Source organism: Haliotis asinina, chromosome 16 (genome assembly GCF_037392515.1).
Source record: "Haliotis asinina isolate JCU_RB_2024 chromosome 16, JCU_Hal_asi_v2, whole genome shotgun sequence".
Classification (NCBI taxonomy): Eukaryota; Metazoa; Mollusca; class Gastropoda; order Lepetellida; family Haliotidae; genus Haliotis; species Haliotis asinina.
In genome coordinates this window covers 20,419,701-20,623,164 of record NC_090295.1, presented here as the reverse complement: position 1 = coordinate 20,623,164, position 203,464 = coordinate 20,419,701, and the positions used below count along the sequence as shown (strand labels likewise).

General features: G+C 41.1%; 10 protein-coding genes and 1 pseudogene across 15 annotated transcripts; 9 read left to right on the top strand and 2 right to left on the bottom strand.

The window, feature by feature from the left end:
• The first annotated feature begins 4,920 nt into the window (after positions 1-4,920).
• Positions 4,921-11,356, top strand: LOC137268428 (uncharacterized). The gene is made up of 4 exons (XM_067802997.1): positions 4,921-5,302; positions 8,705-8,884; positions 9,378-9,603; positions 10,186-11,356. The coding sequence occupies exons 1-4, from the start codon at positions 5,126-5,128 to the stop codon at positions 10,911-10,913; spliced, it is 1,311 nt and encodes a 436-aa protein (XP_067659098.1). The 5' UTR covers positions 4,921-5,125; the 3' UTR covers positions 10,914-11,356.
• Positions 11,357-13,816: 2,460 nt separating this feature from the next.
• LOC137268956 (bile salt-activated lipase-like) lies at positions 13,817-15,358 on the top strand. Its single transcript, XM_067803581.1, has one exon. The coding sequence runs from the start codon at positions 13,817-13,819 to the stop codon at positions 15,356-15,358; it is 1,542 nt and encodes a 513-aa protein (XP_067659682.1).
• A 1,466-nt stretch (positions 15,359-16,824) lies between these two features.
• On the top strand, positions 16,825-18,399 carry LOC137268587 (bile salt-activated lipase-like). The gene has a single exon (XM_067803161.1). It carries the CDS (start codon positions 16,855-16,857, stop codon positions 18,397-18,399), a length of 1,545 nt encoding a protein of 514 aa, XP_067659262.1. The 5' UTR covers positions 16,825-16,854.
• A 926-nt stretch (positions 18,400-19,325) lies between these two features.
• On the top strand, positions 19,326-20,943 carry LOC137267671 (bile salt-activated lipase-like). The gene has a single exon (XM_067802141.1). It carries the CDS (start codon positions 19,345-19,347, stop codon positions 20,941-20,943), a length of 1,599 nt encoding a protein of 532 aa, XP_067658242.1. The 5' UTR covers positions 19,326-19,344.
• A 2,181-nt stretch (positions 20,944-23,124) lies between these two features.
• Positions 23,125-24,721, top strand: LOC137267670 (bile salt-activated lipase-like). The gene has a single exon (XM_067802140.1). It carries the CDS (start codon positions 23,177-23,179, stop codon positions 24,719-24,721), a length of 1,545 nt encoding a protein of 514 aa, XP_067658241.1. The 5' UTR covers positions 23,125-23,176.
• A 780-nt stretch (positions 24,722-25,501) lies between these two features.
• On the top strand, positions 25,502-27,090 carry LOC137267989 (bile salt-activated lipase-like). The gene has a single exon (XM_067802454.1). It carries the CDS (start codon positions 25,546-25,548, stop codon positions 27,088-27,090), a length of 1,545 nt encoding a protein of 514 aa, XP_067658555.1. The 5' UTR covers positions 25,502-25,545.
• An 881-nt stretch (positions 27,091-27,971) lies between these two features.
• On the top strand, positions 27,972-29,525 carry LOC137267668 (bile salt-activated lipase-like; annotated as a pseudogene).
• Positions 29,526-31,757: 2,232 nt separating this feature from the next.
• On the top strand, positions 31,758-33,348 carry LOC137268345 (bile salt-activated lipase-like). The gene has a single exon (XM_067802899.1). The coding sequence runs from the start codon at positions 31,804-31,806 to the stop codon at positions 33,346-33,348; it is 1,545 nt and encodes a 514-aa protein (XP_067659000.1). The 5' UTR covers positions 31,758-31,803.
• An 840-nt stretch (positions 33,349-34,188) lies between these two features.
• Positions 34,189-37,744, top strand: LOC137268344 (bile salt-activated lipase-like). Its single transcript, XM_067802898.1, has 2 exons — positions 34,189-35,768; positions 37,469-37,744. Exons 1-2 carry the CDS (start codon positions 34,228-34,230, stop codon positions 37,662-37,664), a joined length of 1,737 nt encoding a protein of 578 aa, XP_067658999.1. The 5' UTR covers positions 34,189-34,227; the 3' UTR covers positions 37,665-37,744.
• An 8,646-nt stretch (positions 37,745-46,390) lies between these two features.
• LOC137268852 (uncharacterized) lies at positions 46,391-114,002 on the bottom strand. Of its 6 annotated transcripts, none has more exons than XM_067803422.1 (7): positions 113,824-114,002; positions 81,103-81,203; positions 58,152-58,881; positions 53,720-53,885; positions 50,780-50,917; positions 49,714-49,834; positions 46,391-48,930 (listed from the first exon to the last, which is right to left on the bottom strand). In XM_067803422.1, the coding sequence occupies exons 3-7, from the start codon at positions 58,753-58,755 to the stop codon at positions 46,951-46,953; spliced, it is 3,009 nt and encodes a 1,002-aa protein (XP_067659523.1). In that variant the 5' UTR covers positions 58,756-58,881; positions 81,103-81,203; positions 113,824-114,002; the 3' UTR covers positions 46,391-46,950. The 6 variants fall into 6 exon arrangements, with proteins under 6 accessions (XP_067659523.1, XP_067659520.1, XP_067659522.1 ...); XM_067803419.1 differs by having other exon boundaries at positions 53,720-53,909; positions 113,824-113,988; XM_067803421.1 differs by lacking the exons at positions 81,103-81,203; positions 113,824-114,002 and adding an exon at positions 75,554-75,954 and having other exon boundaries at positions 53,720-53,909.
• Positions 114,003-124,729: 10,727 nt separating this feature from the next.
• On the bottom strand, positions 124,730-128,698 carry LOC137267936 (bile salt-activated lipase-like). The gene is made up of 2 exons (XM_067802388.1): positions 127,092-128,698; positions 124,730-125,022 (listed from the first exon to the last, which is right to left on the bottom strand). The coding sequence occupies exons 1-2, from the start codon at positions 128,630-128,632 to the stop codon at positions 124,803-124,805; spliced, it is 1,761 nt and encodes a 586-aa protein (XP_067658489.1). The 5' UTR covers positions 128,633-128,698; the 3' UTR covers positions 124,730-124,802.
• Between the last annotated feature and the right edge of the window lie 74,766 nt (positions 128,699-203,464).

Below are 203,464 nucleotides of genomic sequence, written 5' to 3'. Positions count from 1 at the left end.
TGGCGATCTGTAGATAAACGAGAGTGGGCTTGACAATCCAGTCATCTACATCATCGATCTGCGAAATTGGGGTACGATGATTTATGTCAACCAGGCCAGCGAGCCTGACCACGTTAGTCCAAGTTTACAAGCATGGTTTGGTTAAGACAATTATAACCCGGGTGTTCACCGGTACCAAATGCACACCACGGTCATTTTATTATTAATAACACGTCAGGATTATGTTATGTTACAGAGTCTATTTTCCAAATTCACTGGCTTCCATTGAGGACCAGGCTATCCCATGAGGACAGTTGCGAAAGTCATAATCAACAGTTTTATAATTGCATTACGTAAAGGTTTCGTAAAGGACACACAACACACCCATTGACTCCTATCACAGAACGGGATTGGCAAATGATATCACGAAAACATAGATATGCATCGTCATGACCTGTCCTAACAAACGATATTCGTGCTATGTTTCACGTTGGTGTTCCTGTGAAGGTCGAATCTATGCCGATCAGAAAGGCAGTCAGGAAAGGACAGGAATGACAATCATAGAGATAAGCAAAACCATATAGAATATCTCGCATTTAGTGTTTAAATGTCTCGCAACATACCTGGTATAAAGTCTGCCCCTGCGATATCACACACAGCTGTAGCGATAAATGTGACCTACATCTCGAACAAATAACTTGACGAACGTAAACTGCCGGGCAAAGTATTTACACTCATGGTTGGCGCTGACTGAAACTGAACCAACAGGAGGAAGTATATTAGATGGTACTGTATGAAACACACTTCGTGGTTGCGTTTTTTGTACACAAGCTTTCGTTGTTTTGGCGATAATACCCAGTCGTGTGACGTTCTGATGACGTTGGTATTTTCTTTTGCTCGGTAGGGTGTAATAAACTTATGTTTGTTTAGCATGTACCCAGGTAGCTCGTTCTACATGAATAAATATACTGTGAGGAAGCATAAATAATTTTTTCTTTGTGATGAGGGTCAGACGGTCAAACAATGGTCAGTGTGAACATGAGTCTAACCGGGTTGTAGCTGTTATCAATGATTCGTGGAAAATATATTTATAAGCATGAAGTAAATATTATCAATGACAACTTCTTTATAGTCTTGGCTATTCCTTGACCCTTCGTCAGGTGAATTGTAAGAAACAAGATACATCAACGAGTATACATACTAAACGTACACGAAGCCAATGTTGTATGTATATGCAATACATTGAAAAAGAAACAGGACATGAGATGAACAGATAAGACATAGGAGTACGTCCTGTCCATGCTCAACCGGAAGTTGGTCGCCACGATAGACAATCGATCCCGGTGGACAGTGAGTCCTAAACTTTCAAAGATTTTGATATTTCCAAGTAGTAAATGTTTATGAAATCGATTCTTCCTATAAGCTGAATAGTCATGGATTATGACCCATATATTTTGGTCATGAAGTGTTGTATTTTCTTTACATTTGAATCACTTCTTGACCCGTCTTTCTCCTCAACTCGGAAATGGCCACTTTCGACGTCTTTACAACATTATAAATTGATTATATTTCACGTATTGTGCATTTTTAGGCCAAATGAGGTTATGCAGTCACCGTATCAAGATCCCGTCCCGCGAGTCGCCGCCTACAAACATGCATGAGTTGCTGAAGACCAATTTTAACACAGATGTTCCCTATTCGACTGTGGATGTACATGAAGATGACAATAATTTGTTGCAGGTACTATACTTACAACTATTATACTGAAAAAAAGTTCATAGTGAAAGAAACATTTTCTAGACTTCTAGGGTCTGTACGTGAGGCTAAGCAGGTACCATCACCTTAATCAGTTTCAACCATTGTTAAATGCTTGGGCAAAATGAAAAGCCATACCGCTTTACGAAATGCATAAATGCTTTAATATATATTTCTTGTTGAAAGAAATATTATTCGAGAGTCATGCTATCCCTTTTAAGTAAGAGATTACAATTTCACACATATAAAATTCAGAATTCTAAATTCCCAAAGGCGAGATGACATTGCCTTTGTCACATTGTTCTTGCTGTAAAAGGATCACATGTCAATTCGATTGGCCTGTACGTGATCAACAAGGGAATTTAATTTAAGACATTGTTGTCATTTTTTAAAAGCGAGAACAGTTAAACACGAAGAAATAAAACACCATTTATCACTTATTTTATTGCTACCTTTATATCGTAATAAAGCAGGTGAATATTTCAACGACAATCACAACAACCTATGCGCCTCTAAGATACGGGTAACCTTGTTAATATGGTGCCCATGGGCTGGGATAGTTTGATCCCATCAGATAATGGGTTTGTTGAGATGCAAAGCAGTCAGGGAAAATCCTATTTAAAACCTTCTATTGCCGGGGGCCTGTATTATTTGGGATAAAATAACGTAAAATGAGCGATTTTTGTGAGTTACACATGGTTTAAGAGATAAGGTCTGTATCCTGGCTTTTTCACCTTGGTAATTAAATTCAAATGATCTGGCTGAACTACACTGAATTGCGACTGTTCGTGCTGTTTGCGAAAAATACTTTTGACATGTTGGCGAATTTTCGAACATAAGTGCGAGAGTGTTCAGTAAAAGGCTTAGTTTATAATGTCATTGCATGAATTAATGATTTTCTGAAAACGAGGTAATAATCTTGAGAAAATGAGTTACAATCTTTTGAAACTGAGCTCATAATTTTGTGAAAATGAGCTGATGTCATTGGAAAATGAGGTTATAAGCTCATAAAAATGTGGTGATGAAATATGCTTATAATCAGTTACAAACTTATGGAAATGATGAAAGTTAAGTGCCCACACTTAGGGTAGTCAGTTTTGGGCTCGTTGAAGCCGCAGGCCAGGTCACCTGAAGCTGACCACCTAAACACTGGTTAGCCCAGTGGTTAAAGTGTTTGCTTGTCACGGCAAACGACCTGGTTCGATTAACCCAAATGGGCACACTGACTGTAGCCAAATTCAGGTTCCCCTGTCATTGATATTTCTTTAATACTGCCAAAAACGGCATTAAATAGAACCCTGTAACAGCCGACTTCGGAAGTCTTCAAATGTCTCCATATGGAACATACAGATAACACGGACCTCTTCTTCCTAAGACTCCCCTGTTGTGTTGCATGCAAGCCATTACGTATACTGGGTCCCGATCCAAAAAGTGTTCTTAACTTTACGACCTGTCGTAACTATAGTTTATCATAAGCTTACGAATGTCGTAGCGCTACGAACGTTTTGTGGATCGGGAACCAGAGGAATAAAGTATTAACTCTTTGAAATGGATTGAGATTTAAAGCTATGTATAAAGATCATCCTTGCAGCTATGTGGATGGAATATTGCCTAAGGTAATTCAAACCATCCTCACTCACTCTGTTGAAGTTTGGAAACTGCTATACATGGGATCACTCGATCCATCTTGAAATACTCCTATTTCAAACAAGGCGTAGTTTTCATCTTATGGTAAGCCCTCCTCATCCAGACGGCAATATCTATGGTCCGGGATTCAGCCGTGTAACACCCGGAGATAATACCCTGGGAATATACTCCAGGGTACTGGTGGGGATAGTTGGCCACTGGACGGGGGTCATAAGGGTCACCACGCATACCACATTTACCTCCGTTCTTACCATGCTGGACCTGTGAGGAGGACATAATAGACACTGAACAGTTTAAAAAATCAATTATGTTAAACCGAGACCATCGATTCATTCTTCAGATACCCTTGTTTGTGGGACATTGTGGTAGCCTAGTGGTTTGAATTGTTCGCTCGTCACGCCAAAGATCCGGTTTCGAATCCCCACATGGGTACAATGTGTGAAGCCCATTTCTGGCGCCCCTCCAGTCGTGATGTTGCTGGAATATTGCTACAAGGGGCGTAAAACCAAAGTCAGTCACTGTATATTGTGCCATTACTTCATGGATCATTGCCACTAGCTATACATATCTTTTACGACGCAATATGTTTTCAAGTGCCCCTCTATCCAGTTAGAATCTCTAAAGTCCGCAGCATTTGTTTGTTGGACGCCTAAGTCGGGAACGAAGAAATATTCCATACATACGATGGAGACTTGTACAGATTGAGTCTGGACCAGCGAATTCCGTGAGAGATTTTCTTAACGGTCAAACACGACCCCGAGCTTGACCATCCCAACATGACTGGGGGTGGAGTGAAGCTGACAAAGATACCCGGTCAATACAGGGTGCACAATATAGACCAATGCTTGTCATTATAGCACGGATGAGCCGGGGGCAGTTCTCTTAACTTAATTTCGTCTGTCTTCTCTTGCCGGGATTATAAATAATACAAATTGCACCAACCCCCAACCCCACCCCTTACCACACACGCTCAAAGTATTTAAGGAAGGAAGGAGGGAAGGAAGAGACGAAATTTAACGCCCTTTTTTAATAATTAGCGTTAAAACGTTTCGAAAATTTAGAAATGTGAACGAAAGAAACAAAACCAAAGCTCACACGATGGCTTCTGTGATTGAAATTACTTTTTATGCCCAAGGGATTTTCTCCGAGACATCCAATTTCGCATGCAAAAATATCTTATACACATATCGCTTTTATATATCAGATTAAAACACCTACACGATCGAATCATTCTTCCGCATCTGGTGAGAAATCACATCACATGCCTGAGGGATTACAGTCGGATTGCTGTTTGATGTCTCTTATTCCCTTTCGGGGCTGACTACACTTGTATAACAGCCCCAAACGCATATATGCTTTATGAAAGTTGGTTAGGTAATGACTTAACAATCGTTCTCAGTCATGACACTCCTATCCCACGAGCGCCAAGGGGCAATATTGCCGTCGTGCCTTTGGGTAACGATGTAGTGGATGGCAGAGTCATCGTCGCTTCCTAATTCGTCGTCGACGACAGGGTATGTGTCCGTTGATCTGCCTCAGTCCGGGGTTGCACGGCCACAGAGTTGACTTGAGTGAGATCTCTGGAGGTGCTGCATCTGAAATCGGGCTGAAAACGGTTTCCTTGGAGATTTCCTTTTAGAAGTGGAAGCTCCGTTGCACCGTTAATACAGCCGCGAGTCCTTCGCCTGATCACCCGGAATACCCATTGCAGGAGTACAGAAGAATCGGTTTTGAGGATACGTCGATGATGTTGTTCTTGAAGACGTCTTTGCTGTTTGCAACGTGTGTTGGGGCTCTCGGTCACGTGATCCTGTATGATCCTCCTCAGCGTTCCTCCATCTGGAGGCACAGGGGGATGGACAAGACGGGATTAGCCAGGAAGAACCCTGACGACTTTGCCCTCAACTGCGGTGGAATGGGGGTAAGAATTTAAGAATTCCTGATCCTCAAACTTTTTTCATCCTCCGAAATCCATCTCCTTATGCAGAAGCATATAAAATCATATGCTCTTTTTGGGTGTGATAAATGTATATTTTGATGTGTTTTATCACCTGTTGACCATCTACGATCTTGATAAAGGTGTGGTTCGAGTGAGTTGAATTTTACTCCGGTTTTAGCAATATGACACAAACACACCAGATATGGTCTTCCGTCATTGTACTTATGTGGGGAATCGAAAACAGGACTTGGGGCGTGGGGACGAACGCTTACTATAGCTTACTATAAAGCTACCCAGCCATCTTCCACAGTTCAGTGTGTAGAGTTACGTCACATAAGGGTGCCAGTCATGGGTTCGGATCATAATTCCCTTGGTGGATTCCTTCAGTGAAATAATAAACGTGTTAGACCTGTGTCGCATTGGGCTTTTCTCTCACACACAGTTGAGACAATTCAGTTACAATCTCAGCATCAGCAAAAATGCTGTACATGTTTAACAAAACGGTACAAAACACAATTACAGTGGAAGCTGCCATAACCGACATCTGTCCAATCCGGCAAGTTGTCAACACCAGCATAAAGTCTCAGTTCCTGGCTTCTACATTTATCACCAGCTCTACAATCCAGAACGTTGTCTAAACCGGACTATTTCTTCAGTCCCGATGAGTGCCGGTTTAGACAGCTTACAAAGTTTCAGTGTATTCATGTTTAATGGTGTCTAAAGTGAAACAGAAAAAAATATAAAGAAACCAAAAGAAAAAAACAAAACAAAATGGTTACTTCGCTGGTCCAGTTTCGGCTAGTAACAGATAGTATTGTTCTGACATCATTTGGGAAAGATCAGTTTTCAAGTGGATACATTCTTTTGAACGGGAAGATATCAGCAGGTCCAGCCATATATACACATGCACAAACCTTAAGCGCCACTATTTTCATAGTGCCTTGATTTCACGACTGAAGATCAGAAATACAAACTATAAATGTTTATGACTGAATTGGCCTTTCATAGATTCTTGAAGCTAAGATTGTCCAGATATGACAAGGAAAACGTTCAGCGCGTGCAACTCCATTTCCCTACCATCTGAATCTTAAAAATCAAGTTTCACACACTTGGTTTCACCGGTCTGTTGTGAGATTCTCCTTTCACTTTAGCGTTAGAAATCAGTCATGGTGAGGAGAAAGTTAACTACCGCTTAGAGATGGCAAGTTATAGGCATGAAAAATGTCGGTATGTCAAGCAAGGCCATTGCCGGGCAAATGGGTTGTCATCAGAGCGTCATTGCCCGTTTAGTAGCCAAACATAGTCAAACCAATGATGTCAATGACAGTCATAGATCTCGTTATGATAGCTACCATTGAGTATCCAAAGTAGCAGAACACAAAAATAGTGGGTGGTTCTTAACTTTTGTGCTTGTGTATGTTATAACTAGGATTTTATTTCACAGACAAATTTCGAATGATTGTTTGTTATTTGTTGTATAACTCCACACAAAAGCCAATAACAAATGCTTTTTGTTATTTGTTGTCAACCACCCGATCCCGTTAGTCGTCTTTAACGACATGGTTTTGGAAAGGAATCCTGTCATATGTATACCTTGAACATTGCTGAGGGCGATGTAAAACTAACCTCAAACTCAATCGGATTAGGATTAACGAGGTCATATAATGTCAACACTGTATAATTATTCATCCACACACACACAACACACACACACACACACACACACACACTCAGAGAGAGAGAAAGAGAGAGAGAGAGGGGGGGAGGTAAATAGAAAATAGAAAACAATACATCCCATGCTAAGTTATTCCCTTGACGTTGGCAATCCTGAAAAATACAGATACGCATCTTGCGATCAGGGTGAAAGGATTGGAGTCGTGTAGTACGCGATTTAATCAACCAATTAGGTTATAAATTACCGCACCCCCCTTCGGGCATAACGGGAGCACCAGTCAGCGTCAGCAGGAAGTTGAACTCCCTCTGGCAGTGAAAAAAAACGTCTCGATCAGAATACCTGATTAGTGTTTTTATGCGTTCTTTAAGGCATTCGGTGCCTGATCGACGAGATAATATCAATAGAAAATGAATTAAAGTAATATGACACACTGCTACAAATTATATTTTTGCCGCTTTTAAAACAGTGTGAACACTATTTCTGGTGTCCTCCGCCGTGATATCGCTGGATTGTTGTTAAAAGTGACGTAAAAGACCCAACACACTCACTCTTTCTGTTCTATGCATTTTTGCGTTTTATTCGAAAAAAAAGAATACTCAAACAGCTTTTATTTTTTAAAATGTCTTATTTGCTGTATTTGAGCAAAGTCATTTTTCGTATTATTGTTGTCATAATTGCTATGAAAGTATTATTGTTAGTTTTCAAAACCCATTTTCTATCCTCGACTGAAAACATTCCCATAACGCCAAAACAATTTGAGGAACAAATGCTTAATCAAAAGTGACAGAACATGTGTTTTAAACTAAAAACGTCCGACCAATATACAAAAACAACATAGCCAGAAAATTTGACTATGGAAGCAATTTATTAATTTCACTAAACTATGTAACCATTGAAGAACATATGTTTCAAAGACCCGTACATTTGTGAACACATTACAGTCGATGTCAAAATCGGTAAAATGTTATCTTTGATATTCCGCCTAGATTCTTCCAAATAATTGTTCCCGCAATAAAACAGTTTCATTCTTTGAAAGAAATGTAAGGTGTCATGTACAGAAAACACCACTTGTACGTTTAATCATTAAGGAAAGTCTTCCATGATTACTTGTGATATAAAGCAACGCAAACAGATTGGCCAAGGCCAGTTGCTTCGTCAACTACGTCCCATCGTAAAACCAACAGACGTCAAGGATATTAGTCACCGGCTTGTCTCGTCCTCCTCCATACGCTTTGTTTCCTTCTTGGTTGCACTCAGCAACTTTCCCGCTGTAGGACGGCAATATGTATATATTTGAGCTGGTGATTGTTATAATGAGCATCAATCTACATAATAAGAATACAATGACAAGCATCAGTCAAGTCACCGGATACCGTTAGTCGTCTCTTACGATAAGCATGGCTTGCTGCCCGGATCATCACGGTTGCTGTGATTTGCTGGAATCTTATTGAGCAAAACAAAGAACACTGGTGAGCGAGTGAGTTGAGTCTTTCGCCGCTAGCAATTTTTGGGGACACCACAAATGGGCTTCACACATTGTAACCATGTTGGGAATCGAATCTGGATCTTTGGCGTGACGAGCGAACAGTTCAAACCACTAGGCTACCACAACGTCCCACAAACAAGAGGATCTGAAGAATGATTCAATGGTCTCCGTTTAACATAGTTCATTTTTAAACTGTTCTGTGTCTATTATGTCCTCCTCACAGGTCCAGCATGGTAAGAACGGAGGTAAATGTGGCGTGTGTGGTGACCCTTATGACCCCCGTCCAGTGGCCAACTACCCCCACCAGTACCCCGGAGTATATTCCCAGGGTATTGTCTCCGGGTGTTACACGGCTGAATCCCGGACCATGGACATTGCCGTCTGGATCAGGGCTTACCATAAGGTGAGAGATACGTCTTGTAGGAAACAGGGGATTTTCAAAGAGTGAACGAATGAAAGGCTGATATTTTCACACCGCTCTCAGATCCAATCTAAGAATGTGTACCTTTTATTACCGATCGCGGCACGTCACTTTGGAGCGGATCCTAATTTCAAACTGTGTTCAAACTGTGTTATAACACTCTGACAAGCGCTTCGTTTGTTCTTGACATTTGTCTATTCAGGCGATTTTCGTAGGGACGGTATCAGCCTACAATTGACAGTACAACGTAGATAGTTTGAACTTGTTGCTTAAGATACAGCAATTCCCAGACATAAGTTTCGACCCTTGGGTGTGACCGGATCCGATGATCGTAGGATCAAATCTCAAGGTCATGCAGACGGTGACATTCATTGTTCGTCAAAGTCGTAAACCTACATGAAACATTTTTTCTCATTTATGCTTCGGAGCTGAACCACCCTGTCTGTACGCAAGTACATCTTGACCTTTTTCCCAGGGTTACTTCGAGTTCCGTTTATGCGTAAACAACGACTACACTCGCCCCGTGACGCAGGAGTGCCTGGACCAGCACCTGCTGACCATCGAGACAGAGCAGGGGAAGACTATCGGCACACGATACCGACCCCCGGTCGCCATGTCCAGGGGGCGCTACAAGTTGAAGTTGGTGTTACCTCCCGGAATGACATGTACACAATGCGTGCTGCAGTTCATATACAACGCAGGTGAGAGTAGAAAACAATATCATGGGGCGAGCAAGTTCATGAGTTTGACAATGAAGTTAGTAATTCTCATTGTTCCACTGTCCCGTTCTGCAAAGCGATTTTAGCATGGATCGTCACTCCCATACATTATCAGTGGCTTAGAATCGCCGAACATAATTTAGAAGCACTCTATGAACGAAGACCTAGCTTTGGATATTGTGTGAGTCACTAAAAAACGAAATATATCACAAACGTTAATGCAACATATAATCGATGACAAAGTTTTCATATTGATAATCAGTAATATTTTTCGTATCGACGATGTGCCCGATTAACGATCAATTTTGCCAGCCCCAGCTAAGAGTAGTTCTCAGGAACGGTAGGACTGAATATTGGTCAAAGCGCCATGTCGAAGAACCCGCTTAGATTAATCACATGGGTACATGTGTCAAGCATTTTTTTAGATGTTCCCTGCCTTGATATTGATGGGATATAAAAGCGGCGTATTCCCTCTCTCAGCTTTGATCACTTGATGCCCATTCCAAAATGTATTTAACTAATAGAATTACATACATAATGATCGAAATGATTACATATTTGTAGGAAACAGCTGGGGTTGTTCTGTCAACGGTGTTTGTGGAGTGGGACTTGGAGACCAGGAACAGTTCTGGAACTGTGCTGACATCGCCATACTTCCCAGCTGTGAGGGAGTAGTCGGAAACATAGCGCCAGACGCCGCTCTGTTACATGCCTCAAGCATATCTTTGGCAAGAGCGAACGCAGCCATTGCAGCACCGACAAACGCAGAAGCGAAGACAACAGAAGAAGAAAGAGCACAAGAAGAAGAGAAAGCAAGAGTTGCCTCTGAAGCACAGGCACAGGTGCAGGCAAGAGTTAATGCTGAAACACAGGCAAAAGCTGACGCAGAAGCACAGGCAAAAGCTGACGCTGAAATCCAGGCAAGAGCTGACGCAGAAGCACAGGCGAAAGTTGAAGCACAGGCAAGAACTGACGCAGTTGCACAGACAATAGCTGATGCTGACGCTGATGCTGATGCTGATGCTGATGCTGATGCTGATGCTGATGCTGATGCTGAAGCCAAAGCCAAAGCTGATGCTGAAGCACAATCGAGGCCAGACGCGGGGGAAGGAACTGGTGCCCAAGACGGTACCGACGCGGGTACAAGTGAAACGGATGACCCAACGTCTGTGGCTGGGAGCGGTCAGTGTCGCGGCTCAGGGCCGTGGCATGGGAATTCTGATATGGATAACTGGTGTCGTGTCAACTGTGCACTTAACAATTGCCCCACGATCACGTGTGTTTGTGACTAAGCAGAAGTGGGCACCCCTGTGAACACTTTGATAAGGGAAGAGACATTTGTTGTGAATGACATGAGGCTGAAGCACATTAGAAACGAACGACCCATATATTTTGACTGGAATGACAATGCAGATTTATTTTCCAAGTTTGAAGTTTTTGTTTCTTTGCTCTCTCTTTTTCACGTTGTTCATGGAGCAAGGGTGTCCTGTGTCCATTTCAGCTACTGACTGTGCTAATACTGCCAGAAATTAGTGGTCTTGGGTTGGAATCAAAGACACTGATCTTGGCCCATCAACACAATATCTGTGTTCGCATTACTGTGAAATATATTTACAAAATATAAAGACTTAGTATATATACAAAATATATAAAGTATTATACAAATTACATAAAGTATATTTACATGTATATGTATCAAAACAAATATCAATAAAAAAAACGTACCTCTGTTCAACCTCTGTTCAACCACGCAGTTTTATCGTGAGCATTGACTTGCTTTTGCGTGTTTGTGATCGGTACCACAAAGAATGCACGCTCTTTTTGGCAAACACCTGGTATCATTTAGCCGGAATAGGATATTTATTACATATTTCTTATTAATAAAAACATGACATCTGTGACCATGGGGTCTAAAAGTACTCTGTGTGTAGTGCTGTTGATGACATACCATTCAGCCCTGGCGACACACCCGTTAAGGTCCGGGGTAGAACAGGTCTTTAGCAACCCATGCTTGCCATAAACGGCGATTCTGCCGTGGTAAGAGACGACTAACAGGATCGGGTGGCCAGTCTCGCTGACTTGGTTGGCACGTCATCGGCATCACGTGCGCAGATCAATGCTCATGCTCTTGATTGTCTGGTCCAGACTCGATTATTTACAGACCGCCGCCATATAGCTGGAACATTGTTGAGTACGGCGTAAAACTAAACTCACTTACTCACTCACGTTGTATTGCGGAAAAATTTCCAACGTATTGTTTGTGAAACAATGACCTATATAGCCAGAAGTAATTTGCGACATTGCTCACATAATGATAATTAATAAACACGTTTTGTTTTTCTCACCACTTTTTCGTTACAACAGTCATGGCGAAGGCCCAACTTATACACATGATTTGATATCCGAACCACTGCAGATAGAATTGAAATAGACTAACATCTAGCCACTGAAACACATTTTACAGAAGAAAAATAAAAGCATATGACGAAAAAGAGCCTATAGACTTTCATTTTCAGAAACTGTGGGGATGTAGACTTGCCACATATTCCTGACTTGTATTAGCAGTCTTGGATACATTTGTATCTGCATGCTAGACTTGAATTGTACAAGCAAGACTTCAAGATTTAGATAAATTTTACCATTACTTTTTGCTTGATAACCGATAAGGCGTGGCATGTTGCTACATCTTTAATATTCTTGAGCCAGGTCCAGCACCTTTACCATATGTATGAAATGGTCTTTCTCTGGATTTCTTAGATAATCAGCCTGGAACAAACGTTGTCTCTTAGTTCTCCCAACACGTAGCGAGTAAGCTTTTACGCCGCTTTTTGCAATATTCCAGCTATGTGATGGAGGGGGACATCAGAAATGGGCCAATGGGAAATCGAACGCTTAAACTACTGAGCTACCTCACTCGGTCGATGCGGGTAAACGGTTTCCAAATTCCCGGTACGATTGAGAGAGGTATTCAGATAAGCTTAATACATTTTCGTCTATCTCGAAGACGAACACAAAATCCAAATGCGCAAAGTGTCCCTCGAAGTATAGTGTTGTGGATTTCATCAATGCTACGAGTCCACCTCCAAATGAAATTTAGTCGCCATCAGTTCAGTAAAATATGTCTCACATTTTCAAACACACTTTATAACAGGCAATGCGACATTGTGGTAAGTTCTCCTTGAAGACCAGAAGTGAAAACGAAGAACATTTGAATTATTTTGTTGTTCTTTTTATTATTATTATATATTAATTTTGCATAATGTATCAGTTTGCAATAATATTACCTGATTTTCTATGGAATGATAATAATCGGGTTTTGTTCATGTGATCAAGGTCAGAATTGATAGGACGCTGTTGCTCCTGCTGTGCCTCTCCTGAGTTTTGTCCGAAATGCTTCATCAGCTAATCAGCGTCGATTCCTTTTCTGAACTAGTGGACAGAGCCTTAGAAGTTTGAGTCGAGAAAATATCATAAACATGCATCAAAGCGGATTGAATCGAAGCTGACTATCATTTCTGAACATTTCTAAAATACAAATGTTACCTTGACTTTCACATCTCAGAAGGATGCATTGACCTTCGCACAAAAAGTAACTTTGTGCATGATTTGTGCATACTCAAGCCATATCACAGTGGACGTGAATGCACTGACCTAAGTTCCATTTGAAGGTGAGTGAGTGAGTGGGTAAGACTTTGCGCCGCTTTTTGCAATATTCCAGCTATATGATGGAGGGGGACATCGGAAATGGGCCAATGGAAAATCGAACCTGGGTGTTCGGCGTGACGAGCGAACGCTTAAACTACTGAGCTACCTCACTTGGTCGACTCGGGTAAACGGCTTCCAAATTCCCGGTACGATTGAGAGAGGTATTCAGATAAGCTCAATACATTTTCGTCTATCTCGAAAACGAACACAAAATCCAAATGCGCAAAGTGTCCCTCGAAGTATAGTGTTGTGGATTTCATCAATGACACGAGTTCACTATCAGTTCAGTAAAATATATCTCTCATTTTCAAACACACTAGGCTTATCTCCTAATTGAACGTTTAATCCTCAACCACTACCATTTATGGCTCATTCTATATTCGACCGATAAGGGAAAGGTTACTAGGGCATCTTGTGAAGCAGCTATTTATAAGGCCACTGTCAGTAATAGTGTGACAAACAATCCGAGTATCCTGAGTGTGGCAACAGCATGATTGTCATCGGGATCTTCGCCTTCTTGTTAACCTTTCAACATCTCAGCGCCCTGCCTGTGATAGACACTCCTTGGGGTACAGTTGAAGGGACAACGAATGTCACCGAGGACTGGACACCTTACCATGCATTTTTAGGAATCCCCTTCGCAGTTCCGCCTATTGGGGACAAACGGTTCAAGCGACCACAGCCACATCCTGGGTTTAAGCACACTTTCAAAGCCGACAAGTATGGTCCAGCGTGCTTTCAGTCTTTCAGCGTCCTTGGGGTCAATAGTGTTACTGGGGACGAGGATTGTTTAACACTTAATGTATTCACTCCAACATCAGTTACGAAAAGCACGAACATTCCTGTCATTGTCTGGATACATGGAGGGGGATTCATCCAAGGGAACGCTTTCACCTATGACCCTTCATCGATCGTCGCCCATGGACAGGTCATAGTGGTGACCATCCAATATCGTTTAGGGCCGCTTGGGTTCCTCAGCACTGAGGACGATGCGTCAGCAGGAAACTATGGCCTCTGGGACCAACATCTTGCTCTGCAATGGGTGAAGAAAAACATTGCATCTTTTGGCGGGGACATCAACAGCATTACTCTTATGGGAGAATCAGCAGGATCTGCTAGTGTGGCATTCCAGGCCTTGTACCCAGGATCTAAAGGTTTGTTCCACAGAGTAATAACGCAGAGTGGGTCTGTCACGTCCTCATGGGCTCACACAAGGAACGCTTTGAAATATGCACGGCAACTGGCTCAGAAAGTAAACTGTTCTTCCCACAGTGATTCAGCATCCATGATCGCCTGTCTGAGGACCGTCTCTGCCAAGAAGTTGACTGCAGCATCATGGCCAATGGGAAATGCACCCGTCACAGCATTAGTCGAGTTCTATTTTGTACCTACTATTGATGGGGTGTTTGTCAGAGACGATCCACTGGTTCTAATAAACTCCCAAACGTACCTAAAGCAGGCAGGATTTCAAAATCTTGACTGCATGGTGTCCTTGGTAAGCAACGAAGGAGGAATTTTTAAAAGCATGTCAAATGCAGCTGATATTCATTTCCACACTTCATTACAGTCATCGGTTCATAACAAAGCATTCTTCAAGAACACCCTCATCCCAGAGGTGCTGCAGGTTTACTTCGGAGCATCTTCTTCTGATATGACACAGACAGTGGCTAAGGTGTATGTTCCCTCTCAAAGCCATACTGTTACTCTTCAGGCAGTAATGAACTCTGTTGGTGATGCTGGAATGGTTGTCCCGGTGACGCTCTTCGCCAGGGCACATGCAAAGCTGACGAAAAGCTTGAAAACAGGGAAGAAGACCTACATGTATGTGTTTGATCACGTACCATCCTTTATCATTGACCATGGCAAGGGGGTGGATCATGGTGAAGACCTCTTATACACGTTTGGTGTCAACAAAGCCATGATCGCTATGGCAAAAGGGCTCTCATACAACCTAACAGATCCCGATAAATCCGAGAAGGAGCTTGGACATACGGTAATGGGACTGTTGACAGAGTTTGCAAGACATGGGTAGGTATCTCAAATATTGTTTAGAAGAAAAGTCCCAAAAGTGGGGTAAACTATTGGAGCTTGAATGTGTTCATATGTTACACAACAGTGATTTAATATTTCGTTTGTAAGATTTTTAATGATGCACCATTTGGCTGTATTCCAGCATATTCATAATCAATAATGGGCCAGAAATCACTACGAAACATTGACCCTTTTTGAAGGGTGTTCTTCATCTGGACAAATGACAATCCAAGCAACTCTGAATAAAGTCATGCAAACCCTACTTCTTTTAATATGATATATTCGCGAACAGGTGTAAAACCTATTTCATGTGAAATGTCTCTATTTCCCTATATTTAATACGTATCGTATTGTAGCTTAGAATGGAAACGGGCAAGAAAATCATGGTTCCAAAAGCCAGAAAAGTGTTACGATGATCAAGTCGTCCATATTTTAATACAGATTTATAACAGGCAATGCGACATTGTGGTAAGTTCTCCTTGAAGACCAGAAGTGAAAACGAAGAACATTTGAATTATTTTGTTGTTCTTTTTATTATTATTATATATTAATTTTGCATAATGTATCAGTTTGCAATAATATTACCTGATTTTCTATGGAATGATAATAATCGGGTTTTGTTCATATGATCAAGGGTCAGAATTGATAGGACGCTGTTGCTCCTGCTGTGCCTCTCCTGAGTTTTGTCCGAAATGCTTCATCAGCTAATCAGCGTCGATTCCTTTTCTGAACTAGTGGACAGAGCCTTAGAAGTTTGAGTCGAGAAAATATCATAAACATGCATCAAAGCGGATTGAATCGAAGCTGACTATCATTTCTGAACATTTCTAAAATACAAATGTTACCTTGACTTTCACATCTCAGAAGGATGCATTGACCTTCGCACAAAAAGTAACTTTGTGCATGATTTGTGCATACTCAAGCCATATCACAGTGGACGTGAATGCACTGACCTAAGTTCCATTTGAAGGTGAGTGAGTGAGTGGGTAAGACTTTGCGCCGCTTTTTGCAATATTCCAGCTATATGATGGAGGGGGACATCGGAAATGGGCCAATGGAAAATCGAACCTGGGTGTTCGGCGTGACGAGCGAACGCTTAAACTACTGAGCTACCTCACTTGGTCGACTCGGGTAAACGGCTTCCAAATTCCCGGTACGATTGAGAGAGGTATTCAGATAAGCTCAATACATTTTCGTCTATCTCGAAAACGAACACAAAATCCAAATGCGCAAAGTGTCCCTCGAAGTATAGTGTTGTGGATTTCATCAATGACACGAGTTCACTATCAGTTCAGTAAAATATATCTCTCATTTTCAAACACACTAGGCTTATCTCCTAATTGAACGTTTAATCCTCAACCACTACCATTTATGGCTCATTCTATATTCGACCGATAAGGGAAAGGTTACTAGGGCATCTTGTGAAGCAGCTATTTATAAGGCCACTGTCAGTAATAGTGTGACAAACAATCCGAGTATCCTGAGTGTGGCAACAGCATGATTGTCATCGGGATCTTCGCCTTCTTGTTAACCTTTCAACATCTCAGCGCCCTGCCTGTGATAGACACTCCTTGGGGTACAGTTGAAGGGACAACGAATGTCACCGAGGACTGGACACCTTACCATGCATTTTTAGGAATCCCCTTCGCAGTTCCGCCTATTGGGGACAAACGGTTCAAGCGACCACAGCCACATCCTGGGTTCAAGCACACTTTCAAAGCCGACAAGTATGGTCCAGCGTGCTTTCAGTCTTTCAGCGTCCTTGGGGTCAATAGTGTTACTGGGGACGAGGATTGTTTAACACTTAATGTATTCACTCCAACATCAGTTACGAAAAGCACGAACATTCCTGTCATTGTCTGGATACATGGAGGGGGATTCATCCAAGGGAACGCTTTCACCTATGACCCTTCATCGATCGTCGCCCATGGACAGGTCATAATGGTGACCATCCAATATCGTTTAGGGCCGCTTGGGTTCCTCAGCACTGAGGACGATGCGTCAGCAGGAAACTATGGCCTCTGGGACCAACATCTTGCTCTGCAATGGGTGAAGAAAAACATTGCATCTTTTGGCGGGGACATCAACAGCATTACTCTTATGGGACAATCAGCAGGATCTGCTAGTGTAGCATTCCAGGCCTTATACCCAGGGTCCAAGGGTTTGTTCCACAGAGTAATAACGCAGAGTGGGTCTGTCACGTCCTCATGGGCTCACACAAGGAACGCTTTGAAATATGCACGGCAACTGGCTCAGAAAGTAAACTGTTCTTCCCACAGTGATTCAGCATCCATGATCGCCTGTCTGAGGACCGTCTCTGCCAAGAAGTTGACTGCAGCATCATGGCCAATGGGAAAAGAACCCGTCACAGCATTAGTCGAGTTCTATTTTGTACCTACTATTGATGGGGTGTTTGTCAGAGACGATCCACTGGTTCTAATAAACTCCCAAACGTACCTAAAGCAGGCAGGATTTCAAAATCTTGACTGCATGGTGTCCTTGGTAAGCAACGAAGGAGGAATTTTTAAAAGCATGTCAAATGCAGCTGATATTCATTTCCACACTTCATTACAGTCATCGGTTCATAACAAAGCATTCTTCAAGAACACCCTCATCCCAGAGGTGCTGCAGGTTTACTTCGGAGCATCTTCTTCTGATATGACACAGACAGTGGCTAAGGTGTATGTTCCCTCTCAAAGCCATACTGTTACTCTTCAGGCAGTAATGAACTCTGTTGGTGATGCTGGAATGGTTGTCCCGGTGACGCTCTTCGCCAGGGCACATGCAAAGCTGACGAACAGCTTGAAAACAGGGAAGAAGACCTACATGTATGTGTTTGATCACGTACCATCCTTTATCATTGACCATGGCAAGGGGGTGGATCATGGTGAAGACCTCTTATACACGTTTGGTGTCAACAAAGCCATGATCAAAGCTATCGCAAAAGGGTTCTCATACAACCTAACAGATCCCGATAAATCCGAGAAAGAGCTTGGACATACGGTGATGGGACTGTTGACAGAGTTTGCAAGACATGGGTAGGTATCTCAAATATTGTTTAGAAGAAAAGTCCCAAAAGTGGGGTAAACTATTGGAGCTTGAATGTGTTCGTATGTTACACAACAGTGATTTAATATTTCGTTTGTAAGATTTTAATGATGCACCATTTGGCTGTATTCCAGCATATTCATAATCAATAATGGGCCAGAAATCACTACGAAACATTGACCCTTTTTGAAGGGTGTTCTTCATCTGGACAAATGACAATCCAAGCAACTCTGAATAAAGTCATGCAAACCCTACTTCTTTTAATATGATATATTCGCGAACAGGTGTAAGACCTATTCCATATGAAATGTCTCTATTTCCCTATATTTAATACGTATCGTATTGTAGCTTAGAATGGAAACGGGCAAGAAAATCATGGTTCCAAAAGCCAGAAAAGTGATCAAGTCGTCCATATTTTAATACAGATTTATAACAGGCAATGCGACATTGTGGTAAGTTCTCCTTGAAGACCAGAAGTGAAAACGAAGAACATTTGGATTATTTTGTTGTTCTTTTTATTATTATTATATATTAATTTTGCATAATGTATCAGTTTGCAATAATGTTACCTGATTTTCTATGGAATGATAATAATCGGGTTTTGTTCATGTGATCAAGGGTCAGAATTGATAGGACGCTGCTGCTCCTGCTGTGCCTCTCCTGAGTTTTGTCCGAAATGCTTCATCAGCTAATCAGCGTCGATTCCTTTTCTGAATTAGTGGACAGAGCCTTAGAAGTTTGAGTCCAGAAAATACCATAAACAGGCATCAAAGCGGATTAAAACCAAGCTGACTATCATTTCTGAACATTTCCAAAATTGACATTGTCTGGCCAATTTTCCATTGCAGATATAGAGACGTTAACTAGGGTATCTTGAATCTTGAAAGCTATTTATACTATGATAACGATCTCACAACTCACGTGACAGTTGCATAAAACATGCTTTTAAGCTTCAAGGGTATGATCGTTCTTCGAAACAACATAATGGCTCTCATTCGAGTCTTCACCTTGCTGTTTACCTACCAACACCTCAGTGCTCAACCCATTGTCGACACCCCTTGGGGTATAGTTGAGGGGATCACGAATGTCACCGAGGACTGGACACCTTACCATGCATTTTTAGGAATCCCCTTCGCAGTTCCGCCTATTGGGGACAAACGGTTCAAGCGACCACAGCCACATCCTGGGTTTAAGCACACCTTCAAAGCCAACAAGTATGGTCCAGTGTGCCTCCAAACTCTCAAGTTGACAGCTGGAAATGGTGTCACTGGAAAGGAGGATTGTTTAACACTGAATGTATTCACTCCGGCCTCAATTACTCCAACCACGAATATTCCTGTCATTGTCTGGATACATGGAGGGGGATTCATTGTAGGGGATGCTTTCACCTATGACCCTTCGCTAATCGTTGCCCATGGACAGGTTATAATGGTGACCATCCAATATCGTTTAGGGCCGCTTGGGTTCCTCAGCACTGAGGACGATGCGTCAGCAGGAAACTATGGCCTCTGGGACCAACATCTTGCTCTGCAATGGGTGAAGAAAAATATTGCATCTTTTGGTGGGGACATCAACAGCATTACTCTTATGGGAGAATCAGCAGGATCCGCTAGTGTGGCATTCCAGGCCTTATACCCAGGGTCCAAGGGTTTGTTCCAGAGGATAATCATGCAGAGTGGGTCAGCCTCGTCTTCATGGGCTCACACAAGAAACACTCTTAAATATGCACGACAACTGGCTCACAAGGTAAATTGTAGCTCCCACAGCGACTCTGCATCCATGATCGCCTGTCTGAGGACCGTCTCTGCCAAGAAGTTGACTGCAGCATCATGGCCAATGGGAAAAGAACCCGTCACGGCACTAGCCGAGTTCTACTTTGTACCTACTATTGATGGGGTGTTTGTCAGAGACGACCCGCTGACACTAATGAACTCTCAAACTTACCTAAAGCAGGCAGGACTTCAAACTCTGGACTGCATGGTGTCCGTGGTAAGCAACGAAGGTGGACTCATTCAAATAGTTGCAGAAAGAGCTGATAAACAGTTCCACTCTTCATTATCCTCATCAGTCCAGAACAAAACATTCTACAGAAACACCTTCATCCCAGAGATTCTAAGGTTATATTTCGGAACATCTTTATCTGACATGACCCAGGCAGTGACTAAGGTGTATGCCCCCTCTCAAAGCCATACTGGTAATCTTCAGGCAGTAATGAACACTCTCGGTGATGCTGGAATGGTTGCCCCGGTGACACTCTTCGCCAGGGAACATGCAAAGCTGACGAACAGCTTGAAAACAGGGAAGAATACATACATGTATGTGTTTGACCACGTCCCATCCTTTGTCGTTGGTCATGGCAAGGGAATGAATCATGGTGATGACCTCATATATACGTTTGGTCTCAACACAGCCTACTTGGCTGCTATGGCGAAAACATTCCCCAACAGTACAACAGAACCAGACCAATCCGAAAAGGAACTTGCACATACATTAATGGGACTGCTGACAGATTTTGCAAGACATGGGTATGTTCACTAAATATTCGTTGTAAGAAAATTGGATATGTGGTGACTATTTCAGCTTGATTGTGTCAAAATGGTAGAATGAGGTGTGATAATGTGTGTTTGTTAGACTGTCCTATTCTGTAGTTATCCAGCCTGTTCACACAAGAGCAGAGTAGTGAAAGCTCGGTATGAGTGACAGTCCAAGTAATTTAAATTGAACATACAACGTCAATTCCAAAGAATACCAAGTCTTGATTACTTATGAATCAAATTGGTGTAAAGAGAGAATAGCTGTGAAAACTATTTCATTGTCTCGCTGAAGATCAGAGATGACAACAGGATTTCGAGAAAGAGGTAAGCATATCCTGTTTAAGCGGTAGCTCTGGCCATTCGCAAGATTTGCGGCAAATTGAAAGTATCTTTTGCATGTTAATGGTCACCAGTCCCTCCGCCATGTGACAGTGGCCTATGAACAGACAGAACAGTAATAAATGAACTAGGAAATCCAGTTAGATAATTTGGAATTTGGACTTACTACAGTGTAGACGTCCACAGATCCCGATGCTTATAGGTGAGAGGAAAAACCGTTTTAACAATAGATTGTTTTAGAACACGTGAAAAGACAGACTGAACGATCAGAACTCATCTCATATGACTACTGTCACAGGTAACGTTAGCCTTCTTCTCCAGGAAGATGCCGCAGATTCCCTCAGGGCGGTACTAAGAACACCAAACAATTGAAAGAAAATGAGGTCTTGGTCTTGGTTTTCAAGTGTTAGACCACCTCACCGCCCTTGTTTTGGACTTTGGAGCGTGTTATCACACAATACCGTGAAACAAAAAAATGGAACACCTTTCAGTATGAGTGTAGGTATAGCTCTTTTTGGCTCAACTTTAGGACACAAAATGGCTGTGAACCTAGCAAATTAATTGTCACAATTTTTGCACCGACGGGCGAACTTGAAATGAAAATCGAAAGTGTCAGATGTGTCTGAATAGATAGAAATGTGATGGTTACCAAATTCCTCACACAAAACTGTATGTTGTGAGGGAGTTTAGTTGTATGCTGCCCACCGCAATATTCCAGCTACATTTCGGAGGTCTGTAAATAATTTAGCCTGGACCAGACTATCCAGTAATCAACGACACGAGCATCGATCTACTCTACTGAGACACGATGACATGTGTCAGCCAAGGCAGTAAGCCTGACCACCCGATCCTGCTAGTCGCCTCTAATGACAAGCATGGGTTACTGAAGATCAGTTTTAACCCGGATCTTCAAGTGTTACATCTGTATGGGGTAAATATGGGCTGGCTAGACCTCTGAATCCATTACTACAAAGTATATGGCCTTTACAAGACTGCATGATTTCGAAAAAAAATCTTTCTATCTTATTCTAGATGTGTTCGTCTGCATGTCTCTTTGCTGTTGAAGGGCGGTTGAGTAACTTGCGTTTAATACGTTCGCTCGTTACACCGAAGACACGAGATCAATTCCCCACATGGATACAATGTGTAGCCCATTTCTAGTGTCCCCTGCTGTGGTATTTTTTCCCTATTGTTAAAAGCGCCGCAAAACTAAACTCACTCTTTTCTTTACAACGTGTGTTTTACACCTTCAACAGATTTCTGAAACGATCCCACATTGAGTTTTAAAAACCCATGCCCATCACAACCGCGATTGGTGGCCCTTTGCAGGAATGAACATGATTACGAATGAACCGGTGGGTGAGGGAGGATTGGATGGAAACAAAACACAACAAAGCATGAAATAGAAAAGGCCTGGTTACCAAGCCAGTGAACATTGGTGTGAGCATAAATACATCTCTTGCAGAATGGCGTCTTATGTCACTGGCTACAGCAACAGTAGGCAACAGTCAATCTGCTTCCCAAAGAATGTATTTCTGTGTGTGAAATATGTATTGCTTAGTCGTTGCTGATTTAAAGCAAGTGAGTTTCTTCAAGCCAGTACCTTTATCACCATGATAGCACTTTCGTAGGTAAGGAGGTCCGTCAGTTGATCTTTCTGATCAATCAGGTTTATTGCTTCTCGGTCCTTTCAAGGTCTCGTTTTGGAAAATTTACATCAAGTGGGATCAAAGGGACTTTAATCCCAACTCACTATCATTTGTGAACATGTGAATTGTCCATTGTGTCTGGTACATGTGACAATACAGATAAGGTTGAGGTTATCTTCAGCTATTTATACAAACACTTACTGACATATAAAATAACCCGCGAGTCTAGTCGTTCCTGAAACTGCCAGAATGTTTGTCATCGGGATCTTTACCTTGCTGTTAACCTTTCAACACCTTAACGCCCTGCCTGTCATCGATGCCCCTTGTGGTGTAGTTGAGGGGACAACGAACGTCACGGAAGACTGGACATCTTATCATGCATTTTTAGGAATCCCCTTCGCAGTTCCGCCTACTGGGAACAAACGGTTCAAACGACCACAGCCACATCCTGGGTTTAAGCACACCTTCAAAGCCAACAAATATGGTCCAGCATGCCTCCAAACTCTCAAGTTGACAGCTGGAAATGGTGTCACTGGAAAGGAGGATTGTTTAACACTGAATGTATTCACTCCGGCCTCAATTACTCCAACCACGAATATTCCTGTCATTGTCTGGATACATGGAGGGGGATTCATTGTAGGGGATGCTTTCTCCTATGATCCTTCGCTAATCGTTGCCCATGGACAGGTCATAGTGGTGACCATCCAATATCGTTTGGGGCCGCTTGGGTTCCTCAGCACAGAGGACGATGCGTCAGCAGGAAACTATGGCCTCTGGGACCAACATCTTGCTCTGCAATGGGTGAAGAAAAACATTGCATCTTTTGGCGGGGACATCAACAGTATTACTCTCATGGGAGAATCAGCAGGATCCGCTAGTGTGGCATTCCAGGCCTTGTACCCAGGGTCCAAGGGTTTGTTCCAGAGGATAATCATGCAGAGTGGGTCAGCCTCGTCTTCATGGGCTCACACAAAGAACGCTTTGAAATATGCACGACAACTGGCTCAGAAAGTAAACTGTTCTTCCCACAGTGATTCAGCATCCATGATCGCCTGTCTGAGGACCGTTTCTGCCAAGAAGTTGACTGCAGCATCATGGCCAATGGGAAATGTACCCGTCACAGCATTAGTCGAGTTCTATTTTGTACCTACTGTTGACGGGGTGTTTGTCAGAGACGATCCGTTGACACTAATGAACTCCCAAACGTACCTAAAGCAGGCAGGATTTCAAAATCTGGACTGCATGGTGTCCGTGGTAAGCAACGAAGGGGGAATCTTAAAGGGCCTCGCAAAACCAGCTGATGATCAGTTCCACACTTCATTAGAGTCATCAGTTCAGAACAGGGCATTCTACAGGAACACCTTCATCCCAGAGCTTCTGCAGGTATACTTCGGAGCATCTTCCTCTGACATGACACAGGCAGTGGCTAAGGTGTATGTTCCCTCTCAAAGCAATGCCGTTACTCTTCAGGCAGTAATGAACGCTCTTGGAGATGCTGGAATGGTTGTCCCCGCGACCCACATTGCCAGGGAACATGCAAAACTGACGAGCAGCTTGAAAACGGGGAAGAAGACCTACATGTATGTGTTTGACCACATCCCATCCTTTATTGTTGGTCATGGGAAGGAGGTGGATCATGGTGAGGACCTCATGTACACATTTGGTCTGAACAAAGCGTCCGTGGCGGCTATAGAAGACCTGTTCCAAAACAATGTAACAGTTCCAGACCAGTCTGAAAAGGAGCTTGCACATACGATGATGAGGCTGCTGACAGATTTCGCAAGACATGGGTAGGTATCTAAAATATTCTTTGAAATGCGTTGATATGTTAGAAAGAGACTAAGCACATATTTTGTCAGTAGGATTATTGTGCGATGCACCAATTTGCAGTTTTACAGTCTGTTCATAATCAACTATGGACCAGAAATTCCTAAGAAGCATTCTTCCTCTTTGAAGGGTTGATTGCTCTGGACAAATGACAATGGAAGCAGCACGGAATGAAGTTATGTACACCCCACTTCTTTTAATGTGATCGATGTGGAGTCAGATGCATGGCCCATTCCATGAGAAATGTCTCCATTTCCGTTCCTGTTATACTTGTTGTATTGAAACTTAAATGAAAATGGGCAAGAAAATCATACTTCGCACAACAAAAAACTGTTTAGGGGATACTGACGTCTATGTTGTCACACAGATTTACAGCAGACATTGTGTTAAGCCAGTGTTTTCTTTTGTGTAATATCACACTTTGCAAGAATAATACTTGATTGTCCGTGGAATGATAATAATCGACTCTGTTCAGGTGATCAAATGACCAGATTCTTAGCACGCTGTTGTTCCTACTGTGCCTCTCCTACGAGTGGACAGGACATTTGAAGTTCGAGTCAAGAAAATACCATAAACAGGCATCAAAGCGGATTGAATCCAAGCTGTCATTTGTGAACATTTCTAAAGGTAGAAGTATCTGGCCGATATTCATTGCAGATAAAAAGGAGTTAACTAGGGTATCTTGAATCTTGAAAGCTATTTATACTATGATAGCGATTGCACAACTCACGTGGTTGTTACATAATATAAGCTTACAGGCTTCTAGAGTATGGCATTTCCTCAAAACAGCAATGGTTCTCATCGAAGTCTCCACCTTTCTGTTTATCTTGCAACACCTCAATGCTCAACCCATTGTCGACACCCCTTGGGGTGTAGTTGAGGGGATCACGAATGTCACCGAGGACTGGACACCTTACCATGCATTTTTAGGAATCCCCTTCGCAGTTCCGCCTACTGGAAACAAACGGTTCAAACGACCACAGCCACATCCTGGGTTTAAACACACCTTCAACGCCAACAAGTATGGTCCAGCATGCCTCCAAACTCTCAAAGCGTTTGGTGGACATGGTGCTACTGGAGACGAGGATTGCTTAACACTGAATGTATTCACTCCGGCCTCAATTACTCAAACCACGAAGATTCCTGTCATTGTCTGGATACATGGAGGGGGATTCATTGCAGGGGATGCTTTCACCTATGACCCTTCATCGATCGTCGCCCATGGACAGGTCATAGTGGTGACCATCCAATATCGTTTGGGGCCGCTCGGGTTCCTCAGCACTGAGGACGATGCGTCAGCGGGAAACTATGGCCTCTGGGACCAACATCTTGCTCTGCAATGGGTGAAGAAAAACATTGCATCTTTTGGCGGGGACATCAACAGCATTACTCTCATGGGAGAATCAGCAGGATCCGCTAGTGTGGCATTCCAGGCCTTGTACCCAAGGTCCAAGGGTTTGTTCCAGAGAATAATCATGCAGAGTGGGTCTGCCTCATCCTCTTGGGCTCACACAAGAAACGCTTTGAAATATGCACGACAACTGGCTCAGAAAGTAAACTGTTCCTCTCAGAGTGATTCAGCATCCATGATCGCCTGTCTGAGGACCGTGCCTGCCAAGAAGTTGACTGCAGCATCATGGTCAATAGGAAAAGAACCCGTCACAGCATTAGTCGAGTTCTATTTTGTACCTACTATTGATGGGGTGTTTGTCAGAGACGATCCGTTGACACTAATGAACTCCCAAACGTACCTAAAGCAGGCAGGATTTCAAAATCTGGACTGCATGGTGTCCGTGGTAAGCAACGAAGGGGGAATCTTCAAGCGCCTCGCAAAACCAGCTGATGATCAGTTCCACACTTCATTAGAGTCATCAGTTCAGAACAGGGCATTCTACAGGAACACCTTCATCCCAGAGCTTCTGCAGGTATACTTCGGAGCATCTTCTTCTGATATGACACTGGCAGTGGCTAAGGTGTACGTCCCCTCTCCAAGCCATACCGTTACTCTTCAGGCAGTAATGAACACTCTTGGTGACGCTGGAATGGTTGTCCCCGCGACCCACTTTGCCAGGGAACATGCAAGAATGACGAACAGCTTGAAAACGGGGAAGAAGACCTACATGTATGTGTTTGACCACATCCCATCCTTTATTGTTGGTCATGGGAAGGAGGTGGATCATGGTGAGGACATCATGTACACATTTGGTCTGAACAAAGCCTTCGTGGCGGCTATAGAAAACGCGTTCCAAAACAATGTAACAGTTCCAGACCAGTTTGAAAAGGAGCTTGCACATACGATGATGAGGCTGCTGACAGATTTCGCAAGACATGGGTAGGTATCTCAGATATTCTGTGAAATGCGTTGGTATGTTAGAAAGAGACTAAGCAAATATTTTGTCTGTAAGATTATTGTGCGATGCACCAATTTGCAGTTTTACAGTCTGTTCATAATCAACTATGGACCAGAAATTCCTAAGAAGCATTCTTCCTCTTTGAAGGGTTGATTGCTCTGGACAAATGACAATGGAAGCAGCACGGAATGAAGTTATGCACACCCCACTTCTTTTAATGTGATCAATGTGCAGTCAGATGTATGGCCCATTCCATGAGAAATGTCTCCATTTCCCTTCTAGTTATACTTATTGTACTGACACTTAGATGAAAATGGGCAAGAAAAGCAGTCTTCGCAGAACGAAAAAGGTGTTTAGGGGATCCTGACGTCTATGTTGTCACACGGATTTACATCAGACATTGTGTTAAGCCAGTGTTTTCTTTTGTGTAGCATCACACTTTACTATAATAATACTTGATTGTCCGTGGAATGATAATAATCGACTCTGTTCAGGTGATCAAATGACCAGATTCTTAGCACGCTGTCGTTCCTACTGTGCCTCTCCTGAGTTTTGTCCGAAGTGTTTCATCAGCTAATCAGCGTCGAGTCTGATTCGTTTTCGAAACGAGTGGACAGGACATTTGAAGTTCGAGTCAAGAAAATACCATAAACAGGCATCAAAGAGGATTAAATCCAAGCTCATTTCTGAACATTTCTAAAGGTAAAAGTGTCTGGCAGATGTTCATTGCAGATAAAGAGGAGTTAACTAGGGTATCTTGAATCTTGAAAGCTATTTATCCTATGATAGCAATTGCACAACTCACGTGGTTGTTACATAATATAAGCTTACAGGCTTCTAGGGTATGGCATTTCCCCAAAACAGCAATGGTTCTCATCGGAGTCTCCACCTTTCTGTTTATCTTGCAACACGTCAATGCTCAACCCATTGTCGACACCTCTTGGGGTATAGTTGAGGGGATCACGAATGTCACCGAGGACTGGACACCTTACCATGCATTTTTAGGAATCCCCTTCGCAGTTCCGCCTACTGGGAAAAAACGGTTCAAGCGACCACAGCCACATCCTGGGTTTAAACACACCTTCAAAACCAACAAATATGGTCCAGCATGCCTCCAAACTCTCAAAGCGTTTGGTGGACATGGTGCTACTGGAGACGAGGATTGCTTAACGCTGAATGTATTCACTCCGGTCTCAGTTACTCAAACCACGAACATTCCTGTCATTGTCTGGATACATGGAGGGGCATTCGTTACAGGAGATGCTTTCTCTTTTGACCCTTCATCAATTGTCGCCCATGGACAGGTCATAGTGGTGACCATCCAATATCGTTTGGGGCCGCTCGGGTTCCTCAGCACTGAGGACGATGCGTCAGCGGGAAACTATGGCCTCTGGGACCAACATCTTGCTCTACAATGGGTGAAGAAAAACATTGCATCTTTTGGCGGGGACATCAACAGTATTACTCTCATGGGAGAATCAGCAGGATCCGCTAGTGTGGCATTCCAGGCCTTGTACCCAGGGTCCAAGGGTTTGTTCCAGAGAATAATCATGCAGAGTGGGTCTGCCTCATCCTCTTGGGCTCACACAAGGAACCCTTTGAAATATACACGACAACTGGCTCAGAAAGTAAACTGTTCCTCCCACAGTGATTCAGCATCCATGATCGCCTGCCTGAGGTCCGTGCCTGCCAAGAGGTTGACTGCAGCATCATGGCCAATGGGAAAAGAACCCGTCACAGCATTAGCCGAGTTCCGTTTTGTACCTACTGTTGATGGGATATTTGTCAAAGATGATCCGTTCGTCCTAATGAACTCTCCAGGGTACCTGAGGCAGGCAGGACTTTAAACTCTGGATTGCATGGTGTCCGTGGTAAGCAATGAAGGAGGAATCTATAAGGCAATTGCAAAGGCTGCTGATAATCACTACCACTCGTCGTTTTCCTCATCGGTCCAGAACAAGACTTTCTACAGGAACACCTTCATCCCAGAGGTTCTGCAGCTATATTTTGGAGCATCTTCCACTGACATGAGACAGGCTGTGGCTAAAGTGTATGCCCCCTCTCAAGGTCATACCGTAGTTTTTCAGGTAGTAATGAACACTTTCGGTGATGCTGGAATGGTTGCACCAGTGACACTCTTCGCCAGGGAACATGCTAAGCTGACGAACAGCTTGAAAACAGGGAAGAAGACCTACATGTACGTGTTTGACCACGTCCCATCCTTTGTCGTTGGTCATGGGAAGGGAATGAATCATGGTGATGATCTCATATATACGTTTGGTCTCAACAGAGCCTACTTGGCTGCTATGGCGAAAACATTCCCCAACAGTACAACAGAACCAGACCAATCCGAAAAGGAACTTGCACATACATTAATGGGACTGCTGACAGATTTTGCAAGACATGGGTATGTTCACTAAATATTCGTTGTAAGAAAATTGGATATGTGGTGACTATTTCAGCTTGATTGTGTCAAAATGGTAGAATGAGGTGTGATAAAGTGTGTTTGTTAGACTGCCCTATTCTGTAGTTATCCAGCCTGTTCACACAAGAGCAGAGTAGTGAAAGCTCGTTATGAGTGACAGTCCAAGTAATTTGAATTGAACATACAGCGTCAATTGCAAAGAATACCAAGTCTTGATTACTTATGAATCAAATTGGTGTAAAGACAGAATGGCTGTGAAAACTATTTCATTGTCTCGATGAAGATCAGATATGATTTCGAGAAAGACAGGTGTTTCAGAGAAAGAGGTAAGCATATCCTGTTTAACCGGTAGCTCTGGCCATTCGCAAGATTTGCGGCAAATTGAAAGTATCTTTGGCATGTTAATGCTCACCAGTCCCTCTGCCATAGTGGCCTATGAACAGACAGAACAGTAATCAATGAACTAGGAAATCCAGTTAGATAATTTGGAATTTGGACTTACTACAGTGTAGACGTCCACAGATCCCGATGCTTATAGGTGAGAGGAAAAACCGTTTTAACAATAGATTGTTTTAGAACACATGAAAAGACAGACTGAACGATCAGAACTCATCTCATATGACTACTGTCACAGGTAACGTTAGCCTTCTTATCCAGGAAGATGCCGCAGATTCCCTCAGGGCGGTACTAACAACACCTGACAATTGAAAGAAAATGAGGTCTTGGTCTTGATTTTCAAGTGTTAGACCACCTCACCGCCCCTATTTTGGATTTAGGAGCGTGTTTTCATACAATACCGTGAAACAAAAAAATGTGACATCCTAATGGAACACCTTTCAGTATGAGTGTAGGTATAGCTCTTTTTGGCTCAACTTTAGGACGCAAAGTGGCTGTGAACCTAGCAAATTAATTGTCATACTTTTTGCACCGAAGGGCGAACTTGATGAAATGAAAATCGAAAGTGTCAGATGTGTCTGAAAAGATTGACATGTGATGGTTCCCAAATTCCTCATACAAACCTGTATGTTGTGAGGGAGTTTAGTTGTATGCTGCCCACCGCAATATTCCAGCTACATTTCGGAGGTCTGTAAATAATTTAGCCTGGACCAGACTATCCAGTAATCAACGATACGAGCATCGATCTACTCTACTGAGACACGATGACATGTGTCAGCCAAGGCAGTAAGCCTGACCACCCGATCCTGCTAGTCGCCTCTAATGACAAGCATGGGTTACTGAAGATCAGTTTTAACCCGGATCTTCAAGTGTAACATCTATATGGAGTAAATATGGGATGGCACTCTTAGACTGCTGAATCCATTATTACAAAATATATGGCCTTTACAAGACTGCACGATTTCGAAAACAATCTTTCAATCTTATTCTAGATGTGTTCGTCTGCATGTCTCTTTGCTGTTGAAGGGCGGTTGAGTAACTTGCGTTTAATACGTTCGCTCGTTACACCGAAGACACGAGATCAATTCCCCACATGGACACAATGTGTAGCCCATTTTTGGTGTCCCCTGCTGTGGTATTTTTTCCCTATTGCTAAAAGCGCCGCAAAACTAAACTCACGTTCTCTTTTCTTTTCAACATGTGTTTTACACCTTCAACAGATTTCTGAAACGATCCCACATTGAGTTTTAAAAACCCATGCCCATCACAACCGCGATTGGTGGCCCTTTGCAGGAATGAACATGATTACGAATGAACCAGTGGGAGTGGGAGGATTGGATGGAAACAACACACAACAAAGCATGAAATAGAAAAGGCCTGGTTACCAAGCCAGTGAACAATAGTGTGAGCATAAATACATCTCTTGCAGAATGGCGTCTTATGTCACTGGCTACAGCAACAGTAGGCAACAGTCAATCTGCTTCCCAAAGAATGTATTTCTGAATGTGAAAAATGTTTTGCTTAGTCGTTGCTGATTTAAAGCAAGTGAGTTTCTTCAACTCAATACCTTTATCAGCATGATAGCACTTTCGTAGGTAAGGAGGTCCCGTCAGTTGATCTTTCTGATCAATCAGGTTTATTGCTTCTCGGTAGGAGTGATTACATCCTTTCAAGGTCTCGGTTTGGAAAATTTACATCAAGTGGGATCAGAGGGACTTTAATCCCAAGTCACTATCATTTGTGAACATGTGAATTGTCCATTGTGTCTGGTACATGTTACAATACAGATAAGGTTGAGGTTATCTTCAGCTATTTATACAACCAGTTACTGACATATAAAATAACCCGCGAGTCTAGTTGTTCCTAAAACTGCCAGAATGTTTGTCATCGGGATCTTTACCTTGCTGTTAACCTTCCAACACCTTAACGCCCTGCCTGTCATCGATGCCCCTTGTGGTGTAGTTGAGGGGATCACGAACGTCACGGAAGACTGGACATCTTATCATGCATTTTTAGGAATCCCCTTCGCAGTTCCGCCTACTGGGAACAAACGGTTTAAGCGACCACAGCCACATCCTGAGTTTAAGCACACCTTCAAAGCCAACAAATATGGTCCAGCGTGCCTTCAGAGAATCACGTCTTCTGGTAATAGTATTGCTACTGGGGACGAGGATTGTTTGACCCTCAATGTATTCACTCCAGCTTCAGTTACTCAAACCACGAAAATCCCTGTAATTGTCTGGATACATGGAGGGGGATTCATTCAAGGGAACGCTTTCACCTATGACCCTTCATCGATTGTCGCCCATGGACAGGTCATAGTGGTGACCATCCAATATCGTTTGGGGCCGCTCGGGTTCCTCAGCACTGAGGACGATGCGTCAGCGGGAAACTATGGCCTCTGGGACCAACATCTTGCTCTGCAATGGGTGAAGAAAAACATTGCATCTTTTGGCGGGGACATCAACAGCATTACTCTTATGGGAGAATCAGCAGGATCCGCTAGTGTGGCATTCCAGGCCTTGTACCCAGGGTCCAAGGGTTTGTTCCAGAGGATAATCATGCAGAGTGGGTCTGCCTCATCCTCTTGGGCTCACACAAGGAACCCTTTGAAATATACACGACAACTGGCTCAGAAAGTAAACTGTTCCTCCCACAGTGATTCAGCATCCATGATCGCCTGTCTGAGGTCCGTGCCTGCCAAGAGGTTGACTGCAGCATCATGGCCAATGGGAAATGTACCCGTCACAGCATTAGTCGAGTTCTATTTTGTACCTACTGTTGACGGGGTGTTTGTCAGAGACGATCCGTTGACACTAATGAACTCCGAAACTTACCTAAAGCAGGCAGGATTTCAAAATCTTGACTGCATGGTGTCCGTGGTAAGCAACGAAGGGGGAATCTTTAAGAGCCTCGCAAAACCAGCTGGTGATCAGTTCCACACTTCATTACAGTCATCAGTTCAGAACAGGGCATTCTACAGGAACACCTTCATCCCAGAGCTTCTGCAGGTATACTTCGGAGCATCTTCTTCTGACATGACACAGGCAGTGGCTAAGGTGTATGTCCCCTCTCCAAGCCATACCGTTACTCTTCAGGCAGTAATGAACACTCTTGGTGACGCTGGAATGGTTGTCCCCGCGACCCACTTTGCCAGGGAACATGCAAAACTGACGAGCAGCTTGAAAACAGGGAAGAAGACCTACATGTATGTGTTTGACCACATCCCATCCTTTATTGTTGGTCATGGGAAGGAGGTGGATCATGGTGAGGACCTCATGTACACATTTGGTCTGAACAAAGCCTTCGTGGCGACTATAGAAGACCTGTTCCAAAACAATGTAACAGTTCCAAACCAGTCTGAAAAGGAGCTTGCACATACGATGATGAGGCTGCTGACAGATTTCGCAAGACATGGGTAGGTATCTAAAATATTCTTTGAAATGCGTTGATATGTTAGAAAGAGGCTAAGCAAATATTTTGTCTGTAAGATTATAGTGCGATGCACCAATTTGCAGTTTTACAGTCTGTTCATAATCAACTATGGACCAGAAATTCCTAAGAAGCATTCTTCCTCTTTGAAGGGTTGATTGCTCTGGACAAACGACAATGGAAGCAGCACGGAATGAAGTCATGCACACCCCACTTCTTTTAATATGATCGATGTGCAGTCACATGTATGGCCCATTCCATGAGAAAAGTCTCCATTTCCCTCCTAGTTATTGCATTCAAACTTTGATGAAAATGGGCAAAACAAAATCATGGTTCGCAGAACGAAAAACGTGTTTAGGGGATCCTGACGTCTATGTTGTCACACGGATTTACAGCAGACATTGTGTTAAGCCAGTGTTTTCTTTTGTGTAATATCACACTTTGCAAGAATAATACTTGATTGTCCGTGGAATGATAATAATCGACTCTGTTCAGGTGATCAAATGACCAGGTTGTTAGTACGCAGTTGTTCCTACTGTGCCTCTCCTGAGTTTTGTCCAAAGTGCTTCATCAGCTAATCAGCGTCGAGTCTGATTCGTTTTCGAAACGAGTGGACAGGACATTTGAAGTTCGAGTCAAGAAAATACCATAAACAGGCATCAAAGCGGATTGAATCCAAGCTATCATTTGTGAAAATTTCTAAAGGTAAAAGCGTCTGGCCGATTTTCATTGCAGATAAAGAGGAGTTAACTAGGGTATCTTGAATCTTGAAAGCTATTTATACTATGATAGCGATTGCACAAGTCACGTGGTTGTTACATAATATAAGCTTACAGGCTTCTAGGGTATGGCATTTCCCCAAAACAGCAATGGTTCTCATCGGAGTCTCCACCTTTCTGTTTATCTTGCAACACCTCAATGCTCAACCCATTGTCGACACCCCTTGGGGTATAGTTGAGGGGATCACGAATGTCACTGAGGACTGGACACCTTACCATGCATTTTTAGGAATCCCCTTCGCAGTTCCGCCTACTGGGAAAAAACGGTTCAAGCGACCACAGCCACATCCTGGGTTTAAACACACCTTCAAAACCAACAAGTATGGTCCAGCATGCCTCCAAACTCTCAAAGCGTTTGGTGGACATGGTGCTACTGGAGACGAGGATTGCTTAACGCTGAATGTATTCACTCCGGTCTCAGTTACTCAAACCACGAACATTCCTGTCATTGTCTGGATACATGGAGGGGCATTCGTTACAGGAGATGCTTTCTCTTTTGACCCTTCATCAATTGTCGCCCATGGACAGGTCATAGTGGTGACCATCCAATATCGTTTGGGGCCGCTCGGGTTCCTCAGCACAGAGGACGATGTGTCAGCGGGAAACTATGGCCTCTGGGACCAACATCTTGCTCTGCAATGGGTGAAGAAAAACATTGCATCTTTTGGCGGGGACATCAACAGCATTACTCTCATGGGAGAATCAGCAGGATCCGCTAGTGTGGCATTCCAGGCCTTGTACCCAGGGTCCAAGGGTTTGTTCCAGAGGATAATCATGCAGAGTGGGTCTGCCTCATCCTCTTGGGCTTATACAAGGAACCCTTTGAAATATACACGACAACTGGCTCAGAAAGTAAACTGTTCCTCCCACAGTGATTCAGCATCCATGATCGCCTGTCTGAGGTCCGTGCCTGCCAAGAGGTTGACTGCAGCATCATGGCCAATGGGAAATGTACCCGTCACAGCATTAGTCGAGTTCTATTTTGTACCTACTATTGATGGGATATTTGTCAAAGATGATCCGCTCGTCCTAATGAACTCTTCAGGTTACCTAAAGCAGGCAGGACTTCAAACTCTGGATTGCATGGTGTCCGTGGTAAGCAACGAAGGAGGAATCTATAAGGCAATTGCAAAGGCTGCTGATGATCACTATCACTCGTCGTTTTCCTCATCGGTTCAGAACAAGACTTTCTACAGGAACACCTTCACCCCAGAAGTTCTGCAGCTATATTTTGGAGCATCTTCCATTGACATGAGACAGGCTGTGGCTAAGGTGTATGCCCCCTCTCAAGGTCATACCGTAGCTCTTCAGGCAGTAATGAACACATTCGGTGATGCTGGAATGGTTGCCCCGGTGACGCTCTTCGCCAGGGCACATGCAAAGCTGACGAGCAGCTTGAAAACGGGGAAGAAGACCTACATGTATGTGTTTGACCACATCCCATCGTTTATAAGCGTTCAGGCCAAGGGGGCGGATCATGGCCAAGACCTCATGTACACTTTTGGTCTCACCGAAGCTATCATGGCTCCTTTGGCAGCACTTTTTCCCAACGGTACATCCCATCCAGATCTATCGGAAAAGGAGTTGGCACACACAGTGATGGGACTGCTGACAGGTTTTGCGAGAAATGGGTATGTTCACCATATATCCTTCATGAAAGAATGTAGGCATTGCGATGACCTATTTTAACTTGATGGTGTCAAAATGGTAGGATATCAGAGTGCAAATACGTTGTTTGTTAACCTGCCCAACTCGGCAATATTCCAGCCGGTTCATATTCGAGTTTGCAACAGAATGGAGTAAAATTGAATGGATGTTTTTCAAAGGTAGGCAAGTCCCGTTAGTAAATTGGCGCTATTCACTTATTAACATTTGTCTATGATAACTCGCTGGACCCAGTCCAAAATAAGGTCCTTTGGGTAGCCTTGTGGTTATGACTTCACTCCGAATCCGGAGACCATGGTTCGATTCCCCACATGAGTACAGTGAGTGGCCCCTGCGATAATAATGTTCAAACCATACTGACTGACTCACTCTGTCTATAATATGTTGAAGGTAATATGTGAAACAATTCTGTCATTTTTCCAATGTTAATTTTTCGAAACATCTAAGTTATTAAGTCATTCCATCTGAGCAATCAGGATGCCTCTAACAGCCAGCAAAGTTTGTTGTGGACAACAAACCAGGAATGACCACGAGGTGATCCGTGGAGCGCAAAACGTTGCCCTTAGTGAGCACATCTAATTTGATCGCAGACACCATCGTGTCAGAGTGGTGATATTAACCAACCATGGATTTGTATCGCAATGTGTTTGCTGCATGTTTTGGGGTAGTGAATAGTTTTTGAGATATGTTTGATAATTACACAGTAGGCCTCTCTGCAAATCACGAAATGGGATGCCTGACATAATACGAGAATAGCAGCTCACCTGCATGGAGTGAAATATTTACAGGAACAGGTGTGGGTTTATTTATGAATCCACTTCCTTCAGGTGATCTCTCAGTCAGCTTCCCAAAGAACGTTTTTCTACGTTTGTGTTTGTTTTCAAGGTCATCGTTGGTGAAACTTTGAAACCATATCTGTTACCTCGATTCAGTGTCTTTCTTCATCATGATAGGACAAGTCTTTCCAAGGAGGTCCTGTCAGATGTTTCACATTGTAGTTTAGGTTGAGATTGAGTAAGTAGAGGTTATAAGTGTATCTTGTATATCTCCAACTATTCATACAACCACAGCGGGTGACTGGCACATGAAATAACCCTCGAGAAAGAATCTTTGTGACGTGATTGTTACATGCGTCTTCTTCACCATGCTGTTAACCTTCCAACACCTTGACGCCTGCCTGTCATAGACTTGCAGAATGTGCTAAACTTTCCGTAAACTCTCAAGTAAAAGAAATGCAAGTCTAGCATAAAGTATGTATGTACTTATTTTTAACAGCATAGAATACAAATACTGTTGTGTTGTTGAAGAAAGTCCAGGTTACCTCTTTCAGCATGTGGACGAGCGTCGGTGACGTGGGGGAATAATGGAACAACGTGGGATCTGATGGCTTGGTCAATGTAACGCTGAGCTGTGACCCCATGTCCTCATCCTTGACCCACATTCTGGAAGCACATTGGTCCAAGACTGGCATAAGTTCAATTCCGGCCCAAATCATGACTCTAGGAGAATGCTACAACGATCAAAATGACCTATCTTGTTTCACTTTTCAGATTTTTACTTCAGGCTCTCGTGTCATTTCAAGTGATATAACGCAAAAGTTATGTGGCTCACCTGCAAGTTGTGAAGTACTTTAAGTGAGCTGATAATCATTGTCTCTTCATTACAGTGATCCCAACAATGCTGTAAGGTTTGGACTGCACCAGACTTGGCCCCAGTTCACGGAGCCAGGGGAACAGTATCTGCTTCTTAGTGCCAACATGTCCGTCAAGTCCAAGCCTTACAAGGACAGAGTCGCCTTGTGGACGCAGACGCTGCCGCGTCTCGTACAAGCTGCAAAGCACCACCCCAGCATTGTCGGTTAGCTGCAACACGCGCAGTTTTCGAATAAAAATGGGATGTCAATTGTATTTGAATGTATGATTGAGTGAAAAATCCAGAAGCTTATAGTTGAGTTAGGTTTTACGTCGCATCGGCATTTTTCAACAACATAACGGCCAAGTCTCAGGAGCTTATTTATTGCAAATAGTTGACATCTCTAATCTCATAGGTGCTTTTAGGAGTTGAAATTTTAACAGGTGATGATACGAGTTAGAACTGGTCCGCAGCAAACCATGCTTGTAAGAATTAAATAACGGATAGGGAGGTCAGGTCCACCCACTTGGTTGACACGTCATCGTGTACAAGTTCGGTAGATCAATGTTCATGCTGTTGACCACTGGATTGTCCGGTTCGGTTCGGACTCGATTATTTACAGACTGCCACTTTACAGCTGGAAAATTACTGAGTGTGGCGTTACACAACACAACAAACAAAACCATCAGTTTTGTGTAAATAATTAGACACCTGTAAAATGTTTCCAAGACCTAAAACAGTATTTTACGTACGCTTCGCAATGTTGCTCGATCAAATTTGATAATCGTTTAAACATATTTAATCCATGAGTTCAAAGCGCTTATGTTCACAATAATTAGTTCAATGACGCCATTTAGTTAACACGTCCTTTCCAGAATTGTGCAAATCGGTGACTGGTACTGCTCAGCTGCCAGTTATCTGAGGCTGCTGATTGTGGCGGTCTGACATGTGTCAACCAAGTCAGCGAGTCTGACCACCCGATCCCGTTAGCCGCCTCTTACGACAAGCATAGTCACCTTTCATGGCAAGCATGGGTTGCTGAAGGCCTATTCTACCCGGACCTTCAAGGGTCCCCAAACCTGGAAGACCGAGGTAGTCCAGTGTCCGTTAGGATCGAGTAGGAATTCGTCTGGGAAGACGGATCCCATTACCCTTGCCGCAGAAATCTGTCGATAAAGCTGAGTAGGAGTCGGGCTCTCCACGAGTATCACCAGGAGGTCGCGAACTGCTGGTCAGAAGTCCCTGTCTAGCATACGGACACAGGCAGGAGTGTGTTTATGAACCGCTTTTATCAATATTCCACCAGTGACACTGCAGGGGAGGCCAGAAATAGGCTTCACACATGGTACCTGTGTGGTGAATAGAGTTGTGATTGTTTGCGATGGCTCGGTGATGTTGAGGGCTAATTTCGTATAACTGCACGTTGCAGTCTATCTGGGACACTGACTGGTAACGTTATCATCAGGAAGTTCTGGATACTGTCGTCGTGCCACAGTTTGAAAACTATCCCCTCAATATACAAAGATGACAAAACGACCTCGTCAGACTACTTGCAGGAAAACGCCATCAAATGAGCAATGTTTTTAACTGCATATACAACATGTAGTGCTTACAGCACGTGGTACTTGCAACTGATTAATGTTCACGTGTATGTAAATCTGTTTGTACTTATCAACACCTTTTTAGGGTTATGTTCCTTTATTTCGCATCTCTTGTCATTAGATTCCTGCTCGACTGTTTATTTTTCTGTCACTGCTTAAATACTATTTCTCTGTAAATCTATGATAATCTAGATCCTCTACAGTTTTATTTTGCCGACAGATTTTATAGTCCAAAAGTTATATGATGTTTTTTTTAACCCCTAGTTATTTTAGTAACTTCAATATGTCTGAAATACTGCATTTCATCAGGGTGACTCTAAATTCTAACTCGCTCATGCTTCTCTCCCACACTGGGACACAACCAAAAAACATCTGATCCAAATATCATGGGTTCTGTTGAAACTGATTCCAACATCATGTGATCTGCAAACTGGCTGGGATTGGGAACACATTGGACAGTCAACGCTCCTTCTAGATTCACCCCAACTTACCAATTACGTTCAGCTGGCCAAACCCTCAAATAAGAGTGTCAGTTAAAAGACAACAGTCTGACTTCATAAATATCATTGGAATGGTTATGTACAGAATTCCTCTTAAAGCATCCACTTCATAATATACATTCTAGGATACATGTGATAATACCATGTCTATATTGAAACATGTTATATTCGGGATTACACTTCCTTTATAAAGTACAGATTCTCGTACTTTAACTGGGTGGAGTCCCATCCGGGATTAAAACACACATCCTTTGTGGCGAGTTAGGCATCTTATCGCCAGCACACAAAGTCAGCCATCTAACTCACTCAGCCACCGCAGTTCTATTGATTGAGATAATATTTAACGCTGTATGTATTTTGGCCATTAAACAGTGATGATACTTGGTGCTCCTGAAAAAGGTTTTAACAATGGCTTCTTATTATGTGACATTTGCATCAGCAGATCCTGGCACAGCTAAGGAATACAACTTGATCTTTACATCCTGTGTTGCTTCTTTGGCACCAGGGGGGCGGTGGGGTAGCCTAATGGTTAAAGCGTTCGCTCGTCACGCCGAAGACCCGGGTTCGATTCCCCACATGGGTACAATGTGTGAAGCCCATTTTCTGGTGTCCCTCGCCGTGATATTGCTGTAATATTGCAAAAAGCAGTACCCAGATGAACACAAGGACAATGTCAAGGGAGAAAACTCCAAATAACCTCCAAATGGACGTCCCCATTAAATGACGAAACAAAAAACACAGAACAGACCACAACTGTTTTGTTTATTGGATTTACTGATTGTCTGCAAGGAGGTATACAGTCTATCAACTTTGCACACTGTACACTGATCAAACTCAACACTTGCCGATCGGCAAAAGCCACCAAAGCAATTAATAAAATATATTTCTCAGTTATAAAGCATTAATTCAAGCCCCGTGTCCTGGGACCCATCTTTGGTTTGCAATGAAACATGATGGATGAAACTAACAAAGGGGGCATGTCAAAAGTTCCAAAGCCATTTTTCACGAAATATTGGCATTTTAATGAAATTTGTATGAAAATGTCATACATCTACACCACATGAAGCTTAAGTTCAAAAAAAGCTGACAGAACTTTTGACAGTGTCCCTTAGCTTTAAGCCACCAAATAGCTTCCACGGGATTAAGCCCTTCTGGGGTATTGTTAATGGATTAAAGGAAAAGCTAGCACCAGATTGAACTGGTTCAAAGTCACAATTATCAATCAGAATTCAATTTTATTTTTCCTGAAAGTACTCAGTTAGACAGAAAAGTTGTCGATTTTGAAAAGGACAAGAGAATAACACCAAAGAAGACTTTTAACTTATGGAAAAACATCATTATCCATTTTGGCATTGAAGATGTGTGATATTTTGGACAATGTTTCTGAAAATGTACATGAAAAATATAATGTGCATGTGACGGAAATCATCATCATCATCATCATCATCATCATCCTTTTCTGCTGAATCAATTAAAATGTTGTTCAAAACTACAGTAGAACACTACAAAATGTGTATTCAGAAATATATTGAAAACCTTTCACATGACAATGAAATCATAGAGAAGTTGTCATTTCTATAAAAATGCTATTGATTTTTTCAGTACTTCTTTCCTGAAGTGAAAATATCAAAATTCAATTTTCAAGATTGAAATTTCTAATTTTTAAACCTGAATAAACAAGAAAGACATCCATCCACAGAACGGACTTCAATGCCAAAATGTTGGTATGACTAACATCCTCTTGAATCTGGTTCCATGACAGAGCCATTGTAAATTTTTCATGGTTAAGAGCAGAGATCTACACTATGCAACAAAAATAAATGACAGATAAAACTGGTGATAACATAATGATATATATTTGTGAGACAGGGAGTTGAGTGAACATTCAACCTAATGCTAAACAGATACACCTTTTCACATACACGTATCTACAGCTGCAAGTTACGGACACAAGGAGGATTCAGTATTTTCTTCACAACCATTCGACTTTGATACAAATACATGTATTAATCAAATCACAATATTTGTGATTTTTTCCAAACATTTTTGGATCAAAAACTCACTATATCAAACTATATATAAACACTACAGCCATAATGAGAGGGATGCTTAATTTGTGGAATTTTCAACATGCTAAAATTAACAACTTAATAAAACAACCGTGCTTACATTATGACAAGATTTGGGGCATGAACTGACAGATTGTCATAATGTTCTGGACATAAAATACTGTATGTCCTCACGCTGCTTAGAGCTCAGACAAGGTTAACTTCAGTACAACTAGGCTCAGCTTCACAAAGCAATCTTAGCACAAAGACATCAGTAGCCCCAACACTTTAACAGTTTTTAATCATAGCACTGAGATCAAGTAGTGCTGTAACTGGGACCATCTCCACAAAGTAATCACACCCATACGACTGTCGTAAAAACTTGTCTTATTATCATCTTAGCACTACGATCACTTTGTAATCAGGACCCAGAGATCAATTCCAGAAAGTAATCACAGCCCTATGACTGTCGTAAGTCTGTGTTAAAAGATTTGTATTACTATCATCTTAGTGCTACAAACACTTTGTAAGGAGCAAGGGACCAATTTCACAAAATAATTACAGCCCTACGACTTTCATAAATCTGTGTTAAACGATTGCTCTTATGATCATCTAAGCACTATGATCACTTTGTAACCAGGAGCCAGGGGCCAATTCCACAAAGTAATCACAGTCCTACGACTGTTGTAAATCTGTGTTAAAGGCTTGCTCTTATGATCATCTTAGCACTAAGATCACTTTGTAATCAGGACCCAGGGACCAATTCCACAAAGTTATTAAAGCCCTGCGACTGTCGTACGTCTAAGTTAAAAGACAGCTCTTCCAATCACCTTAGTGCTACAATCACTTAGTGATCAGGGCTAAGGGTCCTGTTCCACAAAGGAACTACCATATGCCTGTGTTATAGCATGGCAAAACTGGGGGACCTTGTCTTTACTCCTTTCAGATATGGGACATCAGAGCTTAGTCGCCTTAGAAACGGGGGAAGATAGTTGCAACTTGCCCATCTTATTTCCAGGTTGTACTCCAGTTTCCAAACCCTACAATTCCATCCAGCCATTAACAAAAAAAAGAGCCTATAACAGTAAATCAATGGTTGACATGTTGTAATTTGATTTCTCTATAAATATCAAATGTACAATATGTTAAAACAAAATAAGAAAATTCAAGAAAAATTCAGAAAGAAATTAGAAATAATATTTTCATAAGACCTTTTTAATGAATTTTGTTGGAAAACAACTTCACGCAGCTATCAAAAAAGAGAAAATAGGAACAATCATTCGGTCATAAAATTAATTCAAACAAAACCCTAGCACAATGATCCATTCAGAAACTGTTAGTACTTCAACTAAAAATAAACATAAACAATCCATAACTGAGATTAAAATAAACAAAAACAGTCAAATTAAACAAATTAAGCATGCCTCTTAATTGCACATTCATCTTCACTCTCATTAATTTAAATAATCATAAATAATCAAGACACTGATTTAAATCAAAGTGATCATGTTGAAGGCAGTATTACGACTGGGAATCCCTTCAGTCCAAAATAACCTTGAGCCAAAGCTACAAACATTAGTAAAAACTGCTCAAACTTTCAACCATGTACTTAAAAATACATCTGAAGATAACATAGAGGAGCATCATCACCAGTAGCCTGTCCTAGGGTATTTTGGCAGCTGTGGACACTAATCCCAGTCTTGCAGTCAACACTGTGAAAGGAACCAAAATATGGTTGACCATTTTCATAAACATATATATCAAGATAACCAACAATTTAAAGCCAAGGCATCATGCATATCATAAGCATTTTGAAATCCATGTGACAAAACAGTTTTCATGAGTAAATGCTTCAAGTCTTTCCAGGTCAGATTTGGGTACACAATTCAAAATTAAACATTTGAACAGGTTCATTTTTCTTGGTAATGGAACATATACAACTATTTGTGTTACCGTAATCAATGTAATTTGAGCACATGCTTACAACCAAATCAGATGACGGGGGTAATTAACATGATCTGATCACTCTAATACTTTTATCAGCTGACGACTTAAATAAAACCATAATAATATTATAAAAGATCTTGGCCATACAAAACCATTTCTGACAAACTGACAAAAATATCTTTAAATTATTACACCAATATGCAAAAGCTTGGATGGCAAGTGCCAGATTTATCTGAGGTGAAAAGTATTTACTCTCATGTCAATGTCAACATAATTCTGCTGTAGATTTACATTTGGAAACGAAGGCTACCTATTGCCTAAATCCAAAACATCACATTTTCTCCCAGTACCACAAAATTCCGTCCATGTTACATGTAATATGATCAGTTAATGACCTGAGCTGAAAAACAAATATGAGACTTTGATATAGGCCGAGATGCAGAAGTATGAGATATTTTTTCGACTCTGACCATTTTCTTCTACTCTTATTTAATACCAACTCAATTCTTAAAGAATGCTAGGAGAGCTTAGAAATAGGACAGGGGAGTTTGGGATGAGAGCTTGCAGGGAAGATCGTATTTCACGGTGTGGTTACTTGTTTCTGTGCTGTAACTTCAGTGACTACGGTACCACGCAAACATTGTTGTCTTGTATAGAAAAACAAAACATCTGTGGTTGCCATGGGGAACTTGCATTTGGAAGATCAATGACATGAGCAGAGATGAAAAAACGAACAAAATAAGATCTTATCTCAGCTATAGATCAATATCACAAGATTCCATCTTTCGTCTTAAAAAACATTGAAAAAAGTTCAATCTACAAAGTCTTTGGTATCGTCTATTAAATACATCCACACAGAGCCTTAACACAATTCTGTGCAACATTTAAGTCTCTATCACCACAAGTGCATTATACAGTATATGAAACCATGCAAGTTGAATAAATGATATGTAGTGACTATCAAATAAAAAAGAAGTTGTGGGTGTTGTTACTGTAGCAGCTCAATTAAAATTTCATCTGAGTAGTGACCATGCTTGGTTAATACAGGCAAATTCACTTCACCAAGAATTGACAAAAATCATTTACCTTTCTTGGCATCACAAATACAGGGTTATACTCATATTTTTTAAAAAATTCAATTTCAACATTCTTCATTGATATAAAATAAAGTTTAGATTGGACATTAGGAGCATGCAAATTGTTGAAAAATGATTTTTATCAACATTTTTTCAACATCTAGCACTATGGCACAAACATTAAATAATAAATACATTTTCAGCTTTCTAATGTAGTTATCTCCCCTTAACCAGGCTTAAGGCTACCTCAGTCTTTTGTGATATATTAATTCTTTGCAAGCACTGATTATTTATATTTACAAACTCTTCAGAATAAATATACCAGCATTTAAAATACCTTTACATTAATTTGTAGACATCAGTACAAATCTAAATCCACAGATTGTTCTGCACTTCCAGCAATTTATTTCACATAGTTTCAACGCAAATGATATCAAAAGTGTTTCGTGGGGAATAGTGATATGTTTCAATTTGCCATTAAGAAATAAGACAGGTCTTTGGTGAATTGACATCAAAATCTATGAAAAAATAACAATACTTACAACAACAAAAAGATTCAACAGGAGTGTATCGTATTAGTTGGGACTCATTGTTGTACGACATACAAATAGACAGTACCCTCTAAAACTGGGATCTTATTAAAAATTACAACATAACAGGAGGACCTACAAAGTAAGGATAGTAACATGGTACAAAATGGAAAGTTGTTATCTGCAAATAATTTCACAGGTATGTGATTTTTCATCTTCCCAAGTTGACAAACAATATAATTAAAATAGTAGCACACATTTGCTTCTTGGAAATGTTTTGTTGCGATTGTTTCACTTCGGCCAAAATAAATTTATTACCATACTTTCATACACAGGCCTCAGCATGCCACTCTGTTATTTTATAGTCTCAAGATGAAAAAATCACTTAGCATTTAACTGAATTCAAATATATTGTATACCAAGTCATATAAAACACGGATGAAGTTTTGAAACACGAGATGTAATTAATGTCTCTGAACATAATTTCTATTTTTCTCTTCTAAAATCTGATAATTATTTTAAAATTCAGACATTAATTTATTATGGCCTTGATGACACATCTGAAAATTACACCTTACAAATGTATCTGTACATAACACCACATTTAAATATGCTTCTCCGGAAATGTTTTCAATTTGAAGCTGTGGTTACCTTCATACAAATTGGTAGAAAAAGATCATCGTCTACGTGTGAAACTACAAATGTGAACTACATCTAAATACCATTAGCTGAATCCCAACTAATATCCAACATCATTTCTTAAACAACAGCTGACAGCACAGACAGCAATCAATGAGATTTGGCTTTCTTTCGATCATAATGGAATACTGTTTTGAGTTCGTGTCATAAATATAATTTATTTGTAATAATCATAAAATTTACGGCATAATTTGGGTTCTCCAACCCACAAACAACTCTAACAATATTTAATACATACGTTGAAACACTGGGACAAAGTTTTGAAAACATTTTGGTTGACAATGGAAAAATGACCCATGACAATATACAACAATGAGTGAACACGCTGTTTAAAAATACAGTCTCATTTCCTCCATCAGGCAGCTGGGAGGGATTTTTGTCAAGAATTATTTTGATTTTCAAACACAGCCATATATATCGTGTCAGGTTTTATGTGCATCCTGACATTTTGTGTATCTCCAAACAGCCAGGTGACTTATCTGCAAATATTCGCCAATACGGAGAGCATATCCGACAATCAAAGAATACCAAAATGTGCACTCAAGAAAATCCTCATTTTTTTTTTTTCAGCGTGCCTTTTTGGGCAATACTGATGGAATCTTATCACTGTGACAGACACAGAAGGGTTTACACTCATGGATTAAACTCAGCTTTTAGTAAGTGCTTCACCAACTGAGCCAACCAACATCCATGTGCAGAGAGCATGGTTCCCCTTTCCTACCAATAGTTTAAGATGCAGGTGTCTGCAAAAATATGCAAAGCCAGCAATTTGGAAAGGGCTATTTGTTTTTGCAATCTCAAAAGGTTGTTTCACAATGAGGATATTTTGAGTTCACTTACATGCACATTTGCAAAGTTTTACCAGTTAGACACCTTGTGTCCCTCTCCTATACTACATCAAGCTGCATTGATGACTGTTGCCTCAACTCTCCACATTGTTTCCACAGTGGGTTGTTTACCCTTTCCCCAAGTTTCTGTTGGATTTAGATATATGTTTGCAATGTAATTAATATTGTCAATTTCAACTGAAGCTTTGGACTGACCTGCCTCCCCTCAGCCCCCGTGATTGTCAAACAAAAAATAACACTCCTGAAAATGGCCACATTGCCACAATTTCAGACATTTTTCAACATTTTCTGCAAAACTGGGCACTTCTTATTCAATGTTTGTGGGTCGTCGCCCTCATTCATAGTGTCTGTTTCATTCCTGACTAGGTGACCACTCTCCTCTCCCCCTGAACCCGCCACCATCCCTTGAGGCCATGACACTCCCAGCATGCCATTGGCCATCTGACCAATGGGCACATGTGGCTGTAAAGTGTTTGACACAGAGCTCAATTCTGGCTGGCCGATTGCAGCACTAGATACTGTTACACTAACACCTTCTTCTGTAACCTCTGCCTGACGAGAGGCTTTGGGGCCTGAGGCTCCTTCCACTGATGAAGTGTCTGGAGGACGTTTTAGGCCAGAGTTCATGAGTGGCAAGTTTGGAGTGTCGGAAGCAACACTGCCTTTTGAACTAGAATGCTGCAAAGATGTAGATTCTTCAGGGAAATTGTCACGCTGCACATTTGAATCTTCTTCCTCATTCATGTTTTCGTTTTTCCTAGCAATTGCGTAAAGTTCAGCCTCATTTCGGACAATCCACTGATTCTTGGCAACAGATATGATTTCAACCTCCTGATCACCAAAAAGGAGGAAATTTTTCTCATACTTAGGTTTTGAGGTCTGGGTGGCCTCTTCAGGGACTTTTTCACAAGATTTCATTTTTTCTGAGGATTTCGGTTTTTGAACAACTTTCTCAGGCAAGTTTTCCACAACCTTTTCGATAACTTTGTCAGCTACTTTTTCTTTCATAATTTTCTCTACTTTCTTTTCTTTGGTTTTCAACACTTCAGGACACCTCAAGTCTTTATGAGCTGCCGATAAATCTAATGGAGCACCTGCAGAGCCGTCACCCGGGATACTTTCCATCGTTGTTGCAACTGCAGTTGGTGTCCCGGGCATTCGCCAGCCAGCAGCTGCAGCTGCTGCTGCAGCTGGGAAGGGAAAGTAACCCATCATCACATTAGGTGGTGAAACTGTTGGGAAGCGAGTAACTGGAGCTGCCATTGCACCTGTTCCAAGACCACGGTCAGGGAGGTTGTAGTCATAAAGCACTGAACTGAACTTGTCATACTGAACTGTAGAGTACGCACTCACCATTGTACCGTTGGATGGGACTCGGGGCAAAGTGGGTGTTCTGGTTGTGTTCGGACGACTGAGATGAGAGGGATCAGATTTCTTTTCATGAGATTTGGGACGTCCATTCGGACTTGCAGAAGTCTTTCTGGGCGATGTCTTTGGTGATAGCTTAGAAGCTGGAGGTACAATTCCTGCACTTGAGACAGCAGCAGCTAAAGGAGACATGTCAGATCCAGGCGATATGGCAGCCAGATCACTGGTGCGGGACAAGCTCATCAAAGTCTCGGCAATGTTAGCAGGACTTAGACTTGAGGAATTGGGAGTGGCTGATCCAGATGTTATCTCCTCTTTGATCTTCTCCACAGGTGCCTCCTCATCCTTGACCTCCTCTTTACTACCATGGGACACCAGTCCAGCCTGAACTTGAGCAAGTTTGGAGATAATGGCCTGAAGACTTGGCTGGCTCTCTAACTTGCCCTTCACACCTCGTGAAGCATCTACTTGCTTGACAGTTGTGTCTGGGGCTTCTGATACCTCGTCCACTGCACCTGGTGGAGTTTCTGAACATGCCTTGTTTTTCTCTGGAGACACTTCTTTCACCTTCTGAGACAAAACTGATGCTGAGGGGCCGTTACTGGATGCAGCAGAAGAGACAGTAGGTGAGACTTGTGATCTGGGAGTTGTCTCCCCTGGGTGAATGTCGTCTGTGGCTGTCATAGAGGTTGTAGGAGAACTGGTCTTCTCTGGAGACAGGAAAGTTGAAACTGACGGGCGTCCTGGACTCTCACTCTTCACATCCTTGGATGCGATGGCAGCTGGGGGGAAGCTGCTCGCAGAGGGTATTCCCGGCATCTGGACCATCAGTCTCTGCATGGTCTCTGTGTCCACCGAGATGTCTTCTGCAAGCGATGGCTGAAACCAAGACAGGTGTATGTAAATATCATTTATCATAGCAACACAAAATATTGCTAACCCTTTATTCAATTGTCTGCAATATCCTAGATATAGCATGAGGGTAACTGATTCTGGGCCAGCAAATTTTGAACCTTCAAAGAGAACAAACGGAAAAACTGATACAGGTACTTTGTTGCTTATTCAATCAACAGTTTAAATCAGCATTTATCAGAAAGGAGAGTGAGTGAGTGAGTTTGGTTTTACATTGCTTTTTGCAATATTCCAGCAATATCACATCAGCTTACTCCAGACATGGGCTTTTACACATTCTACACATGTGAGGAATCAAACTCAGGTCTTCAGGCCAACAAACAAACTCTGTAACCACTAGGCTACCCTACCGCCCTAACAGATGGGAGGATGCCCAGTCTGATGCGGTTAGTGAATTATTCATATTCCTCATCCAAGTAAAAGTATGCTTCTGACAAACCACTAGCATAATCAGTATGAATTTAAATCCACGATCATAAGTCTTGGGCACTCACTCTCAGATCTCTGAGAGGACTCCAAATTTACCAGCCCAGTAACTGAACAGGCTGGTACCCTGTTTCACAGGTAAAACAATCTGATCACGAATACACTCTAAGTGACTAAAGCCTTATTTAACCTCAAATACATTCTGGACACAAATATTGCATACATTAGTGACTTGCAGTATCATCCAACTACATGTCACATGAATAACTAGGACCCACGACAGAGTACACGATGTATCTCATCCCAGCTCCCATAACTACTCACATCTCCATCATCATAGTTGTCGTAGCCGCGGCGGTGGAGGATGGCCTTATCACGGATGATACGGTTGATAGAGCTAATGCTAGGAATGTTTTTCTCGGTACAGATGCCATCAGCAATCAGTCTGGAAACACAAAAGTCAAAAACAAGTTATAGAGTGAGTGAGTGAGTGAGTGAGTGAGTGAGTGGGTGGGTGGGTGGGTGGGTGAGTGAGTGAGTGAGTGAGTCTAGTTTTATGCAATATTCCAGTTATATGGGGACATGAGCATAGATCTGCACAACTAGCAACTGATGAAATGTGTCATCCAAGTCAGCAAGCCTGACCATCCGATCCTGCGCCTTTCGTTTGACAAGCAAACACCTCAAAAATTGGGTTTTCCAATGAGGGCATGTTTTACACCACAGTGAGCATCATTCATGCAAAGCTCTTGATTGGGTAAACAAGTGGCCACAACATGAGCAAAGATTCATTGGTTGTGTCACACTGTACCCAGCAATATTCAAGCTATATGGCAGTGGTCTGTAAATAACAGAGTTTTGACCAGACAATCAAATGATCAACAGCATGACCATCAACCGACACAAATGGAACCAATTCAGCAAGCCTGACCACCTGATCCCGTAACGACAAGCATGGGTTACTGAATATCAGTTCTAACCCAGATCTTCACAGGTGCTTGAACAAAGATCCAGACTGACTCGTGGCATGCAGTGAGTCTGGTAACAAGCACCGAAACAGGGTCATAAAATCAGATCTGTGATACATATTGACAATATTTCATATCATGGTACACAGAAATTGGAACAATGTTGTGTACAGGTAACAGACTCACTTTTGTGCGGAGCCAGTGGGTTAGGCAGCTGTCTTTGTGCGCTGGTGACACTGAGGGTGTGGGTTTGAATCTCTGTTGGAGTGAGTTTAGTTTTACGCTGCTTTTAGCAATATTCCACTAATGTCATGGCTAGGGTACACAAGAGAACCCTTTTTGAAACTCAACCCAACAAAAGTACTAGAATGTGTGCTCTACAAAGAAAATGTATTTTCAAACATGACATATGTTGGACTCACTTTTGTCGTATTTCCCATGCAAACATTTGTGGGTTTTCTGCCTTGTATTGGCGAACTCGGCTCACAACGTCAGGTGTAGTCACTTTCGGTTTGCTGCCCCCGATCTGTCCAGGGTTGATGCTTCCAGTCTTTCGGTATCTGAAACATCATGAGTAGCGAACTATTTAGTCATTAAAACAAATGTTTCTTGCTACACTTTTCAAATTAACTTTTTCATAAAATAGCTTTCCTGTACCAAGAGTGGACACAGCACCTTAGTGTTTACCTTAATCATCATACTGTGCAAAAAAATCCATGTTTGTCTACATCATATCAAGAGCCTTAGAAAAGATTAAAGTTAGTAGAAACATGTCTTACAAGCCTAACGATAAGGTATACATTAATTTATTCTTTGGAGAAAAATGTGTTGCTCCTGCAAGCTGACCTAGATTGCATATTTATTGGGTTAAGACATCAATGTTATTAAGCGTTGTTCGCTGTGAATACAGCCCTTTACTTGATAAGTATATTTTAAAAATATTGAAAATACACTTTCTTTTAAACTAATCTTAATTCAAACTTTGTCAAAAATAAAATAATACAGTACCATTTAGTAAGTTAACCACTGACTGGAAAACATTTTCACACATAAATTATTTTCTTCACAATGTGGTCTTTTATCTTTTACATTATGAAACACCTAATTCAATTAGACAGGAGTGGTTAATGTGACATGAAACCTGTAGTTAGTCTTTATGACAGATGACGTCTATACTCCATGCATTGAAATGCCACTTTTTGCCTTCAAGCAGACATCAAACATGTAAAATCTGGTGCGTCTGAAAATTGTATTTTGATCTGAAATGATATTTCCGTCACGCTTCACGCGTATCAAGCTGTCTCCTGTCTAGACATTTTATTCTTCCTCTTATCAATGATTAACACAATAGCTGGGGACGTAATGTGTTGCGTCACGGCATTCCAGCACTGGTGCCCTTCTATACATAGCTGAGGTTGTCAATCATGTATGTGGGAAGATGATTGGATGGGGGGGGGCTACACAGAGTTATCTCCCTTCAACCAGCCCCATCATCAGGGGATATAACATTGGTCATGCTTGTTTGTTCTTTAACACCATAATATTCAAACTATATGGTGGCAATCTACAAAGAATAGAGTCTGGACCAGACAACCCAGTGATCAATAGCATGAGTATCGTTCTGCGCAACTGGGATACAATGACATATGTTATATAAATACATACACTGCATTTATGTCTCATAATGACGATATATGTCAAAAACACTTATTTGAAAAACTTCCCACCACTGTCAAGGAAAATACTCACTCAATTCCTCAGTCAGGTGACCAGAATATCAGATATTTCAACAACACTAACTGACTGATATCAAGAAATGTAAATTATGGGGTGATTGTCTGGATTCAAACATATCCACTGAAAGAAAACCACTACCTGTCCCCTAATCCACCTAATTGGAACCTACCTAAAGGAACCTGTAACATTAAATCTCATACTTTTTAAAACCTGTCAGTTCAAATCATATTTCTCATAAAACTACTCACAATCCATACTAATTTCAAGTACAACGTATGGATCTAAAAATATACTGAATGCTTACAAATCCTGTTTGCAGTCTGCATGAGATATTTCCTAAAAAAATCCAATTTGATGCACAACGATAATTGAGAAATGAAACTGAAAACTAATTCAATTTTACTTTTTCACGTGTTAACATCAACATGTTGTGAGGACAACACATTTTCCCATAATGATATTCCACTTTTGTTTCATTATAGAACAACAGCACCGCACAGACAATACACGTTTCCAATCCCACTAATACCTAAATCCTGTTGCTAATTCCACGACTAATAAGCCAATTTGTCGCTGACTTGACATCACTAGAGCATGCTGGGAGGGAGCCTGGGGCGCCACAGCCTGGATAGCTTCATGCTAGTTGAACTCTGGTTTGACCTGACAATGACCTGGGTTACTGTAAGAGGTCGTGGTTGGGACCATGGCGAGATTAGATAAACAGTTTATCGCTATTGTAAACGTGACCCGCATCGCTGGAGTCTATGCAACACATGCTAATCGGTGCCAGATTTCTACCCCAGTATGGCTGCTTCTTGGTGTTTTCCAGTTGATGAAATATGTATTTGTGATTTGTGAAATATTATAAAATGACAGCAGATCTATATTGGTAAATCGCTTTGAATCAAAAACACACTATCGATATCCCTAAATATATTCTCATATTGATTTATTTAGCATCTTAGAATAAATTACAAATAAGAACCAATAGAGACACTGGCTTTAAAATACATTTGTTTTTGACAAGTGAATACATTACAATGTTTATATTAAAGTCACAATCTTCAGTAAACATGTTATTTAAATAAGCTGAATAAAATTCAATAAATATATTTAGTCGCAAAATTTGAATTATTTCAGTGTAACTGTAATGGTGTGATTTGAAATGAAAGTTAATATTATTTTAATTATCATGGATAAATCTTCGATGATTACAACCAAAAGTTATTTTCAAAGCTAGGATTGGTCTCCACATCTAGTGCCATGAGTAACACAGCATAAAACTTAATTATGGAATACTGTCAGTGTCGAGTGAAGTACTTGAAAGCTTTACCATCAAATAAATTGCATTATTTCAAACAAGTTCATGCATTTATATGAAACTATTTCACTCACTTGTTTTAATTAATGCTTCTCAAAAACTGGAGCTATCAAACAAAATGTAGGAACAAAAACAACACGCTCTCTGGCTTCATTACCAGGATTTTAAAAAATAGATAATTGATAAATATTTTCTCAAACTGATATAATTTTCTGACTTGTGAAACAAACTTATTTTCATCCAGGTTATCTCATGGATATATGAAAATATTTTCCAGCTGTTCACCTGTGACTGTCAGACTCACCGATTTAGAATTTTGCTGACACAACCATGGGATACTTGCAACTGGCGACTAATCTCACAGGGACGAATCCCTTGCAGTGCCAGTTGAAGGATTTGAACGCGAAGATGGTCGGGAAGGGGGCGGCCATTTGTAAATTCGCGGCCATATTGGTTGACGTTGCGACCACCTGCATCAAACATGGATTTCCCTTCTAAATCACATGAAAAAGGAAATAAGAATTATCTTCCTGTTTTGAAAAAAAACATGTTCAGCAGTTTTGTTAGCACATGGGGTGAAAAGTGATTACATGTATATATACATTGCACAAAGCTTCAAATACTGTGTTGACCAAAGAAAGAAAAAGCACCATCTCACTACATGCAACAGAGTGCCATCTTACGAAAAGCAGTTGAGCACCATTTTAAGACGAGCATAAGAGTGTCGTTTTATGACAAGCAGTAAGTGCTGTCTAATGACAAGCAGTAGAGCGCCATCTTATGACAACCAGTAGAATGCCATCTTTGAAAAGCAGTATAGCACCATCTTACGACTAGCGGTAAAGTGCTGTTTTAGGGCTAGCAGTATGGTGCCATCTTACAACAAGCAATAGAGCACAATGGTACAAGCATAAGCGTGACATCTTATGACAAGCAATAAATAAACCGCCATCGTATGACAAGCAGCAGGGTGCTGTTTTATGACAAAGAGTGGAGTGCCACTTTTACAAAAAGCAGTTAAATACATAATTTCACTGAAGGATGCAGTAAAAAGTCAGGATTACGTCATCATTTTGCACTAGCATATAGTAAAAATCACAAGCATATCATATTGAGGACACAACAAATTAACTGAGCTAGGATATTGGTTTAGTCGTTTTCAGCAATATCTCAGCCATAAGATAAGAGACATGAGAAAAGGACTTCACACACGGTACCCATGTAAGACATCGAACCCAGACCTGCAGTGTGACAAGCAAACCCTTCAACAATGAGGCAACTAATGCTGCTACAAAATTGTAAAACCCCATCAGATAACATGTTAAGATTTCCTGAATGCTGTCATAATGTGTGTACCATTATGTATCATTCAAAGTTTAACCTTGTCAAAATGATGTTCAACAACTTAGAAGTATTTAACCCACTAAATTTAGGATAAGTTTTGCAGCTTAAGTAAGCTCATAGTGCAATCTGATACTCCACAAGCAGAGAAACATTATAGAATAAAAAAATCCCTTTTACTGTCCATTGAAAAAGTGATAAAAACCAAACTTCCACTTTCTTTGCATGCATTTTTCATACTAAAGATTCAGACAGTTTAGGATATGAAAGAGGGAATATTATGATATTAATAAATTAATATTATGTACAATAGTCATTAAGATTAGTTATTAGACTGTCATCTCCAACTAACTAAGGGAGATTATTATTACAAATACTTTCAACAAGACTGTCAGTTTTTGTCTCCTAAAATTACATTTAAAAAATGGTTGAATTGAATTTGATTTTTCTGCAATTCATCATACATCAATCAAGGGGAGTATTATCATTCTGTAGCTCACCTACAGTTCTTTCTGTCATATTTACAGAAAAAGGTTGTTAAGGCATGCATTTCTAGAATTTGAAACAGAATAATTACAGCTTTATGATCCCAGAAATCAAACTAATCATGTCTTGAAAGCATTGAATGTAGATCAATGTTAAATGAAGATATAAAGAAAGATAAGATAAATTACTCCCATAAAATTCTGCAAAATGTATGCTAAATGCATATTGGGTTTCATTATTTTATACTTGCAAACATGGCTGGGAAAACTGAAACAGGATCATGTGTAATTATCACCATTATATGTTTTGGGTACAACATATATCCATTCGATATTGACCAGTTAAATATCAACTAAATCCCCTCACAATCCTTTAATATATATTCAACCTATGGCTAAGAATGCATTTGAAAACCTGATATTAATACATCCTGGCCAAAACAGCATAAGTGTATTTTCAGATGTGCAATTTCAGAAATGACATCAAACAAGCTGTTAACCTTTTCAACATTCTCATGTACAGTGCCGAAAATTGAAGCAGATAATTTCAAGGAGATTTTCTTCGAAAGTTAAAAAATCATTGTTGAGGTTGAACCAACACATATTCTACCGATGGACTTGGGCATTTGTTAGAGAAGTTTTCATCAATCAGAAAGTCGAAACATTCAATTAGTTCTATAGAAGTAGTATCTGAACAATTTGAAGCACCAAGTGTTATTTTTCAGAGTACTAAGCATGGCAGACTGATATAAATGGATCAAGTGATCAACAAAATTATATTAAGCATTTTTCAAAAAAAGATTATATTTTTCAACTAAATCCCATCTCTTGACCCCTAACCTGGTATTAGAATTTAGAGAAAAATTCAGAACTGCATCTGCTGGTGTGTTGCCCTTGGTAACACGTGACCCTGGTGCACTTACTGAAAGTTGTGATAAACTGAACCTCCACATTCCTCACATGAACACAGTGTCGTCTGTCTAATGATATATGTTGTATCCATGTGCTACACCATGCAGAATAAAAATGCACGTTGCTAATGTGTCGTTGTTTTGCAATACCGTATTCATAGTACTTCTGCACCCTCTTCCAGAAGCCACCCTCATAAAAATATTTTTGTTTTGCAATACTGTAATCACAGTATTTTACCACCCTCTCCCAGTATGCTATCCCTGTGGAAAATATGATTGCATTGCAATACCGTATTTATACTGTTAAACACACTCTCCCTGTAAGCTAACCCTGTCCAAAGAAGTTCTCTTTAGGAATACCGTATTCACAGTATTTTACCACCCTCTCCCAGTATCTATCCCTGCTGAAATTATGTTTGCACTGCAATACCATATTTATACTGTTAAACACACTCTCCCTGTAAGCTAACCCTGTCCGAAGAAGTTCTCTTTAGGAATACCGTATTCACAGTATTTTACCACCCTCTCCCAGTATCTATCCCTGCTGAAATTATGTTTGCACTGCAATACCATATTTATACTGTTAAACACACTCTCCCTGTAAGCTAACCCTGTCCGAAGAAGTTCTCTTTAGGAATACCGTATTCACAGTATTTTACCACCCTCTCCCAGTATCTATCCCTGCTGAAATTATGTTTGCACTGCAATACCATATTTATACTGTTAAACACACTCTCCCCATAGGCTAACTCAGTTCAGATACAAAGTTGCCTGTCTGGTTTTCAAAAATATAAAACTGCAACTGCCATTTCCAACTAGAGCAAATTTCATTTACTGTTTTTAGACATTGCAACGAACTACGTATCATTAACACGTAATGCACCGAGTTTAGGTAAACTGAAAGTACATGTGATGTGATTGGTTACAGCATGAACTGTCCTAGGCATGGTTTGTTTGTTCTTATTCATTTCCGTCTTCAAAAACATTTTACATTCACTACTTGATAGAAAATTAGTAACAATGTGTTTTGTTTATTCGAATGTTTGCTTCGTTTGTTGTTTAACATGACTCTCAGACATTTTCCTCTTATAAAAGGGCAGTTTGAAAATACATGTAATCAAATCTGGATCAGAAAATCCAGAGATTGACATCATTTACACAGTTTTGAAATGATATGTGCTCACCAAGTCTGACCATCAGATCCAATTAGTCGTCTCTTCTGACAAGTTTCACAACGGCCAATTCCAACCCAGATATTTACAGATATGAATTTGTATGTATAAGCAACAGCAATAAGAAAATCTGAATGAATTTTGAATTTAAATAATGGCTTTCTTGACAGCTGCTTACACCTTGGCCAAAATGAATTTGGGCTGCACGTCAAAACAATCTGTCAGTCAGGCTGCCTAAAACACATGTACTTTTTGTTCTTCTGCAAAATTTGTTTTGATTGTTGAATTATTATTTAGGATGATCATTGAGTAATAACCTGTTTGGACCAAAGAATAAGGAAATAAAAACTAAATTGATCCTGATCTTTTCATTGTCAATCTTATTCAGTGTCAAATCCTTAACTCTAACCAGAAATCCTTACTTAATATGTGAGAAAGTGATTTAGGCCTTAAAGCAGGTAATATGTAAGAAAGTGATTTAGGCTTTAAAGCAGAAATGGCAGTCTTTTTTTGTTTAAGAGTCAAAGAACGCCAAAACTTGAGTTCGATTCCAAACATGGTCACAGTGTGTGAAACCCATTTCTTCTGTCTGTCAGTCAGCAAGTTGGACACACATATTTAACAGCAATATATCCCCTTTTCAGAGGTGGCTATAGTTTGGGCCAGGCAAGCCAGTGTTTGACAGCAAGAGCTGGTCTCCATACCTTTAAAGCAAAGCCCACTTTCAGATAACCACACACTGTGTCCTACTAATATACATATTGCTAACTCTTACGAGCGATGATGCGGGGGGCCTGTTCTCCCGAAGACACAAAGATTGCACACACCTGAATGTCGGATTCTCCCATCTCCCTTCTTCTTCATCATGTCTTCCAGTTCTTCATCAGTAAATAGGTTTTCATCAAATTCCATGCTATCATCAGATGCTGTGTCTGCAGTTGTCTCCCCTGTCTCAGCTGTACTCTTTCCCCGAGGACGCTCCCGTTCAGGAAACGCCATTCCGCCCAACTGGTTTGCTTCATCCGCTTGTTCTGCTAGTCTCGCTGTCACATCAACTGCGTTCAACATCTGTTGATGTTGTTGCAGCAACATCGTCTGTTGTAGAAAGTGTAGATAGGGCTGTGGAATCACCAGTGGAGTACCTGGCACTATTTGCCCACTTCCATTCTGCTGAATCATGGACGCCGATAATTCTTTGGATTTTTCTCCATCAGGTGATTTTAATTCTTTTGGCGATTCGACCCGACTGCTGTTACCTAGATTATCTGGTGAAACTGTTCCAACAACTCCATCTTGGTTCACAAGAGGTGAATTCCCCTCGTCATTACTCTCTCCATTTCCCTTTCCTGTAAGAGAGTTACCTCCCTTTTCATGACTCTCCTGTGTCTCAAGTTCCTGTTTAATCTGCATTGTTTGTGCTTCTGCCGGCATAGTCCATCACCATAGCACAGCTATATACTGGTTGCCACGTCACATTGTAAACCTTCCCTTCACAAATCACTCATTTCGTCGCTCACAGAGACATGTAGAGTGAAGACATTTGATTCTGTTCCACGTCTGAAAAGAACAAAAGACAAAATGTGATTTCAAAATTCCAAAGCACACACAATTTAAACTAAATCAGGGAATTATGTTAATGAATGTGAAAATTACATTAAAAATTTCAACTTGGATATATATTCACTCAAATAAACAGCAGAAGAGACTCTATCACGAAAACAGAACAGAACATGCTATTTTTTCACATGAGGTAAATCTGTTAGGACAATTTTCCTGCAACATAATTTGAAATATAATCAGAAACACCACTACTCAATAACACTTAAATAATAATAATAATAATAATCTAAATTTGATTGTTATCCAAAATTGGTTTACTTTACAAATGACACTTAGATCATTCCTCTTCCAGTGACTGAAGAATCATAAGTAGCAGAATCCATTACAAAACACAAATAGATGTTGAGCAGCGGAAATCATCCCGTATCTCGCTTGCTCTTTTCATGAAGCAAGTCTCACACACAACTGGCAATTGCTTATTCGCAAAACAATGAGTATTCACTCAAACACATGTGAAAATGACAGTTTTCACAGAATCAGAAACAGTAAAAAAATCAATGCATGTGTATGCGTGATTGAACAATTGAAAGTGTCGTAACGAAATTGGAACCGTCGATATCGCCAACAACATACCATAAAGGCTACCAGAATGTCAGTGAAAATCCATGAGCCAATAAATGATGCAGAACGCGGCCGAGCTACTTTTGTCGGTTGACGTGAGTAACGGCATCAACAGTGAATTCCATCATGTATGTCAAACAAAGTATGATTAACTCTCCCATCAGAGTTCAACATAACATGCCTAGTGAAAATTTACCACTTTGCCTTAAAACACCCAGACCGAAAGAAACGCAACAGGGGTGCTCCACTTCAAACCATGGCAAACACCAAGCTTGTCAAACACCCGATTTTAAGACCAAACCTTTTCTTTCCAGCCATCCAAGCTTGAAATAGAACAAAACCCATGCCAAGCTCATAATATCAGAGGCCATTTCATTGCAAACACTTGAGTCCTTCATGAAATGATTATTACTGAAAGACACGGTTCCGGCTTGGTACACTCAACATTATCAAAAGCCTACGCAACGTGCAGAAACTGAAAAGAATGACGAGGACTGAAGCCATGCAGATGGGGTCTGTGCTCTCAAGGCGTAACATAACACCATATCCCTTCCTTCTCTTCGTCACGGTCACCAATCACCAATGCCTCCACTTCATAATGCGCTATTGAACAAGCTCGGTAAGCGCTTCACGGCTGTGCTCAATGAAACTGGATCAAAGGCGGCCATATTTATTTACCTGCACTGCTTGACAGTGCTCAGCACTAGTGCGTGGCCAAGCCATGGAAGCTGAATTCAATACAGGTCAATGTAAAACTGTATCTGGCGACAGCATTCCTCAACCAATGGACAAATAAACTACATCGGTGTCAACACCACTGCCCCAGTGCGGCTTCCACAATGCCAGACAGTAATTAAAACCAAATACATCATAACACAATTGATGAACTCTGAATATATTTATCATTCTATTATTATTAAACTGAAGGTGGTTTCTTTGTTGTAATTTCTCCAGGCATTGTCTCAGCTCCCATTACCCTATTAACTAGACTTGCACAAGTCTCTATGGTAATCACTAACAGTTTAAATGATAATTTAAAGAAAAATAAAGAACAACTGGGGTCCTGTCCCCTAAACTGGATTTGCCTCTGTAACAGATAAAATTACTATCCATGGGTTTACCACTCAGTACTGCCTTGGAAAAAAGCTTTGGTCTAACATAAGAGACTTTTCGATGGCATGGAATGAATAAGTTACAATATTTGTTTACAAATTACAACAATATATTGTCAGGAGGTTTATCAATAGACATGGGAATGAACAGAGATGAGTAAAGCAAGATGCCAAAAACCTCATCGTTTTTCAGGTTTTACTGTGAAATATATGTAACACTAAACCTTATCATACACACAGTATTTACATATACAAAACATGGTCAAGACAATCTACTGTTTAGTTAGAAACAGAAACCCACCAAATATCAGTGAAACAAACTGGACCACTGGGCTATCCCAACAAAGCAAGTGATGCACATTTATGGCAAGGAACACCAGAAATGGACATCATGCATTTGACCCATGTGGCGAATTGAACCCAGGTCTTCAGTGTGATGAGCAAACGCTTCAACCACTAAGCTACAGTACCACCCCTAAATTGACTGGACATGATCACATGTCACATGAATATTTTTGTTACATGACTGAGCCAGAATTTTCACAGCAATGATCACAATTAAGATCCAAGACAGCTGTCAAATGGATTAAAAAGGACATAGCAAATTTATTTCCTTATCAGAGGGGTCACATATAGATCTGAGAACATTCTCATGAAAATTATGTCTAAATATATGTTTTATATCTGATCAAGTTATAGAAAATCATCTGACACAAGAAAAGAAAACACATCACTGAAATATACTCAACAGCAGTTTTAACAATGGTTGGCAAATCCCTGGCCTTTTCAAATAAGATGAACATTTAAGATCATTTAAAAGTCAGGGAACTAAGCCTGTGTGCAGAACACAATTCTATTAAAGTTTTTGGGCAAGCTGAAGCCCCTTTTTGGTGTCATTTGTAAGATGCCTGAACACTGTGCAAAAACATACTTCATTCATAAGACAAGAATCCTTCACTGGTTTCATAAAAATGTGATTAATAGCGAAACACAGATGTTTTCATAAGAGACATCAGTTTGTTTTATTCATACTTCAAACATTCATAATCTTATATACAATGATATGTCTAACTTATGACAAGAAATAATTCATCAAACATTTACTTGCCCTGAGAGATCAATACAGAGAAAATTCTAAAAAGTTCACATTTTAAAAAACCTAAAGGTAATGAACACTTTAGTTAAGCCACTTCTGCTTGACCCTGTTACCAGTGAAAGCCAAGTTACCTTTGCAATGATCTTACACAAGTTGTAACAATAGAAAAATGAATTCCAACAGGGCATTTTTTCCAATATTTGCTGCACAAACTGGGCCAGAAAATGACTTCGGAGCAGGTCTTGATGAGTGAGTTTAATTTTAAGCTGCTTTTAGCAATATTCCAGCAATATCATTGGACACCAAAATCGAACCTCACACATGCAACATCAAAAATAGGTTGAGTCCTGATACCTTGATATGAATGTGCACACAGAATGGTCATTCAGAGTCATCAACTTCCAAACAATTCAGTCTTTCACAAAAATATTTCAATTGATCAAGTAAATCAGTAAATGACTGATAGCATCTCACCATCAAAAGGAAGATATGATACAACAGATGACAACTTGTTTGGTATATTATGACCCTGTCATCCATAAATGATATCGCTCTTATCATTCATCAGTTTGTAAACCGCTATTCAAACATATCACATTTCAGCATCACTGTCCAAAGAAAAGGTATTTCTTAAACATTCTGATCAACACAACTACTAACTGCACATTTGCATTGTACTCGCTTTAGTGTCCATGATAAACTCTGGCAGCATCCTTTTCACACCAATCATAATTAATGGAGGTTAATGCTTTCTCTGCTTAACGATTTCCTCGACATTTTTACGTGTTTCAGCCACAGTGAATATGCCTGGAGATTATCAAAGCAGGTAACACTACCTACCTAATGACAAACTCTCCATCCCAGTTTATTGATTTTGAGATGTCGCTGGATGTACAGCCCGAACACAAGCTAGTACTACCTGTTCACATATTATGCACAGAGGAATAAAGATGATGACACATATAATGGTAAACGTCCAGACGTAAGCTGATAGCTTGAGAAAGTAATGATCGTGCTTCAATACACCAGTACCACCTAATCGGAAAGGGAGACAACTGTTTCAAGAAATGTCAACGTGAAAATTTATTTTCAGACAATTTACTGTCACTGATTCAAATCTACAGGGAAATTCATTTACAATAATTTCTATTCCAGGATATTCAGCTGTAAATTTGACATAGAAAATTGCCATGTACTTACATTCCAAATTGTGATAAACTGTACGGTGACTCAGCTGAGATTAAACCACGGGTTGCAATCACTGTACGCCCATAGAATCATAAACCTATCCTAGATTCTACATACTTCCTTTGACAATGGCAGAAAATCGCACAATCGCTCAAGTGTGAATGGGCAAGGATGTGCGATTCCCCCATTTGTTTTGGCCCACTAGACAAACAAAGCTTTTTCTTGTTTCCACGTAAACGAAAATACACTGAGCAAGGCATCCTCTGTTGAACGACTGTGCAAACAGACTTGTTTTAACATAGACTGAGTTCGCAGTTTCACTTCGCTGACCTCGAAAAGACTCTGCTTCCTAACGGACGAAATAATTGATCTGCCCACTACAGAAATGCAATAATTGTCGCACCTGAACAATGCTGGCTATATTGTTTTGTAATCATTGGCACTGCATATTTTACAATTGTCTTTATCTACAAAACATCGAGATAGATTCTTGCTTTATGTCTCACTATTGATTTCCAACACCTTCGACAGTTGCTATTGTGTGACCACCATACACACAGGATGGCTCTGTCTTCCAATGACTCCTATGTCATTTTTTAAATGATTCAGTTCTCCCTGTTTCAACACGGGCAACCGATAATGTTACAACATGAATCCTGGAGAGGTTCTTGAGTCTTGTCTCACAGCCAATTATGAAATGATTATCAAATATTAACGAGAAACAAATTCACAGCCAAACACAAATGCATCCCAAACCAAAGCAACTACAATGCTAATTAGACTTAAACGAGAAATTCAACAGATTCTAAACTGTACAGAGGGTTTTGATTTTTCCCTGTACATTGCTATGATCGGAATGAAAACATTCAACTTTCGGTTAAAAAAATCCGCGAACAAAGCCATAATCGATGTACCCAGTATATCTTTATGACAGCTGACTTTTTAATTCTTGAGTTCTGCCTAAATATGTTTTAATATACAGTATGTAAAACAAATGCGAAGAGATCACAATCTTCAGTTCATTGTAACTAGTTTACATTCATGTTTTGACTAAAAATGGGAAGCAAGTGGCAATGACAAAAGAGAGAAATTTGTTACAGTGAGTGAGTTAATTAGGTTTTACTCCACTTTTACCAATATTCCAGCAATATCATGGCCAGGGAAACCAGAAATGGGCTTCACACACTGTACCCATGTGGGGAATTGACCCTGGTCTTCGGTGTGAAGATCGAATGCTTTTTCCACTTGGCTATGCAACCAACCCAAGTTTCTTACATTTTCAACACAAGTGTGAGTGAACGAGTGTGTTTATGCCGTAAAGCAATTTTGCAGCTATTAATGGCAAAACACACAGAGAGCATTAAAAACATTCACAGGAAAAAAACAAATAACATTTGATACATGTATGCATACAAACCCAAAGAAACACAATTAATAATTCAACCTGAAACAACACTTCATCCATCTCAACACAAACATTACCCATCACGTTGTAATCATACCTATCCCCAAATCTTCAAGGAACACTAACCCCACTTAACAAAATGACCCCACCCCTTCACCAGGCCCTGAACTCCCTTCCCATCCTGTCTACCCCTTTTCTCCTCCCCTCTCCCACTCCCACCCCCGCCCCCACCCCCCTCTGCTTGCCTCAAGTGTTCCCTCTTGACTTCAAGGCGCCCTTCTTACACCAAAGGGCACCTGTCTTTCTTCCTGCTCAGTCAAGCGCGTCCCCTACACCTGGCCTTGTCCACTCTCGTTAGCACTTAACGGTCCCCTCTCATTGTTCCCTCCTCCTCTCTGTGTTATCTATTATGGCCAAAGTCCACTTACATCATTAAATCAAGTCCTCTCTTTGTTGGGGATCTCTCACCACTTAATCACATTCAACATGAGTGATAAACCCACTCCCTGCAAATTAAGCAGTTTTTGTGTGTATCTGACCACTAGCTTCCTGTATCAGGTGCCATTTGTTGTTCAACTTGCTTCAGGATAATGAACCCTATTTGTTGTACAACTACCTCCAGGGTAATAGACCCTATTTGTTGTACAACTAGCTCTAGGGTGGACTATTTAAAGATGGACACCGATAATCAACAGCCAATAAATTCTGTGTCTTAACTCAGTACCTATTTTACAATTATTTCCATGTTAGAAGATGACATGACAAAGCACAAAATGAAAGATAGAAAACTTTCAGGTGAATGAATAAGAGTGCGAAATTAATGCTGGACCGCTTCCTCGATAAAAAGTACAAATGTCTCCATTCAAAAAGATGATCAGATGACAGAGGGGGAAATGTGCCTTTGAAAACTGTCAATGTTTTCACTTTTACCTTAATACCTCAATTTTGAGGCCTCCAATTTGAGGTCAGCCCTCTCCTTCTTTGCTCCAAGCTGGACATGGGTTTTTGTACTTCTTCCTACTGTTTTACATAAATCCTCCATTTTGTGGTCTGCTGAATGAAGTCAACACTCACCAAGATGGGCACAGGCTTAATTCAACTTAACCTGTGTTCTCTAATCAGCTAACACAAGACCATCATGCATGGAAGAAGGTCAGTCCCCCAGGACAAAGGTGTTCTAGCACCACTAATTGAGATCAATCAGCTCCAACCAGCTGACAAACCTGGCCATGTAGAAATGGCACCTGCTTCAGTCGAGTCGGTCAGTCATTACACCCACATTGGACAATGTAGAAACTGCTGCCTCAGCTACGAGGTCTACACAGGTCTGTCACACAGTTCCTTAACCACATAATTTTGCCTTTCGTGTAGCCATTTCTGCAGTGCTAAAGCCTTAAGTGAAGCATGTGCAGATTTCCTCAAGTTTTGTCAATTTAGAAGGAATTATTGTTTCTTTTAAAATGACACATATTCAGCATTGGTCGATGGAAAGGGGATTGGATCTGGGTGGATGGGTCACCTGTCACAGTAGACAGTAAACTACTAAAACACATCCAGCTGTTTACTTCAGGCAGGTCCTGTTCTTAAAAAGCAATCATAGCGCAAGGACTGATTCAGACTGAATAGCTCACAATGTTATGTGTGTGTTAACACAACAATATTTGAGTGAGTGAGTGAGTGAGTGAGTGAGTGAGTGAGTGAGTGAGTGAGTGAGTGAGTGAGTCATCTCAAATGTCATTCTTGTTATCACTTCCTCTAGTCTGAAGCAAAATTTACGTAAACAATCAAAAGTCTGACTTGCATTGTTCTTAACAATTTTATTCCTTCTTGATCTAAAAATTGTCAAGGGCAAATTATGGTGAGAACACAAATAACATCTCAAAATGATTATTGAGTATGGACTGACCTTTCCAATTTTTTCCATAAGCCTATTCACCTAACAAGTCATCAAATTCCATGAAGCAAGTACCAATATAAGGCTGGCCTTGGACTTGAATCATAATTACAACACAGGTCAATGTCTGGATCAGCCAGTCAGTTAAAGGTCCTTCCAAAGCATAAATTCTTCAATCCACTTCGTTCATACAATCCCTATTTTACTTGCTTCTGTTCACAACTGTTTACTTTCATCAAATTCACCTTCAAACCAAATAATACATATTTCCACTGCTTTTCACGACTCATTCCAATTATATCTTTTGAGTAAAACTTTAAATCATTTTCTTACAATAATTTTCTCCAGCATTTAAATAAATAAAATTATTTTCCAATAATATCCCATTTTGTTGTCGTATAAGTACTCACATAAAAACAATATGTTCTTTGACATCTTTTGAGACGTAAATGATGCAAAGCAAATGCATCACAGGGTTTTATCTCCACACAAATGCATCCTAGAGCTTTGTCTCCATATGAATGCATCCAAGAGCTTTGCCTCCATGCAAACCTGCATATATCACTGACTCAGGGATTTATGTAGTTATGTTGAGATACTGATATCCAACACAACATCTCTGGCAAGTTTCAGTAAACCGGACTTAAATACTTCCCTATTCAATCTGTTATAGTTATATCTGATTTTATGTACTCAGAGAGTAAATATTACTTTCTAATAACCATTTTATGAAAGAGACTTTAATGTCTCATAATTGTTACACTTATACCTTATTAATATCCCAGAGCGGTATTTAGATAAGCAACATACAGCTTGTTCACCAATCTGCTTCAACTTTTGCAAATTAATCTATTTAAACCAATGCTTCGTATTATGTAATGCACTGAATCAGATGCTCTAATTTATTTAACTATACAAATTTAGGAAATAAGAGGTTTAAAAATAAACTGATGATAACAATATTTTCCAGGGATGTGATTATATGTAAGTTTCACGAAGGGATATCTATCATCATACCATGTCATGATTTGATTCCTATCACAATATCTACTTTTGTGGCATCATTGCATAAATTTAGTTACATTTTGAACATTAATATTCCATAATTTATAATTTTCCATGAAAGGATAAACCTTTATATTCTCAGAGATTAACAAGTTCTAATTTCCCATCTTTGTGCCTGGAAACTAATCATTTTTAACTCTCAACATAATAAAACCTGATACAACTGCAAAATGTATCTGACACATAAACATATTTAAACCGATATGCTCATACCTAAATATCGATGCAGTTTTAAAAGCATCACTGTATCATGGCATCCCTAGTATTTCCTTGTTTGCTTGCCTAGGGCATATGGATCACCCATACATCTCTGCTATCAGCATCTTGTTTAACTTACTGCTATTGTTTGCCCATATGGAGTCAAATTGTGCAATCACTGTTTTTAATAATGTTCTAATTATCCCAGGCAGAGAATAAACCCAATTTGGCCTGTTACCTGGCATGTCACCTCAGCCTAAGATTATTATTATTATCTGCCTACCTGGACAGAACAAAGCCTGACGAGCACACACCTGTCTCCCTTTATCTGGGGAAACAGCTGATATTGCCAGCACTTAGGGAGGGGTGGGAAGGCAAGGTGGCAGGTGTGAATGTGTTAGGAGGAAGGTGAAGTAGAAACATGAAGCCGGGGTGGGGTAGGATGGGGTCTCATGTGAGTGTGGTAAGGGTAGGTGTCAGTCTGTTGTGCAGACCCTGAAGCGAATATATCCAAGAAGCCCATGTTTAGAAAATGTGGTAATTTCCTTAGCTTCTGAAAATGAAGAAAGTCTCAGGGCCCCATTTCATTAAATTATTTTTTTTTTTTACTATGAACTGATTTCAGTACAATATGTTCATTTAGAGACTAGTTGTAGTCTAAGCAGGTGTGAGTAGGGATTGGTATGCATAAGTGATTCTGTGGTGGAAGTATTGTCAAGGTAGAGGTACGAGGTGGGAGGTAAGGTAGAGTTAGTGAGTCTTACTTAATAAGATGCTGACAACAATAGTCAGTGAATGAGTGACTGAGTGAGTGTAGGTTTATGCAGGTTTATGCAACATTGCAGCAGCATCACTGCAGTGGACACCATGGGCTTCACAGATTGTACCTGTGTGGGGAATATCAAACCCGAGTCTTTAGCCTGATGAAGAAATACTTCATCGACTAGGCTACCCCACCACCCCTCGGAGAGGAAAGGTAGAGAGGTAGATGGTAGTGGATAAGGCTAAGAGATAGAGGGTAGAGTAGGATAAGATGGGACTGTGGTCAGGGATGGAGCATGGTTGGGTATTGCGGGAAAGTATGGCAGCTGAGGCAGGGTTGGGCATTTTCAGTGTGACAGTACTGTTTTACACCACACTTTTAGTAATATTCCAGCTGTATTACAAAAGGAAGGGACATATAAAATTGGCTTCAAACATCGTACCCAATCAAAACCTGCGGTTTCTGTGTCGTGAGCAAATGCTTTAATCCTTATGCTACCCACCAATCCTGGGTGTAGCTGGAACAAAGCAGAGTGAGGTTGCACCAGAATATGGGTAGGCAGTGTAGAAAAGTGGGAGGGATGTAGAGATGACTGGCTTCTGATGAAAGAGGAACCAGAATACAGATGCTGTATTCAAAACATCAAATTTCAATCTTTTGAATTTTCAAGAAAGGTTTCCAGTGTCTGATTGTCTTGGAGTACCTTGACTGCACTGTGAATAATGTTCCATACAAGGAGATGTTACAGAAGAATTTCACATGTTGAACACACAATACTCCAAATATAACACAGACACAACACAAAGAAACATATAGTACTTCTTTGGGAACTAACTCTGGTCTGAAACATTTAAAGTGAATGCCTTCACCACTGGACTAACCCTATGATTCACTCCGTGAGTGTGAGTCTGTTTTTACACCACTGTTACAAATATTGCTGCAGTATCACAGCAGGGGACATGAGAAATGGGCTCTACACACTGTACCCATGAGGGGAATCGAACTCATGTCTTCAGTGTGACGAGCAAATGCTTTAACCACTTGGCTACCTCACCACCAAACCCTTGGTGAGTGAATGAGCAGCTGTTTCATGCACGGTTGGGGTACTGACATATTTGGCTAACAAAGCAAAAGACAACCCTCTCCCAAATTATCATTTGATTCAAAGTTGCTGGGCATCTTTACTACTTCAGGGGACATAACTCTTACATGTTTGCTAATGTTCTTTGGTCATGTGGGCTTCAGCTCATTTAAATCAGAGGAGTCCAAATGTACTTTATCTGAGGTCAGCAGTGAAAAAACAAACAAGCATCTATACAATAAAAACCAGGCCCTTAACCAAAACAAACAGCTCAGCGAACCATAAACATTGTGCAAACCATGGTAGCAGATGCCAAATTGCAGTTACTCAATATGTTTAATCCTTGACCCAAATTCTCTTTCTATTTATTCACAAAGAGCAATCACCAAATATTATGTAATATTTATCAACTGTGCAAAGCTGGATGCACACAGTGTTCAGGGCACAGTGCATCCTGCAAGCCCTGCACACATCACTGCAAAGAGCGCTGCACACCTGATCACTGAGGCATTTAGTGCAGACTGTTTCATGCATTGACATGTCACTTAAACCTAGGAACATACACAATTCAAATATTAATAATTCCCCACCCTGACATGTATGTTTAATCTGGCTGATCATGAAAGGTGGCAAATCATTGATTTTGACACCATTCCATTCTGTTACCTAAACCTTTATTGATGCTGTGAAAAATCAGTGTTTGCATTGTCAACGTTGAATTTCTTTACAACTGCTGCAACATTTTGATGGTTACATGACACCATCAAACTTCCTCGCTGAGTCAGAACTGATAGGGTGAACTGAGGTGTAACACTGCTCTGAACATGGTGTCAGTTTTATCAGGACAGCCTTAGACCAAGGAGGAAATTCTTATGTGATAGAGGCTGTAAATATTTCCTACAAGTGAAAAGTATCATCAAAACTCTAGCTTCAAACCTATGATTAGATCCTTACATATCTAAGGGAGAGAACTCTGCACAAGTAAAGTGGACAACATGGATAAAGCACAACAAAAGAAAAACAAGGAGGAAATCCAAAAGTGATAAAGGTTGTAAATTTTTTCCACATAGGTAGAATATGTGAAGGCCATTTCTGATGTTTCCCCATCATGATATTGCTGGAATATCGCTATAAGCAGCATTAAACCATACACACCCACTCACTCAAGTTAGCACTGAGAAGCTTGTTGGGCAATCCATTCATGACTTGAACAAGTTCATGAATAAAATATGTTTAAATGAGGTAAGATTTAATTCCAAGTTGTGATTTGCTGCACAGTGATTGAACAAAGTATGTCATTATACCACATAAGCAGTGATGTTTGCTCATGATGTTGATCACATGGTTGTCTAGCCAGAACAAACAATGCAGCTTACAACAGCACCAAACAACATTCACTCACTGACATTTTGTGCTGACTTTGTTCTCTTCTGAGAAATATCATCAATAAGACATCTGAGCAGGCAAAAACCATCAGGATCATTCTAGCATGAGCGAAACAATACTCTCAACACTGCTTTAACTATTCAAAGCTGACCTTTTAAGTGAAAGAGCACATCCATCCTCAGTGAATTCATTATGAACACAGCTCGAAATTAATTGCTTATGTAAATCACCACCCTGACCTACATACCAGTCATGTTAGTCTAGCATGTCCGTTTCTTACCAATCAGAAACAAACATGGATTAATCGTCACTGGCATTATTGAATGTAATACATCCAGATTGTTTGAAGAAAAACAAATTTTAGGAAACAAACTTTCATCCTGCATCTACACCCAACCCTACCTCCACCCATTTCTACACCAGACATTAAGTCCATCCAGCCCTACACCTGACACTACCCCCAACCAGTCCTACAGCCGACATTACCATCGCCCAGCCATACACCAAACACATCCTCCATCCAGCTCTGCACCCGACCCTTCCTCCACCCAGACCTGCAACCTACCCTTCTTCCATCCAGCTCTGCACCTGACCCATCCTCCACCTAGCCCTGCACCTGACCCTACCTCCATCCAGCCCTACACCTGACTCTACCTCCATGCAGCCCTACACCTGACACTTGCCCCATCCAACCCTACACCTGAGCCTACCTCCACCCAGCCCTACACCTGACACTACCTCCACCCATCCCTACAACTGACACTACCTCCATGCAGCCCTACACCTGACACTTGCCCCATCCAACCCTACACCTGAGCCTACCACCACCCAGACCTACACCTGAGCCTACCTCCTAACCGTACATGTGACACTTCCCCTACCCTGCCCTACACCTGACCCTACCTCCACGCAGCCCTTCACCTGACACTACCTCCACCAAGCCATGCATGAGTCCCTCCAGCCTTTACATAACTTGTCTGCCATGCAACTACGGTATTTGGTGACAAGAATTTAAAAATGTCAAAAGCTAGCTTGAACTACTGCAACATCATTGTCCAATATCGTCCTCAGTGACATATTATTCATTATATTTAACATCAAATTAACAAATAAAGTGGGGTGGAATCCCTGATCCTTGCTTCTGGAGTATATGAATCTAAGTGCTCCCTTTCATTCTACTTTTAACCATTAGTTACGCCAAGGACTCCTTGACTTCCTCATTTGAGTTCCAGCTCTTTCATCACCCTTACTGCTCCATTTCAATTGCATTCCTTAAAATCACTACCTATAAATACATATCCTTTCATTGATACAATGTGATGGAGACAAAGAGGCTGAAGTTAATTTTAAATTCCTCAAGTACACATTCTTGTGAGGATGCATAGAACATAAGGTAACAATTTTTTTTATTTTTACATGCAAGTGTGTGACCCAAACATTCATTAGTATTTTCCAACCAATATTCATTTGTGAAAAAAATATTTTAAATGCTTCTTTTAAAAACATCAAACAATAAATAAACCCAGTTCAACAGAGATTACATATTTATTTTTAAATACAAGGAATTTTTAAAATAATGGTTTTACATTTCAGGTCATTACTCACTCCTTCACTTTCCCTACCCACATGTAACTCCCTCCCCTGTATCACATACTCTGGTCACCTTGACAACACCTCTTTCTTCTTCCCACCATCATTTACTCCAGCCATCAATACATTTAGACAGGAGACTCAACTTCCACACTTAACAAAATGGACTACACCTTCAGTGGTTCAAAGACCCACATTTGTTTAGGAAATAGGTTGGCTGTAGACACAGACCCTGTACCGAGCTTCGGGGTCACATGGAAGAAATCATCTCCTTGTAGCCTGGCATTGACACGGTGGCTGGGCTATTCACACTGATATACACAACCCCAGCCATGATATACCTCAGGAAAAACACCAGGAACTGGGGAATAGGCAACACAGACGGCTTTACCACATACTTACCCAACTCCACCAGCGACAGCGGTTGAGTCAGTCAGTTCATCGAGTGTTGTCCTTGTTTCATGGTTCACACTGGTTTTACCACACACAGTATCTTATCTCACTCCCGTCATTGTTATACATCCAGAAGGGGTGAAAAATGAACGAAATTTATATTCCATCCACCACAGACTCCCTGCTCTGGCCACGGCTAATTCTGTTCTGGGGCAAAACAAGGATCTGTGACTATCAGCCTGAATGATTAAGAATAGCCAGTCAGGCGGGACGCCTAACATTTGGTCGTGCGAAGGGTTAAGGCATGGATAAACATACCCTACACAATGCAAGAGGCTCTGTTAGCGAGAGAACCATGGAAGAGGGTCAAGATTACATGCACGCTGTGTCAGGGCACATCAGCCATTGTGTTTAAATATGTCCATCTCGTAGTAGAGGATTAAATGCTAATCTGTTGTCTATTAAGTTTACAAGGTCCATACAATCTGGGAAAGCAGGCCATTGTGGTGTCATGTTTCACACAAAATGGACTGACTTTTTCTAAATATTTCAGTGAATTTCAGTGGCTATATGACAATAATTATACCACAGAGGTATACACAAATATTACAAAATACACTTGACAAAATCAATTAGGGACATTGGCATTTTTATGACTGATATTTTATCAACGTATCAATGAATACATATATCATTATTCAAAATTTCAAAATTTGTATATATCCCTAACTATTTTTGTCCAGTATCTAAAAGCTATATACTATGAACATTAATGCATGCACAACATAATGTATGATTTATAAGATCATATCATTATATACCATTGTTTGCTACATGCAATATATTATATACCATTAATTAAACCATACAGGATCATAGAACATTTACTGCTCTATTTAATGAGTTACATATCATTAGGCGATTAAAACGAATATGGCACATATTGTTATACATCATTAGGTAATTCAAAGCAATAAACATTTTTTGCTGCATGTAGTGGGTTTCCTACCAATAAAATCAGTTACAAACAATATGAAATTAATTAAATATATACCAAGGGTTATAACTGCTTCTTTGTTCATTCAGAGTTATATTTTCGTATATATCGTATACAACGGGTTGTTAACCAGTGAATACAAAAGTAATTTACAATTTTCACCTTTCATGAATAATTCATACTTTGGAACAGATAACATTTTCCCACTGTTTAACATGTTTAAAGTAAATGTTGTACAACATATATATATACATTATACACTTGATCACTACAATGGCACAATGAATGATAAATGAATGACAATATTCCTCATGGAGCATTTGACAGGAGGCATGCCACTGTTCAAAGATGAAATGGTTGGTTGCTCATGTGAGTGAGTGAGTGAGACCGGCTGAATGAGAGTGAGTGAGTGAGTGAGTGAGTGAGCATCTGTCAAGCATGGATTTGCACAGTTTAAAAAATGTGAATGAGTGAGTGAGAGTGGCTGAGTGAGAGTGAGTGAGTGAGTGAGTGAGTGACAGTAAGTGAGTGAGTGAGCATCTGTCAAGCATGGATTAGCTAAATTTAAGAAAATGAGATTCCTGCATACTTCTCTATTACTTCTTAAAGGACAATTTCAAAAACCATTTGAGAAATATATTCATTTAAGTGACTTGAGGATAGTCCACATTGAAACAGCCAGTTAAGAAATATAACTATAAACTTCCTTGTAGCAGATCCTTAATCACTGCTTCCTTGTCTTGAGCAAACCATTGGACCACAATGTCTGCCTTCCTCTCAGCGAAATCCTGTCTACCTCCCAACCCTGCACCCCCTCCTACTCTTCTCTCACCCCCACCCATCGAACCAAAACATTCTTTACAAATTAACCAAGGCATAACCTGCACCTCCAACAGCACTATCCTGTTCTGTTTAAATGTTAAACGATACACTAAAGATTAAAATACAATGACTGCTGTCATGCACTGATTCAAGCATGCTAGAGGCAGGGTGACACGATGTTTAACATGTAGGCAGTGCATGGGATAACTGCTCACACTACAATGCTCCTGCACACTGGATAAACACATCCTGTTCCAAGTTTAGGAGGAGGATGAGGACGGGAGGGGAACAAGAAATATGACCCTGCCCACCTCCAGATATATTAACACACCAGTCACAAGAAATTTCAAAATACTTCACTTCGATGAGATTCAGAATTTATCTGTGCCATAACATAACTGCCAGCTGTCAGTTTTTTCATTTAACCAGAATACATCAATCATGAATTGTATTTCTGTACACAGAATTTGACATTTCTGATTATTTTTCAGTGAGTGAGTTGGGTTTTACACCATTTTTCAGCAATATTTCAACAATATTATGGCAGGGAGACACCAGAAATGGGCTTCACACATTGCACTCATGTTGGGAATCAAACCTGGGCCCTCAGTGTCACAAGCGAACACATTAACCACTAGGCTACCCCACTGCCCCTGACTTTTCAGATTCATTTCCCTTCATGTCACCTACATTTCAATTATGGAGAATTCAATTTCAACTGCTTACAATTCTTAAAATAAAATCTGTCCCAAGCTGTCACTTCTTTTTGGATATATTTCTCTATCTATACAAGACAACAAAATCGAAATAAGAACAACAGCTCAAACATGGCATGGGCTGAAATGAATCATAACTTTTTTAATTAATTCTTACAATCCAAAATGTTCCCTTAAACTGATTCACTTACACCACTCTCCCTCAACACCAGTACAATAAATTCACTGAAATTGCCAAGCAGACGACAACCACCAAGGGAGTTAACTCTGGGTGAGGCAGCTTCCTGGCAGCTGGCTGAGAGAGGGTGGAGAGAGGATTGTTTACATAGTGGAACAGCCTACCTTACTATCTCACTTGACCTGTGTTCCGCTTCACAGAAATAATCGGTGCAAGGTCCAGATCAGCTACCTTCCAGCTGACATTGCAACGTAGTCTGGATTTTACTGTTCTAATTTCCTTGACACAGACGAAAGCAGGCTATCAGTGAAAAAACAATCGTCTGCTGTTCTCTATCAAATTCCTGTATGTCAGTGAGCCACAATCTCCACTCAGTCTAAATGGTACACCACAAATTCTCCACTTATTTTCTCCAATGGTATCTGTAGGTTGCCTCTTTGGCTTGACAAGAGTATTTGTGAATACAACTCGTCTCTCTATCTCAGCTCAGGGACTGAGCTAGCCGGGACTAAAATAAGAGTGTTACCGAATGGCATCATGTTCCGCATGAGCTGTTGTGCGAAATAAGCAGGAGGCATTTCAGAAGCGGCCAGGCGTGAAAAACCAGCGGCTTGGAAACACCAGGCTATTATGCGAATCTCTGCTGCGTCATTAGTGTTTTCGCGATCTTTTCAATATCATGACCAACCCCATGCAACCGTCTAGAATACCGTTTCTCTCTATTTTTTTTCATCATTCTTTATTGCTTAAAAACGGACTGTGACAATTCATCTGCGAAGTAAAATTCTATAGATTCCCTGCAGATGCAATTCCATGGACGCATTGTCGTCTAGCACGGCTTTCAGCCAACCACGCAGGTTCCATAAATTCTCGTCAGATAATTAACGCTAGCCCAGTGCCTGCAGACAAGCATGAAATACCTCTATCCTTTTTCGTCATGGAGGAAAAACAACTGCAGCTACTAGGTGAAGCAGCAGTCCGATCGTGACAAATCTGCAATCATGTCATGAAAGGCTCCCAGACCCTTTCTATAAATTCTAAGGAGGATGCAAACGATGCATGCTCGGGAGACCTTTTCAAGATAGATAAGCTCAAGGCTGAACCACGGTGCAATTTAGCGAACCTTGGTTTCCGCAACCTCGTGGTGGATTTGGGCTGCAATTTCTGCGAGATGAATTAGTCAATTGTGGCCGGCTGACATGTGAAGAAACGGGCCACTGCACACCGTAATGGGAGAATCAATCGCACATAAAATACTGATATTGCCCGCCAGCCCTTCTACAACGACTGACATTGCCTTGCTCGAGTCACGCGCATAATAAGTCTCCGCTACCCAACGGCACGCAAGATGGACTCTGAGACAAGATTTTTCCCAGTGCCCACAATTTTCATAATTACTCTCCCCTAAAAAACACATTAATTCCACAAACAAGACAATCAGGGAAAAGCCTTCTAACACCTTGTTCAACACTTTGGTAGGTAGGAGAGCATGGCCAAATTCTTGCTTGTTCTATCACGTTTAATCTGATAAATTCATTCAGTACTTTCAAACACATTTCTCAGTGACCTTGACAGCATACCATCTGTTCCATTCCATTCTCCTTTGATAAACTTTGTTTTCAAAAATAACTTTATTTCTCAAGTTAGACCCCATAGCACTTCTTCTCATAAATTCCAATTGGATAAATAAGCACTTTGTAAAATACAATTTTTAACTATTATTCCATTTCAAGTACATGTAAACAAGAAATAAAGGGGGTAAAGGGGGAAGTTCATTGAAAATCCAGGAAGAAGTCATGAAAACTTATGATAGAAAGCTTGACTACAATACATAAAGAGGTAATCTAACTATTTCACTTATAACTTTCTTCATAAATAAGAAAGATTTGTCGGATTGTCAAAACCACATTTAAAAAATATTTACCACTCTTTTAATGACAGACTCTATAAACAAAATGAAATCATACTGAACCCAATATACATATTATTTCAGATATCGTTATTTTGCATATCAATACTATCATATACTTTAAGCATAACTTGAAATTCTAAAAATGAATTATGGAAATATACAATATACTAATGCACAATTTTCATACCATGTTCAACATGTTTGTTTTTGTACAATACTTGATTTCTTATTTAGAAATTTAACTATCTATTGCCTGTACACTCCAAATCCTTGATTACATACTATATCCTTGTACAACAGTGAGTCAGCATGATTTTACACTACAACAGGCTTCACTCATTCCTTCATGTGGGGAATCAAACCCTGGTGAGTGAGTGAGTGAGTGAAGTTTTATGCTGCTTTTTGCAATATTCCAGCAATAGCAAAGGAGACACCAGAAATGGGCATCACATGTTGTACTCCTATGAGGAGTTGAACCTGGTCTTTGGCATGAGGAATGAATGTTTTTACCACCCTGATTTTCTCATACTTTTCAATACGAGCATGAATGAGAGAGTGAAGTATTGCTTTATTCTGTATCAGCAATTTTGCAGCTATTCACAACAAAGCAATCAGCAATAACACAGCAGGAGACACCAGACATGTTCTGTCCATGAGGGGAATCGAACCTGGGCCATCAGCATGATGGATGAATGCATTAACCACTGAGCTATCACATCGCCCCTGTCGTAGCATTGGAAACAGTATATGGCTTTCATAGTCGCCCAGCTTCATACAGAACTCATCGTAAGCCATCAAACATGAAAGATACCTCATCAGCTGGAGCATTGTCAAGCTCTTTTTCTTGCAATATATGGAACAGGTATTTTACAGGCATTCAAACAACGTGTCAACACAACATGGCAGGACTATAAATCTTGCTTGCTTACAAAAAGAAAACATGTTACTTCGTTAATTATATACATAAATATTTCATAATGAAAATTTCATTCCACACCAATTTCAAACTTACCAAAATATCATTTTTATGATTTTCATTCATGAATATTTGAACTCTTATTTTTTAAATTTAGTCGAAATAATTACATTGAAAATCAACAAAGTGACATAATGCACCAGGTCTCCAATACTGTACCAATACTGAAGCAAAACAAACTTTGACACATACAGTACATTTTTTAATAACATTCATTCAAAAGTATTTACATTAAAATTAAAATGTTCCAAAATAAGTAGGAAATGAATAAGTACTTGAATTTTGAAAATTAGAGGACTTGAAGAAACATTATCCCCGAGGTGACAAAGAGAAACTGTCCTTTTATTCTGTGAAGGAATTTGCAGGCAACTTTCACTAACAACAGCTATCAGCACATACCAGATCATATTGTTCACCATAAAAATCAATTTTCCTGTTCTTAATCCCACGTGTTCACCTTTAGCCACTAATTAGCAAGACAACAAATACAGGAACAAATGGAACTACTCCATCCAAGAGCTTACAGGAAATAGTGGCGGGCACACAGGTTCCGCTGTCGTGGAAATGTGTTCGAAGAGCGGAACGGAACCCAGTTCAGTGGAACTGGCATAATGCAGTGATCAGTTCTGTCTGAGGCCTTGTTTGAGTATGTGGGGCCTTGTAAGGGTTTTGCTTCATGATTCGTCGTTAAGCAGCCTCTGGTAAATGAGGATTCGCAGAGATAGTCAGCCATCACATTTCAGGCCTTATAAGGGCTTAACAACAATTTTAAGGAATTACAGAAACATATATAACACAGTAGTTGGAGCAAACAAGGTCGGTCAAACAAGGACTGACTATCACAAGTAAATAACTACATTGTTACACTGGGAAAGTTTGACTTTATTAAGGAGAATAATTAACATCCACTGCACTGTCATTGCAAGGTATTTTCAAAATGTCTAAGTTTCCTGTGAAATCATAACTTGACAAGTTTTGCTATCAATAGCGCCTTTTCAGAGCAAATCACTGGCAATTTGGGCATTTGAAGACTAAAACAAATTAAGGATTAAATGTCTGAATTCCAATCTTTTTCAAGCCCCTGTAAATGGACTTTGTGTCAATTTCACATCCAACAGTACTGCCATGTAAAAAGATTTACTCATAATTTTTTGTTTTATATCTAATTAATAAAATGCTAACAAGAACAGTGAGTGTGTTTGAGTGAGTGAGTGAGTGAGTGAGTGAGTGAGTGAGTATGGCTTTACACCGACTTTATCAATATTCCAGCAATATCACCAGAATGTACCCATGTGGGAATCAAACCTGAGTCCTCAGTGTTACCAGCAAACATATTAAGCAATAGGCTACCCCATCATCCTGCTAATACGAATAAATAACTAACAAGTCATTTTGAGCTTTTTTGACAGCATGAACAGAAAACAACAGGGATAAGTAAAACAACAAGTGAGTGAGTTCAGTTTTCTGCCACCGTCAGCAATATTCCAGCGATACCGTGGCAGGGACACCAGTAATAGGCTTCATAGATTGTGCCCATGTGGGGAATCGAACCTAGGTCATCAGTGTGGCAAGCTAACACTCTAACCACTACAACACAGAAAGTAACAGAGTGTTTCAAATACAGTATTGATTTACAACATCAAATTAGTCTGTGATATTTTGTAACTTGCTTAAAGACATTTTTACTGAGCTTTATTGAAGCACAAACTTCAGATAAGAGACAATCATAATCATAACAATACTGAACCATCTTGAAAAGTATCCATATTCCAGTTTGATTAAGTATAAAGTGTTCCAAATGCTAAAGCAATGTTGAAACCTTTTTTTGTAAGATCAGTATTTTGTTACTCATAAGACTTGCTCACCCACCCCCTTGATATTCATATCATTTTGTCTAAACATACATCATTACATGGACTGTATTTACTATGTTTTAGAGGTCTGTACTTTGACAACAGGTATTTCAAATGAAAATCAGTTGGTGATTGTGAGTTGGTAAGGTACTTGAATTCCTATCAACCTCTTGTAAATAGTTACAGAAAATTGAAAATAAACCAAACACTCTCTTGAATATATATGAGTGAAGGAGTATGGGTTTTCCCTGCTTTTAGTATTCCTCTGGCAATATATTTGAAGGAGAAGGTAAAATGGACCTTCAAAATAGCTTGCTATATTGAGACATAGGTCTAAGTTGTGTATGTAACAATTTTTGTTAACAATTGTTAAATATATAAATCATCAAGATCCCCATACTGGGTAAAGCTGGTATTAACAAACAACTTTGTCTTGGGCCATTATACAGGGTCTTGGCCCGTCACACTTGGGCTAGATACAAGTCTTGGCCCGTGATGCTTAGGCCAGCTAACAAGGTCTTGGCCCATACTTGGACCATCATAAAGGTCTTGGCCATCACACTAGGGCCATCATACAGGTCTTGGCCATCACACTTGGGCCATCATACAGGTCTTGGCCATCACACTTGGACCATCATACAGATCTTGGCCATCACACTTGGGCCACCATACAGATCTTGCCATCACACTTGGGCCATCATACAGGTCTTGGCCATCACACTAGGGCCATCATACAGGTCTTGACTCTTGGTCTCAGTACATCAAACAGGATCTAGGCCAATCATACAGTTTGTGGCTGGAGCATTTTTTATGTAAACAGACAGCAGATTTTGACTGGCATTTTTTCCCAGTTTTCACTAGGCTCCTTGAAAAATTGGCTCCTAAAGCTTTGCTTGTTCAAGCGTAAATACTGCATTAGAAGCCTCCATGTTTGATTATTAGACTATTAGACCAAGGGAAGTCATGACTTACCTTTGTGTGAGGGTCAAGACAACATGGGCACATCAGAAAGAGACAGGTTTGTTCAGTGTCAATATGGCGGTTTGTGTCTTCATACAGAGGAGGCTTTAAATCTGGAATCAAATATGAAGTAGTTATCAGTGGGCGAGTCTGAATTATACAAAAAAAATTGCCATTTAGTAATATGAAGTTAGATTCAGATTAGTTCCTTCAATAAGTAAAACATAGACTCAATTTCACATACACAGCAAGTTATTTTAATTTAGCCTTGCAAAGACCTCGCTCAGCTGAACAACAATACATAGATATTTCTGTATGGGTTTAAAGGTAGAGACCAAGAAACAGCTTGCCAAGCTGAAATTCTGGGTTTGATTCCTGAATACGTTCAATGCATGAAGCATATTCCATCTGTCTATTTGTTTTGAAAACCATATTGATATTGATACTAATTTTTTAAAATGTTGCTGCCATATTCCGGAATCCTAGTGCTACACTTTACCCTGACCTATGTTACTTAATGGGTGGGTGGGTTATTTGGGTTGGGTATTTGGGTGGGTTGGTTATATTGAGTGCATGCACGCACATATGCATGCATGAGTGAATTTAGTTTTATGCTTTTAGTTTTTGAGGAATATTCCAGCAATATCACAATGGGGGGACACCAGAAATGGGCTTCACACGTTGAACTCAGGTGAGGAATCAAACCCGGGTCTCCTTTGTGACTAGTGCCTCATCACCCTGGACACATACAAACAGCAGAAACAATATTCTCCATCATCACCTTTTTCAATATCTGAATCATAGGAAACCTGACACTGATGACACAGAATGTAATAGACATATGTTAATGATGTTTGTACATCCAACCAATTCTTTATTTTCAGATCTCATGAACACTTCATGTCATAGGTGATGGGTGTGTCACTGTATCAAATGTTATCACTGAGAATATATTTAAATACTGCTATGTCAATATTCATGTGCAAACTAAGACAATCCATTACTTTTATGTTTAAAGATAACTAATTATAAGAAATGCAATAAAGAATTGAATATGTTTTCATTTTTTTTAACAATTTTTTGTTTTGTTTGTGTTATTTTTTCAGGGAATAAAAATAGAATTCAGATAACATTTTCTGATTCATGATGAAAGAAAATATTTTTAAAGTGTTTTGTTTTTTCAGTTTTGTTTCAAAGTGTTGATATATTTCTTAAAGTTTAGACGCAACTAAACAAAACAACATAATTAAAATACAATCATCATTTATTCATGATATAGAATATATATTGCTGATAACAGACAAACAAATAAACAGTATGATAAGAATACAATCACAAATCAAAAGTGCAATATTTTCTACCCGTGTTTACTACCCTAGAAAGTAGTCTCAGTCAGAGCAGGTGGGCAACCACTTGTGTAACGAAGACTTTCATTGGCTGGTTCATTAGTAGACATTGAGTTCTGTCTGTGACAGACCCTGCTTATCATAAGCAATTTATGAATTGTTTGAACTCTGATTTTTCAATTTCATGAGCAGACTTTGCATTTTTGATAATTTGTTACCATAAGTCCATACTGATAGGTATCAGAATCTGAAAGGGTGTGTTTTGCATTGCATATAAGGTTTGAAGACAATGACAGAGATTGTTATATTTCTTTGTGTAATCAAGTTTCCAAATGCTAATAACAGAGATGGTTTTATTTCACTATGTTGCAAAGGTTCTCAAACACAATCATAATGGAAAACCATTGTTCCACATGAGGTAAGGTGAGGTAAAAAGGGGTAAGAATGAATACCCCACTCAGACAAATAATACTGACTCCATGCCGACCAGTTCTTGTCACACTCTTCCAGAATTATCCAACAATTCTTACAAGTGATCCAAGTTTGCTGGAGTAATGTTTTATATAGACTAACAACCAGTCTCTGAAATGAACATATTTTACCTAAAAGATTTCACAGTTAATGAATAATAATATAATGAAATGGAGCCCTGAGACTTTCTTCATTTTGAAGCTAAGGGAATTGAGACTTTTCTAGACTTGCATTGGCTTTCTTGGATATATTTGCCTCAGGGTCTGTACGACATATTATGTTCTATACTGCAGCCTGTTGTATGCCTTGTGCATGACTGGCCAATCTGTTTACAAGGTGAGGTTGAACACCTAACACACCATCACAAAGTGAGCTATGATCTCAAATAAAACTCCACACATAACAACGAAAGAAACCAATGCCGTAAAATTGGGTATGCTTTTATGTTGGGGCCATTAGCGAATCAAATAAGCTAATGTTTGAACAAAATTAACTAATAAATCACGCAACATTTTAAAAGCTTCCAAATTAATTCAAATTACAGGATTTCCATCATGGGATCAAATTCCACACAGTATGAATGGAGGGAAAAGCTCACCTGCTTGGCTTGTCAGTAAAACACCTCGACAGGGCCGAGTGCACAGACCCCAGCAACTGGGTACATCCATTGGACACAATCAGAGCGTGCAAAATCCGTAATTTTTTCACGGTAATTGTAAAGGAGACACACCTTGTGGAGATCGTGTTGATTACACAATGGGGACTGGGAATGTGGCGGCTGATCCTGTTACCGTCTAGCTCACCTGGGCACTGTTTCACAAAGCTCTCGTAAGACTAAGATCTCTTAACTTTTCTCATAGCATTCATACCTCCTATACTGTAACATTGGAGAAACAAATGCTACAAGAAAACTTAAAAGAGCTTTGTGAAACAGGGCCCTGGACCGACACAGAAGTCACTAAAGCCAAAAATGTTTTTGTAATTGAGTGAGTGAGCTTAGTTTTACACCGCACCCAGCAATATTCCAGCTATATCATGGATGGAGGACACCTGCAATGGGCCTTACACATTGTACCCACGAGGGGAATCAAACCTGCATCTTTCTGCATGATGAACAAATGCCTTAACCACTAGGCTAGCCCATCGCCCTGCTGTACATGTATGAAGACCACTGATATACGACAACAAAATGCAATGACCTGAAATGACCTGTAACAATGTGGAACACTATCATTTATAACATACAAAGAACAAGAGACAAATTCTCAGTAAAGAACATGATGATCACAGATACGCTACAATGACCCGCGATGACCTCTGATGACCTGTAATGACCTGTGACAGCATCTAACAAATGGCAAACAATGACACTTTATCGCAACATATGTTATAGAATGAGTGATCAGGACTCCATGAAAGGAGGTGATGTTCACAAGTAGACAACACGACCAGTGACAATCTGGGATCTCGTTAAATACGGATGACGGACCATGACATACCCTCTCCATGCCCTTAACTCGGAAAAGGAAGTGTGTTCATACACCATCTCCCTTAGACTTGCAATTAATACAGTATGGTTCTTACAGTGATTTTACAAAGAAACAATTCCACGCTGGCAGACACAGCTGAAGCTTAGACAGCACAGTGTAATTCCTCAACGACAGAGATAGTAGGCCACATGTTGTGGCAGAGGAAATATGGGATGCCAGTTAACGTGTCTGATGATGCAGCCGTGATAAGATTGAGTTCCACATGAGCGAGTCTCTTTGCTCCGCTGCACACCTGGCTTACTTACCCAGGTGATTCCTATTCTGTTCCCATGGAAACCAAAAGATTTTGAGTTTTTTCCTCAACATTTGTGAAACAGACTTGTGAAACTCGACTTGCTGATCAATCTGTAGTTTCTATCACAGAAATCCATCAATGATACATTATTTCCACATTCTTTAGACAGTGTATATCATTTATCATCATATACTATTTATAATACTATTTATTATACTATTTATGCATTCACTTATTTTCACAAAATATGATATGAAAAGCAAATCATATGTTAAAATAATTTTCACAAAAAAAAACATCCTTACTTGCATTTTTTACCTTTTCAACCTCATTCTCATCATGATCTATAAAAAAAAAAAAGTTCTGTGGGGAACAGTATTTTACCTAACCTGACATGATGTTTCAGCTTGGTGAAGTAGTGAGAAGAAAATCCATGAACACTGACAAACAAAAGAGCGTCTCCAGTGAGAATATGAATTCGAACCCATGATCATGTCTCTCACATTTAACTAAGGGACACTGGCTTTGACAAGCGGGCTACCACTACAAAATACTGCAGACGAAAGAATGAGTGAGTGAGGGAGTATGGTTTTACTCCACTTTTAGCAAAGTTCCAGCAATATCACGGCGGGTTGATATCAGAAATGGGCTGCACACATTGTACCCTTGTGTGGAATCGAACCTGGGTCTTTGGCTTGACGAGTAAACACTTTATCCACGAGGCTAAACTCTGCAGTAGAACAAAGCTCATAGTGAAATGATTCAAAAGACATGCAACCCTGTATCTCAAATTAAGTGAGTGAGTGAGCGCGCAAATGTGCCAGCAAGCAAGCAATATTCGTACTGTGTTAAAGGCTATCAAAATACAAGACACGTCTATGGTTCAAAGCACAAGTGACAATCCACATCTCCTGGGAATGATCAAAACATGTTACATACCAAAACAATGGTTCTTTAAAAAGTATAAGGTTTGTAGACAAAGGATTCACAATAAGCACGCCTTTCAACAATGAATGATCAGAGCTGTTGCCAAGTAACCATCAGGGTCTATTTACACAATGCAATTTCTGTACAACTGTAATTCTGTATTGAGTGTCTGGGAGTATAGTCCAGTCTGATTCTAGTCACTATTACAAGTGCCAACACCTTTTCCTACAGGAAATATCTGTAATATCAACAAGTATATACAGACGGTATATACATCTTTATTACTGGTGCATGGCAGTTATTGACATAACCTCCAGGTTGATCTAAAGTGAGTGAGTGAGTGAGTGAGTGAGTGAGTGAGTGAGTGAGTGAGTGAGTGAGTGAGTGAGTGAGTGAGTGAGTGAGTGAGTGAGTGAGTGAGTGAGTGAGTGAGTATAGTTTTACGCCCTTTTTAAGCAATATTTTAGCAATATCACGGTGGGGAACACCAGAAATGGGCTTCACACGCACCCATGTGGGGAATCAAACCTGGGTCTTCGGTATGAACGCGTTTTAACCACTAGACTACCACGCCGCCTGTTGATCTAAAGGTGCTTCAGGACCATGGAACTCAGAAAGATGAAGGATCACAAGTATTCTTTCTGAAGTTGTTGTCTATTGAAGGTATTAGGTACTGCATGTACCTATCAGTCGTTAGTTGGTTTCATGTTTAACAAGGCTCTAAGCAACATTTCGCCTGCAGTCGTCTGTAAATAATAAAGTCTGGAACGGACAATACAATGATCAACAGCATGAGCATCACTATGCATTAGGGACATGATGACATGTGTCAACCAACTCAGTGAGTCTGACCACCCAGTCGTGTTTGTCCCTTTACAACAAGCATGGGTTGCAGTTCAAAAACCTATTCTACCCTGGATCTTCATGGATGGGTCTTATTATGAAAATAAGGTGTTCATTAATATTATTACTATTAGACCTGACTCATCAAGAGTATGTTTCCATCATTAATACTATGACCACAAGCCAGTTATTTACAAATTACTTTATCTAACATCACAACGAGCCAACACGTTCAGACAAGCAAACACACAGCTGACAAAGATAGATGCAGATATTCAGAAACACAGCATGCATAATAACAGCATTTAATTCCCATGTCATAAATTCATATCGTTACTCCACAATTATCCACAAATGATATTAACACATGACAATCAATTAATATTATCAGTCACAATCATCACACCTTCCTCAAATTTCCTTGTTTCAGGAATTTACACAACAAATTTCTTCCTGAAACAAACCGAAAGGCAGAGGTTCAAGTAGAGGGGCTAAAAACATTTACAGGCAAAAAAATCAGTTTCCTAACCACAAATACTGTCTGGAAAAAAAGTTGCAGGTTGCAGTAGGTGAGCATGCCCAGAATATAGAGGCAAAGAATTACCATGCCAGGCACAGAGGGCGACCACGTTTCTTCGCCACACCTCATGCCTTCCCAGTATTTGTAACAGACTCAATTTTCTGAGAATCGCTGATCGAAACCCTCCTCACCCCATGTGTGGCAGGGAATATTCATGGCTAGCAAAGCGTAACTCGTGGGGACGAACAAGCCATGCCGAACAAATCGAGAGCACCCAGTGGAACCTTTGTGAGGCTGGGGAGGGGGAGGTTGAGCCCACGCAGAACAAATTGCATGGCAGAAGCCATCAAGGAGAAAGACGCGTTCTCTTGACGCAGCAATTAAACTTTGGTTCCTAGAGAAAAATTGTTTCAATTTGAAAAGGAGTGATAAATTTCATTTGAATTTTATGAATTTGAGACAAGCAAGGGAGTTTAGTAACAATGAGTAAGTGAATGGGAAAGTGAGAGAAAAAGAGTGAGTAAGTAACACTGTTTGTTACAGTAACCGAAAATGGTTCAGCAGTCATTGGTGACAAAATAATCCAGAAATTCATGTTAGAGACACAATGGACTTCAAGCAGATAATTTGAACTTACACATCTGTTTGAGGGGTACAAAAGAAAATGTGAGTGAGTCAGTTCAGTATCATTCAAAATGGGCTTCCATGGGAGAATATCACAAAGGTGAGTTCATCCTACAATTATATCCCTTATCAATGCTTAACTGTACATTGTGACATCATCATTCTCTATGACATCAGAGTCAAATGACATCACTCATTATGTGACCCTTGAGGCTGATCAGCAAAACTACTTTCACTGAAGACACTGGGTGTTGTTACTGGCAACGACCTCAAAAGGTTAGAAGACTGACAGAATCGGTTGTATCCACAAAATATTCCTAGGTGAAATTATTCATTTAATCTTTGCGGACAGACACATACATAGCAACCATTAATGTTTTCGCTATAATCAAGGACACCACACAAATAAAATTTTTCATTTAGTGGACAAGCCTGTCTTAAATTTGGCACACAGAAAATGGATTTAATAATGGATTCAATAGTGAACTTGTGAAAAGCGTATGCAAGGGATTTACTTCAAATGTTCCATAACAACACATTTTATCTTCCACACATGAGATCCTCTTTACCCATAATAAACAGGACAATCTACCCAACAAGAGTGAGTGAGTGAGTGAGTGAGTAGTCTACACTGCTTTCAGCAATATCACTGCAAGAGATATGAGGAATAGACTTAACACACTGTACCCAGATTGGGAATCAAATTCAACTCTTGGGCATCATGAGTTTGACCACTTAGTTACAAGAGTTTGACCACTTGGCTACAAACCAACCCCTCCAACCAAGCTCAATAGAAAGGGTCAAAGCTGACAATGGAACATCCTAGTCAGTAAATTCAAAAAGAGTTCAGTTTATCATCAAGCATTGCATTTTTTCACAATAAAATAATAAATATAAAAAACCAAACATGTCCCCAAATGATGGTCACTACCTCTTTGAAAACACAAGCACATGTACCCACACTGTTAAGAGTCTACGCATTCCACAAGAAGATATTTGGTATACATATTCCATGAACGGTGATAACCTGCCGTATACCCTCCTCCGTATACCCCCACGCTGGGGGGCTCTAATCCCTGACATCCCTCCTACTTAACGGATTCCCATTCGCATGCAGACCTCTAATTAAATTAGAGTCAACATTTTCCTTATGTGCTGTATCAAGCTGTTTACGTCTATCTTTCCTTGTACATTTTTTGCTGGAATAGGCTTAAAATAACTGATCACATTACTCACAGAATTTCTCAGTTTTCACCATCTTTGCTAATGGGATCAAGTCCAATTGCTGAAGCACACTCAGCTGTTGAAAAAATGTTGCAACTGGCTTGGGTTACTGGTGTACATACTTATGATAACATTGCATTTTGTTGAGGGGAAACACAACAGGTATTGGTTACACTGTTAATCCGTTGTATAAATACGTGTGTTTGCGATATGTTTTGCAAAGGTGAGTGTTAAGGTGTTTATTTTCAATATACTCAACTGGTACTGAAGTTTTGCGGTTGAATTGTATGGGCGATGCTCTGGAGAATTGCCGAGTGGTTTGAATTTAATGTGGCTTGGAGGAGTGTTTTGGTACTGCTGTTAATCAGATTGGCACACCCAAAGTGCAGGTCACAGATACTGGTTTGGTCTTGGGGTAGTCTTATGGTTAAAGCATTTTGTCATCGTACCGAAGACCCAGGTTCTATTCCCCAGATGGGTGCAATGCATGAAGCCTATCTCCCTTGTTCTTTGACATTATATTGCCAAAACACTCACCGACTCAGGTCTCTGCTGAAAGCAAGGAGACAGTACTGGTCAAAGATATGCAACTATTTGCTACACATGTGAGTGAGTGAGTGAGTGAGTTCCAGCAATAACACAGACATCAGAAACGTGCTTCACACGTTGGACTGATGTGGGAATCGAGAAGACCTTCAGTGTGATGAGTGAACACCTTAACCACAAGGCTCCCCCACTGCACGTGTTGAGTTGAGAGTATGAGTGAGTGAGTTGTGCCATGAGTTGGATGTAACTGTTATCTAGATAAGTGAGTCATTAAGTCTGTATCACAACTGTATCACATGAACCAGCTATTTCCTGGCTGAATCACAACAAACAGGAAATTATTCAGCCAAACACAGACTAGTGGTTGACAGCATGAACACCACCACCATCATGATATGACAACAATCATTCCACACTGAAATGACATCATCCTTATTTTCAGTCAGCTCTTATCAAAAGGAAATTATGAGGAAATGAAGACCATCTTGCTTGGAATTCCGGCAGGGATTATTCTTGACAGACAGCATTCAAATGACACCATCAAACCCAAACATCATCACCAGATATCCCTTCCAGAGCAATGCCAAATCTCAACACCTTCCATGTTTTAGGAAAGCTTCCAACTCTGATAAACACAACATCAACAGTCGAGCGAAAACGAGAAATTTTATGTCACCTTCATAAATCAGGTAGTTCCATGCGTGCCCAAAGTGCGAGTTCATCGAGGACTTTCTTATACTTCACGCTGAATTAAAATGCGTTTTACAAACACATGCAAGATCCATCTGGGAGAGCCCAGCTCGAAGCCATTATCATGCTACCATGTGTTTTGCAAAATCATAAAAATGCCGACTTGTCTAGTTAGGGCTTATTTACAGACATGCTTCCAGCACCATTTGTCGTTTATCAATTCAGACGTTTACCCCTACTTTTAAGACTTCCTGTTACCAAGCTCGGATATATGGTTAATTACAAGCAAGACTTCCTCCCTCTTCACGAGATATACAACGATATCCCAGTTGCTAAGGACGATTCTTGGATCGGACACAGCTGAAGAGAGGCGACTGTGAACATGCCAGGCAGATTTTTGGGGATTTCGGTGCATCAGTTCTTGGCAGTGCTTTTTTGACCATTTTTTGACTTGACATATACTACATGGAGTACATGTGTTTGAGTGATTTTCTAGCACAACAACGTTGTAAACAATATGACGTAAGACAGGGTGCTATATTCCCTCCCATTGGGTCGAACTAACTGTGATGGAAAATAAATCTTGCAGAAAATTCCCCAAAGAAAATAACTTGTCATTTATGAAAACACCATAAATCCTGACTAGGAAAGTACCACCATGGGTGGGTAGGCTTGCCTTGTTTCATAACACCAGCAGCCAGGTTACTGAGACCTATGAATTATTTTTAAGTCTAGACAAGTTAAACCAATAGCTGATAGCATGAGCATCCCAACCCGCACATTCTGACCATCTAATTATTACCAATCTTACGTTTCCTTGCTTGGATGCACTCAGCAATATTCCAGCTATGTGGTGGCTGTCTGTAAGTAATCCAGTCTGGACCAGGAAAGCCAGAGATCAACAGCATGAGCATATGAGGATATGTTTCAACCAAGTCAGAGAGCCTGACCACCTAATTCCATTAGTCTCAATACATTGAGTTAGTTTGTCTGAATTTTGTCTCAACACTCTATAATCTTCAAGCAATACATGGGCCATGGGGTAGCCCAGTGGTCAAAACATTGGCTCATCATGCTGAAGATCCAGGTTGGAGTCCCTTCATGGTTAAAATATGTGAAGCCGATTTCTGGTGTCCTCTGCCTTGATATTGCTAATAGCGGCATGAAACTATATTCACTCGCTCAAGCTATACAACCACTGTTTGCCAGTAACAACTTCTTGACGTCCATGACATCACCGATATAATAACAGTATGAACACTTTGTTTCTTCTGCTTGTCCGTCCCGATTCACTGGGGCTTCTTTTCAACAAAATTATAACAATTGTCTATCAAAATTATATACATTCAGTGACTAATCATCAGTCCACAACCAAGTCAACGAGCCTGACGATATGATGCCAACAGATCAACTCTACCATGTACCTTTGCAAGGTAAGCATGGAGTAAGGCAAACATGCACAAACACCTTTGAGACCAATTTTGGGCATTCCTAAACACAAGGGGCAGGAGGGATGCACAGAGTAAACCAAAACTTAGACATTCAGCAACACCAATGGTGCCAGTAGTGGGCACTGGGAATTTGTCACATGTTCACCTAGATGCAATGTGTGGAGCCGATTTGTGGTGTCCCTCGCCATGAAACTTTTGACAGTATTCCTAAGAATGGCACGAAACGGGAATTCACTCACTTAAAAATACAACTTTATTGGTGATACTTGAATAGTTGATGTGATCAGTACACTAACTCCATTCTGAATTGTGAACTTTTGAGCAGGTTTTACTTCCTTCTTGAGAATCAGTCAGACATCGAGATGAATAAATATACAAAGATAAAGATGGTTAAATTGTACTCTCTATGAGGAGAACACAATGAGGAATCCTCCTCCTAATTAATGTTCTGCCCAAAATCAGTCTGAAAGTAATTTTTCATGATTCAAAACAAAGTCTTTACTAGAAACGCTGCATGTTTTTTAATCAACATTAAGTCAGAATTCTTCATACACCTCCACTCCATCGGAGCTCACACAAACTGCTGTACAACTAAAATCCATGAAAATTACCTAACATTTCCAATCAAGAACCATGCAATATATAGAAAATGTGTTTTTTACCAGCATCAAAATTCTAGTAGAATGTCAATTTTCAGAACCAAAATCCTTTTCACTTATTAACTATCTCAATACAAGTTTATTTGTAAACTATGAAAAGATGTAACCAACTTTTAGACAAATCTCTCAATGCTTATGATTGTCTCCTGCGAAGAAAGAAAATATTTCTTGTTAGTGGTCATGTGAAGCAGAACTACTTTTTATTGTCTATTACATCACATGCTGTGACGTCATGTATTCTTGCGCTCATCACTGTTCGGTCTACAGACTTTCAGTCTAGAAATTTATGCCTAATCTCTACTAAAGAACATCAGTAATTACCTAAGAAAATGCATAATTTTGATAGCATCAAGCTACCACATACAAAGTGTAAAGGAGCCCCAGTAAGACAGGAATGTTAGAAGCTGTGAAAAATCTAGACTTTGTTCTCTGCATATCATTACAGACCGGGATGAGCAGACGGGAAGGTTCAGAGACTCAGAGACAGATTCGTATCCATTTCCTCATGTCGGAACAATTTCCATCCTCTGGACACAACTCAAAACCATTTGGTACAGCATTAAATCACATCTGAATATTCTAAGCCAAATGTGTATTTTTTAGAATCAAAGACAATGGGTCATCAACATGCTCATTGTGCCCTGTGATCCCGATGGAACAAGCCATTATCACAGGAGTCCTGGCTATCCCTCGTTGGCTACACCATCAAAACACTCATATTGTACCAAACAAAGCCTGTGTAGTGTTTCAAACGTTTCATGAAAAATGTATGACAAGACGATCTCCTATGCAGGTGAAGAGAATAATAGGCTTGAAATGAATACCTTATTAGCCTGCTCGTCTCTGATCTTCCCGACATCCTCAACCTACTGCAGCCAACATATCACCGACCATTCAGGTGTGGCATTTTATTTCCACACACAAATCTATCTTTCACCAGAACCTTTCATGCATAAAGTGAGCGTTTCAAATTTCAGTTTATTCTACAGCTTCATCATTGCGCTACCTGCTGCTGGTGCTTCTACCTGCCTGTGCCAGGGATCTCACGTAGATGGCTGTCGGAGAGAGAGGCCATTGAAACAATGAGGCTATCAGTTAAACGCTTGTCATGGATTATGTATTTGGGAAACTGAGAGGGTGAAGAATACGCAGAAGCTTATGGCTGTACCTCATTAGCATTGTGTTTGTAGCCATAAACATTAAACTGCGTACTCGACGTTTTAAAATGATTTTTTAATGTTACAAGGAACAATATCCGTTTCAATTTCAATGGTCATACCGTGAGAACAGTAAGAAGAATCTATAGAATATCATACATTTCCATGGCAACCATGATGCATAATGATCCTGTGAAGCCTATTGTGTCTCCAGCCAATCCATACCCTTAGGGTCAACTGATGAAGAAACTTATTGGTAACAACTACCTAACGATGCATATGTAATACATTCTTTATCAACCTGTCAATGAAGAATATCACTGGGCTAAATGGTCCTCAGATATGACACAGTATCTATATACTACACATTACTTTGAAGGGAACATTGTATCTTGAGGATACAGTTATGTCAGGAACACTGTATGTCAGGAACATTGTTCTAATGAAATTGTATCTTGAGAACATTGTATTTCAGTTCAGTACCTCTAGAAATATTCCTGAAATATTTTAGCTCTATTCCATGTTGTCAAGAATGGACTCATATGATCATTTTAGCTCAGGAAAATTGTATTCGGGAACACTGTGTCTCAGAGACATTGTATCTCAGGAATGCTATCTCAAGAATGTTGTCTCTCTGAGAAACATGGAATCTCAGGGCCATTATAGCTCACTAAAATTGTATCTCAGGAAATCTCACTGTACCTCTGGAAAATAAACCTGAAGAACAAAATATGTCAGTAGCACACTATTTCAGGAACATGGTACACCTGAGGATGGAATGAGCATGAACTGTTCTGGCCTGCTGTTGAACTTTCCTTTCTGCACATCGTATATATCCAAGAAGTCTAGTTTTATGAAAAAGTTTTGAAAATATTGAACCTAGATTTGAGAGAAGAACAACTTCCTCAACTACTTCATATGCAATGGATTTGTGACAACAAAACTTCAACATTTTCAAGAGGCTGATTGTGACATAAATCAGTTAAGGTTCATTCTCATTGTGCGACTTGTAGTAACAACTTGTAACACACTGACACAGATGCAACACCCTAACAGAAGCTTAGGATTTCAAGTTGCATGCAACTAGTTGCAACCGTGTTGTAAAACTTGGGACATTAAAAGCAGGATCCCCATAGTAATAGAGTTGTTCTGGATCCAAGCAACCAGTGACTGATTGGACATGAGGACTATCTGCCAAGTTTCGGAACAAGTGAAAATGACCACCCAGTCTGTGGAGGTCCATTTGGGAGAGCGTAGGTTTCTGTGGACCAAGTCAAACCACAAATCTCTACAGCGGCTGTGACTGGTTACTGATCAAACATTTAGTGACGCATGGTATTGCGAGATTTATTTTTTGGCGCTGCACCTTCCCTATTTGGCACCACTGCGACAAATGCTTTCAAAGAACAGCTTTTTGATTATTTCAAACCTGAACAACAAAAATTCCACCAAAGGATGAATGTACTTTGATAACTTTTTTTCGCCAACAAAAGTCTCTCTTGCCACATACCATGTAAAGATTGGAAAAGTTAACCTGATAGAACTCGAGGTACCTTCACTTTTCTAGGGTTCCAAGATGCTGTTGTACACAAGCATACAAAACAATTAAGGTTGTCCACTATGGAAATAAACAAAATCAAGCTTATGATGCAACCTTTTACTTTCACCTGCTTTAAAAAATATCTTCCGCAGAGTTAAGCCCAATAATTCAACATCACTCCACTTTCCATGGAATTCAATTACAGCAATGCTAATACGTTCCGCAAATCAAACAGGACTATTCCCAAAATCTGCAAATTCAAACATGGCATATTCACACCCCTTCAGAAATTTGAAAACATTGATTCCCAGGCCCAAAACCTCAATCTACATTTCCAATATTCGTCATCCTTAGACTGCATCATCCAACCTGCTAATATATTTCCTGCCCTGCTTGCATGCCATAATTTGGCTGACAATCAGCTGGCGGCCATGTTTTCTACATCACTTCAGTTCCTGAAATTCTGGAAGCTTGCCATCCTGCAGTGCCAGTGAAGCGGGAGGCTGTTCATGGTTGGCTGAACACAGAAGAAGTAGAATTACCTCTGGTGTGGAAAGGCTCACTGAACCGAACATAGACAAGATACAAATCCATATTCATTGGCAGGGAGGGACTGAGACGATGCTGGGGAACCTGGGAGGGGGGTCAAGGATGGAGGAGGGGGTGAGGCAAGGAAGAGGGGGGTGAGGGGAGAGATCATTAGAAAGAGAAGAAATCATTGTTATAATTGAGGTCAATAAGCTAAAAGGTTTAATAGAATAGACGACGTATATATTTACTCAAGGGAAAGGAATATTGAATGCTGTCATTTGGTCGGTGTGAAAGATTAATTGCACTGTAGCTCACCTACATAAAAGGTTATTGATTATTTATTTGTTTGTTCATTGTTTGTTGCTTAATGCTGCAATTATGATGTAATGCTTATTGTGACCTCCAGATCCCGGGACCCATGAAGGTCTCGGGGTAGAATAGGCCTTCAGCAACCCATGCTTGCCATAAAAGGTGGCTAAGCTTGTTGTAAGAGGATCGGGTGGTCAGGCTTGCTGACTTGGTTGACACATGTCATTGGTTCCCAATTGTGCAGATCGATGCTCAAGTTGTTGATCCCTGGATTATTTATAGACTGCCGCCATATGGCTAAAATATTGCTGAGTGCGGCGTAAAACTAAACTCACTCACTCACACCAGATCCCGTTAGTCCTCTCTTAAGACAAGCACGGTGAAGACCTACTACAACCTGGGTCAAGCTGCTGATTATAATTTAAGTGTCGCTACCAACTGTACAACTTTCACCTTGACAGATGTGTTTACTTGACATCTAAGTGTAAAAAATATTGGAAATTTTAACTATAAATTGTATATTTATATACTTATCCTATCTCACCTTTTTATGGACTTTATATCAATCTCTGTATCATTAGAAAGTGTATTATGAAGCCTTCACTCAGTCCTCAGGTGGAAGTCTGGTGGTTAAAGTGTTCCCTCATCACAATGAAGACCTGGGTTCGATTCCTGACATGGGTACAATATGTGAAATCCATTTCTAGTGTCCCCCACTGTGATATTGCTGGAATATTGCCAAAAGTGGCTTAAAACCACTCACTCACTCACTCACTCGTCATCAGATGTTAGCACTTGCAAAATACCACCCCTTCCACCCTTTCCAGATATCGGATTTTGAATACCCTTTTAATCCTGATACAGCTGACACTGGGAATGATGATATTAACTTTCCTTTTCTTTAACTTCTTTTATGAAGTACATACAGTAAATATCAATATTACACTGGCAACTTTCAAGACAATCCTTATAATACTATGCAGAAAGAGGAAGTGAGACAAGGGAGGTAACTGATGCTCCCAACAGAAAGAAACACATAACCCACGGGAAATTTCATATGAGGCTAAACTTTTGGGGATCTTTTCAAAGAAAAACCTCAAACTCTATTCCTCTTGATTGGTTGCAATCCAACAATCTCATAAATGTTCAGACATTTGTAAGTCTCTGGAGACGTTTGCGTTAATTTCACTCAAGACGAATAGCCAACAATTACAAGTAACATGTCGCTAGGTCCCCTATGTCGTCACGACGATACAGACTTGTCACATGAGTTTAAGTCAAGTATGACTGGTCCAATATGCCTATCAATCTATTTGTGTCTGAAGGTGTTTTAGATCTTTCCAGAAAGTGTAAGCTAAATAAGTTAAGTAAAGACACAGCTTTATATATAAGGTTATATACACATAAAATGTTATATGGTCATTATTCTAATGATGTTAAAGTCATTGATAACCATAGCATATGATCTGGTGAGATGATTTGATTTGCCATTAACACTATTTTGGAGGTCATGGTTAAGTGGGTGGGTGGGTGCATTTTCATTTGTGCATGCGTTTTTGTTAAATTTAGACGTATATTTACTAAACCATGAGTCACCTTATTTAACTAATATCATTCAGGTTCTAACAAAAAATTACAAGTAAAAATTAGTTGACTTCCTTGACTTCTGTTATCTACACTGTTAACTGGAACAGTTAACAGCACATTTAATTTGCTCAAGGACTCAACTGTGAACAGCATAAAGCACCACCAAAAGACACAATGGTTTTAGAGCTTCAAACCAAACTGCCAGGACACTGACCAACGCCATGCCAACACAACTGGGATCAATTTTACATGTACTAATTTCTAGGTTACATAACCTCTCTGTGCACAGGCTTACCAAGCAAGTGATAACAACGTGGTAGTCATTTATGTCCTGCCATCCCTCGAGTCAATACCAGCCCTACAGCAGAACGCAGCACGCATAGCAGAACAATGTGCATTAAAGCTTGGCATCAGTTACCAAGGTTTTGCATCTGTGGGTGCAGTGATGCAAGGAAATGAGTTGCAAAAATAAACCCTCGATGGAGCGAAGAATTCTTCGCTGATGTTGGCAAGAGTGGGCAACCGACAATGGCTAAAACCATGGTAAATGTTATGGTTCTCGCTGTGGGAGAATTTTACTTGCTGTGCTGTTGCAGAACTGGAATTGGTTTTGTAAGGTTCCATGATGCTGTAAATATGTTGTTTGAGTTCAGTTTTAAGTTCAGTGGAAATATATACATATTTGTATTTTTGTCAACAGGTGCCTCAAACAATACTCCAACAATACTAATGAGTGGGTGGGTGAGTGAGTGAGTGAGTGAGTGTTGGATGGTTGGTTGGTTGGTGGGTGAATTGGTTGGCTGGTTAGCATAGTCCAGCCATATGGAGACAGTCTGTAAATAATCAAGTTTGGACAAGACAATCCAGTGATCAACATCATGAGCATCGACCTATGCAACCGGAATATGATGACCTATGCCAACCAAGTCAGCAGGTCTGACCACCCGAGCCTGTCAGTCGCCTCTTACAGCTAGCATGGGTTACTGAAACCCAGTTCTAACCTGGTTCTTCAGAGGGCGGGTAGGGGAAGGAGAAAGCACGAAACCTGAACTACATACCATCCCACACACACATGCCCACAAAGGATGTTGTGGACGTGTCTTACACATCAGTCCACCCAACCAGACAATCGTCACACCCTGGGGACCTGTCTACCTCTCACATCCCCAGGGTATTAGGGAATCTGTTCTACACCCACATTATACCAAGTCAAGGTTAAGGTTTCTGCTCAATGGTGAATTTTCAACAAATGATTTGTAAAAATTCTTGTTAGTTTTAAAGGTTCCAAGCTATTTTGCACACCAAGCCAAAGTTTGAAAAATCCATAACATTATCTTGAGAACAGAAAACAGAAATGATAATTCACACAGATAATAGATGACAACTATTTACTCAGTAACAGCAAAATTGGTAACTTGTGAATTATTTCCCTTTACAAAAATAGTTTCGGATTTCTGTCATAAATCTAAAAATTGTCAGTAAAAGCAGCAACAGAAATACCAAAATGTGTGAAAATATTGTGAGGGAGTCATTTCTTTTAGGAATTCATAGGAAGACAAAATCTGGTTACCTGAGGCCTAATGTTTCCTGAAACTTCAACCAATCTAATCCAAAAGATCTCAGCTCTCACCACCACATGACACACACAACCAAGCAGACAGAATATTAAAATGGCAGTTCATCTGACCTGTCAGACTGGCAAATTGAGTGAGACAAGAAATGGGCTTCACACATTGTAGCCACGTGGGGATTTGAACCAAATCCTTTGGTGAGATGAGCGAATGCTTTAACCACTGGGCTACCCTTCCACCACTTCACTGCCGAAGTATATCTGTATTTTGTTAGAGTATGTTTAATATCATCTTACATCTAAATCTGTGACAATCTTGATGTTTCTACCGTCCCTTGTTCAAAGGTTCTTACATTCTTATTTCCTGTGTCACAAATGTATCACTTGTTTTCCTCACACTGAGTCACAGTGAAGCTGAAATAATACTGATGCAACATGACTATCTCACTCACTCACTCACTCACTCACTCAGACAGGGAAAGTGACAAACCAAATGTGTTTTCTGATCATGCAGTCCTTAAATAGTAAAGACAGTGTACTCCAAGCATCATTTACCAATGGTATGACAAGATAACATCATTTGAAATGGAAGAGCCATTTTGTAGGAAGTACTTCCTTACAATCTCAGACATTCCAGGATTTTTTATGGTTCAGTTTTTACATCCGAAATCAATATTTTTCCAGTTTAGTCTGGAATGGAAGTTGTCAGTTTAAATTTAGTGCCATAGGCTTGAGGAAGCTGAGTTCTGATTGCCGAATGTCAAGTTCATTGGTCAGAAAGTTGGTGAAAGATAGCTCTGATGCGACAATCAAGACATCTCCTCAGATCTCTGTTTATTGTCCGTAAGAACAAAGATATAATTTTAATGAGATTGACTATTAGTGAGAACAAGGGAATTACGCAAACTGGGGACATAGCCTTCTTGCAGATTCCCACAATAAGACAGGCAAGGTGTATTGGGTACACTGCCTTCATAGAATTTCCACAGGTCAGGCAATTTGGATAGGTGAAGGGTACTGGGACATAGGTTTCTTAGAAATTTCCCCAACGGGAAAGGGGTGGGGACCTTGCCAACTTGAAGATTCCCACAATGTGACAGACAAAGTGTATTACAGACACAGCCTTTTTTAGAATTTCCCCAAACAGGACAGGCAAGGTGAATTTCGACATAACCTTCTTTGAATTTCCCCCAAGCGACAGGCAAGGTCTTTGACGACTTGAAGATTCCCACAATGAGACAGGAAAGGTGTATACATAGCCTCCTTGGAATTTCCCAAATTGGGACAAGCAAGTGGATCTGGAGAAATAGCCTTGGAAATTCCCACAATGGGATAGACAAGGGGTACTGGGGATAGAGCCTTTTTAGAAATTCCTACAATGGGATAGACAAGGGGTACTGGGGATAGAGCCTTTTTAGAACTTCCCACAATGGGATAGACAAGGGGTACTGGGGATAGAGCCTTCTTAGAACTTCCCACAATGAGATAGACGAGGGGTACTGGGGATAGAGCCTTCTTAGAACTTCCCACAATGGGATAGACAAGGGGTACTGGGGATAGAGCCTTTTTAGAAATTCCACAATGGGATAGACAAGGGGTACTGGGGATAGAGCCTTCTTAGAACTTCCCACAATGGGATAGACAAGGGGTACTGGGGATAGAGCCTTTTTAGAAATTCCACAATGGGATAGACAAGGGGTACTGGGGATAGAGCCTTCTTAGAAATTCCTACAATGGGATAGACAAGGGGTACTGGGGATAGAGCCTTTTTAGAAATTCCCACAATGGGATAGACAAGGGGTACTGGGGATAGAGCCTTCTTAGAACTTCCCACAATGAGATAGACAAGGGGTACTGGGGATAGAGCCTTCTTAGAACTTCCCACAATGGGATAGACAAGGGGTACTGGGGATAGAGCCTTTTTAGAAATTCCACAATGGGATAGACAAGGGGTACTGGGGATAGAGCCTTCTTAGAAATTCCTACAATGGGATAGACAAGGGGTACTGGGGATAGAGCCTTTTTAGAAATTCCCACAATGGGATAGACAAGGGGTACTGGGGATAGAGCCTTCTTAGAAATTCCTATGATGGGATAGACAAGGGGTACTGGGGATAGAGCCTTCTTAGAAATTCCCACAATGGGATAGACAAGGGGTACTGGGGATAGAGCCTTTTTAGAACTTCCCACAATGGGATAGACAAGGGGTACTGGGGATAGAGCCTTCTTAGAAATTCCTATGATGGGATAGACAAGGGGTACTGGGGATAGAGCCTTTTTAGAACTTCCCACAATGGGATAGACAAGGGGTACTGGGGATAGAGCCTTCTTAGAAATTCCTATGATGGGATAGACTGATAAGTAGTAGTACTACTAGGGGAAGTACTGATAAGGCAGCCTTCTTGGAATTTCCAACAATGGGGGCAAGGTGTACTGGGAACAATGCCCTCTTCAAGATTCACACAAGGCTAAAGTTAATGGTGTACCTACACCAAAGCCTTCCTGTAAATTCTCTCAAGGCGACAGGGCAAACTGCGGAAACTCTAACAGGCACATTACAACCATGAATACCACAAAATGAACTTAACATATTTTACCTAGGTGCTGAATGGACCTTCAACCCCAAACTAACCAATGTTCACCAGTCTTAACATCATTACCAAAATTCTTGAAAGACTGTGATCAGACGAAGGTCTTAAATCCCAACGTCTTGTAAAGGTCCATAACTCTTTGATGGTTGATGAAATAGATCACAGCGCCTCAATTACCATGATGTCTTCTAGAGATATATCTCATTCATCACACTAAAAGTGCAGTACCACCCCCATCAGCCAGAAACCACCTCCAGTTTCTTTAGAAATACACTGATACATTCCTAAGCCTGTGACATGAAGCAATTGCTCCGTTCTAGAACTTGATGTGCCCTATAAACTAGGGTTAGGCTCTTACAAGACTTTTTTATACCAAGCCTTAAGAACATTCATGGTGACACAAAAAGTAGTGCCCCCTTGTGGATACTATGCAAGATATCAAAGGAACTAATGTCATTGACGCTTCGCATTTTCTATTCCAGTTGTTCAAATTATTATCATTGAAAGGCCATTGTTTTTATTTTATAGGTCATTGATCTTCACTAATCTATCAGAATGGACCTAAAACTATATTTGGGTTGCTCAATATATTTTCGTTTTATTTTGCATTCAGTTTTTTGGGTCAGTCTCAGACAAAAAAATGCCTTTTCTGGAGAAATGCAGATTAACACTTACTCTTGAAAATATATGTAGTTTCAAAAGAAAGAAGTGGCTAATTGTTTATTGGCAACAAGACCAAGTCAGTCTGCAAAAATCTTAGACCACCTTTATTTGGAGTTAAAGCATTGCTGTAATGAATGGTGCACGAGGACTCACTGAGTGAGTTTGGTTTTACACCGCTTTTAGCAATATTCCACTTTTCCAGCAAAAACAGAGCAGGGGACACCAGAAATGGGCTTCACGCGTAGAGCCCATGTGGGGAATCGAACCTGGTCTTTGGCATGACCAGCAAACACTTTAACCACTAGGCTACCCCACCTCTCCTGATGGAAGAGGAAGTAATACAGCTTTTGATATAAGCCTTTAGACATGGTAATATGATCTACATGGGTTGGTATATTAAGAAAATACAAAAATAATTGTTCTCTTTGGGTTTTATCAATAATTGATCAAATTAAAATCTTCCAGGTACAGCTAATGTAGACAGAACTAATATTTCCAGAATACAATTTGTCACCGAATGAACTTTCTTTGTTTAGCATTACTATTGTAAAAACTATCAGTTGAGACTCTACACTATGAGATCGTCACCAATAAAACAGGTAAAAGATAATGTAGAGTGCTTTTTGCACTTGAAAAAAAAATAAAGGATGGGAAATGTGAGAATATATACCTTAAAGATAATGCCACTGTATAGCAGTAAGCATCACAATACTGATTTCAGTAATGGAATACAAACTTCCAGGTAGTATACAGCCTGGGTAACCATGGTAACGTGTTATGACTTTACTTCTTTGAAGCCCTTATCTTCTTTCAAAAAGATCTCTAGTGGCCAACGACTGCACACAATGCATGTGATCAATAACAGTTTTAAAAAGTTATTACTTATTTCAGTTTGCAGCAATTTTTTCAGTCCCCTCATTTTCAGTTTTTTTGTAATCCATTAAATATTAGCCAGTATAGGGGATAAAAATATACTTGAACAATTTTTTAGTTCATATATGACTGTATTTTTTAAGACTTCATTTTGCTGAATTTGTGGACTGAAAAATAATGTTGCTGTCACCTTCAGGCAGGCGTCACAATACACAAAACAAGTGCTACCAAAATATCATGGTGCGTGATGTTTCAGGAGTGCAAGAAGAGCTGGGGCAGATTAGTGGTCAGATCCGGGTTCCATTCCTTACATCGTTATAGCCAATGCGAAGCCCATTCTAGTGTCCCCAACAGTGAGTGAGGGAGTTTAGTTTTACGCCACACTCACCAATATTCCAGCTCTATTGTGGCGGTCCATAAATACAAGACTCTTCCCACACAATCCAGTGAACAATAGGATGAGCATTGATATGCACAACTGGGATACAATGGCATGTGTCAACCAAGCCAGTGAGCCTGACCAACCGATCCCGTTAGTTGCCTCTTACGACAAGCATACATTTTATGGTATTCTATCCCCTGATCTTCTGTACCCCTGACCTTCAGGGGTCCTCCCACAGTGATATTGCTGGAATATTGCACAAAGTGATCTTAGCGATACAACAATTGTAACTCTCAAACCATAGCATAGACTTATGACAGTTGTAACACTCAGGGTGTAGAGCCACATGATTGGTTCACCTGCACAAAGTGATCTTAGCAATACAGCAATTGTAACTTTCATACCATATCATAGACTTGTGACAGTTGTAACACTCAGGGTGTAGAGCCATATGATTGGTTCACCTGCACAAAGTGATCTTAGCGATACAGCAATTGTAACTCTCAAACCATAGCATAGACTTATGACAGTTGTAACTCTCAGGGTGTAGAGCCACATGCTTAGTTCACCTGCACAAAGTGATCTTAGCGATACAACAATTGTAACTCTCAAACCATAGCATAGACTTATGACAGTTGTAACTCTCAGGGTGTAGAGCCACATGCTTAGTTCACCTGCACAAAGTGATCTTAGCGATACAACAATTGTAACTCTCATATCATACCATAAGCTTACGGCATTCATAAAACTCAGGTTGTACAATCACACCCTGTATTCACCTGCACAAAGTGATCTAAGCAATCTGACAATCGTAACTCCTATTCCTTAAATTTTACATAGACTTACGACAGTCAACACACTCAGGTTGTACAACTACACCCTGTATTCACCTGCACAAAGTGATCTAAGCAATCTGACAATCGTAACTCCTATTCCTTAAATTTTACATAGACTTACGACAGTCAACACACTCAGGTTGTACAACTACACCCTGTATTCACCTGCACAAAGTGATCTAAACAATCTGACAATCGTAACTCCCATTCCTTAAATTTTACATAGACTTACGACAGTCAACACACTCAGGTTGTACAACTACACCCTGTATTCACCTGCACAAAGTGATCTAAGCAATCTGACAATCGTAACTCCTATTCCTTAAATTTTACATAGACTTACGACAGTCATAACACTCAGGTTGTACAACTACACCCTGGGTTCACCTGCACAAAGTGATCTAAACAATCTGACAATCGTAACTCCTATTCCTTAAATTTTACATAGACTTACGACAGTCAACACACTCAGGTTGTACAACCACACCCTGTATTCACCTGCACAAAGTGATCTAAACAATCTGACAATCGTAACTCCCATTCCTTAAATTTTACATAGACTTACGACAGTCATAACACTCAGGTTGTACAACTACACCCTGGGTTCACCTGCACAAAGTCACTTTAATGACATGATAATCGCAACCTCCATACTTCGGTACTTTACGACTGTCGCAACACTCAGACTGTCTTGTGCAATTTCACCCTTGGTTCACCAACATACATCACTTTGAGCTCAGATAATCATGACTCCCACAAGAGTCAAAATGCTCAAATGCTTCATGCAAAGGCACACCTCGTTCACCAGCACAGAGTGATCTTGGCGATACGATGATCGTAATTCTCATACCTAAAACAGACTTACGACAGTCACAACATTCATATTGCTTCATACCATGGCACCCGCCGCTCACCTTCACACAGTGATCTGCATGATTAAATGATCGTAACATGCATACGTAAGTGAACCTATTTCCTTGCATCCACCAGTTTAGGAAATATAGCTGAAGGCTGTGAAGATCGTAAAACTTTCTTTTAGTTAGATTTTTGTACATAGACTAAAATAATAATAACTTATGATGCCACGGGCATATATATCATTCTTGATACTGACGTCTCTCATTTCATTCATAAAATATTCATGTTTGTAAACATATCCAAACTTGTCTGCCAGTTGCGTGTAAAATATTATGTTCACTTGATTAACATTTCAACATGTCGACAGAACAGAAAACTCAACAGTTCATATTGGGAATATATGAACTGGGACAAGTTTATTACCCTGCTACAATGCAAATGAGATGAAATACAACACTTTTCAATTAAACAGTCCATACACCAGATCAGTTAAACACATGTCACATACAGACTTTAAAATATCACAAGAGTTACATTCTGTATGAAACTAAATGTCTGATTATTCGTATCAGTCAATAATTGGATGCAGAATCATCAATGTGTGAAATTTGCTGAGCGTCTGAAAACATGGAAACATACGAAAGACATCCTATTTTACCCATTTTGTTTCGATGTCAGATATATTACTTTGATTACTTTTTGCTTAATGTCACGTTTCGCGAACATGACCAATTTATAATCCGAAAAGGATGGAAAAAATCTTTCATTTGTTTCCATGCACTTGAAGTAAAACATTAAGCCTGGACTAAACGTGACAGATTATATTTTCAAATTCCGCTGCACTCTGTGCAACAATTGATGATATTAGTACACTTTTCTATGTATCCCAATTATGTAGATGGATGTTCGTGATGTCAATCACTGGACTGTCTGGTCCAGACTTGATTATTTACAGAGTGCCAGAGACTAGTTGAGGGGCAGTGGAATTGATTAACAAAGAGAACTGAACACACAGACTATTAGCTGTGAATTTACCTCCACAGCAAACAGTCCATGAATCGGTGCTTCATGTGGTATAAAAGGTTTAGTGAGAAAAATACAAATGTCCATGTTACCATGGTAACCTACTAAATGTAGTGACCGAAGGTTGCTGACCTGTAACTAAGGGTCATGCTCCTGATGTACAATTACTTCAAAATCAATAAATTCAACACAGAGTGTCAATTAGGACACATGTTTCCATGTTCAGCTAGTTTACCTGTAGATTCATCCACACTAAATCAAATTTGAAAAAATAAGACGTGCAGCATGAGGTTTCAGATCTTAAATTTAGCTTGGTTAAATGTTCACGTAAAATTGCCCTACTCTGAAAACACTTCATGTAGATCTCTATGCTACCATGACGAAATATAATGTGAACTATCTGTTATTGGTGAAGAAATTTAGTGAAGCCGCATTGAACCTTCAGGTGTTCAATTTTTAATTTAGGTAACACTTGTACCTGCTTAACTATAACGTATGGTGATATATATTCTGAAATATTCTGGTCCATTTCCTTTGCATATATTTCAGGCATTGAGAATGCAGCACAGATACCATAACAACCAAAATATAGATGGTGTCCATACGGCAAAATAAAGAAAGTCTCATAAAATTTTATTCCACCCAAATCATCATAATTATGCTCACTGAGACAGTGGATATTAGAAGTGGCAAAAATTTGTTGAGCAATGCCACACTCAGCAATATTTCCAGTTATATGGCAGTACTCTGTAAATTATCAAGTTGGAGCAAACAATCTAGTGATTGATATCATGAGCATCAAACAATGCAGTTGTGATACAATGACATGTCAAAAAAAGTCTGTCAATTTGACCATCTGATCCTGTTAGATGCCCCTGGCAAGTATGGGTTGATGGAGACAAATTCTAACCCAAATCTTCACACATAAACTGATAAAACACATTGCTAATTAGAAATACTGTCAGTTAAAGTAACTATTCTGTGCACTACTGCAGTGTGCGAAATACTTTTCAACTTTACTAAAAGATTACAAAAAGGTAAAATACCACTTCAACAAATGACCCAAAGAAATTCACTAGCCAACTGGACCAGTGGCACCAAATTTAAAGCTGACTTCGTCCCCTAAACTTGAAATCCTCAGTGGATACAATGTAACAGAAACTGTGATCTTCGTAGCAACAAAAGCTATGCATCTCATCATATATAATTGCATAGGTTATTATGTCCAAATTACATAAGAAAATTATTGAGAAAGAAATCTTTTTCAATAGATAAACATTACCTTCTGCTTGTAGGCAGTGGTTCCTTTTGTCAGATCAGCAGTTTCAATCAGAGGTTTCTAAGTATAATTTGAAATCTGATTCACTAATCAGAATTCAGTATTTTCAAAGTTCATGCTGGAATTTGCAGATGTATCTGTTTCAGACATGCATATGTAATGGAATTTCATTTGCCTGAAATTTCAGTGTCTTAAATGTCACCTGGAACCTCTTCCAAAAGCTTTTCCACCTCAAACTCTCAACTACCTGTAAGGAAGCATCACCTTGAAAGTGTAAGAACTTGAAATCTATAAGTCAACTCTCATACTTATCATGTAAATATTTAACAGTCTTGGTATATCATTGTTGCTTTAATTTTCTTCTACTCCATCAAATTCAGGAAATGAATTTTAATATTTATATGATATGAATTACAATTATTATATTCTGATTGTGGAGTTTGGCACCGCTTGGGCGAACCTGTAAACTAAAAAATTACAATGATCTGTACAAGTAAGAATCTCTTACTATGCTAATGCATCACGGCATGTGCAACTGCAGGTTTTATAAACCGATTGAACTCATTTTGCATGTTAATATATTCAGGTTATTTTCATGTTATGAATAAAATTGTGCCACTTAGTGTATGAATTGAATTCAGTCTGTTTCCTTGCACAGACGATTGAATCTCTAGATTGGGTATCATAATAGGCTCTTTGTAAATATACACAGGATACCCGGCATAGATGAGGTGTGCAGAGATTACTGCAAACTGTGTCTGAAGCAAGACGACTAAGTATAACAATAACAAAATAATAATAATAATAAAATAATAATAATATGACATGTATTCCTTGACTTTTTCCAGAATAATGTGTTGTTGGCTCGCCACGACTCTTCCACCAACATACACAACCACCATCCACACTCCACTCTTAGATCACTTTCTTACTTCTACCACCACCCCACTAGACTCTTGCCCCCCTACACTCCCTAGCTCCATCTCATCACCCTCCACCCTCACCCCAACTCAACGTTCCCACCAACTGTACCACCAATCACACACCACGCATATTCACACTCCACCCCCACCTGCTCTCCACCCCAAACCCTCCACCCCCACTCTTCTCTCCCATCCAACCCTATTCCACTCTATGCTCACACCCAACCTTTCCACACTCCCTCCAATCCAAACCTACCCCTTATTTCATCCCCACCCAACCCTCCCCTTTCACCCAACTCACACTCCACACAACCACCACTCACTCTATCACTAACCCCCTCCCAACCCAAAGGTATCCCTCACTTCCCTTTCACCCAACTCACGCTCCACTAAACCACTCCTCACTCTATCACTAACCCCCTCCCAACCCAAAGGTATCCCTCACTCCCCTTTCACCCAACTCACGCTCCACTAAACCACCCCTCACTCTCTCATCATTCTCTCCTCATTCCTCCACTCAACCTCTCCACCTTGCACCACCACCCTACCGTAACACAACGTCTTTCCCACATCCCAAAAGCCACCAATTTCCATCCACCCTATTCATTTACTTACTTCACACCACATCTATCAACACATTTTCTCCAAAACTCAAACATCTTTATACAGAAATGGTATCAAGCAAATGTCTTTACATCTGTGAACATCAAGGCTAATGCTTTCTATGTATTCGAATGTGAAGATCTGGTTTGGAAATGGTCTTTAGGTACCAGTGCTTGTCGTGATGGGTGCTTATGACAAGGTACATTTGTGCAGCTAATGTCTATTTTACATTTAGATGGAGAAGGGTCAGTGATGAAACAAATGCTAAAATTCCAAGCTGAATAGCATTTTTACAGAGCAGGATGTATATTTATTTATAAGAACCATTTATTCTGAGAAGATTGAGAGGTTAAGAAAGGTCAGGCAAATAGAAATAAATCTAAACAAATTAAATTCTATTTTATCACTGGCCTTTGGCTCTGGTCTGTGAAAAAAATGTAAACCTAAAATATTGTGACCTGACTGAGCTTCAGTGATGTACAAATCCACACACCCCTTTAGGGCCCCTTTAGCATTGTGTCCAAAAGCGAATCCAGTGGGAGTCGAGGTCACAACTGATAAGCACACAAAACCTAAATTATTTCATGAAAAAATAAGACCAGAGGCAGGACAAACTAGAAATAAGGCCAGTTAAATTAAGCCTTGTTTCAAGTGACAGTTTAAAAATGACCACAAGAACAGTAGAATTTGGTTTTTTTTAAATATTTGTTTAACACAGAACTTGATCTTATTGCAACATGTGACCTCTAATGGCTTCTTGAGCTTTAGTGTCTAAAAGGTGTGAGGACAGGTAGACTTGCACAAGTCTCTGAGGTAATTATTATCAGTCAAAATCATAATTACATAATAGCAACATGTTGTTCCTGCATAACACTGACATCCCTATCTTTATTGTGTCAGGTAATCTAGACTTGCTGATTACTAGGGCTAAAAAGACGCATCAAACTAGCGATGGATTGCAATTGTTGAGTCTCCAATCGCAATTAATTGATGGTCAGCATGAAAAACTATCAATGCATGAATAGTATGTATGACTATCGAAAGTTAAGTAACTGACTCCGTTGCCAAATGCGCAGTGCAAAATACAGAATGTTTGCATGCAGACTTGCACCTTCATTGAGTTTATGTTTTCCTGCCAGTTATTAATTGAGACTGAAACTCTATAACTTGTTTTTAACGAAAATAAAACATACATTCATTAAGGAAATAACTTCAAATGAGACAATTCAAGGACGAAAAAACTATTGCAACAGAATTGCAACAGTCGCAATGTATTGTCTTTGAATTTGTAGAATTTGGTTAGAAACAACTTATTTTATTTATAATGAAAAGGAGACAAAGTGAAATTGGAGATTTAAAACCTGGATCAATCCATTTAAGGCCATTCAAGGCCGTTAGCACAACCGAAGGCCTGGGCAGAAGGGGATGTGGTTCTACAGCTGTGAGAGAGGCCATAGGTTCCTCGGGAATATCTTATACCATAAATGACCAAATAAGTAAAACGTTGGAATTTGGTGTAAAATTGAAACTTGAGTTTAAAATCCTTTTCTCAGAGCAGAATTTCTTTTCAACATTGTTTGAAATAGTTTGTAAAAAGAGATGAACATTATTTGTTTTGATTCCATGATAAGATTGACTTGGTCAGTCACTGGTCACTCATCCAAATAATCAATTCCTCTCATTCTGCTGAACCTTCAGAGTTGGTTGAACTGTGATATTAGACCTGTAACTGTGTAAGTGCCACAGACAAAGCAGTTACCTCATACCAATAATTAGAATTCTGACAATCATGGCACTTAACGAAGTCGAGTGTAAAACCAAAATGCCTGTTATTTTGTATTATTTACAGTTCAGTCCTTCGCAGTAGTACAATCAACTTTAGTCCAGAAATCTTGACTGTGACAAAGTGACTAGCGAGTACATTACCATAAAATGTTTCAAGCCTGTAATGACTTCAGTGCATGAATGAAGTTTTATACCACCTTTTTTGAATATTTCAACAATATAACACCAATAATTCACCAGCGATGAGTTTAAAACTGTACCATGTGTCCCAACACATGTACAAAATCTGGGTACAACCTGTGAGGCCCATTTATTGTGTCCCCCAGCATGACGTTTCTGGAATACTGCTAACAGTGGATTAAAACCAAACTCACTCACTTACACAGAGACAAACCCACTTTTCAGCCCATAAAGCTAACGTTATACCACAGTACTACCTGACTGTTTCAGCTAAATCCATTTCTCTTTTTTCACCCCTATGCTAACCCCCTTCCCTCCCATCACCTTACCCTAAGTACTTGTGTTTCACTTCAGGTAACATGACCTCCCCATTGTTTCATTTGCGACCAAATACTTTTATCACAGCTGAAAACAGCTGTCAAAGCACTCATTGGGAACTAGCCATCTGTCTGTATCAATTATAATAAATTTTAACAAAAACAAAAAAAACCCAAATAGCCTATAGATACTAAGCCCATGATAGCTATAACATAAACCCTGAAGATAAATGTCTGGCGATTTAACAGATGTGCTAAGATACAAGCAGTATTCCCCACAGGACCAATATTTGAGCAATGGATGTGATGTGCTTTCAGGTAAATAGTACAAGCCTTGCTTGAGCTTCAGTGAAACAGTCACAGAGTAATTTACATAATGATTCCAAGCGTGTTTAACCATATAGGGTGACATGGAAAACGATGATGATTACGGTAATTCTTAACTGAATCAGTATCGCATGGTCACGTGACAAATAATGGAGCATGTCTTTTTACATCACAATACAACCTGTGACAGATTAGTATTTTGATGTAACGATGTTGCTTGTCTGCAAACTGATATTATAAACTACACATTGCTGTCAATCAATAATTGCAATAACACAAGGCAGTAAAACATGACCAATACTGACTGATGAAATATTTATGTTGTATTTTCATACAAGCACCACAATGATTTGTTTGAATTTTAATTAAATTTATGGCAGTTAGGTTCACCAGTTCACAGGCCGGCAAACTCAACACACAGAATTTAAAAACGTTTTAAGAAATGTGAATGTTACACATTATGCATGAATGGAAATTAACTAATACCATGAAAACAATTTAAATTTTAATTATATTGTGGATGCAAATCAGTTAATAGTAAATGATTGGGTTAAGATTGCAGCATGAATTCCAAACACTGCATGACCTCAAAAGGAAAGAAAGACGAATGAATGACAAATCCATGAAGCATTTCAAATGTTTTAGATCTTTCACACCAACACATCCTCCAAGAAAATGAAAAGAACCACTCAAAACAAAGGCAATTCAATGAAGGATCCCTTCAGAATGAAGAAAACAGTCTTGATTTCTCAGAGATGGGATGCTGGAGCTGAGACTTGGATGCTTCAGCTATGATTTTCAATGCTGTAGATGAGATTGGGATGCAAGAGCTAAGATTGGGATGTGAGAACCGAGATTGTAATGCTGAGACTGGGAAGAAAACAGGATGCAAGAGCTGAGACTGGGAAAGAAAACAGATGCAAGAGCTGTGACTGGAAAGAGAAAAGGATGCAAGAGCTGAGACTGGGAAGAGAAAAGGATGCAAGAGATAAGACTGGGAAGGATAACAGATGCAAGAGCTGAGACTGGGAAGAGAAAAGGATGCAAGAGATGAGACTGGGAAGAGAAAAGGATGCAAAAGATAGACTGGGAAGACAAAAGGATGCAAGAGATAGACTGGGAAGACAAAAAGGATGCCTGTGCTCTGAAGGTGATGACACTACACAAACCCCTGAAGATGTCAAGAATTCGAGTGCAATGGCTCCCAAACCAACTTCCAAGTAAACAAAATGTGGCAGCGTAGAATACTACAATGAGCTAATGACAATGATGACATGATTTGAACTGTTTCAGAATATATTATGGAAATATACAAGGCATTGTGACATTTCCTAATATTATGTGGATAGGCTGTTACTGAAGACGATACAATGTACACATCAAAGTGACTGATTTCTTATATTACATGGAAAAACTGTTTCCTGCGAGGATATCCTGGGTACATACAGGCCACTGTGACCGTTTCTAGATATTACATAGATAAACTGTTCACTCAGACGATACCATGGTCATGTGCACACCCCTGTGACTGTTACCCCATATTACATATTAAGTTTTTCTTTTTTTTTTAAACTACACTGAAAAAAATTACGAACATAAATCTTATTACAATAATTTGAAAAGCTAATCAAATACTACTGCAATTCAAGATACTATTTAAAAATGTGATAAATTTAAACATGGGTTTTATAAACTTAATACAGTTGATAAAATTATTGTAACTATGGTTATTTGTGTCCATAACGTAAGACTAATAATTTTACAGACATCCTACAAATATGGTAAACCGAGATGTTGAGGTCATGCAAGCCGGAGATTGTTGTCCATGATTTAATCACATGTGGAGGGACCCGCCCACCTTAAACTTGCTAAATCGGCTACTAACACAGGGAAATTTTAAAACGTGTTATATCACAGTGTGAGAAAATGAATAGTAATTCTATTGTACAACAGTGTTACTAAATCGCCATCTCTGCACGCGACCAGCTCGCGATAGAGATGTCGATGTCATTATCAGCTGACAGGGTCGCGACGCATGACATATCAACGTGAAACGAAGAGAAAATCGGTCAGGGCGTCCATTTTGCTCTACAATAGACGCCTAGCTCATCTAAATTCAGTAAACTGAACGGGAGTGCATTAAAACACCGTTATATTTCAGTACGAAACGAGGGCACCGCACCCCGGTAAATCGCTCAGCCGATTGTTTCCCTCAAAACTGCTCAGGCGTGAGACACTGAAATCGACATGCTAGGGTGCACATGTACTATTCTCCCTTTAAATGACTGAACATCCATAGCACACAATACTTACTGTTGTGGATGTACGTCTAATAGCTTGCCTCGGTTCAGTGAATGTGCTGGTTGGGCGAAAATAAACAAAGCCAGGTCACCTTGTTCTCGATGATAACAGATATTGTTCAAATATGAGGGGTATGGTGCCCACCGCCATATTGAAAGCAATGACAGTGCGCAAAGCAATTCGCGCATTGTGACGTCACGGTGGATCAACTTTGATGAGGCTAGTCAAGTGTTGAGAATTCGCTGAATTGATTAGGCTCAACCATGAACCATAACAGAATCGATAATTAATAATGTTTAATATGGACTCTATAATTTTCAGATCCAGTTTATATATCATTGTAATTTATTCAAAGTTGCACTGAAGCGTGTAAACAATCAATAACACTCACGGAGACATAAATTACTCGTACCTAATAAAGATCTACGAGTACAGTCTAGCGGGTTTGGCCATTGTTGTATTTGCGAAAATCCATAGTGTGCACTGCACCTGCCTGTAAAAAAGGGTATTGTGAAACGAAACATGACAAAAATATTCCATGTTATGTTAGCTAGGCCAAAACAAGAGAGTTTTGTTGTGTCTCCTTCCGTATTTGTGTAATATCACTGAAAATATTAAATCGACTCTGCAAGCTCTGAGTCGTAAACAAAGTGTTACTTTATACAGTACTGTCAACGATGTGCAAACATAACATTTTTCACGATACGAATTTTTGGTTTGAAGAGTGTGATGGAATTATAAAGTGCTAAAATTTATGATAACACAATGGCATGCACACAGAGGGGTACACACCGTTCGCAGTCTGTACTACCAGTTGACCGACTCATTTTTGTGGAAGTCACGGTGGCTGGCGATTAGGTGCCTGACTCTGAGAGTGCGGGTTCGAGTCCCGTTGGGGACTCATACAAAAGACCGAAAAACAAAAACACGAAAAACCCGAAGTACTAGACTTTGTACTTTACTAAGAAAGTGTAATCCCAAATATGACACCTACAAAATTAAAACATCAGAACGTATATTACTTGCAATGTAATCAAACGTTCGTTATTTTACATCGGTAAAAGAAACCGATAGTAATGGAAAATGGACCGAGCATTTACAACAAGCACCTTGTTACAGCCAGTCGACAAAACCCTTCCAAAAGATTCGTTTAAGAATTATCAATTGTGTGGGCTCTTTAAATGTCACACATTGAGAAAATAATTATTTGTGTTTAGATTAACACAATTATGTCTCAGTTGGAACTTTTAGTCTTGAAAATCGTTAAAAACTCCTTCACACGCGGGTTGTACGCAGACACTGATAGTTTAATGCTATTCTTTGTGACATTTTTTCTTATATTATCCATGTATGGTTCAAGATAAGAAAGCTAATACAATAACACATCTGGCTTCAATGCTGCAGAGGAGGGGAAGGTGTGTGTGTGTGTGTGTGTGTGTGTGTGTGTGTGTGTGTGTGTGTGTGTGTGTGTGTGTGTGTGTGTGTGTTGGGGGGGGGGGGGGAGGGGGTGGTGGTGGTGTGGGTGTGGTTGTGCGGGGAACGGGGGCTACTGAAGATGGGTTACTGAAGACCAGTTCTGTCCCAGGTCTTCACGGACAATGTCCGCCGTATTGCTGGGTTAGTGCTAAATAAAAGAAACCGTAAAATACAAGGTATCACTGCTAAAGTTTATTTGTTTTTTCTTTCTTTCTGTTTTTTGTTTGTTTGTTTGTTTTGTTTATAAAATGTGTTCCTACTCGTTTATGTTTCAGTAAGCTGACTTTCAGACCATCCTTAATGACTGACGACTATTTCCAGAGCGACAGATGATATATTGAGCTGGACTAGTACTTGTGCCCCAGCTTTCTTTGAGATGATTTTGTATTGTTGTCCTCATGGATTTAAGCTTTGAGGGGGGGTCAAGCATGTCAAGCATGTCAAGCATGTCAAGCATCAGTGCCACATCATTTTCTTACGGTCATTTTTTTATGGTTTGTTACGTAACTGACCAGAGTGAGGCACATGCAAGACCAGATGTGCACTGTACAGCACCATGCAGTTCTTTGTAAAGTGGAGCCAATAGCCAAATATATTTTTGAAAATAAAGTCTTGACTTTCTGTGAAATTTGAGCAGGTTTTAACCGGTAACAACTCACGGAACGTGGTGTGTTAAAATCAAGAATAGGCAACACTCCCTTGGCCCTTACAGTCTTATGGCAATTATGCAGACATCTTTTTCGTTTTGTAATCTACTGGATTTCTGTGACAAATCAAGTAACACAGATTAAATAAACATAAATACAATAACGTTAATGTTCCCTTTTGGAAGCACAACGCTGTCTATCAAAATCAATGACAGTAGGTGGGATACAGCTTTTAACTTTGGAAAACATACATCTCAAAGAGGTAACGTTGACAACATTCAATCTACGTTACCACCATATGTAATCTACCTGACCATTTTGTTTCAATCACCATAATGTAACATCAAACAAATCTGAATACAATTTTGCCTAGTACATAATATTATCCACTATTGACCAGAAACCAATGTAATATTCTTGCTTGCATGGACAGGGCACCAGATGAGGAAACTTAAGAACTACGGGAAATGTTTTGGTAATTCATGTTACCCCTCATTGTGTGGTAGCTCTGTAGTTTACGATACACTTATTATTATAAATAATTACAAAACAATGAATATTACGTATTGATGAAACAATACAAATAGACGCCATGGAAAGTACTCGTATAGCATTATTAGAGGGTGTCCGATTATGTTAAGAATGTTCACGTCCGTGTAATTGCGTTACCAAGGTCAAGACGGCTTATAAATATAACCTATCAAATGTATCGATTTAACATTAGCTGGATTTTGTATAGTAAGTATTATATTATTGATAGGTTTTAAGTTCTATATGAAAATAATACATTGTAGCTGCCAAGTGGATCACATCACATCACGCATATTACATCACAGAGATTACTATACATATATTGAGTATCACAGACTGTCTCTGTGTACTGTGTGTGACATATTACTGCAATCTGCTGCATCCTCTTGACGCACTTGCCTCGCTATTGTCGGATATTTCCAGCATTGTATGTTGTATATTGATATGTGTAGGTCACATAGACTAAATCTTTTAATAAACTAAACGACATATACTCTTATATGCTTTTATTGTAAAGGCATCTGGGGTAATCGGCTGTTTGTATCTTTAACACACGTCCCTAATTACTTTTTCAGCTATTTCACATCATTTTAAGAATTTTAACAAGGTATTTGCGTGTTCAAGATGTTGTTAATTCAACAGTAACGTAGATTACTCACATACTGGAGACAATGAAAAATGGTAATCTACTTCTTTTTAAAAATATGTTTAAACGCTATTCTTTATTGTCTCTTGAGAGAACAGCGTCATAGAATATATATAAATGACATTTCAAAAACGTTTCAGGATTCTCTACCGTGGGTTACATTGTACTAACAGGTACCCCTGGGGACAAACGTTTCGTAATAAAATCAGTCCATATTAACATCTGTGGATAGTCAGATAAGCATGAAGGCGTGTCATTTTACTTTGTTTGCGATGCCTCTGGGATGATATTTAACAGCAAACATATTTTTAAACATAAATCCCAACTCCCGAGGCTACAGTTTAAGTGCGACAGCAATGTTGATAAATGGCTCCACTTCTCAGAGATTTGGTGACACAGAAGCTGCAGTACTAGAGTGAAGTACATGTAAGACCAGATGTTTGTCTGCACATCGACCCTGCAGCACCAGGGTGAGGTACATGAAAGACCAGGTGTTTGTCTGCACATCGACCCTGCAGCACCAGGGTGAGTTACATGTAAGACCAAATGTGTGTCTGCACATCGACCCTGCAGCACCAGGGTGAGGTACATGAAAGACCAGGTGTTTGTCTGCACATCGACCCTGCAGCACCAGGGTGAGGTACATGAAAGACCAGGTGTTTGTCTGCACATCGACCCTGCAGCACCAGGGTGAGGTACATGAAAGACCAGGTGTTTGTCTGCACATCGACCCTGCAAAACCAGGGTGAGGTACATGTAAGACCAAATGTGTGTCTGCACATCGACCCTGCAGCACCAGGGTGAGGTACATGTAAGACCAAATGTGTGTCTGCACATAGATCCTGCAGAACCAGGGTGAGGTACACGTAAGACCAAATGTGTGTCTGCACATCGACCCTGCAGCACCAGGATGAGGTACATGCAAGACCAAATGTGTGTCTGCACATCGACCCTGCAGCACCAGGATGAGGTACATGCAAGACCAAATGTGTGTCTGCACATCGACCCTGCAGCAACAGGGTGAGTTACATGTAAGACCAAATGTGTGTCTGCACATCGACCCTGCAGCACCAGGGTGAGGTACATATAAGACCAAATGTGTGTCTGCACATCGACCCTGCAGAACCAGGGTGAGTTACATGTAAGACCAAATGTGTGTCTGCACATCGATCCTGCAGAACCAGGGTGAGGTACATGTAAGACCAAATGTGTGTCTGCACATAGATCCTGCAGAACCAGGGTGAGGTACATGTAAGACCAAATGTGTGTCTGCACATCGACCCTGCAGCACCAGGATGAGGTACATGCAAGACCAAATGTGTGTCTGCACATCGACCCTGCAGCAACAGGGTGAGGTACATGTAAGACCAAATGTGTGTCTGCACATCGACCCTGCAGCAACAGGGTGAGTTACATGTCAGACCAAATGTGTGTCTGCACATCGACCCTGCAGCAAAAGGATGAGGTACATGTAAGACCAAATGTGTGTCTGCACATCGACCCTGCAGCACCAGGGTGAGGTACATGTAAGACCAAATGTGTGTCTGGACATCGACCCTGCAGAACCAGGGTGAAGTGGGCCCAGATTATTAATTATATTGTTGGCGTTTAACGCTATACTTGTCAATATCCATCTCTGTGGGCAGACAATCTTGAAATCAACATTATGAGCATCGAGCCACTCAATTTAGGATACGATGACACGATCTTCACAGGTTGTATACATAATGACAGAATTTACATTAAATATACCAGAATATAGTAATAATAACATATGAAGTGTGACCAGCAACAATGGTAAAACCTTGTTTGTCGTTTTCGTCTGAAAACAACATGCTTGTGTGTTACGGCTTGCCTACATTGAAGAGAGATGAGATAGCTCGCATGTATTATTGTAATCGTATCAAATATCTGAATATCCTCCTACCTACATCACAGATGTTGTGAAACGCGACACCACGACCAATTACGCTACCGTGTTACATATGTCGGTTTACATTATGTATAAACGAATGTACAAACATCCATGCAGAACGATTGAATATAAAATGATAATGACAGATCTCCATAGCTGATGTTCTTTGTTGGAAACAGACCGAATATTTATTTAGGGAATCTCGTCTTTACTGTGGGATACGGGTCTGGTGTTGACTGAGAGACGGGTCTGATGTTGACAGTGAGAGACGGGTCTGGTTTTGACTGTGGGAGACTGATCCGGGTTGACTGTGGGAGACGGGTCTGGTGTTCACGGTTGGGTACGGGTGTGAATGTTGACTGTGAGGCACGGGTCTGGTGTTGACTGTGGGAGACTGATCTGTTGTTTACTGTGGGACACAGGTCTGGTGTTGACTGTGGAAGACTGATCCGCTGTTGACCGTGGGAGATAGTCCGTTGTTCACTGTGAGAGACAGGTCTGATGTTGACTGTGAGGGACGGGTCTGATGTTTATTGTGAGGGACGGGTCTGGTTTTGACTGTGGGGTGCGGGTCCGGTGTTGACTGTGAGGTGCAGGTCTGGTGTAGATTGAGTGAGACGGCGTGGATGTTGACTGTGGGATGCAGGTCTGGTGTTGACTGTGGGAGACGGGTCTGGTGTTGACTGAGAGAGGCGAGTCTGGTGTTGACTGTGAGGGACAGGTCTGGTGTTGACTGTGAGGGACGGTTCTAGTGTTGACTGTGAGGGACGGGTCTGGTGTTGACTGTGGGAGACTGATCCGGTGTTTACTGTGGGAGACAGGCCTGGTGTTGATTGTGGAAGACTGATCCGGTGTTGACCGTGAGAGACAAGTCCGGTGTTGTTGACTGTGGGAGACAGGTCTGGTATTGACTGTGAGAGACGGTGTGGATATTGATTGTGGGATACTGGTCTGGTGCTGACTAAGAGGGAGACGGATCTGGTGTTGACTGTGGGAGACGGGTCTGGTGTTGACTGTGGGAGACTGATCCGGTGTTTACTGTGGGATACAGGCCTGGTGTTGACTGAGAGACACGGGTCTGGTGTTAACTGTGAGAGTCGGGTCTGGTGTTGACTAAGAGGGGGACGGGTCTGGTGTTGACTGTGGGAGACGGGTCCGATGTTGACACTGAGAAGAGAGTCTAGTGTTGACTGTGAGGGACGGGTCTGGTGTTGACTGTGAGGGACAAGTCTGGTGTTGACTGTGGGATACTGATCCAGTGTTTACTGTGGGATACAGGCCTGGTGTTGACTGTGGAAGACTGATCCGGTGTTTACTGTAAGGGGCGGGTCTGATGTTGACTATGAGGGAGACGGGTCCGGTGTTGACTTTGAGAGGCGAGTTTGGTGTTGGCTGGTAGCGAGAAGGGTCTTGTGTTGACTGTGAGGGACGGGTTTGGTGGTGACTGTGAGGGACGGGTCTGGTGTACATTGTTTGAGACCAGCTGGGTGTTCGTTGTAGAAGAAACTGTATGTCGGTTTGGGAGACAGGTAAGGCGTATTGTTGGTGAGACCGATGCTCGTTTCGAAATATCGGGTGTTCATTGTGAAAAAGCCGGAGCAAGATCAAGGACCAGTGCTGATTAGAGACCAGATCTTCTTTAGAGGAGTTAGGGTTTGTGCGAATATGACCGATGGTTCCCTGTCAGATGAATTAATCTGATGCTTGTTTGGGGTTGATTGGATTTTCTTTATTGTTGAGAGACATGCTGGGGGGTATATCGATATAAATACTTTTAGCATTGTTTCGATATGTAACATGACTAAACGACCATTAATCATTCCCAAAAGATATTGACTGTTGCTTGTGCTTTGGACCACAGGTTTGTCTTTCACAAGATTATCTTTGACACAACTGGAATGTTGCGGACTCTCTCACTCTCGTAAAATCCACGCACTCACTCACTCACCCATCCACCCACCCATCCACCCGCTCTCTTGCTCGCTCACAGACTGACTCACTCACTCACTCACACATCAACCCACTCACTCACTCACTCACTCACTCACTCACTCACCACGGTCTTGAGTGTGACTGCGAACGCTGCAGCTACCAGAACGTACGTAAACATGTAAAGGATTTTATCGCAAATTAATGAATAATCCTTTAATACCTTTCAAAGCCGTTTCGATGTTTTAATGTTTAGAGTTTTGGTTGAGTTATTTTCTTAACGCAGACATTTGCTCTTACTATGTAATTATATGAAGTATTTCAGTACTCCCTCCAAACTTCAAACATCAGCTCCATCAGCTGCTCGCGAGATGAAGACCCGGAGGACATCACACAGGCGATGGATGTGCATTTGGCATGTGGGTCATCCCCGTCCAAAATTAGGGGAATGTACCATGCGCTATCAGTAACATCGATTTCAAAACATGCGTTGAACGACACCATCTGTAGCCATAAACTTATTAAATAAGTTCTGAAGATAACATCAATATCTAACGCTGTTTTAAAGAGGACACCGGCTAAAAGTCAGTGTCGGCATATTTCATGAAAGTACCTGAGAGATCTCGGCAAATGTGAGTGAGTGAGTTTAGTTTAACGCTGAACTCAGCAATATTCCAGCTATATGGTGGTGGTCTGTAAATAATCGAGTCTAGATCAGCCAATCCAGTGATCAACAACATGAGCATCGATCTGCGCAACTGGGAACCGATGACATGTGTCAACCAAGTCAGCGAGCCTGACCAAACGATACCGTTAGTCGCCCTTTACGACAAGCACAGTCGCCTTTTATGGCAAGCATGAGTTGCTGAAGGTCTATTCTACCCCGGGGCCATCAGGTGTCCTCGGCAAAAGTTTTAGCTGTTTTTTTTTGATAACAGAAATTACAGATAGTCAGTGCTATGTAAGCATTTTGTTCCGATTTGTGGCTCAATGATATATCCAGTTGGAGAAATGTCTAACAGTTTCAAGGACAACCTATTTCTATCCATCCTTCGACATATCCAGATGGACCACCGGTTTCACTCATTCTGATATATCCAGTTGCAAAAGGTCGAAAGTTTCAGACTACCTATTTCTGTCCCTTCGACATATCCAGTTGTAGAGGTCAAACAGTTTGAAGGGACGACTGTTTTTGTCCGTTCGACATATCCAGTTGTGAAGGTCTAACAGTTTCAAGGAGCTCTGTTTTTTCCTTTTCGACATGTCCACTTGTAAAGGTCTAATAGTTTATTAGTTTCAAGGAGCACCAATTTCTGTCTCTTCAGCATATCCAGTTGTGAAGGTCTAACAGTTAAATAGTTTCAAGGAACACCTATTTCTGTCTCTTTAGCATATCCAGTTGTGAAGGTCTAACAGTTTAATAGTTTCAAGGAACACCTATTTCTGTCTCTTCAGCATATCAAGCTGTGAAGGTGTAATACTGAATAGTTTCACGGAACACCTATTTCTGTCACTGTGACACATCTAGTTCTATAAGCCAAATAGTTTCAAGGTCCAACTATTTTTGCAGGCACTGCATGTAGACAGTTGCTATACACCACTGCATTCTGTCACCGTCGTGTCACAGTTCACGGTCAAATGACGCATTGTTGTCTAAGATTCTTATTTAAGTCGACAGAACCGACTTTCCACAGTCCTTACTGATTTACAAGGTTCTACTCACTGCTTTTTTGTGATCCTTGTTTCATGCAGCTTGAGTCCCTGAATTTATAGCCTAAAACCTGAGCGTTCACTCAAATGTGGCGCCTTGTTTGTGTGACCTGCCTTCTTCGCTAAAAATAACGTTGAAGTGCTATTGTTTGATAGAGGTCAGACATGGCTGAAATAATCTGTTCCCTTGCAAGGTACTGGCGGGGAACTCAGATGTCGAGTTGTTCAAGTGTCAAGACTATCGCATAGTCCTTGAATATATACAATTTTAATAGTAACGAATAAACCCATTTATATTGAAAAAGGAGCCCCAGTCAGAACTGAGATACAGAACCTGTGGGAATCTAGACCTGTTTCATTTAGAGCCAAAGTATTGCAGTGAGGGGTAAGCAGGAAGCAGACTAACGCTTAGTTTCTGAATATATATCATTGTGAAATTAACAAAAAGACTCATTGAAATTGGAAAGGAGCTCCAGTCAGAACTGAAATTCATAACATGAGGGAATCTAGATTTGCTTCATTTAGAGCTATAGTATTGCAGGGATAGGCAGTCAGCAAAAATAATGTGGTTCTGGGACTGTGAGAAAGACGAGTGCTTAAGGAAGTGGATCGCCAGGTTACAACTCTATGGTACCTGATGCTCTAGTCCGGGGACATGTCACGAAAGGTAATAGTTTGAAACTACCTTGACTGATGCGTTAGTTACGGACATGTGAGGGAATACCGCGGTTCACAACTCAGTCAGAATAATACAGGTTAATTAATTGTTTGTTCAAGAGCATGTTTCACCCCCCCCCCCCCCCCCCCCCCAAAAAAAAATCCTTTCAAAGTGAGGGTTCTTAGAATAACGGCCACTTTGTTCAAGTAGTGTTCAGTTATTCATCATGAGCCCATAGCAATGTCTGATAAAGTGCAGTAGTTAGCAATATCTTTGTACTATGGCCGCTTTGTTGAACGGATCCCAAACCATTTTCGATAAAGCGTTCTGCCTAGTTAGGATAATGCATGAATTTACTAAGGTCTTTCCTGTTGTGACACTTTTATTTACAAAAAATCCTAGTGCTAAGGTGTTGAAGATACGATACTCTTAGCGCTACGATCGCTTCATGGAGCGGAATAAAGCACCATTTTCCATAAAGCTAACTTATCGCAATGTGACTGTCAGAGAAATGGAGTAAAAGACCGCTTCATGGAACGACTCGGGCAAAGCATTACGTTAGTATGATCGGAATTCTATCAGAATATCTTATACAGTGACACCTTGTTTGTCCGGACTCGACGGATAGCGGACTCCATTTGTCAGTTAATTCGGAACATTAAAATGTTATGAAGCCGATGTGGTTAAGTTCCGTTTAAATTCAGCAACAGTCTGCCATTATCAAGGCGATGGATACCAGAAATGGTCTTCAGCCACTGTGCCCTTGTGGGGAATCAAACCCCGCCCCTCGTTTCCGGACGAGAGACAGCTCTAACCATTCGGCTACCGCTTGTTAAACATCAGTATCTCTTTTCAGACACCGACCCTACCAGTCCTTATTAGTACAATCTTTTATCGTCTCTTGGTACCCGTGAAGGTCCCGGTGTGGAATTGGCCTTCAGCAACCCATGCTTGTCATAAAAGGCGACTGTGCTTGTCGTAAAAGGCGACTAACGGGATCGGGTGGTCAGGCTCACTGACGTGGTTGACACATGTCATCGGTTCCCAATTGTGCACATCGATGCTTGAGTGCGGCGTAAAACTAAACTCACTCACTATCGTTTCTTGGTATTGCACATAGTGGAAGAGCAGACATTCCGTTAGTCCAAAAGCTTCAAAGCTTCAGTTATATCACAGCAAAACGTGACTTTGACCCTTGAAGTATGACGTTTGACGTTTACTGTGGTGAACCCATGGTGGGACTGGCCCTGCAAACCAACAGACATAATCAGAGACCGGGATTCGAACCCATGATAATACATTCGTTACACACCCAGGGGACCAGATTCTCTTCTGCACAAAGAAACCGTAGACCCCCACTGTTTCAGGATCAAAGAAACCAGACAGTCAATAAACTCACTCACACATTTCGAGACAGGACAAATAATACCAGTTCTTTAATTCGGAAACATATTCGGGCAGTCCTAATATGTTACATATCTATCCGATGATCGGAGTCTTAGGGTCCTTCGTGGTGTGAGGCAGGTGCTTTGCAGCTTGTACGAGACGCGGCAGTTTCTGCGTCCACAAGGCGACTCTGTCCTTGTAGGGTTTGGACTTGACGGACATGTTGGTACTAAGAAGCAGATACTGTTCCCCTGACTCCGTGAACTGAGGCCAAGTCTGGTGCAGGTCAAAGGCAACAGCGCTGTTGGGATCACTGTAATGTAGAGACAGCCCCCAGGTCATTTAAAATACTTCACAACTTGCAGGTGAGCTACAAAACCTGTACATTTTATCATTTTGCTAATGACACACAAACAGTAATATTCTCAAAAATAATATCAAGACAAAGCATCTTGATCATTGGAACATTCTTCGTTGTTGTACGTAATTACGCAGCGGTTCTTTTTATGTAATACGTGGTTCCAAAGTATTTTATTTTCAATTTGTCAAATGAATTTTGCCTGTTGACCAAGGAAGCATTAGGTACAAACAGATCAACATAGTACAGTGTGAGTTCCGGAATGTTTCGTTGATTCTGAAAGTCTATGATGTTTACGATGTTTTCACTTTGCCCATCCTCTTGGTTGTAGGGTTGCGTTGGTGGTTAGGTGGCCTTGAGCGGAACATTTAATTGGCCACAAATATGCAAGAATCACGTTCTGATATAATCCCTGATCGGTCAGTATGACTGCATTGACCTATAGATGCAGCATACGCCACGTGGGAAGTACTCTCATGGTGGAGGCCACGTGTCACGCCCCACCCAAAACCCCGGGCATACCGGGACAGACTACGTCATGAAACCTCCGTTCGACAGAGGGGACGAAATAGGTGACGAACCGGATCGGGACTTGGGCTTGTATTGATCGTTCTGTCTGACTGAATAATTTACAGGCAGCCACCTTATAGCTGGAATGTTGCTGAATGTGACGTTTAATAACAACACGAACAGAATAAACAAACAAACAAGTAAACAATTAATCATGCTTGCACGTTCTGAGCCCCTTCTTATCGTCGTAATGATGAAACATTTCCATTAAATATTTATGCGTTCTAAATCAAATTGTTTGTTTGTTTGTTTGTTTTTGTTTTTACACCGTACTCAGCAATATTCTATATATCGGCCGTCTGTAAACAATCGTATCTGGGCCAGACAATCCAGTGATCAACAGCATTAGCATCGATCAACGCAATTCCAGAGAAATGCGGCTAACGCTTGACTGCAAGATAAAAGGAGAACTCGGGCTTCCTTCTGAGATGGTGGCACAACCATTAAGGACGAGCCTAAATGCCTTCACTGAAAGAGGACCAGTCCATTCTTGCTCATACCTGATTACGAACAGGCAGGAACTGTGCCCACAATGGCATAAAACAATATACACTTAATCCTCTCAATGCTACTGTCGAATCCATTCGACAGGAGTGCAGGATAATGACATCTCCAAATAAAACTTGCAATAATTATTCAACGAGTCTGATTTACGTGTCATATGAATTATGTATGGAATGTTCTAATTCTCACCTTCAATACGTTTATGTATCTTAAAATGAAATGCCAGCGAATTGAAAATGAGATCGCCAAATTTCTCGGCGCGCAGTCGAAAATAACGGCTATTGTTGACTTCAAGCACATCACGCGGAGTAGTACCCAGTCTAACATTTTCTTCATAATGAAATATTTTTTTATAGGTTGATCAATATTTTTATTCTTTGACGAAATGAAAGCTCATAAGTTTCCCATCTTTTAAAAATTAACTTTCGGCTAAAATAATTATAAACAAAACCAATATCAATGTTACATCACCGATTGGACGAACAGGAACGATCATGGCAACGGCGGTAAACAAACAACACCATATGCATCGTGATACCGACAAAAATGTGCCATCCTTTTGACATATCCAACTATTTTATTTAGAATTAATTACATGGCGAGAATAGGTAAATGTTATTGTCTCTGCTCAGAAATTACCATACTAATTTTGATTTTGCTTGGTAAACCTTGTAACATTCACAATGTTGACAGCAGTAGGTGACCCGAAAGGGCGTGGCAAAAAACTCGCGGTTTTTACTAAGTGACAAGACACGAAGGATGTTTGAAAATACGCGTTCATAAGCAGAAAGAAAACGACTCAATACCTATATAACGCAGATCATGAAACAATGGCGTAAAACAGCATACACCTAAAAATGATTTCTCTTCCCAAAACCCTGACACATACAAACACAAATCCACAATCCAAATTAAAGCATTTCTTAAAAACGTCGATTTGACAAACATACCTGTATCTTGCGAAACCAGTCAGGAGTCCCATTAATATTTGGGCAAGCTTCTCATCGGCTTGGTCTGGATCTGATAAACTGATAGAGTACGCTTTTGCCAATGTAGCCAGGTAGGCCTTGTTGAGACCAAATGTGTACAGGAGGTCTTCAGCATGATCCATCCCTTTGCCGTGACGGCCAAAAATGGATGGGACGTGGTCAAACAGATACATGTAGGTCTTCTTCCCCGTTTTCAAGCTGCTGGTCAGCTTTGCATGTGCCCTGGCAAAGACGGTCACGGGGGCAACCATTCCAGCATCACCAAGAGTGTTCATTTCTTCTTGAATGTTAACGGTATGGCTTTGATTGGGGGCATACACATTAGCCACAGCTTGTGTCATGTCAGAGGAGGATGCTCCGAAATAGACTTGCAGAAGATCTGGGATGAAGGTGTTCTTGTAGAATGTCATGTTCTGAACTGGTGAGGATAATGATGAATGCAGCTTTCTATCAGTTGCTCCTGCAATAGTCCTGAAGAGAGACCCTTCATTGCTAACAACTGACACCATGCAGTCCAGATTATGAAGTCCCACCTGTTCCAGGAAACTTAGGGAGTTCATCAAAACCAGCGGGTCGTCCTTGACAAACACCCCATCAACAGTCGGTACAAAATATGAATCAACTAATGATGTGGCAGGTACGGTTGACATTGGCCAAGATGAGGAGGTCAACATCGTGGCCGGGACAGTCCTCAGACAGGCGATCATGGATGCGGAATCGCTTTGAGAGGAACAGTTTACTTTCTGGGCCAGTTGTCTGGCATGTTTCAAAGAGTTTCTTGTGTGAGCCCATGAGGACGTGACAGACCCACTCTGCATGATTATCCTCTGGAACAAACCCTTCGACCCTGGGTACAAGGCCTGGAATGCTACACTAGCGGATCCTGCTGATTCTCCCATGAGTGTTATGCTGTTGATGTCCCCGCCAAAAGATGCAATGTTTTTCTTCACCCATTGCAGAGCAAGATGTTGGTCCCAGAGGCCATAGTTTCCCGCTGACGCGTTGTCCTTTGTGCTGAGGAACCCTAGCGGGCCCAAACGATATTGGATGGTCACTACTATGACCTGACCATGGGCAACGATCTGTGAAGGGTCATAGGTGAAAGCGTCTCCGAAAATGAATCCCCCTCCATGTATCCAGACAATGACAGGAATGTTGCTGGTTTCCGTAATTGAGGCTGGAGTGAATACATTCAGTGTTAAACAATCCTCGTCGCCAGTGACGCCATCAAAGCCCAAAATGTCGAGAACCTGAAGGCACGCTGGACTATACGTGAAGGCTTGAAATGTATGATTAAACCCAGGATGTGGCTGCGGTCGCTCCCACCGTCTACTCCCTGCAGGAGGTAGTGCGTACGGTATTCCCAAAAATGCATGGTAAGAAGTCCAGTCCTCGGTGGCGTTAGTGGTCCCCTCAACTACACCCCATGGGGCGTCAATGACAGGCAGGGCGTTCAGCTGCTGCAAGGTGAACAGCAAGGTGAAAATCCCGACTAGAACCATTGCGTTGGTTTGAAGAATGGCGAATCTTAAAGGTCGGGTTATATTGTGTGTCAGTCACATGGGTATACCGGTATAAATAGTTGTAATACAAGATACCCTTCCCTTATCTGAAATGCAAAATGTGCCAACATCTTGTACAGTTCACATGTTCACAAATGACAGTAAATGCTTGCAATAATCTCGAAATAAAAAGCTTGCCTATGGTCAAGCACATGCATGGTCTTCTTCCCTAACTATGAAGCTTCTGGTCAGTTTTCAAAGGGTCCTCGCAAGGAACATGGCATGTGATAATTAATGTTTATTTCAGTCTGACGATTAACAGTACGACTTTGAGAGTTGATATACACATTAGCCATGGGATGTGTCACGCTAGAGGACAAAGCTCCGAAGTAAACCTGCAGAAGCTCTAGAATGAAGGTACTATTGACACCTTGTTCTTAGGATCATGTTTGGTTATTATCAACTGCTTTTGTATTTCACTAGGAACGCCCTCCATTGCATATCGACACCATGATGTCCAGAGTTTGAATGGATGCGACAAAACTCTCCCCACATCCATATGTTCCTGGAAATTTGGTGGGTTCATAAGAACCAGTGGCTCGTCTTTGACAAATATCCCAGCAATAGTAGTTACAAATATAACTCGGCTAATGCTGTGACGGGTTCTTTTCATATTGGAGGTGATCCTACAGACAGGCTCTCGGCAGACACGGTCCTCAGACAGGCGATCATGGATGTGGAGTCACTCTGGGAGATACAGTTTACCTTATGAGCTAGTTGTGTTGAAAGAGTCTCTTGTGTGAGCCCATGAGAACGAGGAAAACCCGCTTTTTGTGTTTGTTTGTTTTTGTTTGTACGGGGCACTGAAACGTATATGTTTTTTTAAAAATAAAAATCATCTTTAAAATTATCACCGCCGGTATATCATGAACAAAACCATGATTCGGTTGTATCGTACATTCACGCAACCAGGATAAAACAATGAGCGTGTTTGTGGTTTGCATGTTAAAGGCACAAATCAAAATTCCAAATTATTAGCAGCGTAACAAGAATGGTCCACTGGAAAGTCGCTGATAGGGAGTGGGCCATTTTTCTGGTACGTATTGCTGAACGAGCCCTAACTGAAGCAAGTCTATATCACTGGGCCTAGATTTTCGAAGCTCTCTTAGCGCTAAGACAGTCGCAAGTTAATTTTTATGTATGACACTTACGCCCAGGTCCATTTGTTACTTAGAGAATATCCTGCGAAGAAGAGAATATCCTGCAAGATGACCGCCATTGACTATCTGCGCAACCAGTTGACCAAAGTGATCACCATCAGCAAATTTGGTTTACTGCCTAACCGAGTGTCCTGTGGCCATCCGGGCTTGTCGACCATTTTGGGGCATGTCATTTACCCGTCAAAATCGACTGGATCGCCCACGTTGAGTTTGGAAAGTACGACTCTGGCTACGTGATGGATGGCAACGTTGCAATATTTACTACCTAGAAATCACGATCCAAAGACTTTTCAAACAATTTACGATGATTTTTTTGGCATTTTTATTTTTGTTTTATGAAACGAGCCCAAAGTGTGTACTTTCGTTTCTAGGTCAGTTTATTAAGTGGCACCTACAATGGTTTTCCGTTTGCCATGATTAACCAAGGTATGACCACCCCACCTCCACCTCGAAAATACACCCTTTCCCAACCCCTCCAACTCGCCATACCCTCCACCCACTATACTACACCAGCACAGGTTATCACATACCTGCAGGGACTCGAGACGGGTGGATGGTTTCCACGTTTTGTGCCAATGACGGACTGTGTCTGTATCGCATGACCATCCCACCTCATGTCTCAACAAATATAGCTATGTCGGTATTGAAGCATGTTCTTTTTTATCACAAATATTTGTCTTTTGTGTCACTGAAATTCGACAAGCATACAATGTCTGTGGCTGTGGGGCTAACAATTGCTTCTGTAACGTCAGTCATGCTAAATCTCAGCACGTCATGCATAGCCAAGCTCGGGTTCGTTCAAGAATAGTTTTACTTTGAGTCTTCGTTAGACAGAGCGTAATGTATCCGATATTCGTGACAACTTGCTATCAGTCGGGAGGACCTCAAACGGAACCGTCATGGGCGGATTGAAGTGAAAAATGGCGGCATTTCAAGAGTGGTGATTGAATCGGCAAGGTTCTGGTAGTTTGGTAACCTGATGCCCTGCCATAGATGTGTGGGTTTACTCTGAACCTTTTCAACTTCCACAATGGATGCCATTAATTTTCTCATTGTGCCCACGTTCAGCTTCATTTAGCCTCTTCAGGCTCCACTGGCTGATGGCAGAACGCTTCTCGTCTGCTGACGCTGTCAATATTCCCATCGTTCTAGGTTGCTCGGGATCCACACTGAAAGCCAGAGCATCTAACCATTTCAAAACTATACATTTCTCCTTTTTTTCTGTTTTTTCTTCTCAATTGAATCAGAAAGGGTTTTACAAGGTGGGCACATTGACGTTTGACATAAATACGTTTGAAAAAGATGACGCAACGTTGCGAAAAAGGTTCTTAATCTTCTTCAAACGTATCCCTGTGCTGGAGTTTTCTTTTGAAATAACAGATCATTCCGTGGCAGAGATTATAGTTTTTGTCGTGTTATGGTTTGGCGTCTAGTTATCGTATAAAGTATGAGTGCGAGTTCAAAATTACTGATGTGTGCAGGAAATAAAGCAAAGTACCTCTTTTGTAATGGGAATAGTTACACTGAGTTGAAACATCTGCACTGGTTGTGTTTAGCATGAGTTTATATGTGACTTGAACAAGTGAACTAATTATCCCACTTGGTTAACGAGGCGCGCGTCTGTTGTTTGATGTTTAACGCTGCAATCTGCAATAGTTCAGCTAGTCTGCCTCACAAGCCCTGAATCATTATTTTCCCTACGGCCAATCCCTCGCTGCAATGCTGAAGCCTTAAATGTAGCAAGTCTAGATTTCACAGGCTCTGAATCTCTTGTCTCACTAGGGCTCGTATTCCATTTATATGGGTTAGTTAGTTACCATCAAAATTATATATATTCAGAAACTAAACACTAGAGTTCATCTAAATGACGGCTTGGCAATACTCAAGTTTGGAATAGGACCACCAAGGCACTGGCAACATGCCTGCTGACTTGTTTGATGCATGTCATCGTATTGGATCGACAATCTGTCACTGGATTATCTGGTCCAGGCTCGATTATAAACAGGACACCTCCATAACTCACGTGATGTCATGATGGGTGAGTTACTGTAGTGAGTTTAGGTTTACGCCGCACCCAGCAATATTCCAGCTCTATGGCGGCGTTCTGTAATCCTGTGATCAACAGCATGAACATCGACCTGTGCAAAAGCCAGCGAGCCTGACCACCCGATCTCGTCATTCGCCTCTTACGACAGGCAAGGGTTATTGAAGACCTGTATTCTAACCCGCACCTTGACGAGTCATGATAGTGGTAATGCTAAGGTCGGTTTGTGAAGCAGGGCCCAGGCTGACCATTAAGTCACATCGGTGATTCCCGTTAGTCAAACATATAAACAACGGCCATAGCTCGCGTGCGTGTTTTGGAGTTAACACTAAGATCGCTTTGTGAAGCCGGACTCATTGACACCATGGAGTTAAATCGCAGGTGCCTGTCCACCGCACATACAAACAACCGCCATCGCTCAGGAGGACCTGCTGAAGTCATGAGAGTCGTAACGTAAAGATCGCGTTGTAGAGTCAGACTCTTGCTGACAAGGAAATCATAACCCTGACGCGATACTAACAGCTAGTCTCTGAAACGAACATATTTCACTGATAAAACGTTCATAGTTAAAAAAAGTAATATAATCAAATGGAGCCCTTAGACTTTCTTCATTTTCCTGAAGTTAAGGAAATCTAGACTTGCCACATTTTCTAGACTTGCGTGGGCTTTCTTGGATATATACACTTCAGGGTCTGTACGGCAGATTACCCTGAAGCCCGCTGTCAGGGGAACATTATAGACAGCCGCCATAGCTCACTTGGACGTGTTGGAATCGTGACGCTAAGATCTCTTTGTGAAGCCGGACCCTGGCCGACCAGGAAGTCACGCTGATGTCTGTCAGTCACGATAGCTTTGCCGACAAGCCACTCAGCCGTGATGTGCAATTTCATACAAAGTGCCCAGTGGTTGAAAGACTGGTCTCTCTTAGAGACGTATGGGATTTCATAAAACAATCACATATTTCATTCATCACTCCCTTCTCTTCCCAGTTCCAGTTGTCTATTCCGTTCTTTTGTGCGCTCAGCAACATCACTAATTTCGTGGACAGTGCGTTGGGCTCATGGTTTGGTTTGTGGTTAAGGTTCGTTTCACTTAGGGATATTGTGTAAATACCAGCAAAGACACAGTATCCCTTCTCACCGTCCCCTTGATGCCGAAAGCCATCTTTTAAGTATTTAGTATGACGCGACCACGGGATTAAACAACCGACCATCCGCTTCACACCTTGCCCACTGCACCACTGATTCAGACACCAAACGACTGCTCTCTAGTCACTGAAATGATAATTACATTTTAAAGAAAAACAACGGTTCATAAATATTATTCATCAAATACAATAGACAGGAACCCCGAGACTTTCTTCATTTTCAGAAACTGTGGTAATCTAGACTTGGATATATTTTTTCAGGGTGTGTATGACAGACTATGCCACCACAATGCTACATTTTCGCTTATTGCTCAATGGTGACGTTCACGCACATGCGTTTGGATGGTTGTGCTTTTCCAGGCAATGTCGGTCTTACTGTGCTTACCCCACGACCCGTGAAGATCCGGGTTAGAATTGATAGTGAGTAACCCTGTTCAACATAGTGCGGCAAGGTAGTATACAAACCTTTTCAACCAGTTCGAGAACAGCTGTATGGTAGCGGATCCAGGTTAAAAATAAACCAATCATGGTCGCACGTTTAGTTGATTGCACATAAATACTACTTCATACAACGGATACAAGAACATATCATTATTATTTGTGAGACATTAGTTTCACCTGAATGGTATGCCATATTGATGTAAGGTATTGTAGTCCAGTAGCTGGCGTGCGTTTGTTCGCACGTGCGTAACGATTGCAATGCTGATACATTTTGGTACCAATCGACTGACACACCAGACTGCACTTGCTTATATATATCACTTTGAGGATGCAACTCGTATCTATCTTTACATGTCAGAAATACAATACAAGAAAGAATAATGTGGGGATGATCTAAAACAGTACCATATGGGAAGAGCTCAGTCAATAGTTCAGTAGACATGACCATCCTCCAGTCTGTGAGTGAGTGAGTTTAGTTTTACGCCGCACTTAGCAATATTCCAGCTATATGGCGATGGTCTGTAAATAATCGAGTCTGGACCAGACAACCCAGTGATCAACAACATAAGCATCGATCTGCGCAATTGAGAACCGATGACGTGTCAACCAAGTCAGCAAGCCTGACCACCCGATCCCGTTAGTCGCCTCTTCCGACAAGCATAGGCACCTTTTATGGCAATCATGGGTTGCTGAAGGCCTGTTCTACCCCAGGACCTTCAAGGGTGTCCTCCAGTCTGTATTGGAAAGGTATTATCACGTGTTAAGGATCGGCATTGCCGTTTTGCAGTGGTAAATCTCCAGAACTGAATGCGGGACTGGAAGACGCTCTTTCCAGATTTGAGAACGTTGAAATATACCCCATTAGAATAAGTGCCGTCATCCTATAACTCCACTGTCAGAATATCTGAATATCTGAGGTGACATGGAAGAGGGCTTTTTCAGAAAGAACGACTCCGTGTCTGCGATTCCTGTAGAAATGATCCCCACCCCCCACCTACCCCAGCGTCCAGACAATGCAGCAAAAACATGGTTACCTTCATCTGTCATTGGCACTGTGGCTCAAACGGTTTAACTTGCGCACCTTTACAAATCATTGGGGAACGAATTAACAACGGTTCGAACCAAATGTCAGTTTTCTTGTAAAATGATCTAAATCTTTCTTTCTAAGTTTCAGGTAGAGGGAATAGCCCTGTTAAAGATTCAGAAACAAGTTCTTATCTTTGGCAACAACTATGGGACGGTCAATACAGTATTATACGATCGCAGTTTGAATTTAAGGAGGACTGAAGGCTCCCCTTATGATGCCATTGAAATTTCAATCTCTGCTAGATATTTCGTACTGGATATGTGGGTTGTACGTCTCCTTCCCGATAGGAAATTCTCATGCAAAGTGTCGCAAGTGACTGCTCTTTCCGAGTTCCTTATGTTTATCAAACAGCATAGCTTTGTCTTTGTCTGCTTCGTGTACCAGGAATTTTCCACCTTGATGTAGGGTCTCTTCCACTGCAATAAGATCAACCAGTTCTGGAAAATGAAGACACACAGTATCAAGATGGCTTCGTTACCTAAACATAAGATACTGTGTGTATTTTTGTGAGAACAGCGTATCAAAGAATTTGATGCAGTAACTTTGTGCATACGTTCATTAATAAAGTTAGACACTGTGTAAATCTGTGCTAATTGTATCAATCACTATTTATGGATTTTGAAGAAAAGGGGGCACACTGTTTTTCACATTTATCCCTTTTACACTGGCATGTTGGAAGAAATTTAACTGCAGTGTATGAAATAAGCCAAAACCCAGTCAAACACCAAAGTGGATAACGTCAAAATGGTACCAGCTTAAAATGGATTAAGCCAGACCAGATAACAAGATATGGTGAATTTTCATGAATGTAAGGAACACCTAAAAGATTTTACTATCGGGTAAGAAGTTAGTTCTACTCATGGGTACCTGGAAGTAACGAAATCAGAAAAATTCAAAATACAACTTCTTGAGACAAAATATATTTGATTTGGATTTATTCCCTCAGAAAACGTAAACTATGAAACTGGAAGGATGAAGACAATATTTATGGTAAAACATCTGTATTGCAATAGACGTGACGTTTCGGGGTAGACGCTGATAGCATCCTTTGCTTGATTACGGTGTCAGCATCTAACGAAACGTCGAATCTATACCGCAGTTAAGAAGTTGTCTTTCCATAAACGTATTCCTCTTTCAGTGAAATGAGTTCTAAGAAACAGTACTTAATCACAGTGTCATGCATGTAGCAACCTCTAACATGAATATTGGTTTACCAAAGGTTTACCTGAATCCTTCGGAAGCCTTTTGTAAACTAGTTGCGACAATGGTAACTATGGCAACCACGGACATGATGCATTGTTCCAGTCGTTCTTTACATGGATTCAATTAGTGACGACAGCAGACATTTTATTTATTTATTTTTTCTGGTGTGGTATCACCCTCTTCGTAACCACATAATGCTGGAGTTGGGAAGGACATGGGTCATGGGCCATTTTGCTCATTAGAATAAAAAAAATGGAAGTTTGAAGTTTACTATTGATACAAAGGCAATGGCCCGTTCTAAATTCAGAAATTGCCAGACTATCCTGAAAATGACCCATTGACAAAGTTGTCTATCCCAATCCCTGCATGAGGTCAGCAAATATGTAATGTCACCCATTGATACAAGAGTCAGAACTATTGGCCTTTTATCCCACATGGAAACTTGCTCAGCGGGTAGTCGGTTCTTGTTAATCCTTCACGGTGACGACTTATACTACAGTCTAGTTTGGGTTATACAGGGATGGAGGTGCAAGTGCAAATTATGGTACTGCTAACTATACAAACAATGCTGGTCTATACAAACAAGCAGGACGTCGACCTTGTCTGCTGTAAAGAGGTGGTAAGGAGTGGTTAAGACCAAGACCTGGGTTCGATTCCCCATTTTGGTGCAATGTGTGAAGCCCATTTCCGATGTCCCATGTCGTGATATTGCAAGAAAAACTAAAAGCTCACTCACCCCTTGCCTATCAGCAATCAGTGAAATTTAACAACGGTTCGTTTACAGAACCTAAAGAAATTACTGGAATATCTTTTGATTATTATCAAAATATATTGTTGGATAAGACGAAACTTTGACACTACGGGCATTGTGCAGGGTTTGTCGTTATTTTAGCTGAAACCTTATTATTTTACTCACCGTGACCATGTTGTAGAGGCTCATGATAAATATCTTCTGCTTCCATTGCGATCAAATTGATGGTGGACGAGGATTAGGGTTGCTGAGTAACTTTTATAACGATGATAATTCGAACCATGGGATCAAATGTTGGCAACGACTGTTTGATGTGATATACCAGCATTGCCACAAAGGACAACTCTGCTTGTCTAGTCTGTCGTACAGACCCTGAAGTATATATATCCAAGAAAGCCCACGCTAGTCTAGAAAATGTGGCAAGTCTAGATTTCCTTAGCTTCTGAAAATGAAGAAAGTCTCAGGACTCCATTTCATTATATTATTTTTTTCACTATGAACGTTTTTTCAGTAAAATATGTTCATTTCAGAGACTAGCAGTTAGTCTACTGCTTGTCGTAAGAGGCGACTAACGGGTCAAGTGGTCAGGCTTGCTGACTTGGTTGACACATGTCACCGGTTTCCAATTGCGCAGATCGATGTCCATGCTTTTGATCACTGGATTGTCAAGCCCAGACTCGATTATTTACAAACCACCGCCACATAGCTGGAATATATTGCTGAGTGCAATTCTCACCCAGTGAGCTAGACCGACGGAATGGTCGTATCCTACTAAAAGAATTGCACAGTTTGAAACTGATACCAATGAGTCAATTCATATTTGGTTTTTACCATTTTTACACTGCAGTCAGCAATGAGCACGCTGGTGTTGTCAACTTTCAGGGACACATCCTAACACATATTTTCTGATTGTTGTCACTGTCACCGTCAAAGATATGTTTCAGGTCAGTGAGTGGCCGCGGGAATATCACGGTTGCGGGGATCAGAAATGCGTGGGCTTCCCACATTGTATCCATGTGAGGAATCGAACCCGGGTCTACGGTGTGACGAGCGAACACTTTAACCACTAGCCCCCCACCGAATCCCTGAAAGAAGGAAGGAGGGAACCAGCAGCATGTACAGCACGTGTACATGTTTATTCTATTCTATTAGGTACATTGTGGGTAAAAGGTCTTTCGTCGTGGTATACGCACATGCAGAGACAACTCACAGAAAAAAAGAAGGTTGGTCGGATGGACCGACCGACAGTCAGTCAATAAAATATTCAGAAATAATTTTAGGAGACTCTGAAATATCAATCTAAACAGTGTATATACTAAAGATTCTTACATGTCTTCCAATGCTCAGATGAGATGTAATAAAAGGAAGAGTGGTCCCATACTTTGAGTGGCATATGTACAGGATGTACAGACTGAAGTAATGAATAAACCTTGAAATAAATGCATGAAACATAACACCGCTTTCCTTAATTCAGAATATATTTGTGTTTTAGTTTATGGCTGACAATATATCTCTATGTGATATAATTTCAGCTGTGCGATATGCGTATGTACCGAATGGTGCCATAAAATGGCGAAATGAATGTTTGCACACTTAATACTATACAATATTGTATTGCAAGACGAGAGCTCCTGTTATATCGAAAAGAACTTCACTGTTTGCGCCATGCTATCCCAGATTAATGTTCGATGTCGGTAAGGGCTGAAACCTTCGTTCCAGGACATTCTTGGCAATAAATATTGTTATTTTCTGATTAATATGAAAAAAAAAATAGCTTTACGAGGTGAAGTCAAAAAGTAGTGAGCCTAAATATTCTTGATGTCCAGTGTTTGTAAAGTTACGATTTGATTGTGAAGGGATCATTAGCAAAGCCATATATTCAAAGTTTCACGTACGTAGGTAATGTGGTTCACGAGATATGAGTCCTCACAACACATTGGGTATAATATTTGTAAATTGATTGCAGAAAATGTGACCGGTATGTCATTTGGTACCTCCACAGATAATATCGCATAAAATATGTTCAGAATGGTTTTGAATGTATTCCCGTCAACCCTGGATTGCTTGATTTTGACTTAGACAGGGGCTGTTTTTCAAGGACACCCCCATTTTAATCTTTCACAAACATAGTGTCCAAATATTCAAGCTGACACTGTCTACCATATATTGGGAGCTGATACTTACGTGGCCATTCAGTATTTATTCTGAACCTTTGGCATTATGTATGAATAGTGAAAACATTAGAATCAGTTATCTCCTTATGACGACGTCATCTGGAAGGGGTGGGGGAATTGATGGGGGTTAACGTCTCCAAAGCAAGCTGTTTCAGTTAACATGAAGTGGGGAGTCACTTTAACAAGAGATTTAACGTTAATATTTAAGGAGTTTGACCAATCTCAAACACACAAAATGTTTCTTGCGTAATTTGTTTCCTGAAGTTGGTGATGCATGCATTTATTGCAGATTTTGCGTTTTTTGAGGGGTACGAAGATAAAAAGTTTAAAAAATGGGGATCGTGAAGCTGGAATACAGCAAACAAATTTGATTGAGGTTGACATATATTATCTATTTATTTGTTTGTTTGTTTGCTTGTTCGTTCGTTCGTTCGTTCGTTCGTTCGTTATTTTATTTATTTATTTATTTATTTATTTATTTATTTATTTATTTATTTATTTATTTATTTATTTATTTATTTATTTATTTATTATAAAACATATGCACTTATATCATTGTTGTGGTGAGGATCACTACTTTTCGACACCCCACTTATCCATTACTACAAGTTTATTGGATAGAACTGGCTATGGACAGTGAAAGTGACTATTTAAGGTATTTGTGAAATTATTTCAGGAAATCGTAAAGATACCTGATTACTTGACGATAATAAAACTACTAACACATGTCTTTTATGATTCCTTTTATGGAAAAAAAGCAGCAGAGATAAAGTTCACATATCTTCGGATGTGCATGCGGATGTTACTTTGCATTGATGCTCAACTTGTTCAGAGAAGGCATCTGGAGTACAAAGTGCTTATATTCTTTCTTTTAATGACAATATGGAAGCACACGAACTACAGGAAGAGCGTATGTATGGCGTTTTGCCAAATACAAACAGCAACATGCATACCTAGCCAGTTATTGATCAAACATACCTACCTACATACCTACCTCCCTCCCTCCCTACCTACCTACCTCCCTACCTACCTACCCACCCACACACCCACCCACCCTCCCTACCTACCTACCTACCTCCCTAACTCCCTACCTACCTACCTACCTACCTACCTACCTCCATCCCTCCCTCCCTACCTACCTACCTACCCACCCACACACCCACCCTCCCTACCTACCTACCTACCTCCCTCCCTCCCTCCTTCCCTCCCTCCCTCCCTCGCTACGTACCTACGTACCTACCTACCTACCTACCTACCTACCTACCTCCTTCCCTACCTACCTACGTACCTACCTCCCTCCCTCCCTCCCTACCTACCTACCTACCTACCTACCTACCTACCTACCTACCTACCTACCTACCTACCTACCTACCTACCTACCTCCCTCCCTCCCTCCCTGCCTACCTACCTACCTACCTACCTACCTATTATTATTCCCGGATTGGCGAAGATGAGTTTTAGTGAGTTTAAGAGAGCAATATATCGCATATATCGAACGGGGATTTCTTTTGCCGCGGTCACTTGACGTAGTTTTTTTTGTCGAAAATGTATTTTTTGTCGAAAATGTATGAAACGAACTTCGGTTGTGTTACGAACTAAAATCAGTGGCCATTTTGGGTTGGTTATAACCGTTTTTTTACTTCTATCTCTGGTGATACTTTTATTAAATATTATCACCATACAGTATACTACAGTTATAACGAACTATACTCAGTGGTTCTTGTGAATTCGTCATATCCGTAGCTAGGTGTACTTCTACTTCTCGACCCGTCGCCATATGGCTGGAATATTGCTGAGTGCTGCGTAAAACTAAACTCACTCACTCACTCACTCACTCACTCACTCATGCTACAAACTTACCCATGAACGTTTGCCATAAAAGGCGACTAACGGGATCGGGTGTTCAGCTGCGCAGATCGATGCTCATGTTGTTGATCACAAGACTGTCTGGTCCAGACCCGATTATTTGCAGACCGTCAACACATAGCTGGAATATTGCTGAGTGCGGCGTAAAACTAAACTCACTCACTATTACAAAGTCATATTCCATAAAATATAGTCAGATTTACTGGGTCTTCTTATCGATTTCCTTACAAGACTCCGTGATATATTTCTAGAACGTCGAAGGAACGTACCAAGTTAACCCACCTATTCATTGTTCCGCTGACCTTCTGTCTATAGCAGGTTAAAGTGTTACCCTTTCTGTCACTAAGTCCCGACTCTCCCAGAGGACGAACCCTCAGTTACCAGGAGAAGGTATTCATCCCAAATCCTAACCGTGTCGCTCTGGTTTGTTTAAATCTATTCCGTGAAAGTGAAAACGACACGCTACAGATAAGGGGATAATAAATCTATTGCTAATATTGCCAGTTGCTGGGTTTTTGTCCTATATTCTTGCTCGTTATTCTGTCTTATCAGCGAAAAGCAGGGGAGCACTCGTTATGGCTGGGACCGAACGCGGCCCCGACGCTTTCGTTCCCGCGCACCTGTTTTACGACACGCGTGAGAAACGCCACCTACCGAGATTCTGCATGAAGTGTGTCTCCGAACGAGGTCGATATTAGAGCCATAACATTCTGACGTCGCATGCTATCAATATTTGTATTTTCACTCTTGGCGTATTTATTTAAGGGTCTTTAACGACATTCCATCCATCTTAATGTGTTGTTCAAGTTTATTCATTTATTGACACAGCTCTCGGTGTTTGTAAAACTGTAATATATCCCTCTAATTTGGTGGTAAAACCATAATTTATATACAAGGTAATTTGTAAAATATATTCATATCCACACCCATGCTCAGAAAGCTTGTTATCAACACGCTGAACATAAGCAAACCCAACTGGATGTCTCGATTTCACGGGCGCTGTGGTAGTGGTTGATGTGTTCACTCGTCACACCCATTACTCCGGTTCGACTCCCCACCTGGGTTATCGTTTGGAGACGAGGGCCAGTGTTTGATTCCCGACAAGGCCACCATGTGTGAAGCCCATCTCTGATGTCGGCCGCCGTGATATTGCTGGCATATTACTAAATGCTGCGTAAAACTAAATTCACTCAAACGCTTGATTTCATCTGAACTGTACATTTCATCGTGATCAATAGCGTTCGATTCACTGGGAAATTTATGTTTTGGAAATGCTCTGCTCCCCAAAGATCTGAGACAACTGGGAGTTCGACATATCCGGTTTGACCGATACAAGTATTTTGACGAATATAGAAGGAATTTAGGGACCGAAAGATGAGCACGAAGCAGTTCGACAAATCAAAGCAGAAAGATAAATACGGATCTTATGGGCAGTGAACAATAATCTGAGTTCGAGACTATCGGGAATTCGACATATCGCAGTTCGACTCAAGGAGTTTCTATTGTGTTTTCATTTAATGTCAGCGAGATACTGGCATGCAACTCTCTACTCTGTCAACCACTCAGCTTATCGTAATTGGTTCACGTCAGTTCAACCGGCCAAGCGTTAACGTTGAAGAGTTCATACCCTTTGCCCGAGAACCCAAGCGAGTGACCGGCCGTCCACGAAATGCCCAGACAATGACTTACTCGTGTGTACACCTTGCTGGACAAACAAGGACACGGTAGATACGCGAAGGTAGCATGTCATTAGCCCCAGCTTTTGTACCGCACAGCAGGTCCCCGAACGGTTGAGTCAATTTGGATACATTTTATGACCGTGTCCCTGTCGCAGCGATTTAGAGCAAATCGTATTCACAGCTTTATCGTCCGTGTAACAGGATTTTTATTAACAGAGAGTCATAAAGAGCTGAAGAAACGGTTTCCACCATCCATGAACCAAGCTCCTGGCAGCTGCCAGCACAATCGTCTAATTCCCTCAGCATGGTGGCCCTGCCAGGGAGTTCTCCCCGGAGAGAGCCGCACACCATTTGATGACGTCATTAAGACAAGGCAATGACACCCATGGGCGTGCTGTGTAAAGTTCGACGTCATAAAAGTTGAGACACTGTGAATTAAAATTTACCTATAACTATCTGATTTGTAATGACATTTTTTTCAAAAGTTGAGATCTCAACTGACTGATGATCTGTTCTTTCGAGTCGATGTCATTCCTTATTCGATCGATGAGTTCATACAGATAAATATATATATCTACATAAAAGAAGAAAAAATTACCAGGTGATTCGTTGTGTACACTTGTTTAAGTGATCCTAACCCGTTATGTTAGATGTTACGCTTGTACAGTGAATGAGTGTGTGCGTAAAGGTTTTAAGCAGCTTTAAGCAGTATCGAAGGCTGGACTCCTGAAACGGGGTTCACACATTGTTTATGTCATTTAATCACATGAAATGATAAAGTGAGTACATATTTACGCTACTTTCAGGAATATTCAAGAAGTGGACCCCAGAAAGCCTCCCACATTTTATCCCAGTTCTTCGGCATGAGAAGCGAACGCACTAACCACTAGGCTACCCCACCATTCCGACAAGAAATGACAAGAATGACAGCCTATGCGAAAACTTCTTTAGTGTATGTGAGTGAGTGAGTGAATGAGTGAGTGAGTTTAGTTTTACGCCGCAGTCAGCAATATTCCAGCTATATGGCCGCGGTCTGTAAATAATCGAGTCTGGACCAGATAATCCAGTGATCAACAACATGAGCATCGATCTGAGCAATTGGGAACCGAGGACATGTGTCAACCAAGTCAGCGAGGCTGACCATGACAAGCATAGTCGCCTTTTATGGCAAGCATTAGTTGCTGAAGGCGTATTCTACCCCGGGACCTTCACGGGTACTTTAGTGTGCATACATACTTGATACATGCACAATGTCTGCAGATCAAAGGATTCTGCATCAATGGTTGCATTTGGATGTCGGGTCACCTCGGATGTTTCCGCCAAATACATAACGATCCTCGGACAGAATCAGTGAGTGTAGTTAGTTTTAGCAATATACCAGCAATCTCACGACGGGGGACACAAAAAATTGGCTTCAAACGTTGTACACATGTAGGGAATAGAACACAGGTCTACGGCGTGACAAGCGAACGCTTTCACCACTCGGATACCCCATTGCACTACTCGCCTACCCCCAACGCCTTGCCTCGGACAAAACCAGTGTCGTGCATGGACTTGGTTGACAGTGGTCATCTAGCACGTTAAGATAAATTCGATGCACTTGCCAATTTCGCCTCAATTATTTTATTGTACAGCCACGGCCGATCTGGATAAGATATGTAACAAGTTCTGTGTACACTATAATATGGAGTCACAAACAAGCATAAACATTTTCAACACTTACAAATGAATCATGACTGTCGTCAGGTTTTGCTGTGTCACGGTCTCCGCGAGGTGACCTTGGGAGTCATTCTGACGTTGCCAGGAGTCCGCTGCTTTACATGCCTGCATGGTTAGGTCTGACGCAGATCGTACCGTTAAAAAAGTTTCGAGTGAGGTTAAAGTGAACACTTCTAAACAAATCCCACGAACAGCTATCATTACCGCCTCTCCTGTTCAGATCTAACAAAATCTTTTCGTGTCCATTCAGATCTAGCAGTCTTATCTTATCCCTCTTACAGCTCCTGCAGTTCTATTCGCACCCGTCTTTCAACTACAACAGTCTCTTCCTTTTAAAAAATCAACAGCCTAGTCTCACAATCCCCAGCTCTATCATTTTATTCCCCTTGTCCTTTCATACCTGGGAGCCTTTTCTCATCCGTCTCCAGTTGTAAGTCTATTCCTATTGCTCCTTCATACCTGGCAGCCCAGTCACATCCTTCTCCAGCTGTAAGTCTGTTCCTATTGCTCCTTCATACCTGGCAGCCCAGTCACATCCCTCTGCACCTATAGATCTATTCCTATTGCCCTTTCATACCTGGGAGCCTATTCTCATCCCTCTGCAGCCATAGATCTATTCCTATTGCCCTTTAACACCTGGGAGCCTTTTCTCATCCCTCTCCATTAATAGGTCTATTCCTATTGCCCTTTCATACCTAGCAGCCCAGTCACATCCCTCTGCAGCTATAGATCTATTCCTATTACCCTTTCATGCCTGGCAGCCCAGTCACATCCCTCTGCACCTATAGATCTATTCCTATTACCCTTTCATGCCTGGCAGCCCAGTCACATCCCTCTCCAGCTATAGATCTATTCCTATTACCCTTTCATGCCTGGCAGCCCAGTCACATCCCTCTGCAGCTATAGATCTATTCCTATTGCCCCTTCATACCTAGCAGCCCAGTCACATCCCTCTCAAGCTATAGATCCATTCCTATTACCCTTTCATGCCTGGCAGTCCAGTCACATCCCTCTGCAGATATAGATCTATTCCTATTGCTCTTTCATACATGGGAGCCCAGTCACACCCCTCTGCAGTTATAGATCTATTCCTATTGCCCTTTCATACCTGGGAGCCTTTTCTCATCCCTCTCCAGCAATAGGTCTATTCCTATTGCCCTTTCATGCTTAGCAGCCCAGTCACATCCCTCTGCAGCTATAGATCTATTCCTATTACCCTTTCATGCCTGGCAGCCCAGTCACATCCCTCTCAAGCTATAGATCCATTCCTATTGCTCTTTCATACATGGGAGCCCAGTCACACCCCTCTGCAGTTATAGATGTATTCCTATTGCTCTTTCATACCTGGGAGCCCAGTCACATCCCTCTCCAGCTATAGATCTATTCCTATTGCCTTTTCATACCTAGCAGCCCAGTCACATCCCTCTGCAGCTATAGATCTATTCCTATTACCCTTTCATGCCTGGCAGCCCAGTCACATCCCTCTGCAGCTATAGATCTATTCCTATTGCCTTTTCATACCTAGCAGCCCAGTCACATCCCTCTGCAGCTATAGATCTATTCCTATTGCCCTTTCATACCTGGGAGCCTATTCTCATCCCTCTGCAGCTATAGATCTATTCATATTACCCTTTCATACATGGCAGCCCAGTCACATCCCTCTCCAGCTATAGATCTATTCCTATTGCCCTTTCATACCTGGGAGCCTATTCTCATCCCTCTGCAGCTATAGATCTATTCCTATTGCTCTTTCATACCTGGGAGCCCAGTCACATCCCTCTCCAGCTATAGATCTATTCCTATTGCCATCTCATCCCTCTCCAGCTATAGGTCTATTCCTATTGCCCTTTCACACCTGGTAGCCTATTCTCATCCCTCTCCAGCAATAAGTCTCTTCGTTCTACCCTTTCATGCCTAGCAGCCTATTCTCATCTCTTTTCTCATTTGACATCCTATTGCCACCACATATCCCCGAGAGATAACGGACCACATCACAACCACCAGCGCCCTTTGACTCTGAACACAGTTTCGTAACTATCCGTAACTATGATCGACATTGCACCGGACACGACAATTAAAACAACGAGTCGGTTTCAGAGATAAAGTCGAGACATATAGCCATGGAAACAGAACATTGAGGAAAAAACAATAGCGAGTATGTGCCCATCACTGAGATTGCGCGCGACGAAAAGTACGCATAACATGACCAAACATGGCCGGGCACTAAACACAAAAGCAAAAATAGAGTGAGTGAGTTTAATTAGTTCTACGCAGATAATATTTCGACAATATCACGGTGGGGCATACTAGAAATGGGCTTCACACGTTGTACCCATGTGGGGAATCGAACCCGGGTCTTCAGCGTGACAATCTAACCCTTTAAACAGAAAGGTCACACAATAGAGAAAATGGTGGGTGACTTTTCTCGGGTTTCTAAACAAAAGAACGACAATGATTGTAAAAAATAGTGAACTCATTTTACTCGAAATGAATTTATTTATTTAGTTTTGTCCTCGCTCAAATATCAAACACAATATTTAATTAATATCATGTGACCATTCATCCTCAACTGGATGGGACACAGGCAACTAAAAACCATCAGATAACACCAGATGTGGCATAGTTTGTACGGGCCAGTGAGCGTTGAGAGGGTTTTGAATTTCAACATCTGAATACCAACTGTGTACATACTTTTATAGGCGTGATAAATTAAATAAACACGTTTAACACAAATAATGTTTCCGTACATGACACTATTTTACAGTGCTGCTATTGTAGCTGTCATTCGACAGAAAGCCAAAGCTCACTTACTCACTCACTCACTCCCACATGGGTACAATGTGTGAAGCCTGTCACTGGTGTCCCCGTCCGAGATGTTGCTGAAATATTGCTGAAATATTGCTGAAAGCGGCGTAGAACCAAACTCAGTCAACCAGTCACCCAATCACTCACTCACGCAAGGTCCAATGATGGTTTACGCTCTTGCTATATGGTGTCGGCCTGTGAATACTCGAGTCTGGACGAGACAATCCAGTGATCAAGAATTAACTGTCAGCAAATTATGCATGACGTAAGACGGGATTGGGTGGTCTGGCTCGATAACTTACATATCTATTGGCCTCTTTATTGTCTGGTCCAGACTCAGTGTTAACAGACCGTCATCAAGAAGCTGGAATAGTGCTGAGCGCGGCATAAAACTAAACTCACTCACTCACTTCACACGGTTAAAAGGCATAATCTTCGAAAAAAGTAAAATATGTTGACCTGAGAGTTGCGCCAGCAGCAATCTGCAATATGGACAATATAGCGATTCACGTGATTTTCGTTTACTCTGGACGTAAAAGCTTTGTTGAATTTAGTTACAGACGTGGAACATGGCCTTGGGTCATATACCTATTTTTGCATGCAGCGTATTCCAATATAACGCTTAATCGAAGCATTGCCATAGCAACAAAATTGCCACCGATATCATAAAACGACTGTATTATTTCTCTAATATACTAATGGATAATGTTCCTCGGTTTTTTTTCGAACAGAGGTACAGCTTGTTTCCTCCATGTAACACTAGCAGGTTTAAAAAGAAATAAACACCAAGAAAAATTACATATTTCACCGGGAGAAAAGAACATGGATTTGAAATATGGCGTGTGCAGTTAAAATGTAATAATTTACTGCTTTAAGTCAGTCTGGTTGTCTAAGTGTAACATCAACTCGTGTCAAAACACGAATTCATAACAATACTCAAACAATAAATTACATTGCTAAACCAAATAAAATTACATCCCTCTCCAGCCACCCATCCTGACGGCTACGGCCTCGACAGCTGACGCCGATACACCCGCGCTGCGCAGCCCCCCGTGCTGGGCCCTCCAAACAAAAGCTCCCATGGAGAAGAGAGATCGCGCCGGGTGATGTCACTGCACGCGAACGCTAGTGATACGTGCTGTTCAACACGGCCGGGCGTAATGCGATCCCGCAAGATCTGCTACGCCTTATGGCGCTGCTCACAAACCGACTCGACAAACCGACCGAGGAAAATTGAGGTCGGGCTGGAGAATAATGTTCAGCTGATAAGAAAGGCAGTCACTCGAACGTATAACGGCTCTCTGTTCGATTTTATAACCCAGACAACACCGCTGTGTTCGTAATTTTAAACAAGGAGACTGGGCGAGAAATCTGGAAACATCGTCCTGAGAATACACCCTGTAAATATAGCTTGTAACTCTCTACACTAAAATGGCCACGTTTCTGTGAAAACGTTGTTGCAGGGTCACGTGACATCTGATAATCGTGTCAGTGTCGGCTGACCTGCTTTTAATTTGTGAATTTCGTATTAATTATATTGCCACACACGGACGCGACGATCGTTCCAGTTGGGTTCCCTCTGTGGGTAATCAAGTACTCCTCACCCTGTGGTACTCCGGTGCAGGTCTACAGTTCAATGAGACGAACAGAACAGGGAGTTTGGTTCACAGCAAGTCTATACATACACTTAAAAGGGTATTAAGCATCCTTCAACGCGCATCGAGCCCGCTACACAAATCGTCGTTGTCATAATTTGAGCAACATCAACACGCACACAACTAACGGGATCGGGTGACCAGGACCGATGATTCGTTTTATTCATTTCTTCGTATCCCAGATGCGTAAACCGATGTCAGTCACTGGACTGTTTGGTCCAGATAAGTTACAGACAGCCAGTGTTTAAAGCTTTGTTAGATCGTCACTATGAAGGTTCCTGTTGATTCCCTACATGGGTACAGAGTGTGAAGCTCATATCTGGTTTCCCCCGCCGTTCATATTGCTAAAAGCGGCGTAAAACCATACTCACTCTTACAGACCGCCATCATATCGCTGGAATATTGCAGTGTTAAACAAGCAACAAATAATACATTTTGGTTTTGACTGGTATATCTCTATTAAAGGTATAAGTCAGACGTTCCTTCATTTTCTAAAAACGAGTACCAAAAGAATAAAACACTACACATCTATAAGAGTACTTTCAGTTCAGAGACTCTGAATAGCAAGGAAGAGGTGAAAGTACGTAAAACAATTTTAACACACTCTCCCAGTTTCTTTGACACACACGTGCAAGTCGGTGCAAGTGCATCACGTGCGTGCAAGGTCATTGTTCAATAAAAGGTTCGCAGAGTAATGCCGTATAGTTACGACCTGTCGTATAGTTACGACCTGTTGTATAGTTACGACCTGTCGTATAGTTACGACCTGTCGTATAGTTACGACCTGTTGTAACTCTGGAGTAACTCACAGACTTCCCCATATCGCAGTGCATTCAACACTCCGAGCTTACTTGACAAGTTAAAAGCAACTTCTCTCGCGACTTTTATCAAAATTTGCTTCTCAAAGTTTCAGATTTTCCGTCAGTGATTTAAGTGTACGTAGACCAAAACTGTGTTGTAAACTGGCCATTTGAAACACCATTAGCATTTAATGTCGCGCCAGGTCATTCAAGCGTAACAGCCAGACGTTGGGTACTGACCCTGTGTAGATGGAATTGGTCTTTCTGAAAATTGCTTTTCAAAACTCGATTAAGTTCGCTTTTTGAAATTACACCAGTTAATATGTTTTCATATTTTATTGTCCAGAACGTAATTTAAGAGAGCATAGGTTAGCCCAATACCATACCGTTTTTCCTCTCTACCAAGCAGATTTGGCCACTACGCAAGGTGTGTCTTAAGAACTGAACCTTCCTGAAAGTCTTGAAAACACAAAAAAGGGACATGTAAGTACCTAGTTATATATGTAAGCCTTACAGGAGCGTCTTCCCTGTGTGTCAGATGTGTGCGAGGTGAGATGAAATGTGGTTTAACGTCGTGCCTGAGAATATTTCGCTGATATAACGGACGTACATGCGTGTGTATGTGTGGCTGCTTGTACTAGCCCAGACCTCGTTGGTTTTCTGGTGCTAGCTCACTGAGATAACATGCCGCAGGCAAGGATGAATACCCTACTCAGACACAGCATACTGACTGCCAGCAGACCAGTCCTTTTTTCTGTCGAGCGTCAGGCAGGGACCAACAACTACCCTAGTTTAACGTCAGGCAGGGACCAACAACTACCCTAGTTTAACGTCTTTTGGTATGACGTGTTTGGGGATCGAACCCGCAACCTTCCGCGGACGCTCTACCCACTACACCACGGAGGCGGTCGCCTCAGATGTATGTACACTGGGAGGTGTTAGTTCCATGAGTTATAATTTTCATTTTATATTTCGATTTCATAAACAACGTTACACAACTCAAATTCAGAATGGAAGTAAGCCAAACAATAGCCTTTCCAACACCTCTCAGGTGGGAGTTCGCGAAATTGCTACTGACACAGGGCAGACTACTTGTTTAAGGCCTGGACAGCTCATAATATTTTAGTCAAAATGGTATGGGAGTTACAGCCCTTGTTGCGCAAAGATCGATTTGTACAACCTGGCCCTGGTCAACCGGATGGATAACTTAGGGATGAAAAATCAGTCTTGAAATTCAGAATAGGAACCAAAATAATCCTTTTTGAAGGGCGTGGGAGCCATTTTTGTGACACGAAATCAGATTATTTTTGTGGTCTAATTCACATTTCACATGATTTTTAGCAGGAAACATTGACATCCCGAGTGTATTGGCCACAAAAGTATTACAGAATGTGTGTAACGGATACAGCTGAAGGGAATGGGCGTTGCCCTTTTCAAGAGGTGCTAATCTTAAAGGGCATATCCAGTCCGAGGTTCTACGTAAAAACGAGGGGTTCATCCTTTTGATGGTTTGTCCAGACTGTATATAAACAATCATAGATTGCTGAAGGCCAGATGTCACCGGACCTTAACAGGAGAGGGCAAGCATACACTGTGGGGACCAGGTCTCTCCGGCTCTTCACAAGGGAGGACAAGCATAGATTGTGAGGACCAGATCTCTCCGGACCTTCACAGGGGAGGACAAGCATAGATTGTGAGGACCAGATCTCTCCGGACCTTCACAAGGGAGGACAAGCATAGATTGGTGAGGACCAGATCTCTCCGGACCTTCACAAGGGAGGACAAGCATAGATTGGTGAGGACCAGATCTCTCCGGACCTTCACAAGGGAGGACAAGCATAGATTGGTGAGGACCAGATCTCTCCAGACCTTCACAGGAGGGGACAAACGCGTGTTGCTGTGATAAAGCATCATTTAAATTGTAAGGCCTTACGCATGAGTGGGTGCGTGAGTTTAGGGCTCCACACACTGTACACAAGAAGGGACCAGATCTCTCTGGACCTTAACAGGAGTTGACAAACACGTGTTGCTGTGAGAAGGATCATTTAAACTTTTAGGGCTCCACACAGTCTAAACAAGTTGGCACTCGAGGACTACGTGACAAGCGAAATCTTTGCCTTCTTGACTACCATATCGCCCCACAGATCCTGTGAAGCTTTCGTAACATACACGTATAAACTATCCCAAATATTTTATATTAAACGAATACACTTTACTACTGTGTGTATTCAGATTTACATAGACATCAAAAACGTTGAAAATGAAACAAAAATCCCTGAAATCCGCATGAGAATTCTCATGTCTGCAAAGACTCGTGTAGAGATATCCGCATTTCACTTCATAGCAGTCAAGTCAATACGCGCAAACCGTTGAATGGTCTGTCTATAAATGCAAAGATACTGAACGAAACCTTATTATACTAACGTGTTTTAGTTGAAACTTCATGTACATCATAACAAAAAATTGTTCGTTAAACAAATATCGTCCGGCTTCTAGAAGTTGAAGTGATGAACAAAGGGGGTGGTATAATCCCAAATATGGCAGTCTCCGGATGACGTCATTAGGGAGGTGGTATATTCCAGTATAATCCACTAAGGACAACTACCATCACTAACTGGTCTTAGTGAATTCCTGGAGGTGGTAGTGTCTGCGTGGATCATCATCAAATCGGTATGATTACTTTTTTAATTGACGTCTTCAGTCATAACATTTCATACAGAACGACAAAGCACACGAATCACCGAAAATTTAGCATGGGGTCTTTTATTCAGATTTACATAGACATCAAAAACGTTGAAAATGAAACAAAAATCCCTGAAATCCGCAGGAGAATTCTCATGTCTGCAAAGACTCGTGTAGAGATATCCGCATTTCACTTCACGATTCACTATATTCTCGTAAGAAAATAAATATAATTTCTTGAATATATATTGCCATTCGAAAACTCCACAACTTTACCATTGTAGAGACTGAATATGCGTCCCTCTTACGTCGTGTTCATCGGCTAAGCCTCTCAGAGTTACCTCCCTTTACAACTGGTCTTTTTTAAGGTGAGATTTAACTCGTGTTGTCTCAGTTGTCTTACAGCCGCATGTAAGATTGATAGGATGAGAACATTCAATCAATTGATCAGTGTTTTTGAACTACACAGTACCTGTAACAGAACACCATAATGCCGTGACAGTCAGATGAGGTAGGTTCGTTTTTTGTCATTATTTTGTGGATCTGTTTAAACTTGTTTACGCTGGAGGATGTGGCTTGTGTGTTTGCTGTGTGTGTGTATGTGTGTGCGTGCGGACGGGTATCGGTAGACATTCCGATAAATCTGCATCATACGATTATCGAGGATGAGGCAAACTAGAATTTCCCTATAATTTAATGCTGTTTAAACATTTTTAATTTATTTCCCAGGTTCTGAGAGAGCGAACACCTGTTCACCATGTCACGTTGTCGTATGATGTACGTCGACCTCATGCAGCCATCACGTCATCTAAACCATCATTGATCTATGTCTGAACAAACACACCTGACATTATTCTATATCTCAGGCAGACTGACATGAACAATTACACATTTTCATGAAATCTTCCACACGGATCAACTCACAGGTAACACAAACTAATATCACCAACCGTTGCCTGTTAATGTCAAGTCAATATTGAACAGTTAAATGTAAACATGTGATTAGTACCGCGACCTTCGCTAACTGTCTTGCGACACGAAGGTACGTCGTCAGTCGTGGTTGAATTCACGCGGGCTTTGTCCAAGGTTTCTCTAACTCATACATCGTTGCCAATGCAAATACTCACTCTGGCGTTGCAGATGCGTCGCAGCAACGACTCAATGGCGCCGTGTTCGTCAAAGCGTGATCAATTTGTACCAGGTGGACGTTGCAGTTTGCTGTGCGTTTCTCTCAATCTACAGTCTACAATACCTGTCACTAATTAGACACAAAATAGGACGTATGTTTTGCTGTCGGGCTGGTAACAGACAGTCTTTGAAGTTTGAAATACTTGTGCATAAATTACATTCTGTGATGTGATTGTTGTGGGGATGTTTAGCTCACAGAAGTAAGTATATATCCAAGAACGCCCATGCAAGTCTAGATTTCCACAACCGGTAGAATGAAGAAAGTCTGGGGCTCCTTTTTTATTTTTTCTATTCTCATTGTCTTACTCTGTAAAATATGTTCAATTCAGAGACTAGCTGTTACTCTAAGTCCACGCACTGTAAGTGTACGTGTGTGCGTGTGGTGTGTGTATGTGTATGTGTGTGTGTGTGTGTGTGTGTGTGTGTGTGTGTGTGTGTGTGTGTGATATGGCGTATTTTTTTCTCTCTCTAGTAGTAGTAGTGGTATCAGTAGTAGAAATCGTAGCAGCAGTAGTAGTAGTAGTAGTAGTAGTAGCAGCAGCACCAGTAGTAGTAGTAGTAGTAGCAGCAGCAGCAGCAGTAGCAGCAGCAGTAGCAGCAGCAGCAGCAGCAGTAGTAGTAGTAGTAGTAGTAGTAGTAGCAGCAGCAGCAGCAGCAGCAGTAGCAGCAGCAGTAGCAGCAGCAGCAGCAGCAGTAGCAGTAGTAGTAGTAGTAGCAGTAGTAGTAGTAGCAGCAGCAGTAGTAGTAGTAGCAGCAGCAGCAGTAGTAGTAGTAGTAATAGTAGGAGCAGCAGCAGCAGCAGCAGCAGCAGCAGCAGTAGTAGTAGTAGTAGTGTGGCATATAAAATGTCCATTTTGGTTCGGAGTATTTGACCTGATATGGCCATGGTCATTTTACGAAACTTCACAAATCATAAAGAGTTAAGTCCCCTGTTATATTGTTTGTTTGACAAAAACAAATGTTCAAAAGTCGCAAACTGGGGTAGCCATCGATAACGTGATAGTTATTTTCACAATAAAATGTAACATTATTATTAATATTATATTGGAAGCTATCACTGCAGATTAATTCCTATACGTAAAATGCACGTTTCTTAAATACACATTTCTCCACCATATCTTTAACAAAGTATACATTAAATCAATTATAAAGTTAATGTCTTTTCCTGCATTCACAAAAAAATATAACCACTTTTAGAATATCAATAGTTCAAATGGATAGATGTAATAAAAACAAGTATAGCTTGCTTAATTGTATTTATAAACTCTATTTATAGTTTATATTTATATTAATAAGCATACATAGGCAAATTATGATTTATATATAAACTAGAAATGGACACTCAATGCGATTCCGCTCTCCAGCTCCATGCTAGACAGTGTGCTAGATGTGGCGTTTTCTGAGCGAAGATCATTTCCCTGGGCGTAGTAGAAGGCTTGAACCTTTGTTTCTACGTCTTGGGAGACAACTATAACAAACCGAAGTAACAGGAACATGTGGATTTAGATGACGTGCGAGTCAGAAATTGGGAAAAAATCACCTGAAGTTGAGTTGACAGACGTTGACCAGATACAACTATTATACTGATGACTGTATACTATGCTTCCCTTAAGATTTGCCCTCCTTCCCAGACTTCATTGCTATGCAACATAAAACAAGTCTAGATTTTCCTCAGGTTCAGATTTAGTTTCTGTCAAAATCATATATTTTTGCAGAGACAAAGTGTCAAGAGCATTGTATGTCTATTATTTGAAAACAGCATTATAGATGTTGAGAAGTTTACCTTCGTCTTGTCCGCAATGTTTATGACATAAAGGCTTGCAAAATACGTCTGTTTATAATACGATACGAAGTGAGTGAGTGATTTTAGTTTTACGCCACACTCAGCAATTTTCAAGCTATATGGCGGTGGTTTGTAAATAATCGAGTCTGGACCAGTGATGAACAACATGAGCATCGATCTGCGCAATTGGGAACCGATGACATGTGTCAACCAAGTCAGCGAATCTGACCACCCGATCCCGTTAGTCGCCTCGTAGGACAAGTATAGTCGCCTTTTATGGCAAGGATGGGTTGCTGAAGGCCTATTCTACCCGGGACCTTCACGAGTCCAATACGATACGGAAAGGTATTCGGCTTATAACTGCAGAAGGTAGTAGTCAGATGTAATTTATTTGGGACAATACTTTCACAGTAAATGATTCTGAGTGACAGTTTTCAAGACTCCGCATGTTGCGATGCTTGAACGTGTTGCACCGCCGTCTCAGGGTCTGGTGACCAGGTGTCTCAAGCACGCACTGACTCACTCACTGAGTGTGTGATACTAGAATCTGTTCTCTGCTGAGAAAGCGTCATCCCACACATAACACGTTTCATTCGGTAAATAATCTCAAAGTCTTCCACGCGTTCCATACGCATATCACAACCCATGCTTGTCGTGAGAGGCGAATGAGGGATCGGGTGGTCTCACTCGATGACTAGCTTGACACATGTCATCGTATCCCAAATGCGTACATCGATGCGCACATGCTGTTGATCAGTGGATTGTGACTCGGTTAGTTACAGAACCTCGTAATATAGCTCGAATGCGGCGTTAAACAATAAACAAAATCAAACAAACAGGAACGTATCACACCATGGTGCTGCCGGGAAGGTAGATGCTCATGATGTTTATCACTGGATGGCACAGATTCCATTATTTACAGTGAGAGAGTAGGTTTAGTTTTACGCAGCACTCAGTAATATTCCAGCAATGTATACCGTCAATGATCGAGTCCGCACCAGACAAGACAGTGATCAACAGCATGAGCATCGATCTGCGCCATTGGGAACCAGTGACGTGTCAATCATGTCAGCGAACCTGACCACCCGATCCGGTTTGTTGCCTCTTACGACAGGCATGGGTTACTGAAGGTCAATATTTTAACCAGGGACCCGTGAAGGTCTCGGGGTAGAATAGGCCTTCAGCAACCAATGCTTGCCATAAATGGCGACTATGCTTGTCGTAAGAGGCGACTAACGGGATCGGGTGGCCAGGCTCGCTGACTTTGTTGACACATGTCATCGGTTCCCAATTGCGCAGATCGATGCTCATGTTGTTCATCACTGGTCCAGACTCGATTATTTACAGACCACCGCCATTTAGCTTGAATATTGCTGAGTGCGGCGTAAACGTAAACTCACTCACTCACTATTTTAACCAGGACCTTCACGGGTACAATCATTTACAGACCGGAGTCCTATAGCTGGAATATTGGTGAGTGCAATACACAAGCAAACACACATATGCATTACAAGGAATTACAACCACACTAAAACGTATAATATTCGACCCAAACACATATAATATAACACCACAAACGGAAAAAAACACTTGCTACATATCAACCGCATTGTTTGGGTCCATGGCTTTGGAAAATGACAAACTTGCATTCGCAAGCGATATTGATATTGGAGAGATGTAATAAATTTGATAAACGATGTTTGCAAACTGTTATCGCTCAATGTACGAGAGGAGGGAGGCATATATGACTGGATAATGACGTTTGGCATCGCGTCCGGAAAACCAGGCCAGGTAAAGGTTGAGAATGCACCTACTTTTCTGAAACCCTTTGCGGGCATTTATAACGATTGTTTGGGAGAGTTTTCGTCACGCCCAGAATGTGCGACACAAGCTATTAAATGTCCATGGATAAAATGAGTGTTGGATGAAGTTCTTCACGCTTTCAAAATGCGACACATGCTATAAAATATCCATGGATAGACTTATTTGTGAGATTCTGTGACGTTTCTGGAATTCACGGAAGAAGACCCGATATTTCTGGCATATACTGGGGACACCAGAAAAGGGATACACATTTCTATACTTGTTGGGAATCGAAGCCTGGACTTCACACAGACTTGGTAATTCCTTAACCAGGAGGCTGTCCTCGGCGTTCGAAGGACAAAGGTAAATTGACTGATATTGCTGGTGCAGATGTGTTTGCGGTCTCAGAGAATCATGACTCTTATTATCATAACCGAATCGATAACTGAAAGGGGGAATCACACGTATTTCACCCGTGAACCCGTGTGTTGGAGGTTATACTGAAACGAAAAACATATCCTCCCCGTCTATGAACCAAACAGGATAAACTGGTTCTTTTTGTTCGGCATCTACTGAGATGTAAACAACTCTTATCTGAACAATCATCGTTGTAGACAACGTAATTCATCATTTTTATTTATTTTTCATGAAAAAAAAACAAGCTTTATTTGTAACCACTGACGTTTCACTTTATGATCAAAAAACAAAACAAAATGTTTGGTTTATGGTGTGCGAAAAAAAGTCGAAAGACCAGATTTCATGGGATGAAATCATTTCACAGCTGTGAGGAATATTATACGTAAATTCGTCAGAAGCAAGAAACTATCTGAAACAAGCATCTGAACCAACCCTTTTTCATGATGTACGGAATAGTAAGAGTTATGTCCCTTAGTCTAATTCCTTTGTTCACGCTGTTTGGCGTTGTGGGCAACATGACGTCGTTACTGTTACTGTACCCGGGGATGTATTTCACGGAAACAGGAACAATGGCCCAAATGTACTTCTCCTGTCTAACGGTTTCAGACACAGCTTACCTGGTGCTGTCCTCATCACGTGACTTCTTACGTCATGCCGTCAACGTGAACATAATGACGGAGATAGATTGCAGCGTGTATTTGTTTGCCCACTTCGTTATCAATGATTTCGGAGCGTGTTTGCTGATCATCCTTTCCGCTGACAGATGCCTGCATGCTTACCATCAATCTGTGTCGGTAAAAATAGTTAATGAAATATCAGCCAAGTTTACCCTCCTCCTTTGTGGTGTACTGGTGCTTGCAATTAATTTCCCGATCGTGTTCGTCTTTGATTCCATTGAATCCAACAGCACTGACAGAATCGCGGAATGTTTGCCTTCACCAAATCATCCATTTTTCAAATCTGACTGGCTTGTGTTTCAAGGTGTATTCAATTACCTCATTCCGTCATTGGCCTCCATGTGTTTTATAGCCTGTCTGATCTATTCAAACGTTAAGGACAGGGTGAACAATACAAGAAAGCCATCATTTGGGACAAAGGCAGCAACGGTTTGGAAACTGGTGCTATTCACACTGACGATGTTACCGGTAAATATTCTACTTTTTACCAACCCTGGTGGATTCGTTCCCCTGTTTCACGAGGATGGTCCGCGCTCACTGACGTTTGCACTTGCGCAGTACGTGTCCTATCTGAACGCATGTCTAAACGTCATAGTGTTCTGTCTGGCATGGCGGGACTTCAGAAAAGCGCTGAAACAAAAGTTCTTTTGTTTGAGGAAGAGGAGAGATAGAGTGTCGATTTTGGAGAGGGAAACTAGGTTTTAGAAGATAGATTGTTAGTGCGCATACAATGACTAAACCTGATCACTCTGATTTAAAATCCGTAAAATCCGGATGTAACTGCGTCGAGAACGCGGATCCAGGGTGAACCGGTTAGACGGACATCCTGTCTGGCAATTACAAGATTCTAAGATAAGTATCTTTAGGATGCTGATAGAGTCAAACGATAGAAAGGTCAGAGGGAGACTTCATGTTAAGTCAAGAATGTTACAGGCTGTCCAGCTTGACCGGGGCTACTCTGCATGCACGTGACCAGGGAGGTCAAATGGCACAAACGGCTGGCCGAGTTAACTTCACTAAGTATAGGAGTTCGCTGCCATTAAACCATTTGTAGGTAATTGTTTCAAGAAAGTTAGGACATTGCTGACGATTTCTCGACACTTTAACTGAGATGTCAATCGGAGACGTTGTCTCGGTTGTTCGGACATATTGACAGTCACCTGACAAAGGCGCATCCCTCCACAATAATAAACCCAACTGGTCACGCAATGCATATGTATTCACTTGATCAGGTCAAGCTAAACAACTCATGTACATCTTCTCTCCCAGATATTGAGTGTACGTACCAAGAACTAGGGCGCTCTCTGTATTTTATAACGCAGAACTGTACAAACAAATACAACAACAGTGTACGATGTTAATACGATGCATTCACTTTCAAAATCACAGTAGCTCGTTTTGAGCACAATCCCATTTTTTTCCACAGTCTGTCATTTGTCAATGCTTGGCTGGTAACCGTCTTGTGTGTGCGTTCATGTGTGCGTTTGATTCTTTGATAAATAGCAACAGCAACAAGATGAACACAATTGTTTTTTTACACTGCATAGATTTAATGTACAGGTGTGCATTAATTTAGATTATATAAGAACACATAAAGTTTAAATGCCAATACTTTAACTATTTCAGTACAATTACACCATTGATCATATGACGTCAACAAATGTGCCCTTTACTCCCGCTGTGACGTCAACAAATGTGCCCTTTACTCCCACAGTACTTGGCGACAGTGTTTGCTGTCTGTGAGCACAAGCGAAATGGCCACGTTGATAAATATATATAAGACATTTTATTCCGTATGAAACCAACGTGTAATTGTAAGTTTGAAAGCTATCCCACATAAGAAGACAGCTTCACTCGATATAGAAAAATATACTCATTGAAAAGAATAAGGGAACACATAATAGTGTGCACTTTCATGTGTTCCCGTATTTGTTTCCATAAGTATATACATGCATGTATACATATATACTAACCAGTTTTATGGGACGCAGCCAAATCCGGCCAGTATACGCAAATGTGTAGACAGGACGCTGAAAATATATGTACTGAGTCCCGAGGGACGCATGAAATATTCACTGCATCCGATTCTCGACAAGAGAGTGCAGTCACTGCGACCTGCCTTTCAGTCTCCTGTAACTACCTGTTCTTTAGTATTATATGCTCTGCGGCCAAATGATAACACTTATAATAATATATCAAACCTGATCCTTTCAAACGTAATTATTACAGCTTTCATTAGTATATGCTATTTCATTAGTGGCGTTGGGGTATCGTTAGTGGTTAAGCGTTCGCTCGTCACGCCCGAGGCCCGGGTTCGTTTCCCCATATGGATAGAACACGTGAAGACCTTTTCTGGTATCCTCCCCCGCGATATTGCTGGAATATTGCTAAAAGCGGCGTAAAACCATACTCACTCACTATTCCAATACTATACATAGTCTTCATATTTTTGTTAACAAGCGATTGGTTTCTCTGGATCCCAAGGTTTGTACGGCAATGTGAAATTCTGCTCTGTATCAGATTACTTTGGCTATGATAACAACACCTCAGATTCAGACCTATTTGCCATGGTGGTGATGACCATGGTGGTAACCATGGTGATGATGACGTCCATGATGGTAACCATGGTGATGATGACGTCCATGATGGTAACCATGGTGATGATGACCATAGCGATAGTTTCCGTGGCCATGGTGACAATGGTGATGGTGATGATGATGATGATGATTGTAACCTGAGCTTGAACTACACCTACGTAACCCGTGAAGATCCCGGGGTAGAACAGGCCTTCAGCAACCCATGCTTGCCATAAACGGCGAGACCCGTGAAGATCCCGGGGTAGAACAGGCCTTCAGCAACCCATGCTTGCCATAAACGACGAGACCCGTGAAGATCCCGGGGTAGAACAGGCCTTCAGCAACCCATGCTTGCCATAAACGGCGAGACCCGTGAAGATCTCGGGGTAGAACAGGCCTTCAGCAACCCATGCTTGCCATAAAAGGCGAGACCCGTGAAGGTCTCGGGGTAGAACAGGCCTTCAGCAACCCATGCTTGCCATAAAAGGCGAGACCCGTGAAGGTCTCGGGGTAGAACAGGCCTTGAGCAACCCATGCTTGCCATAAACGGCGAGACCCGTGAAGATCCCGGGGTAGAACAGGCCTTCAGCAACCCATGCTTGCCATAAACGGCGAGACCCGTGAAGATCTCGGGGTAGAACAGGCCTTCAGCAACCCATGCTTGCCATAAACGGCGAGACCCGTGAAGATCTCGGGGTAGAACAGGCCTTCAGCAACCCATGCTTGCCATAAACGGCGAGACCCGTGAAGATCTCGGGGTAGAACAGGCCTTCAGCAACCCATGCTTGCCATAAACGGCGAGACCCGTGAAGATCCCGGGGTAGAACAGGCCTTCAGCAACCCATGCTTGCCATAAACGGCGAGACCCGTGAAGGTCTCGGGGTAGAACAGGCCTTCAGCAACCCATGCTTGCCATAAACGGCGAGACCCGTGAAGATCCCGGGGTAGAACAGGCCTTCAGCAACCCATGCTTGCCATAAACGGCGAGACCCGTGAAGATCTCGGGGTAGAACAGGCCTTCAGCAACCCATGCTTGCCATAAACGGCGAGACCCGTGAAGATCCCGGGGTAGAACAGGCCTTCAGCAACCCATGCTTGCCATAAACGGCGAGACCCGTGAAGATCCCGGGGTAGAACAGGCCTTCAGCAACCCATGCTTGCCATAAACGGCGAGACCCGTGAAGATCTCGGGGTAGAACAGGCCTTCAGCAACCCATGCTTGCCATAAACGGCGAGACCCGTGAAGATCTCGGGGTAGAACAGGCCTTCAGCAACCCATGCTTGCCATAAACGGCGAGACCCGTGAAGATCTCGGGGTAGAACAGGCCTTCAGCAACCCATGCTTGCCATAAACGGCGAGACCCGTGAAGATCCCGGGGTAGAACAGGCCTTGAGCAACCCATGCTTGCCATAAAAGGCGAGACCCGTGAAGGTCTCGGGGTAGAACAGGCTTTCAGCAACCCATGCTTGCCATAAACGGCGAGACCCATGAAGATCCCGGGGTAGAACAGGCCTTCAGCGACCCATGCTTGTCAAAAAAGGCGATTATGCTTGTCGTAAGAGGCGACTAACGGGATTGGATGGTCAGACTCTCTGACCTGGTTGACACAGGTCATCGGTTCCCAATTGCGCAGATCGATGCTCATGTTGTTGACCACTGGATCTGGTCCAGACGATCATTAACAGACCGCCGCCATATAGCTGGAATATTGCTGAGTGCGGAATATAGCTAAACTCTCTCACTCACTCACTACGCCTATGTTGTCCCTCAAACATCACCATGGAAACTAAAACAAACAAGATTTTCGAATTACACTTAGGTAAAAGCTGAGTACAGTATTTACAGAGCGAGTGTTTTTTTTACAGTACCTGACTACAATTTATGAAAAGAAAAATGTTCACGCACTAAATGTCACAACATATGGAGTTACTGTACCAAAAATAAAAACAATGCATTAATATTATTTTGACAATAAAAAAACATATATGTTTTCCGATAATGAAAATGTGTCCAAACACATTCGCCTCTAAACCAAATAATGGTCAGTATTATATGAGTAAGCTGGTCTGAAACTGAAGTATAGGCGCATCCAGGAAGTTTCAAGGGTGGCGCTGGAGTTTCGAATTATTATAAAATTTATCATACATGTGTTAGCAATACAATACTCAGCTAAAAAGCACAAACACAGCAGCAGTTTTCATTTTAAGCGACTTGGAGAGCAAAATGTTGATTGATGAAAAATAACGCTGGTGGAAGGTCAGGAGTCTCTTATGTTGCTTCATTACCAATTCTTACGTGACGCAGCAAACATCGATACATTGACAACAAACTTCAAAAGAAAGATATAGTCTGTTTGTTGTGAAAACGTCCAGATCAATTTCACTTTTAACAAAAATAAATCGAACATAATGAAATTAAGATTCCGAATCCCCATAATTTTACTTCCCGAATTGAACATCTAAATCTGTGAATTTTTTTCAACGTAAGATAAAAGGTCATTAAAAAACGACCATAGTTTCAAATCGCTTTATTTGTTTGTATTAAAAGGGGTATGCACATTAAAATGAAACACAGAGAACATTTTGGGTTGATCGAAGTTATTGCTCATCACGTACCGTTTTGTTTCACTGTTTCAACTACTGTGCTTACCCTCATGTTCAGACATTTTAGATATAATGCACCATACACCATTTTCAACAAAAACCAGTCCCCGTGACTTTCCATGTCCTTCTGGCCGTATGACAAGGATTAATACGCGACTCAGCTGGATGAAACTGTCGTCTGCTGGGCCATGTTTTGGCGGGAAAAAAATGCTCTCCGCGGGACTCCTTTCGCTCCTACTTTTAAGGTTCCGTGTATATTTTTTCCTATGATTGTGTTTCTTTTTACCACCACAATCTTTAATGTAATAGTGGTTAACGTTTCACCTAATCCATTAACGTTTGACATCTTGTTTACCATAAGTGTGAACTGACTGTGAGTGAGAGAGTGAATTCAGTTTTACACCGCTTTAGCAACATTTTTATATTTTTCCAGTAATATCTGGCGGGGTGGGGTGGGGTGTTGGGTGATGGGGGCACCAAAAGTGGGCTTCACACACATGTTCAGAATCGAACCCGGGTATTCGGCGTGAAGAACGAACGCTTTATCCACTAGGCTACACCACCCCTCCGTAAGTATCCCTTAACCTTCAACATAAGTTCATAAATTCAAAATGACTCAAAGCCACGTGTAGAATGTTCAGACTGTGTTTCTAAAGCTCTAGAACTCGTCAAGGGTTTCTAAAGCTCAAGAACTGTTCATGAATAATTTGGGGGTTTCACCCAAACTGTAAACATCTAAAAGGTCTAAGGTTTGATTAATTACGCAATGAAAAGTGTAAATTTCGTTTCAGTACCAATTTTAAATAGCATACGATACCACAGCAATGGATCACCCGAACCCCATAGATTCGAAACGACGAATTATCCAACCAGTATGGCCCACTGCAGAGTATTCTCTTGAAATTATTTAACCAGTCTGTTATCAAAACAATACTGCCATGAGGTTGCGACTCAGAAATTTGTTATTCTGTGTCAGGTTAATTCTTTCAAAAAGGTTTGGGTCATAAAATGATTGAATTTCTGTCAAGGGTAAAAGCCACACCTCCACTGAAGGAACTTGAACATGCAGTTTTGAGATTTGCCCAATAAGAACGCATTCCTGCCATGATAACGGGGAAATGAATTGTAAAAACTCCCCGGAGAGCAAAGGCACCAGCTGACTACTTCGTCTTTGTTTGTGCAAAGTTTTATAAAAGAATACATATCAATTTATGGAGTATAATACGGTAGTCCTTCGAGCTGATTACCAATGAACAAACTACAAAAGTATTCTACGGGGATATTGTTTCCTTTGGTGAAGGACCTTATTGATATTATTGTCCGCTGGACAAAAGCCACAGATGGCACACAGACAAACGTTGAGCCAGACAACGGGCCGTTTCGTGTTCATGTATTTGTATCATACAGATATATGCAGTTTTGTTTTGAGTGTTGACATTGAGAATATTCTTTCCTTTCCTGTAGTGGTGAAGGACCTAATCGACTTATCACAATAACGCCAAGACATTATTGTCGGGTACACAAAAGCCACAGGTGGCACACAGTCAAACGCGAAGTCGTTTCGTGTTCATATATTTGTAATATATGGTTCTGTTTTAAGCATGGACATTGAACAGAATAGAACATGAACGACAATTAACGTATCTACAGATAGTAAACATTTGTAATGAGTTTATATTGACATGTATGTATCTGAAATGTCATATATGCTGCATGTTCTTTAGATTTGTCTCTCCTAGGAAATATCGAGATAATGACAATAAATGGTTAATTTCGAGGGCACCTGATGACTCTTTGAAGAATCAAATCGTGTTTAGTTTAGAAATTCGATGTTTAGACATTACAGTCTGCACTTTTTGTGCACTTTTTATAGACTGAACTGCACTGTCATTGATTCACAACATAGCCAGAATGCTTTTCATTCACTTAGATCTCATCTTTTATTAAATGTGAGGTCAACACATTAATGGTTACCTGACATCATACCCACAACCCCTGTAGAGTAGCGTCCCTTTAATAAAGGGCAACCACCCAAGTGGTAGGACAGATGGATTGCCGTCTTGCCTTATGTCAAGACAGTTATGCCACTGTCTAATATACAGATTGGAACGTTTTGGTGTCACGTATAGATCGCACGTTGACATATTTTGAAACCGTTTGTGGTTACAGAAGAAAAATGACATTTTATGATAAACTACTGCACGCTTACAAATGTGTTTGATGGGGAAAATATTGTTCGCGACACATGAAAAATATTCAAGTCTTTCCCAAACACACAAGCGAGTATATCGTGGCAAAACATGTATGTCCCAATTGGAACCCAGTTTGCAGAAACATTGCCTAGTTGTTTCATATCGGATAAGTGCGTTCACGCCCTCGGGGAAACTGGATCCCTTCATACCTCCAGCTGACGCGCAAAGGGAGCCTGACCCAGCTAACCCGCTAGTTGTTTGACGGCATGGTAATAAAACAGACTTGAGTACTGTATTTGTCGATGCCATGAGATTTACAACTAACATGATATTTCAAACATCACCGTGTGTCGTGTGAAGAGTCGAGCTGTAGTTGAAAGAGTGTTTGCGAGAATACCCATGCGGGTGTCTATCCGTGTGTATGTTCACGCTCGTGTGTATGTCGGTGGTTCTTGAAATGGGCCAAAGATCCGAATATGCATGATCTCGTAAGAGACAATTAAAAGGTGAGGCATGGGGCTGGTGATGTAGGTAATCTTTGCTTGGAGACAACAACCTACATGGTACTATAAGAAAGTGAAAATCTAACGATCTAACTTGACCCAGTATTGTAACAAATTCTGCCGTTATAATCAAAACTACACTCCAAGACATGCTTCCACAGTTTCAAACTGTGAAGTACATGAAAAAAACAAAACAAAAACAAAACACGTCATTTGATGAGTATATTTATTGGCGGTAGACATTCTCAGTACACGAAGTACATGCAGACAGCATTCTCCACCCTACGAGATGTCGGAATCACCTACAAATGAAATTAAGTATGTAAGAGTATATAAGACAGTGTAGAAAATCGCGTCATCTGAGTATATATCACCCAGAGACAGTGTGCCAGTGGTGAAATTAGACTGGATGAGTATGCATCTCAATAAACTACAATAAGTGTTTCACAATGTTGTGCCTAAACGATTAAATAATAATGTACCATGTGAATCGTGATATATACAGAATGATGTATACGGTATACGGTAATGCAGTCAAGTCTTCACTTAAAACACGATGTTAACGTGAGTAGTAATAACATATTATCCGGTGTATCATATCGCTATTCTTTTTACAGTGGATCCATTAACCAACACAGCTTAATTCCGGAAGTGACGTCATTCAGGAAGTGTTCATGTTGTTTTTCATCACCAACCTGTCACAGAATGTTTTTAGCTTATTATGGTGTCAAATTCAAAACGAAGCTATTCCATCAAACATGTAAGACATATTTCATCCCAAAGGGACGAAAATATAACAAAAATCATCATCGAGGGTGTCCCAATGCATGTTGAATACCTTAGCTATTTTCCATGATGATGGTGATGGTGTCCATGGTGACCATGATGGTGACCGTGGTGTCCATGGTGATGGTGACCATGGTGATGATGGTGGTGGTGATGATGATGACGGTAGCTTGAGCTGCTGGAATGACGATGACGTCTGTGTCGACGACAGCGTCGATGGGACATGACTCCCTCAAACATCACCATGGAAACTATCAGAGAAACTTGGCATTAGAATTTGAAGACACATTCCCGACTCGTTTTCTTATTCCATACAGAGTTATGCCGTCGGTATGGCATCAAACTGCACCTGTGAGCGTGAATGAGGGATTGTATGTTGTATTATACCACCGTTTTAAATACTATCAAGGCGACCTAAGAATATTTTAATAGTCTGATTAGAACAGGGAAGGTACCGGCTGACCGAACATTAACACCACCATGGTCCCGTTCCAATGTACAATCTAAGCGCTTAAGAACATCCAGTCTACAAACAAGCATGTATTACAGTGAGAATAGTTTTATACAGCTTTTAGCAATATTTCAGCAATATCACGGTAGTAGATATCAGAAATGGGCGTCACACACTGTACCAACGTGGGAAATCGAACCCGGCGTGGCATGTCGAGCGAACGCTTCAACCACTAGGCTACCCCACCGCCCTTACATATTTCAGACAAATACGAAAGTATATATTTATAGAATATTATAAATGAAAGCCCAGTGACTTTCCTCATTTTCAGAAACCGTTTCACTCTACACTTGCCACTGTGACATATTCCGAACTTGCACGTGCTGTATTGGGCGTGTCGTTGTGCAGTTTGGATGGCAGACTAGCAGCACTCAGACGATCGTTTCTGCAATACTCCAACTTACAAAAGATACACCAAAGGAGCTTTGAAGAACGGACTCCTCGGTTGGCCCTGTAGTTGTCAAGCAGACGGTTGTGCAACATACATGTCGTAAATAACAAAGCAAGCGACTTGATAGAATTGGGACTTGAACGAATATTTATACTTACTTAGCAATCCCAGAACGAATACGACAGCGAGTTTCATCTTGAACGAGTGACAAGGAGATGGTGGAAGCAAATGTGACGGACAGAGACCTGATGGGTATATTTATGAAACTTGTAGGCGTCACGTGGCTGGATTTGACCGAAACAGAACTGACGGAAACATTGAACCGACAGAAAATGTTTAAGGAAGACCCTACCAAACTACCGTGATCGGTCAAAGTGACCCCAGCTGGGCTAATCTTGACCCTGCTGTGTCGTCTGCCTCTCCATTATTTTGGCGGGAATCAGATTCTTAACCCTCTGCTGAGATTGTTTAAGTTGGGGGCACGAGCTGGTGTGACAATAAGAAAAAAGACCATCACCCTCTGAGAACATGGTTCTCTTTAGATGGTGTTTTCATCTCAGTGAGCTACGATAAGATTTAAACATCATGTAGAATTTTCCCAGCATGCCTTGTGTAAGCGTTGCTATTCAGGGATTATGTATCCAAAAGACGAGATATCATGGAGCGATATATGGTCTCTGGATTGACAGATCTGTAACAACAGAGACTTCCGTGTCCCTCAGTATAAATACCAGACTTTGAGGTCTTCAACGACACAACGACTTCGATCAGCCGTTCTGAAACTCAAGTCTTTTGGCGGCTTCTTGAATTTATCTTCTTGAAACGAAACGAACCAAGAACCAACAATGAAGCTTTCAGTCATAGTTGTTGCAGTTTTGCTTGGTAAGTATGTCCGAGCACTTTTCATGTAATCCATGTCATATCGATATATATTCTGAAGGGGAAACAATTTTCTGATTTCAATCAACTTTCTTAGGCTTTGAAGTGGCGTTAATGCAAACTCAATACCACGTTCGTTATACATACAATGACAAATGGTTAATCATCAGGATATGCCGGAGAAACGTGCATGGTATACACTGCTGCATGACGTTAGCGTTGATACGAATTTGCTTGTGTGAATATCAGTGTAATAGTTCCATTCAGTGGACTTTGTATTTGGATACTTTGTCTTGTTCTTTGCGGTTGCTTTACCTTGCAGTCTGAAATTGGAAACAGGTTAGGAAAAACAATGTATCAGATGCACCAGTCTGCATGATGTAGGATTAAGTGAGGGAGGGAGTTAAGTACTCCAGCTATATAGTCTGTCCGTTAAGACCAAAATACACCGTCTGGAGGTGCTGTTCAAATTCATGTTTGTTTTAGTTTCCATGGTGATGTTTGAGGGAGCTGTGGCCCATCGTTGTCGACGACATAGGCGTTCCCGGCGTCACCATCATCATCATCATCATCACCACCATGGACACCATCACCATGGACATCATCACCATGGTCACCATCACCATGGCCACCATCATCATCATCATGGCCACCACGGCCACCATCATCACCATCATGGCAAATAAGGGAATCCTTTATAAAGTGTATATACAAAAAAGGCTTTTGAAACAATGACTTTTCGTTCGTGAACACTCTGGTCCTTCCGGCGATTGAGTTTGTGACATTACGTGTTTTTCGGGATCGACAAATTAATGCTACGAACAGACATAGAAAAACTTTCCATTTTCGTAATATAACCAAACCAGAAAGTATTTATAGTTATCTTTTTGAGAGAAACATTTAATTTAAAATTGTATTTTGGGTATGGAATCTTGCGATGTGTTTGCTTTGTTAGAGATTACTGAAATGAAAAAATCTCATCTTGCATGCAATCTGATGTCAGTCAGTCGTTAAGACCTGTTCGTAAATAAAACATCAACTTATGTTTGCCTGCTTGTTTGTTTTCTCATATACATACAGTGTATATGAAATTAAAATTGCAAAAAAAAGTTTTGAATTTCTTGAACGCCTTGATTCACAGACAGGGGGCAAAGCTGCTGCATCTGATCCTCAACGCCGAAATATAACTGTGGAAAATATGTTCATCGAATCACTTTTATCACAAACAATTCTTTGAAGTGTCCTCGTGACATTGATATAATTCGCATTTAGGAAATTAATCCTAAAATGGACATGCATTTATAGACACAATTTGCAACGACAATCAATATATGATTATGTTTAAAGACCCTCAAGGACGCAAATGCAACATCTCTGAAAGCGCGCATTCAAGCTCCAGCACAGCTGCCGCATCCTGCTCTATAGACGGAAAATACAAGAACAAGCCGGGCACTGTGACGGAGGCTATATATGTACAAGACATAAGCGCTGTTCCGCTATACTGTGGTGACAAAATATGCCTCCAGCTGGGAAGAGGTATTGAAGTGAAACAGTATTTGTGTTGATCTGTTGGACTGCGGTTTACAAACTGACGACAACAAGGCATTTTTTCTGTTTAATGTCTTTGACATGAATGCAAAAAGGCCACCCACATCACAGTCCAAAGCAAGGTGACGCACCTTGAACCAAAGGAAGTAACCCCAGGTGTCCAATAACGCCCGATCACGTCTTATGCACAATATCCGGGCAATGATGCAATAAAAGCATACCAGGATGCAACGTAGTCAGAACAGAAGAGCAACGTTTTACGCCCACGAACAACGCAAGATCAGATCATGAAATTTGCAGCCATTTTTGCACCTATCCTAATACGTGAGTACCCCAAGTTATTTTTCGGTCTGCGTGATTTCATTGGGAAGGTCATACCCCAACTGTTACCTCCGTCTGTTTATTTGGCAATATTAGGAGGATTCGAACCATCTGATAGCCACAGTTGTTGTCTTGTTTGTTAACTGTATGAAACTGTCAGTGGTGTTTATTGAATGACGTCACGTTAGGCATTCAAGTACAAACGTCGATCTGTTATCAATCTTGATGGGACTGACAATTCAATCACGGATATCGATTCCTACAGTAGGGAAACGATGACAGGTAATGAGGTCACCTTGCCAAGCGACGTTAGACGACAGAATCATCTTGCCTTCACCCTCTCACAGGACAAAACCCAATGCTTTGAAACAATGATTGAAAGCATCTACCAGTCCATACCATATGCCCAAGCCATAATCCCATCCCAAACCCTTATCCCATCCATACCCTAGGATATCCCGGACCTCACTTGTCAACACCCACCTCTAACTTGTAACCCATCCTTGTTTCTAGATCTGTTTCGAATGCAAATCCGAGGTGGATAATATTTCTACGTTTAATACTGTTTATATTGAAATCATCTTTCCTAAAGAACCTAGTAAAACATCTGAATGTACCTTAAGTGTGTTCCTATTTTCCTGTTTCGTTTTAGTTGCCATAGCAATGGTAAAAGGAAGCAACGGTCAGCATGGTCACCATGGTCACCATGGTCACCATGGACACCACGGACATCACGGTCACCATGGTAAATAGACATTGGGCACCTGTCTGCTTGTTAGATTTACTTCAGATTATATTTTTACAGGTATGTATTTCTTGGGTGAGTGAGTGAACTGGTTTACACAATTTTCATAATGTGTGAATAACATCACATAGAATTTATTTAATATCTGATGCAGGCTGGTGACTAAAGTGTGCGAAAGTGTGACCAATCGGGCTAGCTATGTCCGAAAGTTCCTAGCTCATAAAATTATTTTCTAGCCCGAAATTTCAGTGTAGAAACTAAACAAAAGTTTACAGAAAGGTAAAATACCAGTGACCGAAGATTTACTGGCCAGACTGGATTTTTACTCGCCACGGCTATTTCGCACACTGGGTGACTACTCATGTGAAACCCTTGCTTTTACTGTGCTTATACTGTGTCAATTGTCTGTGTTCTGTAATCTGATTGGTTGAAAAACATGATCAAATGGTATTTGATTCCCGGAAACTGCAAGACTGTTCTCTACGTATGGACACGTAGAAACATCGCAAACAATTGTTTTGTTGTGTCGTCAACAGTTGTGACGTCATTCAAATCATATTGTGACGTAAATTCAGAATGACGTCACAAATAAGCAACTCCAGATGTTGCCATGGTAACCAGCTGAAACGGCCAGCTGATGACACTTCACTGCTGTACTCGTACTCGATGTAAACAAGTGCAGACAGAAAAACCCTTCGGTTTTCTTTTTTTGTTTACAATGTCGGTTCCAAATGTATTCCCGTGCGTCACATACTCAATAACGTCCGTAAACTGGCCAACACATGATGTTTATTTCCTAATTTCTTTTCTTCTTTCCCTTGCAGCATTTGTTTGACATACTCCGGTGGACCGAACAAACAGATTCCTATATTTTTCATGCTAAAAATTAACATGAATAAATCCTTAAAAATATCAAAACAAGTAATTGTTGTCTTTTATGCACGCAAACAGTTCCATTCGACCTTGTGGAAAATATATTGATGTATGGTGATAATAATATGATTGACTGAAATATATCTTATTGACAAAATTCGAATGAGTCTCGCAGTTGTGAAGCGTCCACGATCGTCATGACGATCAACACAAACGATGTTGCATCAAAAATATGTATTGAAATTGAATTTTCTTCGTTGACGTTCAGAATATTATAACCCGAAGACATTAGGACCGTCAAAGATATGTCACTTTATCTGTTGTTCGAGAAAAGCGGAGCGACGGTATCGAGCGTACAACTAGCACCGATTCGGCTTAACATGACAGTGTGGTAAGCACACAGACGCATGCATGCATTCTCGTCCTCGAATAACACTCCAACGCACATTCTCAGCACATATGTTTCCCGTGACGCCTGAGTTGGTATCCAGCAAGAGTCAAAATAAAATAATGAAAATATAACACACCCATGCAAGGTTTCATGTCAGACACGCAGGAACGCTCAGGTATGTTTTTGAAAATATGATTTGGAAATACCAGGGGAAAATGCACATGTCTTTAGTTTGGTATGCATGTAAACAAATAGCATTTATCCCGCGGGGAGGGGGCAGGACCAGGTAACTGAAGTAAAAATCATACTTGTTATACACATCCTAAATAGTATCTTTTTCTAGCGTATTGGAAACTAAGGAGAAGAACTCATATGATGCTCACCTGAAGACTTGGAGAACCAAGGGAAATAACTCTTGTAATCGTCTCTGAAAGGTCGAGCGTATTCGTATAAACCATACAATGCAACATTGTTCATGTTTAGATTGGAATGGTAAATTTGTAAGTCTCAGAACTGATGCATTTAACAACGTCTCTTTAAAATTATACAAAAAGTGTATTTTCGTTCGCAAATTCGAATATAGGCCTGCAGTGAGAGAACTGTGGCGAGTGTTTAACATATAGCAGTAGCTAGTGCTTTAATTCATAACTTATCACTCATAAATAGTGTCGTCGAAACAATAATTTCTCACAATGGATACCTGCAACTAAAATCACATGAGTTTAAAGTTGTAAACAAAATTATCTTCGTAATGGTTTACAGGAAAACATAGTCGGTATCTTTGATAAAAGATATCAATGATCTCAGTAACTGCGATAACATCACCTTTGTTGAGTATCCAACATGCAGTATCTACCTGGCTTTCTGACTCTATTCCCAAGACAGGGAGACAAGCCCCAATGTTAGTGCACAAAATGACTCTAGACTGACCAATGAGAACATGATAATTAAGAATCGTAGAAACTATATTCAGCATCACAAAGGAGGTCGAGTATGTAGGACGATGCATTGCAATATTCCACTTTCCCTAATATAAGCTCTCTGCAAAATACAATTTACAATATGTACAACATATTGATACTTAATTTACAGGGTTTACTGAACGACAACGACTTAAATACTTCACATTTCATACTTTTAAGGAAACACATATCCGTGTTTTGTTAAATACAAAGGAAACCTCAGAAATACGCACAACCGTGATGGTGCCCACGATTATGACGACGACGATAACGATGACGACGACGGTGGTGGTGGTGGTGGAGGTGGTGTCTAATAGCACCTTGAACATGGCAAATTCAGCCCCAGAATAAAAGTGATTACAATTCTAAAGTAATATCTGGTAAGGCTGGTTTACGCGGTGTTTTACAAAATTTTAGCAACTGGCTATTTCGCAACGACACAGGAAATCCTTATCTTCTATGTTCTCACTTCATGCTTCATGCAAGCCATCATATAATACAGCGACGTGAGAATGGCAAGTAATGTTTCAGTTTGGATGAACTCACCAAGCAGAAGAGGAGCAAGGATTTGATTTTAAAATCCTGTGGTCCTGTTTCAATGTGCTTCCATCATCATCATCATCATCATCATCATCATCATCATCACGGGAAAATGGTGTGCATCTGACACATGTTTTTACGATAATTTTATACATTTTCAAAAGTTTAAGGCTATCAAATGAAATTGTTACTCATTTATCACAGTACGTGTTGTTTGTTAATAGTGAGTGAGTGAGTTTAGTTTTACGCCGCACTCAGCAATATTACAGCTATATGGCGGCGGTCTGTAAATAATCGAGTCTGGACCAGACAATCCAGTGATCAACAACATGAGCATCGATCTGCGCAAATGGGAACCGATGACACGCGTCAACCAAGTCAGCGAGCCTGACCACCCGATCCCGTTAGTCGCCTCTTACGACAAGCTGAGTCGCCTTTTATGGCAAGCATGGGTTGCTGAAGGCCTATTCTACCCCGGGACCTTCACGGGTTGTTTGTTAATAAATGCAATAATTGAGTTTTGATTCTCGATCAGAATTGCATTGCTTGGTATCATGAGTGTTGATGTGCGCAATGAGGATACACTGACAAGGCAGTGACCCTGACCACCCGATCCCCTTAGTTGCCCTTTACGACACGCATCCACAGTTATATATACCCGTGAAGGTCCGGGTTCGAATAGGTCTGCGTAAACATCATCATCGGTTCCCAGCTGCACAGATCCATGATCATGCTGTTGATCACTGGATTGTCTGCGGGTGTAAGCGTTTGTGGGTGTAATGGATAAACGTCACTGTCTGCAGTACATGTTCTACAAGGGGCTAAGTTGCAAGGAATATTGGATAAATTCTGCTCTGTGCTCGTGGTGCTATGGGACATGGCGCGGTTTGGGAAGTGTCACAGGGCATAGTTTGTGTGACAGGGCATGGATGAAGTCATAGCATATGCATGGCGTCATCGTGTGTGTGACGTAATATGGGGCTGGGGAAAACTACCTAAAGCACAGGTCAAAGCAGCTGTATCGTGTTTTATTGTGTTCATGCTATTTGCGTTATGACAAAGAACAATATCGACATAAAAGAATAAAATATACTTTATTCGAATGCAAAGATGATGTAGAATTCTGTTCTGTTTTAACATAATACAGATAGTATCATGGCATAGCGATAATAATTTTATAAGTTACATAAACAAGTGCTTGAAAGTCGGTGATTTGCAGCAAATGTGATCGTGATTTATTGTGTTATGCTATTTATATTATGAAAAAGAACAATATCAACTTGAAAGAATAAACTATACTGTATTCGAATGCAAAGATGAGGTAGAGTTCAAATTCTGTTACATAATGAATCCAGATCATTCTTTGAGTCCCCAAATGTCTCTGGAAGACAAATAAAACACCAATAATTGTAGTAATCATAAATCATTTATGTTCATTGATCACAATTTGTTAACCACTTTTGACTAAAGACATATTGATGTTTAGATCATTCAGTTATGAAAAAGTAAGAATTTAGAATTATGCACCATTTATTTTCCATGGTGGTGTCCGTGATGGTGGTGGTGTCCGTGATGGTGATGTCCATGATGATGATGGTGGTGTCCATGATGGTGGTGTCCATGATGGTGGTGGTGGTGGTGGCGCCCATGAGTGCCTTCAAACATTGCCACAGCGGCTGAAAAATTAAAACAATACGTCTGAATCTGAATCTGAAGCTGTAATACAAATACAGGCCATATAATTAGTGTTCGCTGGGATGCCGTTTTGTAGCACAAGAGAGACAATGAGGAAAGTGAAAAACGGTTTTCATTTGAACGGTTTTACATGTAGAGGAACTTTCCTTTGTCAAATCAAAGTATCACGTCTAAAACAAGGTTTTACATATGAAATCAAGAATGATACAATTTGATATGTCCAAGAGTGACAATGAAGAAAATGAAAGGTAGTTTCCATTGGAAAGGTTTTACATTTAGGGAAACATTCCCGTGTTTTACCAAAATAACACCATAGAACAGGGTTTACACAATGTCATGAAGTCAAGAATGATAATTGTACTATTTGATATGTCCAAGAGTGACAATGAAGAAAAGTATACAACTAGAAGTATTTCCAATCGAACGGTTGTACACAATAATAAGGAAATATACCTCTTCTAACATTGAGGAGTTGGTTAGGTTCGATAAAGAGACAAAACACTTTTATATTTCTTCCTTATATTATGAAAGAAGGTATTGCAGAACGAATGATAAGTAATGTCAAGTAACGACAAGTAAAATCAAGTAATGAGTTTCACTGCACTTACCAAACAAAAGTAAGGCAACCACAGCTGTCAGATTCATTGTTGAAATGTATTACCGGTTGATACTGAAAGATTTGTGTTAGTGTATGTAATTTGTTTATGGTGTCGAGTATTTATGCTTTAGACACTTCCGGAACTCGCTATTGACATACATGGCAGGTGACCCGTCCTTGATGGGAGAGTCCGCCGCCAAGAGTACGCTGTCACAGATCAAGGTCGCATTCCTGCTGTGACTGGATGAAAGTCCTCATTGGGAACAGGGGCAGATATAGACTAACAGCTAGTCTCTGAAATGAACACATTTTACTGAAGAAACGTTCACAGTGAAAAATAATATAATGAAATGGAGCCCTGAGACTTTCTTCATTTTCCTAAAGCTATGGAAATCTAGACTTGCCACATTTTCTAGACTTGCGTGGGCTTTCTTTGATATTTATACTTCAGTGTCTGTACGACAGATGGGGCAGATACTGTCGTCTTTTTAGTATGGGTGTGTTCCTGTGTCAATTATCCAAAGGATGATAATATCCTGATAGGGTTAACACACATCAGCATGTTTTACAAACAGCATCAAGATGTCAGACCTGTTCTTGGACAACTGGGCGAAGACATCGTAAGTTAATGGACGGAAGATGTCGCCACATGTAAAATTCATCTCTATGAGTTTTGTTTTTTGTTGTCATTTTTTTTTTATTCTTTTTTGTTTGTTTTGTGTTGTTTAATGTAAATTATTGGACAGTTCACAGTGATCAAATACAATCAGATTCCACCTTCCTCTCACTAATTCATCGAATAAGAACACACCTAGATCAGAAAACAAAGACACAGTATCTGTCCCTGTTTGCGGTCAGTGATACACCCACACACAGCAGGACTGTGACCTTGGTTGTCCAGAGTCTCACGCCAGGGGAGCATGTGTCGGTCACGTGGGTCCCTGTTTACTTCCTCAGGCAACCAATGTATATATACACATGGTATTTCAGACAAATTACAAAACATCCGCTGGCATCAGCCTTACAGTATCTAAAATGAATGCGGCAGCCATCCTTGCTTCCCTTCTGCCTGGTAGTAAGTTTCAATCAACGTTGTCATTAGTTGTCATTCTTACATCCCCGTAATATATGTTTTATTCAGTTAAGTTTTGCGTGAGTTAAGAATGAGTCATCACGAATATAACCAGTAGGACAAGGATATAAATAGTGTATTTTCCTGTTTCTGAACTAATTTTGATATATTTATTTGCACTGGCACGCCGAGAAAATGCATAGCGAGTTGGAAGCATACAAATGGAAATTAATAAAGTACCACCTAGTTTAACTTACTGACTTACCTCATGATAAATCTTGAACTGTAACTGTGACGTTAATCCAATGCGGCTAATTGTTATCTAAAACCCTAATTTTATCAAATGAGTTTATCAGTATCTGTTACAATGACTCGAAGGAGACTACCAGACGTCTGTGCAATAGGAAGTAAGAAACCGTACACAGGTGCATGGGATGAGGGCAAGAAGGATGATCAAGCTTCCAGCCTTAACCTAAATTCAACTGAGAATTCATTTGGAGAAGTGTTTATTATTGGAATTTGTTATAGAATAAGGTGCACTGGTCGGATGAGTATGGAGCGAGTGACTAAGGAGGACCAAGAACAGTGCCCATGAGCCTAAGAACGTCAGAGCATCAGTTTCTTACGGTGGTGGATCTGTTATGGTCTTGAGTTGTCTCTCCTATGATTATCAACTGCACTTCTTTTCTGTTAGTGGAAGTCTCAATGGCGACCACGAACATCCAGGACGTTCTGGATCCAGTCCTTGTGCCACATTTTGATCAATGTGCCATCAACCACTTTCCGTGTGTTTATGGATGACAACGCCTGACCTCATCGTTTCCGGCTTGTAACAGTTTCTCTCCAACAACGCTGCAGCCAAATTTTCACCGTCTGCTATGATCCCGGATATGAACCTACTGGAGAGTGCCTGGCACATTCGTTGACTCCTACTGCAAGCACTGGATCCACCTGTACAAGATCTGGCATGTTAGGATGCAGCTTTGTGCCTTGAGTGGCAGCGGATGCTGCTTGAGCGAATCCGGAGACTCACGACAAACATGAGGAGAAGGGTCAAAGCAGTCATCCGTGCACAAGATTGGTATACACGCTTTTAACATTTTTCATGTGATTTGTTGTCTGAAGATGACAGAAAACATTTTCAAACTGAGATACACTCACCTCTCCGTTTTGGAACTTGTAGCCCCATAGTTGTAAAAGGGTACATGTAGTCTATACAACATCGTTGACGTTTTCATGTCATTGTGTAAATTAAAATATTGCTAATTTTCATTAATTTTTTGGCATTGTTTAATCCAAAATGTTTAACCTTTCCAGTTTACATTCGAAAGGTAATGGTTGCTCTGTTTTATGGCAATATGAAAACCTATGGAGGTCCTAATTAGTGAGTGAGTAAGTTTGGTTATACGCCGCTTTCAGCAATATTCCAGCGCTATCACGGCGGGGGACACCAGAAAATGGGCCTCACACGTTGTACCCATGTGGGGAATCGAACCCGGGTCTTCGGCGTGACGAGCGAACGCTTTAACCACTAGGCTACCCCACCGCCCCAGGTCCTAAATAAGGTGCATGTGAACATATTGAATTATCAAAATTCTAACCGCGGTTGTGTTTGATTAGCTTGATTAAAATTAATCAAGCATTTGTTGTCTTGCAGCCTCCGTTGCCGTCTTTCATGACGTGAATGGGCAACATCACCATCATCATCATGGACACCATCGAGGACACCACCATGGACATGATCACGGAAAACAGATTCTTTTTTTTTTATGCCTGAAATATACTCATGGAAACATTTAAGGGAACGCATGTCTATTAGGGCAATTCAAAAGTTCTGTTTACTAAATTTAGCGCCGTGTATTGTCGTTTTCGTGAAGAGAAGTTCACCCAAACTCACCATAATGCTTTCCATGCACGTGCACTACATGCTCCTGAAGTTACATGCACTTAGACTGACACGTTACATGTATGTGAACTGTCAAACACAACGGTTAAAAACATTGTTAACATGGCGAGAAAGTACTTAACTTTGACTCAGAAATGAGAGGCAATTGGCATGGTTAATGGTGGAAGGTCATTACGACAGGTTGCAACAACTTTTCAAAAGTCTGTTAGCGTGTTATCCAGACTTTGGAATCTCTATAGAGCGACTGGTGACGTCAAAATGAGGCGTGGTCGGGGACGGAAAAAGAAAACCACCCCACGGGATGACCGGACCCTACGCCTTATTGCTCTGCGAGACAGGTTCAAATCCTCCTCCAAAATCAGTACGGGATTCAGGCGAAGAACAAACGTCAGTGCGTAATCGTCTTAACTCGGCTGGTCTAAAAAGCCGCCGTCCATTGATTGGAATCAACATGACTGAGCAACACAAGCGTTTGAGACTGCAGTGGGCACGGAACCATGGAGGATCAATGGAGAAACACCATGTTTAGTGATGAGAGCAGGTACACAATATACCATAATGACGGTCGAATTCGAGTTTGGAGACGCGATGGGGAACGTCACAGTGTCTGCACCATCAAACAGCATGATCGTCATGGACGGGCCTCTGCTATGGTGTGGGCGGATTTACATTTAAGCACAAAACAGATCTTGTGCGTGCTGATGGCAAGATAACAGGTGTACGATATCGTGACGAGATCTTGAACCCGATTGTGATCCCCTTTGCGCGTACAGCAGGTCGAATGTTCCAGCATGACAATGCCCGCCCTCACATCGCTCACGTTTGTCGGGACAGACTGAGGGCTGCAGGTGTCCGGGTGTTGCAATGGCCGGCTAAAAGTCCTGACCATAACCCCATCGAACATCTTTGGGATGTTCTTGGCCGCAATGTTCGGGACAGACCTGTTCAACCCAACAATTTGGATGAACTTTTCGTAGCTCTACAGGAAGAATTCCGATTGGTATCATCCGTACACTCATTCGCAGCATCCACGACGTTCTCCAGAGACATAGGGGACACACCCGATTTTCATCACTTGACATAAGCCTTTCATCTGTATGAACTTTTCTCTTACTGATTCAAAGATTAAAAGTCACAGCTATTTCATGCGTTCCCTTAAATTTTTCCTTGAGTATAATTTAAACAAAATTATGTATTTGAATAAAATCTGTAACTGTTTAAGGAACATTAGTCTGATATAAATTACACTTCCATAAAAAAACTATTTTTCCTTAACTAAAATATCATGTCATGCATATTTACTGAAACTTATTTTGCTTTGCAGACACTTTGGGACTCAAGGAAACATTTCATTGCATTGTGTAACCCAGTGTGTTTTCTACCGCACCATATCATTCAAATAAAGTTCACATGATTCCTTCACATTGATATTGTCATCCGTTATTACGGAATTAGCATGAACGAAATACAATTACAAATGGGTAGGTACAACAAGAGTTGAAGTGACACTGTAATTACAGACACAATTCTTGCCTAGTGACAACAGCTGTGTTGACACCACACATTTTGTAGACACCCTCTGTGCCCTAGCACAACCCCAAGGTCCTGTGGAATATCCATGTCCCAAAATATTCCTTATGTATTGTGACCCAAGACACCATCCAGGTCCTGTGGCACATTTATGTCCCAAGATATTCCTTGTGTATTGTGACCCAAGAAACCACCCAGGTCCTGTGGCACATTCATGTCCCAAGATATTCCTTATGTATTGTGACTTAAAGACACCATCCAGGTCCTGTGGCACATTCATGTCCCAAGATATTCCTTGTGTATTGTGACCCAAGACACCATCCAGGTCCTGTGGTACATTCATGGTCCATTTTCTGAGCCACTGTCTTGTGACACAGACCATGTGAGACTGAGACACCACCAATGTCCTGTTACACTAACGATGTCCCGTCACACCACTGATGATCAAAGACAAAAACTATGTCATGTGACGACTACCATGTCCGTGATGACCACCATGTCCCGTGACGACTACCATGTCCCGTGATGACCACCCTATCCTGTGACGACCACCATGTCCCGTGACGACTACCATGTCATGTGACGACTACCATGTCATGTGACGACTACCATGTCCTGTGACGACTGCTATGTCCCGTGACGACTGCCATATCCTGTGACAACTACCATGTCCCGTGATGACTACAATGTCCCGTGATGACCACCATGTCCTATAACGACTACCATGTTCCGTGACGACTACCATGTCCCGTGACGACTACCATGTCATGTGATGACTACCATGTCCCGTGATGACCACCCTATCCTGTGACGACCACCATGTCCCGTGACGACTACCATGTCATGTGACGACTACCATGTCCTGTGACGACTGCTATGTCCCGTGACGACTGCCATATCCTGTGACAACTACCATGTCCTGTGGCAACTACCATGTCCCGTGACGACTACCATACAAGATATCATTGATAACCTGTGAAACAAACACATATCCCGAGGCAGTAACTATGCGCCGTGACATTAACAGGTACCAGGTGATAACACCTATGCACTTTGACATTGGGGAAGGAGGGGGTGTGGGCAGCCTAGTGGTTAAAGCGTTCACTCCTCATCCCCACAAACAGGGTTCCATTCTGCAAGTGGATGCAGTGTGTGAAGCCCGTGTCTGCTGTCCTCGCCGTGATATTGCTGGAATACAAAATTGACAGGATTCATACCAGTTTTCTCGGTGTCGGACGTTTTCGCGCTGTCTTGAGGACACCTCGTCCAGTGATCTTACACGCTGGATGTATACACAACACCTGTCACAATGCTACCCATACAGGGCATCAAGACATGGAAAATAAAACGGTTCATAACCAGCAGTGCATGGACTTAATAAAGTACAGATACATCATTGCATAAAGATAATAATTTTATACGTTACATAAACAAGTGCTTCAAGGTCGGTAATATGCAGTAGTTCACAGTCATGGACGTCAAATCGTGTGTCACGCAGGATGACATAAAATACGACATGACATCCAGTAAAAAACAAGTCTCTAGTGTTGATTAATTAAGCATAAATGCACATAACTAGACGTAAACGACGTGTCTTTCCATTTATGTTTTTTTCATAGACTGAAAATATGTGACTTCATCAAATTGTCTGTAATGTACCGCCTTCTTTGTTCTGGTGTGCAATAGACATTGGCCCTGTCACAGCACACGGGAGGTGTCTTGCTGTTAGTGTAGTGGCATAAGTGATATCGCAATTACTCGGTTATTAGGGACATGTGTGATGTCATGGGGCATGAGTTATCAGGGATATGGGTTATGCCATAGGGTATGTGTGATGTCATGGGGCATGAGTTATCAGGGATATGGGTTATGCCATAGGGTATGTGTGATGTCATGGGGCATGAGTTATCAGGGATATGGGTTATGCCATAGGGTATGTGTGATGTCATGGGGCATGAGTTATCAGGGATATGGGTTATGCCATAGGGTATGTGTGATGTCATGGGGCATGAGTTATCAGGGATATGGGTTATGCCATAGGGTATGTGTGATGTCATGGGGCATGAGTTATCAGGGATATGGGTTATGCCATAGGGTATGTGTGATGTCATGGGGCATGAGTTATCAGGGATATGGGTTATGGCATAGGGTATGTGTGATGTCATGGGGCATGAGTTATCAGGGATATGGGTTATACCATAGGGTATGTGTGATGTCATGGGGCATGAGTTATCAGGGATATGGGTTATGCCATAGGGTATGAGTGATGTCATGGGGCATGAGTTATCACGGATATGGGTTATACCAAAGGGTATGTGTGATGTCATGGGGCATGAGTTATCAGGGATATGGGTTATGCCATAGGGTATGTGTGATGTCATGGGGCATGGGTGAGGTCATGGGGCATGGGTGATGTCAGGGACATGGGTGATGTCATGACGCATGGGTGATGTCAGGAGCATGGGTGATGTCATGGGGCATGGCCTGTGCCATTCTGCTGTGCGATGGCAGGGCCGTGGGTAATGTCATGAGGCACGACCTGTGACATTCGGCTGGGCGATGTCAAGGATATTGAGGTTTTATTGTTATTCACTTAAACCTAAATCAGATCAGCTGTATCAAAATTGTACACGATCTCCCATTATGATAAATTATAACACCATTATGTATACATAAAACTAAACTTTATTCAAAGGACAAGCTGAGGTAGACAACTCATTGCGTCAGGTAATACTCTGATATATTTCTTTCAGCGCCCACATGTGTAGTCGATCTCTGGAAAGGACAAAATAGTCAAGCAAGTATAAACAATGTTTATATTATAAGCTGTTATTTTATTTTTATTGACCACTAATTGTTGTTAACTTGTGACTAGATAAATAACGTATTGATCATTACGATTGGACAAAAACAATTAAGAAATGTGTACAATCTATTTTCCGTGATGGTGGTGGTGGTGTCCGTGATGGTGGTGTCCATGATGGTGACCATGGTGGTGTCCATGGTGATGATGATGATGATGGTGGTGGTGGTTGTGGTGATGATGGCGTCCATCGGCGCCATGGAAAAAGGCAACGGTGGCAGCTGAAGGAAGGAAAATAGTCCAAATTAACCAAGTTTAATTAACTAAACGTATTGAGACGTAATCAATTACTGAATGAAATAAACATCCGGAACTGTGTTCCCCAATTTCCAAGATAATTGTCCAACGTCAAAGATAATTGTCCATGACATGTCAATGAAAGAAAAAAGGAGAGATTTACATATGTGGCATTGTGACATTAGTTACGAAATCAGACTAAACACATTATACTTCCATTTATCGTATGTATTTTGCATGGAAAAGGGTATTGCAGTACGGATATACTCACCAAGCACAAGGAAAACAAGGATGGTTGTCACGTTCATTGTGGATATGTATCTCAAGTAGACACTGACAGATTTCTGCTGGTGGATATTTTGGGTTTTTTTAATTTGTTTAGTATCTCGTGTATTTATATATTTACGACTAGTTGTACTGACCTACGTGATACATCGTGGATACTGGCAGGTGTGCTGCCCCCTTGGGCTCATTGTATAGATCAAGGTCACATTCCTGTTGTGACTGGGTGTTTTCACTGACCAGCAACAGGGACAGATAATGTCGTCTTTCCTTCCTGTATAGGTGTGTTCCTCTTCTGTCAGTTATTCAAAGAAAGTTGGTTGGATACCATCCGATCCTTGAGAGAATCGGGGATAAAATCGACAAAAGAGACATTTAAAAAAGTCTACAGGTGTCTACCCTGTTTGCGGTCAGTGCTCACGGTCAAAGTCAGCGGGACGACGACCTTTATCAATGGCCGCAGTGTTCATGTGGTCAACTCTCCCGCTAGGGGACTGTGCGTCTGTCACGTGGGTCAGTATTAACTTCCGGTAGTAGTTAAGGCTTAAATACAAGGCATTTTAAACAAGTTACAAAACACCCCTTAAACATCAGTCTTTCAGAATTACATATCCACGATGAACGTCACAGCCGTCCTCGCTTCACTTCTTCTTGGTGAGAACATCTAGACTATGTTGTCATTAACTGCCATTTTCACGTCTATTCACGTGTATTGAATGCCACATGCATTATTCATTATGTCATGTTGACTTGTTATTCTGTTAAACGTAGTACTAACAATTATTTAAAAGGGTCTTAAAGTTACATTTCATACTTATCCAAAGCATGGATACTTTAATTTGGTGATGTCTCATTGACTGATTGACTGATTGATGTCAAATTTTAGAATGCTTAAAACCAACTAGTCTCGTTTGCATCATGTGTAAATAATCACTTTGATGTCCATGCGGACTGTATATACGCCTTTGTACTATGGGCCATGAGGCCTTGAATGCGAATTAACTTCTTCAAAATTCAGTCTCTAGGCATTGATTACGGAAGCTGTTCGCTATTTGATTTAGATTAATTGATTTTTATATTTCATTTTGCAGCTGCCATCGCCATGTATCAAGGCACCAATGCGAGCCATCACCACCATCATCATCACCACGGGCATCACCACGGGCACCACCACGGACATCACCATGGACACCATCACCATGGACACCATCACGGGAAGTAGGTGGTAAGTAATTACTGACTACGATGCGAGGTTTTATGCTCAAAGTGATTTCCCGAAATAGTATTTATTTGTTTAAAAATCAACGAAATGTATTAATGAATGTATTCATTGCTGTTCTGTGAAAATGTCAGTTTTCCCACAATGTAATACACGTGGAAAATATGCATTCGAGTGGGGTTTTTTTATTTCCAGAAACGTTTGGAGACACAAGGAAACATCTGGCTGCATCGTCGAGCCTCTTTACATCTCAACATTGCAGTCGAATAAAATTCATGTGACTCTAACTTATGATGCTGTTATTGGTGAGTGATTGAGTGAGTGAGTGAGTGAGTGAGTGTAACGACATTTTCAATGGTATACCATGGCGTGACACGGGCGTATCCTTGGGAAGAGTGAGTGAGTGAGTGAGTTAAGTTTTACGCTGCACTCGATCCCGTTAGTCGCCTCTTACGACAAGCATAGTCGTCTTTTATGGCAAGCATGGGTAACTGAAGGCCTATTCTACCCCGGGTAGACATTCTTGGGTCCCTTGGGAAGAGAGCTCAGAGTGATTCACGCCTATAGCGTTCACCAGGACGGCCACGGGTAGGGTACTGACCAAATTTGGGCGAACCCATGATGATAGGTGGCTGACATGCCAGGAGCCCACAGTGAATCTGGATACCAAACATGACTGGGCAACTCGTGCTCTCGGCCACAACAGAAATTGCATGAACAAAACGAATGTCTGAATAAATAAGCTGTGGAGCCACAGTCGCGCTTTTGTTTTCAATTATCTGCAGTGTTTCAAACTGAAAACCCCAGGGAAGTGACTGAGTATGGTTGAACGCCGCTTTTAGCAATATTGCTGCGGGGTGACACGAGAAATGGGCTTCACACCTTGAACCCATGCGGAGAATCGAACCTTTTAACCACATCGTTACCCCACCTAAACCCCACTGGGAAAATATGTACTTATACTCTTAAAAATAGTAGGGAACTGTATCACCATCATCATCATGGACACCATCAAGGACACCACCATGGACATGATCACGGAAAACAGATTCTTTTTTAATGCCTGAAAAATACTCATGGAAAAATTTAAGGGAACGCATGTTTCTTAGAGCAATTCAAAAGTTCTGTTTACTAACTTCAGCATCGTGTATTATCGTTTTCGTGAAGAGAAGTTCACCCAAACTCACCATAATGCTTTCCATGCACGTGCACTACATGCTCCTGAAGTTACATGAACTTAGACTGACACGTTACATGTATGTGCACTGTCAAACACAACGGTTAAAAACATTGTTAACATGGCGAGACAGTACTTAACTTTGGCACAGAAATGAGAGGCAATTGGCATGGTTAATGGTGGATGCTCATTACGACAGGTTGCAACAACTTTTCAAAAGTCTGTTAGCGTGTTATCCAGACTTTGGAATCTCTATAGAGCGACTGGTGACGTCAAAATGAGGCGTGGTCGGGGACGGAAAAAGAAAACCACCCCACGGGATGACCGGACCCTACGCCTTATTGCTCTGCAATCCATTGATTGGAATCAACATGACTGAGCAACACAGGCGTTTGAGACTGCAGTGGGCACGGAACCATGGAGGAAGAACCGTACGTCAATGGAGAAACTCCATGTTTAGTGATGAGAGCAGGTACACAATACACCATAATGACGGTCGAATTCGAGTTTGGAGACGCGTTGGGGAACGTCACAGTGCCTGCACCATCAAACAGCATGATCGTTATGGACGGGCCTCTGTTATGGTGTGGGCGGATTTACATTTAAGCACAAAACAGATCTTGTGCGTGTTGATGACGATATCGTGACGAGATCTTGAACCCGATTGTGATCCCCTTTGCGCGTACAGCAGGTCGAATGTTTGAGTTCCAGCATGACAATGCCTGCCCTCACATCGCTCACGTTTGTCGGGACAGACTGAGGGCTGCAGGTGTCCGGGTGTTGCAATGGCCGGCTAAAAGTCCTGACCATAACCCCATCGAACATCTTTGGGATGTTCTTGGCCGCAATGTTCGGGACAGACCTGTTCAACCCAACAACTTTTCGTAGCTCTACAGTAAGAATTCCGATTGGTATCATCCATACACTCATTCGCAGCATCCACGACGTTCTCCAGAGACAGACCTGTTCAACCCGACAATTTGGATGAACTTTTCGTAGCTCTACAGGAAGAATTCCGATTGGTGCCATCCGTACACTCATTCGCAGCATCCACGACGTTCTCCAGAGACATAGGGGACACACTCGATTTTCATCACTTGACATAAGCCTTTTCATCTGTATGAACGTTTCTCTGACCGATTCAAAGATTAAAAGTCACAGCTATTTCATGCGTTCCCTTAAATTTTTCCTTGAGTATAATTTAAACAAAATTATGTATTTGAATAAAATTTGTAACTGTTTAAGGAACATTAGTCTGATATGAATTACACTTCCATAGAAAAAGCTATTTTTCATTAACTAAAATATCATGTCATGCATATTTACTGAAAATTATTTTGCTTTGCAGACACTTTGGGACTCAAGGAAACATTTCATTGCATTGTGTAACCCAGTGTGTTTTCTACCGCACCATATCATTCAAATAAAGTTCACATGATTCCTTCACATTGATATTGTCATCCGTTATTACGGAATTAGCATGAACGAAATACAATTACAAATGGGTAGGTACAACAAGAGTTGAAGTGACACTGTAATTACAGACACAATTCTTGCCTAGTGACAACAGCTGTGTTGACACCACACATTTTGTAGACACCCTCTGTGCCCTAGCACAACCCCAAGGTCCTGTGGAATATCCATATCCCAAGATATTCCTTATGTACTGTGACCCAAAGACACCATCCAGGTCCTGTGGCACATTTATGTCCCAAGATACTCCTTGGGTATTGTGACCCAAGACACCATCCAGGTCCTGTGGCACATTTATGTCCCAAGATACTCCTTGGGTATTGTGACCCAAGAAACCATTCAGGTCCTCTGGCACATTCATGTCTAAGATATTCCTTATGTATTGTGACCCAAGACACCATCCAGGTCCTGTGGCACATTCATGTCCCAAGATATTCCTTATGTATTATGACCCAAGACATCATTCAGGTCCTGTGGCACATTCATGTCCCAAGAAAGTCCTTATGCATTCTGACCCAAGACACCATCCAGGTCCTGTGGCACATTCATGGTCTATTTCCTGAGCCACTGTCTTGTGACACAGACCAAGTGAGACTGAGACACCACCAATGTCCTGTTTCAGTAACGATGCCCTGTCACACTACTCATGACCAAAGACAAAAAGCATGCCCCGGGACGACTACCATGATGACCAACATATCCTGTGACGACAACCATGTCCCGTGATGACCACCATGTCCCGGGACGAATACCATGTCCCGTGACGACTGCCATGTCCTATAACGACTACCATGTCCCCTGATGACCACCATGTCCCATGACGAATACCATGTCCTGTGATGACTACCATGTCCCGTGATGACCACCATGTCCCGTGACGACCACCATGTCACAAGGTATCATTCATAACCTGTGAAACAAAGACATATCCCGTGGCAGTAACTATGCGTCGTGACATAAACAGGTACCGCGGTGGCCGCCACATTGCTGGAATGCTTAGTGCGACGTAAAACTAAACTCACTCACTCTTCTTATGCGAGATAAAACACAACGAAAATCGCCCTTTATTTTTGCTCCGAATCGAGGATTTCACTGTCATTCATTCTCTTTATGCAGTACAGTGGGGTGGGCCATCGGTCCTTTGCACAACATGGTCCATAAGGCTATGTGGTGATACAATCGATTTTGCTGAATATTTATACATGTGTATTCAGGCATGAGAGATACAACATTGCACGGTCAGTGATGCCTAAGTTTACACTATACAGTAAATATATAAAAGTTCTAAGACAGAGCTCACTGTACAACATAATCCATACATTATACGAGAACTTATGCGTGTACAACAAGGCTATGTACGACACAGTCGATTGTAGAATGTATATACAGGTGTGTCCAGGCATGGGAGATGTAACATTCCACGATCAATGATGCCTGTTTTTCCACCACAGCACAGATATACAAAACGTTCAAGCGAAAGGCTGGAATCCTAAAGAACCGTATGAAATGCTATCTATAACAAACCATATGAAATGCTACCTACAACAGACCATATGAAATGCTACCTATAACAGACCTTAATTATGAAATGCTACATATAAAAGACCATAAGAAATGCTACCTACAACAGACCGTATGAAATGCTCCCTACAATAGACCATAAGAAATGCTACCTTTAACAGACCGTATGAAATGCTACCTATAAAAGACCATAAGAAATGCTACCTCTAACAGACCATATGAAATGCTACCTATAACAGACCTTAATTATGAAATGCTACCTATAAAAGACCATAAGAAATGCTACATATAACAGACCGTATGAAATGCTACCTATAAAAGACCATAAGAAATGCTACATATAACAGACCGTATGAAATGCTCCCTACAATAGACCATATGAAATGCTACCTATAACAGACCGTATGAAATGCTCCCTACAATAGACCATATGAAATGCTACCTTTAACAGACCGTATGAAATGCTACCTATAAAAGACCATAAGAAATGCTACCTCTAACAGACCATATGGAATGCCACCGGTCACAATGCTACCCATACAGAGCATCAAGACATGGAAAATAAAACGGTTCATAACCAGTAGTGCATGGACTTAATAAAGAACAGATACATCATTGCATAAATATAATAATTTTATACGTTACATAAACAAGTGCTTCAAGGTCGGTAATATGCAGTAGTTCACAATCATGGACGTCAAATCGTGTGTCACGCAGGATGATATAAAATACGACATGACTTCCAGTAAAAAACAAGTCTCTAGTGTTGATTAATTAAGCTTAAATGCACATAAGTAGACGTAAACGACGTGTCTTTCTATTTATGTTTTTTCATAGACTGATAAATGTGACTTCATCAAATTGTCTGTAAAGTACCACGTGACCCAAAATACTGGATACATCCTTCTTTGTTCTGGTGTGCAATGGACATTGGCCTTGTCACAGCACACGGGTGGTGTCTTTCTGTTAGTGGGTGCTGACATGGGTGATGTCATGGGGCATGGGTTATCAGGGACATGGGTTATGTCATGGGGTATGGGTGATGTCATGGGGCATGAGTGATGTTAGGGACATGGATGATGTCAAGGGCATGGGCGATGTCATGGACATGACCTGTGCCATTCTGCTGGGCGATGTCAGGAACGTGGCCTGTGCCATTCTGCTGTGTAATGGCAGGGCCGTGGGTGATGTCATGGGGCATGGCCTGTGTTATTCGGCTGGGCGATGTCAAGGATATTGAGGTTTTATTGTTATTCACTTAAACCTAAATCAGATCAACTGTATCAGAATTGTACACGATCTCCCATTATGATAAACTAAAACACCATTATGTATACATAAAAATAAACTGTATTCAAAGGATAAACTGAGGTAGACAACTCATTTTTTTGCGTCAGGTAATACCCTGATATATTTCTTTCGGCGCCCACATGTGTAGCCGATCTCTGGAAAGGACAAAATAGTCAAGCAAGTATAAACAATGTTTATATTATAAGCTGTTATTTTATATTTATTGGCCACTAATTGTTGTTTACTTGTGACTAGATACATAACGTATTGATCATTACGATTGGACAAAAACAATTAAGAAATGTTTACAGTCTATTTTCCGTGATGGTGGTGGTGGTGTCCGTGATGGTGACCATGGTGGTGACCATGGTGATGATGATGATGATGATGGTGGTGGTGGTTGTGGTGATGATGGCGTCCATCGGCGCCATGGAAAAAGGCAACGGTCGCAGCTAAGGAAGGAAAATAGTCCAAATTAACCAAGTTTAATTAACTAAACGTATTGAGACGTAATCAATTACTGAATGAAATAAACATCCGGAACTAAATGTGTTCCCCAATTTCCAAGATAATTGTCCAACGTCAAAGATAATTGTCCATGACATGTGCATGAAAGAAAAAGGGAGAGATTTACATATGTGGCATTGTGACATTAGTTACGAAATCAGACTAAACACTGTATACTTCCATTTATCCATGTGTTTTGCATGGAACAGGGTATTTCAGCACGGATATTACTCACCAAACAGAAGGAAAACAAGGATGGTTGTCACGTTCATTGTGGATATGTATCTCAAGTAGACACTGACAGATTTATGCTGGTGGATATTTTGGGTTTTTTAAAATTTGTTCAACATGTCGTGTATTTATATGTTTAAGACCCGTTGTGCTGACCTACGTGATACATCGTGGATACTGGCAGGTGTGCTGACCCCTTGGGATCATTGTATAGATCAAGGTAGCATTCCTGTTGTGACTGGGTGTTTTCACTGACCAGCAACAGGGACAGATAATGTCGTCTTTCCTTCCTGTATAGGTGTGTTCCTCTTCTGTCAGTTATTCAAAGAAAGTTGGTTGGATACCATCCGATCCTTGTGAGAATCGGGGATAAAATCGACAAAAGAAACATTTAAAAAAGTCCACAGGTGTCTACCCTGTTTGCGGTCAGTGCTCACGGTCAAAGTCAGCAGGACGACGACCTTTATCAATGGCCGCATTGTTCATGTGGTCAACTCTCCAGCTAGGGGGCTGTGTGTCTGTCACGTGGGTCAGTATTAACTTCCGGTAGTAGTTAAGGTTTAAATACAAGGCATTTTAAACAAGTTACGAAACATCCCTTAAACATCAGTCTTTCAGAATTACATATCCACGATGAACGTCACAGCCGTCCTCGCTTCACTTCTTCTTGGTGAGAACATCTAGACTATGTTGTTATCAACTGCCATTTTCACGTCTATTCACGTGTATTGAATGCCACATGCATTATTCATTATGTCACGTTGACTTGTTATTCTGTTAAACGTAGTACTAACAATTATTTAAAAGGGACTTAAAGTTATATTGCATTCTTACCCAAAGCATGAATGCTTTTATTTATTTATTTATTTATTTATTTATTTATTTATTTATTTATTTATTTATTTATTTATTTATTTATTTATTTATTTATTTATTTATTTATTTATTTATTTATTTATTTATTTATTTATGTCAAATTTTAGAATGCTGAAAACCAACTAGTCTCGTTTGCATCATGTGTAAATAATCACTTTGATGTCCATGCGGACTGTATATACGCCTTTGTACTATGGGCCATGAGGCCTTGAATGCGAATTAACTTCTTCAAAATTCAGTCTCTAGGCATTGATTACGGAAGCTGTTCGCTATTTGATTTAGATTAATTGATTTTTATATTTCATTTTGCAGCTGCCATCGCCATGTATCAAGGTACCAATGCGAGCCATCACCACCATCATCATCACCACGGGCATCACCACGGGCACCACCACGGACATCACCATGGACACCATCACCATGGACACCATCACGGGAAGTAGGTGGTAAGTAATTACTGACTACGATGCGAGTTTTTATGCTCAAAGTGATTTCCCGAAATAGTATTTATTTGTTTAAAAATCAACGAAATGTATTAATGAATGTATTCATTGCTGTTCTGTGAAAATGTCAGTTTTCCCACAATGTAATACACGTGGAAAATATGCATTCGAGTGGGGTTTTTTTATTTCCAGAAACGTTTGGAGACACAAGGAAACATCTGGCTGCATCGTCGAGCCTCTTTACATCTCAACATTGCAGTCGAATAAAATTCATGTGACTCTAACTTATGATGCTGTTATTGGTGAGTGATTGATTGATTGAGTGAGTGAGTGAGTGTAACGACATTTTCAATGGTATACCATGGCGTGACACGGGCGTATCCTTGGGAAGAGTGAGTGAGTGAGTGAGTGAGTTACGTTTTACGCTGCACTCGATCCCGTTAGTCGCCTCTTACGACAAGCATAGTCGTCTTTTATGGCAAGCATGGGTAACTGAAGGCCTATTCTACCCCGGGTAGACATTCACGGGTCCCTTGGGAAGAGAGCTCAGAGTGATTCACGCCTATAGCGTTCACCAGGACGGCCACGGGTAGGGTACTGACCAAATTTGGGCGAACCCATGATGATAGGTGGCTGACATGCCAGGAGCCCACAGTGAATCTGGATACCAAACATGACTGGGCAACTCGTGCTCTCGGCCACAACAGAAATTGCATGAACAAAACGAATGTCTGAATAAATAAGCTGTGGAGCCACAGTCGCGCTTTTGTTTTCAATTATCTGCAGTGTTTCAAACTGAAAACCCCAGGGAAGTGACTGGGTATGGTTGTACGCCGCTTTTAGCAATATTGCTGCGGGGTGACACGAGAAATGGGCTTCACACCTTGAACCCATGCGGAGAATCGAACCCAAATCTTCGGCGCGACGAGCCGACCTTTTAACCACATCGTTACCCCACCTAAATCCCACTGGGAAAATATGTACTTACACTCTTAAAAATAGTAGGGAACTGTATCACCATCATCATCATGGACACCATCAAGGACACCACCATGGACATGATCACGGAAACAGATTCTTTTTTATGCCTGAAAAATACTCATGGAAAAATTTAAGGGAACGCATGTTTCTTAGAGCAATTCAAAAGTTCTGTTTACTTCAGCGTCGTGTATTATCGTTTTCGTGAAGAGAAGTTCACCCAAACTCACCATAATGCTTTCCATGCATGTGCACTACATGCTCCTGAAGTTACATGCACTTAGACTGACACGTTACGTGTATGTGCACTGTCAAACACAACGGTTAAAAACATTGTTAACATGGCGAGACAGTACTTAACTTTGGCACAGAAATGAGAGGCAATTGGCATGATTAATGGTGGATGCTCATTACGACAGATTGCAACAACTTTTCAAAAGTCTGTTAGTGTGTTATCCAGACTTTGGAATCTCTATAGAGCGACTGGTGACGTCAAAATGAGGCGTGGTCGGGGACGGAAAAAGAAAACCACCCCACGGGATGACCGGACCCTACGCCTTATTGCTCTGCAATCCATTGATTGGAATCAACATGACTGAGCAACACAGGCGTTTGAGACTGCAGTGGGCACGGAACCATGGAGGAAGAGCCAATGGAGAAACACCATTTTTAGTGATGAGAGCAGGTACACAATATACCATAATGACGGTCGAATTCGAGTTTGGAGACGCGTTGGGGAACGTCACAGTGTCTGCACCATCAAACAGCATGATCGTTATGGACGGGCCTCTGTTATGGTGTGGGCGGATTTACATTTAAGCACAAAACAGATCTTGTGCGTGTTGATGGCAAGATAACAGGTGCACGATATCGTGACGAGATCTTGAACCCGATTGTGATCCCCTTTGCGCGTACAGCAGGTCGAATGTTTGAGTTCCAGCATGACAATGCCCGCCCTCACATCGCTCACGTTTGTCGGGACAGACTGAGGGCTGCAGGTGTCCGGGTGTTGCAATGGCCGGCTAAAAGTCCTGACCATAACCCCATCGAACATCTTTGGGATGTTCTTTGGGACATTGGCCGCAATGTTCGGGACAGACCTGTTCAACCCGACAATTTGGATGAACTTTTCGTAGCTCTACAGGAAGAATTCCGATTGGTGCCAGCCGTACACTCATTCGCAGCATCCACGACGATGTCAAGCCGTTCTCCAGAGACACAGGGAACACACTCGATACTGATTTTCATCACTTGACATAAGCCTTTTCATCTGTATGAACGTTTCTCTAACCGATTCAAAGATTAAAAGTCACAGCTATTTCATGCGTTCCCTTAAATTTTTCCTTGAGTATAATTTAAACAACATTATGTATTTCAATAAAATTTGTAGCTGTTTAAGGAACATTAGTCTGATATGAATTACACTTCCATAGAAAAAGCTATTTTTCATTAACTAAAATATCATGTCATGCATATTTACTGAAAATTATTTTGCTTTGCAGACACTTTGGGACTCAAGGAAACATTTCACTGCATCGTGTAACCCAGTGTGTTTTCTACCGCACCATATCATTCAAATAAAGTTCACATGATTCCTTCACATTGATATTGTCATCCGTTATTACGGAATTAGCATGAACGAAATACAATTACAAATGGGTAGGTACAACAAGAGTTGAAGTGACTCTGTAATTACAGACACAATTCTTGCCTAGTGACAACAGCTGTGTTGACACCACACATTTTGTAGACACCCTCTCTGCCCTAGCACAACCCCAAGGTCCTGTGGAATATCCATGTCCCAAGATATTCCTTATGTACTGTGACCCAAAGACACCATCCAGGTCCTTTGGCACATTTATGTCCCAAGATACTCCTTGGGTATTGTGACCCAAAGACACCATCCAGGTCCTGTGGCACATTTATGTCCCAAGAAATTCCTTATGTATTGTGACCCAAGAAACCATTCAGGTCCTGTGGCACATTCATGTCTAAGATATTCCTTATGTATTGTGACCCAAGACACCATCCAGGTCCTGTGGCACATTCATGTCCCAAGATATTCCTTATGTATTATGACCCAAGACATCATTCAGGTCCTGTGGCACATTCATGTCCCAAGATAGTCCTTATGTATTCTGACCCAAGACACCATCCAGGTCCTGTGGCACATTCGTGGTCCATTTCCTGAGCCACTGTCTTGTGACACAGACCATGTGAGACTGAGACACCACCAATGTCCTGTTTCATTAACGATGCCCTGTCACACTACTCATGACCAAAGACAAAAAGCATGCCCCGGGACGACTACCATGATGACCACCATATCCTGTAACGACTACCATTTCCCATGATGACTACCATGTCCCGGGACGACTACCATGTCCTGTGACGACTACCATGTCCCGTGATGACCACCATGTCCCGGGACGACTACCATGTCCCGTGACGACTGCCATGTCCTATAACGACTACCATGTCCCCTGATGACCACCATGTCCCATGACGAATACCATGTCCTGTGATGACTACCATGTCCCGTGATGACCACCATGTCCCGTGACGACCACCATGTCACAAGATATCATTCATAACCTGAAACAAAGACATATCCCGTGGCAGTAACTATGCGCCGTGACATAAACAGGTACCGCGGTGGCCGCCACATTGCTGGAATGCTTAGTGCGACGTAAAACTAAACTCACTCACTCTTCTTATGCGAGATAAGACACTTGTCGATTTAAAAAAAAAAACAACGAAAATCGCCCTTTATTTTTGCTCCGAATCGAGGATTTCACTGTCATTCATTCTCTTTATGCAGTACAGTGGGGTGGGCCATCGGTCCTTTGCACAACATGGTCCATAAGGCTATGTGGTGATACAATCGATTTTGCTGAATATTTATACATGTGTATTCAGGCATGAGAGATACAACATTGCACGGTCAGTGATGCCTAAGTTTACACTATACAGTAAATATATAAAAGTTCTAAGACAGAGCTCACTGTACAACATAATCCACACATTATACGAGAACTTATGCGTGTACAACAAGGCTATGTACGACACAGTCGATTGTAGAATGTATATACAGGTGTGTCCAGGCATGGGAGATGTAACATTCCACGATCAATGATGCCTATTTTTCCACCACAGCACAGATATACAAAACGTTCAAGGGAAAGGCTGGAATCCTAAAGAACCGTATGAAATGCTATCTATAACAAACCATATGAAATGCTACCTACAATAGACCATATGAAATGCTACCTATAACAGACCTTAATTATGAAATGCTACCTATAAAACACCATAAGAAATGCTACCTATAACAGACCGTATGAAATGCTACCTATAAAAGACCATAAGAAATGCTACCTATAACAGACCGTATGAAATGCTCCCTACAGTAGACCATATGAAATGCTACCTATAACAGACCGTATGAAATGCTCCCTACAATAGACCATATGAAATGCTACCTTTAACAGACCGTATGAAATGCTACCTATAAAAGACCATAAGAAATGCTACCTCTAACAGACCATATGGAATGCCACCGGTCACAATGCTACCCATACAGAGCATCAAGACATGGAAAATAAAACGGTTCATAACCAGTAGTGCATGGACTTAATGAAGAACAGATACATCATTGCATAAATATAATAATTTTATACGTTACATAAACAAGTGCTTCAAGGTCGGTAATATGCAGTAGTTCACAGTCATGGACGTCAAACCGTGTGTCACGCAGGATGATATAAAATACGACATGACTTCCAGTAAAAAACAAGTCTCTAGTGTTGATTAATTAAACTTAAATGCACATAAGTAGACGTAAACGACGTGTCTTTCTATTTATGTTTTTTCATAGACTGATAAATGTGACTTCATCAAATTGTCTGTAAAGTACCACGTGACTCAAAATACTGGATACATCCTTCTTTGTTCTGGTGTGCAATGGACATTGGCCTTGTCACAGCACACGGGTGGTGTCTTTCTGTTAGTGGGTGCTGACATGGGTGATGTCATGGGGCATGGGTTATCAGGGACATGGGTTATGTCATGGGGTATGGGTGATGTCATGGGGCATGAGTGATGTTAGGGACATGGATGATGTCAAGGGCATGGCTTGTGCCATTGTGCTGGGCGATGTCAGGGGCATGGGTGATGTCAAGGGCATGGATATGTAAGGGGCATGGTTGATGTCAGGGACATGTGTGATGTCATGGGGCATGGGTGATGTCAGGGGCATGTGTGATGTCATGGGGCATGGGTGATGTCAGGGGCATGTGTGATGTCATGGGGCATGGGTGATGTCAGGGGCATGGGCGATGTCATAGACATGACCTGTGCCATTCTGCTGGGCGATGTCAGGAACGTGGCCTGTGCCATTCTGCTGTGCGATGGCAGGGCCGTGGGTGATGTCATGGGGCATGGCCTGTGTCATTCGGCTGGGCGATGTCAAGGATATTGAGGTTTTATTCCTATTCACTTAAACCTAAATCAGATCAGCTGTATCAGAATTGTACACGATTTCCCATTATGATAAATTATAACACCATTATGTATACATAAAACTAAACTTTATTCAAAGGATAAGCTGAGGTAGACAACTCATTGCGTCAGGTAATACCCTGATATATTTCTTTCAGCGCCCACATGTGTAGCCAATCTCTGGAAAGGACAAAATAGTCAAGCAAGTATAAACAATGTTTATATTATAAGCTGTTATTTTATATTTATTGACCACTAATTGTTGTTAACTTGTGACTAGATACATAACGTACTGATCATTACGATTGGACAAAAACAATTAAGAAATGTGTACAATCTATTTTCCGTGATGGTGGTGGTGGTGTCCGTGATGGTGGTGTCCATGATGGTGACCATGGTGATGTCCATGGTGATGATGATGATGATGATGATGATGATGATGATGGTGGTGGTGGTGGTGATGATGATGGCGTCCATCGGCGCCATGGAAAAAGGCAACAGTCGCAGCTGAAGGAAGGAAAATAGTCCAAATTAACCAAGTTTAATTAACTAAACGTATTGAGACGTAATCAATTACTGAATGAAATAAACATCCGGAACTAATTGTGTTCCCCAATTTCCAAGATAATTGTCCAACGTCAAAGATAATTGTCCATGACATGTGCATGAAAGAAAAAAGGAGAGATTTACATATGTGGCATTGTGACATTAGTTACGAAATCAGACTAAACACATTATACTTCCATTTATCGTATGTATTTTGCATGGAAAAGGGTATTGCAGTACGGATATACTCACCAAGCACAAGGAAAACAAGGATGGTTGTCACGTTCATTGTAAATATGTATCTCAAGAAGACACTGACAGATTTATGCTGGTGGATATTTTGGGTTTTTTTAATTTGTTTAGTATCTCGTGTATTTATATATTTACGACTAGTTGTACTGACCTACGTGATACATCGTGGATACTGGCAGGTGTGCTGACCCCTTGGGATCATTGTATAGATCAAGGTAGCATTCCTGTTGTGACTGGGTGTTTTCACTGACCAGCAACAGGGACAGATAATGTCGTCTTTCCTTCCTGTATAGGTGTGTTCCTCTTCTGTCAGTTATTCAAAGAAAGTTGGTTGGATACCATCCGATCCTTGTGAGAATCGGGGATAAAATCGACAAAAGAGACATTAAAAAAGACGACGGTGTCTACCCTGTTTGCGGTCAGTGCTCACGGTCAAAGTCAGCAGGACGACGACCTTTATCAATGGCCGCATTGTTCATGTGGTCAACTCTCCCGCTAGGGGACTGTGCGTCTGTCACGTGGGTCAGTATTAACTTCCGGTAGTAATTAACGTTTAAATACAAGGCATTTTAAACAAGTTACAAAACATCCCTTAAACATCAGTCTTTCAGAATTACATATCCACGATGAACGTCACAGCCGTCCTCGCTTCACTTCTTCTTGGTGAGAACATCTAGACTGCATTGTCATTAACTGCCATTTTCACGTCTATTCACGTGTATTGAATGCCACATGCATTATTCATTATGTCACGTTGACTTGTTATTCTGTTAAACGTAGTACTAACAATTATTTAAAAGGGACTTAAAGTTACATTTCATACTTATCCAAAGCATGGATACTTTAATTTGGTGATGTTTGATTGATTGATTGATTGAATGAATGAATGAATGAATGAATGAATGAATGAATGAATGAATGAATGAATGAATGAATGAATGGTTGATTGATTGATGCCAAATTTTAGAATGCTTAAAACCAACTAGTCTCGTTTGCATCATGTGTAAATAATCACTTTGGTGTCCATGCGAACTGTATATACGCCTTTGTACTATGGGCCATGAGGCCTTGAATGCGAATTAACTTCTTCAAAATTCAGTCTCTATGCACTGATTACGGAAACTGTTCGCTATTTGATTTAGATTAATTGATTTTTATATTTCATTTTGCAGCTGCCATCGCCATGTATCAAGGCACCAATGCGAGCCATCACCACCATCATCATCACCACGGACATCACCACGGACATCACCATGGACACCATCACCATGGACACCATCACGGGAAATAGGTGGTAAGTAATTACTGACTACGATGCGAGTTTTTATGCTCAAAGTGGTTTCCCGAAATAGTATTTATTTGTTTAAAAATCAACGAATTGTATTAATGAATGTATTCATTGCTGTTCTGTAAAATGTCAGTTTTCCCAAAATGTAATACACGTGGAAAATATGCATTCGAGTATTTTTTTTCATTTTCAGAAACGTTTGGAGACACAAAGAAACATCTGGCTGCATCGTCGAGCCTCTTTACATCTCAACATTGCAGTCGAATAAAGTTCATGCGATTCTAACTTATGATGTTGTTATTGGTGTGTGAGTGAGTGATTGAGTGAGTGTAACGACATTTTCGATGGTATACCATGGCGTGACCCGGGCGTATCCTTGGGAAGAGTGAGTGAGTGAGTTTTACGCCGCACTCAGCAATATTCCGGCTATATGGCGGCGGTCTGTAAATAATCGAGTCTGGACCAGACAATCCAGTGACCAACACCATCAGCATCGATCTGCGCAACTGGTAACCGATGACATGTGTCAACCAAGTCAGCGAGCCTGAGCACCCGATCCCGTTCGTCGCCTCTTACAAGCATAGTCGCCTGTTATGGCAAGCATGGGTTACTGAAGGCCTATTCTACCCGGGGAAGACCTTCACAGGTCACTTGGGAAGAGAGCTCGGAGTGATTTACGCCTATAGCGTTTACCACGACGGTCACGGGTAGGGTACTCAAACCCCCAGGGAAGTGACCGAGTATGGTTGTACACCGCTTTTAGCAATATTGCAGCGGGGGGACACGAAAAATGGGCTTCACACCTTGAACCCATGCAGAGAATCAAACCCAAGTCTGCGGCGCGACGAGAGGACCTTTTAACCGCATCCTTACCCCACCAAAACCCCACTGGGAAAATATGTACATATACTCTTAAAAGTATTAGGGAACTGTATTTTCAATATACGATTATCGAAACTGGGATGATAAGGGGATTGAATCAATGTTGATACAATAATAATAATGGATGTTTTGAGAATGCATCACCACACGGATTCCATTCAAAGCTAAGCTGGTTGTTCAGTTACCTCCCTTGTTAATAATTAGGTGACTGGAGTATGACATGAACATTTCAGGTTTTCAATTTTCAGTCAGTAGTGCGTGATTTGACCCTGAAAACCCTGTCCATGCACAGATGCAAGAAAATCATCGGAAAAAATGGTCTACAGTTATATCGACTTGCCTGAAAAACGTCCAGATTCATAATGACACCCCATGCACGTGTAGGAGGCTCCCACGTCGTGCACGTGCTTCCCATGCATTGTGTTAGCGTGTGGTGACAACGTGAAATGATGCTGCATACACAAGATGAATGTCATTGTAACGTTCCTCAATGTGTTTTCTTTCTACCAGACTTCAAAGTTCAGGCTCCCCTACTTTTATTTTGACTTCATCACTCTTACAATTTCCTACTATTTCCCCACGCATGATACATACGTGAAATATCACTTAGATTCAGATTCGAATTTCATTTATTGAACATAAATAGTCTAAAAGGTCGCATGTAATTATCATTTTTAAATAAATGAAATTTTGCTCACCAGAAACATTTAAAATGAACTGAATATCATATACCCTTGGACTCAATTCAACGCTGCTTGCAATACATTAACATGCTCAGTGTGGAAATCGTACACTGAAACAAAACAAGTTCGTTATTGTTTACAGGGACATATTTAAGAAACGGAGAGAGAGGTCGATTATTGATAGGCATGATTTGTAATTGCTCCATGGCTACGATGCAGACTGATATATGCCTTACAACTCACCAACACCCTGCACAACCTCACAAACATATATGCATGTCGTGCAACCTTGCAGCAGGTGCCTGTTATATTTATGCAAAGACGAGATCCTTGAAAATAGCGAATGAACAGTTGTATATTATGTATCGACAAAGATAGTCGCCACATGACGACAATTTTCCATGAATATTATTTTGAGCGTGTGGAACAAATTCTTGTGTCTAAATAAAATGCGTATGGTTGCCCTTGGTGTGTGAGTGAGTGTAATTTTACGCCACCATTAGCAATTTTCAGCAATATCACGGCGGAACACCACAAATGGGCTTAACACATTGTGCCCATGTGAGGAATCGAACCCGGGTCTTCGGCGTGGCGAGCGAACGCCTTAATCACTAGGCTTCCCCGCCACCCCGTTGCTACCACCCGCCATTCTACAAGAAGTGAGTTAGGTTTTTCGCCGCACTCAGCAATCTTCCAGCTATATGGCGGCGGTCAGTAAATAATCGAGTCTGGACCAGACAATCCAGTGATCAACAATATGAGCATCGATCTGCGCAACTGGGAACCGATATGTGACAAGCAAGTCAGTGATCCTGACCACCCGATCCCGTTTGTCGCCTTTTATGGCAAGCATGGGTTGCTGAAGGCCTGTTCTACCCCGGGACCATCACGGGTCCATTCTACAAGAAAATCGACCCAGAACCCGAGACTCGATAGCAGATGTTTGCTCTCTGGCGTACACTATTCACCTGGGGGTGCTCTGTGGGGGACATGTCAGGGGACATGTCAGGGGACGTCGGTTGGGTATCCTTGTTGGGACACTTTCTCTCTCTTAGAGCCCGGGTTCTGGAATATTGCTAATGGCGGCGTAAAACTAACTCACTCACTAAGTCTAGCCTTATAGGGGTGGCCTTGCAGTTAAGCGTTAGCACGTCACGCAAGAGATCCAGGTTCGATATTTCGTATGGGTACAATGAGTGAAGCACATTTCTGGCGCCACTGTCGTAATATTGCTGCGAAAGGTCAGTCTTCTGGGAGTTTTTCTTTTGCAAGGCAAATATCTATTCAGAATTATTCAGTTCATGTATGCCACAGCACCAAGCAGCTACCCCACTGTATCGATCGATGATATGTCACCATCAAGTTTTCAGCCATCTGTGAGCCACCGGTAATTATTTGTCTGTAAACACGGTATAACGTCATTGACACACAGTCCTTGCCCGGTGTCCCGTAGCCAAACCCTACTATTTGTCATCTATAATGGCAAGGTATTGGGGTCAAAGCCTTGACTGGACACCTTGCTACGAACACGATGACATCTTGCGGGTGGCTGCACATTGTGGGTTATTAATGGGTAGATGCTGAAATTCACCTTCCCTTTTTAGTATGGAATTATTTGTGTATGACATGAATAACAGATTGAGTGTAATTAATGTACTGAGATTTCATGTTTGGGGTCTTCCACGCGCAAGTTTCATGACAGTTCTGATTTGACGGTTCTTATCCAATCGTCAGGGAATCTGACTATACTATCATTTGCAAACAAGTGTGCACTGGTGATTGTAAGTTCACCCACAGACGCACATGCTTAGAGCATGCGC

Excerpts from the sequence above, each read along its gene's own strand:
- LOC137268956 (XM_067803581.1), top strand. The coding sequence starts at position 13,817 with ATGATTGTCATCGGGATCTTCGCCTTCTTGTTAACCTTTCAACATCTC.
- LOC137267671 (XM_067802141.1), top strand. The coding sequence starts at position 19,345 with ATGCTTTTAAGCTTCAAGGGTATGATCGTTCTTCGAAACAACATAATG.
- LOC137267989 (XM_067802454.1), top strand. The coding sequence starts at position 25,546 with ATGGTTCTCATCGAAGTCTCCACCTTTCTGTTTATCTTGCAACACCTC.
- LOC137268345 (XM_067802899.1), top strand. The coding sequence starts at position 31,804 with ATGTTTGTCATCGGGATCTTTACCTTGCTGTTAACCTTCCAACACCTT.
- LOC137268344 (XM_067802898.1), top strand. The coding sequence starts at position 34,228 with ATGGTTCTCATCGGAGTCTCCACCTTTCTGTTTATCTTGCAACACCTC. Across the intron at positions 35,769-37,468 it reads ACAGGTTTTGCGAGAAATGG|TGATCCCAACAATGCTGTAA; the intron begins GTATGTTCACCA and ends TCTTCATTACAG.
- LOC137268587 (XM_067803161.1), top strand. The coding sequence starts at position 16,855 with ATGATTGTCATCGGGATCTTCGCCTTCTTGTTAACCTTTCAACATCTC.
- LOC137268428 (XM_067802997.1), top strand. The coding sequence starts at position 5,126 with ATGATGTTGTTCTTGAAGACGTCTTTGCTGTTTGCAACGTGTGTTGGG. Across the intron at positions 5,303-8,704 it reads TCAACTGCGGTGGAATGGGG|GTCCAGCATGGTAAGAACGG; the intron begins GTAAGAATTTAA and ends TCCTCCTCACAG. Across the intron at positions 8,885-9,377 it reads GGATCAGGGCTTACCATAAG|GGTTACTTCGAGTTCCGTTT; the intron begins GTGAGAGATACG and ends CCTTTTTCCCAG.
- LOC137268852 (XM_067803419.1), bottom strand. The coding sequence starts at position 58,755 with ATGCCGGCAGAAGCACAAACAATGCAGATTAAACAGGAACTTGAGACA. Across the intron at positions 50,918-53,719 it reads GTCAGCAAAATTCTAAATCG|ATACCGAAAGACTGGAAGCA; the intron begins GTGAGTCTGACA and ends ATGATGTTTCAG. Across the intron at positions 48,931-49,713 it reads ACAACTATGATGATGGAGAT|CCATCGCTTGCAGAAGACAT; the intron begins GTGAGTAGTTAT and ends TCTTGGTTTCAG.
- LOC137267670 (XM_067802140.1), top strand. The coding sequence starts at position 23,177 with ATGTTTGTCATCGGGATCTTTACCTTGCTGTTAACCTTTCAACACCTT.
- LOC137267936 (XM_067802388.1), bottom strand. The coding sequence starts at position 128,632 with ATGGTTCTAGTCGGGATTTTCACCTTGCTGTTCACCTTGCAGCAGCTG. Across the intron at positions 125,023-127,091 it reads ACTGGTTTCGCAAGATACAG|TGATCCCAACAGCGCTGTTG; the intron begins GTATGTTTGTCA and ends TCTACATTACAG.